The 268,678-nt window shown below is 38.4% G+C and overlaps 52 protein-coding genes and 3 long non-coding RNA genes across 74 annotated transcripts in view; 28 read left to right on the forward strand and 27 right to left on the reverse strand.

Moving 5' to 3' along the window:
• Positions 1-8,764: 8,764 nt before the first annotated feature.
• On the forward strand, positions 8,765-9,678 carry Dnaaf4 (Dynein axonemal assembly factor 4). The gene has a single exon (XM_064697927.1). It carries the CDS (start codon positions 8,886-8,888, stop codon positions 9,639-9,641), a length of 756 nt encoding a protein of 251 aa, XP_064553997.1. The 5' UTR covers positions 8,765-8,885; the 3' UTR covers positions 9,642-9,678.
• A 165-nt stretch (positions 9,679-9,843) lies between these two features.
• Positions 9,844-16,875, reverse strand: SCAR (wiskott-Aldrich syndrome protein family member 3 SCAR). 5 transcript variants are annotated; one of them, XM_064697925.1, is made up of 7 exons: positions 16,683-16,845; positions 14,646-15,446; positions 14,092-14,208; positions 13,194-13,274; positions 11,367-12,067; positions 11,049-11,295; positions 9,844-10,981 (listed from the first exon to the last, which is right to left on the reverse strand). In XM_064697925.1, exons 2-7 carry the CDS (start codon positions 15,376-15,378, stop codon positions 10,803-10,805), a joined length of 2,058 nt encoding a protein of 685 aa, XP_064553995.1. In that variant the 5' UTR covers positions 15,379-15,446; positions 16,683-16,845; the 3' UTR covers positions 9,844-10,802. The 5 variants fall into 5 exon arrangements, with proteins under 5 accessions (XP_064553995.1, XP_064553992.1, XP_064553993.1 ...); XM_064697922.1 differs by lacking the exons at positions 13,194-13,274; positions 16,683-16,845 and adding an exon at positions 16,857-16,875; XM_064697923.1 differs by lacking the exon at positions 14,092-14,208.
• A 269-nt stretch (positions 16,876-17,144) lies between these two features.
• ATPsynG (ATP synthase, subunit G) lies at positions 17,145-17,735 on the forward strand. The gene is made up of 3 exons (XM_064697928.1): positions 17,145-17,163; positions 17,233-17,283; positions 17,363-17,735. The coding sequence occupies exons 2-3, from the start codon at positions 17,244-17,246 to the stop codon at positions 17,620-17,622; spliced, it is 300 nt and encodes a 99-aa protein (XP_064553998.1). The 5' UTR covers positions 17,145-17,163; positions 17,233-17,243; the 3' UTR covers positions 17,623-17,735.
• Positions 17,736-17,916: 181 nt separating this feature from the next.
• Positions 17,917-23,648, reverse strand: piwi (P-element induced wimpy testis). The gene is made up of 8 exons (XM_064697920.1): positions 23,492-23,648; positions 20,632-21,297; positions 20,260-20,571; positions 20,032-20,186; positions 19,771-19,974; positions 19,511-19,702; positions 19,282-19,392; positions 17,917-19,209 (listed from the first exon to the last, which is right to left on the reverse strand). The coding sequence occupies exons 1-8, from the start codon at positions 23,564-23,566 to the stop codon at positions 18,327-18,329; spliced, it is 2,598 nt and encodes an 865-aa protein (XP_064553990.1). The 5' UTR covers positions 23,567-23,648; the 3' UTR covers positions 17,917-18,326.
• Positions 23,649-23,807: 159 nt separating this feature from the next.
• LOC135439242 (putative nuclease HARBI1) lies at positions 23,808-25,314 on the forward strand. The gene is made up of 3 exons (XM_064697926.1): positions 23,808-24,211; positions 24,269-24,971; positions 25,046-25,314. Exons 1-3 carry the CDS (start codon positions 23,876-23,878, stop codon positions 25,165-25,167), a joined length of 1,161 nt encoding a protein of 386 aa, XP_064553996.1. The 5' UTR covers positions 23,808-23,875; the 3' UTR covers positions 25,168-25,314.
• A 200-nt stretch (positions 25,315-25,514) lies between these two features.
• TTLL4A (Tubulin tyrosine ligase-like 4A) lies at positions 25,515-34,829 on the forward strand. 3 transcript variants are annotated; one of them, XM_064697918.1, is made up of 13 exons: positions 25,517-25,689; positions 25,752-26,008; positions 26,739-27,400; positions 27,624-28,252; positions 28,310-28,417; positions 28,475-28,828; positions 28,885-29,242; positions 29,305-29,429; positions 29,485-29,924; positions 29,980-30,150; positions 30,225-30,503; positions 34,339-34,496; positions 34,567-34,829. In XM_064697918.1, exons 3-12 carry the CDS (start codon positions 26,775-26,777, stop codon positions 34,411-34,413), a joined length of 3,165 nt encoding a protein of 1,054 aa, XP_064553988.1. In that variant the 5' UTR covers positions 25,517-25,689; positions 25,752-26,008; positions 26,739-26,774; the 3' UTR covers positions 34,414-34,496; positions 34,567-34,829. The 3 variants fall into 3 exon arrangements, with proteins under 3 accessions (XP_064553986.1, XP_064553988.1, XP_064553989.1); XM_064697916.1 differs by having other exon boundaries at positions 25,515-25,689; positions 27,624-28,417; XM_064697919.1 differs by lacking the exon at positions 26,739-27,400 and having other exon boundaries at positions 25,521-25,689; positions 27,624-28,417.
• Positions 34,830-35,540: 711 nt separating this feature from the next.
• aub (aubergine) lies at positions 35,541-39,596 on the forward strand. Its single transcript, XM_064698024.1, has 9 exons — positions 35,541-35,700; positions 36,280-36,400; positions 36,463-36,956; positions 37,025-37,217; positions 37,298-37,425; positions 37,496-37,650; positions 37,713-38,102; positions 38,177-38,287; positions 38,352-39,596. The coding sequence occupies exons 1-9, from the start codon at positions 35,605-35,607 to the stop codon at positions 39,250-39,252; spliced, it is 2,589 nt and encodes an 862-aa protein (XP_064554094.1). The 5' UTR covers positions 35,541-35,604; the 3' UTR covers positions 39,253-39,596.
• Positions 39,597-39,755: 159 nt separating this feature from the next.
• On the reverse strand, positions 39,756-40,936 carry RpL9 (ribosomal protein L9). The gene is made up of 3 exons (XM_064698028.1): positions 40,806-40,936; positions 40,225-40,475; positions 39,756-40,158 (listed from the first exon to the last, which is right to left on the reverse strand). Exons 2-3 carry the CDS (start codon positions 40,463-40,465, stop codon positions 39,827-39,829), a joined length of 573 nt encoding a protein of 190 aa, XP_064554098.1. The 5' UTR covers positions 40,466-40,475; positions 40,806-40,936; the 3' UTR covers positions 39,756-39,826.
• Positions 40,937-41,112: 176 nt separating this feature from the next.
• Nup154 (nuclear pore complex protein Nup154) lies at positions 41,113-46,313 on the forward strand. The gene is made up of 12 exons (XM_064698023.1): positions 41,113-41,479; positions 41,532-41,694; positions 41,756-42,273; positions 42,339-42,511; positions 42,579-43,531; positions 43,603-43,860; positions 43,924-44,076; positions 44,137-44,683; positions 44,747-45,281; positions 45,351-45,817; positions 45,886-46,008; positions 46,068-46,313. Exons 1-12 carry the CDS (start codon positions 41,381-41,383, stop codon positions 46,198-46,200), a joined length of 4,122 nt encoding a protein of 1,373 aa, XP_064554093.1. The 5' UTR covers positions 41,113-41,380; the 3' UTR covers positions 46,201-46,313.
• On the reverse strand, positions 46,226-47,572 carry Art8 (Arginine methyltransferase 8). Its single transcript, XM_064698027.1, has 2 exons — positions 47,416-47,572; positions 46,226-47,349 (listed from the first exon to the last, which is right to left on the reverse strand). The coding sequence occupies exons 1-2, from the start codon at positions 47,449-47,451 to the stop codon at positions 46,360-46,362; spliced, it is 1,026 nt and encodes a 341-aa protein (XP_064554097.1). The 5' UTR covers positions 47,452-47,572; the 3' UTR covers positions 46,226-46,359.
• A 267-nt stretch (positions 47,573-47,839) lies between these two features.
• Positions 47,840-50,916, forward strand: Cog4 (conserved oligomeric Golgi complex subunit 4). The gene is made up of 8 exons (XM_064698025.1): positions 47,840-48,020; positions 48,083-48,819; positions 48,878-49,190; positions 49,252-49,385; positions 49,448-50,051; positions 50,107-50,292; positions 50,356-50,582; positions 50,642-50,916. Exons 1-8 carry the CDS (start codon positions 47,919-47,921, stop codon positions 50,682-50,684), a joined length of 2,346 nt encoding a protein of 781 aa, XP_064554095.1. The 5' UTR covers positions 47,840-47,918; the 3' UTR covers positions 50,685-50,916.
• Grip75 (gamma-tubulin complex component 4) lies at positions 50,732-53,279 on the reverse strand. The gene is made up of 9 exons (XM_064698026.1): positions 53,114-53,279; positions 52,886-53,042; positions 52,628-52,830; positions 52,485-52,567; positions 52,264-52,432; positions 51,712-52,203; positions 51,280-51,646; positions 50,932-51,214; positions 50,732-50,876 (listed from the first exon to the last, which is right to left on the reverse strand). Exons 1-9 carry the CDS (start codon positions 53,180-53,182, stop codon positions 50,732-50,734), a joined length of 1,968 nt encoding a protein of 655 aa, XP_064554096.1. The 5' UTR covers positions 53,183-53,279.
• Positions 53,280-54,995: 1,716 nt separating this feature from the next.
• On the reverse strand, positions 54,996-70,039 carry RluA-1 (RluA pseudouridine synthase 1). Its single transcript, XM_064697932.1, has 11 exons — positions 69,689-70,039; positions 65,634-66,667; positions 58,453-58,545; positions 58,312-58,399; positions 58,028-58,250; positions 57,245-57,332; positions 56,880-57,100; positions 56,630-56,820; positions 56,339-56,566; positions 55,961-56,271; positions 54,996-55,892 (listed from the first exon to the last, which is right to left on the reverse strand). Exons 2-11 carry the CDS (start codon positions 66,504-66,506, stop codon positions 55,800-55,802), a joined length of 2,409 nt encoding a protein of 802 aa, XP_064554002.1. The 5' UTR covers positions 66,507-66,667; positions 69,689-70,039; the 3' UTR covers positions 54,996-55,799.
• A 2,815-nt stretch (positions 70,040-72,854) lies between these two features.
• Positions 72,855-77,528, forward strand: RluA-2 (RluA pseudouridine synthase 2). Of its 2 annotated transcripts, XM_064697389.1 has the most exons (10): positions 72,855-72,982; positions 73,098-73,445; positions 75,237-75,411; positions 75,465-75,687; positions 75,746-75,833; positions 75,894-76,114; positions 76,580-76,770; positions 76,828-77,090; positions 77,149-77,304; positions 77,367-77,528. In XM_064697389.1, exons 1-10 carry the CDS (start codon positions 72,944-72,946, stop codon positions 77,454-77,456), a joined length of 1,794 nt encoding a protein of 597 aa, XP_064553459.1. In that variant the 5' UTR covers positions 72,855-72,943; the 3' UTR covers positions 77,457-77,528. The 2 variants fall into 2 exon arrangements, with proteins under 2 accessions (XP_064553459.1, XP_064553460.1); XM_064697390.1 differs by lacking the exon at positions 72,855-72,982 and having other exon boundaries at positions 73,027-73,445.
• Positions 77,518-82,442, reverse strand: LManII (Lysosomal alpha-mannosidase II). Of its 2 annotated transcripts, none has more exons than XM_064697388.1 (10): positions 82,122-82,442; positions 81,300-81,670; positions 81,038-81,243; positions 80,842-80,978; positions 80,332-80,465; positions 79,593-80,224; positions 79,318-79,538; positions 78,850-79,261; positions 78,339-78,781; positions 77,518-78,190 (listed from the first exon to the last, which is right to left on the reverse strand). In XM_064697388.1, the coding sequence occupies exons 1-10, from the start codon at positions 82,245-82,247 to the stop codon at positions 77,627-77,629; spliced, it is 3,246 nt and encodes a 1,081-aa protein (XP_064553458.1). In that variant the 5' UTR covers positions 82,248-82,442; the 3' UTR covers positions 77,518-77,626. The 2 variants fall into 2 exon arrangements, with proteins under 2 accessions (XP_064553458.1, XP_064553457.1); XM_064697387.1 differs by lacking the exon at positions 80,332-80,465 and adding an exon at positions 80,598-80,731.
• An 843-nt stretch (positions 82,443-83,285) lies between these two features.
• On the reverse strand, positions 83,286-85,170 carry LOC135439482 (pickpocket protein 28). Its single transcript, XM_064698233.1, has 9 exons — positions 85,013-85,170; positions 84,906-84,953; positions 84,387-84,840; positions 84,205-84,323; positions 83,994-84,148; positions 83,866-83,928; positions 83,691-83,797; positions 83,514-83,628; positions 83,286-83,452 (listed from the first exon to the last, which is right to left on the reverse strand). Exons 1-9 carry the CDS (start codon positions 85,027-85,029, stop codon positions 83,337-83,339), a joined length of 1,194 nt encoding a protein of 397 aa, XP_064554303.1. The 5' UTR covers positions 85,030-85,170; the 3' UTR covers positions 83,286-83,336.
• A 499-nt stretch (positions 85,171-85,669) lies between these two features.
• LOC135439491 (uncharacterized) lies at positions 85,670-86,427 on the reverse strand. Its single transcript, XM_064698241.1, has one exon. It carries the CDS (start codon positions 86,292-86,294, stop codon positions 85,782-85,784), a length of 513 nt encoding a protein of 170 aa, XP_064554311.1. The 5' UTR covers positions 86,295-86,427; the 3' UTR covers positions 85,670-85,781.
• Positions 86,428-86,601: 174 nt separating this feature from the next.
• Positions 86,602-106,020, reverse strand: loh (lonely heart). 2 transcript variants are annotated; one of them, XM_064698230.1, is made up of 11 exons: positions 105,946-106,020; positions 98,057-98,129; positions 97,929-97,998; positions 97,311-97,834; positions 93,632-93,813; positions 93,389-93,552; positions 89,353-89,554; positions 88,399-88,580; positions 87,323-88,330; positions 87,111-87,261; positions 86,602-87,049 (listed from the first exon to the last, which is right to left on the reverse strand). In XM_064698230.1, the coding sequence occupies exons 2-11, from the start codon at positions 98,080-98,082 to the stop codon at positions 86,904-86,906; spliced, it is 2,655 nt and encodes an 884-aa protein (XP_064554300.1). In that variant the 5' UTR covers positions 98,083-98,129; positions 105,946-106,020; the 3' UTR covers positions 86,602-86,903. The 2 variants fall into 2 exon arrangements, with proteins under 2 accessions (XP_064554300.1, XP_064554301.1); XM_064698231.1 differs by lacking the exons at positions 93,389-93,552; positions 93,632-93,813; positions 97,311-97,834; ... (1 more) ...; positions 98,057-98,129; positions 105,946-106,020 and adding an exon at positions 89,767-89,817.
• Positions 94,026-94,994, reverse strand: LOC135439488 (uncharacterized). The gene is made up of 2 exons (XM_064698238.1): positions 94,855-94,994; positions 94,026-94,788 (listed from the first exon to the last, which is right to left on the reverse strand). The coding sequence occupies exons 1-2, from the start codon at positions 94,903-94,905 to the stop codon at positions 94,108-94,110; spliced, it is 732 nt and encodes a 243-aa protein (XP_064554308.1). The 5' UTR covers positions 94,906-94,994; the 3' UTR covers positions 94,026-94,107.
• LOC135439480 (A disintegrin and metalloproteinase with thrombospondin motifs 18-like) lies at positions 105,313-108,581 on the reverse strand. Its single transcript, XM_064698232.1, has 5 exons — positions 108,284-108,581; positions 107,835-108,204; positions 106,328-106,526; positions 106,128-106,270; positions 105,313-106,063 (listed from the first exon to the last, which is right to left on the reverse strand). The coding sequence occupies exons 1-5, from the start codon at positions 108,565-108,567 to the stop codon at positions 105,506-105,508; spliced, it is 1,554 nt and encodes a 517-aa protein (XP_064554302.1). The 5' UTR covers positions 108,568-108,581; the 3' UTR covers positions 105,313-105,505.
• Positions 108,582-108,619: 38 nt separating this feature from the next.
• Positions 108,620-110,667, reverse strand: Nse4 (Non-SMC element 4). Its single transcript, XM_064698237.1, has 5 exons — positions 110,498-110,667; positions 110,224-110,441; positions 109,921-110,088; positions 109,512-109,844; positions 108,620-109,420 (listed from the first exon to the last, which is right to left on the reverse strand). Exons 1-5 carry the CDS (start codon positions 110,601-110,603, stop codon positions 109,355-109,357), a joined length of 891 nt encoding a protein of 296 aa, XP_064554307.1. The 5' UTR covers positions 110,604-110,667; the 3' UTR covers positions 108,620-109,354.
• Positions 110,668-110,913: 246 nt separating this feature from the next.
• LOC135439492 (U6 snRNA-associated Sm-like protein LSm4) lies at positions 110,914-111,804 on the reverse strand. Its single transcript, XM_064698242.1, has 4 exons — positions 111,690-111,804; positions 111,577-111,618; positions 111,398-111,496; positions 110,914-111,283 (listed from the first exon to the last, which is right to left on the reverse strand). Exons 1-4 carry the CDS (start codon positions 111,690-111,692, stop codon positions 110,963-110,965), a joined length of 465 nt encoding a protein of 154 aa, XP_064554312.1. The 5' UTR covers positions 111,693-111,804; the 3' UTR covers positions 110,914-110,962.
• An 18-nt stretch (positions 111,805-111,822) lies between these two features.
• Positions 111,823-113,109, forward strand: holn1 (CD2 antigen cytoplasmic tail-binding protein 2 homolog holn1). Its single transcript, XM_064698236.1, has 3 exons — positions 111,823-112,040; positions 112,103-112,295; positions 112,359-113,109. The coding sequence occupies exons 1-3, from the start codon at positions 111,937-111,939 to the stop codon at positions 112,998-113,000; spliced, it is 939 nt and encodes a 312-aa protein (XP_064554306.1). The 5' UTR covers positions 111,823-111,936; the 3' UTR covers positions 113,001-113,109.
• A 219-nt stretch (positions 113,110-113,328) lies between these two features.
• Bug22 (cilia- and flagella-associated protein 20) lies at positions 113,329-114,401 on the forward strand. The gene is made up of 2 exons (XM_064698240.1): positions 113,329-113,782; positions 113,866-114,401. Exons 1-2 carry the CDS (start codon positions 113,507-113,509, stop codon positions 114,187-114,189), a joined length of 600 nt encoding a protein of 199 aa, XP_064554310.1. The 5' UTR covers positions 113,329-113,506; the 3' UTR covers positions 114,190-114,401.
• On the reverse strand, positions 114,304-115,920 carry LOC135439484 (methionine aminopeptidase 1D, mitochondrial). The gene is made up of 3 exons (XM_064698235.1): positions 115,736-115,920; positions 114,690-115,363; positions 114,304-114,618 (listed from the first exon to the last, which is right to left on the reverse strand). The coding sequence occupies exons 1-3, from the start codon at positions 115,813-115,815 to the stop codon at positions 114,389-114,391; spliced, it is 984 nt and encodes a 327-aa protein (XP_064554305.1). The 5' UTR covers positions 115,816-115,920; the 3' UTR covers positions 114,304-114,388.
• Positions 115,921-115,934: 14 nt separating this feature from the next.
• On the forward strand, positions 115,935-117,355 carry Sirt6 (sirtuin 6). The gene is made up of 5 exons (XM_064698234.1): positions 115,935-116,100; positions 116,164-116,291; positions 116,349-116,771; positions 116,833-116,956; positions 117,013-117,355. Exons 1-5 carry the CDS (start codon positions 116,035-116,037, stop codon positions 117,292-117,294), a joined length of 1,023 nt encoding a protein of 340 aa, XP_064554304.1. The 5' UTR covers positions 115,935-116,034; the 3' UTR covers positions 117,295-117,355.
• Positions 117,284-118,233, reverse strand: LSm-4 (Like Sm protein 4). Its single transcript, XM_064698239.1, has 3 exons — positions 117,849-118,233; positions 117,618-117,761; positions 117,284-117,562 (listed from the first exon to the last, which is right to left on the reverse strand). The coding sequence occupies exons 1-3, from the start codon at positions 118,154-118,156 to the stop codon at positions 117,391-117,393; spliced, it is 624 nt and encodes a 207-aa protein (XP_064554309.1). The 5' UTR covers positions 118,157-118,233; the 3' UTR covers positions 117,284-117,390.
• Positions 118,234-118,725: 492 nt separating this feature from the next.
• Positions 118,726-120,214, reverse strand: KdelR (ER lumen protein-retaining receptor). 2 transcript variants are annotated; one of them, XM_064697857.1, is made up of 2 exons: positions 120,062-120,214; positions 118,726-119,995 (listed from the first exon to the last, which is right to left on the reverse strand). In XM_064697857.1, exon 2 carries the CDS (start codon positions 119,904-119,906, stop codon positions 119,268-119,270), a length of 639 nt encoding a protein of 212 aa, XP_064553927.1. In that variant the 5' UTR covers positions 119,907-119,995; positions 120,062-120,214; the 3' UTR covers positions 118,726-119,267. The 2 variants fall into 2 exon arrangements, with proteins under 2 accessions (XP_064553927.1, XP_064553926.1); XM_064697856.1 differs by having other exon boundaries at positions 120,057-120,210.
• Positions 120,215-120,328: 114 nt separating this feature from the next.
• SmB (small ribonucleoprotein particle protein SmB) lies at positions 120,329-121,288 on the forward strand. The gene is made up of 2 exons (XM_064697858.1): positions 120,329-120,487; positions 120,642-121,288. Exons 1-2 carry the CDS (start codon positions 120,485-120,487, stop codon positions 121,233-121,235), a joined length of 597 nt encoding a protein of 198 aa, XP_064553928.1. The 5' UTR covers positions 120,329-120,484; the 3' UTR covers positions 121,236-121,288.
• Positions 121,289-121,716: 428 nt separating this feature from the next.
• On the reverse strand, positions 121,717-123,644 carry Wdfy2 (WD repeat and FYVE domain containing 2). The gene is made up of 6 exons (XM_064697847.1): positions 123,294-123,644; positions 122,881-123,228; positions 122,672-122,784; positions 122,432-122,558; positions 122,173-122,369; positions 121,717-122,116 (listed from the first exon to the last, which is right to left on the reverse strand). The coding sequence occupies exons 1-6, from the start codon at positions 123,452-123,454 to the stop codon at positions 121,836-121,838; spliced, it is 1,227 nt and encodes a 408-aa protein (XP_064553917.1). The 5' UTR covers positions 123,455-123,644; the 3' UTR covers positions 121,717-121,835.
• Positions 123,645-123,910: 266 nt separating this feature from the next.
• TBC1D16 (TBC1 domain family member 16) lies at positions 123,911-126,572 on the forward strand. The gene is made up of 2 exons (XM_064697844.1): positions 123,911-125,764; positions 125,826-126,572. Exons 1-2 carry the CDS (start codon positions 124,229-124,231, stop codon positions 126,447-126,449), a joined length of 2,160 nt encoding a protein of 719 aa, XP_064553914.1. The 5' UTR covers positions 123,911-124,228; the 3' UTR covers positions 126,450-126,572.
• Positions 126,573-126,793: 221 nt separating this feature from the next.
• TfIIB (transcription factor IIB) lies at positions 126,794-128,257 on the reverse strand. Its single transcript, XM_064697851.1, has 4 exons — positions 128,099-128,257; positions 127,625-128,036; positions 127,335-127,569; positions 126,794-127,268 (listed from the first exon to the last, which is right to left on the reverse strand). Exons 1-4 carry the CDS (start codon positions 128,113-128,115, stop codon positions 126,985-126,987), a joined length of 948 nt encoding a protein of 315 aa, XP_064553921.1. The 5' UTR covers positions 128,116-128,257; the 3' UTR covers positions 126,794-126,984.
• Positions 128,258-128,793: 536 nt separating this feature from the next.
• Positions 128,794-130,468, forward strand: STUB1 (STIP1 homology and U-box containing protein 1). The gene is made up of 6 exons (XM_064697852.1): positions 128,794-129,131; positions 129,192-129,390; positions 129,448-129,589; positions 129,664-129,769; positions 130,011-130,067; positions 130,131-130,468. Exons 1-6 carry the CDS (start codon positions 129,009-129,011, stop codon positions 130,371-130,373), a joined length of 870 nt encoding a protein of 289 aa, XP_064553922.1. The 5' UTR covers positions 128,794-129,008; the 3' UTR covers positions 130,374-130,468.
• A 242-nt stretch (positions 130,469-130,710) lies between these two features.
• On the forward strand, positions 130,711-132,119 carry RfC3 (replication factor C subunit RfC3). Its single transcript, XM_064697861.1, has 5 exons — positions 130,711-130,885; positions 130,951-131,401; positions 131,472-131,686; positions 131,748-131,825; positions 131,886-132,119. Exons 1-5 carry the CDS (start codon positions 130,783-130,785, stop codon positions 132,035-132,037), a joined length of 999 nt encoding a protein of 332 aa, XP_064553931.1. The 5' UTR covers positions 130,711-130,782; the 3' UTR covers positions 132,038-132,119.
• Positions 132,120-132,212: 93 nt separating this feature from the next.
• LOC135439186 (probable trafficking protein particle complex subunit 13 homolog) lies at positions 132,213-133,879 on the forward strand. The gene is made up of 5 exons (XM_064697846.1): positions 132,213-132,329; positions 132,389-132,776; positions 132,838-133,150; positions 133,210-133,338; positions 133,401-133,879. Exons 1-5 carry the CDS (start codon positions 132,287-132,289, stop codon positions 133,842-133,844), a joined length of 1,317 nt encoding a protein of 438 aa, XP_064553916.1. The 5' UTR covers positions 132,213-132,286; the 3' UTR covers positions 133,845-133,879.
• A 267-nt stretch (positions 133,880-134,146) lies between these two features.
• On the forward strand, positions 134,147-136,609 carry Ir31a (Ionotropic receptor 31a). The gene is made up of 6 exons (XM_064697845.1): positions 134,147-134,333; positions 134,401-134,891; positions 134,961-135,830; positions 135,890-136,176; positions 136,232-136,371; positions 136,427-136,609. The coding sequence occupies exons 1-6, from the start codon at positions 134,186-134,188 to the stop codon at positions 136,498-136,500; spliced, it is 2,010 nt and encodes a 669-aa protein (XP_064553915.1). The 5' UTR covers positions 134,147-134,185; the 3' UTR covers positions 136,501-136,609.
• Positions 136,610-137,394: 785 nt separating this feature from the next.
• Positions 137,395-139,850, reverse strand: lft (lowfat). 3 transcript variants are annotated; one of them, XM_064697855.1, is made up of 6 exons: positions 139,668-139,850; positions 138,670-138,883; positions 138,439-138,602; positions 138,184-138,374; positions 137,706-138,123; positions 137,395-137,628 (listed from the first exon to the last, which is right to left on the reverse strand). In XM_064697855.1, the coding sequence occupies exons 2-5, from the start codon at positions 138,740-138,742 to the stop codon at positions 137,745-137,747; spliced, it is 807 nt and encodes a 268-aa protein (XP_064553925.1). In that variant the 5' UTR covers positions 138,743-138,883; positions 139,668-139,850; the 3' UTR covers positions 137,395-137,628; positions 137,706-137,744. The 3 variants fall into 3 exon arrangements, with proteins under 3 accessions (XP_064553925.1, XP_064553923.1, XP_064553924.1); XM_064697853.1 differs by having other exon boundaries at positions 137,395-138,123; positions 139,668-139,849; XM_064697854.1 differs by lacking the exon at positions 139,668-139,850 and adding an exon at positions 139,392-139,522 and having other exon boundaries at positions 137,395-138,123.
• A 531-nt stretch (positions 139,851-140,381) lies between these two features.
• Frmd5 (FERM domain containing) lies at positions 140,382-143,175 on the reverse strand. The gene is made up of 8 exons (XM_064697860.1): positions 142,726-143,175; positions 142,332-142,436; positions 142,223-142,265; positions 141,981-142,154; positions 141,531-141,910; positions 141,387-141,475; positions 141,111-141,328; positions 140,382-141,040 (listed from the first exon to the last, which is right to left on the reverse strand). The coding sequence occupies exons 1-8, from the start codon at positions 142,813-142,815 to the stop codon at positions 140,382-140,384; spliced, it is 1,758 nt and encodes a 585-aa protein (XP_064553930.1). The 5' UTR covers positions 142,816-143,175.
• LOC135439196 (uncharacterized) lies at positions 140,900-141,587 on the forward strand. The gene is made up of 2 exons (XR_010437999.1): positions 140,900-141,025; positions 141,086-141,587. It is a non-coding gene; the product is annotated as an uncharacterized LOC135439196 (long non-coding RNA).
• Positions 143,176-143,277: 102 nt separating the features above from the next.
• Positions 143,278-145,145, forward strand: Sps2 (Selenophosphate synthetase 2). Of its 2 annotated transcripts, none has more exons than XM_064697848.1 (5): positions 143,278-143,388; positions 143,446-143,622; positions 143,854-144,229; positions 144,291-144,484; positions 144,540-145,145. In XM_064697848.1, the coding sequence occupies exons 2-5, from the start codon at positions 143,460-143,462 to the stop codon at positions 144,920-144,922; spliced, it is 1,116 nt and encodes a 371-aa protein (XP_064553918.1). In that variant the 5' UTR covers positions 143,278-143,388; positions 143,446-143,459; the 3' UTR covers positions 144,923-145,145. The 2 variants fall into 2 exon arrangements, with proteins under 2 accessions (XP_064553918.1, XP_064553919.1); XM_064697849.1 differs by having other exon boundaries at positions 143,378-143,392.
• Positions 145,146-145,322: 177 nt separating this feature from the next.
• Cand1 (Cullin-associated and neddylation-dissociated 1) lies at positions 145,323-149,980 on the forward strand. Its single transcript, XM_064697321.1, has 8 exons — positions 145,323-145,528; positions 145,600-145,983; positions 146,050-146,339; positions 146,404-146,566; positions 146,674-148,032; positions 148,094-149,312; positions 149,375-149,521; positions 149,590-149,980. Exons 1-8 carry the CDS (start codon positions 145,484-145,486, stop codon positions 149,715-149,717), a joined length of 3,735 nt encoding a protein of 1,244 aa, XP_064553391.1. The 5' UTR covers positions 145,323-145,483; the 3' UTR covers positions 149,718-149,980.
• On the reverse strand, positions 149,958-151,129 carry ClpP (Caseinolytic protease proteolytic subunit). 2 transcript variants are annotated; one of them, XM_064697323.1, is made up of 3 exons: positions 151,111-151,129; positions 150,873-151,004; positions 149,958-150,795 (listed from the first exon to the last, which is right to left on the reverse strand). In XM_064697323.1, exons 2-3 carry the CDS (start codon positions 150,912-150,914, stop codon positions 150,073-150,075), a joined length of 765 nt encoding a protein of 254 aa, XP_064553393.1. In that variant the 5' UTR covers positions 150,915-151,004; positions 151,111-151,129; the 3' UTR covers positions 149,958-150,072. The 2 variants fall into 2 exon arrangements, with proteins under 2 accessions (XP_064553393.1, XP_064553392.1); XM_064697322.1 differs by lacking the exon at positions 151,111-151,129 and having other exon boundaries at positions 150,873-151,093.
• A 208-nt stretch (positions 151,130-151,337) lies between these two features.
• LOC135439081 (uncharacterized) lies at positions 151,338-153,747 on the forward strand. The gene is made up of 7 exons (XM_064697707.1): positions 151,338-151,543; positions 152,009-152,045; positions 152,101-152,336; positions 152,402-152,538; positions 152,597-152,874; positions 152,937-153,454; positions 153,529-153,747. Exons 3-7 carry the CDS (start codon positions 152,199-152,201, stop codon positions 153,631-153,633), a joined length of 1,176 nt encoding a protein of 391 aa, XP_064553777.1. The 5' UTR covers positions 151,338-151,543; positions 152,009-152,045; positions 152,101-152,198; the 3' UTR covers positions 153,634-153,747.
• A 7,141-nt stretch (positions 153,748-160,888) lies between these two features.
• On the forward strand, positions 160,889-162,793 carry LOC135438927 (P protein-like). The gene has a single exon (XM_064697487.1). The coding sequence runs from the start codon at positions 160,889-160,891 to the stop codon at positions 162,791-162,793; it is 1,905 nt and encodes a 634-aa protein (XP_064553557.1).
• A 912-nt stretch (positions 162,794-163,705) lies between these two features.
• LOC135439120 (P protein-like) lies at positions 163,706-166,618 on the forward strand. Of its 3 annotated transcripts, XM_064697746.1 has the most exons (3): positions 164,009-164,035; positions 164,110-164,230; positions 164,579-166,618. In XM_064697746.1, exons 1-3 carry the CDS (start codon positions 164,024-164,026, stop codon positions 166,555-166,557), a joined length of 2,112 nt encoding a protein of 703 aa, XP_064553816.1. In that variant the 5' UTR covers positions 164,009-164,023; the 3' UTR covers positions 166,558-166,618. The 3 variants fall into 3 exon arrangements, with proteins under 3 accessions (XP_064553818.1, XP_064553816.1, XP_064553817.1); XM_064697748.1 differs by lacking the exon at positions 164,110-164,230 and having other exon boundaries at positions 163,706-164,035; XM_064697747.1 differs by lacking the exons at positions 164,009-164,035; positions 164,110-164,230 and having other exon boundaries at positions 164,337-166,212; positions 166,273-166,618.
• Positions 166,619-170,943: 4,325 nt separating this feature from the next.
• Positions 170,944-171,592, reverse strand: LOC135439389 (uncharacterized). Its single transcript, XR_010438046.1, has 2 exons — positions 171,485-171,592; positions 170,944-171,423 (listed from the first exon to the last, which is right to left on the reverse strand). It is a non-coding gene; the product is annotated as an uncharacterized LOC135439389 (long non-coding RNA).
• Positions 171,593-176,198: 4,606 nt separating this feature from the next.
• Positions 176,199-214,058, forward strand: Dpp10 (Dipeptidyl peptidase 10). Of its 3 annotated transcripts, XM_064697812.1 has the most exons (16): positions 176,202-176,539; positions 195,597-196,311; positions 203,975-204,070; positions 205,035-205,149; positions 205,946-206,040; positions 207,573-207,700; positions 207,769-207,980; positions 208,381-208,648; positions 209,732-209,845; positions 209,911-210,034; positions 210,098-210,212; positions 210,300-210,414; positions 210,829-211,874; positions 211,958-212,262; positions 212,497-212,608; positions 213,575-214,058. In XM_064697812.1, exons 2-15 carry the CDS (start codon positions 196,282-196,284, stop codon positions 212,566-212,568), a joined length of 2,835 nt encoding a protein of 944 aa, XP_064553882.1. In that variant the 5' UTR covers positions 176,202-176,539; positions 195,597-196,281; the 3' UTR covers positions 212,569-212,608; positions 213,575-214,058. The 3 variants fall into 3 exon arrangements, with proteins under 3 accessions (XP_064553884.1, XP_064553882.1, XP_064553883.1); XM_064697813.1 differs by lacking the exon at positions 212,497-212,608 and having other exon boundaries at positions 176,203-176,539; XM_064697814.1 differs by lacking the exons at positions 210,829-211,874; positions 211,958-212,262; positions 212,497-212,608; positions 213,575-214,058 and adding an exon at positions 210,495-210,570 and having other exon boundaries at positions 176,199-176,539.
• On the reverse strand, positions 200,965-201,598 carry LOC135439534 (uncharacterized). Its single transcript, XR_010438069.1, has 3 exons — positions 201,542-201,598; positions 201,140-201,293; positions 200,965-201,035 (listed from the first exon to the last, which is right to left on the reverse strand). It is a non-coding gene; the product is annotated as an uncharacterized LOC135439534 (long non-coding RNA).
• An 11,561-nt stretch (positions 214,059-225,619) lies between the features above and the next one.
• Positions 225,620-226,880, forward strand: LOC135439166 (uncharacterized). Its single transcript, XM_064697816.1, has one exon. It carries the CDS (start codon positions 225,701-225,703, stop codon positions 226,640-226,642), a length of 942 nt encoding a protein of 313 aa, XP_064553886.1. The 5' UTR covers positions 225,620-225,700; the 3' UTR covers positions 226,643-226,880.
• Positions 226,881-228,521: 1,641 nt separating this feature from the next.
• Positions 228,522-231,050, reverse strand: Ent2 (Equilibrative nucleoside transporter 2). The gene is made up of 4 exons (XM_064698261.1): positions 230,915-231,050; positions 230,049-230,839; positions 229,933-229,986; positions 228,522-229,470 (listed from the first exon to the last, which is right to left on the reverse strand). The coding sequence occupies exons 2-4, from the start codon at positions 230,526-230,528 to the stop codon at positions 228,634-228,636; spliced, it is 1,371 nt and encodes a 456-aa protein (XP_064554331.1). The 5' UTR covers positions 230,529-230,839; positions 230,915-231,050; the 3' UTR covers positions 228,522-228,633.
• A 70-nt stretch (positions 231,051-231,120) lies between these two features.
• On the forward strand, positions 231,121-233,985 carry Trmt6 (tRNA methyltransferase 6 non-catalytic subunit). The gene is made up of 3 exons (XM_064698266.1): positions 231,121-231,476; positions 231,563-232,223; positions 233,479-233,985. Exons 1-3 carry the CDS (start codon positions 231,147-231,149, stop codon positions 233,823-233,825), a joined length of 1,338 nt encoding a protein of 445 aa, XP_064554336.1. The 5' UTR covers positions 231,121-231,146; the 3' UTR covers positions 233,826-233,985.
• A 528-nt stretch (positions 233,986-234,513) lies between these two features.
• Positions 234,514-235,353, reverse strand: LOC135439509 (cytochrome c oxidase subunit 5B, mitochondrial). The gene is made up of 2 exons (XM_064698264.1): positions 235,059-235,353; positions 234,514-234,997 (listed from the first exon to the last, which is right to left on the reverse strand). The coding sequence occupies exons 1-2, from the start codon at positions 235,252-235,254 to the stop codon at positions 234,717-234,719; spliced, it is 477 nt and encodes a 158-aa protein (XP_064554334.1). The 5' UTR covers positions 235,255-235,353; the 3' UTR covers positions 234,514-234,716.
• A 568-nt stretch (positions 235,354-235,921) lies between these two features.
• LOC135439510 (cytochrome c oxidase subunit 5B, mitochondrial) lies at positions 235,922-237,485 on the reverse strand. Its single transcript, XM_064698265.1, has 3 exons — positions 237,301-237,485; positions 236,393-236,566; positions 235,922-236,319 (listed from the first exon to the last, which is right to left on the reverse strand). Exons 1-3 carry the CDS (start codon positions 237,380-237,382, stop codon positions 236,213-236,215), a joined length of 363 nt encoding a protein of 120 aa, XP_064554335.1. The 5' UTR covers positions 237,383-237,485; the 3' UTR covers positions 235,922-236,212.
• The window catches only part of IFT52 (intraflagellar transport 52), a 45,650-nt gene continuing 14,453 nt past the window's right edge, over positions 237,482-268,678 (forward strand). Inside the window, exons 1-4 of one of the 2 annotated variants that reach the window (XM_064698262.1) lie at positions 237,483-237,989; positions 238,051-238,696; positions 239,266-239,821; positions 243,353-243,477. In XM_064698262.1, coding sequence (XP_064554332.1) covers positions 237,877-237,989; positions 238,051-238,696; positions 239,266-239,811 — 1,305 coding nt within the window. In that variant the 5' untranslated portion in view covers positions 237,483-237,876 and the 3' untranslated portion in view covers positions 239,812-239,821; positions 243,353-243,477. Of the gene's footprint in view, positions 237,990-238,050; positions 238,697-239,265; positions 239,822-243,352; positions 243,478-268,678 lie in introns of both variants that reach the window. The other variant, XM_064698263.1, reaches the window with a different exon arrangement.
• Positions 255,062-268,678, forward strand: part of eya (eya transcriptional coactivator and phosphatase 2) — a 31,809-nt gene continuing 18,192 nt past the window's right edge. The window contains exon 1 of the mRNA XM_064698260.1: positions 255,062-255,614. Coding sequence (XP_064554330.1) covers positions 255,561-255,614 — 54 coding nt within the window. The 5' untranslated portion in view covers positions 255,062-255,560. The remainder of the gene's footprint in view (positions 255,615-268,678) is intronic.

Genomic DNA, 268,678 nt, shown 5'->3' on the forward strand with positions numbered 1-268,678 from the left:
ACGCTTCTACACTCTTCTAACTCATTGTTGTGGTTTCTAAGCACTGCTATGCCTATAATTCGCAAAATAATGTCTTCTTCTTCTCCACTCGCTTTCAACTTGCAAGCAGCCCGGCAGATTTTATAATTTTTCATTTTTCGATCAGCAAGGCACCCTTTCTCAAAATAGGGTATTTTAACTATTCATTAGTTCTGTACCCAAATACCACTAACCTTCTCATATACACATTTTTATCTTATGTCTGAGAAAAATATAATTTCGTATTTAGTGTGCAACTATTAGTACAATCAATAATAATTGTTTTCTTTAAACATTCTATACCATTTCTATAAATAAGGGTATCAATGCCTCGACACGCCAAATAGTTGTTGGCATGTGTGTCTCATCTCACACACATTGGCAAAAAATATGCATGTATGTGTTTTCCAAGCCAAGGGAAAAAAAAAATTTGAGAAGATTGCAACATTCTGTTGCGCATGTGACGTCACATGCTAGGGCTTTTTGTATGCGACCGTTGCGTACAATAAAGTAATACATTATTAAATACAAACATTATTATAAAAGACCCTATTAATATATTACTTTAATGTACGTAATAAAGATAGAAATATATTCTAAGCATCACAAGAAATGAAATTCTTCAAAATGTGACGTCATAGTATATGATGTTGACGCGCCGTGTGCGTAACCCTTTGATTTAAATGGCATGGCCTGCTCGCATTTAATTTTTCTACGTACTTGCGCCAAGACTCGGCTATGCAAGAACAACACTAGAACCCATTGAGTAATAAAGAGACAGAGCTGAAGGCTTGCTCCGAGCTTTTTTTACCGTTTTGAAAATCATGAGAGGTAGATCGGGATGGTCCGCAAACGCAAAATCCAACTCAAAAATAAAGCTCATTTACTATAGGAAGCAACAACAAATCATTCGCAAAACAACAACAGTGCGCATTTGTTTTTATCGTCGTCCGTTTTGATCAAAAGTTTCTGCGCGATGATGAGGACATAGGAAACTCAGTGCAAAGAAAAGGGACAAATAATGCCACTGTGTTTGTTGCTGGTTTCTCTGTCGTTCTAACAAGGCGGCGCGTAGAAACAACAACAACACTATTTGGGTTCTAGTGTTGTTCTTGCATAGCCGAGTCTTGGCGCAAGTACGTAGAAAAATTAAATGCGAGCAGGCCATGCCATTTAAATCAAAGGGTTACGCACACGGCGCGTCAACATCATATACTATGACGTCACATTTTGAAGAATTTCATTTCTTGTGATGCTTAGAATATATTTCTATCTTTATTACGTACATTAAAGTAATATATTAATAGGGTCTTTTATAATAATGTTTGTATTTAATAATGTATTACTTTATTGTACGCAACGGTCGCATACAAAAAGCCCTAGCATGTGACGTCACATGCGCAACAGAATGTTGCAATCTTCTCAAATTTTTTTTTTCCCTTGGCTTGGAAAACACATACATGCATATTTTTTGCCAATGTGTGTGAGATGAGACACACATGCCAACAACTATTTGGCGTGTCGAGGCATTGATACCCTTATTTATAGAAATGGTATAGAATGTTTAAAGAAAACAATTATTATTGATTGTACTAATAGTTGCACACTAAATACGAAATTATATTTTTCTCAGACATAAGATAAAAATGTGTATATGAGAAGGTTAGTGGTATTTGGGTACAGAACTAATGAATAGTTAAAATACCCTATTTTGAGAAAGGGTGCCTTGCTGATCGAAAAATGAAAAATTATAAAATCTGCCGGGCTGCTTGCAAGTTGAAAGCGAGTGGAGAAGAAGAAGACATTATTTTGCGAATTATAGGCATAGCAGTGCTTAGAAACCACAACAATGAGTTAGAAGAGTGTAGAAGCGTAGATCATAGGCTGTAGTTTCAAACCAAAAAGGGATAGCAGGGACAGAATTTGGGGTGTGCTTTTTTCATTGTCGAGTCGTTTGTTTTGATTATGGTTGTTGTTGGTTCATATGGGAAATGTTCTGAAGTTGTATTTGATTTTTGGGCAACGGCAGAAGTAGCTGTAGACAGCCGGGTGTTGTGCTTGCAATTTTTCATTGAGTAATACTCAATTGAGTTTGCAACCTTGCTATCTCTCATGAAGTGTTTCGAAAAAGAGCTTTTGATCCAAAAGCCTCCTCTGTCTCTTTATTACTCAATGACTAGAACCCAAATAGTGTTGTTGTTGTTTCTACGCGCCGCCTTGTTAGAACGACAGAGAAACCAGCAACAAACACAGTGGCATTATTTGTCCCTTTTCTTTGCACTGAGTTTCCTATGTCCTCATCATCGCGCAGAAACTTTTGATCAAAACGGACGACGATAAAAACAAATGCGCACTGTTGTTGTTTTGCGAATGATTTGTTGTTGCTTCCTATAGTAAATGAGCTTTATTTTTGAGTTGGATTTTGCGTTTGCGGACCATCCCGATCTACCTCTCATGATTTTCAAAACGGTAAAAAAAGCTCGGAGCAAGCCTTCAGCTCTGTCTCTTTATTACTCAATGTCTATTTTCTAAGCTCCCAAGTACCGTATTTTTTTCCTCCGCCTTGCACAGTCGATTCTCTTTTTGTGTGAGTTTGACCCAAGCTGCCAATATAATTTGATGTTTCTCTGCGCGTTGTAGTCTTTTAAAGACTTAATAAAAGCTGGCATTTCTCGGGTATATTTTGTGCAGTTTTCAAACAGCTTACCCTCTCGGACTACTAAAGATCAGGAGTATTAATTGACGCTCAAAAAAAGATCGTTCATGCACTTAGATGGTGCCTCCAGCTGTGGTACCACGTCCTTTGGTCCCCTACATTGGCAACTCAATAGTGTACGTATATAATAGTTTATAATGAGGTTATATAATTGACATACATAAATGTTTTCCGTATATAACTGACGCTTTTATCTTTTCAGGTTAAGTAGATGCTCGGTAATGCTTTTCTTCTACGGGCTGCGATGGCGCCACATCAGGCTGTTCGCAGTGATGATGACAAGGTAAGAACATATGGCGAAGATATTGCAGTAGATATTACTCCATTACTCCACAATTTCAGGCGATCTTGGGTCTACGACTTTACCGTTTTGTCTATGTCGGGCTTTTGGTGGCTATCTGGATTGCACGTCGTCCAATGATCTCAGTCTAATTATGTGATCACAATTCCATTGTGCAGCTTGAGATGGGATTTTGGCTGCCGTGGCCAAGGACCCCTATGCTTTTGCCAGATGAAGATGAGGACACAGGCTGTGACCATCGTTGGGTATCCTTTGCCGATGACTCCATCGCTGCTACGCAAAATTCGCTGGCATTTGCAGCTAAGTGTGTCATATCTGAATTTCATTATTTTCATATAATCGAAATCAAATATCTGAATTTTAGATATAAAGGATTTTGAATTTCAATGCGCTCCGCGTCTGGATTCTTCGTTTTACCCATAATTTGTAAATGGTAATCGATGAAGATAATCCTTGCGATCCTGTAGTACAAGGCGAGGCTAAGCCGAATTTTGGCTATTTTTTAAACACATTTTTCACAAAATCTGCCATCATTTCCAAAGGATGAAACAATAGAATTGGTTAATAACGCCTCGTCGAATGATATACACGGATCAGGACAATTAATTGATGTTGAAATATATCTGTCTTTTATTATTTTGGTGCTTCCCGCTAAGGCACAGCATCGATTGGTTCCCTTTCGTAATATTTTCGCTTGGATGGCTATTTAATAGCATGCATTACTCAAACTCATTTGTTGCTCCTCATAAGTATATATTAGATACATAAAAATGTTTTTCATATATAACTGACTCTTTTATCTTTTCTAGTATGGAATTCTTGCGAGGATAAAGTTGATTCTCAGTAGTTCTTTTTTCTATGAGCGTAGAGCGGAAACGCTTTGTGACAGCTATCTTTGGCGTTGACTGCAATGGCCCCACAATAGGCTGTTCGCTGTGATATAAGGTAAGAGCTTACGTCGAAGTTCATTCAGTTCATATCAAATTTACTTCATAATTTCAGTAAATTAATCGCAAAATGGGCCATAAATGTGCCATTTCATGGACAATCTGGCCAACAGATAGTCGTCATCTCCACAACTCAGAATATACAAACAAAAGGACGAAAGTATTTTCAGCAGCTGGGAAAAGGATTTATTTGTTTATAAACAAACTATTTGTATAAATCGAACTTAACAGGTGGCCAAAGATCATCCCCATTGTCCTTGTGGTTTCCGAGGTATGACTATTCATTTTTTAAAAGGACATTAATCACAAAATTAGCTATTTTGATAGCTATTGTGCTGTCTTTTGCCCCTAAGATAGTCCTTATCCTTCAAATCCAGCATATACAATGAAAAGGACGAATGTCCTTTAATCAGCTGAGAAAAGAGAAATTTACGTGTACACAAAATTGCCTTTAATTCCGCCATATCCTTGCGGTTCCTGATCAGTCTTGTGTCAAACAACTCTTTGTGAAGAAGGCTACCAGTTTGCCAAAGGACATCAAAATCGTCCTTGTAATTTCCAAAATATCAGGGTTTTTTTATTTTAACTTCAAATCTTGCACCCTCCCCTGAAATTTGTCGGATTCTTAAATTTTTAAATACAGTTCGATGCAGATCGTCCTTACGATTCCAACACACCAAGTCCTTTGAACATCCGCCAGGATATGGCTGAACTAGAGCTATTTTTCTAAAAAGGACATTCTATTTTTAGCCGTAGCTCGGTCATATCCTTAAGGATATCGGAAGGATGTACCTTTTTGAGCTCGTCAGAAGCAGGACTACCGAATGGCATTCAAGGATTTCCATATTTCGACAAAAAATGTCACCAAAATTTTTCCTAGGGGTTTAGTCAGAAAATTGGCCAAAATCGAACATTTTCGGGCTAAATTGGCCATTTGAAGGACTATCGGGATGTCCTTTGTACAGTAGATAGTCCTCATCATCCCATTTACGAATATGCAACCCAAAGGACGAAAGTCCTTTAGACAAAAATGTTTTAAGGACAAATTTATAAACCGAAAATAGCTTATAACTCGGTCATATCCTGGCGTATCCTGGCAAATCCTGTCTCATAAAAATTGTATTGACTAGGACTACCATCTGGCCAAAGGACATCAAGATTGTCCTTGTAGTTTCCGATATATCGCGATTTTACTGTAATTTTATGATTTCGGCCAATTTTACTTGCGGCTCGCGACTGAAAAATTACCAAGTCCAGGATTCTTAGATGACCCCATAATGTTTTAATGCAGTTCGATGCAGTTAGTCTCCACGATCCTAACGCACCATATCCTTTGAAAATCTGCAAGGATATGGCTGAGTTATGGCTATTTCTTTCTTAATATACTCTTTTTTATTTTGTATGACATTTTTAATTCAGATGTGTTTTTATATTTTCAGATTAAAGGATTCAAGGCTCTACTCGATTCTAAGGATTTCCGCGAATTCAAAGACGATCTTCTTGCCAGTATCGGATTATTTGAGCCATTTTTTTTAAATTATAATTTGTCTTTTGTATATTCAGCCTAATTTGCAGCGCACAAGGAAAGCGCACAAGTAAATGTTTTTGGTACCTAGTAGACCCATATATCCTTGGCTATTCCGTACCAGAGATATAGTCCTAGTGAACCTAAAGGACCAAATTCTAGCAAAATGCGCAAGAATACGGTCCAAAAATATGTATTGTTTCTCTTTCAGCCGCCTCCACCAATATCCCCGCCCCCTTGATGGTTCCTTGTTGACTACCATATCCTTGGTTATACCATACCTTCGATATAGTCCTTGAGAACCTAAAGGATCAGATCCCTGCTAAACTTACCGTGAAATTGACCAAAAACATGTATGGTTTTTCTTTCAGCAGCCCTTTTACATGCAGCTGTTACCTAACAGCTGTCCTTACAGCACTCGTTTTACATGAGTTACTGCTTAACATAACTCATTTTAAATGAGTTACATTTTCGCCCGCTCCGACGACCTTCTGGGCATTTCTGTTCGCCTGGTATTTCAGCTGAGTTTAAGAAAAATCTCGGCAGCCAGCGGCCGCTAACGGACATATATTTAACGACCGTTGATTTTTGAATTTGTTGCAATCCCATATCCCTTGGAAGTAAAACAAACAGGAATTTGTTTAATAATTTTAAATACATTTATTTGTTGTTAAATAAAATTAACAACTTTGTTGTTCTTTACATGTGTTTTATAATTTTAACTTAAAATGGCAATATCTGGCTTAATTAACGTCCGATCCTGGATGGAGTTGCCTCGTTAGATTCGAAAAAGTCCTTAGAATCGGTTGTAGTCCTTAAATTCTTCATTCTGAAACGATAAAAACAAATTTAAATTAAAAATATCATACAAAATAAATAAGCGTTTTTTGAGGAAGAAATAGCCATAACTCAGCCATATCCTTGCATATTTTCAAAGGACATGGTGCGTTAGGATCGTGGAGACTAACTGCATCGAACTGCATTAAAACATTATGGGGTCATCTAAGAATCCTGGACTTGGTAATTTTTCAGTCGCGAGCCACAAGGAAAATTAGCCGAAATCATAAAATTACAGTAAAATCGCGATATATCGGAAACTACAAGATCAAACTTGATGTCCTTTGGCCAGAGGGTAGTCCTAGCCAATAGAATTTTTTTGACACAGGACTCGTCAGGATACGCCAGGATATGGCCGAGTTATAAACTATTTTCGATTTATAAATTTGTCCTTAAAACTTTTCTGTCTGAAGGACTTTCGTCCTTTGGGTTGCATATTCGTAAATGGGAGGATGAGGACTATTTACTGTACAAAGGACATCCCAATAGTCCTTCAAATGGCAAATTTAGCCCGAAAATTTTTGATTTTGGCCAATTTTCTGACTAAACCCCTAGGAAAAATTTTGGTGAAATTTTTGTCGAAAAATGGACATCCTTGAATGCCAATCGATAGTCCTGCTTCTGGCGAGTTCAAAAAGGTATATCCTTCCGATATCCTTAAGGATATGACCGAGCTATGGCTAAAAATAGAATGTCCTTTTTAGAAAAATAGCTCTAGTTCAGCCATTTCCTGGCGGATTTTCAAAGGACTTAGTGTGTTGGAATCGTAAGGACGAATTGCATCGAACTGCAAAATTTAAGGATCCGATAAATTTCAGGGGAGATGGAAAGAATTCAAATTTAAATAAAAAAAATCCCTGTATCTTGGAAACTACAAGGACGATTTTGATATCCTTCGGCAAACTGGTAGCCCTCTTCACTAAGAGTTGTTCGACACAAGACTCGTCAGGAACTACAAGGATATGGCGGAATTATAGGCAATTTTGTGTACACATAAACTTCTCCTTTTCTCAGCTGATTAAAGGACATTCATCTTTTTCATTGTATATGCTGGATTTGAGAGATAAGGACTATCTAATGGCCAAAGGACAGCACAATAGTTATCAAAGTAGCCAATTTTGTGATTAATGTCCTTTTACAAAATAAATAGTCATACCTCGGAAACCACAAGGACAATAGGGATGTTCCTTTTCCCAGCTGATTAAAGAACTTTCGTCCTTCTTTTTTGGAGATGACGACTATCTGTTGGTCAAAGGACATCAAGATTGCTGAGAGAACCAGCAAATTTGTTGGCCATGGATGTAGAGTCGTTTGCACAAAATATCCAACGGAGTTCCCGTGTCCTCAAATCGCCATCTAAATAATGCCGCCCTCCGCTCATAGAAAAAAGATCTACTGAGAATCTACTTTATCGTCGCAAGAATTCCATACTAGAAAAGATAAAAGCTACAGTTATATATGAAGATATTTTTATTTATTTAATATATACTTACTTATATAATTCGGCTTACCCTTGCCGATTTTCAAAGGACCTTGTACTAAAGGATCGCAAGGATTATCGATCAGCATTTAGAAATTATGGGTAATTCGAAGAAACCAGTTCTCCAGTCGCGCACCGCAACGAAAGTCAAAGTCCTTGTTATCTAAAAATCCAGATATTAAATTTCGATTATATGAAAATAATGAGACTCAGATATGACATACTTAGCTGCGAATGCCAGCGAGTTTTGAGTGCGTAGCAGCGATGGAGTCGTCGGCAAAGGATACCCAACGATGGTCACAGCCTGTGTCCTCATCTTCAGTCGGGAGATGGGCCCTTGGCCACGGCAGGCGGATATCGGATATCTCTTAAGATATTCTTGTACGACTAGTATTTTACCTACTTTTTGCAATATTTCTTAATGCTTTTCTGATTCGCATAATAAATTAATTTATGCAATTTTCTAGCAAAAATTATTGCGCCGCCAAGGATAGAATATGCTTGCGTTTTTTTTACTGCTTTTAAGAAAAAAGGACAACCCATTAGGTGAACATAAACGTATAAATAGCTCTCGTGCAGAAACGACGAATGTTAAACAGTTGTCAATTTGGTTATTTGGTGCTAAACTCAATAACAATGAAATTATGCTGCCAACGAAAATGGAATCGCGTGCTCGAACATTATAGATGGCTGCGACTAATTCGGGCCTTGTGCAAGTAAGTAGGTCCGAGGGTCAATGACTAAGTTTATGGGACGACTAGCCCGGCATAGGCACTATGCAAATACAGGTGTTACAGGTGTGCTTGCAGGACTCGCGCATTGTGTACAGGGGATGGCCAGCCAATCATTGTTTGATCAATAAGCAGCGCAACCCGTTTTGGCGATTACAGTGCCGGTTGATATTGAATTCAAAATAAATAAAACCAATATAATATTCAAATGAATCGGATGGCAGTAGACAGGGTCTTAGCTATCCAAATAGTACACGGGCGGAAAAGGCTAGAAACGGCTCATTCGCCACACAACTGCTGCGTGGGCAAGGACAACGGCGGCAGCTCAGAATGGTGCAGATATCCCAGACCGAGGAGGACATTAAAATATCCATCGAACTGAACAGGCTGGTCACGCGCAAGCCGGACGTTGTGCTGTTGCCGCAGTACTTGAAATTTAACAATCCGCCAATATTCTTTGAACGGCATCTGGCGCATGAGATTGATGAAATGGCCAGTTTCTGTCGCATTTTCAAGCATGAGGCGCGCATTGTGCTTGTCAAGAAACAGCGAGGCATCTGGCCGGAGCTCTTTCAGAAGCTGGACAAAGAGGCGCTGATGCAGAAACGCTTGGAAATCGCCGATCTAATTGTGGAGCGCAATAAGAAACGCGATGAGATGGCATTGGAGCGTTTTGAGAACAAGCGACGCGCCGAAATTACAAAGGAAGTGAAGCGCGAAGGCGACATGAAGGATCGCGTCAAAAAGTTTCAGGAAAGCTCCTGCCAAGAGGCTCTCATGGTGGGCGTGCGTAAAGAAACTCATGCCAAGCCCAATGGCCCGGCGCATAGCAACAACAACAACAAGGAACAGCTGGCAACGGACATGCGACAGCCAACTCCGGTGGTGCGGTATCAACCACCCCTGGCCATGACAGCGGTGCGGGGCAATGCACGCATCAGTGTCAGCTTCTCTAGCCAACACAAGATGAATACACCGAAGCGTGAATCCCAGGAGGGCATCCAGATGCCATTCAATATACAGGATAGATTGAATGGCAATCCGCCGACCAGGGAAAAAACTCCAATGGAGACGCTCGATGAGTGAAAATTATAAAAATAAATGGGGGATGTTAGTGTGTGTACATGTGAGTGTGTGTGTGTGTGTGTACATGTGTGAGTGTGGGTGCATCATTTCTAACTTATAAATTATTTTTGCAAAAATAAATATACATTATATGCTAACTTTTGCATTTAGTTTAAAAGAAGACTAGCCCTAAACTTAAGATTAGGAATATACTCGTTTATAATTAAATTGGAATACTTTTATTTTAAATTAGATAAAATATACAACAATTATTACATACGCATATATCCATTATATTTGTAATAAGCTTTTCAAACAAAAAAATAATACACGGCATTATGCACGAGCCAATATATATTTAGCAAAGGTTTCAGTTAAGATTATATTTTATTTAGAATATATATTCTTGCATATGTATGTAAGTTAAACGGTATATACTTTATATATTGCAATTTCATAGCGTGTGTAAAATGCTGTCGACTTTTCATTTAGTTAATGTGTTTTTTCGTTTCATTCTATATTTACAAACTTTAAATTTGCCAGTTAATTTAATCATTGTTAATAATCATTTTGTATTCGAGGTTATAAAGTGTTAAATATCGGTTTAATATCCAAAAAGCAAGTCAATAGCTACTTTATTTTATTATCATTTTCTTCTATATACGTTCATATACTGAACGATCCTTGACATGGATTCGATAGATTCGAAAACGAGTGTAGACAAGATTTAGCAATTTATATCCTTATTTGCATCTTGCATCAACGAGACGAGTATTTATTCCCTCACGAGGCTTAGGCTTAGCCATGCTACGAATATGAATACATACAAATACCTCTCCCTTTATATATATATATATAAATATATATATATGTATATGCAACTTGAAATCGTGTCTGATTTCGTTTGCGATTACATATATTAGCCATAATTACTCGTGGTATGTGTATGTATGCGTGTAAATATGTACAATTCAAATTAGATTTTGATTTAAGGTTTAGTCTGTAGTATTTAGGTATGTATGCATATTGGGAGATACTCTTATAAAGTATGGTAAATAAAAGCTTTGGCGCTTTGTAGTAATCCAACTGCTGGGTGCTTACATCCTGCATCAATATTCTTTGGAATTACTTTTTCTTTTTGTTTTTTGCATTTTTATCCGGTTTAACCGAAGCAATCAGGGATCAAGCAGAGGTCTCATTGGGTTCCATCCATCCCTCGCTGTCATCCTCGCTATCCGAATCTTCTGACTCGGATAGCTCAATGGCCACTCGCCTGGCCAAAATCGAGGCTACATCCAGCATTGCCGTATTGCGTTCAATTTCCTTCAGCTCGGACTTTTCTACCTTGCGTAGTATGATGCCTAAAATATCAAAACAGAAATGACATTTGGAAGGGGTGTTTCAAAAGGATCCGCGTCGTATACTCACCATCTCGAATGGCTTTCATCAAATCGTTGCGTGGATCATGGAATGGCGCCTGCATCTTTTTGGCACTCACAATGTGGGAGCCACCGTTTGGCTGGCATAGCTGCAGCTCTCCATTGGCCAGCGATTTGGGCAGAATTTGGTGTGGATGCTGCTGCATTTGCACGCCGCCCATTCCACTCTCGTCCACTGGTGGTGGCGGTGGTGGCGGCGGTGGCGCTACATTGGGTGGCGACATTTTTGGTGAGTGCTGAAGAGCAAAACAAAAAATAAAAGAATTATTATATATAGAAGATATAGTGTGCATTAACAAGAATCTACCTGATCGGGCACTGGCGGTGGTGGCGGCAAATCGCTGAGCGAGTTCATCTGATTGCTATTCGAGATGCCCATGCTATTGAAGGTATTGCTCAGCTGCGCCATAACCATGTCATTAGCGTTCTGGGCACTGTTGCTGGGCGCCATCTGCGGAGAGCCAGCTCGCGATGTGCTGTTGGTGCGGCCCAGCAGCTTGGCCGCCATGTGACCGCTGGCCATGCCGTTCATGGCCGACAACGGCGACACCGCATCCGGCACTGGTGGCGGCGGTGGCAACGCGTCCCGACTCGTCGACATGCTGCGGCCGCGTGTGGGCGTATTTGCGTTCGATGCTGTGGGCGTGCCACCGCCACTGCCATTAGATGGGGGCGCTGGTGGCGGCTGCGATGGACGCGGCTTGCTACGCGACGGTGTGCCCGGTCCATAAATCTGTTCCGGCGACATTGGGCCCTGTCCGCTCTGCCCGTAGATCGCATGCGACTGATGGTAGAGCGTGCCGTCGTACAGCTGCTGCTGTTGCTGCTGCAGATGCATATGCGAGCTGCCCGAGATGCCGTTGGTGCCGTACGCAGCTGCATACTGATTGGCCGCTGCCTGCGGTGTGAGTGGCTCGTAGCCGCTGCCGTCGATCTGCTCTGACTGGTAGCTGCGCCGCAGCTCAATTGAGTTTGGCCGCAGTGGGCGTGTGTCGTAAATGCCCATATCTGAAAAATGTCCCAAAGGAATCATTAATACAGTCATTGGCTATTGCATGAAACTTAATATATCACAAAATTAGAAACTCCAATTAAAGAAAACAAGAAAGATTAAGGATTCGCACAAAAATGCAAAACAGGAAACAAAATTATTGCAAGCAAAATCTGTAGTCTTGTGAGGCTGAGAATAAAATGCAATAAATAAATAAAATTATTTTGAATGATTATCGCACAGTCACCTAAAGTGCGTCACAGAGTACAACTAGAATTAGAGCAAGGCTGGGAATTGCTGGGAATTGGTTTAAGCTTTCAATCTTAAGACTTAGGATGGATGCCCAAGAAGACAAAGTTCGAATATATAAAATGATTCCTCTAGATGTAATTTAACTGTGGGGCAATTGTTGCCAGTTCTATTTAATAGCTAAAATTTAGATCGTTGAAGTTTATATCCTATAACAGATCGATTTATCTGCAATTATACCTATGGTCGCTGTATTCTTTTAAGAGCAATTCCGAACCCTGTTTGGAAGTCTTGGAGAGGTAAAATAAAACTAAAACGATTAACAAAGATAGGCGATCTTCTATTAGCAGCTATATGTCCATCTGGTAGGTGGGAGGAAAGTAGGAATATGTTTAAGTCAACTTTGTGTAGGAAGGATCAGAGCAAATACTTAAACTTAATACTAACAGTGGCATTGCTATTGGATACTACAGCGTGTGTATGTAAAGTGGCTTATTTATCTTAAAAATGTCAATTGTTTGCCAATTGGTGTTGTTCTTACTCATCTATTATTAAGTAATCATCACAAATTACTTATTAACAGTAGTACAATTAATTTATGATTATTTTTCTGTTGCTTTGGGATATGCATCCTGAATGAAATTATAAATGTTCACATTATGGTGCTTTATGTTGTTGTTATTCATCATCTGAACCTAAATCATAATGTTTCGACAGAGTGATTAGTAGTACACATGGAATGTATACAAAATATATGGTATATAAGTACATATAGGGGGACTATATATATAAAGTGGCAAGTGACAGTAGGTACGATAGAAGTAGATGAAGGAACATTTATATATACAAACACAATTGAGTGTGTGTTGTATTAAATCTTTTTGTTTATCTGACCTGTAATAGCGATAGCCGTTTGCTTTGTGAGATTACAGTTATTCTCCAAATGTGAGAGCATATTATAGGGCTTAACAGAATCTGGAAATGAGATGATCATGCGGTGTTCGTTTAAGCTACTTAAAATACGAATATGTTTACACAAACTATAGTTAGAGCAACAAATGAAACAAAAACGTAATAATAATCGATCTACCTATGGATCGATGCACTTGGGGCTCTCAACAGGGTTCTTAATTATGATAAGGTTTCGCTCTTGTTTCGAGAACTCCCATTTGTTAGGTAAGTTAATTATCAGTAATTTAGAACAGTTACAACATTTTAATTAAGCTTTTGCGATTTATATTTGCGCAGTATTAACATTTGGACTTTTGGCCAGCTAGACAGAGCTGCCAAATATGAGAGCTTCAGTTACCCTAAGCCCCAAATTGAATTTCATTACCCAATTAGAATTTTTAGCAGCTGATGCACTTACATTTTGATTAACAGCTGTAAGTAAATAGGTCTCATTAACATTCGCTTTCTCTGCTAATACACTGTTAGTGTGTATATTAACACTAACAGCTTTACTTTAACAGTTTTTACATTAGTCGATCAATGGTAATAGAAAATGGCAATTTTAATAATGAATCTAGGTACATGAAGTGATCAGAAGAATAACAATGTACTCTGTTGAAGGGCATATGTATATAGAAATGTACAAATGAATGAATCATATCGATTGGCGAGCAAGCGCTTTGCAAGCTAGTAGCAAGCGTTTGCAGGTAATTCAAAAAACATGATTATCTTTGGGTACATACAATTTGGATTAACATTTTGTGAATATTAAAACCAAAACGAAAGCCGCGATATGCGCAGTCGATGACGCTTTGAGCTGCGGGGCATTGATGTACCGTACCTACGTCTTGAACATCACCGTTATTTGTCAGCTGTTGTTGTATAAGCCTTCGACGTGCCAGAGTTCCCAGCTGAAAATCGCTGTCAGCATTTACAGTTTGGATTTCGATTAGCTGGGCTAAAGTTGCATACAGTAATTGGGCGTTAATCATTATGAATGTGGGTATTATTAGAGAAATTACGTAAATACGTATTGTTCAGAACCGGTTTGTTTAAAATGATATTGTACGCAGCTATAGTAATTTCCCTATCTTGCTAAAGACCTGTAAATTAACTAACAGTGAATTTAACAGCTGTATTGCATATTATTAACATGTTTGGTGTATGTTATTTAATCACCACTTTTTTACTATGTTAAGTTTGGTTTGATTGTAGAGTTATTTATCTAACGCTACATTTAAAATCGCTGAAGTCGAAGTAGAATAAAATTCTTACTCTAGAATAGACATTCCTATTAAAAAGTTTTGCCTTGGCAGGAGGTCTACGCCTAATATACTTGGCATATTTTTACATTTATTCTTAAGCACTATTATTATTGAAAAAGCGTCTACTCACTGCCATATCCGGCCTCTTCATTGGGCATTGCGTTGGGCGTACGATAGATAACATTGTTTGGCATCAGGGTTTCGCCGTGACCCAACGCGATTTGTCGCTGCTTCTCGCGTGTGTTGTGCGGCGTACGGACGCGTTTCTTGTGCCGATTGTTTGGACCACCGCCGGCGCCCTCTTGCCGTGGTCGATGCATCTTTTTGCCTTTGTCGTGCATCACGCGCTCCGTATCCTTTAGCATCTCTTGTCGCCACAGCTCGAAGAAGTAGTTGGGATCCGTGTAGAATTTGAGTCCATCCTTGCCATCATCGCGATATACATTGAGCTTGTCCAGTGGCGGCGGTTTGTCGCACAGTGCATACGTCTCCAGCATAGGGGCGGGCATCGTGGAACGCGAGAAGATCTGCTGATCGAATATCTTGGCCGATTTGAACGCCTTTTTGCGAGTTATATCGGTTAGTGGTACTTCCTCCACGGTGCTATCCAGCTGGGTAACCTTTATCGCCAGCCGATCAATGCGCGCCTGCAGTGAATTGGCCCGATCCCCAATGTTGCCCACATCTCGCGCCAACTCGCCAAAGACGTCCTCAGCATGCTTAGATAGCGACGACAATTGCCGTATTATATTTGTCAGCGTCGTGTTTGTCACAGTCTCCAATTCCACAGACTGCAGCTCATCCTGCTGGTAAACGGATCGAGCTACATGTACGGGCTCTATGGAACGCTTGGGGAGCGGCATATTTTTGTGTTTGATCCGCCAAAGTTCTCCAACTAAGCAGCTGTTATTCGTTAATGCGTTTTCATTGACTGCAAAAAAGATAAAAGGAAATTTTTAGAGAAATCTGATTTGAACACGAAAACTTCGTGTTGGTAACTTTAATTTCGTGGCCACGTGGGAAAAGTAATATACAATTTCAGCCTCACAATTTAAATTAAATAAAAGAGCAATTTTATCTTGAATTTAAAACTTGTGTTAAAAAATAAATAAAAAACAAATGCAAAGCTCGTGCGTATCGTGCAGTTTTTAGCAGTGCGTGTTTATCCGAATTGTGGCTCGTGTTTGTATTGGCAAATTCTTTTTAGTTCCCGCTAAGTCTGCGACAGCAGTCGCTTACAGCTGAATAGCCCACTTTATTGATGTTAATGTTAAGACAAGAAATGCAATCCGTGCTTTAAGCACGCAATTTCGTTTCGCCCCATAGCTTTAACCAAGTATTTTAACTTCTAATATTCTCCTCTCTCTCGCATTCTAAGAGTATATTTTGCGTTGTGGGGCACAACCTTAATTTCCAATTTCCAATTTTTTCCTTAATACATTTTAAAAACTCTTATAGGAAATCAACCGGAAATTGAGTTTTTTTAAATGAAAAATACTTTAAGGGTGTTTAATCTTCAACACTTTCAAGATAACACAGTTGTTTCTTAGTTTTAAATACATTTGTGTAAAAGTAGGTATAAACTATTAGGAAAGTCATACATATTTCTCTACACCAAATGGTTTAAGACCGGGCCTAGGTATTTTGCACGAGTCAATTCACCCTCTCGGTGTGTGTGAGAGAATTTTAAAGTGTATTCACTTGTAAATCGCTTGCTAAAAGTCAGTCGTCTGTGGGCCTGGACCACACCCACGAGATATGAACCAAAATTGTGATAAGCATAGTAAGATAACTACCCTCACCCTCTATAATAGAGTATAATAATCGCGAACCACTCGACTGCTTCTTAGTTGCTCTTATCATTCGTCATTGCCACCAAAAAAAAGTTGTTGCTTTAATGCCAACTGGAGCCCCAGTTGTATATATGCATGTGTGTGAGTGTGCAAATGCATGTACATGCATAGAAACGTAGTTGTCTAATGAAGGCTACCCACAATACAACGTACAATATGTACATTTCGCTTGAAATTCGCTCACAAAAAACAAACACATACGCACAAACTTGTATATTACTTTCAAAATTATCAATTTCCTTTGCACAGTGGCGAGTTGTTAAACTAGATAGCCAAAAATTTCATTTGGTCTCCGTCACCCCCTCGCAACTCACCTCACGTCACGCACACTTTTCACACACTACACAATAATATCTATTTGCGCCTTATGATAACATATACTTAAATTTAGTTTATTGTAATTTGTGAAAGTTAATTGCTATACAATTTACACGAAATATGTATATTTTTGCTCCTCTTTTTTTTTGTGAATTTTTGGATTTCCACACCTTTATTGTAGTGGTGCACAATTGCATTAACACTGGAGTTATCGATGTGCAATCGAATAGATGAGATTTCAAGTTGGAATTTCTGAGTTGCTTTCGACAAATATTTTCAATAGTAATTTTCTTATAAAAAAAATCTCTTAAGAAACTAAGTTAATTAATTATAGCTTGATATGCAAGAACTACAGATGCGTATAATTTTTAGATGGTAATGGCGTTTGTCACTTTCACAAATCACATAATTATCGATAACATATCGCATTAATGAACAACTAGAACTAACGACCCTGTTTCATTGCATTCTGAAGACGTAAGGTTTTCACATATTCCTTATTAATTTTGCGGCTGCATAACATTAAATATATATATTGTTTTATAGATTTCAATACAATGGCGAGCGTAGCTTCAAAAGGATCTGGTCTCATAAACAGTAAGATTCTTTCTCATCATCAATTACGGAATATCTAAGAGATTAATTTTGGAAATTATGTAATGATTTACTTTAACAGGGCTGCTTGTGCAAGCAAGACCTCAGTTGGATGTTTTCTTAAAATACGCAAAAGTGGAGTTAACTCCCCCAACACCAGCCGATATTCCAGCTATTCGCCAAAGTATTGGCAATATCGTCAAGAGTGCAAAGACCGGATCCTACAAAAACCTATCGGTTAAGGAGGCATGGCTCAACACACTTGTCACCGCAGAGGTTATCTTCTGGTTCTACGTTGGCGAGTGCATTGGCAAGCGTCATATTGTTGGCTATAACGTTTAAAATTACAGTTACGAAAAATTAGCGAATGACAAATGAATTGGCATCACTAACGATTATGTATGTAAACGAATAAAAGTTTCAAATATAAATGTAATAAATAATATAGATATTAATTCGTGAGTGGATATGCAAAAATGCTTTAAGGACAAATTATTGCGGAGCTTGATCGAAAAAACGATACAACTATGTGAACATGAAGCACAATTCAATATGGACTAATTTAAGATGTAGGCTTTAATCTCATCTCTAAACTTGCCGACAATAGAATATCAACAATAGACCAGAGATTGGTACTATTTTTCGCATAATTATTGCTGTTTATTTAAATTATCTTGAAGAACGAAATTGTTTACAGCTATACTTCTGATCGCAGAAGGATCAAAACAGACAAGCAAAGCTCTATATCGCCGCAGCTTGTCATCCTGATCAATCGTACTTATAACTATTTTTGAGCCGCAGGATTTACGTTCAATGCGTTCGTGACGATATTTTAATATAGAAAGTTAGCATTAATTTTGCATTGAATATTATCTAAACATATTAGCAAAATTAAACACGGACTTACGTAGTGCAAGTCTTATTTAAATAAACAAAGGAATTACATTCAGATGTGTAGAGCATAAAATGAGTTTCTCCACTCAAAACTTTTTGAAAAATAAGAACTTAAACATATATGATCCCTCAAAATATTATAAAAGTTGATCTTAAAGATAATAGAATTTTTTCTCAAGTGCACATTGAGGGATGGCGTGCAAGTGAGTTCCAACGAGCGTAGCAAGTTTGTTAGCATATTGACAAACGGCTGGCACTCGCGTGGTTCCTGACCAGTTGTAATACAAATGGCACATTTTGTAGGTTAGCTTTTGTATCTGATCGGGGCTTAAGCGTATGTTACTATAAAGTACATTATAGCTGGTGGGTGAAACTGTGCCCTGACGTACCGTCTGCGACACAAGGTAAAAATCGTAGCGTTCAGGCAACGTAACAACATCATCAACGACAGTTCCTGGCGGAGGGTTTCGATTATTGCCAAAAAAGAAACGTGTGTTCGAAGATTTGGTGACTACAATGTAGGCGAGCATCGGTGCGGCAGTGGCCGACACACGCTTATATTCAGCATCCAGTTTTTCGACAATATCCTTGACCTCGTACTCAAACAACTGTTTTAACGAGCCCGAGCTAACGCCATCACGGTAAAATATGATACGAGTCGGCAACTTTTTATGCTCGCGTTCATATTGCCTTAAAGCTTTCAAGATCATTGGCCACAGATTATTGGCCAAAACATCATAGGCGCTGCACTCAGCGACGGTACTGAAGAATGTTGAATTCTGTTGCAGATCCATTGAGGCCACCAATGCTCCGTAAGCCTTGGAGCGGTTTCGAGAGCATTTAGCTATATCAAACCCAATGGTCATTAGACCAGAGAGAGGCAGCTCGATCATCCACGGTGTATAGCCCAGTTTGCAATTGATTTGTATTGCAATTTTTGTAGCTACGCTCAAGCCGTTTCTATTGGCATTCGTGGTAACGACTTGGGTAGGAATAGCCCTATCCACATATCCTCTCTTCTTAATCGCAGCGTACCTAAATGATAATTTAAATTGTTTAATTTAATTCGGAATTGAAGTTTAAATGTAACTTGTTATTTCCTTTTACCTTTCTGGATTATTCTTTGAAAAGAAACAGAGAATCAGTTTGGGATCACTGCGAGCGCAGTCGTCCAGGGCTTGAATATACGTGCTTGTACGATCATCGCTAATCCAAGATCTTAAAATAAATAAAATTTGCTGAAAATATAGTATCACAGGCATTTCTGGTTGAATAGGTACAAACAGGTTACAGACTACACCCGTCTTCCTATAAGTATATCAACTGCTGAACTTACTCGCGAGGTCTTTGGACATTAAAACCCATTCCCCTTGCGGCACGGTTCAGATTCTCGAGAAGTTGCCGCAAATCGCGCATATTTCTTTCCGGAGCAATAACTGCCCACCGATCGAGACCCTCTCTTGGGGTGGTCAGCATCTGCTGATCCCGAAAATATCGCGTCCAGTCTGCATTATCTCCGGCAGAAACGCTATTTAATAGCGAAAATTGTTTTATAAAATGCCAGAGCTGTAGATAAATTGTAATTCTAATACATACCGACTTCTATTATTGAACACGATTTTTTGGGGTGCAATTACGCGACCTTTAACTTCTATGAGTTGGTCCTCTAATTGCATGTTCCAATCTCTTAACACCTTAACACTATCCGCGGTTGTCTGCAATCGCCGGTTGAATGTCTGTAAACGTTCGATTCGTCTGCCTGGATTCATGCGTGTATGATTCGCTAATGCACGCATGAAACTGAAACGATTTAAAATTAAAATTGGATTTGGTCGGTATTAGGCAAATGATAATTACTCCATTTTTTTGCGCATATCATCGGTCAGTCCAGTAACACGGCACAGTTCAGGAATAAGCAGCACAATGTCATTGCCTTTGTTATTTTGGGCTTTGTCTCTATTTTTTGATAAGATCAGTGGTTGACCGGGGTCTTTTATGCGAATATTGTATTTCTAATAAACAGAATATTAGAAATTTTAGGATTTCAATTGAAAAATTGTAAATCTAGTAGCGATACAAACTTACCGTCAGATAATATTCAACAAAAGTAGTATCTTTTCCTTTGCAGTTGAATGTGGAAAGTGGGGATTGTGAAAAGTCCAACTCATTAATACGATAAGTTTTGTTATTGTAGTCCGTGAGTACAACTAAGCCCAATGTGTTAAGACGACATTGTTCTTTATAGCGATCGGAATGGGTAGTCCTTTTTAGTATGTCATAAATTGTTTCCGAGCGCATCACCTTGTGTGTGATTTCGGCGCAAACTAATATATCCGATTCGTGCTGACGGATTGACGTCTCGTAGCCTGGCCAAAGCTCCACTTCAAACAGTTTTATCTTAAAACGCATTAGTTTAGTTCGATTAACCGAAACAATTCAATATCCATTATACATTACCCGTGCGTGCGGATCAAAAAGATTACGTCCGACCTGCTCCAGATTAAGACCCTTCATTGAGCGACGCAAAATTAAATTCAACACCTGAAGAAAGCGCGGCTCGGCTGCCGATATATAGCCCACAAACTTTATGGTAATTGTGTAATTGACGCCTTGCTTTGAGGTCGCCTGCAGCACAGTTACATCCTGTTCAAATTTCTTGGTCGTAAACAGCTGTGCGCCATCAAAAAGGTAGCCGGTGCCCAAGATTCTGGCATGCTCTGACAATATTCCACATCGCACGCGCACCGCTTCGACCTCAGGCGCAAAATCCACGTGATAGTGGACAATGCGCCATTGCGGTTTGGTTTTTAAACGATAAAAGTTTGACATCAATTTAATTTCCGTACCATCCTGTCCCCGCTTAGTCACGATATCCGCCGGTCTTGAATTAACAATTTCATACCGATCAACTCGCCGGCGATCAGTATGGGGACCACTGGCCCCGCCGCCATGAGTTGATGGAGCACTTGCACCAGACACTGATGGGACTTCTGCGGCGCGAGATGTTGAGCCGCCAATGCCACGGGATGTAGAGGCTCCATGGGACAATGAAGGTCTGTATGCGCTCGAAGCTTCCGACCTATCTCTATTATGGGAACCATCATCACGGAAAACTTTTGCACGCTGTTTACAAATTGGAAAAATAATAATACAAATTAAAAGTAAAGCTAAGGAAATAAATTCAGCTTATAATGAATAATTAAATGCAGACATTTGTAATATATTTTTATATACAAATCTGATATTGATAATATTTTGCGTATTGATGTAATAGATGTCGTAATTAGTAACATGTTGAGAAAAGTTTTTTTTTGGCAAAATAAATTTAAAAAAAAAAACTTAACTTAGTTACATATACACTTAAGTGATTCGGACCGTTTCTCTAGGCGACGTCCTGATCAAAACATATACTTTAAAGGTACGTCCTACCCGTGTACACGACTAAACTTAAGCACATTTAGCACGAGCATAAAACAAAATTCAGAAACATAAATCGACATTTGTAAGCCTTACTTAAAGTAATGAGCCTTGCATAGAATATATATATATATATCATTATATAAACAAAAAGAAGATATTTTCGAGTGTATGGATCAGAATTATTGTCATAATTTGAATGCATGTGCATTTTATCCACTCATCTTGTGAAAAGGTAAGAATTTCTTAATTCTACTAGGTTATACCAAAGACAATATAAACACTAAGATAAGTAACGCCCATTCATTTAAATGTGTTGCAAAATTTCTGGCCTGACTTCTCATCTGGCTTTTCCCACTTCATACAACATGCCGGCCGACTGGCTGTTTACTTTCGAAAAACCAGACGAACAAATGCCGAAGTCGCGGCTTGCTGATCCATGGTACTTTGCGTCGCTTTGTTTTCGAAGTACATTGAGCGAAACCTGAGTACACAACATGTGTCAACACAAATTTGGTAAAGGTCATGAAGAGTGCTAGAAAACTAAGAAAATGTATTTCTTAGTCAGAGGAGTGAATAACGATACATTCAAATATGCTGTTATGTATGTATATTAACACACATACAAACATAATTTGCTTGCACGGCTCTCATAGAGCCGAAGCTGAAGTACATTCTATTTTTAGCTTATTCGCTCTTTCAGCTGTGACAGCGAATGTTACTGATTTCGTTTTTGTTCTCAATTTTCAAAAAATCAAGCCGCATAGTAGCATTTAGTTGCATGGCGTTAGCTCAGTATATTTTTTATTGATAGTCTGGCAACTCCTTTTATTCTTGTGTTCCAGCACTAAGAAAATCGATATTTCAACAAAGCGAAATATCAAAATCGTTTATTTCAAATAATTGGAGCACGATAATAATGTGTATACTATTTATACATACGCCACTTTTTGCAAACAAGAATATACATGTCGTATGCACAATTTTTACAGTTATAGTTACAGTTACAATGACGTGATGTATTCATGAATCTATCTATCTATGCATGTATTGTAGTTGGTACGCTCACTTGAGACGTAATAAGAGCACTAAGCCTATCCCGTTTCGTTTTTGCTTTTGCCTACATATGTAAACTACCACGCTCTTCCTTTACTCTTTATAACATACATATCTCGGACATGATGAAATTCTTAACAGTGATAATAACTAGGCTTGCAAGCTCAGATATTTTCCACCTAAAATTGGGCATATTCATGGCTCGCTGGCCAGAAACAGTTGAAATATTTTACTTTATCAGCCTTTTTTTGGCATCTTCAATCCCGTTTATTGCCAAGTTGCGCTACAAAGCGCAAAAATCCAATTTAGATATTTTAAGTCTTTTTACACGTATGCTTTTGTTTCCTTAACTTTTCAAACCTCGTTTCTCGTTTGATGTTGTTGCTTGCAGACAGTATACGGAAGCTTGTATACACTGAATAAAAACAAAATGAAAGTTTAAAGCATAGACATAAATGCATACGCAATTTGAAGCGTTTTGTATGTATACATATACCCACAACTATGTAGATAGTCATATCCATAAGAGTTTGTTTATATGTATGTATATTTCAAAAGGAACTGGTACGTACATTTGCTTTGCCATATACACACATACACATACAATGTTAAATATCCGCATCAGCATATTCAGCTGAAGTGGCCCAGCTTTATGCTTCTAGAGTGCAGATAACGGAATTCTAAGCAACTAACCACGCCGCGCTCAAAATCATACCGCACATACTTATAAGTTTTGCGTGTGTGTGTGTAACAAAAATGCATACAATCAAGTAATTGGATCTTCCATGTTTGTATATTCAAAAAAATATGGTAATAAGAGTGTGTAGGAATTTTAAGCACTTACCGGCTCTTGTACTGATCTTGGACTGCGATCGGAGTCGTCTAAGGGACGGCGGCGTCCTCGTTCTTGATCACCCATTGCGCCGTTAGAATAAGAATCAAACACAAATTAGAAAGCGACGTCCTCACAACAGAAGACACAAGATCCGAATGATTAAGATCAGAACTTTGAATGCTGAAAATAATAATCGATATAAATTTAGGGCTGTTACTGTTTGAAGCGGCTTTTCGATATTTTGCTCGATAGCCTATAAATCATTTTGATAAGATGCTGTTAATAACAGAATTCTAAATGTTAGGGTTACAGAACATTCTTCTTCTTTTAATGAACTGAGAAAAAACGCAATTGGAAAAGGATAAGACGGAAAACAGTTTTTTGTTATCAGAAATGGACGATATAAAAGTATTTCAACGGTTTCTGAAAGATGTGAAACATCTCAAGGATTTGGAACTACAGCACGTGCATAATAAACGCTGTGGTCAAAATAATAAAGGAAGCACAATAAACAAAGTAAAGAGGAGGCGTCCGCGGTTCCATCCATTAGAGGAAATGAACGAAATTGAATTTCGTAATAAATACCGGTACACAAAAGAAAATATGCGACGTATTATTGAAATTGTGCGAGATGACTTGGAAGTTGACTATTATGAGCCAATGAAAAGAAACCAAGTGCCCATAGACTTGCAAATTTTATCGGCAATTCGTTTTTTTGGAGGCACTGAGGTAACTTTCCTTTCAAGTACCCCATACATACACATTTTAACTTAGTCTCACTTTTAGCACCCTCACCTATCAGCCATGGCGCATGGCGTTAGTCTGCATACTATGGCCAAGATAACGCGTCGTGTTGCTGCTGTATTATCGTCAAAGGCATCAAGTTATATTAGAATGCCCGCAACCCTTTCGGAAAAGGAACGAATGATGCGTTCATTTCAATCCTTATCCAATATGCCCCAAGTAATTGGAGCTCTCGTGCAAACCACTGTGCGTTTGCAATTGGACAGTTCCCGGGTCCAGGCTTCTAGGAGTTGCTACAGTGGAACAGAGTCGCCCGTTCCAATTGAGGAACTTGTGCATTTACAAGTAGTTGCAGATGCAGAGCATAAAATTAGAGATCTGGATATACGTCTTTCTGAGGAGCTTGATTTGAGCACAGCACCAGAATTGTTTTCATTATCCAGGATTAAGGAACGTTTCGAACAAAATGAATTCCGTGGACGTATTTTGCTTGGAAATGACTCTCTCTCTTGCTCCCCCTGCCTCTTCACTCCCGTTCAGTACCCAAAAACGAAATCTGAAGATCTCTATAATCATGCACATGCTATCACCTTTGCGCCGGCAATAAAATGCCTTAACGTTTGGATGCGTCGCTTCGGCATTCTCGGCAGTGAACTCTTAGGAACATTTGGTTCGGCAAAACAAACAATTACCGCATTAGCCGTTCTCCATAACATGGCAATGGAGTGGAATGATCCTAGCATAGGTATTCCCATTAAAAAACATTTTTTATACCTAAATTTAAAACTATTTACTATTTTTAAACTTTTCAATTTTTAGATGCTGATAGTTGCGTATCTGTCTACAAGCCCAACTTTTTAAGTTATGCTCATGGTACATCGACTGCCGAAGAACAACGTAATAGAAACGAATTCATTAAGTCACATTTTTCAAACAACTAAGCAGTTGTTAGTGTGATTATTTGTAGGTAATTGATCTTCATTTCAGTTTTTGAGTCCAAGCAGAAGAAGAACACTTAAATTAATTATAAACGCTTTTGTAAACAAGTAAAATTATTTAAAATATTATTAAATGTATGTGCAATTATATTCTTGTCATTGTTTTTCCATTTTTTAAATGGTAGTTAGTAAACTTCGACTGCTTAAAAGTAAATTGGGTATTTTGCTGGCTGTTAACAGTTAACAGACTGTTAAGTTAACAGGCGAATGAGGAATACTAGTTCTTTACAGTGTTCCGAGCAATGAACCAAATTTATTATTCAGAACTGAACTACACGTGTTGAGGTCGCAGGTTTTGTGTGTGTTTTGTTTTGTTTGCTCTATCTACAATTGATATTTACATCAAAATTAAAACATTATTTTTCATAGTTATAAGTGGCACGTTTAACACACACAATTTAAGCACCTACGTATACAAATTTAAAACATTTACATTCATTTGGCCCATCAAATATATTAATAGCGGTAAAAAAGTTATTGTGAATTTACATGCAGTTCGGCTTTGATTCAACTCGTTCCTTTTCTAGGTACATATAAAACCTTTAAACCATTCTTTTGCATTGCGTTGAGATTTTGACAAAGCCTCTCAGTCACAACGTTTTGTTTGCGATTGGGAATTTCATTGTGATTGCCCCCAAAACAGTGTGCAAAGGAGTTACAACACCTTGCTTAAGGATATCATGTTTGTGACCTAAATTCAACAACCCCCACACACCGCCAGCTGATTCTTGCTTGCAAAAAGTAGCACAAATCATAAAAGTGAAGGTCACAGAATAAAAACGCGGTAAGTTTTTCAAAAATTGAATTTTTAATTTTTTGTTTAAGGATTGCCAGCATTTAAATTGCTTTCATATTATTAAATAAAAATAAATGAATTTCAAATATTTTAAGGAGTCGAGGTAATATGTAAATTATAGGTAACACCTATTTCTAGTTGTATACTTAAGATACCAATAGGAAGTGTGGAAATATATATATATATTTATTTTAAATATTATGCGTAAAAATGTATTTCCCTAATTTCTAAGGAAGGCCTTATATTAAACAAAAACTGTTGTGACCATTTCCTCAAAGTATTATTTATTAAAAAAGGAAGCTTCGAAGATTTAATACCCTTGAAGTCAAAAATGTGTTTCAGTTATATAAAGATTGTGCAGTCCGATTCTGATTCCGATAATAGAATTACACGTGTTATTCACAATTGACGTGTTTGGTTAGAAATGACCAATTGTTCCTTAGGCTGAATGATAGTGTTTCGATTTGGCCAACTTGGCTATGTAAAGTTTGATAACTGAGATGATTGAGTAGCAACAGACACACCGATAAAGAAACAATGTATTGTATGAGGTTGGAAGATGTCGTCTGCTTCTGTGTATTACATATTTCGTGACAAATTAGAAGTACATATCTTTTGCAAGGGTATACAAAGAAAAACTGCCCATAAAACCCCCAAGCAGGCATTCATGTAGTATTATAATCATTTCACAATTATTGTGCTCTTCTCTATCCACCAGGTGCAAGCGTGTGTACCTTTAATATAATAGTGTAATATGTTTATGTATAACGGCTCAGAAGTGTATGGAAAAGCCCCCGAAATGCACCACAAGAGCCAGTCCAGTCAATATTTAAATAACAACAATGGAGTTAGTAACAACAACGATAGCCACAATGAGCATAATTTGCGATATTGCAGCGTTGACAACAATGCATTTAATTATTATAAGAACGGAAGCGTAATAAGTCCATTTTGGAATTTAAAGAGTCCAACTTGTTCATCAAATCCAAGTCCATCTAAAAATAGTACGGCATCAAGACAAATAAGCAGATGTAACTATTTAGTACCTGGCTCAGATCAAGGGCCCTATGCGAACGCATTTTCAAACTCATATGCGCCGCGGAAGACAACGGCCAACAACAATAGCCACGTGTATCAGCAGCCGAGACAACCGGCAGACTATTACAATGGTCCAACACAGCACAAGGGGCGGCATTATGGACATAGTAATAGTGCGCCTGCCAACCAGGAGTTGGCAAAGTATTGGCAAGCATCCCTTAACAAGGATCAACTCAAGCGGCAGATAAGAGCTAACAGTACTTGCGAATATTTGGACGACGGTTCGACATACTCGCACAACCGCAGATCACCCCCGCTGGAGCAATCATGGAGTACTATAATGTAATTGTAAAAAATCCCCATGCTAAATATCCAGCTTAAACACTAAATGTGACACATTTTATTTATTTGATTGTTGTTATTTTTAATTTAACCGCTAGCCACTTTTTATGCCTTATACTTTTAATATATACTTTTTTAGAAACATAAACACATTGCATATGAATAGTTGAAAACGCTTTTGAAACATGAATTTGATTCAAGCTCTAATTTTTCCCCTTTATAGCTCTGAACGTCCACGTTTCCATTCGACAGATCAGCATTACGAACACTATTTCTCGTACTTTTACAATCGTGGCCAAGAGAAGTTAACAAAATCCTCACCAAGTGCGGCGTACAAACCACAAATGAGCTTATTTCAGGATACACCGAGTAAACGCTCGTCCAATGCCACGCGAAGAGGCACAGCCAATGATAATAACCAAAACGTAGAATATGATAGTTATTTATTAAAAGAGAATAATGAATTGCCATTTGGCTATAGTGATAGTGATTGGATTGATTACCCAGCCGACCGGCCAGAAAAGTCTGTTTTGAAAACACCTGTGGAAATACTTAATGGAAAAGATGTTTATGATCCACAAGCAAACAACGATGAACAATTCGATCCGAGCATGCCAATCCATCGTCGCTGCATTCAACTGGGCGATATTAATGAAGTCAACAAAACTGGAGAATCCGTGTCAGTTAAGAATAATTTAACAAAGAAAACAAACAAAGCCACCGAACCTGTTCCGCTGCCTCGTCTGCCACTGACACCCAAAAGAATCAGAGGTGGACAAGCGACTGCCAAGAAAATATTACCCACTGTTCATCGAGTACTCTTATATAATAGTCAGAGCCCCCGTTTGGCACGTAAGCATCACTCGTCTAATTTACGCAGCCAAAACGTAAAGCCCCCACATCCCAAAGGTCAAGGTGCAGGTGATCAAGTCACTAGCTATATTTTAGAAGATCCAGATGCTAAAATCAACGATTTTCGTGACCCCGATTACGATAATGATGACGATTTAGATAACAGTAAATATTAATATTTTAACTCTTACAAAAACTTCAATCATTTTATGGCAATTACAGTCTCAAACTTTGATGAGAGTGATACGGTTAGTATTAGCTCGGACACTGAAGACGGTTATAGGGCACATGCCTATAAACTGACGCATTCCGGAGACCGTTTACTGTCATCGTCCAAAAATTCGTCAACTTTGCTCTTAACTCAGTCATCCGACGAAGACTTAAGAAATCCAGATTCGGTTTTGGTATCAAGTCTCTTTCCATATGTTCCACCCTATCTATCATTTTCATCGAACACCAAAAGAGGCCCCAATGTGCCCCCAGAGCTGCATAGGGTGTTGAAATGGCGTGTGACAAATATTATGCCAAAAGTTGTACGACTCATATTGGCAAATAGCGGCATGCGAATGTTAAAAAGTAAGTATTTAATGCCATATGAATGATGAAAAAAATATAAATTTGACAACTTTTAGAAACAAACGACTGGATGGGCGTGTGGGGCAAGCATTTAAAGAGTCCATGTTTTAAAACAATTCGCTCGTATCAGAAGATAAATCACTTGCCAGGCTCTTTTCGCATTGGCCGTAAGGATTCATGCTGGAAGAATTTGCAACGACAAATGAAGAAACATAGCAACAGGGAGTTTGGCTTTATGCCGCGCACCTACGTAATACCAAATGATCTTTGTGCATTGCGCAAACGCTGGCCAAAATACGCGCAACGCAATACAAAGTGGATTATAAAGCCGCCGGCGAGTGCCCGTGGTGCTGGCATTCGCGTGGTCAATCGTTGGGGTCAGATACCCAAACGACGACCACTCATCGTGCAGAAGTGGGTGTATTGTAAATATTTGTATTTGATGAATACATATATTTAATTGTTTATATTATTAGATACATTGAACGTCCGCTGCTAATTAATGGCAGCAAATTCGACCTGCGCCTGTATGTACTGGTTACATCTGTAAATCCTTTGAGAGTCTTTATGTATCACAATGGTCTGGCAAGGTTTGCTTCTGGTAAGCAAGTTCTTAAAGAAATTCAAATATTTACTTAACTCTGTCCAAACCACAGTAAAATACAGTGCCAAAGCGGATACATTGAATGATCGCTGTATGCATTTAACCAACTATAGCATCAACAAGTTTTCATCAAACTACTCGAAGAATGAGGATGTGAATGCATGTCATGGACACAAGTGGACGATCAAATCGTTGTGGACATATTTGGCTAATCGTGGCGTGCGCACCGATGGCCTCTGGGAAGCCTTAAGGAGTCTTGTTTTGCGCACTATTCTAGCCGGAGAGAATGGCATTAACAGCATGATTAGAGCAAATGTGGAGTCCAAGTATAGTTGCTTTGAACTGTTTGGCTTTGATGTGATATTAGACTCGGATCTGGTACCTTGGCTCCTGGAGGTCAATATATCACCTAGTTTACATTCAGAACTGCCACTGGACGCCCATGTTAAGGCGCCGCTAGTGCAAGGTGTTCTCAACACTGCCCTATATAATGTAAGCCGGCACATCTATTTACGTACAATTATTCATATGCAATTATTTCTCTCAGATACCACCAAAACTGAGTCTTGAAAAGCAAAGGGAGCTAGCCGCTGAATTTTCATTTCCACCTGGTACCCAAATGTGCTACGATAAGCGTTTATACATTAACTATCTGTCGCGCGAAGAAAAGAATAAGCATAATAATTTTACACGAAAAACCATTGAGAATCGTGAGGAGGTATTCAGATTAACAATTTCCATAGCACCTATATTCAGATATAAACATCTACCAATCTTCTTTTTTTATATAAGTACATCGATGCAATACTTCATAAACTGACACCCGATGATGTTCGCTGCCTAATTGTGGCGGAGGATGAGCTAGCACGTTGTGCGCCCCTTGAGCGTATCTTTCCCACAGACCAGACCTACAAATACCTTAAATACAATGACACTCCACGTTATTACAATCGTCTATTAGACGCGTGGGAGTCACGTTACGCTAATAACCGTACAGAAGGCATTGCATTGTTACGCGACTATTGTCAAAATAAATATCACTTGCAAGTCCCAGCGCCGCCTGCCAAAAAGGTAAGTTTTTAACTAATTTCGAAGACAGTAAAATTGTACTCCATATGTAGTACTCACAACTCATATTTACACCTAACACATACGATAAAACAAAAGAAAGTGGTTTTTATAAAATCCAGATATACCAAATACATATCCATTGATGCCAATGAATATAAAACTAAGTACATAGTAAAAGCGAAAAACTGTTTAATTACAAATAATTTACATTTACGTTCTTAACTCTATTGAATTTGAGGGCTGTTGGCGAGCTATACAATCATTTTATTGGCGCTGTCGTGCTCTTTACTGTCGTAAGTTCTATCTGTTGACCCCATAGATTCTCTACGTAAATGCTCGAAATGCACAGTTGCAAGAATCACAAATGTATACAAATAGGTAGAATCGAATTGTTCTTATCGAAATTAATGTATGTAGAGGCATTTAATCAAAATATACTGAATATATTGAACGTTTATTCTTATAAGTCGTATATTGTGCTTAAGTATCGTATTATAAACAACCAAAAAATTAGGTTTTTCGTTAAATGCGATTAAAGATTATCTATATTCAATAGCTTGTTTCGAGAAATTGTTTAAATATAAAAAGATAGACAATCTCTATAACTGCTGGTTACTAATCAAAAGTAAATTAAAGTTTGTTTATTGAAGAATAGCCCTTGTCAAAAACCAAATCGTATATATTGTGTTTTTTTTTTTGACTTTCATTAATTTTGTGTATAGGTGGAAAGTACTGATTAAAGTAAGAACGTAATTCAGTTTCAGTTGTTCTCTCAATATAACATAAATTGTGACTTCTACCAAGTACAAGTAATTAATTGGCATTTAGTATCTAACACTAATTTTATACAATACACTAGTTATCTATAAAAGCTATTATGTTTTCTATGTTTTTAAGTAGAGATAGGTCCGCGTTTGTATAAATATATATACTTACAAATGCATATTATCAAGTTAGTTAGTTAGTAAGTATTTTACCTTGCTTAAAAAAAAAAAGAATAAATCAACACTAAGACAATAAATAAAAATAAAATAAAAAAACGCGCAGATTTGTGGGACACTATTTTCAAGGTCAGAATCGGTATTAAATAATTGATAATAATTGATCTCTTTTTCAAAAACATTCGTCCATATGTATGTATGAACATTCAATTCTTAGTTGTGGTAGTATTAGTTAGACATATACATTTTTTGACGAGCTTATAACAATTGAATAAACACAAAACACACTTCAGACTATCTTGGCTATATTCACCTTAAACTTATTATCATATCAAAAATTTCTGAACACAACAATAAATCACCCAGATTTCCCTACTGTTTGGTAGTCCCTATTTTCCCCATCTCAGTATCTTATCTTCCATTTAGTCAAAAGCTAAATAACTTTCATTAAATATTCATTTTTAATTTGAATTAAATTGCCAACCTCAAGGTGTTTTTACTATAATTGCCTTTAATCATATGATTTATAGCTTTTATTGTTGTAATTTTTCCCCCACGTTACGTTAACAAAATTGTGTCAACCAATTTACAATCAATGTTTTGTAATTGTAAAATTGCAGGACTACTTCATCAAATTAATGAGATGGATTTTAAAGTGAAAAGCGCTGCTATCGTATTTGTATTGGTCTTTTAGTAAATTAATAGAAATTGTTTTTACTTTTAACTGCACGTGTATATATATTGTACATACACAAATTATTATCTAGTGATAAGCCAGTTATAAAATGTAACACATAAGTTATTAATAATTTATATATATATATATATTTTTTTGTTCTGTATAATTAGATTTAAAGTGAGCGTATTTCAAAATGTACAAGCACGATCTATATTGTTGGGATATTTAGTTCAAAGTTTATGTTTTATATGTACATACATATTGTACATACGACTGTCCCAAACTCAAAATGCATACAGGGTCAAAATATTTACATACATAATTACAGATCAAAATTGTTATTTAAGAAGCATACCTGTGATTTGATTTATTGAGGAGATTATTCATGTGGCCCTCGTAGATAATAAGTAACGATTTAAACAGCGCTTCCTGCTGAACTCTACTTATTATTTTCCTCTCAAATCTATCATTCATAAAAGGAGTTAACTTAGATAGTCTTTCCGCTTTTGGTCGGTTCCTATCCAAATATAATTTACTAACTTTATACTGTGATTCCTTTTTCCTTTTCTTGTCCTTTTTTGAAGAGTTATTTCTAGAAAAAAACGCGGACAAAACCAATTCAGAGATTGTAAGGGTTTGATTACAAAAATTGTGATGTAATTTTTAGTAGTTCTTTTTTAGATATACATAATGTGTAATCAAATAATAGTGTATACGAAGTACGACCAATATCACATTATCTCACAATGCCTTTTAGTTATCAAAATCGATTAATATTTTATAGTTATCATTTAATTTGATGTAAACTTATTGTAAATTCAGTACATTCTGCTTCTATATATACACCAAAAAAATAACTAATATATTTGAGAGATATGCTCATTTAGTTATGGACTCTATCTTGTTTCATACAGCATTTTATTTTGATTTATTCTATTTTTGAAAATATAAAAATTTTGAGAACTATATACATAGCATGTTGTGCCGCGAAGGGGCCAAAGTGTGCAAATAAAACGTTGCGAATTGTTCTATGGTAGTTTCTAGTTTGAAAAATAATAAAAATAATAAGAAAAAAAAACAAGACAAACTAGTGCAAGTTAGTTCCTTGTTATCTTTAAATCGCCCAGGGCTATACGATTACGTGTTTAAAACAATAAATGAATAAATCAAATTTAACGTACTCTGCATTTATGTTATTAAAAACAGGGATTCGAAAATATACTCTCTAAAAATCAATGTATAGAGCATTTAGTTAATTTAATTTATAGTTATTACAGCTAAGTCTGTTTTTAAAGACTAAATTAACTTTTCTTTTGAAATTAAGTGTCCGTAAGAGCTGGATATATGATTGACTTGGCTGTTGTTAGTGTTAGTTTCGAAAACGGAAAACATAAAAAACACAATAAACCTTGTGCAAATTGTATCGTTACATAATATATATATTGTATAATCAATAACTGAACATTTCAGTGTCATGTTTCTGCTTTAGATACATAAGTATAATGTTATATCGATCTGTACGATATCATTTGTGTACTTATTTAGCATATTTGCCAGCTTATCTACAAGTACATATATACTGCGTTTATAACTTCTAATCAGTATAAGCGTGAGTTCACACGTATCAAGCATGCGGTCAAATAGTTTAATATTTGTAAAAAAAAAAAAAAGTGGATCTTAAGGGGTCAGACTTGAAATTTACATTCACATGAGTTCCTGGTTTTTTTTTGTAAATTATTTAATTGTCTGAAACTAAACTAGACTGTATTACTTAATGAAATATGTTTGTATTACCAGCAACACATGTGAAGGAAAAATGTATTTTTTTTTAAATTGATTTCAAGTAAATTTTGTGAAATATATTTGTACGATCAGTTGTTATGTGAACAAATCGCTATTATTGATTAGAAATTTTTTAAATGACTAAATCTGCAAAGGAAATACCTTATGTAATTGTTATTGAGTACAAAACCAGTCTTTGGTTTCAAATGGATCACATTGATATTTGAGCAGATTTTTGCATTTGAAAAATTTTAATATTCAAATAAGGAACATCGTATAAACGGACTATATGTGTAAGGTAAAATTTGACAAATTTACATTGTATTTGAAACCAATTTTGTTGTTCAGTTTTTTTTATCCGCTCTGTCTCCCATTCATGTTTCTCATCCTGCATGTTTTACCTATGTATACTAATTGAAATTCTAAAATGTAGGACTTGAACGTTAGCCCCGATGAGAGCACCACTAAGAAGTCACTGGTTGATCGCGACGATGAGCCCGATAAATAAGAAAGGAGAGCTCCAGTCATACAAATGCAATCACAAAAAATTCCGAAGATTTTATATAAGCGGCATAAAGCAAAACTGTTAAGGTAAATTGAGTGCTAAATGCACAATAATTATTACAAAATTAACATTTCGTTTTTTAATATTGTCTTCTAGATTTAATAATGTTCATCTTGTTATATAAAAGACTGAACAAAATGGGTCATTATTTAATTGTTGACACTTAGAAGTAACTTGTCGTCATATATCGATGCCGGTCTATCAACTCAAATTTTCATTAGGACTAATTTTAAAGCTCAAAGCGTATTCAATGTGTTCGAAAACTAAGTAAAATTTTATGTACTATAAACTAGGATCCAAATTTTATTGTACGCTTAATACAAATTTGTAATTGAACATTGTTTACGAACCATATAAAAGATCTTTTGATTTTGGTTTCAAGGTAAAATGGGTAAAATATTGTAATTGTTTTTTTTTTTTTGCAAATGTATGTAAACTGTAGACGCAATCTGCATAAAGTATGTACATATGTATGTATGTATTTTTATTCAGCTATGACTTGGTATTTGGAACGTTGATCCTCCTATTACACAAGATACACTTACAAAGCTCCACGGAATCGATTCGTTTTTGACCTTTGATTTAAAATGATTAATTTTTGGGAAAACTCCTATCAGCGTATTTGGATGTACAGATGCATGCATCCGTAAATATACGAATTTTTGTTAGAGAATCTCGACTTGTACACGAAATTGTTTTCTATTTGGAACTAAACGTCCGTTCTAATAAATATTTCACTAACCTGCTGTTGAAACAAATAAGAGCTCCAATAGGATGCACCTATTGGCAGTAGTTCTCTATGAACCGAAAAAGTGCCAAATGAGATTAATTCCAACTGCTAGTAAGTTTTCAAGAGTCGATATTTCCATCCCTACAATTACCGATGCGACATTTCTGTAAACGATTTGCTTCTTGGAAAAGCCAAAATACATACGTATAACGGCAGTTTCTCCTAGAACAGAATCGTGCGCACTGTTATTAAAATCGAGCATTAGCATTTGTCATGTTAACAGACGAGCGAAGAGACTTCGTCAAAGCCGAGCCGAAACACAACTCTGCTTCTTTGATTTGAAATTTTTGTCCGACATTTGCGACGGTCAGCATCATTTGTGTGGAGGTCTTCAACATAAAGGCATGAATAATTTACCGGCTAATTCGGGACATTCACGTGGACGTGGTCGCGGTAATAAGCGCAATGAAGAATTGAGTCAAAGACAGGGTCCTCAGTTGGTATGTAGTACAAAAAATTGTGAATAAATTTTACTTGCTAAAAATAGAATTGTGTTCATGCATGGATATAACAGGCAAATTTCAAGCCACTTACATTTACATACATACGTACAAGTAGGTACGTTTTGTGAAATTACTACTGCATCTTATGGACTTGTATGTGTGTATAGTTTCTCAAGGCCATTTAAGCGTTGCTTGCTTAACTGTCAGTGTGTGTTATGTGTAAGCATATTGTAGATATGAATACATAAGGAAATGAAGAATGAAATTGAGCGAAATGCGAAAATATGAGAAACTAATTTATACATACCAATGAGAAGGGCTTGCAAAGAGAGTCAAAGATGTTGTGAAAAAGACGCAGGCGAGCAATGGTCGATATCAAAAAGTAACGGCAAATCTTTGTTCTCATTACGCCTGTATTCACGCTTCAATTGCACATGCGTGCGCTGCCCACAATGTAAACGACTGCGCAGTTTTAAAGAAAGCGTGTTTAAAGAAAAGCATGCGACTGCTAATAATATAAACAATATTCTGATATATTTACACATTTTTTAATATGTGCGCTCTACTTCACTTTAGGGTCAACCTGCTCAAACGTCTGCCCCGCGGCAGCCGCCAGTTCGCACTGAATCTGAATCGAGTGGCCAACAGGAACAGGCAAGAAAACCCACAGATCTGGGTTCGGCAGAATGTGCCGAGGGTAAGATATTATTTGATCGACAAATACAACAGTATTTTTACAGATTTCTTCTATGTGGACAGGTGATGCTCGTGGCTCGGTTCGAGGCCGCCGTGTACTTACCGACGTGGTTCATTCTCGGCCTTCTGGACTAATTACGAAGGCGGGTTTTACAGGCCGTAAAATAACTGTTCAAACCAATTATTATAAAGTCCAAAAGCGCCCCAACTGGACCATTTATCAGTATCGAGTAGACTTCTCTCCAGATGTCGATAATACGAGGCTGCGCCGAGGCTTACTAAGCGAGCACCGCCAACTCTTGGGTGGCTACATATTTGACGGAACGGTTTTGTTTTGCACCACCAAGTTTAAGGAAGGGACTAACTCGTCAAACGTTTTGGAGTTAGTGACTAAAAGTCGGGCTGGTGAAACTATACAGATAAAGATAAAAAGTGTCGGCACCGTTGAGGCAGCCGACAATCAACAGTTCCAGGTACTTAATCTGATCCTACGCCGTGCCCTGGAGGGACTTAAGCTTCAATTGGTATCACGTAATTTCTTTGATCCACAAGCAAAGGTAAAACTTAGTTTGCAAGACCTTTCATAGTACTTAAAAATCTTCGTTATACATATTTTCAATGCTAGGTTATCCTAGATCGCTTCCGCGTTGAGCTATGGCCCGGCTATACAACATCAATTCGTCAACACGAATCCGATATTTTGTTATGCACGGAGATTGCCCACAAGGTGATGAGAACGGATAGCTTATATCATGTTTTATCAAAGGTCATTCGCGAAAGCGACGACTACCAAGCTGCCTTCAAGCGTGAAGTAATCGGCAAGTTATTTTGAGACCAATTGGTTCTTATTATCAACAACTAAGTTAATAATGATTATAACCCAAATATTTTGACACAGGCGTGATTGTATTGACCGACTACAATAATAAAACCTATCGCATAGATGATGTTGACTTTGTTTCGTCGCCAATGTCGACATTCAATACCAAGGATGGCGACATTACTTATGTAGAATACTACAAAAAAGTAAGTATGCCATAGATGGGAAATCTAAGATGGGCGATTTGAAATAACAAATTTGTATTCATTTATCTAGCGCTATAACATCACAATTCGAGACTACAAACAGCCGCTGCTAGTGTCTCGCCCAACAGAGAAGAATATTCGCGGCGGAGTCAGTCAACTTATTATGTTGATACCTGAATTGGCACGCGCTACAGGATTGACCGATGAAATGCGCTCAAACTTTCAGTATGTAATTTAAACACATATATCTTGTAATCATAACTGAAATCGCATCGTTTATAATATAGATTAATGAAAGCCATGAGCGAACACACCAGACTGACGCCTAATCGCCGCATTGAACGATTGCGCGTGTTTAATCAACGCCTGCAGCAGTCGCAGCTGAGCGCCGAAGTGATGAAGTCCTGGCACATTGAATTGGACACGGCCTTGGTCGAGATACCCGGACGTGTTCTGCCGCCGGAGAAAATTGTGTTTGGTAATCAAAAGCGCTACTTGTGCGATGCCCGCGCCGACTGGACTTTCGAGTTTCGCAACAACTCAATGTACAAGCATGTGGACATAAAGCGTTGGTATGTCATAACACCACGTCGCAATCTCCGGGAAGCTCAGGAGTTTGTCAAGCTATGTATACGGGCAGCTGGTGGCATGAAAATGCATATCGCCGAGCCAAGATAGTATGTATTATTATAACCCACCCACCCACAACTAAATCTCAACTAACAGAAATTAAACATTCGCTATTGCACAGTGATGAAATGTCAGACGATCGCAATGGCAACTATTCGCAGGCGATCGATAATGCCTTTGCCAAGGATCCACAAATTATCATGCTGGTTATGAAATCACCAAACGAGGAGAAGTAAGCACATTAACATATTCAGCAGGGATACTTGCTAATCATAGTCCCTTTTGCATACACACAGATATAGTTGCATCAAGAAGCGCACTTGTGTGGACCGCCCCGTGCCATCACAAGTGGTAACACTCCGTACAATTGCGCCACGTGCCGAAAAATCAGGTGGCCTAATGTCGATTGCTACAAAAGTTGTTATCCAAATGAATGCCAAGCTAATGGGCGCTCCTTGGATGATTGAGCTACCGCTAAAGGGCCTAATGACTGTCGGCTTTGACGTGTGTCACTCGTCGAAGAATAAAAATAAATCCTATGGTGCCCTGGTAGCTACCATGGAAATGAAATCAAGCGAACGCTACTATTCATCGGTAACGGAGCACATGAAGGGCCAGGAACTCTCCGACCAAATGTCATTGAATATGACATGTGCCTTAAAGGCATATCGTGAGCATCACGGTGCTTTGCCAGAGCGCATTTTATTCTTCCGTGACGGTGTTGGCGATGGCCAGCTCTATCAAGTGGTCAACACTGAAGTTAAATTTCTCAAGGATCAGCTTGATAAGATCTACAAATCAGCGGGCAAGGATGAAGGTTGTCGGATGGCTTTCATTGTGGTCGCTAAGCGGATTAACACACGTTACTTTGTCAATATGCGCAATCCTGAACCGGGAACTATTGTGGACGATATCATCACATTACCCGAACGTTACGATTTCTTTTTGGTCTCGCAGGCAGTAAAGCAGGGCACAGTTTCTCCAACTAGCTACAATGTTATACACGACAACATGGGCTTAAATGCAGACAAATTACAAATGCTGTCATACAAGATGACGCATATGTACTACAATTGGTCAGGAACGTGTCGGGTGCCAGCCGTCTGCCAATATGCTCATAAGTTGGCTTTTCTTATTGCCGAGAGTATACATCGTTCACCTTCGTCTGGCTTGGAAAACCAACTATACTTTTTGTAATGCTTTCTAATACGATATATATACGATATATATATGAAACGTCTTCATTTGTATTTAGAAAAGACATTTGCGTCTACACATTTCAAAGTGCCTGACAGGATTTTAATTTTTGTAACACCTACTAATCGTACATATGAAATAAGCATATGTATTTCTTTATAGTGGGGACAGTTGATATTTTTCCAAACCCGAAGTGGTTATTTAATTTGTATTCAAGCGGACGAAATATCAAGTCGGAAAGACTTAGTCACATGATTGTGCTAATTCTATGAACAATTTATTTAACGCTGACTTGTAATGCATTGATTGTAATTAATATTAATAAAACATAATTTTGTTTCCAATTGTATTGCAAATTTAATAACTTTAGCTGCTAATTGAAAGAGGTATTGGTGTTTGTGGACATTTTGAATATGTCCATTTGACTGAAACTTCAAAAATTAGCGTAGTATACTTTTCTGCGGCACAAGAGAGCCCAATTAAACTGAATAAACCACAAAGTGTAGGTTGGTAAAGTTTACATCAGCGTTTTCTTTTATTATTAAAACTTTTAATTGAAGCACAATGGATGTCATTAAGCTTCCGTCTTCACAACGGTCGTTTTCTCCGACACGTACAGACCATCCAAGAACTTACGAATATCCTTGTTTTTGACAGTGGTCGACTGTTGAATGAGCGCCGCAGAGCCAGAGACAGCCTCGATGTCGTTGCCTTCAACGATAAGCTCGTCCTTTTGGGCAGTTGAGTTGACAACCGTCACACCAGGAGCCATCTCCACGCGACGAATGTACTTTTCACCCAAGAAGTTACGGATCTCGATAACAGAATTCTGCTCAGAGGTAACGCAGTTGATGGGGAAATGAGCGTACACAGCACGCATTTTGTACTGGAAACCGAATGTCACACCTTCAAAATGGGGAGAATGGGATTATTAATCGAAGTCCTTCAGTTTTTATAGGCATTTCAGCTTACCCTTGATCATGTTCTCAATGTGACTGCATACGGTGCGCACGGCAGCGAGCTCCTTCTTTGTGCCGAACCATTTCTCAACTTTGAGGGTGCGTTTGTCCGACATGTACATGTCCAGAGCCAGATGCTTGAAGCTCCGCTTCAGGGTGCCTCTGGTGCCGGTTATCGTGACCACACGCGCCTTCACGGAGGCTTTAATATCCTTGGGGATCTTGACACACTGATTCGAGTTGATCGTTCGCATTTTGGCGACACTGCAAAATAGTAAACAAATACCTCAATTAGCCACATTTACAGACAAGGCTACAATTAAATTCAACTCTGAGGTATATAGAATGTGTGTTATGGTTGCATTTCCAATAGATTTCGCACTTGTAGCTTCTATGGGCATAAACAAAACAATTTTACTGGGTTCCGGTATGATGGTACATGATCCATATTTGCCGCTTTTTTGGTTAAATAAATGCATATACAACAAACTTATTACTATGTCACTCATATAACACATTTAGCGATTCATTAAATTCGTGCATTGTGTTGATGTTTTAATATTCATTTTGTATACAAATTATTTGGAAACTTACACACTGCAGACCGACCGGAAAGAGGCTGAAAAAAGAAAGGAAATATTTGACGTTTAGTTTAAGGTTGCCACACCGGCGAATTAATCAGGGATATTTTTGGGAATTTTATCGGTGCTGCCAACCTAGGTAAATAACACATCGTTATCGATAGCAACGGAACATAACGAAACAGCTGATATGTTATAATGCTGTAAGGGCCATGTTATAAAGTTGTTAACAGCTGTTAGTTTGAAATTTGTGCGTCATTGTAAGATTTTCTCAAAACCAAATGCCCAAAATATTCATTTCGTTTTATCTATTAAGCCGAACTGCTAACTATTAGAATCTACCGAGAAAGACAAGTTACGGCAGAATGTCCTAAATAAAATTATTGCTGATGTTAACAACATTTTGGTAAATGTTAACTTAACAGAGGAACGAGACAAAAAATTAATGGCGGGAGCTGTATGGCGTGGGCCGATCTCTCTCTCCAACCGGCGGCAGTTTGCAAATTTTATGTGGCGAAGCGGTTTAACGGGGAAAATTACAATTGTGATATTTAAATACTTTGGTTTGTGTAAATAAAGCTTACAAATATGAATAACACAGCGTCGCCACCTGATGTCCTACAGACAGCGGGCAATATGCTCGAGTGTCACGACTTTCGAGACAGGCACAAGCCGGAACTCTTAGAGGTAACAAACAATAGGGCGTTGTTGTATGGCACAAACTAATATTACTGAATAGTTAACAGGCATCAGTCAACATGGGAGAGCAACGATGAGTGGCCTCAACGATTATGATTACCAAACCCTGTCACAACTGACCACCGGTGATACACATAACCTACAACAACTGCGAACACTGACCAAATGTGGAATACCCAATGAAGTCCTGGAGCACTTCAAGCGTAAATAGTTTGCCGTACGCCAATGATACGATTGTTGTTAATTGTTCTAATTTTAATTAAGATATCAAATGCCACTGCATAATGGGCTTGTTTCCGGAAATTGGACGTGCATGGTTGACAATCGATTCAGATATATATATATGGACATATGAGCAGGCCCGAGACGTCGCCTACTACGATGGCTTAAGCCATTTAATTTTGAGCGCTGGGTTGATCAAGCCAAAGGCAGGCGTTCTAATCAACGACGTCAAGTATCTGCTATTGTTGACAACACCCATTGAAGTGATTGTGCTGGGTGTTACATTTGAGGAGCAGAAGGATTCCAGATGCACGGCTGCGAGTAGTACCCGAATGCAGCTGTTAAACAAGCCCCTATTCGTGCTTGGAACAGATAATATATCAATTAATGTCATAGAGGGCACTAAGGATGGACGCATCTTTTTAGGCGGTCGCGATGGCTGTCTTTATGAAATTGATTATCATTCTGAGTCGAGCTGGTTTGGCAAGCGTTGTAAAAAGATAAACCATTCGCAAGGACTGGTTTCCTATATAGTACCAAGTTTTCTGAAAGTATTTTCGGTGAGTTACACAAAAGAAACCCCGTATGGGAACAAGATTTAATAATAATACTCTGCACTTTATAGGAGGTCGATCCTATAGAGAAAATTGTCATTGACAATGGTCGAAACTTGCTTTATGTACTAACTGAGAAGAGTTCTATTGAAGCATGGCACATCGGCACGAACTTTACAAGTGTGCGAAGGCTTGGAAAGATTACACAAAATGATATTGCAAGTCAAGCGGTCAGCCTGATTAAGTATGTGTGCAGACTCTTTAGAAAAGTAGAAGGATAATAATAATTTTTTTCCATTATCATTATTTAGAACTGTTGATCCATCCATATTCAAAAGCGTGAAAGCGATTTGTCCGCTCAGCACAGATAATTCAAATTTCCTGCATCTCGTTGCTGTCACGCAGTGCGGTGTGCGTCTTTATTTCTCTACGACAAGATTAAATGTGCAGCAGCAGCAGCTAAACTGTGGGACTGACAGTTTTGGGGTTCTCCATCCAAATAATGTGCTGCCAATGATGCAAGGAGATATGGAAACACCAAGAGGAATTTACCTACTGCACGTAAGGTTGCCGCCTGGTTACACACCGAATGCAACGACCAATAAACCAAAACATGTGCATGCTGCATACCACAGTGAGGGCACAATGTTAATGGTCACAACGCAGCAACAGGAACAGGATTTACTGTGGTCAGTTAGCTCTGCCCCGTTTACAAACTTTACATATCTCGTAGAGTCGACGGCATTAGAAGGTCTTGATGGCATCGTTTGGAGCGTGGCAGAAGTGAAAGATCCAATAATGGACAACACAACTTCATTGTTATACAATGCACGAACACCGCGTAGAATCGTCCTGCTTACCAATCAAGGCACGCACATCGTGGAGCTACTCAAGGCTGCTCATATACTGCAGCAGTTGCTGCTGGCCTGCAAGGGTCCCCATCATGAGGCAGTGAAGATGTTCTTCCAAACACAGAATGAACGAGAGGCGTGCGTTACTGCACTCTTGTTGGCCACCTCGGAGCAGTTGCGTGGCAGTGACATTGCCTTGTGGGCCACCCAAGCATTCATGCTATACGGTGGAGAGCCGTGCTATCAACATTTTATGAACTCAACCAACCGCAACTTGCATAATAGTACTATCGGCACAAACACTATCATGCCGGGCAGAGAGCGAATGCCGCCAATGTATATGTCGACACCCATGCCGAATAGCTCAAACATCGGCGTCATGAGTGGCCAATACAATCAACCAATTAGTCCCAGTAAGTGCCTCGCATAGAGATAATCAAAATACATTAATATTAATTAGTTTCTTCAAAATTTCCAATTCCAGTTTCGGCTGCACAATCCGCCCAACAACAGCAGCAGCAGCACTCGATGCCGAGTAATGAGAATTCTCCCATTATATATTCTGCAAAACATGATGGCCTCTTTTTGTATGTGTCTCGCATGTTGCGCTCCGTTTGGCAATCGCATTGTGTCGACGAGAATTTGTGTTCAAAGTTAACAATTAGCGATTGTACTATGCTACTGTCCGAATTACGTTCGTTGCGCTGCTTTTTGGATAAACACTCGGTGCACGATATTTCTGGTAAGCCAAATTTCTGAAGCTTCTCTTTATGGGGTTTTATTCAAAAGTTGTTTTGCTTTTTAGCCACAAGACGACTGCCGTATGAGAGTCATTTGGGTAGACCGAGTCCTATGATGATGACCAACGCGCAAATGCCACTAAACGAACATCGCAACCTTACAGAACAGGCACAGATCGAGGAAAAGCGTTCGCTTTCCGCCTTGAATCAGTTTATTAGTAAGTTCTCTCAACTTTACTATGTCAAACCATGCTAATATTCTTTACATTTGTTCACAGAACATGCCTGTGAGGTAATGTCGCTGTGGAGCATCCTAATTGATCATCAGTTTCAATTGCTTTGCCAGCAATTGTCGCCGGAACATCAGAAAATGTTGAGATGTTGCACATTTCGAGATCTGTTGATTGCGCGCTCTGAAGTGTGTGCTTTTCTGATCATTGCGCTTATCAATTTATATCTCAAAGATAAAGCGGATGTGACAGAAGTGTCAGATAATTTGCGGCAACTATGCCCGAATCTCTACAGACATGAGGACGAAGTGACTTATAAGGCCACCGAAATACTGATGAGCGCCAAGAACTGTAAATCAGCAGCGGAGAAGCAACAAAAACTATCCACAACCTTGCAAATGTGTTTAGATGCAGCTCCAACATTGCCGCTGCATAGTATTTGTCAACAATTCATTTCGGTAGATTTTTACGAGGGTGTTGTTGAGTTATCTGCCACGTGTGCATCTAAAATGGATCCCGAAGAAATCGGAATACATTATTACAATAACAATGAACCTGCTGAAGATCGCGAGGGTTACACATGCTTTGTCACACGGTAAATATATGGGGCCTAACGAAAAAATTGCTGCAACTTCTAAATAACAAATTTTTCTTGCAGTATGAACTACTACAAAGAGGTGCAGCTCATGCTTGACTATGCCTATCACACCGTTCGTACCAGTAAAACCGATCGGGACCAGAGTCGTCTATTTCAACTAAATTGCGAAGCAACGCAGGATCATCACGATATGGAGAACAAATCAAAGCAGATCATTAAAAAGATCACGACCCAAGCACTTAGAATGAAAGATCCACTAATACATGTTACGATCTATGAATGGTTGTTGTCCCACGAGATGAACAGTGAATTATTGGAACTAGTTGAGCCATCGTTGGGCGAGTTCTTGCGGCGCAGTGTTAGCCGCAATCCAGAGAATGTGAAATTAATTGACTTACTTTGGAAGTATTATGAGAAGAATGGACATCATCATCAGGCAGCCCAGATTCTCGATAATTTGGCAATGACGCGAAGCGAAAACATATCTCTGGACGTGCGCATTGACTATTTGGTACGCGCGGTTATGTGTATGCGCAATGAGACAGTTGGCTCGTCCGTAACCAATGGTATATTTTTGAAGGAGTTGGAGGATAAGGTCAGTATGCTCTACTTATACACGTCATGGGCGTATTTCGTTATGACCACTTTTTACTTGAATCCACAGTTGGAAATTGCGCGCGTACAAAAGGCAGTGCTTGGTGCAATGGGTTCGATTGTCAACACAAATCCAGCCGCCAGGCAGGCCATAAAGGACCTAAATATTGCGCTATATGATATTACGCAATTGTATCAAAACTTCGCCGATCCATTTGACCTTTGGGAATGTCAACTGTCGATCCTTAATTGCTCCAATCACAATGATCCCTTGTTAATTGAGTCCGTTTGGGGCAATATCATCAACAGCGCCGTTGATGCCCCTGGCTCGGCACAAGAGCGTAGCATAAAACTATTTACGAAAATTGAACTATTAGTGCGAGAGTTTGGCGAATCCGGTCCGTGTTTTCCTTTTGCTTTCCTCATAAGAGAGCTGGAGATAAAGGCCTGTCAACTACAATTGCCAGAGGGCACAGTGCCAGAAAAGTTGTTTGCCATGAAGCTAGACATTGAGCTGCTTTTAGAATATTACTCCAGGTTAGTGCTTACATTGGTTTAATTCCTGTCTACAGTTTAATCTCTAATGTTTCCTTTTTTTTCCTTAGAATGATCTCCATGAATGAGCGCATTTGGGCTAACGAGGGCAACGAGTGGCACTTAATACAGTCGGCTATACGCGTCGTTACCCTTCTGGCTGATAATTCTCAAGCTATTTGGTACCGTTCCAAGTAAGTATTTCTACGAATATCTCCCAGGATACAAATTTTATAAATATTGTTTCCATTAGGCGGCGAATATTGGGGAAGGCACAAGATATAGTCGCGGCATGTTTAAATATCTGCTATCAGAAACCGGACACCAACCGTCTACAGCACTCTCTCAAGGAGCTCCAATGCCGTTTACAACGGCTATTAGGTTAATGCCTCTGGCTGGCGTATATTGTAGTTATTTTCAAATGATATATTTTATAGATGAAAACAATGGTATAGCTGTTAAGTTTGACTGAGGTATAAAAGATGTACGTGTTATTTAATTGAATATTTCATGTCTTACAAACTGAGCAACTCAACTCGCATACACTATGTTGTGTCCATCATCTTTAGATGGGCTTCTGTAAGTATGCATTTTGTCATGTGGCATGAGCAAGGCATTGGATGCTCTTCAACATTGGGATCAAGCAGCTCTACCTCCAAGTTATATTTTCGCGAATCATTTGCGCTGCGTTTCATTAAAATTTGAAAAGCCACCGGAGATTTTTCTTCTAAAGTTTCACAATTGTCTTCTGGGAGCACTACAACGCACTGTTTCCAATGGGTTTCCGGCGCGTCAGGTGATGTGCTCAGTGCTACAGTTTCTTCACCAGGAAAGCGTACTTCAAACCATATACAGAAACCCTGATGCTTACCCGCAATTTGTGTGGCGACGACTTCCTTAAAACATATCTCGTCCAGATCTTTGGGATTCACATCAAGCAAGCTCATCCAATGGAACACGATGCCCTTGTGGAGTAAATCGTTGGATTTTAGTTGGATAATTTCCGGTCTTGTTGATTTTTGTGAACGCAATTTACTGGCAAAGCGCTCCATATTTACTCCGTCAACATTTTGCCAGTAATCAAATAGAGTTGGCACAGAGCAGGGCGCCACAAAAATGGTGCACTCACTGGGGAACATAAGTCCATCCGGTTTTAAAAAATTATCTCTAGCAAAAAGCACAGAGTCCAACATGCCTTCGTGCAGTAGATAGAATCCCATCCACTCAGAGACAATAATATCCACTTTCTCCGCTGCAGCCGGGAGCACGAATTCCTCTATTTGGGAATGTATTACCTTAACAACGCTGGTAAGACCATTTTCGTCAATCAGATCCAGTGCTACTTTTGTGGCCAGATTTGAGGCTTCCACAGCATAGACCAACTTAGCACCGGCTTGTGCGCAGAACGCGGATAGTATACCCGTACCGGCGCCAACATCCAGCACAATTTTATCCTTAAACAGTTCCTTGTTCTTTAGAATGGCATTATAGTACGCTTCTTGTCGTGGTCGATCTCTCAGCATGAGCTCGTGCACCTGCAAAAATATAAATAAGAATGTTTTTGTAAATAATCAGAATTAAGTAGCGCACCAACTGATTACCTCTAAATTTTCATATTCAGTAAAATAGTTATTCATTATAACAGACTTTTATTTAGTTTAAATAAATTAAAATGCATAAAAACAATCAAAGTGGATTCTTTTTAGGTTAAATAGAATGCGCGACACAGCTGTTATTTAACAGAGCCGCGAAAACAATAACACGTACAGAGCTGTTATTTACAGCGACAAAAATTTAAATTAAACTTGCAGTTTTCAGTTGTACTTTTCAAGCTGATCAACTATTAAGCAGTGAAAAGCAACCAAGAAAATTAAATAAATAAGACAAAAGCCAGTCTTGTTGGAAAAAAGTCACTGTTAATAACTTTAATCAAAATGTTAAGGTTAAATGTAAACAATGACAAGGTAGCGGAATTTGACAATGAACCAGATGAACGATAAAAAGTGAACTGCAGTTCAGTTCTTTGGTCAGCCACGTAAATTCCAACATAAACAAAACAACTTCAATTATTTCTTATGTGTGCATTAAAAATAAATTATTACAAATGGAAATGAGTAAATTAAATCTAAACGAAATGTTTAGCGGCTGGAATATTAGTACAACTGAAAAAGTGGATGAAGGTCTGCTACGTCTTGCAGAAAAAGAAGTATGTATTTTTCAGTTTTTAAACTTTTATAGAATGACATGGTATCACCCAACAACTTTTAGGCAGACGTGAATGCCAGACTCGAGGCCGTATTGTCCAAGCAATGTCAGATTGAGGCAAAGTTAAGCGGTATTAGTAAGGCTATGACCACATTACTTGCCGTGGAGAACGATTCTAACAAGTTAAATATGCAAATCGTAAACACCGCACAACTGGCTGAATCCGTAAGCGCAAAAGTACGCCGGCTGGATCTGGCACGATGCCGGGCGTCTGAGTGCCAGCAACGTGTCCACGATCTGATCGACCTGCAGTTGTGTAGTCAGGGCGTGGTAAAGGCCATAAATGAGGAGGATTATGAGAAGGGTGCGGGACATATCGCCCGCTTTCTAGCAATGGACCAACAGCTATTACAACGCACAGCGGATGATGTCCAAGGCTCCATTACTTCGGTGAGCGATGCAGTACGCACACTAGAGGATGCCACCGAAAAAATGAGGGAATTAATTTCAAAACGGTTCGATGAGGCTGTCCAACACGATGACCTGGCTTCCGTTGAGAGATTCTTTAAAATATTTCCATTGGTTGGTTGTCACCGCATCGGTATAGAGAAATTCAGTGGCTACATTTGCCAAAAGTTGTCGGCAAAAGCGCAGAAGGAGCTACGCAACACGCAGGACATTGCAAAGGCCGAGCGACGTCTTCATTTGGCCTATGCTGACCGCTTGACCGCGATTTTAGAAAACTTTGCCCGAGTCGTCGAAGTTAATCAGCCAATAATTGAAGCATTTTATGGACAAGAGTGAGTATACGGACTTGTTTTTGAAGTAAAATTCATGAGTTTTAACTGTCGAATGTAGATCTTCATCTTTGGTAGATATGGTAACCATATTGCAAAGGGAATGCGATCTTGAAGTCAAAAATCTGCTCCTGGAATTCAACAAAAATCGGCAAATTCAGTACCGCATCAAGCAGGTCAACGACAGCGCTCAGCGGCAAAGCGGCGCCAGTATGGCCAACAACAGCATACAGTCTTTGGGACATTATCGAAAGCCGTCGGGTGGTTCTATAGATAAATTAAACCCCAAGGATATAGACGCTATCATAGCCGAAATCACGGTCATGCACTCCAGAATCGAGTTATACTTCCGTTTTATGCGCCGTCGTTTGCAGGTAACCCTTCTCGCAATAAACCAAAAAATAACAAACTAAATTAAGACTATTTTAATTACAGACTAATGCTGAAACATGTTTGCAAGATAAGGAAGCACAAAAGCAAATTCTAGAGGAATACGAGAGGGTTGTGAAGCAGTGCGACTTAAGTCGCCAAATGCAGGAAATTCTAAGCACATACTTACTTTTTGAAAAGTATTTTAAGATGCACATTTACTATATATTTTCGCTTGTAATGCTAACATATTTTTCTTCAGGTATTTTATGGAGGAAAGCGTTATGAAAGCCATTGGGCTGGACACCTATGAAGCTGGTCAGCAATGTTCGTCAATCGTGGATGAAGTGTTCTTTATATTACGCAAATCGATTAGACGCTCCCTGACAACGCAATCAATCAATGGGACATGTGCTGTTATTAACAATGTTGCATCATGCCTAGATGGCGATTTTGTCACTGCATTGAAGGCGCCTTTAAAAAATGGTTATCCATCTGGTTATATTGATTTAGCGCAAGCCTACAATGCAATACAAACGAGTCTTCAGCAGGGTAAATTACATTCGAGTGATGCTGATCGCGTTCGAACGAATTTCATAGTGCAATTGAATAATGCCGATATGTCGACGGAGTATATTGAGACTCTATGGCAAACAATGGAGCAGGAGATAGCAGGCACATTCCCCAACATATCCCCAGTAGAGCGACAGCTACTAGACAGCTGCTTGACTGAGCTCAAAACCATACGCGATGCGTTAAAAGCAACCGTTGACTTTGGCATACAGCAACTAAGGTCGAGTGCGATAAGGCCACGATTAAATCCTTGGGTTGATGAATTCCTAAACTACAGTCACCATTTAACAGAGGTAACCATTTGCAATACCTAAGCTTTATGACTTAATAATTGGTTTAAACATTTAGGAGGAACTGTCCACGTACGAAGCTGGTGAAACATTTGTTCAGTATTTCATTGTGCAATTAGATGGACTTTTAAATTCGTTTAAAAATGCATTGAGTCCACGTAATTATGATGCGCTCGTCAGCATATTGGCTACAGAAGTGACCAATCGCTTAGAACGAGCTATCAAGAAGAGCACATTCAACCGGGTACAATTTATATTTAATTAATGTAAGCAACATGTTTAGTATATGATTCGATTTAATTTGCAGCTCGGCGGACTTGTTCTGGATCAGGAAGTGCGTGCCCTCGGGAGCTACCTAACGGGTGCAACTTCCTGGTCTGTGCGCGATAAGATGACACGTCTTTCACAAATTGCTACGCTTTTAAATTTAGATAAAGTTTCAGAACTGTCCGAGTATTGGAATCCCGAAAATAATTCTGAAATGCCTTCTTGGCGACTGACCCCAAACGAAGCACGCACTATTCTGGCATTAAGGTAAGTTTACATATGTGTATGCTTCTTTTCAAATTGTTTATTTTTGTTCACTTTTATAGAAGCGATTTCCGTATGGATGACATTAAACGCTTGCAGCTTTAAGCAGAAGGCGTTTTAAAATATAACAAATATTTTTATGTTCATAAAAATTATGATGCTGCGTTTTCAGTTCTCTTTACGCTAAACCAACGATTGAAATCCAATCTTAATAAGAACTGCGAAAGCGGACCGAAACTGGATGCACTTTTAATGTTAACCAATAATTTAATTAATCCCGATATGGCAACGTTAAATCTATAAAAACATTTAAAAAATATATACATATATAAATGAACATTGCGCAGCTTACCTTTCTTCGAGTCTATCAACATTATTTAAATGCTCATCGGGAGTTTCTTCCGAACAATTCACGACGCTAAATTTCTCGCAAATACTAAAAATCTCAAGAATTGTTCCATAAACCGGATATTGGGAATGACGTGTTGACTGGGTTATATTTATTTTTTTGTCGGTTTCATCGGTCAGCAGAAAACATTGTGAAAGCACATTGGCTAGAAAAACCGAATGAGCCCTTTGAATTTCTTCAAAATCAGCTTTACTAGCAATCACACTCATGAGAATACTGAACTGAGCTACAATGACAAGGAAATATTAATCTTTATACTGCTGCAGAAATATAGATATTTTGAAAGCTTACATTCAAGAACATCCACCTGTATGTAATACTGCAAGTTGTCCAAAAAGAACATTAGGTGATTGCGAAAATTAATAATCTTTAGGTTCACCGGATTTGCGGTTTTAGCGGCCCATTTGTGGCGGGCCCATACAAGCTGAAGATCATATTGTAGCTTCCGAACAGTTAAAAGGAAACGAAAGACCGTATTGTATCGTTCCACCGTTGTTGGCGAAAACAAGAGATTCAATGGCCATTTGTATATGTATTTGAGATGAAGGTTTTGAAATATGGCAAACTCGCAGCTCTCCTCCAAATCGATGGTAGTTTTTTGAACACTTAGGGAGAAATTCTCCAAATCATCAACGATTCCCATTACGTTTGCTGCAATCTGTAACAGGATTATGATGATAAATTCATTAAAATAGTTAAAAATCTTAATTGTAATGTAAATACCTCGAAGGCTTTTGTATAGTTTTTAGCATTTAGCTCAGCAATGTTTTCTGAATTTTCATATAGTTGACGAAAGAATTCTAAATAAAATTCACCGCGTCCCAATAGGTAAAAGTCCTTTATCAAATACAACTGACGATCCAAATCATCTTCGATAACGGCTATTTCTGAGAGACGTTGGCTAACGTATTTCTTGATTTGGTTAATGACACTTTCTAAGTGAAATATGTCGATCTTATCATCCTGATTCAAGTCTTCAATCATTTTACAGAACATCCCTTCTTTGCCATCCCACAGCTCACTAATATCATCACAGAATGATCCAGGCATTTTCATCATCCATGTGTCATTTTTATGTTTACTTCGGTCCAATTTAAAAACAAGAACTGTTTGACCGACAAATAAAACTTTTTCAGCTAAAACGGATGACACAAAGCTGGGCAATTGACTAAATTGGATTTCGTACTGCCATATCTCTTCCTCACTCAATGAAGTCTGCAAAAGCAAAGAAAGCAAGCATTATTGTAAGTTTATTTTAATTATCAATCTAATTACCGCCTGAGTATTGTTGGTAGTCACCGATTTCTCACTGCCATTTTTAACACCACTTTCATTCGAGGATCTATAGTTGATAAAGAACTCGGAGTGTTCATCATCTATAACACCGAACAAGAGCCAGTGGGTCAGGTGCGAAAAGAAAGCCAGCTTGACGGGTTTGGAAACCCTAAAAATAGTTAATTATATCTTATAATTCAAATTGGATAATTCAAAATTACTTGGCGATTATGTGGTCCATACGAAAATCTCCATGCTCATATGCTTGATGCAGGTTTTGTAGCAGCCTACAGCCATTAAGTTTCTTAAATAAAATATTTAGTATGTTTCTTCTTCGATAAGATATGGAAATTAGTCAGGTTACCTGTATTCTAGCATCGTTAATAAGTTTACGCAAAAAGAGTACAACCGTTAAGTGTAATTCCAAGGCATTGTAGATATATGCCAAAGAGTTGGTTGTATTTTTTTCGGAATAAGATTCCAACTGTAATATTTCATTGTAATATTCCTCAAGCGCACTATCGATACCTTTGGCAAAGTTCTTTAAATAATAGCCCGAAGAGAAATCTGAAAAGTTTAACAATTAAATCAAATGGCAAATAGTATTAAAACCCAAAATTACCTTTCGCTTCGGGGTAGTCAGAAATGTCATGCTGGCTGACGCCTCCAAAAAATTTCGCAAATCGTACAACTTCACTGACATTATTTAAGATGCTTATAATTTCCATAAAAATTCTACGTTCACAAGGATGCATAAATTTTTCTACCACCTGTGTTGCCTAAAAAATTAGTAATAATAATAGTATAACTACGCATAAAACACATGGGTATGTAAACATGTTAGACTCACAAGAAAACTTTGAATACTTATTCCTTTGCGGCTTAAACTCAAGCACGATAGTAAAATATCGTGTATCATTTTTTACAGATTGCATATAACCAGAAATTAAATTAAATAGTATTAAAACGCCCGGCGTTATTTGCTTAAGCATTTGTTGTCTTTTGTGCGAATGCTAAATATGCAGGAGAACGTCTGAGGGCTATCGATAGCACGTATATTCATAAACGGTCACACCTAATCGACGTGCCTATCGAATAAAAAAAGAGCGGAACGATGAGCACATCAGCTGTTACTGTTTGAATTTGTTGCCGGTAAGCGCCCTTAATCTAAGTAGCTATAATTGATTAATATAAATGCATATATATATATATATATATATATATATATTGATGTCCACTTAAAGGCAGTAATATATTGATTGATGCCTTGATGTTCTTGACAATGATGATACTGCAGAATCGTAACTTTAAATTTGATTTCTATTTCACTTTAAATTTCTTACCATTCAAGACGACAGTGTAGTTCTGCTGAAGCCAGTTGCGAAAGTCAAAGCTTGAGTTTCTTTTCACAAAGAAAGCTTAAAGAACAATGAATTTGGATTTTGGCTACACCTAGTCTTATCTGTATATACATAGGCATATAAATTATCCTTTCTGCTTTCATAGTTGTCAAATTTTATTGTCTTTCGGTGCGACAGTGTGGAGAATTTACACCCTGGACATCGCCGCAATAAATAAAGTTCGTGTGTCCGCCGTGGCTCGATAAGCTGGCCAAAAATGTTAACAAATATGTTTTTTATGGTCTGCTTCCATTTTGCACCTTTGTTGCCCACATGAAGTTTAAGCTATGCAAAGCACAAAGCCAAACACCTCACGAATGCCCAATGCTTTCTTTGGGCCATGTTGCCCGTTGGCAAAACTGCTGACATGGGAAAATCTTGCTGAAAAGAGCGAGGCAGGCTCGAGAAAATATACATAAATATTCTTGTTGGTTTTATATGAACTCAATTAAATTCTCTGCTGCAGATATGAAAAGTGCATACTGTATATTAAATTCATATTTACCGCATAAAGCCAACTAACTTAAAGGGATAAATATGCACCGCGAAGAGTAAAACTAAATCCAGCAATTACATTTTAGAGCCCGCATTAAAAACCGCCGGCAATACACACCAAGAAACTTATTTAATTTCGAACATACCCAAAGTGGATGTGTGTGTGTGTCTTTTTTTTATATTTTAATTACACTTTCGTTAAATAATTCAGCGACTTGAGCGAACCTGTAAGTGCATTAGCCGGCTGTTCCCCTCCTAACCCCCTCCTGTTGGCATGTGTGCAATTAGGAAGGGTGTTATTTTTTTTTTGGTTGCAGACCAACGGAATTTCGAATTTATTGCATTTTATTTTGTAACATGAATTTTTAATTTTGCTGCTACGTTAATTAACTTTAATTTTTTACTGCACCAGGAATGGCCCCCAAGCAAGTTCTTATTCCAATAAAGTTTTACTGGCTTTCTAAAATGCAAAATGCAAAATGCACAAGTGCGGACTTGGCCCTTTGCTAAATACGAGTGCATAAAGTTATATTCGTATGTGCATTATTCCTCGAGTTTATTAAGTTCGCAAACGAGTTTTATTTTATTCATTTGATGAAAAAACTTCGGCCTAAAGAGCCCAAGTGTATGTTTATGCTGTTTGGATTAAAGTCTTTCAATGTGGCAGTCAATATTAATAAATAATATTATAGTAAAGATAAAATAAAGATAAAATATTACCTGTTCGTGTTGATGCAGCAAAAAAAAAAATATCCAAACATTCGAATTTATTCCATTATTTACCAGAATTATTTTTTGTTGATTCTATATCCTATTTAAGTAACGTGACAATTAAGATTTTTTCTAAGAAACATTTGTAAAATTTATTGATAATAATTAATATATGTATAAGTATTGCACTTATCGAGTATAATGTACTTCATATAAAATTATCTATTTCAATTTCTTTATATATATCATATTTTGTTCGACTTTTATCGCCTTCAATAAGTATTTACTGAAGTCCGGCACGAGTTTGATTTGTATTTGCTTTCTTAATTTTATGGGATATTAGGTTCTTGTTAAGGTGATTTGGAACCTTCTGTTAACGAATCTCTTCTCAATTCCAGTGAAATTGGTTTGGATTCACCTGATTAATGCATACACTTATGTATCTAAATAACTAATTGTGTAATGAAAACTTGAAATAGTATTGCATGTCTTTTCAGCTCTTATGTGTATTACTACATAGTTTGATTAGTTGGTTTGCAGTATTTTGATTTTCGTGATATACATCTAATTTTTTCTAATACCAATAAAATTGACTATGAGAAAAACATCTAAAGCAATTTTGGGGATTATTTGTCAGTGCATCTATATATGAATATATATTTATACCAATCTGAAAGGCACATTTTTTCATAAATATGATATTTAGAATTTCTGTGAAAAGTTTACGATAATCGATATATATGTATATATTTTTGGTCATTTTGGTTTCATTAAAGATTGGTCAATATTTATCGCACTGTGTTTGTTTTGGTTCTTCATTGATTTGATTTGAAGCGCTTTGATGGGGGTCCCGATGCTTGAGAACTAAGGCATTATAAATAAAACTACGTTACGGTCTGACAAGCCAGACACAAGTTACAGAATATCTATTTAATTTACAACTTTATCAGCGGTTAAGTCGCACTCATCCCAATCCGCAATGGCCCAGTTGGGCAGCTCAGTTTCATATTCCCAGCCAGGCCCCTGAATTAATCAATAATATATATATGCCTAAATTCTGATTAATTTATACTTGGCATAGCTGCACTTACCTTATACTTCCATGCGTGCAAATACATGACCAGGTCCTTGGGCTTCGGGTCCCGGTAGTGCACTTTACACTCATAGCAATGCTTATCAATAACAACTTTATCGGAGGCCAATCCCAAATCCGTTTGCGTTCCATTTGGGATTTGCAGCCCTGTGGGCAAAGTGGGTGCGACATCAGCCTTGCCAGAAAAGACTGGGCTGCTATTTGTACAATGCAGTTGCTTGATGGAGTCGACGGTCTGTGGATTTTCCAAACAAGGCGGCGTGGTTTCCCGCGAATTGGCACCCACGTCGTCATCGCTGTGATGTACGGCTAGGTGATGGAAATATTTTTCATATGTAACAGATGTTTACAGAGTGAAAGTGGTTCCTGGTAATACCGAAAGTTTGATCGCTGCTCAGGCTCTCCAGGTCGGTTTCGTCTTTAGTATTCTTAAACAACGATATGTCCGAGTCGCAATCTATGCCCAGCCAGTTCTCCGCATTGTGTATGTTAATGAGATCTCGTATAAGTTCATCGTCAGTTTTGCCACCAATGTCTCCGCCGCGACCCTTCAGAGGCCCAAAAACTTCATGGTTGTACAACGGATCGTTGAGTATGGGAAAGCCTTTAAAAATGGATCGGATTTATTATGGTTAGCTCAGCGAGATGGCATTTTAATTTAACTTACCTAAATATTGCAAGTGAACACGTATTTGATGCATGCGTCCCGTTAAAGGCTTGCAGAGCACCACGCTGGTTTTTCCATTTTGGGATAGCTTCTGGAAAGTTGTGGTACAATCTTTGCCCTTCTGGGATACTTTACACACGCCAATCTTATAGCTGACCACCTCGATTGGCTCTTTGCATTCCACGACACCGCTAAAATAGAGTTTTTGATTAAAAAATCTTCCACTTATTCGGACTCTTGCTGCACTCACTCTGGAAAAATGCCCTCCACTCGACAGATGTACTCCTTTTCCACCTGCCTATTGCGGATCTGCTGTTCCATTTGGCGCGCCTTTTTCGGACTACGACCGAATAATAACAGGCCGGAAGTGAGACGATCCAGACGATGAATTGTGCGTAGATTCTTCAGGCTGAACTCCTTGGCCAGTATAAAGACGACAGTATTATGCCTGTATCGACCACATGGATGCACCTAGGGTAAGGCGAAATGAGAATTAGTTCGTGTTACGTATTTGCAAATTGGTGAGTGTCTCGCTTAAGTACAATTATTAGTTAAGTCTATATTTCTAGATTAATGCATTGTTTATGTAATATGGCGGTCGTTTAAGCCACTTACGGGTATAGAGGCTGGCTTATTAACAACCACAATGTCCTCATCCATATGCACTATTGTGATTGGTTGGCAAGTGACGGGTACTTCGTGTCTGCAAAGATATATTCATGAGTGCGCACATTTAGTTAGATATATGTAACCATTCAGTGCTTCAAATGCAACAACCCATTCAGCCAAAATGTTTGACTTTAAGTACAGAAACAATTAAGGAAATGAACCATTTGAGAGTATTCAACAAAAATAAACATATTACAAATAAAATTTATAATTCTTGCAAAGAGTGTGTTCATTTTGTGTAACTATTCTTTTTATTGCTGATCAAATCCGAATATCTGTCTCTACGCAGTTTTTTATTTAGCTATTTTATATAAATAATTTGCTAGGGTATTTAATCTTCGGCGCCCTGTTCTGAGTTGTTTGCAAAATAGCCCAAAATGACAAATTTGGTGACTGTTGCGCTTACAATTAGACAGACAGACTTGGCTAGATCGAGTCTAGCATTTGTGTAAGATTTGTTTCCATTTTAAAATTTAAACGGATTTCTATTTAGGTGACAAACTTGGAGGTACTTTATACTATAAGTTACTGTTTAAAAAAAACTAGCAACAAATATGCATTTTGTTGTATTTGAAAGCAAGTCGAGTAGCGCATTATACAAATTAAAGAGAATAACTACAGAATTTATGAAAATGAAGTTATTTGGTTAAAGGCATTTCTTGTGCCTATACTTAACATGTTACAATATTTAATAATAATTTAAAAGGTAGATTGTTTAATAGAATTTACCTGTGCACAATATTGGCCAATAAATCGTTGTGCTTCAGCCGATAGTCAATGGGCACCTTCTCGAAATTGACGGTCAGTGTCCCGGTCTGGATGCAGCGTTCATATTCCTCGGCTGGATGTGCCCGGAACTCCTTGGAAAATATGTCGAGTATCTTTTCGCCAACCCAACGCCCCTTTGTGAAGGTTGTGAAAGTGAAGTAATATGGATAGACTTTCCTCAGACCTATGCAGAAACATAAAATTAGCTTTTTGAATTAGGGGTTGTGTATTTTTGCTAAACCAACCATTTTCCATATAGTAGGAGGTCTCCTGATATCTTTCGTCAGTAAAACCTGGTCTCTTGGCCTTCAGAGCCTTTGTCTCGAGCTTTGCCTTTAAAATAGATCGAATAAGCACATTAAATTATATGGCTAATCTATCTTTACCTTTTTCAAATCTTTAATTTGCTCCGTGTCCTCAGTTTTTCGCTTCTCGGGTATTTTTGTTTTTTGTTTTTCCAGCTCGCTGGCGGCTGTCAGCTGAAAGCAGATGAAAAAACCGATGTCATAGATTAACTCTTAGAATACTCAAATTGATTAAAGATACATATACTTTATATGGACATATACTCTATAAAGTTGCTTTAAGTATGCAGAATTAAGGAGCAGGCACAACCTTTAATTAAATTTCTGTCTTATTTGATTTATGTGCAATTCTTTTTATTTTTATGCTTTTAAAAATTTACTGCTTGGTCAGAGAAGATCAAGTGCTTGTAGAGATTCATTCAGTGTTCCGTTTGAAGATCTATTTGACGTGGGCATTGCAACTCAGCAACTCAAGTTTCGGAATCCATCAAGAATATTTATACTTTTTGGCGTCTGGCATTCATATCTTCTTCTTTTTTTTTTGTTGGTATCTTTTCATAATTTGATCGTCGTATTCCTGAAATGTGAATTCTCAAGTGTTCAGCTGAGCACTAATTCCACATTTCTACGACATGAATTATTTACTTCCAACTGTACAGTCGCATATATGTATATATATATACATACAATTGGGATATTCTAGAGCATATTGTACAATGCAATTCTGAGACAAATAGTGTAGATATATATATATATATGTCTGTATGTTATACATATGTATATATGGAATGGATACTTGCATTTCAGTTAGTTGTCTCTTTCGTGGACTCCGATGAGTGACTGTTGGCTGGCTGACTTTTGTCTTTGCTTTCATTGGCAGTGCGCCCAGCAAATGATGGAAACTAGCTGCATGCCCCAAAAAAAAACCCCCCGAAAAAAGCAGCTAAATAACTAAATAAAGCTGTGCGGGAGGGCAACGGACCACAGAACACGGGAGACTCTGACACCGACGACCGACGGCCGAGACGGGCTGTCGGTCAATTTCCCTTAAGCAGCATATTTACGGGTTTCTGAGGCATCTCCGTCTCACATGTGCACATAACCAATGCACAATATTTATCCCCATAGAACCATAGACAAAAGACAGCATTCGAAAGTGTCTTGCATTTTGTAGCATGGTTTAAATTTAGCCGTGATTTCATTTGACTACAATATTTACAGTACAGTGTAAATTTAAAACATATTCTAGAATACAATTTTTGTCGGTTGCTAATTAATAAAACACGCTATTAACGTGTTGCCAAATAATAATCAATAATCGCTTATATTGATGAATATTATAAAGATATGAATGAAATGTTTGAACTCTGCCCACACCCACACCCACACACACACACACACACACACACACACACACAACTGTTGATAAGTGTATGTGATGTCTCTACTCATCCGTGAGATGATGTTCATATAGAAAGACTTGATAAATTAATTGAATCATTCAACGGCGGAGACCTGTTGCCAGCGATCTTGGCAAGCGACCATTCATATATGTTGCTTTTTTTCTTTTTTTTTTTTATACTTACATATATTTATATATCTGTATGAATATGCATGCAAATTATTGTTTGCATGTACATTGAATGCTTCTGGCTTTAGCGGGCAATTTTGATATTGTTCCAAGCGAACGGCCGACGGTCTGGCTGATGCTTGGACAGCATCCCAATATTTATGATTATGCCCACGAACTACTTTTTTATATGGTATATATATAAATATATATATAGATATATGCGACAGATTCTTTCTGCGCCCGGTTGCGCAAGGTGCTAAAAACAGGCGTGTGGCGCGTGGGGTGTGCGTGTCTGCGAGATCTGGAAGCCGAAAATGGCCAGCACGTGACCACGTTGGCCACGATTTGGTTAATTATCCATTTTTCAAGAACACTCACGGGTTCCCATCTCTATACCACTTTTAATAGCTGCTCTTTGCTGTTCGCATCGGACAGAACCTGTCCAGGCCATTTAGCGCGCAGCTTAAAAAGCATCCTGCTATTAATTAGAGCACTGATTATGTCCACACTGGTGGACTAGTCTGGCCGCAGAATGTGGAGCTGCTTAGCGTTTGGAGACAGACCATGACCATATCAGATTGACAAGTACCAGTTGCACAAAGCCGTACAAAGCAATCTTGGTCTAATACTGTAAATTCTAGTTCTGCACAGCAGAAAAAAAAAAGAAATAAATAAATATAAACAATCAATCTGTCGTATTTCTTCTGTTAGGAGTCATTTGAACAATTTCATTTATGGTCAATCTTTGAATTTAATTCATATTAAATCATTGGAAAAGCGTTTAAAATTGGCTCAGCCAAATAACAACAATTTTATTATAATTATTTGTGTATGCGCGCTGTCAGAATAAAGCGAGAGTATAAAGTTCATTCAAATTTAAAGATATTCATGTTGTTTAGTTTTGCGAAAAGAGAAATATTTTCAAAATTCTTTCTACGCAAGCAATGTTTATTAAACATTATTATTTTATAGTCTGCACGCGAATTTCGTAATCAATTACTATACGCAGCATATATAAGATTTATATATTAGCTATATTTTCTATTAGCTTTTGCTGTGGTCCTTTAAAATCTCATAACTTTGTCGAAGCTGAACCGATAGAACCCAGATAAAAAAGATAAAATAATAATAATATACTAATAATAATAAACGAGAAAGTAAGGATATCTTCGGCACGCCGAAGGCTTAATACCCTTGTTGCAGTTACTTTTTCAGTTATGTAAGAATATTAAAACATATATATATAAAAAATATCATGCTGAGTTTGATGAAAATATTTTGCCATATAAGAACCTAATTTTCGACCGAGCTTGCGAATACAGCAGCAGAACTTATAATATGATATACTCCTCGGATGTTGATAAGATTTTGAATATGAGGAGCATAGTGGCACTTATAAATGCCAAATGTTCAAGATATTTTGATAAACAAAAGAGTTTTCCATGCAAGAACGATCTTTCTTATGGCAGCTATATTTTATAGTGATGCGATCAGGCCGATTCCACAGAAAGACAGACCTATTCCAGCTTTCAAGATAATAGCTTTTAAACTAAGAGATTAGTTCGCATAGAAAAAAGCAGACAGAAAAACGGACGGACACACGGACACGACTATATCAACTCAGCTGTTGATGTTGACTTAGAATATAGACTTTATGGGGTTCGGAGACGTCTGCTTCTATGCGTTACACATTTCATGACAAAAAAATGCAATACGCTCTACGAAGGTAAACAACATTATAATTAATCTTATAAAACCTCTAAATAATAGAAGAATTTGTATTCATTTCTTCAACATTATAACAAATATTTAGAAAAATATATATAAAATATATATATTAATATTTTTATTAAATCCAAAAAATAAGAACAGAAGCTGTCTTCTATAAAATGGACTCTTTAATAGGTCTTCGCTAAATGAGATTCCAAATCGGCTCCGGTTTAGAATTCCAGGCAAGTATATAGATGCATAATGTTAATAATAACTGTAATATCAAAAATTGTAGTAATAACAAAAAAAATTATTACTGTAATATCTATAAAAATGATGCAAAATGTATTATATATATATTAAAAAAATATATATATTCATTTTGTTAAATCTGAACAATAAGAACTGAAAAGCGGCCTTCTACGGGGCATCGCGAATGTAATCATGAAATTGTTATACCCACTTGCAAGGGTACAATAACAAAATAATTATTATAAAACTAAAAAAAATATTAAAAAAAAAAAAAGTCATAAGCTATATTAAAAACTAGATATTAATTCTCATCCCACCCAGAAGAACTTCGATGCAATGCAAATGTGATCATGAAATTATTGTACTCGCTTGCAAGGGTACAATAACAAAATAATTGTTATAAAACTTATAAAAATAATATAAAATGTTATTATCTTTATTAAAAACTAGATATTAATTGTTTTAATCCCACCCAGAAGACATTCGGTGCAATGCAAATGTGATCATGAAGATAACAACTTGCAACAACCCGCTTGCAAGGGTAAAATAACAGAATAATTATTATACAAATCATAAAATTATTTTGTAAAAAAAGTAGTTAGCTTTATTAAAAACTAGATATTCATTGTTTTAATCCCACCCAGAAGACATTCGGTGCAATGCAAATGTGATCATGAAATTGTTGTACTCGGTTGCAAGGGTAAAATAACAAAATAATTATTATAAAACTCATTAAAAAAAAAACGTTATTAGCTTTATTAAAAACTAGATATTAATTGTTTTAATCCCCCATAAAAGAGATTCGGTGCACTGCAAATGTGATCATGAAGTTGTTATACCCGCATGCAAGGGTACAAAAAATAAAATGGCTTGTTGAGGCTACATTTAAGTCTGTGTCTTAACTTGTTTTCAAGGGCCGCGCATGTAAGCAAATACATCTCGTGTCTTGCTGAATGACTTCTGTATGGCCGAGTTGAACACGCGTATTATGAATTTTAGTAAACAGCAACAAGAAAGCAAGAAAGATAAAAGAGCGCTTGACTGCGACCTGCAGTTGGGGCTACTTTATGGGCTATTTGGGAAACCTTGACCAACTCAGTCAACAGCGCTTACGGCTCGTGAAACGATTGCATTTCGAAAAAAAAATGACTGTGGAAATCACAGTGGAAAACACGAAAAGCATGCGTAGCGATGCGGAAAATCTGAAAGGTCTTTGCGGCAAAGCACAAGGAGATTGCAGATTGTCGGTCGGCTTATAAATAGTATTAGTATATTTATTTATTTATTTAACACAAAGCGCATAATTACTTTTGGTTTCTATGATATCATCTTACCAATTTGTTGCCACACACCACACCAAGTCAAGTAGACGGGTATTTAGCAATTATAGAAAAACAGCGAAACATACGTACAATTCAGAAGACAATGTAGACATATTGTGTATACTATATAAATCGTAATAAGCAATTTCTGATTACGATCGCTGACGTTAAATAGTTGTTGTTGTTGTTGTTATTATTGTTGTTGTTGTTAAAGTGAATGTCCAAACATTACGACTCGGGCAGAGTGTTTACAAACGGTGACTGTTTCTCGGGTTTTCATGATGCAGTTTTGTCATAATAACGATTTACCAACTCAATTTTGTTAGCACTTGGGACTTGTGTTTATACTATATACCTTATAAGACTAACACTCTATCACTATATATACATATGTACACCGATGTGTATCTGTCTATGTATCTATCGAGGCATTGTTTGGCTTAGCTAATACATCCGCTATAAATTTGCTTGCTATTCCAAGTTACGATTTAGCTGTTGAAATTTATATGTTTTCTTTAATTAATTTCCATTTTTATGTGCTTAACCAAACAGTACAATTACGATGTAAATAAGATTTTACCTGCATACTAGGTGCAGCTAGTTCAGGTGGTAATTGGATTGGGATTTCAATTTAATTGTTTTCATAAACCAAACCAGTTATCTTACAAAAGGAAAACAGAATATAAGCCCAAAGCGAACCATTTATTTTTTGTTAAAAATTATGTAATCATGATATATTGGCTAGGGGTCAAAACTTTGGTGAGAAACTGGTTTATAAGCATATTTTCAGTAGACTATTTCCACAAATTAATTAAAATTATAAATTCAATTTGTTTCTTTGAAAATCATAAATGTGCCCGAACCGAACCTAACAGCAGGAAGTTAGCTCGAACCAAAAACCGAACCACTGACAATTTATCTATAATAATAATATATTAAATTCAACTAACAAAAAGGTTCTGTATTACAAAAAACCTAAAGTTTATATGGCGAACAATTCCGGCAGATATCTTTTAAACCTGGGAGACAAGTTTGTATATAAATAGATTTGGACAGACGAAGAAAATTATATGCTTTTTAGACGCGGAGAAGTCGGCGTCAAAATTATGCTTAAAAATGATAAAAAAGTTGTTAAATAATAAAATAATCATAAAAATAATTTAGCATAAAATGGCTTGCATTATGGAATGTATATAGATATGGGATTTCTTTATATAGACAGCTACCAGTTTACATTTATTATAAATAATCGCTGCAACTATCTAGTATATGGGATGAATAAATTAAATGGAGATAGCTATTGGCATGGAGATATATAAATAGAGATGTATGTGTGTCAAAGTGAATCGATGTACAGAGCTATTGAACAATGCTTAGACGGGTTCACAAACTAACGATAAATCATTATACGGTCGCTCTGATGAGCTCACATAAATCTACATATTTATGTAATGTACGTATGTACGAATGTACGAATGTACGCATATGTATGTAATGTATCTTACTTATGGTTCAAGAGCACGGCACATTTCAACGTAAACAGCAGCTGCTCAGCCGGCTCTCAGGCACTGACATCAATTGTGTCTCGATGACCTTCGCGCAAGTGCTTGATTGCAGGTGTCTTTCTGTCCGTCCGTCCGTCTGTCCGTCCGTCCGTCTGTCGGTCTGGTTGGCAATCAGAAATCATGACACGCCGTTTAGGAGACCAGTTCGATCGAGTGTTTAGTTGAGTTTAAGATATGTGTTCGAGCATGCAGTCAAATTTAACCTTAACTTTGGCAATCAAAGAGCTAATTCGCATTTTTTTCTATTATACTCTAGTCTCAAAGTCAATAGAGAGTATATGCGATGTCCGTCTTTCCGGGATTAAAGCTTAAGAAGGTTAAAATTTGAAATATGCACTTTGATTGGGTAAAAGGTTTTACATTTTGTGTAAAGATCATTAATTGGGTGAAAAATGAGTATAAATCGAAATTTATATCTACATCTATATTTGTATCTATATATATTATTAATCGGGTGAAAAAATTGTCTAGATCTAAATCTAAATCTACATCTATTTATCTACATGTCTCTCATAATTACTGTGTAAAGATCGAGATATATGCAATTGGAAGATCCTACCTCAGGTTTATTGTTCTATTCACTAATTATTAACTCACTTATTAAAACATATAGATTTTTCTGTCTTGCCACGCCCACAGTGAGCGTAGCTATATAGTCTTAACACATTATCTATCGAGGGTATTCCGATATCCAAAGCTTTACTCCATTACGGACATGTTCACTTAACTAACCTAATATTATTATTTTTCTATTTCCAACCTAGTTTTAACTTACACAATTTACAGAGTATTTCACAGTCGGTCACTGCCGATTGAAAGGTTTTGACTTGTTTCACTCACCTTTCTGTTAATTGTTAGAGTGGCTGCATTTGGCAATGCTTTGATGGCTCCGTGATTTCGAAGGGCCATGACGCTGCCCAGGTTTAGATTAATGGAGGAGAGATGCTGCAGATCCTGCGGCATACAATTTAGCTGCTGCACTAGAGCACACGTGGGCGGCTGTGCTGGACGCGGCACCGACACGGACATGGACACGGGCACCGGCACCGACACCGGCGACGTCTGCGGCAACATGCCTGCTGGCGTACCCGTCGAACCAGCCACGGAGGCGGCAGCCAATAGAGCCTGCTGTGCGGACAATGGGACGCCACCGAAAGTGGCCACAGCGTTCGCATGATTAGCTCCAGCTGCTGCAGCCGCCGCCGCTGCCGCCGCCTGTGCTGCTGCCGTGTAGTAGGCGCCCAGCGAAAGTGGCGAAAACATCGACGACTGCAGCAGATGCGTCTGGGAGTGACTGTGCGGATGGGCCTGGCTGCTCTGCGCCAGCTGTCCCGGATAGCCCTGCGCTTGGCCAGCATTAAGCAGCGTCTGGCCAAAGTTATAGGCGGGCGCCATGGGAAAATGGGTGCCGGCGCTCGGATGCAGCGCGGGCTGTTGATAATTTGTTGGCGGCGCTGCTGCAGTATTCGGTGAGTGCTGCTGCGGCTGCTGCTGCTGCTGCAGCTGTAGCTGCTGTTGCTGTAGCTGCTGTTGCTGCAGCTGCTGTTGCTGCTGCTGATGCATTTGCGGCTGTGGAGCGTATATGGCACCCGGCGGTGTTACGGCCACTTTGTCCGCAAAGGGTGTTTGCATGGCCATCAGCTTGTGGTGATGCTGCTGGGCAGCCAAGGACCAGGACAAGTACCAAGCACATGAAGACGTTGAATTTTGCATATTGTGGCTTTCCTTTCTTTTCAAGTATATTTTATATAAACGTATGTTTTTTTATATCACTTTTAAATATATTGCTTATTTCTCTGCTCAATGTTGCACAATCAAATTACACCATTTAAGTAGAATTAAAATCACTTTGTATTTATTTTCGAGAATTCTTGCTGTTTTATCAAAAAACAATTGAATTTATTTTCAAAATACGTCCAATAATTGTTTACGTTCTGCTGCTTACATAGTTGCTAAAAGCTGTCTTTTCTCATGTGTACATATAGATCTGACTATATATAAATATATGTATATATATATAGTTGTTTACCTGTCCATATACAGGGAAGATCAACTCAGCTCTGTCTGCCACTTTCGACGCGTTTATTTGAAATTTGGAAGCTGAATTTACTTTGGTTTGCTTTTGTTTGGTTTATCTGTTCACAAGTCGTTGTGATTTCGTGCCGCGCACAATGGGATAAAACTAATTAATCTGACTAAGAATTGTGATTAAAACAAAAACAAAACTAAAATTAAATATATAAAGCGAAGGCAAAGACTAATAACATGTGCACCTCAATACACATGGCAAATTACACTGTCTAGAAGTTATTCTACCAATTAGTTTAAAACAAAAGTTGGTTCGAATTAAAACCAGGGTTCGAGACTGTTCACGAACGGAACCTTAAGTCGAAGCTGCACAGAACGTGGTTCACGAACCGTTCCTTAAAGCCGAATCTGTAAGGAACGTGGTTCACGAACGGAACCTTAAAGTCGAGTCTGTTAGGAAGTTGGTTCATGAACGGAACCTCAAGTCGAGTCTGTAAGGAACGTGGTTCACGAACGGAACCTTAAGCTGCATAGAAGGTGGTTCACGAACGGAACCTTAAAGTCGAGCCTGTAAGGAAGTTGGTTTACGAACGGAACCTCAAGTCGGAGCTGCATAGAACGTGGTTCACGAACCGAACGTAAAAGTCGAGGCATCGATTCTTTTGAACTTATATTAACAGTATTTTATCTATCGGAAAGGCTATTATACTATGTATATAAAAAAGTGTGAGCGAAATTAGAAGTCAGTGTTGATTTGGAAATTTGTTGTTATTGTTAGCGACGCACTGTCAAAACGAACCCCAAACATACACACACACACTCTCGCACACACACACACACACAATCGACCACAATATGGTCGGGTCCCGCATACAGCTACCTGTCTTGACGGCAACGTTGTGTGCACTTGTTTATCGTCCAATAAATGAAAATGGAATGGAACAATGGCTAGAAAAGCCACTAAATATAGCGTAATGGATTTTAAATGCACATTCGACATCTGACGGCTGGTTGATAGCTGATGGGTTTTATTTTTTTTTTTTTTTTTTCATTTTTGGCTGATGGACAGACTGCCAAACAGTGTAAATAGAAATTTTATGCTTGTGCGCCCCCTTTTCGACTATATAGTACAAAAAGATACTGGTTCCGGCTTCTAGGAAATATGGATATCATTGATGATATGCATGTAAAAAGAGCTGAAATAGCGTATATTGGGGGCACAGCCGAGAGTGCGTTCGAAATAAATGAGATGTAACAAAGAAATTAAAGTTCATTTTCGAAAATTTGAATATTCTTTTATTTTTTTTTGAATATCCATTGTGGCGTAGTCAAATCCCATTCGCAATTAGGAATATATCGTTCATGGCACATAAAATGTGCCGTTGGTTATCATCTAGTGGCAAGTTAATATGTAGAGCTCCCCTATGCCCCCCCCCCCTCTGGCGCACACTCCTTTAGACCCCACCCGCCCACTCCCCCTCCCACCCCCCGGGCCGTGTCGAGCAGCTGCTGCTATCTGTTCTTGAAGTGTGCGCGCGGCTATGAATTTATTTACTTATGTATTTTATTTTTTCGGGGGCTTTGTGCTAAAATAAGTCTGATGTATTACTAGGTTTGCCCGCGTACACAAAGAAACGGCCACAAATTATTTTTCAAATTTTCATTTCGGCTCTACAGCATGTACTATGTACAAGTATGTTTATGTGTGCTAATTTTTCCTTTTTTTTGTGATCTCGTTGTTTTCTTTTTGTTTGATCATACAGTGACAAGATGATGTCTGTTTATACGGGTATATTCAATAGATATGTATATACAGCGACTAATCTCTTATATAATACACTTGGGTATAAGCAAATTGACAAAGGATTGCCCAATAAAACTGTCAAAAGATCACATAACATTGCCATATAAAACAGAATTTTATTCAAATTAAATTGAAAATTAAATGTCTCCCATTCGGAATTCCTAGAAAGAAACCACACTTACTATATATGTATATGGAATTCGAAATAGAAACGTATGCCCATTGTCTAATAACGAAATATTTACTGTATATATATATATGTACATTTAGTGTCCTGAATAACGACACGCTAAATGAAGATTAGGTAACTGCATGTGCGGCTCTTGACGTTTGATGATTAAAGGCCATTCTGTGCGTAGGGCTAGTGAAATTACTTGATATATTTCAAACGTCACCTCTAACTAAGACATGCCAACAAAAATATTTTGTATAGAAAATATACAATTTTTCAGAACAAAAACTATTTGCGTACGTAAAAATGGACGATGTTAGACTACGGCAATGGCGCATATTTTTGGTACAGAGCCATGCACGGGCACACACACACACACACACACACACCCATGCACACATACATAAACAACACATGTACACAAGCCAAGGAAAATATTCTAAAAACGTTGTCCTCAAATAGCTCTACTCATACACACTCCTTCTATTTAGTCGCTCGTCAAATGTCTAAAGAGACTGATTATAATTATAATAAGAACCATGTAGATCGTCGAAAAAAAGGGGATGAGAGATCAAATGTCAGGCAGGCTGAATGTGCTAAGGCACATTTCATAGAAAACAAGGTAAAGTAAATAAACATGAGAGCTACACACTATTGATAGTAGGTCAGTTATGCGTAAAATGATAAACATAAGAGGTTTGTTTATTGAAATAATATCTGAAAGTGTCTATAAGGATGTTTCTTTATCTAATATGTCAACACATTAAACATTAATAATATTTTATAAAGCTTTGCAGCACGTGAACAATGAAGTTGTGTCAAGAAACACGCACACACACACACACACACACAAACAGTTTTTGTATGCACATCCGTAAATGCCTTCATTACATTATTATCATTGGGCTTAAAATCACATCACTTTTATATTGACTTGCATTACTTTGATTATCTGATAACGAATCGGGCCGTTGGCGCCGGAGTGTTAGTTATTACCACGCAAAAAACTAAAAACACTAACGAAACGGGTTTTTTATATTTAAACTACGCGTAACGCCCGCGCACTCAGCCCTCCGCTCGGTTAATAGGTAGCCAGATTGTAAGCCATCAATGTCGTCGAGGTGTACGAGCGTCGGCGTTTTTAATAATTTCGTCGCACACGTTTTAATATCTCTTAAGCGATGGCATTCACGCGACAACCTCTGCACTGGCTGAAAGCAAGCGGCCGACTGATTGGAGCAGCCCCAAACGGTGACTGTGAAAAGAGCGCCACCGACTGTGGCCCGCAAGGTTTTCAAATTTAAATTGCGCGCGCTCTGCTACGACTTGTCGCTTGCGGTATAAGTTGCAGAGCTTAACAGAGCTTCATCAGAGCGTGGCGCTGTTAAGTTTTGTCTCTCGTGCTGTTACTCTTCGAATGTTGATGGTAAAATCAAATTAATTATGATAATTTTTACGCAACAATAAAAGACATATTGATAAAAAGATATACGAAATATTCTCTTCAGTTTTATACATTTTTTCAAAAAGAGAAAATTTTGTGGGTTTGCTGATATACTAAATTCCCCCCTTTAAAAGGACTATCTGAGCCAAAAGAGAATCTTGTTCAATATTTGTTTATTAACAGCGCATGCAACATGTTGGCTATAAGGCGTGTATAGCATTGAAAATGGGGTTTTTTTTTTGGAATATTGAAAACATGAAAAAGCATTTAAATGCATGTTCTGGACTAAATCATTTAAACTTAATTTGACATTCAATTTGAATAAGATATTGAATGGCATAAACTAGTTAATTTTAGCCAAAGTATGTTATCTCATAGTACTCATATGTAAAATGAGATTAAAAAGATCATTCTAGGTGAAATATTTATTAGGATTGAAATCAAAAAGACTTTCAAGTTAACAAAAAAAAAAAAAGGAAATAATAAAAATAAAACACTTTTGATTTGTGCTCATCGTTTGTTTGGTGTTTGGCGATGTTTATTATGTATTATGTATTTATGTATTATAAAAAATTCCCAGCCTAATCCCATTAATAAGAATTTTCATGACACATATATGCGCATACACGTGCCATTACGTGAATGTGAATATACGTATGTATTTACGCACATAGTATGTATTTATATATATATATATATATATAGAAGTATCTGTACATGGATGAGCGACACATACATATCAATGTTTAATTTTGATGAAACTTTCATATTGTTACGTGAAACAAAAGAATATTTTTGGCGTAGGCCCAACAAAATTTAAATTCCTCTTGATTTAGTTGCACAGGGCAAAGTCATTTGCGTGCGGGATCTACACGATGTTTAGATATTCTTACTACATAAATACATTCATTCATATGTACTATATACATACTATGTAAATGTATTTTATGTAAATACTATGTATATTTAGTACATAGCCAGACAGACATTTATAAATTGGGATTTCTATGCTCATTTAATGTCACTCTGGCATAACAAAGATTCGTAGGCATGTACTATGACAATATGTACTATAATATTCAGGAATCTTTTTCAAAAATCAAGTTTTTATATACATAATATATCATTTCTTTGTCTGAAATCCATGTGTACCAAGCAAATATGCATGTTGGTTCTTAAATGTATAATTTATGTTTGTACAGCGCGGGTCTGAATACAAGCACAAGTTAATGTTGACCTACATTCGTATAGTAATTATATTGCAATTATTTTTATTGTCTGTAGCTTCGGAACGTGCAGGTCATAAGGCTATGTACAGGTTGACCTTCGTTAAGGTTGACATTGAAATCTTTAATAAATTCCTTTCGATTAAACAGGTTAAAGTTCTCTGCAAAGCTCGTCCCTTGTTTGCCTCGACTAATTGTTTGTTTATAGCAGTTGTGGTCTGGCCAGTTTTTTATTTAACTGAAACTAAAGTCCCATAACTCTGGAATATTAATTTTCGCGATGCTCTGATGTAACCAATTTCAAGGGGGGGCGCTTAGAAAGTGTCCACCCAGATTGTAGCCGAAAATAACGTGTATATAGAGTAAAATGGGCAACTATGAGCGCGCGACCATTGCATGTCCGACTGCGTGACTAGTTTAACACACCTGCACTCTCCAAAAAACCGACATCCCCTCGCCTAGCTACACCTCTGCTGCTCTGTTATAGGGACGTTCTCCTTGAAAAGCACTCGGTCACGAAACCAACTACAACATCCTTCTGTAAACCCACAACTCAGGTTAAGGCGACCAAAAAAGGCTTGCCCCTTATTTAGGGCAACATTTAATGGCCACTGGCCATAAGGCTCTTGGTCTTGGCTAACCAGCGGGTGTGTGTGTTGGTGTGTGTGTGAGTATGTGTGTGAGTATGTGGGTGGGCGGGCGTGTGCGTGTATATGAGAGTAAAAGTTGGCATTTGCTACTGCCGACGAAGAAAGTGATTAAATCAGCACGATATTTTGTAGGTGTGCGCACTCACCGATTACATTTTTTTTTTTTTTTTATTCATTCTTAGTGTGTGTAGATTTATGTATGTATGTGCTGTAAATTGACTTTTTGCCTGGACAAAAAGTTAGAAATGACGACATCACGCTTCCTCATCAAAAACTATACAAACTGTAAAACCTACCCAGCTACTACTGCGTGTTTACAAACAATATTGTGTGCGGAATCTGACATATATACAAATGTATATATAAATATACATGTACGTATGTATGTTTACATAAAAATTATATATGTTTACATATGTTTAAATGGACATACAAAGCCTATATACGTCAAGGTGTGTTTCGCAAAATGCAAAATTATACATTTATGGCGACTGAAAATTTTCATACTGACTACAATTTAATTAACGTGCCACATTATAATACAGTTAATTATTGAAATGTGTTTTAAAATGGTTTTATCATATTTGAAGCTTACAATCAAATCATATTTAATAAAACCAATTTCAAAAGTGTATCAACTATGCACTTGGTATACCCAATGCACTTAGTTTGTTTACAAGGTATTCAAATTGAACTGAATGAACATATGAACCAATTTCAGTAGTTCGATTAGCAAAATGGCGCGTTCATCAAAATAATCGAACCAGTTTCGTGGAGCTCGCTGGCGTTGCGTTTTGTAAAAGTTTCATATTTATTTATTAACTCTATGAAGTATTTGCGCTGCGCTGATAACACAATTCGCCTGGCAAGTGCTTAACGGACAGACAATATCAAATAGTGCTTTCTAGATACCTTAACTGTTGTTTAATTCGTTCGTTTTGCTGGCAAACACGTGTTGATGGTTTTGTTTTTGTTTGCAGTGCTATAATTTGTTTAGAACGCGGCGCTTGCTGAACGCACAAATCAAAGTTAATAAAGTAAATAACACATTTTGGTGTTGGCCAACAATGACATTGCCCAAGATAGTACGCCATGTGCAGACCCAGCACGGCGATGACTCCGTGGACGTGGAAAACATCTTCCTTTTCCGGGCCAACGTGAACTGCACAAATGCCGCGGCGCCCGCCGCAGAAGTTGCCGGCAGCTCCTCCACAAATGTGTCTGAAATTGGCGCCGAATCTGATGCGGCTGTTGGAGTTAAATCAGAAGAGACAAATTCTATAAACGGTGTGTGGACCTATGAAGCCAGTGAAGATGGCGGTAGCCAAGTAAGCAAAAATAAGTCGAAACATATTTCAGAAGCATCTAATATAATTTTGTAAAGTAGTAAAGAAGCCGTCTTGATTAGGATAAAGAGCTGAGATGATATCTCAGATGATACTTTGTTCAGGTTCGTCTTTTTGCTGCAGCCAGTGCTTGAGTTGGAGGTGTTCAAATCGGATCACGATATCATATTGCTATAGTCCACACTGTCATTGTGGGCAACTTGTGTTTGTTTAATTATAGTTATGAATAAGCAACAAAACGAGACAATCAAAGCTACATCCAAGCTGAGCTGAGGGTCATTGTCAATGTGGAGAAAGAAAAACTAATTACGACGACAGCTCTGTGGCATTGTTTCGCTGTTATAGAAATATGATGTCTTCTATAGACAGCATATTCTTTTATTTACGTTCAGCACAAAGCAAACCATTTCCGTTTACATATTTATGCACATTCATAGAGATTTGAATTTGTAAAATGGCCTGCAATTCCGCTGTTTGTGCAAACAAAATCCGATCAATTCGTTATGAATAACTTATAGCTATTTCGGCTTGCGAAATCGTTGCAACATTTTAGTTATTTTTTTTTATCAATCACAAATCACATGGACGAAAAAATACGCTCGCATTGTTCCCGTATTCCGTACGACCGCTAATTATGTAGCTTATGCTAACCTCTACTAAATAAGCCCATGCACTAACTACTCTTTGTCGACCGCAACAAACATTTTAGTTAGCTTACCTGTTTTTGTCCGTGCTCTGAGCTTATAGCCGTTTTTTTTTGGGGCTGAGCTGTCTCCCGCTTTACCTTCATATTTTAACCGCGGATTTGGTATAATTATTTCTCATTTTGCCTTTCCTTTCTGAGCCATTTTGAAGGGTGCTTTCGACGCTTCGTGTCGTTTTTCCTTGTTGTTTGCTGACGAGCAGCTCCTTGTCAAGTTGGCCAACCTGACGCTTCCGCAATTATCAGTGTTGGCAACAGCATGCCCGCCTCCTGTTAATGCCCTGTGCACCTGTTAATAGAAGGGCGTATTGGTTTTGAGTAACACATGCATGAGCCTGCAAAACTGAGAGCTTCGACAATTTCACACTCACAAATCATTCATTTAATACAAAAGAAGTGGGCACAGGGTATTAACTAGTCGCACACTCTCGACTGGAGCACTCTGACTTGTTTTTAAGTAGGTATCGCTATGCTCCTTAAATGTAAATTGCTCTAAATGTTTTTGTCTTCCATTATGCGCGCCTATTGTGTCACTTGCATTTAAAGTTGCCACAATACCTATGCACGTATGTCGTGTATGTAACTGTATATGTATGTGTATATATACGAATATATGTGCTTGTGTCTGTAGTGGTGCTATTGAAATAAGAAATGTGTCTCGACATTAAAATAGAGAATGTCAAATGTGCGAATGTATTGGTGTTCTCAACAGCAGAGTTTTATTATTCTAGCTTCTTCTTTGTTTTGAATGCAGTTCTTACCCACTCCCCCCCCCCCCCCCCCCCATCCCCCCCTCGGGCAGTCCCTATGGGTATGGCAAACGTGATTGTGCTCGCCTTCCTCTCTAAGATACGAATGCGGACCACTGTTTGTTTTATGATGACAATTTGGGTTTGTTACAGCCCTCTATTACTTTTCGTGCAGTTAAAAGACTTTTTTCGTCTGTTTTACAGGACTTTGCGTCTTACTGTGTCATGCAAGCTCCTTGAACCTGGTTTTTTTTTTTAAATAGGAATACTTTAAACTGAGCATTTAGCTAGATGTTAACTGATTAGCCATTTCTGTTTAAGCTGGCCACGATAGCTGAGGCTTCACCTGTACAATTGCCAGAAAAGCGACAGGCGCCCCTTGGGGCGGAGACTATTGAACGCAAGAAGCCAAAATTGGAAACGAAAGATCTGAAATTGACAAGGCCCGGCTTCAGTGAAGAAAGATATGATGAGACGTCCTATTATATAGAAAATGGTGAGCATTGAATATACTCTTTCATGGTTTTGACTAGTCATACGCAATTGAAGGTTTGCGAAAGGTTTACCCTTATTCTTTTACCTTCACCACGTTTACAAAGGGACGCTGGGTGGGCGAGGCAATCTTAGATGTATTCTCGCGTGAATTTCGTGCGCATCCCGCTGACGAATATAAGCGCAGCATTGAGGCTGGCAGCTTGACAGTCAACTATGAGAAGGTGCCCATTGACTACAGGCTAAAGCATAATGATCTGCTTGCTAATACGGTGCACAGGTAAGACAATCGACAATCGAAATTAATAGTCATAAATTAATAAAAATCCATTTTGCAGACATGAAGTTCCAGTTACTTCACAGCCCATTTCAATAGTGCACATGGATGAAGACATTTTAGTCGTGAACAAACCGGCTTCAATTCCAGTAAGCTCGTTATTGAATATCTTAAAAATAAATTTAATTTAAAATTATATGCACACTTAGGTACATCCTTGTGGCCGATACAGACATAACACGGTCATTTTTATACTGGCCAAAGAGTTTAACATGAAGAATCTGCGTACAATACATCGACTAGATCGTCTAACTTCCGGCTTGCTGTTATTCGGACGAAATTCAGAGAAAGCACGTCAAATGGAGCAACAGATACGAAATCGACAAGTACAAAAGGAATATATTTGCTGCGTGGAGGGCCACTTTCCAGAGTAAGTAGCGCTCCATAAAATATCTCTCGGACATTCGAAAAAAATATACAAACAATATACAGCTGCAGCTATTTTTAACATTTTAACCACATTTAATTACATCACAAAAACGAATTTTCAATTTAACATCAGGTTCTTTTTGAATTCTTCGCCTGATTGGCCGACTGTTACTTTTACATAATTAATGCATCATTGAACAACTTTTGAAATAAGACGTTGCCGTCAGATATATAACACTAAGTTACTTGCTTTCCATTTGTCTCTTTTTGCTCTAATATTCCCATTCAGTCGTTCTCTCTAACTTTTTTTATTTTTATATTTCTTTCTTATTAACTGTCTCTTTCCGTCTTTTTGTCTCTAGCTCTTTCTCTACTTTCTCTGTAAATTCCTTTTTCGTTTTTTCTCTAAATATAACGTATGATAAAAATATTATTCATCTATATAAGTATAATTTTTGCATTTCAGTGGCATTATTGAGTGCAATGAACCGATTGAAGTCGTTAGCTATAAAATTGGAGTTTGCAAGGTCTCACCGAAGGGCAAAGATTGCAAAACAACATTCAAGAGAATCGCCCAAGCTGGCGACTATAGCATTGTGCAGTGCAAGCCGCTGACGGGGCGGATGCATCAGATCAGAGTGCACCTACAATATCTAGGTAAGCAGGAATATTTGACATTGGCTAGTTGTCTAAACAGTATTCGTTTTTTTTTAGGCTATCCGATTGTTAACGATCCTTTGTATAATCACGAGGTGTTTGGTCCTTTAAAGGGACGCGGCGGGGATACTGGAGGAAAATCCGATGATCAATTAATAAATGATTTAATTTCCATACACAATGCCGAAAATTGGTTGGGTATTGATGCGGAAGTCGCGATAAGTGGCACGACCAAGAATCCAAATGTTGCTGTTGCCAGTCCAAGCACAACCAACAAATGTGAATTGCAAACCGCAATAAAGTCAACGCCTGAAGCTAAGGTTGGAACTATATGATATTTGTATTATACGCTGCAGTTTATAATTCAGTTTTTATTAGATCACAATTTCGACGCAAACTGGCCATGAATCTGCCGACCTTAGATTTGATGCCAGTAAGGTAACTGCAGATCCACACTGCTCCGAATGTAAGATGAACTATCGGGATCCGAAGCCAGAAGATCTCGTTATGTATCTGCATGCGTGGAAATATAAAGTAGGTTCAAGCTGACAATATGGTGTATCCTAAATAAATAACGAAACTATTTGTTATTTCAGGGTATCGGCTGGGAGTACACAACAGAGTTGCCAAGCTGGGCTTCTATTGACCAGGATAATTGCTCGCTCAGCTTAAGAAAAAAGCGCTGATAAATTCACAAATTCTTGTGTATTGTACAATTGTAATAAACAAGCACCTAGATGGTCCTAGTTAGTTATAGACTCATTTGTGTTGTTAATTTATTTCTTAAAAATGTTTATCCAGCAAAATCGACGTCTACAAACATAGGCGTTTTCGTTTTTAGATGTATTTCTATGTGCTATTTTGCCAAATACACGACGAAGGTGCGTATCTCCATTGGGCTTAGCTCTATGAGATACTTTGCGCGATCATCTGATTTTAGGGATACATTAATGCTATCTGCGCCAACTTGTTGCTGTCGTCGTTTATGTAATGTAAAATGTGCCGGGTTGGCACTGCGCTTAAGTCGGTTACTTTGGGCGCCTAGCTCTCCAGGGCCTAGCGTTTCCTTTGAATATTCAACCCCTAGCAGAGGTTTTGCACCTGAGAGCAAGTGACCACCGCGTGCAGATTCCGAAATTGTGGCATAGGCTTCGTATGCCTCATCCTCCGGATCAGGTACAAACTCCATACGTTTATGTTCGTCCAACCATGCATTTCCATCCAAAGTGGTCTCCCGAATATCTTCAATATTAAAGGCACTAAGTACGTCCTTAATATTGAATTGAACATATTTCGAATAGCGCGAATCCTCGTCTTTCTCTAGTATATGCTCAAAACGTACGAGCAACTCGTTGTCATGCCAAGGTTCCAAGGTTAGCAGATGCACAGATTTAGGTAGCACCAATGAAATACCAGTGTACTGAGAATTTTATAATAATAATACTAATAATAATAATAGTAATCATAATAATAATAATGATAATAATAATGAGAATGATAATGATAACGATAATGATAACGATAATGATACTGATACGCTTATTATGATGGATAATAGGTGTACTCACCGTATTTGTAAATGAGCTTAGCCATTGGTCGGATGTATACGATTCCATATTGCTGAAAAACTTCCATGACGGCAGCAATGTCTCCAGCTGCACAAGTCGTTCGATTGCCTTTAGAGAGACATCGGCGCGTAGATAGGATTGGCCCACAAACAAATGAGTTTTACCCCGTGCAATCAGTCCCTCGCCGAATTCGGTTTCGTTGAGGGCTTCACCCACACCAAATGCATCATCCTTCAATAAACGTCGATGTACCATTAATTCTAAGGCACCGTCCTCTAATGAGCTACCACCCTGAGCTCTGTCTGTAAGTATAGCCATTCGAGCTGTTGTATCCTCCAACGCGATTTTCGTGGTGATCGGGTAATAGTTTCCTGCAACAGTTTCCGCTAGATTTACATTCCAGGTTTCACGATGATTGCGCTGACGTTTTAACATTTCGCGACCTGACGAAAAACGTGAGGCATATATTAATTTGTAAATAAGTGTTTGACATATTTAGACTATAGCTCACCATTAGAGTCGGTGAAGAATACGCCTTCAGACTTAATGTCTGACTTGAACCGCGTTATCACTTCCTTGCCAATTTCATCATCAATCGGAATGGGACCCACCAACCACTCGAATTCCGCGTAAGTGCTCTGTTTATAGACTCGCACCACTTGGCTTATCCAATCGTTAAATTTCTGATGCACCTCTTCCACAAGTGAGCCCTTGTATACCTCTATTGTGACATGATCTGTGGCAAATCGTATGTTGTTGTCTTTCGGTCGGAATATATAAGCGCCTGAAGAACGATTTAGGAACTCCGCATTGTTTCCAGTAGCTCCTTCATAATACAAAAATTCCTGGGAAATCATACGCGTCAACCCATCAGCTGTGACTTCGGAGAGGAATCCATTGGTATCGAATGTAAGTTTGATATTCTATAAAGAAGTTAAGGTATTATTGATGCAGAAACTTTAATGCAAATTTTAATTACGTCGTTTTCAATAACAGTGTAGCTAGATTCTTGTTTTGGCAAAGCGTGAGGCTTTATATTAACTCGACTGCTTTCGTCTCTGTAAATATAATAGGTCTTATAGCCCATTGCTGGCAGATTGGAGGCCAAGAAAACTAGCTCGTACTCGGCAATAGAATTTCTGTGCTTGATTGCGGCCACAGGTTTGGGCACAGGTACCAATTGGGTGGTCACGCTTTTGCCTAAAAATGTATAATTTTAAATAACTATATTCTTAAAAGATCCTTATTACTTACCTGTCGGATCAAGGACAATATATTTGTAATCTGCAACGGGTACTCTCACATACTCTTTGGTAGTATGAGCCAGCGGATTGTAGAGGGTCAGTGCAAATGGTGTGTTTGCCTCGGATGTGGCACAACTGCTTATGTTTAGTAAGGTACATGTTTTAAATTCAAATGGACGTTGGGAAGTTGGTTCGGATTCGGGTCCGGTTGATAATTGGTTCAACACATTTCGTATGTTTGTCGAGCAGGCGCGCAGGGCGACACTCATACGCTTCGCATAGTCGAGAGCGACCTTTTCCTTTTCCGTGCCTGTCACGGCATCGTGGTGTTGCATTATGCCCATGGTCTCTCGCAAGAAGGTCAAGTGAGGATCAAATTCCGCCGATCGCTTTGGAGCCAACGCGCTCAGTTGCTTGCAAACCTGCAGGAAATGATTGCCGTCACGCTCGAAACGCTTCAAGGTGGGCCGCGAGGTGAAGTAGCCCGTCCAGTAGGCATGTGGATCGGATGCATAGGGAAAGAAATCGTCAGTCTTGGTGGGCCATGAGATGCCAGCATCATGTAGCGACTTCAAGTAGCACGAGGGTGTGGAGTAGAGGAGGTTTATATTCGAGCCATTTGCCTGACGCTCGTTTGCGTACCTATAGTTGGATAATATGGGAACAGATAGTATTTTGATCTCCAAATAAAAACCCTGTTGGATAAATTAACTTGCATAGTTAAAGAAAGCCCCTCACTAAGTACTCACTTAATTAGTTTATCCAGATTTTTATACCACATATCAGCATTCTGGTAATGGAAATCCTCACCCATTGTTATAAGTAAGTTGGGAGTTCGATAACCTGTAGCCATCTTATTAACAAACTCAAAGAACGCATCGATCTATACACAAAAAACACGTACTCTAATTACTTATATGAATTAAAGAACAACTAATGGACCAAACACAATGAGGGGCTTTCGTTAACACAAGTATGCCAAAAGAAACACATATACATTTATATATAATTTTACCGTATCAATTTGTCGAGATTCTTGTAATAAACTTGGGCAGCTTGATAAGTGAAATCGCCACCCATGGTTATAATTATATTGTTGGTGCGATAATAAATACTTTGGATTTTGACGTAATCCAAAAACGTATTAACCTGATGAATATTGGATGAGGAAATGATAAGACGCCACAAGGACAAATTTCACATGAAAGGATATAGAGAGACAATAAGTACGGTAATCGAAACCAAATCCTCAAACTTACGCGTTCCTTCACATTATTATCTGGGCTATGTTTGCCATCGATAATTGGCTGATCTGAGCAGAGGATGTCAAAACAAAAGCCATCCGGTGCTTGATAATTGTTGTACAAAGCGCCACTGAAGAGATCCGATTTATCGCCTAAAGATTTTATAAAATAATCATAAAGAAATCCAATTTAATTTGCTCTATTAGCCTACCCAAATTCGCGGAACCATGCCATATCATTTCGGCCTTCTGGGTCATCAGACGCTCATCCTTATCCTGATAGTCTAGGCGACCAAAGAACATACCATCAAATCCCATTTGGGCAAACATGGAAGCCATCTCTCGGGAATGTCCAAATGGATCAATTTGCCAGCCGACACGTGGACGACCGCATTCGCCAAACGTATCATTTAATTGCCTACAATATTTTTTTTTATTATAAAAGATTTACAGTTTAAACCAGTCCATACATACTTTAATCCCCATGCGAATTGATCAATTACGCTCTGATAGTGAGTTGTTGCCTCATCATTCATGCTCCAAGCTCCGCCTATAAACTCCAGCCTGCCTTCATTTACCAGCATTGTTACCTGCTCCTGCATCTCAGTCGTCTGTTCCTTCCACCATTTGAAGAAAAATGCTGACTCCACGTATATAAAGCGTTTCTCTGGATCTCTCAGCAGGGATTCCACAACGGAATCAATTATATACTGTACACCAGCCTTTTGAATTCGTGTTTCACTCCCATAGTAGTATTGGTCTACAGTCTTTAGCCATCCAACGTCATCGTGGGTGTGTGCTATTAGATGCACATTTAGCATATTTGGTTTCGTTGGGTGACAGCTCTGAAAATAGAAGAAAAAATTAAAAATTCATTAAAAAGCAGCTTCAAATTAAATTGTATACGGGTTCGTTGATTAAATTTGTAAGTGCTGAATCAAACGAAATTTCGCCTTCTGCTTCACATTGTTCGTAATAGACCAAATCTAACGGAATCTATAACGGTTCTTTTCCAGTTTCATTGGACATTGCCAGAACATATGTTAAGCGAAATATCATAAAAATGAAGAACGCGCAAAATGCATAAATGCAAGCGAAAAAAAAAACAAAATTGTCTGACATTGTTTGCAATACTTTCTCAACCATGAACAGCTGATAAGAAAAAATTAATAAATCATCTGATTTACATGCAAACACACTTACATACACATATGTGTGTAATATATTTGTATTTGTAATGCCTATGAAACTGCATATGTATGTACTTTCCATGCCTTTGAATGAAGAGAAACTTACCGAGTAACCACACTTGGCACCATCATCAGATTTTGGCACAGTTCTAATATTTCTGGGCTCCACATAATGCACAGCATTGCTGAATATATATAATATTGCAAGCCCGACGCCGACTTTGTCAAACATTGCAAATTAGTTGAAGTAGTTATCGCCAACTAAGTGCTTTTCAATCGAAGTTCTTGCTTTTATAGTCCAGCCCAATGTGCGTATGTATGTATGTATGTACTGCGATAAGGAACATATATACAATTATAATGTACTTAGTTGAAGTGGCACTTCAGTATTTTTGCCAGCAAGTTTGCGGCACCAACCGGACGCGTGAACGATATGAAGCAAACTGAGCGGCTCTGGTTGGCAGCTTAAGCTCAGAACCTAAGAGAGTGCACAATGAGAAATTTGTAATGCCTTGCGCAGGTGACTTATTCCCGCTGAAGAGCGAGCAGCTAATTACGTCACATAACTCTCACTGCTACAGGCAAAGTGTAAACTCTGCAATTCCTATATTTGCTGCCGGCTTGAAAGTGTTGTAAAACCCTTGACGGTGTTGAATGAAGCGAAGGAAGTTTCCTGGAACATTTTTAAACTTGTCATTTGAATGGTCATCGTTTGTGATGTCACGGGAATCAATGTTTTTTTTCAAATCAGGCACCTTCGCAGAGCAACAGTACATGCATACTTACGTGTGGATGTGCATGTTTGTGTTGTGCTCTCGTATGTATAAGTGCATATGTGGATATGTCGCTTATGTATATGTATATGTATATGTATATGTACATATATGGCTGTGCCGGTCTTCGAGTTATCAATTCAATTCATCTCTTCTCTCCTCCGTAAAATGTCACATAAATTGGCAAAGAAATTGAGAAAATGTTCAATATTTCGCACGTAACTGTTCTTGGCTACAATTTCCACTATTCAGCATGGTTATTAAATTCGGATGAACTTAAAATTAGTACTCAAATGCGCGGGCAACCTATAGTTCTTAAGTGGAACACTTAAGTTTGTATATGTACTAAATTATACGATGTGGGGTTATTTAAATTGTATTGTACTTTAGCTGATAGCAACGGTACTTGATATTTACAACACTAATACATACAAACGTATACAGTTCGTCTATAATATATATGTACATACGTTCATTGGTTTTGTCTGCAGATAATTTCTATTAAGTATGTTTATTATTTAAAATTTTTTATCAGGCAAAAATAAATTTTAAATTTCATATCCAAATAAATGCCAAAGCAAGCGCAGTGTAAAAAAATATACAAATTCAACTAAGCCCAGTACGCTAAAGCCCAGATAAAGGCCGGCAGTTCCGCCTATTGAAACTGAAAACATAATTAGAAATAAGTACTATATTTATATTTAATAAGCAGGTGTGCGACTTACCCAGAAGATCCGTAAAGGAGAATATGACTTGCCTCTTGAATTGATTCCTTGGCCAGCTGAGGATCGAAATGGAACTTCCCATGCTGCCAAGTAAATGTCTGGCGCCCCGCATGGGCTGAAAATTAAATATGTCTATAATTAAAATTGACTTTTTTAAATATATATATATTTATGTACAATAGCAGTGGTTTGTTTGATCACAGCGTCTATACAGTTTTGTTCACAAAAACATTCGGGTGGTTTCTCATGATTGCCGTCCTTCTCGTAAAATTTAAGAAAAAAACCTTAAAAAAGATTAATGATATATGTAATATATAAAAATAGTTTTTAACTAGCTGATTGCTATACTGACTGGCATGCCTGGGAAAACAGGACTTTAACGTTTTGTAAGAGCATACAGGCTTCGGATTTGCAACTAAAGAAATTTTGAAACGGAATTACCGGGCAGAAAGAATAAATAAACGATTATAATTTACTTACTTCGATTCGGATAAAAGTGGGGAATACATTTACATATCTTATAGGCCAAGTTAATGCGGCACTCTTGCTGGCAAATATTTCTGGTATAAAATGGATAATGCGTTAGATTTGATTCATGATAGAAACGGCATTTCCTTTGGCTTATAGACGTTTCACTAGGACATAAAAATATTGTTTATATGTTAATATGGGTGAAAACTAATTAACTAACGTCTCCAAGCCTGATTCGGCAACTATTTCCTCGATTTCCGGATTATATGAAGATCCCTCAGCTGAGTAACCAAAATTATTATCCACCTTCATAACTTCAAAGGCCGAGTGTATATAGCTCTGAATGAAATTATACAATTAACAATGCGCTTGCTACAGTTTCAGATTATTTTAGATACGCACATCTATAGCCTCACCCTCGATGCCCATCAGCGTAAATCCCACACTCGTGTCATAAAAGACTCCCTTCTTAACATCAACAAACCGGTGCAAGTTTAGATACTTATTAAATTCCGGATACTCGCCGAAGATTAGAAAACGTGAGCTGTACTCCTCGCCCAGATACGAGCTGCACAGGTAACACAGCCCGAACTCAGTGAGGATCTGCCTTACCCTCAGGTGTAGCTCGCCATCAGTGCAGCGAATACGGTTCACCTCAATTGGCTCGTAAGTGGCATCATATGTCAGATTGTAAATGAATTCCATATAATGTTTGGGTCTGATGCCCAGCGAATCTAGTGTACCATCAATACTATCATATTCTGGTATATTTTGAAAATTGGTGTACGTAGAATTGGCTAAATTTTCTAGAAAGTCCCAAAGCTCCGTCTTCTCACGTCCTCTTAACTTATTCACACTGGAATATAATTAACAAAAATGTCTTAAAAAGCTTAAATAAGTAGATAATTAATGAAATCTTACCGACAGAAGTTGTCGAAGAGGGTATCATTTAAACGCTGCATAGGACATCTAAAATATGTTCGATTAGAGTTTAATTATGAGCTAAAATAAAATATAAGCTTAATTACATTGTTAGGCCCGGCATCGATGTATTAAAATAATAAGAGTTCCGCTCCAGACCGATATGCGTACTTTTTGTGTGAAAGCGTTGTACGGAGGATATGCAGGATATTATGCAGAAATAAATGGATGCGATCAAAAGAATAAACCACAATAATCTGAAATGCTTGACAACTGATTAATCGTTCTGTAACTCTACTTACGTCTAATTTACCTCTCCAACAAAAGTAACATGCTCTTCACTAAATAACGAAAACCATGAATACAACACGTATTTAAGTACAGACGTATAAAACTTAATGCCATTATAAGATTATTTCTCCGAAGTGTTTTCCGCGCACGCCAATATCAAAGTGAAATAATGGAAATTAATTCCCATTTTAAAGCCTAACTCTAAAAGTTTTCGAATAGAGTATGTTGTTTATATAGTCAGCATAATTAATTAAAACATCTTGGAAATCTAAAATCTTTGAATCTTGCCTTTAATAGAGTATCAAAGCCACAGATCAGCTTAAGATTCGAAATTTTTATTTATTAAAATTATTTTATTATATTTATTATTATCGGGTTAAGTGATATCTAAAAGTCGGAACAACTTGGCACTTTGATTTGGTCGCGTGACAAGTTCACGTTTGCCCAACTAAACTAAAATAAAACATCAGAAATCCATTTCAGTTTTAATTGAATACTTACATATCAAAATATACCATTTTGTTTATAGACATATTATAAATGAATATGTAAACTGAGATTCCTTCCACCATCAATTGGAATTTTTCAATTACATCTTGAGGCTGGTTGACTGATAATCGATTTTGGCGCGCAGGAGCATTTGGAGCTGAACTTTCGATCATCAAAGGACGAATTAGGCCGCGGCGATGGTGGCTTCCTTCTTCTCCGGCAAACGTTGCGTTTCTTTTTGGGTTCGCAAACATTGAAATCAACATGCTGTGACAGCCGTTCCTGTACCTTCATTACCACCTTCTGGCAGACCAGGCAGGTGACAATTGATAATACCAGGATACAGCCTAGAACTAGTAAAATAAGCGGCACTTTCCACCAAATTTCATCCTTATCGTAACTGTCCGTAGCCAGTTGCTCGGTGCTTCTTTTTATCGACCTGTAGCACTCCTCGGCGCTAATGAGGCCAACCTTCGACTTCTGGCCACCTTCCTTGAGGCGTTGATTACCTCCGCTTTTCGGGAACTGCGAGCGACAGTCGGCACAGACTTGATTAAACCAGGTAACGCAACGTTTACTCTTGTCGTTGTATTTACAATAAGGCTGCATAGTTATTTAGGTTACAACGGGATGAAGTTAAAGTCAGTAAGACAGTCTCCAGTTCATTTAGTATTTGACAATTGTTTTCGGGAAAGGCGTGCTTGGACTATATTATACAATATACAATACTTCAACTATTACTACATTTGGTTTAATCTTTAAAATTGCCAAATACCTCATAGATTAAAATTAGCGCAAATTGGTAAAATTAAAACTAATCTGAAGAGTACTTGAAAGTAAAGAATTCTCATGTTTAGGGTATGTTAATAGCCTTGAATTAATTCCAAACACATCGTAGAGTTAAAAGAAAATAGTATAATATCTTTAAGTGTGGCACTTCATTCAACTTGTATCGTTTGTGAGATATTTGTTTAGTAAACTGTTTGTTGGTTTCCTTTACGTATTTATGTACTTATGTGGTATGTATTAATAAATGTAAATGCACTCGTATGTCAAATTGGAATCCATACTGAGAATTTGCGGCTAGATATATGTATGTTCAACTTTATGTCTAACATATTTATGCATATATGAACATTCACGAATCAATTGCTTTAAGATCACGGTTTTCGTTTCTTTTTTTTCTTTTCTCTCTTTCGCAACAATTAAAGCTTAGATTTAATGGAGCTTCGTGCAGGACATGCAGCAATGGATCCGATAATATTCATAGCTGCATAGCTTTGCCTGCACGGCCCATTTGCAGTTGGGAAAATTATCCAGACAGGCCGGAGCTTCGTCGTTTTGGAGCAGTTCGTTATTAAGATCTTCAAGGATATCAAATAAATAATAGAAGATCAAAAATAAAATATCTTTTAAAAGCTCTACCTTCACATTTCTGCGTATTACAGTTGCGGTAGATTGGTTCCCTTAGTGCGTATCTGCATTTGGTGGATTCCCGCAGAGCATTCTGTTTATCATCGTACTCCAGGCACTTGACGGTGCGCCGTTGGGTGCCGCCTTCGCAGGATTTGGTGCACTGCAACACGAAATCAACTTCAGTAACTGGACATTTATTTTTAATGCATCCGCCAGCTTACCTCGGACCAATCAGAATAATGCCAGCGCGGCGCACAGTACTCAATCTCCTCGTGCGAGCAGTTCTCCAAGGCCTGTGGTCTCAGCTCCAGCTTACACTCCTCGTCATCTGTGATCAGCTGATTGCGAATACACAGCACAGCACGGCTACGGGTCAGGTTGAAGCAGTCACCGCTACATGGTGACCAGGGACCGGCAAACCAGTCGCCCAGCTCGCAGGCATTTTGCTCGCAGGGTCGTCGGTTTTCGGGAATATCGCGCGGTTCGCAACGCTCCGCTTTGGTCTTGGGCCGGTCGCAAAAGATAGTGCGATACTGAACGCCCGGACCACACGAGGATGAACAATACTGATTCCACTCGGACATCAGCCAGACCGCATCGCTAACAGTTTTTGGAGCCCGATGGCGACCCAGATGCGTGCCATTGGCCGCATCGGGATGCAGGTGCATGCGGTAACGGGCCGAATTGCGACGTCGAGCCTTGGGGCATTCGCACTGCTTCTCGCTGGGCGGCTGCTCCTCCATGCAGGCGGCCTTATCCACATGGATAACAATGCCCGATGCCAGTTCCTGTACACAGCTCAGTTCACGCCGGCGAAAGTTTTCGCCGTGCTGGCAGCGGCATTCGCCCCACTCGTCCTGTCGCCAATAGGCGGGACACGGCTGTGTGTTGCAGTGCAGCAGGTTCTCGTTGAGCACCGGCCTCTCCGTGTGACTGCAACGCCGCTGCGAATAATAGCGTACGGGATTCTCACGAGCACAGCGCACAATCGGCGATTGGGTGCCGCCGCCGCAGGACTTGGTGCAGGCACTGAATCCGACCACCTTCCAATTGAATTTACGCCTGCGACCCGAGCGCATGCTGCTCACTGAGCTGCCATCTTCGCTGACAGCGCCAGACTTTAGGAAACCATCGCTACTCTCCAGTGAGAGCTCATTTTCCTCCGAGTCGGACACAATGGGCAGCAGGTACTCGTATTTAATGCCAGGATTCAAAATGTTGCTGTACACCTGGTTGGCAGAAAGTACGCGTGTGAGTAGGTGTTATGTTGGATTATTTTGATTACTAGTGGACATACCAAGAGTTCCACCGGATCCTTAATGGGGCCCGTGCTTGTGATCCACTCGGTAACGCCCTCGCCCTGCTGTACTCCATCGATGCGGTGATAGTCGAAGGTCGTGCCCGCTGCCTCATACGATCCGCTCTCCGACACCTCGTTCTCGCCATTGAAAATGCTCTTCTGTTCGCTTGTACGCAAAACTATAAGCAAATACCATAAACAATAATTGATTTGTAATAAAAATATGTAAACAAGACGTTAGTGGGCATGCCATCAGTTATCTGCTAAATTGTAGCTTAATCAATAGAAGGAATTCTTTCACTACGAAGTATGAATACCCTACCATTTAAATTGGCTTATCATGATGAAATTTAAATTTATTAGTCTACACTTCGTTCCATAAGAGAACTTTTGGGCAACACTTTAAAAACATATATAAACTGATTCGTATCTTGGAAAGTTATATCATTTTGGACTCAAGGACTTTTATGTTTCCTATCGACTTCCTTTTGGAATGAACATTTTGTAAAGCTAATAGACAGTCGTGAAGAGTTTAAGTCCAAAAAAGTATATTGTTCAAATATCGAACTTACTTTACCCGAGAAATTTAAGTTATTATTTTAAAATAAGACAAATTTACTATATCTAAGGTATTTAAAGTTTGCTCTATGGTAAGTTCGGAAAAGGTATCCAGATTAATAGAGCCGAATAAAATTTTTCCGAATGAAAATTTTGTAAATCTAATAGACAGTCGTGAAGAGTTTGATTCCGAAAAAGTATATTATTCGAAAATCGGACTTACTTTACCCGAGATAATTAATTTATTATACTATATCTCAGGTCTTTGAAGTTTGGTCTTGAAAATATATGTTTTTTGAGAAGTTCGGAGGTCTTCAGATTAATAGAGCCCAATAAAATTGCATTCAAATGGATAACAAGATTAAATATTAAGAGTTAAATTCTTAAGCTTACCAAGTAAATTTGCACTGTTCTTGAGTTCGGTTATGGAAATATTGGATGCTCCGGCGGGTATTGTGGCCACATGGACATATGCATCCTCTGGCAATGGATCGCGAGTGAATATTCCAGTTACCGGACGGCACAGTAGGCCTCCACAGCTGACGGAGCCGCTATTTGCATACAGGCCCTTTATGGAGCCATTGCCAAGAACGGCCTGCAATTATACAAGGCATATACTATATACATATATGTAGAGAGCTGTAGATGGTATAATTGATTTCAATTGAAACAAATCAAAGCATGCCAGAAAACATTACTTTGTTTACAAAAAACATCACCAAACGGCAAGGGGGGGTTGGAGGGAAGAAGAATAAAATAGAATAGAATGGAATAGAACACTCTCGATAGATGTCTAAGTTGACTCACCAGCCAGGTTAACGCCAAGTGCCAGAGCCTAGGCATATCGCACTATATTAATATATATATGCAAGGTGATCTCTGCTAAATGTTCTTTGTTTATGCGTTGAGTTAATTGTTTGATTTATACTAGATGTCAGTGGACTACATAAACAAACATATTTATATGTGCGTTAAATAAATTCAATGCAAATTACGTTCAATTTATCACAGCGCCCCAAAATAGTGAAATAACTTATCTTTATATACCCTTGCAGAGATAAAACAGATACAGATGAGTTTTTGAGCATTAATTAAAAGTACATTCAATTGATCCCATCTGATAAAGTAGGCTGTTATTAAAATATTATGGCATAAAAAAAAATCTGCTCGTATAAAAAACTAGGTTTTAGACAGCCAAACTCTTATGCTGATGATATAGTAGTCCGAATCGGCTCACTTTCTAGCCTTAAGACTGGTGGAGGACTTGTTCAAATAGCTATATAGACTTGGATATTGATACTGATCAAAAATATATACCAATTGGAATCAATGTCTGACTGCGTAACACATTTCGTGACAAAATTAATATACACTCCGCTAGGGTATTGGAAAACAAAATTAAAATGCAATAAAAAATAAAGTGGAATGCAGAAAAAAATAGATACAATATTACGTATTTGCCAGTTGGAATCATTGTCTGACTGATATCCCAATTGGAATCAATGTCTGATCACGTATCACATTTGGTGACAAAATTAAAATACACTCCGCTAGGGTATTCAGAAAACAAGACAATTAAAATGCAAATAAAAATAAATGTAATGAAGATATAATATTAAGTATATACCAATTGGAATAATTGTCTGACTGTCTTAAAACTATATCCCAATTGGAATCAATTTCTGGCTCTATATTTCTATATCCCAATTGGAAACAATTTCTGGCTCTATATTTATATATCCCAATTGGAAACACTGTATGGCTGTCTTAACACAATATCCCAATTGGAATCGTTGCCTAACTGCCTCAAAACAACATCCCAATTGGAATCGTTGTCTAACTGTCTCAAAACTATATACCAATTGGAATCGTTGTCTAACTGTCTCAAAACTATATACCAATTGGAATCGTTGTCTAACTGTCTCAAAACTATATACCAATTGGAATCGTTGTCTAACTGTCTCAAAACTATATACCAATTGGAATCGTTGTCTAACTGTCTCAAAACTATATCTAACTGTCTCAAAATTATATCTCAATTGGAATCATTGTCTGAATGCGTAACACGTCTCGTGACAAAATGAATATACACTCCGCAAGGGTATTCAGAAACATCACAATTAAAATGCAATAAAAAGCAAAATGGAAAGGAGAAAAAAAAGCTACAATATTAAGTACATAAATATGCGAAATCAGTTGTGGGCGAAGGTGCAAACTAAATTTATATTCACTTCCGGGCTAAGTGCAAATTGCCAATATCGAATCTTAAGTGTCTGCATATGTTTATATATATTTGTGGGTATCTGCATATATGCCAACATTTATGCTGAAGTTGTGATAAACTCGTAAATGGCCGATCGCTGAGTGCCGCGCGGGCGACTATCATCCGGCTGGGATACAGCGCCAGGCCAGGCAGCGCGAGATAATTCTGTTTTTAATGGCCAACTGGCAGCATTTGACGCACTTTTGCAAGTTTACGATGGCCACATTTCACTTGGCCAGTCTCACTTGGTTGTTTACGACGCGACCCGCGCAAGATTAAAGTGCTTTTCGATACCCTGTACCACATACGCAATGGGTATACGCAGGCAATGACTGTGCAGGATAAAATATTAAAAACCTGGTTCAACTAGTTGGATTTAGGTTTAAGGCAGCAGGCACTCTTTTTAATTAGAGGTGCAGATAATAGTATATAACTATATTTTATAAAACACCCTGTAACTATCCTTATATAGCATACTTTAAAGCGTGTGCGAAAATGCTTTTAACACTATTTCTACCAAGGCTTTGTGTTGATTTATTTCAACCAAAAGGTGTCTTTTCACACCTCAGCTAATAAGAGTGGAAAAAGTATTTAAAATTATTCTATTTTTATTTATTTTTTGTCGAGGATTATGCTACCACTAAATTAATTTAACAACCAATTAATGATTTATCAAAAGGTAAATTTCGAAAAAGTTATTCAACTTAGAAAATGATTTCAAGCTAAAATTTTAAAAGTTGTCTTTTGGTAGAAATGAGAAAGTGAAAAATGTTAAATACGTGGTATCATATAGCACGTCATCTACACAAAATTTTAGTTTTAAGCACGATTCAATTTTTTGTCGTCGGCTTACTTTTTATGCACACATAAAAAAATATTGATATATATATATATATTATATATTAATATGGCATATAAAATAAGTATATATATTAGCGAATTTGAATGTGCTGTGCCTATGAAATTGAAATTTTTAATAGCTAATCTCAGATACAATAACACATACACAAGTGTATTAAAATAGCTCTGGCTAAGAACAATAAAAACATGACACTACGTATAAGATCACAAATTCATATGCACATATTTGTTTTTTTTTGCCGGAGAAAAGAAATCAGAGGATACGAAATTTTGATCTGAATCCGAATAGAGAAAAGCTAAGACTGACGTAAATTTTGATTTGAATTAACAAATGTAAAATAGATATCATAAAAAATAGGCTGAAATTTTCTAGAAAGCGGCAAATGGATCTAATTAAAGACTTTAAAAACAATTTAAGTATATTAGTACATTACGTAAATGCAAATTGTACATGTCTATAGGTAAATTGTGCTCAATTGAAATTCTCAAGTGTTTTGGCTAAAATGCCAAAAAAAAAATAAAGGTTTTAAACTTAAAAGTTTTTACACATAAAAAATTTGTAAAAACAATGAATGTAATATTTTGCAGATTTTCAGAAAACTTTTAAATTCAATTAAATTAATTTTTATGGCATATTTAAAAATCACTTTAGTTACACTGGTTAAACGGACTTTATCTTTGACAAATCAATTGGGCTTGTGTTTAAAACTGATTCCGATTAGTTTGAAAAATATTTTTAAAAAAATTTAGTTTTTCAACTGGTTTTGATTTTGTGATTGATGCGCGATTCTATGAGATACGGATACGCATGTGTTGCGTGCTTCGATTCGCGTCGCTAACTAAAATATTCGGCAAAGCGATTCATTTATTTCTAAAGAGTTTTTCATAACTCGGAGTGTGCTGCACACACACAACACACAATCGGCACTCTTGTTATGGATAGCTTGGCCTATGCCAGGCCAGACACACACAAATCTGAGCATAGACAGCTCTCAGATACTTTGTTGTTGTTGTTGTTGTTGCTTTTTAGCATCCGAGCAGATGAATAGGCCAAACTAATCGAATATTGTAATAAAGAGGAGCAGGTATTTATTGTAATTGAGCCTCAACTAATCACAATCGTGTACTCATTTGCATTTACACGGCGTTAATGGAAAATACTATATAAAATTGGAACGGGCATTAAAAAGTGGCTACCTGTTAATTAATGGAGCCACTAAATGCGACTACTGTTCGGTTTGATAGCGCGTGTTTTATCTGCAATCACTTATAATTTTGAGTTTTATTGCAAGTATTAACATTCACCTTGCAAATGCCGTCGACACAGATTGCGCGGCCGACTAGCGCGGACTTGGACCGATAATATTCCGCCGGACGTTGGCAAGGTGTTCCATCAATAACGGTATCATTCAGAGTGGCAAAGTATTTCATGCCCAATGGCTTGCAATTCAGCTCGCACTCGGCATCGTCTGATCAAAAATAAATATAACAATCGAAAGTTGTTGGCGATTAAAATCAGAACAGATTCCCCCATATATATTTCTCTACCTTTTATGTAGGGCTCCCAGCTATATTGGCGACCCTGGAAATCGACTTTATTGTAGGCAGCACATTGATATGCACGAATATCCAATGAATCCGCCGGACACGAGAGGTCATTGCATATCTGGTAGCGCTTCGAGAGGCCAACACACGTATCGCTCGTATATACTCTACCTGTTGTAGAATTTCTGTAAATCAAAAGATTAATGTAAGATTACAAAAATTAGCATATAAGTATAAATAACGCTTAGCTTAGACCCTCATTATATCGCCTTATACATCTGATAATTATCTTTCGAACTTAGTATATAATATGTAGAAATATTAATCATATGACACACCCAGAAAGCTGTTCGAAAAAAATGCAATTTTTTTCTTTATTTATTTTTAGTTTTATTTCATTTATATGCGTAGACAAATGATAAAGTTAGTTTTACGATGAAAATTTATCTCCAGCTTAGATACTTTACTTTATCTTATCTTTAGTTCAGTTCGGTGAATTTCTTTTTCAGGAACTCGGTCAGTTCGGCGTTGGCCGGATTTCTGATCTCGAAGAGAGCCTTCTGCTTGTCATCAATCGAGATCTCGTCGGCGATGGCAGCCACGGCCTGGGCCTTCAGGGCTTTAATTTCTGTGGCGAACTTCACTTCGGGATCGGCCAGCAATTTCTCGAAGAACTCGACGCCGCCCTGCAGATCTTGGTTGATCTTGGGCACAGAGTCCTTCTTGAGGAAGTGCACAAATTCGGGGCTGAAGGCCTTTTCCAGGTTGAGGAAACCGGTCTTCTTCGCCTCGAATTCGGTCAGTTTCTGTAGGCCTTCAAGTTCGGCCAGAGTTTTCTCGATGTCAGTCTTGAATTCGGCACTCTGCAGGGACTTGTAGAAGCTGATCGCGGCGAGAATATCCTCATTAAGTTGATCCTCCTGCAGCTTTGACTGGACAAAGGTGCCGAATTCCTTGGAGAACTGCTGGGGCACACCGTTGACCAGGGCCTGCTTCTCATTGGAGTCCTCGGTCTTGAGGGCGGACTCGTAGATCTTGATCAGCTTCTGCAGATCCTCCTTGTGGGAGCCGTCATCGTTGGTCAGATACTTCTCGTATTGCTGGAGTTGTCCGCGAATGTGATTGTTCAATGCCTCCGCAGGTTCCTCGGACAGCACGCACTTTAAGCAAATATCCCTTGGGTTTTAATTCTGTTTACAGATTTAGTGATATCCTGATCAACCTACCTGCACGACAAGCGCCAGCGACAGCAGGCAAATGGAAAATAATCTGGACATTCTGATAATTGATTACAATGCACAACAGCTTCAACGCGTTGATTGACGGAAACTCAGGCTGTTTAAAACTCGCTTCTCGTATTTATAGCAAAAATCGGTTCTCTTGCATTGGCGGGGGGCTTTTTTTTTTATACATATATATATTTTAGTCGGTCATCAAAACAAGCGTACAAAGTCTGGCATTGTTCGGATCGAGCCTTGTGTTTGTTGCTTTTCTCGCCTTGTTGAGATTTCTTTTTAACTCAAAACAAGTCCAAAATGTAGAGTGAGACAACTAACAGAACTGTGGTCAAGATTGTCGACTTGACCAGAAGATACCCTCTAGTATCATATCATGCTAATTAAGAAATATATAATATATGCTTTATAAGTATTAGATACCCGTTGATACCGTGGACTATATATGGCTGCCAAAAATCATATTCAACAATATGTATTTGGGTTTGTGTTTAAATATTCAGTTATTCCCTCATTAAGGGTGCTTATTTTCGATCTAAACTAACGGCAAATATATACAATTTCTTCAAGTTGAAGTAGCATATGTTATATACAGGCATACAGGTTTCCGTGATACGATATTTTTCTAGATTTTACGAGCCAAGTCGAACGGAATTAATGTTTGCTCACAAAGTGGATTAGTTAAGTCAATAATTATCTAGCTAAGACATGGCTAAACAAAAGACAAAATTGTTTATTTATGTACATGAGATGGAAAAATACAAATATGACTTTTGCAGACAAAGGTCTTGCTTAACCAAAAAATACCCTGTATAAAATGCTTCACATAGCCTTGACAATGAGCGTGAGCGAGAGAGGAACAATTAGTTACAGAACTCGCATAAAATTGGCAAATGTCAAGAATTAAAAGTTACAATAAAATAAATTATAGAGTAGTATGTCTGTCGACCATGCAGAGCCCACTTGGCTTTCATATCATATATCTGTTAAATGTTGAAAAAATAATTAGCATGAATTACTTTTCTGCCAAAATGACGCTGGACGCATACGAAAATAAAGAAAAAACCCAAAAGTCAAGGCAATAACCAGTTTTAAAGTTTGCCCAGATGACTAAGAATCAACAATTTTGACCACAAAACTACTTTACAGCCTAGACGCAACTCAGGGAACTTTCCTTTGTACACAAATACACAAATATATATAGCTAAATGCAATATTTTAATTGGCCAGATTGTCGGGATTTAATGAACAGAACGTTCGGGCCGCAGCACGCAGATCTCGATAGCACAATCGCAGCCACGTGACCAGCCTCCAAAATGCTTCTCAAGTATCCAATTTACCTGATCATCAGACCTATTAGAGCTCTCTTTGTTTGAGCATTAATAAAGACGTCGTTAAATTTGAATTGCTAATTGAAAGAACGAAACTTCACGCTGCACCGAAGCCAATATACTCTAGAGAATATATATAAAACAAACAAAACTTATGGCTATATAAAGATTCAATACCCGAAGATTTAATACCCTTGCCTGACGGTTTAGCAGATAAGTAAGAATATAGAATATAGATATTTCATATAGCAGATATATGATATAGTGCTCTGATGTTGATAAGATATTGTATAATGTACTGACCGATTTTGGTCTAGATATCTCGAAAAATAAAAAAGTTATAAAGAATATGATATCCGGTCCGATCCGGCCGGTTCACACATATATACTGCTTGCAACAGAAAGATGGATCCATGAAAAGTTTTAAGAGGATGGCTTTAAAACCGTGAAGCTAGTTCGTATAGAAACAGATAGTCGAACTGAACAGACGGACAAGGCTTAATCAACTCGACTGCTGCTGCCGATCTAGAATATATATACTTTATAGGGTCGGAGACGTCTTCTTCTATGCGTTGTGCATTTCATGATAAAATTATAATATCTCTACAAGGGTATTTTAACACTAAGAATATATCGAGAATTTCGTATTTGAATTTTTTGAAATGAGTAAAAAATTCCATAATTTTAAAACTCTTACAATCCCAAACTATCTAAACACAAGATTAAAGTATAAAATTATAATATCTCTACAAGGGTATTATTACACTAAGAATATAGCGAGTATTTTGTAGTTGAAATGTGTAAAAAATTCCATAATTTAAAAACTCTATATTCCCAAAATTTCGAAATACAAGATGCAAGTACAATATTAAAGTATGTACAGTATTGGGTAATGCTGAAATTTGAACTTCTATAATCTTGCTATAAGTATTTTTTACTTAATCTAAGCCTGTCTTTACTTATATCACAATCATAATCGATTGATTTTGAAAGCTGGTCTTGGTCGTATTTTTCAGAGACTTAAAATAAGCTTACAGTTTTCAGATCTATATAAATTCTAGACTTAATAAAAGTGTATTTTGTTGAGTGTATATAATAGGTCTACGGCTCACTCACCGATCAATGCACTTGCGGATCTGATGCATTATGCCGCCTCCGCAACTGCGCGAGCATTCACTCCAGGGACTCCAGTTGGCCCATCTGGGAAAGGGTCGCCCCTTCAGCTTGGGCTTTCTCGTAGTCGTCGTCGTCGTCGTCGTCGTGCTTGTCGTAGTCGACGACGACATCAGGGGTTGGGTTGCCAAAGCTGTGGGCTCTTCAGCAATTAGGGATTTCGTCAGTAATCTTGGTTCTTCAGTCGTCCACGTTTCCGACATTTCAGCTGAGCTGGTATCATTGATTTCCAGTGCATTGTTGAGGCTGCGCAATCGGGTCGCTTGGGTTGAAATGGGTCCAATTATATTGGTATTGTTGGAGCTGGTTTCGCTTTCCGTATATACGTCGTTAATACTGGAATTTTGTTTGATTGTTGGCTCCTTATTAATGCGCCAGAGATTCGCCAGCTCGAAGGACGATTTCCACTTGGTGTACTTCGCTTTTTCCGATTTGAGTTTATGTCGATTCAGCCACTCTTGATGTTTCTGCAAGAAATGTGAAATATATAATTATCGAAAATATAAAATAAAATTAACAGCTAATGAGGTCGAGTTTTCAATATTCAATTGGGGAACTCACCTTAATTCTTTCTAAAGTTGAAATATCCGCAACAATCAATTGGATTAAAGCTGCAACAACCAGGCAAATGCTAAAAAAAATTAAATAATAATATTATAACGATAAAAAGTTTTAAAGTTCGTACTTACGTAAATATATAAATATAATTTGCCATCGTACTGCAATTAGAGAACTCTCGGACTACATAGGTATGCGACTAATCTACACGAAAGAGACAGAAAATAAATATTGTATTATAATTATTATTATCAGAGAAGCCTCAAACAATGTTACATATGGGATTTGAACCAGCGTCCTTCTCATGCCTCGATAATTGAACATGAACACTTTATTGAATGGGATTCCTGACCTTATAAATGTCAAAGCCCTTTTTGCAATTATCTAAATTTTAGCTTAGGGAATTAAACTGACTAACTGTATTAACTAGTATACTAACTAAGTAGTATACATTTTATACGTGCTCTTTAACGTTCGATTCCCAGGCGATGGCTTCCCTTGTGAAATGCTTGCGATAAAATAAAATCAATTAAGTCAATTAATTTCAAAATGGGCAGAGCTATAAAGTCATAACGAGTTAGGGTAAGGCAAAAATTATTGGCAGCTTTAAAATTCAGCTCAAAGTAAAAACTGTTTAAAAAATATTAAGAGAACTAAGCAAATAAATCAAGTTCACGAATAAGTTAAATTAAATGATTTATTTAGTTCTGCGATAGACACATTGCTGTCAAAGAGTAAATACACGTTGGAATGCGAAAAGAAAATATACACAAGTATATATATATTTAGGTAAATACACTGAGAGAAAAGCGTTAGGTAAAAGTCTGCTTATGTTTTGTCATTGAATAATATAATTGAATTATTTGTTTGTATTAGCATAATATAAGAAAGAGAAAACATTTGTATTAATTACAAAATACTTATTGAAAAAAAGTTGTGCTTGCTTAAAAATGATTTTTTCTTATATATTATTTTATTTATTATTATTTATTATATTTTGCCTTTATTTCGGGTTTAAAAAATGAATGTTGACTGCAAATAAGTTGATGTTTTCTCTGAGTGTATGCAGGCTGTTACCCAAACGTACATTCTATGCAAATGTTTGAATGGATTTCAACACATTTCTATGTACACAACCCACAGCTTATTTCTCTTGCGGATGCTTTTACGCATAGCTGAGCTTTAAAAACAAAATAAAAAATACAACAAAAAAAAATGAAGAAAGAACGCATTGAAACATGTGATCATTAATCTGCTCGTAATTTGCGCTGGCTGCGACAGAGTTTGACACGCCCATCCCTCATTTATAATGAGCTCAGCTCAGCTCAACTCAACTCAACTCAACTTGGCTCGGCTCGGCTCGAATCGGATCGGATCGAAAATGAATACGAAACATTAGATCGGCAAATTGTCTGTGTACTGCTCCCCATGCCCCATGCCCCATGCCCCATGGCGGGTGCGACCAAATTAACTGCGTAGATTGGCTTTTTGCGATAGCGTCACAAATTTTCGGGATGAAAAGAGAATATTATCGCCAGCCCATCGGAAGTCGTTAGATTCGAACAGACTGGCATATGTATGCGCTCAAGCATACGTACATACATATGTTACATATATTAGAAGAACTTTAGAAACTCATTAGAACTCAATGGCAAAACATTTTATGCCCTTGCGCAGGGATCTACAAAATTGTCACGAAGCATGTAACACATACAATAAGAGGTTTTTAATCCCACAAAGTACATATTACATATATATGTATATTACATATTACTGCTCAGTATTAAAACTCGGCTCTCCTTGGAGGCAATCTTTATGCAGTTGGTCTGATCTAATTACTATTTCCTATAGCTTCCATATCTCGATATTCCCTTTTAATCAATTCCTTAAGCTTCTAAAAGTAGCTAAGCTAAAGAAACAGCATATCAGCTGTAAATAAAAGAATTTTAATCCCAAAAAAAAAAATAAAAAGTAATTTTTAATATATCTCATGCAGTTACAAGCATCATTATGCTCCGTATATCTGAGCAAACTTTGACTATTATATCACACATACCCTCTTCTAGAGAAACGAGCGGTAAGAGCATTAGGTTAGTGTATTAAATTTTTTCTTTGTTTTCAGATAACTTGATATAAATCAAACATAATAATACAAGGGCATAAATAACGGACAACTATATCATATATAGGAACAATCTGATGGAAATTATATTTTTATTTATGGCAGCACATCGCAATTATGTTTAAAAGGGCATTAAATATTCTCTTTAACTTAAAAAGTGTAAATAAATAAAATGTAAAAAAAAAAAATATTCTCTTCCGAACTTTCTCTGGTTTTGACAAAAATAACTGTGCTAATATATTACTTCTATGGCAAATTGAATAGAAATTTTTAAAATAATAGAATACTTATGTAAATTAAATAAAATTTAATTTATATTAAAGAAATGTCCTTTTTATAAACCATTTCGCTAAATGTCTATTTAAACACATGGTGCAAGACTTGTGTTCATTTATCTGCACTACAAATATATATACTATATAACTTAATATATATATACATATATATAGTTCGCTTTGTGGCAATATAGCAAATCGCCCGTGACCATGCTACAAAAAAAGAACAAATGCGATAGCAAATGTCAGCCAAAGTAGTTGCTGGTATCGCCTTTATAATTTGGACATTTTTGAGCAACAAATAAAACACATCTGTGTGTGTGTGTGTTTGTGTGTGTGTGTGTGTGTGTGTGTGTGTGTAGTGTGTGTGTGTGTAGTGTGTGTGGCGAGAGAAGGGTGTGTTCTCTGAGTAAGCTCCCACAGAACTTAAACCAGCTGCTGCCTGATTTTCTGACTATATTGTTTGAATGGATTCAAATGAAATGAAATTGTCGCATAATATTGACCTTCATGGTGAATAGTTTTCAAAGTGAATGTTTCAATATTTGGGCGCTGCCCAACACTAACCCAGTTTAGCCAAAAAGAGAATAAGAATATTTCGCATGCACAAATTGATTAACATATAAACAGAGCATAACCAATAACCTTTGCGGTCTATGGATCACTCGAATATCGCCCTATTTGGTGGCATATAAATGACAACGACCCCATATTCGTTTCAATGTTAGAGTATTCAGAGTATTCAGTTAGAGTATCGATGGATATTTGAAATACTTAGCTTACGACAATCTTTAAAGAATTAGAATTAGGTCACAGATTTTGAGCGCTAATTAAAATGTATCAAGCATATGTCAATTATATTGAAAAAAAAGACTCACAAGTTAATTAAGATTAAATAAATCATATGTATTAGGTATAAGTATTAGGAATATAGCTTTTTTAGCTTTTAAAATGAATCGAAAAATATTCAAAAAAAGTTTAATCAGTAAATGCAATACTTTTGCAACAAACTTCTAAATTGGAAGGGTATATAAATAAGTTGCTAAATAAGATGCAGAGAGTGCATCGGCATTAAGTAACATTAATGAGCCCGCGCACTTCTCGAATATGTGTCAATCGAGTCATTTCCATTCCAGACACATATTTGTTTGGAAGCATGCTTCAATATAAGTATATTCATAATTTTGTGTTTACAAATAGCGCAGTGGCACTTGAAGCTGTGGACAGGCTCTTACGAAATGGAAAGCCAGTGAAAAGTGGCAAACAAATTGCATATTTATATACATATACATGCATTTCCACATACTTCAATGGAAGCGACAAATGTACATATATAGATCGGATATGAAGTGTATTCCATTCGGAAATCGAGTCAAGTGTCGGCAATATTCGCATGCTCCCAAAAAAAAAATGTACAAAATTGAAGTTTTGGTCATACGAGAAGTGTTTGGGCTTATTTATGAATTTGTCTGTACATTTTTCGATACATGTACATTTAATCATGTGCGTACTGACAACAGACACAATGCGGCCAGAAATTGAATACTTTTACAAAATATACAATAAAAAACAAAGAAAAAAAAAAAACAGCCGGCGAATGTTCATCAACAAATATCATTGCTCACATAAAATATGAATGTAAATTTACAATTATTGTGAAACTTTATAATTTATTGATGTAAATACTGTGTAAGCATTCAAAAGCAATTCTCGAATATTTCTCAGCCAGATTTTTTCTTATACAAAAAGATACTCAGTCAATATTCGACAACAAGGGCTACCTATAGTACTTAATGGCTTCATTTGGGATTTTTATTATATCTGAATGCTTTTGTCTCCTCGAAGACAATAAACTTGCAAGATTGATTGATGCACTTGAGAAGGAAGCCGGGATGTCATTGGGCCATAAGTGCATTTTGTAATTGTGACGTTGCGTTGAAATGCGTATAGCCATCAAATATATTTGAATCAATTTTCGTTTCACTTTCAATTCAATTTGGCCCTTGCCCCAACCCACAAACCTATCATCCACTTTTTTTGATAGCTTCAAAGGGCACGCGCGGCATTGTTTCACACGCTGTTAACTGGGCTTTAAGTAAGGTTTATTGGAGAAAATGTGATTGTTACCAGGAAAGAAAAGCTGTCTCTGAAGTGCTGCACATTAATGGTACAGTAGTTCGACATTAATAGGCGCTCTATAGGACCGTAGATGCTTTGCCAAGATATTTGAAGAAAAATAAAAAATATATTGCATATAACAACTTTCTCTCTAAGAGATGGGTTCTATAATATAGAGCTCCGATCGAGCCGAGTCCGACAAATGTATTGCTTATAGTCAAAAAAACTGGGGTTCTAGCTGACATAGAAACAGACAGACGTACTATAGCTATATATCCTGATCAAAAATATATATCCAATATTCCTTCAATACATTCATGCTGAACATAAAACAATCTCTGCAGGAGTATAAAAAGTGGGCTTATCTCGTATGTATCGAAACCATATACAACTGTTTTAATCTCCCAAAAACATGAACTATAAAATTTATTTATTTTTCGTTCTTACTCTTAACTAAGTTAAGATAAATCACAGCCCTTAGGGCTTGCAGTTGAATTGTGTTTTATCCCAGTTTAATTCTATAACCATTTAAGCCATTTGCTTACCCTCAAAATGTAGTTAAGGAATTTCTTTTAAATTAACCTAATATTCAGTTGCATAGATAAGTGTGTGCAGGAACGGGCAGAGTGTCACTTTTATAAATCTCATAACTCACTAATGCTTTTTTGCATTTGCCAATAAACATTTGAGCGGAGCGCACAAGTATTATGCATAATATAGTGTATTATTGCAAGGTTTTCACTAAATCGCAAGAGGCGGAATTACGATTCGGGCGAGATAAGGTTCGGTGTGTTTTTTTGAAAAACCGCCTCCAAAAAATTGAACTATAACTAACAAATTCGAATTCGAATGTTTTCCCGATATATTTTCGTTTCAATTAAAGCCGCCGTCGTCATCGCGTGGTACGCAAATCCAAACTAAAATCGCTGGAAAATCGTTTTGGGAATTGAAGCGCGATGAAGACAGCCTCAGCCTCAGTCTCAGTCGCCGCCGACGCAGACGCAGCCGCAGACGCCAGCTACTGCCTGCGACACACAACTATGGCTGGGAGGGGGGGGGTCGGTGGGTGGGTGGGCGGTTTGTGGTTGCTGGCGGTGGCTTCATAGCTGGCGGCGGCGCGCGCCCAAAAAAGTCTGGATGATGCGTGCCCTACACACACACACACACAGTGCGAGGGCGAGAGTGAGTGTGAATGTGTGAGTGTGAATGAATGTGCGAGTGTGAGTATGTGTGTGAGTGTTGTTGCGAGTGCTTGTTTGAATAAAAGGCATCTAGAGGCTGTTGTTACGCACTTTAAATCAGAGCAACTTGCTTCTAGCTACCACCTAAACATACTCCCAATACGACATACATACTTATATGCACATACATATATGTTACATACATTCATGCACGCATGTTAATCAAATACACATTGTTTTATCACAAGCGGAAATGTTGGCTAAACAGAATTGTGCCCAGCTCAGCCACAAACAGGTGCATTCACATTCACATTCACCAATGTTGACAATGGAATTACACGCACGTCATATATAAATATATGTAAGTAGTCGAGATCAAATATTTGTTATGCTAATCGTTGTAGGGTCTGTCACAACGGTAAAGTAGCCTAAGGCAACAGTTAGAGCATCTAGTTAAGCCACAAAGACCTTGTCTTAAACACAATGAATACAACAATATTCACGTTTCCTGAAAGCAAATCTTCAGCTTGTACAGAATTGTAGCTAAAAGTTATGTCATATACATTAATTGAGCGAAATTCGGGCGCATTTGTATTTCGCAAGAATGTTGAGGTTATAGTTCAGAATACAATATTTAATGGTTCGCTTATAGATTGGTTAAATGTATAGAAAACAAGAAAAAGAACAGCTATCTTCGGCTGCCGAAGTTTAAACACCCTACCAAACATACGATTTCCGACCTATTGTTCCCATAGGAGCTACATGATATAGTAACCCGATACCAATCTATAGTTCCTATATCATATAGTGATAGCTCGTAATAGCTGAGATTGATTAGGGATATCTTCCAGTTCTGTGATAAATTAATCCTATCCGACCTTATCTAAATCATATTTATATAGGCCTAAATCTGACAGACTAATTTTCAGAAAAAAGACAGAGAGACGGAGATAGCTTCATAAAGAACTCGGCTGTTGATACAGATCAAAAACATATATACTTTATATGGTCGGGATATCTTCTTTTCCGTTAAAAAATGTTAAACCCATCACAGAAATATATATATTATTTATAGGAACATTTAAGAAATATATTAAAGAATATATATCACATACATACCCACATTGGAAATTTAAATGGTTCAATAACTTGTGCTGATTCCTGGCACTATATATGAATAGTTTTAGGCCTTAATGAGTGTTGAATGAACAATTCAAAATTTTAATTAGGAACAGGCATAAATTAGAAATAATTTATACAAGCGAGTCATTCAGAAAATGAATATTACTATTTTTATATTTTGTCGTTGTGGGTAATTAAATTAAAAGCTGCGCATAGAAATTACCATTAAGTTCAATTAAAATTGTTCGAGCAATTGAATTGTGAGCTGCATTCCATTATTCACAAAATCATTAATTTCGGGCGATCCATAAATTCTTCCTAACTGCTTACTTTTGTTCAAAACAAAGAAAATCTTCAAAAGTAACTTGATATTTAGCTGAATTCGTCTAAGTAAGCTACACAAATTGAATATTTTCATTAGATTTCAGCATTAATTTATAGTTTTCCTTAATTGATTTGATATATTCTTTATTGCGGGCAATTGAAAATTAGAAAAATGTAGCCTTTCCACACAGCTACGAGCCGAGCTTCTGCATTGTGGGTCATTAATTGCGGCGCGAAGTCATAGATTTTAAATGGATAATCGTCTTTATTGACCCGCTTCTTTGACTTCTGTGTAATATATTAAAGGCAATTCTCGCATAGTCTGCTCACAAAGTGTGGCCTGTGGTTGTGAAATAATTCCAGTTTTATTACAGAGATTGAAAGTGAATTCGTAGCGTATCGTATCGTATCGTATTGTTTGAAGACGTTGTGGCTCTTTTAATTTTTAGTCTGACAACGACAGACCTCAGCTGTATCGTTTCTCGCAGGACATAGCGCGTCTGCTACTAGCATGACATTTCCCTTGATTTGCTCCTGCATGCATTCAAAGTGACGTCTACGCTGGCCAATGGAACTCCCATCCGGACATTGGCAATTGCTGAAGTTGCTCGGCCGCCAAAAGGCCGGACAGAGGCCACGATTGCAATTGTAAATGTCATCATTGAACGTTGGTTTCTCTATGAAGGCACACCGTCGCGGCGAGTAATATCTTATCAAGGATTCACGCACACATACACAGCGGAAAATGGGCGTTTGGGTGCCGGGACCACAAGACCGATTACATTCACCGAAACCCAATAATTTCCAACTAAATCGCCGGCGTTTGCGGTCCTTAATTCGCTGTGCATAGCTATTGTCTGTATCATTAATGAGCTTACCCGACTCATCCCAGATAGCTTGCAGTTCCTCTTCTTCGATTACGGGCGGAGAGGAAATGGGTATGGTATAGTTATATTGAATATCATATATTGCGCTCTGGTTGTCGGCTAAGAAATGCTGCGTAAATAAAATTTTATATTAAGTTAAGGGTTTCTCTAAAGTCTTATATATTAAGACTTACCATCAAGATCACAGCCTTGGGAAACGGTCCCCTTGAAGTAAGCAAACCTTTTGGATGGTTATATTCGTAAGAATTATCATTAAAATCGAATATCTTCGAGCGATCTCTATTTATGAGAAGGACTTCATCGGGACTTTTCAAAGCTGCAAATCACAATTGCAATAAATCAAAACACTCTGAGTTGATATATTCGAACTTACCCAATGAATCTTTGCCTTGCACATTAAGCCTAATCGACAGATTCATAGCCCCAATTGGCAGTGTGGTGATGTAGTTGTAGGCCTTTGTGGGATTTGTCTTGTTAAATACTTCAGTCACATGTTTGCACAATACCGAACCACACTTCACTTGACTATCGCGAGTTGTGACAGGACGTATCAAGCCGCTGCTATGTACAGCCTGAAATTAAAGAAAGATAAAAACAAGAACATGAATACTTTCTGATGTTTGTCGGAGCTTTACAATTTGGATATATTGCTGAGAAATGTTGCAAATATCGGCGAGTGCTTTGATCTTGTGAGTAGCGTATCTCCGGCAGCAGTGAGTGGCTCAATATTTCACACTCATTGCCGGAATTACTCTAATCTAATGCACCTAAGAGCCACTTGAATGTTTTGACACAGTTTTCAGTTATATTTCGAGAGTGGGCAGAGAGCATGGAGAGTCGTAAGCGTGAACCATTAAAACAATGCAAAGGCTTTGTATCTGGGCTAATTACATGTGTATGTAAGTATTTGTAATTATCAGGCGATAATGGGGTCATGTCAACAGAAGGCCCATGGGCGCATCGCACCATTATCTATACATTTTCTTTTACCAAGCCACACTGCTGCTCAATGCGTATACAAAAACTAATTAAATTATAAATTGGAAAGACCCGAAAGCCAACTGAATATTGAAATCATTGGCAAACGATATTAATTAAGATTTATTGCATTTGGCATCTATTCAAGAACCACATTGGACTGTGTGTGGCCACGCAGAAAGCGGTTTTACGGACTGTATTACAATGGGGAGTACCTTCATAGCGACATATGCACACACATATGTATGTCAGTATGTGCTAAGCGCTTGGGCAATTTGCATGCTTTTGGAGAAAATTGGCTTTAGACAATTTAACCTGGCCATAAACAGAATTGAAATGCATTCAACATTGAATTGTGGTTGCCCTTGCTGAATGCCATCATTAAAAGCCAAATAGGTAACCAACTGCACAAATATTTAAATGCTCTACAGCGTATTGGGTCTTCTACACATGTGTATGGTACATAGCACAGACTATTAATTCCTCTCTCAGATTAGCGTTGAAGTTTCTAGTTTCGTTTTCTAGGGAACCATGTAAATAACATTTTCCTTAGTTTAATATTCACCAGATGACATCACTCTCAAGCTCATAAACTTTCCGCATAACGAGTTCAAATGAAATTTTATTGAGATGTCTATTCGACAGCGAAAAGAATTCAATTTGCAAATGGTATAAATGTACGCAATTGAAATCCCAACGCAGACCGGAAGAGACAAAATTATTATTTGCAGATGTTATATAAAAGAAAATAACAAGAAAGCGTTTCTTCGAATATTAAATACCCTTCTATCTATCACTAATTTTAGAACAAGTTTTTATGGATTTACATATAGCAGAACCGAAAAGGATTCTGAAGAATAAAATACTCTAACTGCTACTAACATCCTTTAAAGCGAACTTACCCGACAAATTCCCTCCACACATACGGCCTGGCGTCTGTAAAAGTGGGTATAGTAAACGGCCGGACGATTGCAGGGTGTACCGTCGGTGACAGATTGATTCATACTAATGACTAAATCAGAGTTAACCGCGCGGCAGAATAACATGCACTCGTCATGTTCTTTCTCATATCCGACCCAATTATAGAACGTCTCACGATATGGCACGCTGTTAAATCTTTCGCATTGTTCGTCGCGCAGTCGTTGCTTGCCAGGCTTGCAGCGCTCCTCCTTACACTGACGATACCGCTTCAATACTCCAAAGCAACCAGTTTTTCCACTGCCAGGATAGAATCGCCTTTCCACGGTGCTCTCCAGTGTCGAGTTTTTGATGCTGTGTTATATATAGCATATTAAATAAGAAATTATTTTGATATATGCCCAAAAAATGTATTTTTCTCCAAAGCACTTACCGCTCTATGCATTTGCGTTGCTTGATTTGCACACAAGAGTTTGAACATTTGCTCCACTTCTCCCAGCGATCCCATGCGTAAAATGTGCCCACTCTTTCGAGTGTGCTCTGATTGCGCTGTCGTGTTTGCTTGCTAACTTCGTTCTCATCCACATAGTCAATATAATCATCGTCAATGTCCTCAATTAGATCAGATTTGCCTAATAAATTCGTTATGTTAGCAAGATCCATTTGGGTTTTCTCTGCGGATGCATTGCACTGCAGGTTATCCAAATATAATAGCATGACCAAACTTAAAGCCAAGCTAAAACAAAAGCAACTAAATTAGGTACTATAATTTAAAATAGTTTACAACAATTTATTGAAATAATTTGTTCAAAATACATAATTATTCATTCCCGTCTATTGTAGGGTTATATTAATTGTCTTATTAATCACGAAATTCGCTCAAGGAGGGAGGTTAATTGCTGACAGAGATTAAAATATTGATGCTGTGACAAAAATTTTTCAACTGACTGCAGATTACTAAAACCATAAGTTCAAATATGAACATAAATTTTCAACCGAACTGTATTTATGCCTATTTTAATCATATATGTGTGTGTGTTAATAATTTAAATAAGCTAATCCACATGTAATATAATTTGAACTCTGGTTATCGGCGAACTCATTTGCAAGACAATAAATAAATACATTTACTGACCTTATCAACTGCATTTCGTTCTCTATTATTTAAATTTTATATAAATGAATATTTGAATCTGGCATTCCGCGTAAACTGCGTGTGCCATTAAAAAAGCCTACAGCACAACTAAGAACATTCCGAAATATTTGAAAATATTCTGTACTAAAAACTAAAATCTACATAAACAGTGCATCTCAGCTACGAAAATGGACCGTGCTGTATTTCTCTTCGCTTCGCATTGCTCTTGCGAGACGTGTTCAATAAGTAATGAGAATAGCCTAAAGAACACGCGTTCTCAGGGGAGCGTGGTACTAACTTAACATTAGAACTCAACTATTTTATGCGTGCTCTACTTATACTAAAAATACTTGTGATGCTTTTAGTTGCTCAATTTTCATCGGTTTCTGAGCGTTTTAAGAGTGGTTCCGTGATATTGTAGTATTTAGCATATTTCTGCAAATCAATGAATAAAAATACATACAAATAGTTTATTTAAATCTTACTTAATTAATCAGTGCACTAGCACTGGGTACTAGGTACTAACCTCGCACAGTTCAACATCTAAACAACAAATCGCCTGGCAGGACTCATTCGTAGCGCTTTCTTTAGAGTTGCTATTGATTCTTACTTGCGGCAAGCCATCTGCTCCATTTTCCAGTGAAATTAGATTTTCTTTGACTAGAAACGATATAATCAATGCATTCTGCACACTGTCCATAAAGTTATGGGGATTGCAGATTAGTTTAAAATATGGAATAGGCTCATTGTTGCCCGCTCTGTAAATATTTTTAATCTGTTTCATAATATGATTGACAGCCGTGGAGCCTTCGCCTTTCCGTTCTAGCTTGTCGCTTTGTTTGGGACGTTTTTCGACCGCCTATAAAGCGAAGAAGTCTGTTCTAATACATATGTATATATATATATAAAGATCGTGTCGTTTAGCAGAAACTTACATCTGTGTTGGTTTTGCGCGGTGCACGTTGTTTTGGAATGTGCTTTTTAGGTTCTACATTTATAAAGGGTAGCATCGAGGCGTTTGTAAAGTATGGTACTCCATGCTGGCAAGCGAGGCTGCACAGTGCATTCCAGTCTTCAGAATTATCTTTAAAAACAATGTTGTTCTTTATTAGGCGTAAGCGGGCCACTGTTTCGTGTCCACAATGGGCACAACATATAGTATGTGCCCATCTCTTGTTATTTTCGGAGCCCGGTCACACTGCATTTGGGAATAATGCAAGGCTCCAATTTATACTTACAATTGCCGTACAAAACATTCGGTCTGTGAAATTCGAATTATATTGTATGGCCTTTCCAACCACTTCGTGATTACGTCTTAGAAGTTCAGTGTCCAGTACAAGTTCTGTAGAGTTTGTTTTGCGATCCTCATAGCCTTTGACAATATCGTTAGCCTTGCTTAAAATATCATAAATGGCCGACATGGACTCGCCAAATGAGCGGGATTCAATCTGTTGCTCTGCAAAAAAAAATTGCGCCTTTAAAAAGAGCATTGCCAAATTTACATACACTTACCAATCTTAATGTTTTTTTCAATTAAATCTTGTAACTGAATTATACGCTCGTTCTCCTCAGCTTCGTCATCCCGTTGAGTCGTTTGCATATTTTCCGTAGAATCCATTACGTTTTTTAAAAAAATATTTTATATGAAGAACCAAATGCTGCTAATATAAAATATCTTATCGATGATTTACCAAATGATAAGTGCTCGATATTTCAATCGAAAACAGTCAATTTAATTATATCGATATTTACGACAATTTAAATGACCCAATTAGATTATAATTATATTTGGCTTTACAATTATGATATCCTTTCTAGTGATATAAGTGAATATAATATTGGTGTCTATATATATTGAATAATATGCTCACTAAGGCGAATGCTCTTAACAGATAAAGGCAGCCGAAACATAAAGTACCATGCGCAAATAAGAATCGAATGAGTCGCAATTTTAATCATTTTAAACATTACATTATATTACTTTCTAAGCTTGTTGCCCTGCATGGGTGGACGATTTCCTTGCCCTGAATTACCAGCACGCATACCGCCATTCCCCAGCCCTCCACCAGTGGGCCCACTGCGAATACCGAAACTATTTCGGTTCCCGCTTCGAGGTGCACGTTGGTTTTGGTTCTGTGAGGAATTGCCGCCACGATTCTTGTTCATCTCGGCGCGATTTCGCGATTTAGCTTGTGCATCCTCCTTTACCATGTCAATGACTTCATCTGGAATACGTAAATACTTAATTGTACTTCCACGTATATAGCATTCTGGCATGCGCCAAAACCGGTCTCCATCCTAAAAAGAAATATTTTGTTTAAGATACACACTAGGCTCAAGAAAGTATGTTTTACTAATAAGATATTGATTCTTTGCCGGTTAGCCGGTGCTCCCGGTGTGGAGTCTACATACCTTTGAAGTACAAATTACATCGCGTAAGTTAATATTCATCCAGGAGTCGCAACTAACTAAGTGTCCATTGTAGGTTTCTCCATTTTTTAACTCCACCAGCTGTCAAAACAAATTCATTTAGATACAACCATCAAACAAATCTAAAAGGTGCCCTTAAATATAAACACCGGCGTACTTACCATGGGATGACTTTGGGCTGTTTTTAAGAGTGATAACGGCAGCTGGAATTACAAATATCTTTGTTTTAATACCATTCACTTATTTATTAACCAAGAAAAATAGCATTACTTACCATTTTTATATTATTTTTATAAAATAAGCAATGAGTATCTCAGAGATGATAGTTTTCAGGATATCGATATCAATCGCATATTCGAACGAACTTTATGAACCACAATTAGAGACTTGGTTCGATCGAACTTGTTCGCACCGATTCGATGCAACTCTGAAGAAATAACAAATATGTTTTTACAATAAGTTGCTGGCTGAATAACGCAACTGATATATAAACAGATTAAAACTACATATTTGATTGAACCATGGCATCGAAAAGGAAACAACATTTTGGGCTACCTGATAGTGAAGCGTTTAAAAAAAAACACACATTGGACTCAGATGAAGAGGACTCTGACGACTACGAACGGTGAGTTAAGCGTGGATATTCCAAAATAAACAAAAGAACACAAGATATTGTTTATATTTTAGAGACAACCTTAATGATAGCGATATTGAAGGTGGAGAGGAAGGCGTGGGGAAAGTAGAAGACGATGTCAAGATAACTCCGTTTAATATGCGTGAAGAACTTGAAGAGGGTCATTTTGATAAGGAGGGTCACTATCATTGGAACAAAGAGTCCGAGATTAAGGATAACTGGTTGGATAACATTGACTGGGTTAAGGTAAACACCTGTTTGTATTATGGTAACGCACTTGTATTAATCATTTACTAATTAATGCGATAGGTAGAGAAAGACAAGAACTACTTTGATCCAAACAATGGCGAAGAAAATTCTGCAGATGGCAGCTTACCTGTAAATCCATTTAATCTGTCAATGGCATTTGGAAAAATGCTTGAGTACATGAAACCGGGCGAGAGCGTACAGATGGCTTTGCAAAGATTGGGCCGTAAGCGTCCCAAGTTGTCGACTCTTGAGAAGCTGAGGCAAAAGAAAGCCGGCATAGAGAGCAATGAATCGCAACAAATTTCGAAGCTAACCGAACTGGCGAATGAAATTCTTTCAAATACTGGAAATATGGATATATATCAAGAAACGTACGAAAAGATAAAGCATAAGCTTGAAGACTTGCCAAGCACAAGTAAGCCAGCCGGGGAATCTTTCGATATGTATGCGGATGATTTCGTGGAAAAAGAGTCCAAGCTTTTAAAAGATTCACAGAAAACAAGTGAGCCAAATACAAATGAAATAAATTGGGAGTTTAAATGGAAGCAGACTGATGAGGACATTCAGGGCCCATATAGTACAGAGAAAATGTTTAATTGGTCACAAGGGGACTATTTTAAGAATGGCGTGTATGTACGCAAAGTTGGTGAAAATTCAAATTTTTATTCAAGCAATAGAATAGACTTCGATTTGTATTTATAAGCAAAATAATTGTAAATGCATACAGATGTGTTTTAATTATTTAAGTCAGTTGTGTTATTGACTTTTATAGAAAATGAATAATTAATAAAAGTAATTTTGCAAAAGCTAACCGATTGCTTGTGGTTTTTAGTAAATATTAAAATAAAAAAAAAACTACTTTGTTTAAAAAAAATTTCAAGGAAAGTTCCATATGATATTAGTACTGAGCATATATTTGCTATGGTTTTTAATTAAATGAATATCAATTTATGAAAAGCCGGCCGATAATTGTGGTGGTTGGTCGATAGTTAGATATCTGATAGTCAGTTATCAACATCTCTGTTGCTAATAACAACACACTCTTGTTTACAAATTTATTGACATAAGAAAATTAGTATACTTTTGTACTTGTGTTCGTAATCCCACAAATTCCGGCTTCGCAAAATTTATCGGCCAGCGCCCACTGGCCAAATAAAAAATTGCAAAAGTTCGAGTAACCACTTACGACAGTCAACTAATTGCGCGAAATGTTCAAAAACACGTTTCAGTCCGGATTCTTGTCAATACTTTACAGCATTGGCTCGAAGCCATTGCAGCTTTGGGACAAGAAAGTACGAAACGGCCATATTAAACGCATTACTGATAATGACATACAGAGTCTGGTTCTCGAAATAGTTGGAACCAATGTGAGCACTACGTTTATAACTTGTCCGGCAGATCCAAAGAAGACGCTGGGCATCAAGTTACCGTTTCTGGTAATGATCATCAAGAACATGAAAAAATACTTTACATTCGAAGTACAGGTATGTGGTATATGCAAAAATGCAGCTTGAATGTGCTTATTGGGAAGAATAAACTAATCTCTATTGTATATATGTATAAACAGGTTCTTGATGATAAAAATGTGCGACGCCGGTTTCGCGCTAGCAATTACCAATCTACAACTCGGGTGAAGCCGTTTATATGCACAATGCCTATGCGCTTGGATGAGGGTTGGAATCAGATACAATTCAATTTGTCAGACTTTACACGTCGCGCCTACGGCACCAACTATGTTGAAACACTGCGGGTGCAGATTCATGCTAACTGTCGAATACGTCGCGTATATTTCTCGGATCGGCTTTATTCAGAGGACGAACTGCCTCCGGAATTTAAATTATTTTTGCCGATACAAAAGCCAGTTCAAAAGACAACTGCCATTTGCAGTTAACCATTTAGTCGCCGATCTAATGAAATACATGCAAATTTATTCAACTATAGTACATAGCCGCCAACCAAGAGTCAGCGAAATATTCAACTTTAAACAATCACTTTGAAACAAAAATTTTCATGCAAGCTGCCGGCATACGTGTTTATTAAGAATTCTATGTCAATAATGCGCTTACTACACACTTTACAATAAAAATTCACTATTTATGTAAACGTTGATCCTTTAGCCGGCCATTGTCGGCATTTGTTAGCACTTCAACGCCAGTCTCTGTGATCAATATCGTATGCTCAAACTGTGCGCTACGCGAATTGTCTAAACTAATTGCCGTCCAGCCGTCCTCTAAGAGACCAATTGCGCCGCCACCAAGAGACAAAATTGGTTCAATGGTAAAAGTCATGCCCGCTTGCATTCGGCCCGGGGCCTCATTGGCTACATTTCGATTTAGCAAATTGAAGAATTTCTGAATACTTAAACGTAGTAATCAATTAAAGAGTTCTTACCGTAATGATAAATTTCGGGTGGACCATGAAAGTAGCTACCAATACCATGGCCAATAAATGCTGCCACGGATGCCAGGTCACGCTCTTGGCAATATCTCTCTATGCATTTACCGATTTCACTAAAGGGCACACCCGGGCCACAGAGTGCTATACACTTGTTTAGGCACTCGCGTGTTGAATCCACTAAAAAGCGTCCACGCTCATCGACGTCACCAACAAGAAAAGTCTCTGAACAATCCCCATGACAACCATTTTGGTAGACGGTCACATCAATGTTTATTATATCACCGTCGGCCAAGGGTCGGTCGTCCGGTATACCATGGCAGGCAACATTGTTAATGGACGTGCACAATGATTTGGGGAATCCAACATATCGAAGTGGGGATGGGTAGGCGTTTTCGGAAATAATACGCTGGTGCGCAAAGTCATCAATCTCATCCGTAGTTATGCCAATTTTTGCCATTTTGCCGCATTCCCGAAGTATCTGTGCTGCCAGCTTTCCGCTGGAGCGCATATGATTTAACTGCTCCACATTTTTGATTTCAGGAGTTCCTATTGTATTGCCTGCCGGCATTTCTTTATAATAGTACGGCGGCTTCTGTATGTGCTCGGGAACTTTCCGTTCATTAGAAACTTTGCCGGCGGCGCTTATTAATTCCCATTTGCCCTTATCTCTGCAATACAGAGATGCATTAGAAAACTACAGTTTACTTCAGTTAATAATTTAACATTGCTGAACAGATTAATTATATAAGACTACAGTAAGATTTTGGGTCATATTATATATCCTCGTAAATTCCTCGATTACTTTTTAAACTGCATATGCAGTTCTTTTAAACATATCGTAAAACATATTAAACATATCATAGCTTATAGGAACAATCCTAAGTAGCAGGCTGTGTACATGTTTTCACAAAACAGCTTTTATCATTTAATCAATAGCATTTGTATGCAATGTTTAAAATATTTAATATGTTAAACTTTTCAGCTGAAAGTGTAACTAGAAAATATACTATTACAACCTTTGTATCTAAAATAGACCATACCGCTTGCTAAGTTGGAAAAAATTCCTCTGCAGATATTGTCCATAAACATGCCATGAATTCCTCGATATTTGGAACCGCATTTTGTTTTTAACAACAAATAAACCAAAATTTAATTTCAACAGCTGGCCACGCACGGCAACTGCAATGTTACACACTTATCGATAATGCGAAATATCGATATTTGAATCGATAGCCCTAACAAATATGTTTTGTAAATAAACAAACTGACATGTATAACATAGAACTCCTTTTAACGCCGTAGTAAAAGCAAATTTAAATAAATATTAAATATATATGTCATGAGTTGCAACTATGCAGAAGGCCTTTCGGAATACGAAAATAAAGGAATTTTGGGTGTTCCAGAAGTAAGCAGTAAAATTTCTATACCCAATACATAAATAAAAACCAGAAAAAATTATGATTTTCAGAATTTCGACAGTGAAGAAATCGTCAACCAAAAATGTAAGGAGCTGGCAAACTTAATAAAAGACTCTAAACATGTTGTATTCCATACGGGTGCAGGCCTTAGCACATCAGCTGGTATTCCCGATTTTAGGTAATTGCTTAAACTGTGTTTTTATGTTTCTATGTTTTTTGACAATTATACTTTCAGAGGGCCCAAGGGCGTTTGGACGCTTGAGCAAAAAGGCGAAAAGCCTACTTTTAACACATCTTTTGACGCAGCAAGGCCAACTAAATCTCACATGGCCTTAAAGTCTTTAGTTGAGCATGGATATGTTCAGTATATTGTCTCTCAAAACATTGACGGCCTGCATTTAAAATCTGGCCTAGATCGAAAATACTTAGCGGAGCTGCACGGCAATATCTTTATAGAGCAGTGTCAGAAATGTCGACGGCAGTTCGTACGCAAGACGGCCGTGGAGACAGTGGGCCAAAAGCTATTAGGGCTCCCATGTAGGTCCGTTGAGATTGGCAATAGTCGCAGCTGTCGCGGCGGAGTTATGCACGATAACGTTTTGGATTGGGAACACGACCTACCCGAACGTGACCTAGATATGGCATTTATGAATTCAACGTAAGAAATATCCAATAGTATTAATGATTATCCCATCTTAAATATATATTTGAAAATGTAGGATGGCTGATATTAATATAACCCTGGGTACCACTCTGCAAATTGTCCCAAGCGGAAATTTACCTCTCAAAAATCTTAAGCATGGTGGTAAACTTGTCATATGCAACTTGCAGCCCACAAAGCATGTAAGATCACTCATAAAATACACATTGATTATTTAATAAGAACCATATCTTTTCAGGATAAGAAAGCATATTTAAGTATTTCGAGTTATATCGATGATATATTAACGAAAGTGTGCAAGCGTCTGGGCATTGAAATTCCAGAGTACTCGGAAGAGTATGATCCTACAAAGCATTCCAACGTTTCGGAATGGACACTGCCCCAAGAGTATGTTAAAGAAATGGATAAACAATTTAAGGAACATCAGAAATCTTCAGCAAAGAGTCGAAATATCGCTTCTACAAAATGTAAACCGCTCATTAAAGGAAAAATGATAAAAAAGCGTAAAATAAGTGAATAATCAGCATTAGAATAGTATTAAGAATAAATGTTAATAAATTTATAAATAACAACAAAGTCTAGCTAATATAGTCTATAATTAAGAGTATGTAAGTAACTAGAACTGTTTCAACACGGGACGATTCTGCAATGACTGCAGCTCGCTCAGCATCACAGCCACATTGTATCGTAGACGTTGAAACATTGATAATGGCAGCTCCAATGTTCGATACTCGCCATTATTCAATTTAAAATGCAGCACAATAGTCGGTTTATCCAGTTGAGCCATCCTAAAGATATCCGTATGTAATACAAAAAAAAAAGGGCAAATCAGCATTAACTTACGTTGAGCCCAGGGAAATGTTGATGCGCCACTGCATGTCCAGCATTTTTGCTCTTTCCATTTTGGTTTCCGCAAAATTTCTACTAAGCGTGGTGCGGTGGTTGAGCAGCACCTTGGTTAAATCCTCTGCGCACGCATCTGTGAAGCTAAAAGAGCCATACATGGATGTTACTTTATTAAATTATACTGGATCGCTAGCTACATTTATAAAATATAGATTGTTTTAAGCTTACCACAAATCGTCAGCTAAGCACTGGCGCAGCTCCTGATCCTTGACCACACCTTTTGGATATCGCAAATATATTTGCATTATCAGCAGCACCATTGTAAATAATTCGCAAAAATTCTTGGGTACTTCGTGTCCTGCATTTTTCAGTTTGTTAATTGCAAGTGCCAAGACGTCGGCTGATGATTTTTTTGTTTCAATATAATGCACAGAGACTTGTATTAAAACTCGAAGCGCTGATTTAGTTAATTGTGGAATGTATATGGTGTATGGTTTCACGCTCTTTAATATATGATATCGAAAATTTATGGACATTTTGTATTTTGCAATCTTTCTGTCCTTTCAAAATATTATTAATGCAATCTTGTTTTCGCTCCAATTGGACTAGTTCAATTTAGAGATGAACAAGGTTCACGTTCACTGAACAAAATCATCGCACACATTCGTGTCGCTCGAATGAACAATGGTTCTTCTACCTCTTAATTGAATTAGATTTCACAAGTGGTCCTGTATGTACTTGAAAATATTATAATAAAAGAGTTTTGAAAGTATCAGAATTTTATATTTTAAATATTAAAATTTTTCCAAGATTTGGTTTACATCACTATTTGAAATTCGGATGAGGGACAGCATTAAGACCTTTAAAACTACTATTGTTACGCTAGGCGGGTAGTTTTAACAAAAATGAGTAAACATTTAAGTTTAAATTAATTTTTGATTTGCAGTAAGCGATCAAAATGAAAACTGAGTGTTTTTGATATACATATGACCTGCTAGTTTGGTGGACGATCATTTAAGCAAGCTAGCTCCAACAACTTAATGGCATGTTTTTAACAAAGTTTTATAATCAGATAACTTTTTAAGCATAAGGTCAATTTTGTCATATCGTATCGAAGTTGACCAGAAACGTTGATAGAACTGGTTGATTTATTATTTTAAAATTAAATTATAATTAGTAATTATTTTGATTTTGGTTGTGGGAATAGACGAGGTAAGATAAGATACACACAAGTGCGCTACATACATGCTTATGTAAAGATGCTCGTTCATACATTGATAAGCAAATTACGATAGCTGAATTGTTTTGTATGCAGATGGAAATCATAATGAATAGAATTTGTACATTATTTGTATACTTTAATAATTTGCATTGAGTTGGTATATGCATAAATTAATTGGTGCCACATTTCGAATTTCTTATACTTTTTTAAACTAATGCAACACAAAAAAATATGTTCCCTTTCGATATACAATATCATTTTTTGTTTCTGTTATACGACAAAGATCTACTTATAACACGGTCCGCATCTTCAATATTGCTGTTCCTCTCTCCAAATCCTTTGCCTCATCCTCCTCCGGCTCTGTTGTGACGGCACCGCACACACACACGAATGGAATTATTAGCTGCTGCGGCTGCTGCTGTTGCTTATGCTGGCAGCTGTAGCTTTTTGCCTTTGAGCACTTTGGTAATATATAGATAAAAGAAATCGCAGTAAAGTATGGTTTGGACGATGCCCGCAAAGATCGCAATAAGATCATAATGCGACTCCACCATGTAGCGATAAACCCAATTGAGCAGATACAGGGCACGGTACGAGCCCAGGGCAAACAAATAATGGCTTGTAATCGATTCGGCCTCTCCGGTCTTGCTAACCAGGAACAGTTGCGGCAATATGGCAACCGATTCCAAATAAATTGAGAATGTCCAGAGCACCTCCATCAATGTAAACTCGTGATTAATTACCAAAGATAGCAGAGCACATGGTATTAGCAGAAATTCAATGCGGAACGAATCATGATTGTGATCGTAGGTGGCCTTAAATTTCACGTACATCAGATAGACCGTTGCGCCCGATGTGGCCAGGAAGAGCACCTTCATTACCGAATTGTAGAGGCTGACGTATGTAGTGAATAGATCCAAGTAGCGTGTCAGATAGACGATAGCGAATAATATTTGAGATTTGCCAGAGATGCCGGCGCATGATCGTGTCTTCCATATTTTAAGCAATAGTATTATTATAGCAAATACATGCGATAAATCTCCAGCAAACCGAAAAATATTCATTCTGAGTGATTCGTCAGTTCTTTTTTTTTTTCTTCGTTTTTAGTGTGGACTGTTCTTTCTTGTAGTTGCACGGTTTTCGCGACGCCACCCTGAATGGGATAAGAGTATTTGCAATTATGCTATAATGTTTTAGCAATTACAATACCGTACTTTACCAAACCACACAATTTGTTTAATTTTCACTTGTTTTGCCAACGAGTTAAAACTTTTTGGTGTTGTGCCGCCTATATGTACGTAGAATGTCGGCACAAAAGAGAGAAACAAAGAGAGCCAAAGTGACGTGGCCACATACATATATGAGCATCCGAGACGTTTGAGCACAATTTATTTGTTCTCAACAGAATATAAAAACAGGGCTGCATTCAATAATCGAATTAGTAATGTAAGCCGGCACACTCGATAAAAATGACAATACTTCTTCATCGCAACACAACGATATACATCAATGCGTCGATAAGCTGATTGTCGACAGAGATGCAGTAGTTTGTTTAGCCATTTTATTTTCACTTAAAGAAATAATTATACGCTGCTAAAATTTATAAATTTTGTTTATCAAGAAATAGTAAAACGGCCCAAAAATGGTAAGTTTGATGTAAATGTTTTGTTTAGAGAAATTAAAAAAAGAAAATTGTAAACGTTTGTGTCCTCATTATGCCGCCTTTGCCGGCCATGCTTGTTTTCTTTTGCTTGGTTTTGGTTTAACAAAATAAACTAAATTATGCTTTCATTTTTCAGACTATTGGCAAGAATAACAAAATGATTCAGCACCTGAATTATCGGGTGCGAATTGTACTGCAGGATTCTAGGACGTTTATTGGAACTTTCAAGGCATTTGATAAGCATATGAATCTTATATTGGGCGACTGCGAAGAGTTCCGTAAAATACGCTCTAAAAACTCGAAAGTGCCAGAGCGGGAGGAGAAGCGTGTGCTGGGGTTTGTGCTGCTGCGTGGTGAGAACATAGTATCACTTACCGTTGAAGGCCCGCCACCACCCGAAGAGGGTCTGCCACGAGTACCCATTCCAGGCGCTGCCCCAGGTCCAGGAATTGGTCGTGTAGCTGGCCGTGGCGTACCGATGAACATATCGTCCGTACCGGCTGGCTTGCAAGGTCCCGTAAGAGGCGTGGGTGGTCCCGCTCAACAGCACATGGCGCCGATGGGTCGAGGTGTACCCCGAGCCCCAATGATGGGTGCACCGCCGCCAGGCATGATTCCCGGCGGCATTCCTGCTATGCCAGGCAGTCTCGGACGCGGCGCACCACCACCAATGAGAGGACCACCACCGATGATGCGCGGTGCACCACCGCCAGGTCGGGGTGGCTATTAATTAACAGCATCCGTTTATCTTTATAGTAAATAAAATAAAATTTGAGTCAGTAATTGGCTTTTTATGTGGGTAAATCTGAGAATTGGTTCTTCGTATTTCGATCTCATTTACGAAGTCTCAATGATATCTAGCTATATACTCGATATGTAAAGCAATCAGTTATTTTACATTTTGAGAGGTCAAATATAGCAAATAAACATAATATTGGAGTTTTGAAGCTTTTAAATTTATATATATTTGTTTTTTTATATTTTGCATGCTTTAAATAAGTTCATACATATATATTTATTTGAATGTTACAGACGTTTGATTTTTATTGATATCCATGGATTTTCGTTTTACATCAATTTCAATTTGATGAAAAATGAACTTATCAATTGTAATTATTTATAATTATATGTATATGCGTTTTATGTTGAACATTGCTTATATCGTAAAAGTGCTTCCAACCGTGGCAAATTTCATTCTTTTTTTTCAATACTTACATATGTATTTGGTATTTTTTATTTAGTTTCATACAATACAATATAAATTTTTAAAATTGAAACGCCGAACTTGCGGTCAAGTCATGCAGGCTGCTTAGTTGCCGTTGTATAAACATTATGCCCAAATGGTTGACAAATCCCACACCTTGATGAGTCGATCCTGACCGACGGTCAGCAGACGCTTACGCTCCTCGTCCAAGTCCATATGCACAATAGAATGCTTGGCATCGTGAAAGGCTGCTAAAGATGGACGCTCCACTGTCTGCAGCTGCTTGTAGCATGGATCGCAGCAGCGCACGTCGAATTCAAAACCCATTATGGGTATATTGATGCGATTCGTTGAGCAATTATCGCAAACAGCTTTGCCGCAGTGCCGGCAATGATGTTGTCGTATGCCTGCATGAAAATAACATTTAAAAATCAACTCTTTTAATACAAATTCATTAACTTGCCCAATTGTTTTTGGTCCATCATCGAACGAAAGTTCCAAAAGAATGGTCTTGAACACAGCTGGCAATTATTGGACTCCACCCAGCCAGGCACCTCCTTGCGCATCGCGTTCATTTCCCAAAAGACGACAACTGAATCCTCACCACACGTAATCAATTGCTGAGTGTGGTTGGCGTACGCCAAAGCCGATACTTTGTTGCTGAATCGAGGGGGTGTTCCATGATAATATGTTGTTATCAGATATGGTTGTATGTGTGTTACCTATGGCCTTGCAATTCGTAAATTGTGCCTCGCTTGCCACCAACATCCCAGACAATAACCGATTGATCGCACGCACCACTGAACAATAGCTGAGGACCTTCGACCCATCTTAAACATCTTATGCCAGCTGAAAAGGTATTGTGTTAGTCAAAGTCTTATCAGCATCGGATTGCACAACTGCCATATCTTATTTTAACTTCTTGTTTTTATATTTTCTTTTATTCTCTGCAATTGTTTTACCAGTGTGTCCTTTGAATGTGGTGATAAGCTGCACTCCCTGCACTTCGCAGCGCAGCATTGTTATTTGACCCGCATGATCTCCAATGAATGCATATTTTGCCAAAGCATCAAACCTAGATTAAAGTTAATTTGAGCTTCAAATTAAATTGCTCTGATTTAAGCATAACTACTGCAATCTCATGTCAAGCGGAGATTACATATTTACTCACTGTAGCGCTGTGCATGGTGTTTCAAAATTGTATCCGCCCACTCGCTTTGCGGTCTCCGTACAATGGTATGCGAACTGTTTATCTTTGCCAGCAGAGAGTATCCAGTTATGGCTCTTGGAAAATACGACGGCTACAACGCGGCCCTGATGCGACAAATAGTCGCGCATGAATGATAAGCGATTGCAGTCCTCAGATAGTGTGTATTGGGTGACGGTACCATTGTCTTGGCCAATGTACAATTGTCGCAGCTCCGGAACATATTCGATGGCCGTACAGCCTGACGGCATATACTGGCAAATACTGGGCCAATATTGGCCGGAATCTCGTTTAAGCCATACCCGCACAGTTCTATATATGTACAAATTGGAAATTTACTTGGGCAAAGCTAATGTTTATTGTGTTTGTTTACGCACTTGTCGTCAGAAACGCTAATTACTCCGTTTTCGCCTGGTATTAAAATAGCCGCGTTTACATCATCCCCGCTTCCCTCTAATTTACTGAGTAACTCCGGCTTTTTGGTCGACAAAAAGCGATCGTTGTTGCTGCGCTGCGCTGGTTTTATCTCGGCTGCCATTCTTTCACTGAGAGCGAGAGTTATGATCTATAGCAAATACTTATGGTGGTACTGTGTGTATCCGTGTGAATTAATTTAATAGCACAGATAAGCGTTCGGTGTTGTCCGCGAATTGTTAATTTGTTTAACTGAATGAATGAATCACAAATAAACTTATTTTATCCAAAATTAAGATCAGTGTGACCCCTACTACAAAAAATGGTAATTCTATTAATTTAATAATTAAAGAGGTCACACTTTTCCAATAAGAGATTCAAAATTATCGATTTTTTCGCCTACTCGATAATTTGTATAACCTAATGCATGAATATTAAAAAAAACGGATTTTATCTAAAATGCAGAGCCCAACTAAAATAAACGGTTATTCTATTAAGAGAAATCTTTTTTTTTTGCAGAGTTAAAAAACTATCGGTTATTTGACCACCCGATAGTTATGTCAACGACTTGTGATACTATTGTATTCAAATTATTAATACCGTGAGTCGGTATCCAACTCCTTTCTTCACAGCCACCTTATAAACATTCCAATGTGAAAATTGAAATTCAAACTTAAGCAGAACTAAAAATCAATTCTGATGAGCCTACTAACAGGATGGTCACCCATTGTTACTATCTTATGTGAGAACCGTTCGAAAATCAAATTAATAATAAGGCGCGTTACCTTCTCAAAAGTCTCATCTACTTTGCTGCACACATTCGTATAATTCTATTAAACGAAACAGAAGGCTGCAATTGACTTAACCGTTTGCCTTAACGGAAAAAATTTAATCAAAAATGCCAATTGGAAATATTATCAAAAAGGCATCCAACTTTATTCTCGGTGAAGAGAGGTCTGATGAAAAAATCGATATCGCTTACGAAGACAACGAAATACTTTTTTGCAAGAACAATGTTTGTATTCATCCACCGACTGTGGCTCGCCAGGAATCCGATATCCTACACTATCCCGGCTACTTGACATGCACCACGAAAACCTTTATAGATCAGTACAACAGCGCCAAAAGACCAACCCTCCTACTCACATGGATACCGAACACCTCACTCTGCAAGTGCAATTCGACCACCACCGACGGGGAGGCTATACACCATCGGAATCATGATATGCTACCAACCAATGGACATTTCTCGCCCACATCCCAAGTGGCGGTGCCCGCGCCCCGGATCATCGATGAGACGGAACATGAAATGGGCACGCGAGCCGACGATGAAAACGCGGCTGAAATGCAGGAATTGAAAAACGAGTTGCAGCCGCTGCTGGGCGGACAAACTGCATCCATTGGCGATTTGGCTGCTCTGCTCAAAAAGAACCCCATTACATCCGTAAACATAACCATTTCCAATCCACAGATCGAGAACAGCAACATCTCCCAATCGTACAACTGTATTATTGCCTCGCCCGACAGTGAGGGCAGCCATGCTGCTGTAGATGGCCGAGCAAATCTGCCTACACATCAGCTAAACTCGGATGGGTCCGTGTCCGATGATAATAATCCAAACTGGATGACCCCAGAGCTGCTGGCCTTCAAGCATAACCTGGTGTTCCCGGAGAGTGCCAACGCCACGCCGACTGTGCGCCGTAAAGCAGTAATCAGAGGACGTCGCTTTTCCGTCGATCTTAGCCAAATGCGCTCCTTGCGTCTCTTCTTCAACGATGATAAGTGCACGTCCGGTCAGCTGGTGATAGCTTCGCGCGAATCACAATACAAGATACTACATTTCCATTACGGTGGCTTGGATCACTTGGCTCAGGTGCTGCACCAGTGGCACTGTTTTCTACACAATATTACCTTAGCTCCTGGCCAGGAGAAGATGAACTTGCCGTATCGACACTTTATGGTCTGTCGCCCCGAAGTCAAACAGTCCGAGATGCATCCCGATGAGGGCAATGTGAAAAGAATCACCACAAACTTCTTCTATGGCACGCTGTTAAACGAGAAGGGCCAAATTGATGATGATTTGTTGCTGCGCAAGTGCGTCTTTTTCGGTGGCCTGGAAAAGAGTCTGCGCAAAACCGTTTGGCCTTTCATCTTGAAGTGCTATTCGTTCTCATCAACATTCGAGGACAGGGCCGTGCTGATGGACATCAAGCGGCAGGAGTACGATGAAATAACACGCAAGCGTTTGTACTCCATGTCGCCGGAGCAGCAGGTGCAATTCTGGAGGACTGTGCAGTGCGTTGTCGAGAAGGACGTTGTTCGCACCGATCGTACAAATCCCTTTTTCTGCGGTGACGACAATCCCAACACCGAGATGATGAAAAACATTTTGCTAAACTTTGCCATTTACAACACGAGCATATCCTACTCGCAGGTAAGCTCTTATTTACTACGTGATTGCCCTTTTATCCAAATGATTGTCTTTATATTTTCAGGGCATGAGTGATCTACTAGCACCCGTGTTGTGTGAAGTGCAAAACGAATCGGAAACATTCTGGTGTTTTGTGGGCTTAATGCAACGGGCGTTTTTTGTTTGCACGCCCACGGATAACGATGTAGACCACAATTTGAGCTACCTGCGTGAGTTGATAAGACTCATGTTGCCGCGTTTTTACGAGCACTTGGAACGACACAACGAAGCCATGGAGCTACTGTTCTGTCATCGTTGGCTTTTGCTATGCTTTAAGCGGGAATTCACCGAGGCCGTGGTCATACGCATGTGGGAGGCTTGCTGGTCAAACTATCTCACAGACTACTTTCATTTGTTCCTCTGCCTGGCCATAATTGCTGTCTATGCGGATGATGTTATTGCTCAGAACTTGCGTGCCGACGAGATGCTGCTGCACTTCAGCTCACTGGCCATGTACATGGATGGCCAACTGATTTTGCGTAAGGCACGCGGCTTGCTGTATCAGTATCGACAGCTACCAAAGATTCCATGCACATTAAGTGGTCTGTGCAAGCGCTGTGGTCCTGGCATGTGGGACTCGGAGCATCGACCTGCCTTGGAATGCGTGGGGCATACGGATAACGAGAAGTGCTCTTTGGGTATTGATTAATTTATGTGGCTTCTACTGTTGTATATCGAGTTACTCTTACTTATTTATACTATATTACAATTATGTGTTATAATGAAAGCTTTTAAGCGAGTGCTTCTAAATATACTAAATAATATATGCCTATGCTGAATAAATGTTTACTTCCTCAAAGATAAATTAAGAAGTTACACGGTAAATGTTGAATATGATAGTAAATGTAACTATTTAAAGCAGCAACATGAGCATTTATTTTTTTTTTGTACAATGCACTGAGCAAACGTGTATGTCATTCCCTATATATATTATTCTCTGATCTTAATTACGTTGGTGCAAGCTTCGTGCTGCGGTTTAACAAGGCGAGTTCATTTGCAATATAAGGCATTTTAATATGAATAAAATCGTATTTTTCTTGTGATTAAAGTATGGTCAATTCTGCCTTAAAACTAGGCATGCCCTACACACATATTTATGTATATCCATGTTGCTAATTTTGCAAACTTAGTTTCTGAAGGTATAAATGATGATTGAGCATCGATATTCTATGCTGCAGGATATTTTACATTTGCGGTAGCTGATCAATTGGTGTTGTAAACTTGAAATCCTCTGGAAATAGTTTTGCCGCATGCGGGTACATTAGCTTATATGATTGTCTTATGGTCACATCAGCTACTCCAGCAATATCACCAATTTCCTTTTGGCTGCGCTTATGCTCAGATGCTTGCGATGCCATATAAATTGCGGCGGCTGCCACAGAGATTGGCGATCGACCAGGTACAATGTCCATTTCCACAGCTTTTTTTGCAATGTGTGTAGCAGCTCGCTGCACCATATTCGGCAAATCTGCAAATATACAATATATACAAAATTATGTCGAATCTTAAAATTCCCTTTAAACAATCAACTTACCCAAGTTTGCACAAAAACGGCACATAAAGTCGGCAGTGGTAATTAAATCCACACTTGTCTCAAGTGCTTTTAATGTGAGCTTAAAGCATCTACCAATTTCTTTCTTGCTAATCTTACTAACTGCACAGATTTCCTTGAATGTGCGTGGAACACCTTCTTGGCGGCAGGCTATATACAAGCAAGCGGATGCCTTGGCATCATTTGAGCGTCCTTTTAGATTTTTACCATCATGTACCTGCAAAACAAATCGGGCTATAATAGTTATCAAACTAAATACTTGTTCTGCTCACCTGCTTGAATAAGTTATTTGCGCGGTCGACAATGGTTTTGGGTAAATTGATGCGATCAGCCATTGATGAAATTTCTTTGAATGCGGAGATTAGCGAACGATCTGAACTGCTCATAGTGCGTCTGTTTTGGTATTTGGGTGCCCCGAAAGCATCGAATGAAGCCGAGCCTGTGCCAGGACCAATAATTGTGGATAAATCACCACCACTAAGTAGGGGATTCTCTGGACCGCCAACACGACTGGGATCTACACCACTTTTCTCGTTGCTGAATGTACGCCACTCGGAGCCCACATCAATAACGCGATCTCCAACAACCAAGCCACACTCTGAGCATATCATGTCACCAGCTCGATAATCCTCAATTAATGGAGACTCGGGGTGTGCATAGCAGCACACCTTATTGTTTTCGAGTCTAGTGAAATGCAATGATGCTTATTAAAACGATTAACAAAGGATATTAAACATATTATTTACCTTGAAGTTGAAGCCATTTGATATTAGTTTATCGTTTTTAATGCTCAACTATTTTTTAATCTTTTACGTTTTTTCTATTTGCAAACGCAAAAAATTAATTTCGACTGACAAAAAAATTCGCTTCTTCTTCTTCGTTTATCTGTTAAATTAACATTGTCGTAACATGTTTTTAACAGGTTGTCCAAATACTTACGAAGAGCTGAAAAAAAATCCTATTTACATATATTAAAAAACAGGAAAAATATAATTAAACTCTTATCGCCGCCTTTGACAAATATCAAAGAATTGACCCACAATAATTTCGAAATTTTAAAGCTGATTACAGAACCATTACAAAACAGCTGATTTTAACATTTATCGGTTATCAGCGGAAAAGAGATAGGTAAGCTTTGCGATATTATTTTAAAACTGTTTTTAAGCGCTTAACTTCTTTTTAAAAGAGCAAAATAATTACAATTTTATAAGGACATATAAGATGCTTCGAGTTCAGCTTTCTAACTGAACACAATATTTCATTTACAAGTCTATTTTTGAAACTAAAAGTCAGACTGCTGTAGAAACATTTTATTTTCCCTCAATCACATAGCATAACTAAGTTCACTAAGCGGCACAATTAATATCGAACTTTTTTACACAGTCAATAATGTGCGACTATCGATAAATAGTAGTGTTAAACAGATTTCGAAAATTATCTGCATACACACACACATATGTATTTTATGTTGAAGAAAAACAAAAGAGAGGCCCTTATATTTTTGGTGCATCGGAATACGGATTAAATGATACGCAAATTCTGTAGTGCTTCTATCGCTCAGGAAACTCGTGTCAGCTGTTTTTGACAATTTCTATGCCTACATAAATAATTTTCTCAGACATACAATACGATTAAGAAAGCAAAACTATTCCCAGCATGACGAGCAAACATATTTATTCAACAACAAATTTATCTGACCTGCAATTGAAGGAACAGGGCAATTGTTTATTTGCAGCTCGCAAATATGACGATGCTATTATATGTTACTCCAAGGCCATTGTAAGTCAATTTTAAACTTCAGAATTTAATGTGAATCATATGTGTATAACATTTATATAGATTAAAAATCCCACAAATGCAACCTATTTTACAAACCGTGCCCTTTGCAATCTGAAGCTGAAGCGTTGGGAGCTATGCTGTCAGGATTGCCGGCGAGCTTTGGATATAGATGGAAATTTGCTAAAAGGACATTTTTTCTTGGGACAGGGCCTTATGGAGATAGATAATTATGATGAAGCAATAAAGCACCTTCAACGAGGTAGACATAAATACTATTGGAAAACCCCTTGGAACTCTAATGGTCCTTTATTTTAAGCCTATGATTTGTCTAAGGAACAAAAACAGAACTTCGGAGATGATATAACATTGCAGTTGAGACTAGCACGCAAAAAGCGTTGGAACGTTCTAGAGGAAAAACGAATACACCAAGAAATTGAGCTGCAGAGTTATTTAAATCGGTAATCGTACACCTAGTTAAGTCTCACTTGAAAATTCCTTAAACTTTAATCTATATTACCTAATATATTGCCAGCTTGATCAAAGATGATATGGAAAACCGTTTAGCCAGTTTAAAGTTGAATGAAAACCTGAATGAGGAACATCTTAAAGATAAACAGCAGGAAATTGAACAAGAATGTGTAAGTTTTGTATGCATAAGAGAGGAACTCGCATTACTAAGCTCAATTGAGTTATCAAAAATTCCATTCGCGTGTCGTCACATAACTATAGTTAGCTTTTTAAGATTTCAATAATTAATGAATGCTATAATATAGTGTACTCTAACTTTTGCCGTGTAATTTGGACTACGCTATAGAGTTAAGAATTCATAAAAAATGTAATTTGACTCTTCATTGTTATTTATATAAATTTCTCCAATAGGACGATCACATCCAAGAGCTTAACAATATATTCGCAAAAGTGGATGAACGCCGAAGGGTAAGTAATGAAGTTAAGTTACAAGTGCAGACTATATTTAAATGCATAAAATTTGATTTACAGAAACGTGATGTGCCGGATTTCCTATGTGGAAAAATAAGCTTTGAGATTTTAACTGACCCTGTGATCACCCCATCTGGTATCACTTATGAGCGGAAGGATATTGAGGAGCATTTGCAGCGTGTTGGCCATTTTGATCCTGTTACACGAGTCAAACTCACGCAAGACCAGTTAATACCAAACTTTTCAATGAAAGAGGTAGTTGACTCATTTATTGCCGACAATGAATGGTCTTTAGATTATTAAGTTGTTGTTTTTTGTAATTATAAACAACACAGCAAATATATATATTGTAATTAAATATCTGTTAGAAGCAGTCATATATAAAAGGTCAAGAAATATTTGTCTCAATTTATTAAATATGTTCGTTTCAAAACATCATATATGGATGACATCAAACAAAATAATACAGTAAAATACATACATAGGCCTTGTTGCAAGAGCTAATTGGAACTATTTTAATTAATTCTTAGAAAAGTAAGGAAGAGGGCGGAAACATCGTGAGAAAAATCGCTTTTAACGCAAGTCAAAATGGAAACGATGATTGAACACGCGAAGTATCGATACATTTTCCGATAGGACTCAGTCGCTTAGAAAACGGCGCGAACGCGTAAATATCTTTCCAATATAAAGTTCAGTGGAAATTACAATAAAGATGTCTGAAAGCAATGGTACGGTTGTGCGTATGCCATGGGTTGAAAAATACCGTCCCAACTGCTTGGATGACTTGATATCCCATGAGGAAATAATATCCACTAGTAAGTGCATGCTTTAATTGTGGCAGACGAATTGTGCAGCTCACATTTTTTTTTCTTCATTTTAGTAAATCGTTTCATTAATCAGAAGCAGCTGCCGCACTTGCTCTTTTATGGGCCACCTGGCACGGGCAAGACGAGTACTATCCTTGCCTGTGCACGTCAGCTTTATTCGCCGGCACACTTCAAGTCTATGGTATTGGAGTTAAATGCTTCCGATGATCGTGGCATTGGAATCGTTCGCGGCCAGATACTTAACTTTGCCTCGACACGCACCATTTTTTGTGGCACTTTTAAGCTAATCATTCTGGATGAGGCAGATGCTATGACCAACGACGCGCAGAATGCACTGCGCCGCATCATTGAAAAGTACACGGAAAACGTTCGCTTTTGCGTCATTTGCAATTACCTGAGCAAAATAATACCGGCTCTACAATCGCGTTGCACACGCTTTCGCTTTGCACCGCTCTCGCCCGAGCAGATGCTGCCGCGTCTTGACAAGGTTATACAGGAAGAAAAGTAAGTGACCAATGAAGATTTTCAATTAGTGTCTTTTTAAACTAACCATTTGTACTGCTTGTTTTTTAAGGGTCAACGTTACGGATGATGGCAAGAACGCATTACTAACGCTAGCCAAAGGTGATATGCGAAAAGTGTTAAATGTGCTGCAGAGTACCTCAATGGCTTTTGATATAGTCAACGAGGATAATGTTTATATGTGTGTGGGTTATCCGCTAAGAAGTGAAATTGAACACATGCTGCAAACATTGCTCTCGGCAGCAACCTTTGATTCGGCATTTGATAGTAAGTACGCAGCGTATAGAAAAAGAGTAATCCGTAGTTTAACTAACTCACTTTTGATCAGCTATTGAGGAAGCCAAGAGTAAGCGCGGACTTGCCCTGGAGGACATTGTCACTGAACTGCATTTGTTCATTATGAGACGTGAGTATAATTTACAGTGCTTTTTTATTTGTATAATTAATTCTTACTTTTCGCCTACAGTTGAATTGCCCATGTCGGTAATGAATAAATTAATTGTGAAGATGGCACAGGTCGAGGAAAGATTAGCAAAAGGATGCACTGAGACTGCCCAAACTGCAGCGCTGGTCTCTGCTTTTTTTATAAGTCGTGACATGGTTTCGCTGGAGAGCTAGAGGGCTGGTGAATTTGTTTGTCATTATATATGTAAATTAAACTTAAGCTACCTATTAAATGAAAATGCATGGAGTAAGCCGATATTTAGAATTTGTTTAAATAATTAAGGGATTCAAGATACCTATCGTCGCGAGGTTTTTGATATTGACGATATATGTTGTCATTGCTGTCATCACTAATAAACAACTATCGATAACTCAGATATTTGTGTTTTATTTTTTGTGCGTTTCACCTGATACTTGAAAAAAATGAATTCTGCTGACACGGAAACTCATTTATTGGCTTTGAAGGGTATGCATACCGATCTACAGTCTTTTAGATAATAAATAATGCTTTCATTCTTATTATAGTTATGCGACTGACCCGCCCCACGTTAGTAGGGCTTGGGCCAATTGTTACCTGCGAGCCGAAGGATTTGCCACAGAGTTTTAACCGACTGGTAGAGTTCGATGGCATTGCCAGAACCTGTGCCGAAGCACTTGGAGCTGGCCAAACTATGCTGTTACCCCAATCATTTGGAAATATATATCTAGGCGAAACCTTTTCCAGCTACATTTGTGTACACAATTGCACGACTCATCCCGTTGAAGGCGTTTCTGTAAAGGTCGATTTGCAGTCAAACACGTCGCGAATAAATTTGCTAATGCATGAAAACAAGAAATCTTCCGTGGTCTTAACAGCCGATGAGACGCTCGATGATGTCATTCGATATGAAGTAAAGGAGATTGGAACTCACATGTGCGTAACATCTGTCTAAGTCAATCTATTTTATCTTTAATTAACTAAAAACATCTATTAGATTGGTGTGTGAGGTGAATTATACTAGTCCCGCTGGCTTCGCACAATCTCTGAGAAAGTTCTTCAAGTTTCAAGTGCTCAAGCCACTGGATGTGAAAACTAAGTTTTATAATGCCGAAATGGATGAAATATATCTAGAGGCGCAAATTCAAAATGTGACCACCGGACCATTTTGTCTGGAAAAAGTTGAATTGGATAGTTCCGAGCAATACACAGTGACTTCCTTGAATACGCTACCCAACGGAGAGTCGGTATTCACGTCCAAAAATATGCTGCAGCCAAATAACAGCTGTCAATTTCTGTATTGCATAAAGGTTGATCCAATGGTCGCATAAACTTTCATTCACAAGATTAAATATTTTTAAAATTCCAGCCAAAACCCGAAGTTGCAAAAGACATCAAAACACTTCGCGAAGCAAATAATGTGGGTAAGCTGGACATTGTCTGGAGATCGAATTTTGGGGAGAAGGGCAGATTGCAGACGAGCCAATTGCAGAGATTGGTATGTAGTCAGAAAAGGCATTCACACAAATTGGATTTGGATAAGTTTTTAATCACTTTCAGCCCTTTGAATACAAAGACCTGCGCTTAGAAGTAATCGATGCTGAAAATATTGTCAAAATCGGCACCATATTTACATTCAAATGCAGAGTAACCAATACAGCCGAGCACGCCATGAAACTGCACATTACTCTCGAAACTAAAGCGTTTGCCGACTGCCCCTATACTGGTTCAGCTGATTTTGTATTGGATGTGCTGCAGCCGGGCCAGCTTGCAGAATTTCCACTAACCATTTGTCCATCTAAATTGGGGCTTATTAAGGTATCCCCATTACTTATAGTAGACACTCTAAAAAACGAGCAATTCCTAATTACAAAAGTTGTGGAAGTCTTTGTTGTAGATGCCGATTACCATCAGGATGGTACATTTTTGCTAAATAAGTTGATTCGTTATGAAAATCCCATTGACTCGTTAATGCAAAAGCAAATACAGTTGCAAGTGGTATAGTGATTGCCTGAATAAAATTGAAAATTTAAAAGAAAGCCAATTGTAAATAATAGCAGTCACTATAATTATAAGTATAGAATACATTAAAAAACTATTAATCTATTTTAATAGCATATAGGATCGAGGCGGCTCCTTTAACTGTAACTAAAAATGTATTTCTGCAGATTTTGTTTGATTGATAATTTAATTGACTCCTTACGCACTATTACGCGTACATTTTTCAATTTGCATTCGTAAGTGCTTGCTTCAATTTGAACTGTCAATCAACCACCTAGTGCACTATGCTATAAAAGAAAGCGTGTTTGCTTAAATATCACAGAGCAGAAGGGAAATTATATGCAATGTGTTTAAGCGTGCTTGCATTAGTGTTCACCTTAGCATGTGTCTTTTTGGGACAAAGTTCCCCAATGGAAACTTCTGTTTTAACGGAGTTCACGACGCGATTGGTTAAAACTAAAGAAAGCATTATATTTGCCTGTTCTGAACAAGGTATGGTATTTACTTTTATATTGCCAAACTTGCATCTATTAATTTTGCATAATTTTTTTCGTTTTAGATCTTTATTCGAATGCTCTAGCCCTGATGGAATCCAATCAATTTGTTCAACCGGTCCACATAAATAGCTCATATTTTCTCAAATCAATTTTAACAAGAAAAAATTACGCTCGAACTACGGTGATTGTCGACACAAATTGCGACGGTTCATCTAGGCTGCTTAAGGAGGCTTCTGCCAATAGATATTTCAACAAAACATATCAGTGGCTGCTGTGGGGCATAGATAGGAAAATTGACGAGTTGCTGCCACTCGAGCTAGATTACGTTGGCCCGAATGCGCAAATGACCTATGTCAATAAAACAAAAGACACATATTATCTTTGGGACGTACATTCAAAAGGCCGTCAACTGAAATCAGCCTTGGAGCTACATTTAATAGCACAACTATCAAATGATAAAAAAAAATTGTTTATAATTAAAGACATATTCGAGCTGCAAAGCATAAAATATCGCAGTCAATTCAATGGATTGACTTTAAGGGGTGCAAGTGTGGTAAGCAAAAATGCTTTATAAATAAAATTAAATTCCCGCTTATACAAACCAATTATTAATATATTTTAGATTGATCAAGAGGATATATTGACGAATGAACAAATTGAAGCAATACTATCACGACCCACAAAGGATCCTGGTGTAGCAGCATTCATCAAGTATCATTACGAGCTGTTATCCCTGCTCAGAGATCGTTTTAACTTTACCGTAAAGTTCCGCAACTCCAGGGGCTGGGCTGGTAGATTGGGCAACACAACTTTTCGATTGGGGTTGCTGGGCATAATTATGCGCAACGAGGCAGACATTGCAGCTTCGGGCGCATTCAATCGTATAAATCGGTTTGCTGAGTTCGACACTATACATCAGAGCTGGAAGTTTGAGACGGCGTTTTTATTTCGCTTTACGCCCGATTTGGATACACACGGAAAAAGCGGTAACTTTTTAGCACCCTTTAGCAGACAGGTGTGGTTCTTCACGCTGGGCACCTTGATAGGGATTAACGTCATTTGGCTGCTTCTCGAGTACCTGAGCAAAAGATGGCATTCCAAAACAGAGAAACAGTTGAAACGAAGAAACTTGAATATAAGGAATATATTGTGGGTAGCTAGATTGAAGCGTAGGGGCATAAATTTGACAGCTGAAAATAAAATGACGCGTGCAGATCCCAAATCCCAAAGCCACTGGACTGAACGTATTCTACATACTTTTGGCGCCGTTTGTCAACAGGGCATGGAACCTATTCCCAAAGACTTACCGTCTCGTTCCATTGTGGTAACAGTTTTCCTATTCTCCGTGGTAATGTACAACTATTACACCTCATCTGTCGTTGGTGGATTGCTTAGCTCTTCGGATCATGGTCCGGCTACGGTTGATGAAATAACATCTAGCCCGCTCAAAATATCATTTGAAGATATAGGATACTATAAAGTTCTATTTAGAGTAAGTCGAAACAATCACGTAAAGAGATTCTGCTTTGATTTAAATATGTTTTAAAATAGGAAAGTGCAAACCCGGTTGTGACTCGGCTAATAAGCAAGAAATTATCCTCATCTAGAGGTGCCAATGAAATGGGTGTTTACGGTCACATAGAGGAAGCAATCCCTTATCTCAAGAGCGGCGGTTTCGCATTTCATTGCGAGGTTGTAGACGCTTATCCGATAATAGCAGAATTGTTTGATGCTAATGAAATCTGCGATTTACGGGAGGTATCTGGTCTCATGGAAGTGGAGATTATGAATTGGATTGTGCATAAAAATAGTCAATATACGGAGCTTTTCAAAATAGCGTAAGTACGTAATTGTAACGACATGTAATTTGTTATAATTTGGTTTGCTATTTAGAATGTGCAATGCTCGCGAAGTTGGTTTAGTTGAGAGAATTCTACGACAGCGTCAAATGAAAAAGCCGGAATGTCAGTCGTTGTACACCGTCTACCCGGTGACCATATCAGGTGTTTCTTCAGCATTTCTCACCCTGCTATGTAAGAAATAGTATACTTTTTTTTTTTAATGTTTAATTCATGACCACGTTTTAAGGTGGTGCATTACTCGCTTTACTGGCGCTGTGTCTGGAGATAGTAACAGTTAAATTGCGATTACGAAGGATTTAACTAGAATCTAACTGGAATTAGCTTTTTTCTTACCCGCTTAATTTTGCTAACAGTTATCGGTTAAAAATCAAAGCGTGGTATTAAAACAGTATTTTTCGTAACTGCTTAACAGTATTTTTTCAAACATTCAATATTTTGTAGCAAACCATTTGCAGCTCTCAAAACATTTAAAACTAGAAATTTATTCACAAAGTGTAAGCAAACGTTGATTGGAAAAAGAAATACCTGGAATATGCTTGGAGGACAAGATATCAAAACTGAAATCAAAGGAGTTGAGGATTATAATGAAATATTTATACAAGTCTGATAAATCTAGTAAGTCTACAAAGGACACCCATCTCAAGAAATCGCATACGTATGTATTCGGATGAAAAGCCATACTAGCACGTATGACCTGAAGGTAATCGAATCATAATATATAGTTTAATAATATTACACAGATTTAATTTGAACACTTAGAGAAGAACAGAGTTCTAAGTTCTTATAAGAATCTTTTTGGAGTTTGAGTGCAAGCATATTAATTGATTTATGTATATGATTTTTCTAAAAAAGGCAGACAGACATATTTTGTTGGTTTTATTTCGTGATTAGGCAATCGACATATGTATTAATACAGTTCATTTTTGCACTAGTTTAACATAATTTTGTTCAAAAGTTCACAAATAAAATAATTGAATTGCCAAATTAGTACACTTTATTAGGGATCGATGAAGTTATTTAAAAATTTATCTAAATGGTAATATGCCTCGAATGAGTTGCGCTTGGCGCTGAGACAATGTTTGATATATAAATACACATGCATATACACACAATAAATTTAACTATACTATTTAAGTTTAGTCTCAAAATAATTCCGTAAATTCAGTATTTAAATCACAATTTTTCATTCCGAAAGTATTTTGCACTTGTCAGTTTTTAAACGAGTTTCTTTTATCTTTTATGATTTTTTTTTTCTCTTCATAATATTCATTTGTCGGGCTGTCAGTAACTGATAATTATTCTTACATTTTCCTGGTAATTATTTTTAAATGAGCTTTAACGGATTTAACAGAACTCGAGATCATGTGGTTTTGCCAATAAAATAAACTGTTGTCTGTGTTATGCGGGTTTTTTTGCGAAGATTACTTGCTGAATGTATGTATATATATAGAGATATGATGCTTTAATGATGCCAAGACTAAGAACGGATTGTTCTCCATATATACCTAATTGTATCCCCTTTATTATTAGCTCCTTTCACTTGTTCAGTTTTCAATGGATGCTGCACCCAAATTGCTGCCACCCAGTTGGTTATGTGCTATCATTAATATGTCCTTTTTCTCCTTCGGAAAACGTAGCTCTCGCCCTGCCATGCGTGCCGTCTCTAGCTCGCGTTCAGCCAAGACCAATTCTCTTCGAAGCACGCCAGGGTTCTCCTGCTCACGTGCTATCCAGTCGAGTGCCATTTGGGCACGCATCTCATCATCCAGACTGCGGTTTGAATAATGTGCGACCACCTCCTGCCTGGAGCACTGGCGCTCGCGCATTGCTTTTAAGGATCCATTCCAATGTAGTAGTTGAAAGACGGTCATTAATTCTTGAAATTCCAACATTGTTCGCCCCTTATTTGCTTCAAGCATGAATCTAAATACAAAACTACGTCTAGACTTATGTTATATATTAAAAAAATTCTCTTCTACTTACCTAAACGCGCCAATTCCCGATTCTGGTAGTTCATTATTTTGTGGTGTTCCCTTGAAAGAAGCGCGTGCATCCTGAACCGCCTTTTCTATAAATTCATCGCTTATGCGACGAGATGGATGTTCATTGAATACCGAGTTCATGAGGGCAATTTTAGCTGAACTTCGTCTGGCTTCCGCTTTAGTTGGGCAATTCTGCAATGTCAATAGAAAACGTTTAGTAATATATACAAATAACATTTTATATAAAAAAGCCCACCTGAAAACTACCAAAGCAACTCCCGCCAGGTAATGTTACAAAGCAAACATAAGGCTGGCTATTCGACGGAATCGATTCGTAAATCACAAGAGCTCCATTTTTCAACTCGACGCCGCGTGTCTGTTTCATTTGCCAAAACTCTTGCAAAGCTTCCACTACATTAACTAGATACGAGAAATGTTCAAAACATCAAATTTAAAGGTATATTAAAAAAAAATTAGCTTGCTTTACCCCTATAATCTCTATCTTCGTATAATCCGGATACCATTGGCAACGCCCAAAAAGGTTCTTCGGGATAGACCATTATACGCTTGCCACTTGTTGAATATTGTACAAGATTGGAGCTATAGAATCTATACTGATTCCAGCTTAAATCATCACAAGGAAAAAAGAAACACTTGGATTAACAAATCCTAAATCAGCAGAGCTATTCATTAAACTTTTACTGAAAGTAAATAATAAAAGTGGAACAGTTAAATGTTAATGTCGAGTTTTAAAATGTGTAGTGCGAGATGACATCTCGTCAGAGTTTGACTAATACGCGTTTAATTGGAACTTTCTTGATTTTCTCCTTGAATGGCACAAGTTATGTTCAGTGTACATACATTTTTATTGAACACTTTACGCATTGGTAAAAGTACATTAACGTGATGGTATTTCATCATCGGCAATTCCAGTTTGCTTCTTAAGTCATCTGTTTTATGCTCTTTTAGAAATCGCCTCACACAGGCGCAACGCGCACACACACACACACACACGGACGCATGTCTGCAGATGTACATATATGTATGTCTGCAGGTTGTATGTGCATATTTTACAAGTGGTACAAGGAGTATACACACTTGAAACCCATAATTAATATATGTATATATGCATACATACATATGTAAGCCGTTAAATGGCTGTGGACAAACGACACGCACGCACACGTACATATATACATACATACTTACAAATGCATGTACACAGTTTTGTCAACTGCGAAATTTTTTTCTTGTTTTTTACAAACACTTGTCACATATTACGCACACTTTTATATGCATATTCATTTTGTCATTTTAGATGTTACATTTATGTCAATCTGTCTTTATATATCTAATAATTATAAAATGGCGTTTACACTTTATACGTCAGCTAACAATCGCTAAAAAAAACGGCTACACACGTATGCACAATATATATATAAATGCGCTGGCAAGTGTTTAACTTGTTGAGTATAAAAAACAAACCTGTAATTTTCATTGCCGACTCCGCGCATGCGCACTGTTCAATTATATCGGCTTGCAATTTTTCACTGTGTGATCGTACATAAGCTTTATCGCAAGTGTTGGATAAGGAACAAACTTAATGGTTTGCTTGTCAGATTTTATCATCCTACTATAAAAAAGGGGGCCACTAATATGGTTGGCAACACCGTCGTGTGACCGCCGTAAATATGTACTTCGATTCTGACTGCACGATATCGATTTGTGCATTATCGATACTAATAGAAGAAATCGAATAAATAATGTAATACAAAAACGTTTTGTTTGCCTTACCACTTTGCCGAAAATAATTTGCTGCTATTCAAAAAGTTTGTCATCGATTAAGTGAGTAATATATCATAAGGATAATTTAGGAAAATACTTAACCAGTTTTTTATACAAACCATTTTTTATATACGTTAATTATGATGCCATCTCTAATTATTTAATTTAATTCCATACCCTACCCGAGCTTCAGGGGGAATCTATCTTCCAGATTGGACAACATTTACTCGAGAATCGAAATAATTGAAGAAAATAATCTTGCAATGATTGGTTTGGGAATATCTCTAGAATCGTTTGGAATCAAATTGTTTTTACATTTATTTGCCAGAGTTATTCCAATAATAACATTTTTAAAAAACTTAAAGTGACTATAACTCACATATCCGTATATGAAGTCTTTTGAATTGAATAATATTAAATTTTCCGGCCTAGTTTTTCCATAACAAATTCTTTTAGCGGCTGATAATACTGATAACGCAAACTAAGCATTTCGGGAGAGTTGCGAACGCGTTCAAATATTTCCAGCTCCGATTCCATAATGAAGACTGCAGTGCCGGCCATTGCGATGACAACGAATATTACGGATGGTATAAAAGCGTGTAACAAATGGAATTTACGCAAACTCTTGCCACTATTGGAATTTGAGTGTGTGCGCGAAAATTTGCCTATATGTTTCCCACTGGAGATGCCGACGGAAGAGCTTGAATTTAAGGCGGGATTGGGCAGTGCATAGTACTGCTTGGATGAATAATAAAGGTGCTGCTTGGAGTCGTTCTGATTGCCACGCGGTTTGCCAGCCACATCATAGCCGCTGGCCGTGAGTCCGCTTTCCGTTGAGGAATGCTCGATGGAGTCACGGAATGCATAGCCGGATAGTTCTGTTCCCATATGATTTAGTCTATCTATATTTGAGGAGCGCAGACGCGCCTCCTCGCAAACGGGCTCTAGGATGGGCATTTGCAGGCTGCCGTTGACGCCAACGTCCTGGCCATGGCCGCCATAGATGAGAATACTCGGTGCCATAGAACAGCCCAACGGCTCGGACATTGTTGAACGCGGTAAGCTGCTGTAGCCTGGCAAATCATATCGAATTTGCAATTAATATAGTTTAAATATAGTTATAAATGTTTTAATATTGCTCACGTATTTGTGCCAAGTCGCCCTGTGGACTGGAGGGCGTGGCTGGAACACTGCTTGCCTTGCGTTTGCTTGAAGTCGAATTGGTCATTTTTTGCTCGCGTAATGCGTTAATGCTTTCAGTCAAAATCTCGCGTTCAGTTCTACCGGTATAACGGAACTTTGTGCCCCAGGAGAAGAAGCCACCGCCAGAGACAACAGCCGCGTGCTGGCTATTTGGTAAACTGTGGAAAACGAATGCAGATAAATAAAAGATCGAGGATATATCTAAATATACTTTACGTGAAGAACAGCATTTGCTCGATCGCACACCTCCACAGATAACGGCAAGCGGGTCCCGAGGGGCACTTAAAGCCAATTGTGTGCTTTTTCTGCAAATAACATTTTAGAGAAGATCCTTGCTGCAATTTATACGCAACTACTTACGGGCTCTCGGCTGGCATCCGTGAAGCTCAAATGTGCAATAAACATTTTGCCCTCAAAGTTAATCTTGTGCACTTCATTCCATCGAAAGTGCTGGGAACGCTTGCCGGCTACGTAGGTGCTGATGCCAGCATGATTGATACCAACGTACAGCAGAGAGCCGCGATGATCCTTGACGGGATGGGGATCAATGCCGTAAGTCTCTAGACCTCGGGCAATGCCCATAAACTCATCCATCGCCACCGAGGGATCCTGACCAGGCTTTCGCTTTTTATGCAGATCAATTATCTTCTTTTCCAGGTTCTCGGTTTGGCGCAGAGCCAAATCCAGCGATGACACATAGTCGCCAATGTGCATCATTTCGTCATAGTCCCCAAGCTCCTCTAAAAAATATAGCATATTTATTAGCAATAGAAAGAGAACTGCCCATTTACATATAAAGTGAAGCCTTACCTTGCACAATTAATGCCCCAAGAGCGGCTGCCTCGCCCAAGGAACAGTATAGCCGGCCGTGACGAAGATCTCTCTTCATCTGCTGGAAGAGCATGATACGGCCATTGCCAGTAAGGCGAAATGGATCCGCTGGATAGAATTTCACCCGTAATGAAAACAGAACAGGATCTATATCTGGGAGGAAAAAGTTGATTTTCTGTTTGGTTTGCCAAATGTAATTTCCAAAGTGCTTAAATATTTACCTTTACATTGCTTCAATATGGATTTGGCCAAGTCAAGCCAGTGCTATAAAGTAAAAAACAAACATTTAACTTAGGTTGTCTTTTAAAATCGTAATAGTGTTATATTTACCCGTTGTTTTCCTGTGTCTACATAACGTAAGCCAAAATAGTCCTTTTCCTTAATATCTAATTGCCTACATATATGGTCGACTAGATAAATGCCTTTATGGAATGGCTAGAATAAGAAATATTTTGATTAAATTTATAAAAAGGCCATTAAGTTTTTTGGGGCTCGAAATGGGTTTGGCGTTTGTTATAGCTATAAGAAAGTTACGCCCTTACGAACTCCACCTTATTCTCATATCCACAAACACGCACACAAACACACACACGTACACACACACACATGCAATATTTACAACAAACATCGGTGCGGCAAGACTTGTTTTTTTTTTCCTATGTGAAATGCCGAATATTCAGCTGAATATCACATGAGCAGGTATTTATGTTCATTTAAAACCCACCTGAAATTCACACTCTAAGACGTCAGAATCGTCAAGTAGCCGAACAGTGCACTTATACACAATATTACATTCGTTTTTACTTTTAAACATTTTATTTTTGGTTCAAATTTTATCGACTTTTGTCAATGTTAAAAAAGAAACGCTAAGGACCAACAATTGTGTATAAAAAATATTTTATATTAGTTTTATGGACGTGCTTATTTTCATTGTTTTAAAAGTTGTGCATGAAAAATATTTAATTCTGAACGCTTTTTAAACTTTGTTTGCCGACAATGTCAGTGTCCTTTATCGCCCTTCGCTTTTTCCTGTTAAGGGTGTTTTGGGTGGTTTTTTTCGCTTGAGAAAATAAACAAGATAAAAGCGCAAAAAATGGACAAATGCGTGATACTTTTGATTTGGCGTAGGAGTATATGGGATTTGTGTAAATGGTTATAAATAAAAACATATAAATGTTGCTATAATAATATGAGATTACCCTTTAATGTCAAATAAGTCTTGAAATTCTGAGCATTTTGTCATTTCAACTAAAACAACGGTTAATTCGAGTAATCGATATTATATTATCGTGAAACTTATCGGCATCTATTTGAAATTAAAGTTGCAGGAACTAGTTCGCTTCGTGAGAATAGTTCGATTAAATATTTCCCACGCAACTGAACAGCTGTGTGTAAAAGAAAATAGTAATAATAAATATATTTATTTTATGTGCTATATTTTTAGCGGGTGCTTTCACGATGTTTCAACCCGAAGATCACGGTCTAGAGGCCGACTTTCGACTAACCATGTTTTCCACCCTGCGAGGATGAGGTTGCAAAGTCCCCGAAGAGAAGCTTAAACAATATCTCAGGGGAACAGAAATAGTTAGCAATGCGCCTCAACACGATGACGACTATATTGGTAAGCTTACTATTCATTAAAATAAATAAAAAAAAATATATACCGCTTACTGAAAATAGCTAGATAACCATTTTATATTTATCTGATGCTTATCAAAATTTTCTTGGGATTAAAAAATATAAACATGCAAACAAGAGATTAGTATAAAGATGACCTTTGCAGTCCAAATACACCTAGAGCTCGGCACATAAATATTCTTAAATATTAAAATAAAATCTTTTTTCAATATAGGATCTGGAATGGATTGCGCGGTTATACCCTTAGCACGGCACAAGGAATATTCGCTAGTACAGACCGTTGATTTCTTTTATCCTCTGGTTGACGACCCCGAAGCAATGGGTCGTATTGCTTTGGCCAATGTATTAAGTGACATATACGCTGTCGGAATAACGGACATTGACAAAATCGAAATGCTCATTAGTGCACCCTCAAACCTGACAGAGAAGCAGCGAGATATTGTGGTTCCATTAATAATGAAAGGCTTCCAAAGGGCATCAAGTGGAAGCGGATGTTATGGCAATGTTACGGTCAAAAATGTTATCATTAATCCCTGGTGCATTGTAGGAGGCATAGCTACATCCCTCTGTCGAAAACAAGACATCATATTGTAAGCTGTAATTTTTCAAGAGTATGTAATACACATTTAACGGATTCTTAAATATTTCCAGACCTTCAAATGGCAAGGCTGGAGATGTATTGGTGCTAACAAAACCGCTTGGAACACAGCTGGCAACAGCTGCACACATTTGGCAGAAGGAGAAAAATGATAAATATGAAACGCTGCTAGCTGCTTTTACGGACGACGATATATTGGAAACATTTCAAATAGCAATAAAATCAATGACTTATCTTAACCGAAATGGTATGGTGCACATAATTTATTGTGATAAAATTATTTAATTGTATTAATTTTTTAGCCGCACTTCTTATGCACAAATACGAGGCGCATGCTGCAACTGATGTCACTGGCTTTGGTTTGCTGGGCCATGCCAAGAACCTTGTTGAATTTCAGAAGCAGTCGCTTTTGTTTAAAATTAACAAATTGCCCATCATTAAAAGTGTTCTTAAATTTGGCGAATTAGTCGGACAAAGCACAAAGTTAACTGCAGGTAAATCCGTTGAGACATCTGGCGGACTTCTCATTTGCCTGACAACAAATGCAGCTGAACAGTTTTGCGAGGAGTTTGAGAAACTTACGAATGGAGCACAGAAGGCTTTTGTTATTGGTGAAGTTGAGGAAGCCGATAAATCTGCAGTAGCATTGGCAGAAAATGTTGAGTATATCGAGGTTTCTTTTTAAAAAATGTTAATTTAGTTTTAATGAAGCGAACTGACTATTCAACTGATGATTATTATTTCATAAAGGCTTCTGGCTGGGAAATATTATGAAATGTTTTATGTGTAAATATAAAATGTTTGATATTCAGTTTGATTCCTTAAAACTATGAATTAACGAAAGTTTATTTATATCTGTACTACTATGTTGCAATAAAGTTTGCGGTGCCGCGCTACCATTTTTAAAATCGCGATTGCTCACGTTTACCAGAGTTAATGTTAGAAAACAGGTCTGTTAGTATTTAGTTTCGATGACCATGGCTATCGAATATATATCGAGATGGCCGATAGCACATAATTCTATCGCACACGATAGAATTGTCTCATATCGATATTATCATTTTACTTATGCATTTTCCAGTTCCAACACGCAAATTTTTGTGCCGGAAAAAAAAAATTGAGTAGACCTTTTTTTTGTCTAAGACAAAAAGAATTTGTGAGGCGGTCACAAAAATTTATAATCGGCTACCGTGTACATAATTTCATATATATTTATATACATACCGTTGAACCAAATATATAGATCATGGCGTCGCATCAATATCATCAAATCGCAAATTTGCTGGAAAAAGTATGTATAGAATGGGCACAAAATTGTAAGGTAAGGTAGAATTATAAATTTAATTATTTATTTTTATTTAGATGACATCCACGGACAAGGACTTTCGATTCATGGCCACAAATGATTTAATGACTGAACTGCAAAAGGACAGCATTATACTGGACGATGAGTCTGAGAAAAAGGTGGTTCGCATGGTCCTTAAATTACTTGAGGACAAAAACGGTGAAGTGCAGAATTTGGCTGTGAAGTGCTTGGGCCCGTTAGTCAATAAAGTGAAGGAGAATCAAGTGGAGACAATTGTGGACTCGCTATGTGGCAACATGATGTCGAATGTCGAGCAGCTGCGTGACATCTCAAGCATCGGCCTAAAGACCGTAATTGCCGAGCTGCCCCAATCTTCCAACTCGTTGGCGCCCAATGTCTGCCAGCGTATAACTGGCAAACTGAGCATTGCCATTGAAAAGGTGCAAGCTAAACAACCCAACACTTAAAGCAAGCGATCTAAAGTGATATGTAATTAATACTTGTAGGAGGACGTTTCAGTTAAATTGGAATCCCTGGACATACTGTCGGATCTGCTTTCGCGCTTTGGCGAGTTTCTGGTGCCGTTTCATAGCACCATATTGAAGGCTCTGATGCCGCAGTTGGCATCGCCTCGCCAGGCTGTACGCAAGCGTACGATTGTAGCGCTCTCTGTACTTCTGATACAAGCGAATAGCAATGCCTACAATGGCGTCGTTGACCACCTACTCGAGGGACTGGAAAACCCGCAAAATCCTGGTGCTGTGCGTACCTATATTCAATGCTTAGCGTCTATCTGGTACTTGATTTATGCATAGATTTTAGCGCAATGTCTTCAATATTTTCATTTTCTGTTTAACTAGTCGTCAAGCTGGACATCGCCTCTGCAATCACATTGATCGCTCAATGCTGCTGCTCAAACAATATAGCCAGCGCGATGATGATGAGCTGCGTGAATTCTGCCTGCAGGCCTGTGAGGCATTTGTGTTGCGTTGCCCAGACGCTATCCATCCACACATTCCTATGGTATGTAAGGCTATAACACACTACTCAAATTGATGGCTACCAAGTTGTTTAAATTGTCTGTTAATCTTAAACTTCTATCCTTAACCAACAAATGCTATTGTAATTAGATACTCGAACTATGCCTCAAGTACGTAACTTATGATCCAAACTACAATTATGAGGCCGATGATGGCGATACAGGCGTCGCCATGGACACCGAGGAGGATGAATATGTGGACAGCGAAGAGTATAGTGACGATGACGATATGAGCTGGAAAGTTCGACGTGCTGCTGCCAAATGCCTGGAGGTATTAATTGCCACTCGTCAGGAATTAATTGAAGAATTCTATCGTACGCTGAGTCCAGCATTGATAGCACGCTTTAAGGAGCGCGAGGAGAATGTTAAATCGGACATTTTCCATGCATATGTTGCACTGCTGAAGAACACACGTCCGGCAGATGATATTGCACATGATCCCGATTCCATGGATCAAATATCTGGACCAACCCTTTTGCTAATCGAACAGCTGCCGCAGATTATTAAAGCTATACAGCCGCTGATGCGTGAAAAATCGATGAAGACGCGCCAGGATTGTTTCCTTTTGCTACGCGAACTTTTGAATTCTCTACCCGGCGCCCTGGGCCCACATTTGGAAAGCATTGTGCCCGGCATAAGCTATTCGCTGAACGACAAGAGTTCGACGAGCAACATGAAAATTGAGTCACTCGGGTTTCTTTGCTCATTGCTTCAGGGTCATCAGCCACATGTTTTCCACCCGCATATACCGCTTTTGGTGCCGCTGGTGGTGACATCGGTGTTTGATCCGTTTTACAAGATTGCCACCGAGGCATTGTTGGTGCTGCAGCAACTCGTGAAGGTGGTGCGTCCGTTGGGCGTTAATGCTGTCAAATCAGATTTCGATGTGAAGCCCTTTGTCGGGCAGGTTTATGCGTGCACCTTGCAGAAACTAAAGGTCACCGATGTCGATCAGGAGGTGAAAGAACGCGCCATTGCCTGCATGGGTCAAATCATTGCCAATATGGGTGATCTGCTCAAGAGCGAACTGGACGTTTGTCTGCCCATCTTTATGGAACGCTTGAAAAACGAAGTCACGCGCCTGAGTAGCGTTAAAGCACTGACCATGATTGCAGCATCCCCTTTACGCATCGACCTTTCGCCCATATTGCATGACGTTCTGCCCACTCTGGGCACATTCTTGCGGAAAAATCATCGAGCTCTGAAGCTGCATTCTTTGGATCTCATCAACAAGATTGTCATCAACTATTCCTCGAACTTTGAGCCGAGTGTTTTGCAGTCGGCTATTATCGAAATACCGGGACTTATTTCTGACTCCGATCTTCATGTGGCTCAATACTCGCTGACCTTACTAAGTACAACAGCTCGTCGTCAGCCCCAGGCATTGGTTGGCATACATGAGAAGTTTTTGCCATCTGTGTTAATTTTGGTTCGGTCGCCGTTGTTACAGGTGGGCCCAAAATGAAGTTCGATTTTAATTGGTATTTAGATAACAGTGATTTCTCTTACAGGGTACTGCTTTGCAATGCACCTTGGACCTATTTCAGGCGCTGGTACAGGCGCAACTGCCTGGTTTGACCTACGACTCTCTGGTGTCGAAGCTAATGGAGCCAGTTTTGAAAGGCAGCGATCCGGCAGCAAGGAATCCAAACGAACAGCTGCAGTTGCATAAGCAGGCATATCATTCATCGGCCAAATGCATTGCGGCGTTGACCCAGCAGTGTCCACAGGTGGCGACCGAATTAGCCGCTCATCTGATGGCGGAGCTGCAGAATCGTGGCAAAAAGGATACGCAGATAATCTTCTGCTTGCTAACCATTGGCGAAATAGGCAGGCATTTTGATCTAAGCTCTATTCAAGTGCTTCCCCAGACAATCATTGAATGCTTTGGTGCCACGTCCGAGGATGTGAAGGCAGCGGCCTCGCATGCCCTCGGCGCTGTCTCAGTGGGCAGTTTGCAAACGTATTTGCCGCTCATTTTAAAGGAAATTGAGGCACAGCCCAAGCGAGAATATTTGCTTCTCCATTCCCTGAAAGAAGTTATTTCATCGCTATCTGTCACACCCAATGGACTGGCCCAGCTGTTGCCATCGGTGCCTTCGATATGGGCCCAACTGTTTAAGCACTGCGAGTGCTCGGAGGAAGGATCACGCAATGTGGTGGCGGAATGCCTGGGCAAACTTGTGCTCGTCAATCCGGAGGAGCTGTTGCCCCAATTGCAGCAAGCCCTGCGCTCTGAAAGCGCCACAATGCGGACCGTTGTTGTGTCCTCGGTTAAATTTACCATCTCCGATCAGCCGCAGCCCATTGATTTGCTGCTGAAACAAAGCATCGGTGAATTTTTATTCGCGCTGCGTGATCCGGAGCCGCAAGTACGTCGCGTTGCTTTGGTCGCATTTAATTCGGCTGTTCACAATAAACCTAGTTTGGTGCGCGACTTGCTGCCAACACTTTTGCCGTGGCTATATTCCGAGACAAAAGTGAAAAGTGAGCTTATACGTGAAGTTGAAATGGGACCATTTAAACACACGGTCGATGATGGACTTGATATACGAAAAGCGGCATTCGAATGCATGTATACACTACTTGAGCAGGGGCTGGATCGTGTGGACGTTATGCAGTTTATGGATCACGTTCAGGCTGGCCTATGTGATCATTATGACATTAAAATGCTGACGTACCTAATGACAGCACGTCTGGCTGTATTGTGTCCCGATAAGGTTTTACTACGTATGTCTTAAATACCATTTTGCCCATTATTATATTTCTAACATATTTATTTCTATAAATAGGTCTGGATCAATTCGTTCAACAACTACGCGACACGTGCACCCACAAGGTAAAGGCCAATTCGGTTAAGCAGGAGTACGAGAAACAAGACGAACTTAAACGTTCTGCCCTGCGAGCCGTATCTGCCCTCTCGCAAATACCCAAAGCAAGTGAGTGTCTAATAAATTGTGCTTACGTTTTAATTATATTGATTAAAATTAAATTATTTTGCTTACAGATAAAAATCAGCAGTTACTAGACTTTTTAAAGTCAATTAAAGAAACCCCGGAACTGTGTAAAATTTATGATTATGTGCAGAAGGATTCCATTATCGGCAATTCAGAAGTTGCCATGGACCAGACTTAAGTTGTGTTAAATAGCGCTGTTCTCTGAATTTTAATTTTATTAATAATAATGTAATAAGAATGTGTGAACACAAACGTATCGTCTATCTGATACAGCCATTAGTTTTTTTAAACTAAGCAATAAAATCGATTTGTAATACTGCTTATATGCCAAACATCCAAACAAATCCGAATATATGCACAATGGCACATGGCAGATATGTTTGGCATGGACGCAGTGTGAAATGAATTAGCATTTAAATAAAGTTTTTCATGAAAACTGAATTTGTATTTAAAAAATTTGAATTATGGTATTCCTATTTTACATTTTATAATTTTAAAGCCAGATTTTTCGTTGATCGTACAAATGCAATCAATTAGCTTGACTGTTTGGATCTCTTCTTTTCTGTTGCATCAGACGTGATAACCTTGCCTGTTGCTGGGCCGCCGTCGCTTGTTGGTCCACTGTCTGCAACTGTTTCTGGTGGATGCTCAAGCACATGATCAATTATGCCTAGGGTCTTGGCCTCTTCCGGGGTCATGAAATGGTCACGTTCCATACGTGCGCACATCGCTTCATAGTCATTATTTGCATGCTTAACATATATATTGGTAAGCTGACGCTTTATCTTGATGATTTCCTCCGCGTGTATAAGTATGTCTGTGGCCTGACCCTGGGCACCTCCCGATGGTTGGTGTATCATAATACGAGCATTTGGTAACGAGTAACGCATACCAGGTGCTCCCGCTGCCAACAGTAGCGAGCCCATCGAGCACGCTTGGCCAACGCACCACGTCGCTATTGGCGGCTTTACATATTGCATCGTATCATAGATAGCAAGACCAGCCGTTACCACGCCACCTGGCGAATTGATATACAAATGGATGGGCTTATTTACGTTTTCCGACTGCAGGAACAATAGCTGGGCAACCACCGTGGAACTTATGTCGTCCGTGATGTTGCCCATAAGGCAAATGATTCGCTCTTTTAATAGGCGAGAGAATATATCATAGGCGCGTTCTCCACGTCCCGTTTGCTCTACCACCATGGGTATTAAATTAATGCCCCTCACATGGGGCGCTTGTGTGCTGCATGCCGCCTAAAATGTCGAATGTCGAGTCCATTAAAATTATTCACATATCAGTTGCTATTGGGTGTGGAGCGCATAAGACTTACGTGCAAACCCCGAAACAATCGACTGCCGGCGTTCTTCAACATGATGCCCCCTGGTGATATTTGTTCTTATCAAACTGAATCGCAAAATGTCCGCAAAACAGCTGTTTTTATGAGGCCGAGATGTGTCGCTCCCTAGGCAGTAAAAATCATAGCTCAAACAAACAATTTACAAACAATACGGTCTGCTTGGTTGAAAGTCTTTCGTAAGCAGAAAAAAAAACGAAACAAAATTACATACGTATGTGATGCGATCTATAACAACACAAATAATTTCACTTCTATCGCAATCGATAGCTAGTATCGATAACACATTCATAACAGCTGACAGCTGTTATTATCAATTATTGACATCGGCTAAATAAATAATAATAATTTTGTAATAATTTACATATTACAAAAATATGAGTATATATTGAAGGAATAATGAAAATTGCTTTTATGTGTGATTCGTTTTCAACCATAACCCAACCGCTGACAATGTTTTAAGGCCGGGCTAATATTTTTGCCAGCACTGTGTGCTTATAGGCCAATGTGTACACTCACATATGGGGTTGGCAGAAGCGCGCCACACTTTAAGTTTTTTATTGCTGCTGCATGTGGCGTTACACACATACATATCAACGTAAATTTTGCAATTGTATTGAACTAGAATTCACGCAGCCAAGATCAAGGTAATTGCATCTACCCAACTTCTACTCCAGTTTCATTCTGCAATTTGCTTTTAAACCGATTGGATGTGCTTTGAAGCGGGCTTTGAATATTAGTTTATGTCAAGTTTTCGCGCATTGCACACAATAATAAATGCAATAATATCTGAAAATAAGCTATATATCAACAATGCATTGCATTAAAATATATATTCTATTCGTAAGTACATACGAATGTGCATAAATAATTCAGTGCTCAATAACGTATTTTGGTCAATATTTATACTCTGTTTACAAAGTGAAAAGAGGGTATATACAATGAACGCAATATTGCATGCCTCTTATTGAAGCTAAAGACTTTAAACTTTGGCAAAGAAATCGCAAAATCATTATATAGTCAAAATAGTCAACAGAGTATTCCGCAGACCGTTACATCCGACATTAACGTATTTACTTGTTTGAATAACCATTTCAACACTTTTTTAATAGGTTCTTCCCTGTTTTTGTTTTGGGCAAGATTATGAAGGTAAGAAGAAATAGTACCAAAAATCAATGCACCTACTTAATTCTTAATTTATCAGTCGCCGATGTTCAATGCACATTTTCTACGACCGGGTCAGAGGCTGAAGATCTCATCACAGCAACACTTAAGAGACCAGTTGGTTTTAAGGGCGTGCCCATGTTTGCTGATGATCGAAGTGGACTCAAGGATATAAATCCACATTGCTTGATCTCGAAGGACATCAGCGACATGGATGAACGCACATATAATCTGAGAATAAACGATTTCACGCGCTGTGGCGTACTTAAAAGAAATGTATGTAGTTCTCCCCATTCAGAGTGTTTCACTCGTCTAAAGCAAATATATATATTATTGCTTAGGGATTTGTTCATGTGCGCATTTGGTTCCCACAATTCCCTGGCGTGGTAATGCAGTCGGATCAGGAGTTAATCATCATGTGCAAGCCCCCGGAGCCGACAGTTATAGAAAATAAGGCCGCCGGATTCGCTGGTTCATTGTCTGTATACATATGTAGTTTAAAGTTATATCACGACTAAAACAATATTTCTTTCCAGTCCCCATGGAGCTCGTGTCTCGGGCATAGTTGAGGAGATGCCGAACAGATTGGAATACGAAGTGGCACTTTACAAGGAGGCGCCACCGATAGCACGTGTCAGCGGCACCAATAATCCAGTTAGCTCATCGAATGATCCATCTCCCCTTCTAGCCGATAATGATCAGACCGTGGACCAGGCGGTTCCTCTGGGCACCAAGCTGCAATTGCGCGCACGCATCAGCCAGTCGGTTTGGAAGTATGTCAAGTTGATGGAGGTAACTGTCTCGCCTGATCCAGGTAAATGCTGACATGAGTTTTAATTAAGTATGATAATAAACAATATTTGCTTTACTACATAGAAAATCCGCTTGCAACTGGTGCTGTGTCTTTGGTACACAATGGGTGTCGTAATCGGGAATTGGCTACCATAATACCACATCAGCCGGCCAAATATCGGGATAGACCCAATGAGGTTTTCCTCGATTTCGAGGCATTTCTGCTCAGCTCAATGAAGGAGAAGGCCACACTGTGGATACACTCCCAGATCAAGGCCTGCATAGATATGTCCGATTGTACACCTGATTTCTGTGTGGATTTGTACGAGCCCTCGGGGCATGGTCGCAGGCGGCGACAAATAGAATCTTCAACCACAACAACAACAACAGCTCCAATGATGCAACGACCTGCAACCAGTGGGAATAACACTTCCTCTGTCTCTGAGTTCAAGCGATTTAAAGAGAACATCGAGTACACCGTTATAATGCCGGGCCAGGTTGATAAAAAGGTGGGCTTCCTAATCGATCTGACGCAACAGTGCCGTGGCGCCCTGCTCATTAGCTCGTTTTTTGTATTCATGATTACGTTTTGCTGCTCGATTGTAAGTGCAATTAGAACTGGCATAGTTGTTAGATAACTTTATAATAATTCCCCTTCTCTCTCACCCCTCCACAGAGCTGTATGATAGCATTACGCGTGCAAACGGACAAAAAACAAAGAACACATCAGTTCACCTCCGGGTTCAACACAGGTTATTCTGGCCGAGCGATAGTTCAATAAACGTCACGAGCTCCAAATTACAAAATAGTTCTGCATTTAGAATTAGTCATAGAGATATTTATATCATATGCATTTATCATGTACCTTACATTTATTTAGCATTCTTTGCTTAAGACCGGTTATATTTATGCTCAATACAAAAATAATAAATAAATATTAGATTTTTTCTAATAATCCTAAAACAGAAGTCAATTTTTTATATATTTATATATTTTGGAAACTCCATCCCTTCTTGGTGAAAATGGGGATCAAAGATTAGGTGGGTGAATGGTGGGGGGGGGGGGGGGGGCGACATTATACATGTTGGAAAATAATTAATTCGGCTACCATTGACGCAGCATTTGGCATTGCTTTTGATCCCGTTACATATTCACATTTACAAAGCAGCAGCTAAAACAGATTGCGAGCAAGAGAGCGCGAGCATTGTTGTTGCTGCTTGAGCAGCGGCTTTTGATCCCGTTAGTTGCGAGTGCAAGGAGCGAGCATTGTGTGAGCGCAGATTTGTTGTTGTATTAGTGCAAAGGCTGGCTATCGTAGGCGCGCGCTCTATGTGTTTGCAAATTTAGTCTGCGCGCTTCTGCCTTGTTGATCGGTCTTATTTTCGTGAGTGCGTATAAGTGTTTTTGTTTGTTGCGAATCAATTAGCTAGCGGCAGTTAAACGTGATTAGTTCGTTCGTGTGTGTGTGCTTTTTTTGTTTTGTTTGTTAATGTGTGTTATATTAGTAATTTAACCGTTTTCCGCGCATTTGGTAAAAGTTACATACATATAGTTTTCGGTGCAGAGCTTTTTCACCAGCAAAAAATTGGCGCGCATTTTTAGCTGCATACATTTTCAGAGATAGAGAAAAGATCCCGTTGCTTGCGCGTGCAAGGAGCGAGCATTGTGTGAGCGCAGTTTTGTGGTTGTATTAGTGCAAAGGCTGGCTTCGCGTAGGCGCATGCTCTATGTGTATGCAAATTTACCCAAATCTGCCCTGTTGTTCGGTCGCTTTCTCGTGAGTGTGTATGAAAGTGTTTTATTTTTTGCGAATCATAATTAAATAGCTGCTGTGTGTGTGTGCTTTTTTTGTTTTGTTTGTTAATGTGTTTTATATCAGTAATTCAAACGTGTTCCGTGCATTTGGTAAAAGTTAAAATGGCGCGCATTTGAGCTACATTCACATACGGAAAGCGGGAGAGAGTGTAAAAGCGAAATTAGGAAGGAAATAAAGAACAATGGCGTAACAACGGGTAAGCGTGTTGTTGTTATTACTATATGTTAATATATTTACCAGGGCTGCAAACATAATAAAACTTGCTTGCCGTTTGATTCACTGTGCGAACTACGGTCTTTGATTCGCGAATTTTGTAATTTTAGATAACTTAGAACTAGCATTTGCTGGTTCCAACACCTATAATGCGCTATAATGCAAATTGAACGATTCTTTTGCTTTGATCTTACTCTTCGATTTCAACAAATTGTTTATCTCTATTTATAAAACTATTTCTCCTGATTGACTGAGTGGCGATCAACGCACAGCCCATACAGTAAGAGCTGGGAAGCTGAAATTTCCGCTGTAGTTAGCTTTTATTTGTTATTATCCGATCAGCCTCAAATCATTTTCAAAAATCTTTGCTCAAATTCATTTGAGGGGGATTTCACACTATTCTAAAGTTACATTCCTTTTTGGTGGAATTGATGGTCAAACATTTGGTGGATGATGTTTGGCGCTCAAATTCATTTCTATCATTTCTATATCTATATGAAAGATCATTTGAAACATGTTTCCCATTCACAATATCAAAGCTTCCTCGGTGTAAAGTGCGATTCTACGGTTTTTTTGGTGAAGTTTTAAGTATTGACTTATGTATATGCTTTAAACTTATTTTCAAAATTCTACATAAGAACTTAATAAATCGTGTTTCAGGGATTTAGGAAATTCCACCCACCACGGTTGTAAATTGGCAGAAAACGGCAACATAATTCTTGGTCAAAATTCATGTGAAAATACAAACATACACACACACATACATATATACATACATACATACATACATACATACATACATACACACATATACATACATTCATACATACATACATACATACATACTTGCATACATACATACATACATACATACATACATATATATATATATATATATATACATACATACATACATACATACATACATACATACATACATACATACATACATACATACTTACATACATACATACATACATACATACATACATACATACATACATACATACATACATACATACATACATACATACATACATACATACATACATACATACATACATACATACATACATACATACATACATACATACATACATACATACATACATACATACATACATACATACATACATACATACATACATGCATACATACATACATACATACATACATACATACATACCTACATACCTACATACCTACATACCTACATACCTACATACCTACATACCTACATACCTACATACCTACATTCGTACATACCTACATACCTAAAACATACGCCTCCTGCTCCTCCGCCATGCTCCTCCGGCTCCTCAGCTTCCAGCGTTGAAGCCGCTTTAATAAATGCGTTATCTTATTTAAATTTGCCGCGCACCAAGACAAATTGGTCTGATATCGGCATACAAGACAATTTACATGCATAAATACATACATACATACGCACATATATACATACACACGCACACACACATTCAGGCACACATGCATACATACATAATTAAAAACACACAAATTTCCCACACCAATCATAACTCGGTGAAATCTTATCCGGTTTCCACGAGGTTTTGTTCTTTATACATGGTTTGGTCCCCTGATCAGCTTGGCACCTAAGTCTGGCAACATTATTCTTGGTCAAAATTTTTTTATTCTCAAATATCCTATATAGACATAGGTCAAAATTTTCCACCCTTATAACTCGGTAAAAACTCAACCGATTTTTATAAGGTTTGGCTTTTTGTTAATGGTTTGGCCCCTTTATCACTTTGGCATTTAAATCTGGCAACATTATTTTTGGTCAAAATTCAAGTGAAAATGGTGCCCTCAAATGTCCTATATAGACATAGGTCACCCTCATAACTCGGTCAAATCTCATCAGATTTCCTCGAGGTTTTGCTCTTTACTTATTCATTTTATAAGTAACACGGGCAAGGCCGGGTTATACCCGCTAGTACATCTATATTGATATAGCCATGTTCATCAGCCTGTTTGTTTTTTTACGGTTATAAGGCTATATTCGTGGATCTTGGCGTTGATCCGTATTTTGATGTATATTAGATCGGACCACTCTGCCATTGGACCACGCTGCCATTGAAACAATCTCAAACTGAGCATTTGTCTGAAATGTGTTTTGTTTTTCGATATATCTTAAGGAAGTCAAGTATATCAACAGGAATAAACTTGGGTTTTTTTTCAGAAAATTATTGTCCAAATTAAAAAATTTGCAAGGGTATTCAATCGATGGTACTCTAATGAGAACCAATCTTCGTTGTTTTTGTATATATCATTTTTAATTATTTTATATATCTCCTATAATGGTACAATTTTTTATTTTAACTTATTGCTGCTGCCAATTTATTGCAATTTGTGTAGCGCACTAATCATTGAAAACAATTATTTATTTATTTAATGCCTAATGCCCTATTAAGCGTTATCTACAGAGCAGATAACCGACACAGAGGTCAGGCTTCGGTAAAACAATAAGTGGCAGTAAATGGCTAACAATAAAACTGTCAAGATGTCAAAGACTGCCGTTTTTGGCTAGAAACGGCAGACCACTAAGCTGCAAATGTCAGAGCCAAAGCCATGGCCAAAAAGCTACGTTAATTGATTCACGCAAAGTCCTGTTGGCAGCAGCCTCTACATTGTATCCAGAATATTCAATAGGCGCAACTTGACATTATATAAATTATGTATATGCTTAATATGGTATACTTAATAGAATATATTATAAATGCCCTTATACACAAATATTGCATGTTACTCGGCGGCACGTACATAAATCAGGCGTATTTTATATGCAAAATCTGCTTGTTGGCAAGAGCCAAAAAAATATGTATTCATGTCCTAAATAAATTATAGTTTACATGTATGTATATCAGTCATCTCATATGAGTGACGATATTAATTACATTATGTATGTAACCTACAAAACGCACTGCAATTTCATTAAATTGAGTAGACCCCCGAATCGATTAAGCATTAATCTTAAATAGTTACCTAAATATTTATTATTCATATTATATTTTCTGTTAAACACATCACAAAAAAAAATCCCTGAGTTTACATAGAAATGGGTAGACCCTACTTAAATATTTGAGAATCGAGAAGGAGGGCAGCCATTAAGCTTAAATAGTTACTTCAACATTTATAATTCACATTATACTTTCAGTTGAAAGTCACTTTTAAACACATTACCAACAAAAAACATGTGAAATTCCATTGAAATGAGCAGGCTTTACTTGAATTTTTGAGAATCGAGGAGGAGGGTGGCCGTTAGTTTTGAATTATAAGTATGACACTTATGAAAGCGTTAATGTTCGTCAGTTGTCGCTTAATATCTTAAGCTCGATTTGCTTTTCCCCTTTTAGATACTCGCTCTCATACTCTCTTCTTCTGATTTACTCTCTTTCGCTCCCTCTCGGTTTCTCTCTCCAAAGCTCTTTCAATCTATCATTATTGTTAGCTTTAGTTGTACATTTTACTTATCTTTACTTATATTAACTCTCGTAACTCCTTCGGCAATCAGTTTCTCCGTTGTCTTCACTCTCTCTTTCTCTTTTCAGCTTCCCAGTCCATCCGTTTCATTATTTGTGAGCGAACCCAATATTTCTCTGTCTTACCCTCTTCCTCTGCGTGTCTCTTCCTCTTTCTTTAAACTTACACCAGCTCTCTTACATTTTCTCTTTGTGTCTAATACTTCCTCTCTCTGTTTAACTCCATTGCTCTCTCTCTCTCTCTTTCTCTATCTCTCTCTCTTTCTTTCTCTCTCTCTTTCTTTCTCTCTCTCTTTCTTTCTCTCTCTCTTTTTCAATATCTCTCTCTATCGCTCTCTCTCTTTCTCTCTCTTTCTCTATCTCTCTCTCTCTTTCTCTCTCTTTCTCTCTCTTTCTCGCTCTTGCTCTCTCTCTCTTTCTCGCTCTTGCTCCCTCTCTCACTCTCTCTCCCTCTCCCACTCTCACTCACTCTCTCTCCCTCTCTCTCTCTCTCTCTCTCTCTCTCTCTCTCTCTCTCTCTCTCTCTCTCTCTCTCTCTCTCTCTCTCCCTCTCTCTCTCCGTCTCTCTCTCTTTACATCTCTTTTTTTGTAAGCTCCGTCTCTTTCTTTCTTTTACGACATTTTGCTTTCACATTTTCTCTCTCTCTCTCTCTCTCTCTCTCTCTCTCTCTCTCTCTGTCTCTCTCTGTCTCTCTCTCTCTCTCTCTCTCTCTCTCTCTCTCTCTCTATTTCTCTCTCTCTCTCTATCTCTCTCTCTCTCTCTCTCTCTCTCTCTCTCTCTCTCTTACTGTTGCATTCTCTTAGCCTGCGTTTTTTTTACTTTCCTTTTCTCTCTTACAACCGGACTGTAGAGAGACAAGTCGAGTGAAAAATCAAACTTTCGAATAGAGTTAACAGGCTGTTGACAACAACTGCGAGGAAAGAATGTATTCAATTGTGTTGCGGTGTGGGTTAACAGGGCGTATGATTAATGCATCCAGAGTTGGCATTTGCCTCAGTGAAAATCAATTAATTAAGCAAGTCTAAAGGCAAGGAGGAAAAAGGCATGCACGTGTTCTCATGAATGAATCAACGAACAACGCGAATGAATGAACGAATGAATGAGTGTAATGACTCTTTCATTAGGCATTCGAGCGTGAATAAAGCATTAACTACCCAGAGAGTCAGGCAGATGAACGGGCAGCTAACCTGACAGTTCTGGCTGGGAATCAAAAGCGAGCCAGCTGCATAAATTTCCATTTAGGCAAATGTGACAAACGGAAATTGCAATCGACGCTGCGCAACGCTCTCAACAGCATTTGAGCTTCCTGTGCAGCAGCAGCAGCAGCAGCAGCAGAGGCAGCGGCAGCGGCAGCAGACGGGGAATTCGCCAAGGACCTGCTCCTGCTGCTCACTTTATTGGCATTTCAGCATTCAACATGGGCACAGATGGTTTAATAAATGATGAACACGTTGAAGCACATTGAAATGTAATTCATAACGGAGCAAGCGGATGCCTGGCTGTGCAGCATACACATATGAATGTGTACGTGTATATAGAAATACAACCCATGCTGTGTTTCGTCCTTATCGCACGATGATTCAATTATAAACCAACGCCAGCTACATGTAATTAAGTTACGTGCGTTGACAGAAAGACGGATAGAAAAACCATACATTCAATTATACCAAAGATTTAACGGCAGGTCAGTATTAGTTTGTATAACCAGAATCTAGGAAATCGAATACTCTGACATACAAATGCGTTTAAGGTTCGAATCAATGCGGTTTGTAAAGCTGATTACGGTTTGGGGTTGACTCGTTTATTGGAAATTAATTTGGTTAAATTTGGCCAGTTTTAGTTGAATAAACAAAATTTATGAAATCGAATAATCATGTTATCCAAAAAGCTTGTCGGTTTTTCGATTAAACGTTCGAACCAGCGACCTGCCTTGAGGTTAGGTGCATGCGCCTCTTTTTGGTTTAAGGTACTGCTTTGTTTTTTTGATTAAAGGTTCAATTTTAAGAACTAATTCTTTTACATGTATGGTTCAAAATGAAATCGAAACAATTCGTTTTAAAAACTTGACGTACACACAATATGAAAAAATACACAATTATTTTTAGAATATATATGGGAATACGAAACGCAACTATTTAAGAACCATAACACACGTGAAAGAATACCGTTAGGCATCCAATGGCAGGGTAGGCTGGGCGCCTGGTAGAACCGTAATTAACTGGCCCGACAATTGAGATTGTTGATAATAAGGCATTCAATTCAAATGGATCACAAAAATACTCATCCAGCCCAGGCTCGGCGCTCCTTTTTTCTGCATAAGGACGATGGAAGCAATTTAACTCCACAGCAACAGCAACGGCGTAAAATTCTACATTATGTGTACTTAAGTCTTAAGCTGACGACATTTCTTGGAATTTGGTTGTTCTTTACAATATCTATGATTATCGCGCCACCGAATGAACATATTAGTAAACTGATACCCTTAGAGTCCCAAATAGCGTATGTTATGGTGGTCGATCAGGAACCGGCCCGTGATGAGATATGCATTTATGTGAAAGGTAACATCGATGCGGATATCACATATAATCCCAAATTGGCAAAAGAATCACAAAAATATATAATCGTTACTGCACAAACCTTTAATGTGAAGTCAAATGCATCTGAATGGAAGTCAAAAGAATGGAAAGTCTATTTATACGATGATAATGAAAAGCCCATGGAATTGGTAAAAAAGTACTTTCAACTTGAGCACAAGCACAACAAAATGTTGAATTTCAAGGCGCTTGGAGTAGAGATGCGGGCTGATTCCGATGTTCAACTACAGGTGACACTGCTGAATGGCAACACTGATCCAACTGCAGTCGCTTTGAGCGTCGACTTCGATCCCCTGAATGAGAATGCTGGCGTCATTGCAGCCGCTGTGCTACTTATCTTCCTCTACGTGCTCATCATTTGGGATATTACGGATCGTACATTTGCCGCACTTTTTGTGGCAACGGCCTCCATCGGAGTACTTTGCATTATGGGTGAACGACCCTCAATGGCTGTAGTCATTTCATGGATAGATATGGATACAATGATGCTACTGTTTGGCATGATGATTTTGGTAGCAATTATTGCAGAGACCGGCATATTTGGTTATGCGTCCGTGTGGGCCTATCGTATATCGAAGGGCCAGCCCTGGATGCTGTTGTTCCTGCTCTGCTTGCTGACCGTTGTGCTCTCCGCCTTTCTGGACAATGTCACCATTCTGATGCTAATGGTGCCCATTGTGATACGATTGTGTGAATGCATGGACTTGCGTACCACAACTGTGCTCATCGTTGTGGCCATATTCTCGAATATCGGCGGCGCCCTCACGCCCGTTGGCGATCCGCCGAATGTGATAATTGCATCGAATCATTATGTTCTTGAGGCAGGCATTGACTTTTGCACCTTCGTTATACACATGCTGCCGGGCGTGGTTTTAAGCCTTGTCGCTGCTTGGGGCTACATATATTTGGTGCTGCGCAATGGATTACAGAAAGGCGGCGCCGATCAAATGCGCGAATCCATTAATAATCTGGCCAAAACAGCGGCCGTATTGCGTGAAACACCCAGCGAGGCGAAACTGCGTCGCGAGATACTAGAGCGCATCGAAGAGCTAAAGGAACGTTATAGACGCAAGCCGTCCCCACAGACGGGTTCGCAGCCGACAACGAATTTCATTGAAACACTGGCCGAGATGCAGGCCAAATATAAGGTGGAAGATAAGCCGCTGCTTATCAAATGCTGCATTGCCCTAACCTTTGCCGTGCTACTCTTCACGCTGCACTCGCTGCCATTTCTGGAGGGCGCAACGCTGTCCTGGGCCGCCTTCTTGGCAGCGCTGCTGCTACTCATATTGGCCGATAAGCGGAACCTTCATTCTATCCTGGCGAGCATCGAGTGGTCGACTCTGCTGTTTTTTGCCTCACTTTTTGTCTTCATCGAGGCCTGCGCGGAGCTGGGCCTCATCGATTGGGTGGGCAATCGCACAATTGCGGTTATTGTGAGCGTCGATGAGAAACATCGTCTACTCGCGGCAATTATGCTTGTGCTATGGATCAGCGCCTTGTTCTCAGCTTTTGTCGATAATATACCCATTGTCACCATGATGCTCAAACTGGCGATAAAGCTGGCCCTCAACGAGGAGCTGAAAATGCCCTTGCTACCCTTGATATGGGCGCTCTCGTTTGGCGTATGCTATGGCGGAAATGGCACACTGATTGCCGCCTCCTCCAACGTGGTGGCAGCTGGCATTGCCAATCAGTATGGCTATAAGATTACCTTTTTTGAGTTCTTTAAATATGGCTTTCCTGTTATGATTCTAACTGATATTATAGCTGCAATTTATCTGATCATCGCAAATGGACTCTTGCAATGGCACTGAACTGAAGATGAGCACTGAACCTTCATTGAGCATTCAAAAAAATTATATAATGAAAAGATGACGAGCTGTTCCCACTGTTCCGCTGTCTCACTGGCTGGCGAAAACTTTCGTTGCCCCATTTTTGGTTTGGCTCTCAGCTGACAAACTTTATTATTTCGCTGAAAACTTTTTAATGACAAAATCAAATTGCCGCAGAAAGTTGCAAGCATGGCAGAGCAACGAGAAAAAGTCTAAGGATGAAAACGGAACTGTCCCAAAAAAACTCGCTGATAAATAATAATTGGATATTTACCAATGGGAAGAAATCGTGGAGCAGCAGTGCGTTAAATGACTTAAATATGCGGAACTGTGCAGCAATTGAACACCAATTCCATAATGGAGACTGCAGCACCCGACGCCCCATTCTCCCCGTCTGACAGACAACATTTGCGTCCGACACGTGTCGGTCAGCCTCAGTTTCCATTGCCTTCCTGTCCAGTGGCATCAAGGGCCAATTGACTTGTGGACGGAATAACTTTGACGTGAGCACTGGTCATGACAATGCTGTGCCTCAGTTGATGTCATGCTAATGTCTGTCATACAAAATTCGATGCATGACACATAAAGTTGCCACAGTTTAGATTTGCAACACAGCAGCTAAAAAGCCTGCTTCCCGAAAAAGTGAATAGTCATGAAGAATAGAGTAAATGGGGAAAAAGCGTCGAACAAATCGATTGCTGAATTTTAGCAAACTAGGAATAATAATAATAAGAATAATAACTATAAATATAATATTATTTACATTAATAATTTTATTTTTAATTTATTATTTTTGTTATCATTATTCTAATATTAAATAACAGAATTAATATGACAAATAATGATAATACTAGAAAATAAATAATGTTTAAAATGCAAGTGTTGCCGAGTAGGCCTTCGCAGTCCGTTGACAACTATTAATTTGATCCGGCGACCTATTGGTTGCTAGTTCGACGCCAATCAGTATTAACACCAAAGGCTTTGGCTGTATCAATACGAGATTTGTATCTCGTTTCTGCAGATATCTTGACAAAACTATGCAGAGGATAAGATGACTATCATATATATAATTTGACATTGAAATTTTAGTCAAACTTATGTACATCTTTTTTTTAACATCCCAAAAAATTCAACAATTGTGAGCTTGAAAATTAAGATGTATGAAAATAACGTTATGTATTAAAGACGAGAAATATATTGTACAGCTGTTAGATGTCTTCGAGGGTATGTACTTGTGTACATCTTTTTTTTTAATATCCCAAAAAACTCAACAATTGTGAGCTTCACCATGCTCCTAGCATACGTTGAAAATTGCATCACCTCTCACAGAACCAACCTGTCGAAAATTAAGATGTATGAAAATAACGTTATGTATCAAAGTCGAGAAATGTATTGTACAGCTGTTAGATGTCTTCGAGGGTATTAAGAGGTCTACCTGTTAAAATTTAAAAGGTTTTTTTTTCGTTGCTCATTTTTTTTTTCTATAAAATCTATAAAAAAAATCTGGAAAAATTCAACCAAAGGCGGCTGTGGGGGTCCAGTTGGGTTGGGTTGGGTGCCCGATATATATTTAGATTTTTTAATTTCTCTTAGCTTAACATTTGCTTCATATGGCTGCTTTGGGCCATATAACGGCTGCCCGCCGTTCCTACACAGATGATTACACCGAGCTCAACGATGAGCAACTTCGTCGGCGCAACATTTTAAGGCGTGTCGGCACGAATGTCAAGATAACAATATTTGTAATCCTCTGGATATACTTTACAGTATTCCTGATCAAGACCACACCGCACAAGCCACAGGATATGGTTGTGCCCCTACAGTCACAAAGGGCGCATCTGTCAGGGCTACGAGATAAACCGAATGGCGATGAAATCACCATTACATTGTCGGGTCCCGTCGATGAGGATTCCACATATAATCCAAAAATCGCAACCGAAACACAGCCCCGCATCATAGTGACAGTGGAGAGGTTTGATCAAGCGGCAAACAAGACTGCTTGGAAATCAAAAGAGTGGAAAGTCATTCTATTCGATCCTGACAGCTCAAAGGTCGGCAAAGTTAAGAAGTATTTCACCTTGGAGACCAATACCAAGCAATTAGATTCATTTATACGCACTGCACAAATGAGAATCGATTCCGACACTGATTTGCAGGTATCGCTATTGAATCTTCATAACGAGCCAATGGCCGTATATCTGAGCATTAACTCGAATCCGATGAACGCGAATTTGGGCGTAGTGTGTGGAATATTGCTATTAATTTTCCTCTACGTGCTCATCATTTGGGATATTACGGATCGGACACTTGCCGCCCTCCTGGTGGCAACGGCCGCCATTGGAGTGCTCAGCATGCTGGATGCTAAGCCAGCACTGGATACGATAGTCTCATGGATCGATATGGAGACCCTAATGCTACTCTTTGCCATGATGATTATGGTTTCCATACTAACCGAGACGGGCGTCTTTGAATTTATGTCCGTCTATGCGTATCAGATGTCAAAAGGTAACGTTTGGAGGCTCCTGTTCTTTTTGTGTATGTTCACGGGCTTTCTATCCGCCTTCCTGGACAATGTGACGATGGTATTGTTGATGGTGCCAGTTACGATACGTCTGTGTGAATCATTGGCATTGAGCACCACTGTGGTGCTTATTAGCATCGCGATCTTTGCCAATATTGGTGGATCGCTGACCCCAGTCGGGGATCCACCCAATGTGGTTGTCGCCACCGATCCGTATGTGCAGCAACATGGCATCGATTTTGGTACTTTTATAATCCATATGTTTCCCGGTGTCTTTCTGTCTATGATCTTTGGTTTCATTATTCTATATTTACTGATACGAAAAAAGCTCTTTGCCAGTAATACAGCAGCTGATATGCGCGCATCATTAGATAAGCTTCAAAGCCAGGCAAATAGGTTGGGTAACGAAAATACCCACAAGTCCCAAAATGTGGCCAGGCGCATTGAGGGGCTGCAGGAGCGTTTAAAAAATCCGGATAACAACCCAGAGAATGTGGACTTTCAGAAAACACTATCGGAAATGAAAGCAAATTGCAAAATTAAGAATAAGCCGCTGCTAATCAAGTGCTGCATTGCGTTCACCTTTGCCATTCTGATGTTCTTTTTGCAATCCCTGCCAGCATTTGGAGGTGCCACACTGTGCTGGGTTGCGATGTTGGCGGCGATCCTGCTGCTGATCCTGACCAATAAGCCGGACATTGATGTTGTGCTAGAGGGTGTCGAGTGGGGCACTCTGATCTTCTTTGCCGCACTCTTTGTGCTTATGGAGTCAGTTGTTGAATTGGGCGTGATCGATTTTGTGGGAGAACTGACTATCGGAGTTATCATGGGTGTTGGCGAGAGTCATCAGCTGATGGTGAGCATTCTGCTGATTCTCTGGGTGAGCGCTTTGACATCCGCCTTTGTGGACAACATACCCCTAACTACCATGATGCTTAAGCTGGTTATCAAGCTGGCCAACAATCGCGATCTTGGTCTATCATTTCCACCCCTAATTTGGTCCCTTCTATTCGGCGCGTGCTTTGGAGGCAATGGAACACTAATTGGCGCTTCCGCGAACGTAGTAACTGCCGGCATTGCCCATCAATATGGCTATCATATAAACTTCAAAGGCTTCTTTATCATCGGATTTCCCATAATGCTGGCAACGATGTTGGTGGCCTCCATTTACCTCCTAATTGCCCACTGTCTCTGTACCTGGCATGATCCGCCATCCAGTAATTAATTAATTTAAATTACATATCTGTCAGTCTATTAGTCAAATAAAATTTTATCGAACTGTGCAATGACCATTTTATTTTTATTAGACATCATATTGCCAAGAACCTGTGGTTTCTGCGCAGAACCCCATTTTTTCGAAATCGATAAATATCGATTTTCAGCGTAGGTTCTTTGGACATGATATGAATCATCTAATTTGTTATTTAGCGCTCATAAAGCACGCACAGATAATTCGTATTCACATTTTTGGCTATTTTAAAATTCCACTTCGCTGTATGTTTGTACAGGGTATCCTTTAACCGGTCTCTTCCGACTAAATCACTCTTGTTGCAAGTCCAAATCCTATTGAAATTGCCAAACTATTCGAACGTACCTTCTTTTCCATTTCAGCGGTAATTACAAGCAATTTATCTAAGTAAAATCCATTTGGGCCACATAAAATGTGCAAAACATGCGGGCAATAAACCAAACCGAACTAAACTGTTCTCCAGATACCCTAAAGTTTTGTTAGTTATGTAAGTGCTGCTGTCCCATGCCAATCGTCTTGCTGCTTGGTCCTTGCTCCTTGGCCAGTGTGGGCCAATCAATCAAACGCATGTCAATGGGCGGCGGCACAAAAAGGACATAAGCTCCCAAAGTGCACATCTATAAAATCAATAAAAATTTTTTTATTGTGGTTTGTTTGAGTGCACGCCGTCTCATTTAAACAATCAGTCAGCCAAATGCGACTGAAAACTACATTTGTTTGGCTTTCGTTAGTTGTTTTTTAGCCGTAAATTGCAGCTCTCACATGTGTTCCGAGCCTGCTAACTTGGCCATAAATCTTGTTGTGCCAACACAAGATTCCAAAAATTTGCGACTTTCCATAAACAGTGCAAAATTTTATTTCAAATTTTTGTTTCACTTATTGAAGTGGTCAGGGGAAACTTAAATTTATATATGTCGTTGCGATGATTGATGTTCCTCAAGCCTTAAATTGGTAAAACAAACAGTTTTTATCTATATTGTAGTCTGCATTCACCAGCTCTCTGATATGGAAAATTCAAATTTGCCCGGATAAAGTAGTTGATAAATTTCGCATTCTATATCTTACCAAAGCGTCTGCAATGAGTTATACTTCAAAAATAAGTTTGAAGCGGGCGGGATGAAAGTCCTTAAGCTTCATTTGGATGATTTTCATTAATTTTCCAAACTTGCGCGTGGAATTCACTGCAGCCATATCTAAGTGTTCACGTTTCCTCACAAAAGGTAACCTCTGTTAAAGGTAACTTTTTTTTAGCTCTTATGGCATTTATCATCAATCAGTTAGTCAGTCAGTCATAGTTTTATAGAGCTTATGTGGCATTAAAAAATCCTTAATGCAATGCTATATAAGCTGGGAAAGGGTATGACAAGGGCTTACTTAATTACTGACGCGGCTCTAATTCAATTTAACACAAGCAGCAAGCATTTGGCATGATTTTTGGGCAGGCTTTATAATGAAATATTTATGAGCAAAACAAAGGAAAATGGGCAGCTAATGAGTGCCATATTCTCTGACCTCCAGCTATCATTACTCTCTCTCTCTTTTTCTGCTCTTCCCTCTTTTTCTGCCAGTGGCAGGCTCTCAAACAACTGACACTGAGAAATTGCACCCATGAAATTAAAAATAACTCAAGCGAAACGCTTGAAAACAAAGGAGACGGCAATTTATGAAACCGAGTGGTTCTCGAAAAAAAATGAAACCAGCGTACCATTCCAAAAAACAAAAGGTTTAAGTTTTGTTAACCCGAAGACACGTGTGCCATTTTGTTGTTGTTGTTGTTTCGTAAGAACAAAGCAAAAGCAGGCTAAGAATTTGTTAGCCCGTTGATTTATCATCGACAGACTGGGACTAGGACTCGCACTAAGGTAAGGTAAGTCCTCCACCGCATCTAATTCAATAACAAGAGCACGCAGGCATCCAATGGGATGGGGCCCACTGAACGCCAGTAACAAATGCGAGTAAATTGTGATATAAATCACAAAAATTTCCTATGTCGGCAACTGACAGGCGACGCGTCAGAGCCCCCGCAGTTTCGCAATGGAATGCGGCAAAACCGATGCCGAAAATATTTGTTAGAACTTTTCTTTCTTTTTTTTTTTGGTAACTGCCGTAACAAAAATTGAAAAGTAGCAACAAATTGTAAAAAAACAAGTAATTGTACTCTACACGAGAGTGACAGACTAGGAGATACCCTGTGGCCAACTACGAGTTGTGTCAATATAACAATGTGTCACAAACAATATGTCTTCAGCCCTTGGCTTGAGTTGAATAACTTCACTGTTTATGGTCAGATTTATAGGTATTAGTATCAGGGTATTAAATACCGTTTATATACCAAAGTCGATGAGGGGGTAGCGATAGTCAAATAGTTTTTTTTCTTAATTTGTGTATGCTACATGAGAAAATAATACCAAGTCTTATATCTCTGCCTTCTTCCATGTGTTAAACATATTTGCACAAAGCCATTTATATATCCTTTTTACGTAATTTCATAGTTTACAGGGTATTTAAAACACAAACGGAGTTGGGCCGAACCAACAGGCGGTCCCAATGCTTCGTTTGTGGCCAAACGAGGATTATTTGTGGGCTTTTCAAAATAGTTAAAAGTTTGCGTAATTGCAAATGACTTTTAAACTAACTTGATTCAACTGATTGTGCACTAGCTCGTAAAAATAAACTAATAATAAAGCAAAAGCAAACAAATCATTAGTGTTGGCATTTGATAGTAGTTTAATATGCATGCCTTTTTATTAAGATACCCAACTGATCCGTTGATGAATGGCCGTAACATAAATTTTATTGAATTTGCGAAAAGAAATGGCTGAGCAAAAATGCATAAATTGCAATAAATTGTATAAATTGCCATAAATTGTGCCTTGCACAACAGGCCGTATACGTTATATGCACAGAAAATATAATTAAAACTTGCAGAAAGATAAATAAAACACGTATGCGTGTGTGTGTGTATTTCAGAGAAAGCCGCAAGTTTGACAGGTCCGAATTGCAAACTGCAACTTAAATGGACTTTTGGTAAATAGCTAGAAAATGATTTACTAAGTTTCAAAAGTCCAACACAGCAAAATGAAATGCCCGACTTTAGAACGCAAAGATACATATAAAGTTTAATGAATATCCGCACACATATAACATAGCTTTAACATATAATCCACACATCTGAGCACTCAGCTGTGCTGCATATTAAACCGGGCGAGCATTAGAATTCCAAGTAAAATCAGCCGCCAGTGCTGGGAGAAGCTATTCTATCCATATATAATTAAGCACATTTATAACGATTATAATTCCAAATTTATGTACATTTCTAATTAGTATTTGGCATAAATGCAAACTCAAATTGCAATCAAAATTGCAGTTGACCAAATGTCGATTTACGGTTCGAGCCAATTCCTTGAATTTTTGTTTGTGGGCATTGATTTTCACTTGCATGAGCCCAGTTTGTAAATCGAGCGTAGTTTTAATGACTTTTTGCCAATTTTTAAGAAAACAGTTTGGCTAGTTATTAAGAACAATTCTTGTGTTTTGTTTATTTTAAATTAAGTCGGACATAATTGATGAGGTTGTTATAAAATCTAATGATCGTAATTGCACGTTTTACTGAGACCTTTGAAAATATTGAAGTCCTAATGTCAAAGGCTATGAAATATTTTAATACTCCATGTTAGCTGGGATTTTAGAAAACTGCGTAAGCTATTCAAAATGAATAGCCTTGTAGATAGGATTATAATTTTGTGATGAGTTGTATATCGTGTAGAAGAACACATCTCCAACCCCATAAAGTAAATGTATTCTTTATCAGCATCAACTTCCGTCCATCTGTCCATCTGCGAACGAGTCCCGTAGTTTTAAGGCTATCGTCTTAAAACTTTGCACAAGTCCGTCCTTTTCTTGCAGGATATCAAGATATCATGAACAAAATCGGAATTTATAAGTTTCACTATATTATATTATATATATATTTATTATAATCATTATTATATTATTTTATATAGCAGTTATTTTATAACTGCCATAAAAGATAGGTAGTAGGTAGGTTTTTAGATGGCATTCTAATTTTTCAAGATATTTGCACGAAACTCAGCATTTACGAGCTTCTCTCTTCTCACATATTTGCTAGAGTGAAATGCCTACCAATGTCTGCCGAAGATATCCTTACTCTCTCCATTAATTAATATTTTTACTCTAGTTATTTTACAAGCCTTGTGGGCTGGCACGGCGTATGCGTGTTGAATATTCAAAGACGCCGCTGTAGCTGCAGCGTGCATAAATTGATATCATTAAGCATCACTTCAAGAAACTACAACTAAAAGAACTGATAAGAAATATTAAAAAAAGGCAAAAATGGTGCTCTTTAAAAGTGGAAAGCCCAGCAAGGCTTTTTATCAATAATTCCAAAATAAAAGTTGTCTAAACTTTTGCGCTTTTGTGGTTTGGCGCCCCATTTGCATATTCCCTTTAAAGGGAAGTAGAACTTAATTTTGATTTTCAATTTCCGCCTGGGGCCACACACTGCGCAACTGATTCAAGAACTGTGCCGTCTGTGCCCGACAAACGTGACTTGGCCACGTTTGTTGGCTTTTGGACAATTCTCTATGTAAATATGGGAGCATGTCGCATCGGTTTGTCTCTGGCTTGTTTGTTCTATTGTTGCAACTCGGCTTCTGGCAGATGTGGCAACTGCACTAATACTATCAAACACACACACACGGACGCACATAAATAAGAACCGCATGCTGCGTTCTATTATGGGCATAAATTTAGAGCAATTTGTCAGTCCTTGTGCCTCAGCCGGCTTGATGTGCATCAGTTTTAGGCTTGTGCTAGCTTATCCTAATTAAAGATTATTTAGCATAAGTATATTTACGGTACAGTGAAATCTCTACAAACGGACCATGGGCTGTCCTTTTAAGATAGCCCACTCATTTACTACCATTTTTAAAATTTCTGAGTACAAAAACTAATTGTTGAATGAATAATAGAAAAAATGTGTTGTTTGGAAATAGAAAATGTTTTACGAAAAGGTATTGACATTTATTTCAACAAATCGGAGCACTTTTAACAATGTGACGGGCTTAGAGAATATATTTGAAAGAACTTTCTAACATGCGTTAAGGAAACCATTTCAATATTTTTAGTTCTTTAAGTTTGTCCTTTTATTGCCAACATCTGGTGAATGTCAAACTGAAGCTTAAGTACTGCACCTAATTGAGTGGACCGTGGTGTAAGCAGCTCGTACCACACTATGTTACAGAATTACGCTTTAATTAGAAATAACTGGAGAGGCCGAGGGGTGCGGGATGTGAGGACGTGAGGGCGGTAAATTGCAGGGAAGCCGCTTAGCAGTTGCCACTCGATAGCTGCAGTTGGGTTTATTTTTGGGGCTGACATGTGGTGTTGATGTGTGTGTGTGTGTGAGTGTGCTGGCTTGCAGTAGATAGACAAACAAACACACAAAGAGCACAAATCGGTGAACGCATCCTGAGGCGGCGTCTTTAGCCAGACAAGAAGATTGGAAAACAATATGCAGAAAAGTTCATTTGCAATTGAAATCAGAAAGTCAAGTTGGAAATGGAAAAGTGAAAATAGAAAAGCGGCAACTGAAAACAAATGGGCAGGCTATGCCAAGAATTCAAATTAGCTGTTTTTTCAAGCGCATAACGTAACGTTTTCCTTTTCAGATATCAAGTACTTCTCCCCCATGGAATATACTCTATTATTATTCTTTATCCTTGGTTTCATACATGAAGTAAACATGACAAGTTATTTGGGATATTTGGGCTTTTAGAAATGTCTTTGAAAAAAGAATTTCCTATTCAACTTAAAGACCTTCGATTTAGATTGAAATCGATGGCATTTGTACTCGATATGTATTTAAAATTCTTGGATTTTTCTCTTAGTGTGTGCTAATTAAGAACGAAATGAAAGTGTTTGTGGATACGTTAGAAATATTTTGAAATGCGCTGCATAAATTAGAACCGTCACGTCGAGCACAGTGACTGCTGATTGTATGCGCATAAATTGGGCGTTGCCAATTTGGCTGCTGGCTAATTGACTGGACGCATATTATTATTACGATGCTCCCTTGTTTGGCCATAAATTGTTGCGACTGGCCACGCAAAAGTCATGTAAGTTTACACATGGAAGTTGTTGAACTCTTAATTCGAATAGTTGTCAGTTTAGAAATGCGCATAAAATGTTGATTGTCCACTAACAGTGGACAAAGTTCGCCATTAAATCTGAAAATTAACTCAATATTTATGGCTAGCTTTTGCTGAAGTACTCTATATAAAGTGTAGATCGAATATAATAGTAGAAAAGTAGAAGATATCTACAAATTCGAAGGGATATTTGGAATGAAATTGCTAAAAACTGGATTTGAACTTGCTCTTCAGTTCGTCCGTCGGGTAATAATAATACTTCTCAAGAAAAATCTCCCTGTGTCTCGCTTTAAAAGTTGTATAATGAATTTAAGCAAATATAATGTTTGGCTTAAATAGATGAATGCCATTATTCAATTGCGGTGGCAATAAAATATTTCTGATTTGATATTGTGCTTTCAGTCGCAAATTTACCATAAATTTTGAATTGTGTTTACGGTGTTGGGTGGACCATGAAAAGCTTTGCGTTGTGTGTGTTGAATTCTATAATAAATATGATAAATTTGATTTGAAATAAACGCTACAATGGAATTTTTGCTATTTAAATTTAGAATATATTGAATCGCAATCAATATAGTATCTTTAGGGGGTCACACGAATTTAGGGTTGGCTTGCAGAGCATGTAAAACCAACTTAATGTCGGCCCAAAAGCATTAAAGCCTCGGTCCTGAATCTCTTTAGACCGGCCAGCTGCCTGATAGCCCTATGGATATCATTCAGTTCAAAGAGCTATCACAGCGGAATCTGAATCTGACTACGCCTTCTGCGCTGGCAATCATCCGAAAGCAAAACTTAAAGCAATCAAAGCCATCAGAAGAAAAACCCCAAAAGCCCCGAAGCTCAACGAAAACGAATGCGAGCACACAATAAAAAGAAAAAAATGAAGAAAAACAAAGGAAAATAAAGGAAAGCAAGGCGTAAGAAAAATACAATGCAAAACTAAAAACACAGTTAAAGCGTTGCAAAAGTATTGTGTGAGAAAAGAAAGCCGCATTACGCTGTGCCACGCATGGAGTTCGTTATAGCGTCGGGGACGGGGGGGATTACACGTGGCGTGCTGCGAAAATCTTGTTTTGCGGGCACTTGGGCACGCAACGGCGGTCATTGCGGAAACGATGCCCCCAAAGAGGCTGGAGGCATGTGTTAGGCGCCACAACATGTGGCCAAATCTCCTACAACTCCTTTGGCTCCAACTTCTCAGATGCAACAAACTTTCAGAGTTTTTGCAAAGGTTTTTTTTTTATACACTTGAAAAGGATACAGAAAAAGGCAACATCTGCGACATCACAAATGAAATGTATATATATAATATAAAATTAATATTATGTATGCAAATATATTTAAGTAAATATATATATATACATATACATATATGCTTAATCAGTGCCCACAGCCGATTTCCTTTTGCAATATGTTACTGAAAACTAATTCTGAAACTTGGCATGGATATATATTTTTGCTGTAAAATACATTTGTACGACAGCCGGGATTGAAGTACTTTATCATAAAAGTGCCAGAACAACTTCTTGCGAAGGTTAGGATTTTGTGCAAACAATTTTTTTTATTTGTGAGATATCTAAAAAAAAACTAAACGATCTAAAATAAAGCACTCACATAAATTAAAAAACAATCATTTTCTTATTTTTTTAATAAATTAAGATAGCTAATTTAATTTAAGTGAAGTCTCATTAGAATGGGCGAGCTCTGCATATTAGCTCCAATAAGAATATTAATTTTCTTTTGTCTAAATAACAATATATATCACATATGTATATATCGAGCGCATGTTTAAGCTGCGGCATCCCAACGCAAACTTTTCTTTACCACTTTTAAATAATTATATATATTTATATTTTGTAAGCACTTCCTACTTGAAATGCAAGGAAAAGTACTTTTGCCACCAATAAATTGCTCTAGCATTTAACTGGAAATATTCTTCCCTTTGCTGCCTTTTGCAATCAAATTGCAATTAGCATAGAGTTAATTAATTACATTTTCCCCCAACATGCAGTAATTACAGCACACACGTACACATACACACAAACACACATGTAAGCTCACACGTGCGACGGGAACACGTGTTAAATCAACATGTTGCGCTTTGCAATATATGTTTATACATGTGTCTACGTGTGTGTGTGCGCCAGTATGTGTGTGTATATATGTAAATGTATGAGCTAGTACTTGGGCACACACACACTGAGTGGCCCCCTTATCGTAACCACCCCGTGAATGGCTTTATTTCCCTCTTTTGCTAGTTGAAGCAACTGCCGGAGGTTTAAAGCGCAACTGAGAGTTATTCATTCACCTAAGCCCACACATTCACACACATGCACACACACACATACGTGCGCCTGCACAAATATTTCTTCAACAAGTTTGCAGCGTCTGATTTTTGAATTTCTCGGCTTTTGTCTCTGCAGTTGCTTGGCATTCGCGCTTAGCGTTCTTCACCAGCCCAAAAATAATGTAACAAAACAAACAAATGAACAAACGCAACACACACACACGTAGCACACACGCACACACACTTAGCGCGTCTGCCAACTCATCCCCATTTTCACCCCTGCCCCTTTTATTTTGGCTCTGTGTCAGGCGGTCCGCGTGCTTTTTGTGTTTGTCAAAATAAAAGTTTTATAAAGCAAAAACAGAGGCAAAAACAAGAAGCCAGCTCTCCAGCACTTGCTCTCATTGCCTTTTACTTTCGCTCTCTCTTTCTCTCTCTCTCGTATGCTCGCGCACTCTCTTTCTCTGGCGCGCATACACTGCACAAAATACTGTACCACAGCACTGTGGCGTACGTGCATATTACATGCTTGACCTACCTGACATTTAGACACATCTAAACTCAGAAACTCAAAATTGTTCCCTGCTGAATGAATTTTCCACTCATATATTTTATATTAATTAATTCTTATAAAGATATTGAAAATACATAATAGATAAACGTTTTCCAAAAATTTACCAAACTTGAAAAGAAAGTTCTTCCAACTCCGACTTAGAGTAAGCTTTCATTACATAAGGTAACTAAATTGAACATTTTCAGCTTTCTAGCTGTAACGGCTTGGGCAGTATGCCAATCATCAATCACTCAGTCAGTCAATCAGAATTCAATATTTGAAATTTAAAGACATGGATATTATAAAGATAATCAAGATAAATAGATAAATAGTATAATACATTATGCACGCCTGATAAATACATCAAACGTTCTATATTGATGAAATTAAAATATTTCTATGGCAATTCTGCCCACTGTGCGTATAGCTCGTTATTACGTATCCGCAGCGTGAGCGGAGCACAAAATTGAAAATGCAGAGAGCGAGCGAGCAGGAGTTGCGCTCTTTGCCGCATTTTTTTTTACTGTTTTGCCTGGCCACATTTTCCAGGGGGTATTTCATCTGTGTGCCAATCTCGGGCCACGTTCAGTTTCATCTGAGACGTTTGGCGCAGCGGTCGATAAAAAGTTGAATAAGAAAATTAAATAATCAACTGGCTAAAGCAACGTGAAATGCGTGTCTGGGGACCTAAACAAAATACAAGTTCTATAAAAAACCTACAGATTATTTCAGCCAACTAATTGTTATTGTTATTATTATTAACTGTAGTTAAAATCATATTAATTGACTTTGTGCAAGAATTTTAAATTAGTGTTTGTTAAATTGCCGTCGCTGTTTTATTGTCAATTTCGGTTGGTAAAAACTCTTGACAGGCATTTAAAAAGCGGCTTTGGCCGCGGTTTCAAACTGGGCGAATACCGTAAAATGACACGTGTCCGGCGTATTGTGGTAAGTTTTGTTAAAAAGCTTATATCCAAAGCATTCAAAGCGCCTTAATACACCAATGAAAATACAGAAAAACAAACACATACACAAACATTAAAGCCGCTAAAAGAGCCCTTAAAGCCTGCACGTAGCATTACTTAAATATTTCAGCTAACTACCGAAACCTGCCCCGCACCAAAAAAACGAATTCAAATTCACATATAACGTCTTTGCATGCTAACATTCACGAGTTTTACTATTTTAGTGCTAATTATACCCTGTTCACAAAGCAAAGAAGAGTACATTTGTCCGTCTGCTTAATCTTTAAACCGAGAACATGTTTTTATATTTACCACCTCTACCAGAATATACAAATATATATCTCAGTCAAATACTAACTCCGGTGAATCTATTACAAATAAGTTCCCTAAAAGATTGAGCCAAAAAATAACTTTCGCCCTCAAAAATCTTAATCTTAAATCAATAATTTCTATGTCACAGTTTAAAAGTCAAGGCCTCGGTTTTACAGTTTTTCAGTCACAAATCATAGTCGTCTCTTCAACAACTTCTTTTAGCTACTTTTACACAGTAAACAGTGTATTGTGAAGTCGGTATCACTCGCCTACAGTGTTTTTTACGTGATTTATATTTATTTTATTTTCTATCGAATTTGTGCTGTTTGAAATTTTGGTGGTTTACATTTGCGTACACCCAAATTTCATCAACATTGTGCAGAACATTTGCTTAAATTTCGTATTAAATTATGTTTAAAATGCTAAAAATCAAAAAAAGGTAAAAACAAACAAGGTAGTCCTAATCTATCTTAGCCCAGTCGCTTGTGGGCGCTAGTCCCATTTTTCAGGGACCCCAACTTCAAAAGCGTTTAAATTTAAGCTAAACTCTCACATGCCAAACATGCGTAAATATATTTATCTATCTATTTCAAGCATGCTTATAAAAAAACTACACATATAACAGGTTTGAATGTGTGTATACAAAGGCATTTACAAAATCTGAGAGCAGGGTATAGAAAACATGAAATTCCTTGCGCTCGGCCACCTTTTGCTACTTACAGCGAATTATAGACCCTTGCGGTGGGGTATTATTATTTGGTCAGGCGACTGCTTGCAGCTCATTAAATAAGCTATACATTACTTGTGTCTATTTGTTTCTGTTAAATCAGAAGTTTAGGAGCTATCTCCGTCTTTTTGCTGCAGAAAGTATGTCAGATGATTAGTCTCATATTAAGTGAGATAGATGATCAACAACCTTGGTTTTCTTTTTCTAAAATATCTTTGAAAAAGTCAACAATTATGAGTTTATTGCGCTTTAAACTTCGGTACAAAATCCCATCAGAATCGAACTACTATATCCATAATGTTCCACTTAATTTAGTTTACATTAAATCCTTATTAAAAAATCTGCAAGGGTATTTAATGTTCGCTTTTCCAAAGAAACCGCCTTGCCTTTATTTTTTACGATTATTCCCAAAAAAAAAGGCAACGTTCACGTGACGTATGCGCAATATGAGCCCATGTAAAAGTGTGAGCAAAATGTTTACTGCTCCAAATTGTTGAGGTTAACTTTAAATCCCGACGCCTACAGACAGACGAACAGGCGGACAGCCACACAGACAAAGGAATTGTGCACATATTTTTGCCTTGTGTGAATCAACGTGAAGACGGGGCCATGCTTTATCAGAACACTGAGAAAGTCGGCTCGTCTGTAGCAAAGAAAAAACGCCAAAATCGAGAAAAACTGCGCAATATTTTCCAACAGGTTTTATCTAAGCCTTGAAACTGGCCAAAAAGTTGGCCATTCAGCATGAAATGAACAAACCCTGCACAAAAAACAAGAAAGAAAAACCAAAAAAAATGCAAATGCAGTTGGCTGAACTGCCGGCCAATTTTAATCCATCAGGTATTTCGAAATTTTGCAGGCTTTGGCAGCATGAAAATTGCGCTACAGCAAAAAAAAAAATGGAAAAGGCAACACTAACGCAAGCGATTGAGTGGACAGCTTTTAATAAAGCGGCCAAATATCAAGCATACGCCTTGTTGCAACCGAAAGAATTTTTGGATTGTGCTGCAGCTTTGAACGACAGAGCTAACTGCGAAATTTGCATTGCAACAGAGAGTCGAAAATTTATTAAGAGCAGAATGTAAAATGCGGGAGATATTTGCAAAAGAATTTGAAAAGGTTTTGAAATAGCTCTAAAAGGGGAATCAGACCATGAGTATATATTCTTATAAATGTTCTAACTCTTAGAAAATAAAGGCATTATTAATAAGAAAATATGTAAAGGTATTTCCTCTTTAAGCTATAATTCTGAAAAAAGCCTTTGCTATTTAGCTAACTCCCATTATTTTATTCCTTTTACTATGGAACCTCCTACCCGATCTTAGCAATAACGGTAGGGAATAATGTTATTCGAAATTAAAGTTTTAAATTATAAAGTTATTGAAAGGCATATCTCTGAAATATAATAATAATAATGGTATTCCTTAGAATTCTAGAAGAAGCATATTCCATTGATCTTTCTCAACAATATGGGAATAATGGTACAGAAAAATGGTAATTCTAAATTGAGTTCTAATTCTTTTAAGAGTTTTTCTTAAATATCCGGAATAATGATAAGTTCTATTTTTATTTAAGCTTTTATTCTAGTAAAAGCATATACAATAAAACTTCCTCTCCGATATGGAGAATAATGCTAGATAACAAGGGTATTCCTGACTAATGTTCAAATTTTTTCAAATTACATTTAGTTCAGGGCTTTCTCTCAAACATAGAGAATTATGAGAAGAAAAAATGCAATTCATTGCTTAAGTTATGATTCTAGGAAAAACATTTACTATAGAGCTGTCTTCCTTATTAAGGGATTGTTGGTGAAATATTAACATTCTAACTCTTCGACGCGCATTTGCTAAAGAGCTGTCATTTTTTCAGTTTTAGTTCTCATCCTGTTGGTCGCATACGTTTAATTTACGGGTTGGCACATTAACCTGTTGGCCTGCTGGCCTCGAAGTCTTGGCATTTCAAGCAAACAGGCGAATCAAATTGCAAGTTGCCACTCGAAATGTCCTGCTGGCGTAGCCTGTTTTCATTTTAGGGCGTGTCCTTTATATAGACGCGTCACGTTTATCACAACAAGGCAATAAATTTCATTTGCTTGTCGCTGCTGATCATCTACGGGGAAAAACAACAATAGCAAAAAAAAGTTCTCCAGTCAAAGTTGCACGACTTGAACAAACGCTGTATTTTGATAGCTCCAAGCTGTCTCTCTTAATCCTAAATAAGTTTTGTTTGAATTGTTTTGGTCTTAAATATGATATTCAATTGTGTGTACATACCCAAAATTAAGGTTTTGCCTAGATCAACGCGGCTATAAATTTATATATGGGTATGTAGTTGCTGTCCTTTGACTCTTATGTACATTTGCATAAAATCATTCGGACATTTTTAATGGTTACAGGGTATTAAGACGGGAACAACAAGGTTTTTATTGTCTCTTTATTTTGGGCCGTTTCAAAACTGGTGCCACATCTGCCGACTTGTGTCTAGTTTTTGCCTTTTCAACGCTCAATTGGCATGGAAAATACATAACGAAAATTCTTAAGCAAAGTCAACTTCTTCACCCGTCCACCCGTTCACGCGGCTCCACATGATTTTGCCTGCTTGTGTCGTGGCAAACAACTAAAACAAACATTTTATTTTAGCATTTTGATTGATGGCATAAGCTTGACATTTTTTGCGGCTAGGGGCGTTCACACAGTTTGTTCGCCTTTAATTAAAGTGCGGCACTGCCTTCTGCGTTTGGTGTGTTGTGGGCGTGGCATGCTACTGTTCATCAAGCTGTGCCAAGCTTAATCAGTGCGCCCTGAGCTGTTGTGGCCTGGCACGGCATGGTATGGCGACGCCTTCCAGAGTGCCGCAGGAAACAAAAAAAAAATGTATCTCCAAGTAGGGTGTGAAAATCTGCTCTGCTGCTTGCTTTGGGCGGGGTGTTCTTTCTTTTTTTTCATGATTGCTGGGATTAAACTATGGCAGTGGCATGCAATCATTAGCAAAAGTTCTTCGGGTTGCCTGGCACAAATTTATGAAATATATTTGCGGTTGCTTGAAAGTTCGCCTTGATTAATGACATGCCACGGAAGAACATATTATGTTTTGCTCAAGATTACGGAAACGATTTCTTAAAAGTAGCAAAACCATTTGAAATGCCAATTAGAAGCTCTTCTGGCTAGACACAGTAATATTTTCCCTGACAGCAGCATTTATATCAGATCAACGTTTTGCTACATGCCATTTATAAAATGATCAAATACAAAAATATGATTCTCATTTGCTTACTTATTGTTTTGCCAGAGATTTAAAGCTGAAATAAAGATATATATTCTGGCATGTCTTCAAAAAAAGCTTTAGATAAAGTAAAAAGTTAATGCTTTTTGATGCAATTTGAAGTGTCACATAAAACTATCATAATAAATTTGCGGCATTAAATTTGAATTATCGCGTATACGCGCCATCATCCAAAACAAATTTAACAGCTGAGATTATGCACTTAAAAGTTTGCATTTGCTTGGCGGTCACTTGAAATAAATTCAATCTTAAGAGCTCACCTTTTTCTTATATATATATATGAGGGTTGTCAATGTTGGGTCCAGACCTGACACAGACCATTAGGCAGGTGCCAAGTATTCGCGGCCAACGTGGTTGTTCCTTTTGCTTTTGTTACTTTTGTTGTTGTCACTGTTGTTGTGGTTGTTGTCGCTTGCTGTGGCTGTCGTTATAAAATTGAAGTGCCAAAGCCAGCGGGGTATCAACGCCGCAAAATAACAGCAGCAGCAACAGCAACAGCAACAACAACAACAACTTGAACCGCCTTGTTTGAGCTTATGCTCAGCGACAGACAACAGACAACAGCAAAGGGCAGATGGGGAGGGGGCTGGGGGGAGAGCGTGTCAGTCGCCAGACCAAATTGCTTTTTGCCGACTATAAAGCAGAGCCGTGGTTAGCAGCAGGTGACCAGCAGCGGGCGCTGTGAATGCAACGCCAAAACAACATGAAGGAAGTCGACTCGAGGATGACTACAAAATACCCTTAACCCAGGTTCGCTCTCCCCTAAGGAACAAACTAGCAAATTTGTAATCGTATGTGAAACTCTTTTTTTTTAAGTTTAATCTTAAAAAAAACTGTGCACAGTCCGATATGTATAAAATGTTCAAGAAATATATATAGCATACAATTGTGCGCATATACCATATTTTTGACTTAATCTGTGCTTACTTTTGAAGATGATATTTAAATATAAATATGTGTATACACCAAAAGTTAGGGTTTGTTTTTGTTAAATTTTGAGGAGATCGAGAAAAGGTATTAAAAGCATACAATCTTTTTTATCTCTGTGCTTTTTGCTAAATGTTAGAGTTCCTTGTTGAGACACTATCAGAGATAATATCAAGAAAAAGCGGTTGGAAATCGATATTTATTTTTGATCAGAGTATTCGATAATTTAAAAAAAAGTTGATTAATTTAAGACATGGAAAAACTTAAAATTCTAATTTTATATCCATAGTCCTATAGTCTCTGATACGACATATAGACATAACTATAGACACTGATAGAGAAAATGTGTACCACATCGTTTTTGACATTGGAAACGGCTGCTTCTGGTTGTTACAAACACTACCAAAACTGCCAATTGCCTTTTTTTCTCAATTTGAATGGCTAAGGAACAGAAAAGGTAAAATATATGAAAAAAAATACATATATATGAATTTCAGTTTTAGCCGGTAGCTAGCCGCAACTGTCGTGCTTGCATTGGGCATTTTAATTAAGCTAAACAAATACACCGAAACACACGCATACAAACGAGCACATTTACCTGTGGCGTATTTCTCTAGCATTTCTAAAAGTTGTTTTGTTCATTTGCTTAACACTTGATTAAATTTAATTTTCAAGTTGTGCGCGCCTTTTGCTTATGCTACACTTTTTGGCGCTTTTTATGACGCTGCCAATTACGGCACCAAGTTGCTTTATTATTCAGCTGAAAGAGCAGCTGAGGCAATCACCCAAAAACTCCAACCACCACGAGCTTTCAGCTCTCAAATGTCTGTCATTTTAATATTTTTTTTCCCTTTGGAATACAGCTCGTCAACGTCATCAAAGTCTTGAAGTCTTGCTTTATTCAACCATAGCGGGCTAAATCGCATAAATGAGCGCACTTACACAAAAACACACTCACACATATATATGTATATATATATACATAATATATATATATATGAGAGGCGACCAGAACATGCTCTATAGAATTACCTATGGGGGCACGTGCAACATTTGTATTTAAATTTAAATGACTTTGCTCTGACGCTACACAGACTTAGACTGAAAGAGAGGTTAGGCAGAAAGAGAGAGAGATATAGAGATAGAAACAGCGACAGTTAGAGAGAGTGAGCAATTCACACCTACAATGACACTGTGCTCATCAGCATACAACAATATTAGTTAAGCTTCAGCAGGAGCAAGGGTAGCTTAACAAATTTGCCATGTGAGGTTCTCATCGGTGCCATAGAAATTTTAACGATTATAGAACTTTGTGGCTCATATTAAGCCAGGGCAGATTTATTTTGAATGCACCTTTAAACTGATTCACAAGTGAACACAGTTTAATTAGAGTGTCAAGACTGCAAATAACTTTTGAACCGATTCAAACAAACCTTGTAGCTAATTAATTTACCTAATCAACTACTATAAAACGATTTGGCTTAAAAACACACGAATTGCATGAAAACCAGGCTTACGAATCGAAACATAATAGGTTCAAGCCGTGCACGGAGCAATATACGCTTATTGGGCTTACAATCATTTTTTATACTTTTGCCGAATTGCGGGCAATATTTTTTAAATCGCCCCACTGCAGCATATCTGCTAACATGCTCAATGCCATGTCCAGGCCCGTGTCCATGGCCCTGGGACACCCTGCCTTTAGCTTGCGATGCCAACAAGCCTTTTCTTTTCGAAATGCGTTCACATCAAACTGAACAACACGTTCATATTTCTTACAGTTCGTTACACATTTAATATTAAAGCAAATTACCAGCTGCTGACTGCGATGCCAATTTGTGTGTGTGTGTGTGAGTGTGCTGTGTGTTGGTGTGGGTGTGTGTTATTGATGTGCATGTGTGTAGGATTGCAGTCAGGTACTTTGTCTGGGGCCCCTTTTTTCTCAGCACATTCTTTAGCCGTTGCGGACGCTAAATGATATGCAAATAAAACCGAGGCTACCCCTAAAAGTACGTGAGAGCCCTGAATGTGTGTCTCAGCGAGTGTGTGTGCGCGCGAGTGTGTAGATTTCTGTGTGTGTGTGCAACTGTGGGCCTTTTTAAATTCAAATTTAAATTGTTTGGTTCATTTAAGCCACGTAAATGGTTGGCCTTACCATAGGTTTGCGGGCCAGTCAAGAACTTTTGGCTTAATTAACATAATTATGACCAGAAATGGAGGTAAGAAAATTTGCGTTACCAAGTTGTACCTCAGTCAGCGCTACTCGACTAGACAATATCCTCTAACTAAAACTAAAATATGCGAAGACAAAAAAACCTTAGCCAAGTACAAAAACTATATAATCTTTTTAGGCTTAAGCTCAGAATTGTTTTGAGATCTCGAAATGCTTTAAAGCTTTACTGAAATAAAGTAAAATGCACCTAAGAAAATATATATTGCCTGTACATAGTGCTACCCATTTAGATAAGTACAGGGTATTGCAAATGAGAGCCCTCTGAACTACCTTTAATAGTGGGGACCGCAAAACTTTTGCGAACCTTTTGCCATGCAATGAATTTTTTTGGTCTGGCTGCAAACTTCGTCAAGGGGCGAAGTGCAGGGGTGAGTGTTGGAAAGTGAAAATTGTATAGTGCTGCAAGGCGCGGCAGGGATTTGTGTGGCGCTCGCAGCTATTTATCTTAAGCGTGCCCGCGCCTTGAAGTATGCAGTGTAAGTAGAGCGCTGGCAGCACTTTCACACACGCATACACACACACACACACTGCTGCACTTCTGCTGGAGTGTACTTTCCACTTTCATTTGGCGCTCGCTTGTTGACTGCAGCTGTCGTCTCACCCCTGAAACAAGCAGCCTCCCATGAGGCGCTCCACTTTCTTTATTTGCGTTTAGCGTAGAGAAGTCTCACATTACACACACATACTAAAACAACAAGTATAAGCAATTGTCCGACTGTGAGATACCCTATACGTAGCTTCTAGCTGCCGTTTGCAAATACTTCTTTATGCATTAAAGAAAACCCACAAAATCGTCACAAGCTATGCTTAAACCCTATTCATTTCTTCAGACTTGAATAATTTCAACGTGGGGTATGTTATCATCAATGTTTGGTATTATTGATTTCTACATACTATACCTGCATAACAAATTTGGTACCTCTCGCATTTATAATCTCTGAGTTACGTAGATTAGCGAAGCTGCAATATACCCATTTTAACCCTTTTCAATGGATGCAGCGTACAACAAGTACAACAATGGGAGAGCACTTACCATTGTCATTTGCGCAGGAGCGTATGGTATGCGTTTTGTCGCTGACTCATGTCCATGCACTAAAAATTCCATTTCAGCAGCAATTTCAACTTGTTATACTCTACGCTTAGAGCATAATGGCACTGTCATGCAGTTGACAGCTTCAGCTGCAGTGACAACTGCTTCACCCCGCACAAAGTGCGACAATCCAGAGCTGGCAAAGGTTTACACAAGTCTAAAATTACAAAAATCATAAAGAGAGCGTGCTTTCAGAAGCTTAAACAAAGCTTAAACAAAGTCAAAGCGAAAGAGAGAAAATAAGATGGAAGACTGTTAAATAAAGCGAATATCGTTTTACAGACGATTAAGGTCAAAACATTATAGAAGTTATATCGAAATTAAATATTTGGTGTTCTTAAATAATACGATATATTTGATGACTGTTTAGAGAAGAAAATAGAAGGACAAGTTATTTATTTCATGTATTTTTTAGTTATATTAACGTAAAGCTAACTGGAATCTAGTACATTTATTTACATTCTCTTTTTATTTGTCTAGAAGATCTCGACCTTATACTTACAACTTATACCTTGTATCTTATACCTTATACCTTATACCTTATACCTTATACCTTATACCTTATACCTTATATCTTATACCTTATACCTTATACCTTATACCTTATACCTTATACCTTATACCTTATACCTTATACCTTATACCTTATACCTTATACCTTATACCTTATACCTTATACCTTATACCTTATACCTTATACCTTATACCTTATACCTTATACCTTATACCTTATACCTTATACCTTATACCTTATACCTTATACCTTATACCTTATACCTTATACCTTATACCTTATACCTTATACCTTATACCTTATACCTTATACCTTATACCTTATACCTTATACCTTATACCTTATACCTTATACCTTATACCTTATACCTTATACCTTATACCTTATACCTTACACCTTATACCTTATACTTTATACCTTATACCTTATACCTTATTCCTTATACCCAATACCTTAAACCTAATTCTTAATACGTATACATAATATGCCTATCGGCAAGAAAAAATATACATTAGGGCATCTCAAGCCTTGTAACTTCCAGTCAAGCAAATTTGATTAGTGCACTTCTATTTTCTTCTATTGTAGCTGTTGTTTTTGTTGCCGTTCTTCTGGCCCTGCAGCATTTTGTGCTTGCCAACAACTGCCTGTTCCAGTAGCCAGCCCCACATGAGCCCAATGTCCGGCGCTGCCCGGCGGCTTTGCACCCAAACTTATGCATCAAGTCCTCTTTTTTTGTTGTCGTTTCGCTTTTGTGTATTTGTAGTTGTATTTGACACTTGGTTTTGTGTCGTGCCTTCAGTTTTTGTCATGTTTGTTGATTGTAAAAGTTGCTGAAGCGCTTTTTAACAGTTTTCGTGACACTTTTGCTGTGGAAATAGTTGCTGCAGCAGTTGTTGCCGCTGGCAATTGCCAGCTGGTATGAGCAGGGCCTGAATATGAACAGTATTATGTCTGGGCCTTCAGGGGCGATTATAAATAATATGCCACACCCATTGAAGGCAATTTAACTGTCACTGCACATGGAATTCAAACAATGGTGAATTATGCAAAAGGCCTGTATTTCGAGTGATCAATAAATTGCAATTGCAATTGAGAAACCGCTCGATGGAGTGCCATTCATGATATCTGCTTCGTGTGGTTACATTGTAAGCCACCAGCTGTGATACACTTTACCCACTGCAGTCGCATCGCATGTGGCCGGAATATTGCAATATAAGTACATACACTATGTGCATATATAGCTAAAATGGGCTGCATGCAATCGCTGACATAATACCCTATATTAAAATGCCATAAGCCGAGCTGATTTACTTCTAATGATAGAGCTCATTAGTGGATAAACAATTGACTAGATAGATGGGGCATTTACGAGGGTTGCTGACTTGCTGGCTTTGCTGACTTTTGATCGTTGCTTATAATTCCCAAGTGGTTAAAGCAAAACCTTGCAAATCTAATTTAGATAGCAAAGTTTGCTGTTGACAGAACTGGAAGGTTTTCGAAAGTGCCAAACATACAATTAAGTTTTTGTTAGTTAACTTTAGCTAAATAAAAGGATATCTTTTAGTCAGTTAATTTTGTGTGCTGCGTGTTTCGTTTGTCACCGTTGCTGTTGGCAAAATGCAATTCAATTGCGAAGCGTAATGAGTTTTTGTGGGTTGCTTATTACGTCGCTTTTGTAGTTTGTCCAAATGGGCATTGGTTTATTAACTTTGAAGCTCACTTGGAGCTGCTATGAAAGCATTAAGGTCAGTATAATATTTCGACAATTCCGGAAATGTTCGATTAAACCTCTGCCACTTATAAATCTGGTTTAGTATATATTTGTTTTGAGTGCAGCCCAGACATTTATGGTCAATTCGGAGCACCCGTTGTCCGTCATATTCCATTGAATCGATTCGGGTCATAAATTAAAAGCACACGTATACGTCTTATTTAATGGTTGCCAAGAATTACATGCTGATATATTTATAGTTCATTTTATAAATACAATTTGTATTGTATTCGCAGCCGCTGTGATTATTGTAATTTATGAGAATCGAAGCATTCAACACATGCCCCATTTATTTTATACACCTTGCCCAGCTCCTATATAAGTAATTTTCAATTGGACTCGAATAAGTGTATATATATATATATATATACGTATATTTCTTTTTAAAAATAAAAAACCATTCAATTATGCTTTGTATTTTTTTTTTTTCGAATTTTGTTTATATTACCTGGCCATATCCATGGTTTGTTCTTCCCATTGTTGGCGTAATTTTCAATTATGCTATAAATAATTTTCGCATGTATTTTAATTAATGAGACGCCCGCTGTGTCGACCAAATAAATAATGCATTTAAATTGAAACAATCTGAACACATTGCCTCGGCTGCTTTAATATGCATTTAAATAGAGCCCGGAAGCAAACTGATTTTCAACTTTGGACCTTGGTAAGAAATAGGTCTCTAAAGCTACAACTGAAATTGGGCAAGCACTCACGTCTCTCTGTCAATCAGGCACATCAAGAACTCGAACATGGGTTGTTAAAAGTAATGCCAACAATCAGATCAATAATAATTTTTACCTATACATGGGGCACACACCCACCCAGCCAGCCCCGCAAACCACATTTGTCTCGGTTTGTTTGTTGGCTTAATGTAAAATATTGCGCATACGACGCGTTGTACATTAAAAGCTCTATGCCGGCCAGAAAAAATTTGTTTTTATTTATAGTTTTCTTTATTTTTTTTTTTTTGTTGCCCCTCTCTCGTTCTCTTACTCTTGCATGGATAATTTGCGAGCTGTTTTGCTATGGGTTTTTCGGATTGGTGGCAAAATAACGCCTGATATGTCTGATAATTTGCTTTTTTTATGGTTATTGTACATATACATATGTGCATAAATTATTTGACAACTTATGTTTATCGATAAAGAAGAGTTATTGGATAATATGGTTAAAATATGTACAATTTGGCACTCAGAGAAATTTTCTATTCATACTGTTTTGTTCCCTACAATTATTCCACAGAATACTTCAAAATTTAGTATAAAACTTATTGGCAAAAACGAAAGAGAGGCTTCTGTTATAGTACAAAATAATTAGTAAAAGAATTAAATTAACTTTACTTGAAATAAACATAAGACATTCTCAGGCAAGCTAAGTAATTCTTAAATAGAGTGCTGCACAGTCTGCTTTAAAGGAAATTCGGTCATAAATATTACTTAAACTAATATTTCTCTTCTGATTTGTATACGATATACTTATATATTTTTCTCTCACTGTACTTTCTAGAGTTTATTCTACAGCTGCTTTTAACCCAACCATATATCTTCTTTAACTGACAACTCAATGAATAGGCCATTAGAGTGTCTTTAACCGACCTTTCTATTTTGTACTCAGTATCCGTAGGTCATCGGCACTTGAAATAGACCTCAGTGCCCAGTAATCTAGCTCATCATCGACACATTACACAAGATGCCATTTTGCTTTGGCTTTGCATCCCCCCTCGCCCACCCCGCCCCTTGATTTTATCGTCTAGTCGAACGTGCGCTTCTGCACTTTTGTTTATTGATCATCGGAGAGCGTGAGCATTCGATTTTCCTTGCCTGTTTATTGCTGTAAAATATTTGTACAATTTTCATGTCGATTTTTACATTATTCAGCGTTTGCTGTTTATTTTGATTTGCCTTACTCATTCTTCTTCCAGTCGATGTGTTGGTCTTGACTTTTACAAGGTGAACAAATGCTTTTTCAAAATTTTTGTATGCGCCATAAATTTTGTAAATAATAAGCAAAATGTCGGCGACAATGTGACATGAACTTGTCCCTGGGTGTCTTCGTCTCGTTTTTGTTGCCTTTATTGGTTCATTTGCTATGGCTGACTTGGACTATAATTTAGCTTTTTATGTGCCGCTTTTCAATTGGGAAACATGGCAACATGGCCCCGTTGTTTCTTGGCCCAGTTAACTAAGCTACAGTTGGGCTACAGAAATAGACCCCGTTTCGACTGCCACGTCGTCTGTGCAAACATGTCAAGCATTTTGTTTGCTTCAATGGCGTTGGGCGCCGCTGTTTGTGGACAACGCCGCCGCCCAACACTCAAAGTCTTGGGCCATAAAAACGGCGACAGAAATGAAGCAGCCGTTGGGCCGGAACTGAGCCGGCAATCAGCAGAGAGCAATTCGCAGGGATGCCATGATAAAAAACCACTCAAATAATAGCTAAACAAATGCCGCAAATGCCAAATAATTCATATCAATTTCTAATGGGTTTTCGCATATATGAGTTAAAAACATTCAAATTAGAAAAAATAAACAAATAGGCAATTAATAACATTATTTTATTTTGTTTATGTACTCAATGCGTTTGAATTATAATTACGATTTATAAAAAAAACTTGTGAATTGTTTAGATGAGTGCTTAAATAGAATAAGAGTCTGTTAATCTGGTAGGAATATTACCAAAGTAATAATTAAATAATATTCCAAATATATTAGTGTTTATATGATATGATATATGAGATATAGTTTAAGTTCAGGGTAATTCTGTTATCAAAACGAATTGCAGTTCAGGATACAAGCAAGTAAAAAAGTTCTAGACGTATGCTATCGACTGCTTAATACCCTATTCGCAGCTATAAACATATTTAAAAATATTCTCCAGAATTGTCATGCGATATTTACTTGCTAAATTTTAGAACCTAGCTTTAAGAACTTGAGAGATTTGGCAAATGGCCAAAAAACTCTAAAAGGATTGGAGAATATATATTTAATGTTGGCAGACTCTAGCTTATATAACTTTCTTGAGTCTTGTAAATAGTATTAAGATATAATCCTATTCAGTTTAGCTGGAAAACAGCCAACTTGACCAGCACTTTGTGTCATAGGCGTGGCTGTTGCTGGCAGTGGGAGTTGCTGCCAGGTTCGCAAATCGAGTGCCGGTAGCAATGAGCAGCTAAATTTGGCATTTGCTGCCTAACTTACGATACAGGCAACGCAATGTTAATGGAAACCTCAAAAGCTCACGGAACTTGGCAACTCGGAGCCGCAAGAGCCGCAAGACTCTGTCATATACCAACGACAATTTATGTGGCAACTGTTGTTGCTGCTGCTGCTGCTGCTGCTGTTTATGTTGCCAGTTGGCAGTCGCTTTAAGCTGCCGCTTCGAGGCACGCATTTATTATTTTTCTTAATTAAATCTTTATTTCGCTGTGCCATATCATGGCCAGTGCGTTTGAGTTGGTTGGCTTGATAAGTATTTATACAGCCGCTGGTTGCATGCAATAATAAAATTGCATGCCACAAACGATATGCAGTTAAAGTCATGTCCTTTCCTGAGCGCCTGTTGGCAACATTGAAACTCATTTAAGTTGAGCCGGGCAAACAGCAACCAGAACGAACGCCACTAATTAAGCCTAATGGCGCATGAAACATGCATTAAAACTAATGTGCAATCCTTGCAATCTACACCCCACCCCACCCCAACCCCCCCTCGTACCCCTTGCTAACGTACATCCGCTACTTCAATTCAACTGGGAGCGACGAGCCAGGCTGCTTCCGTTAATGGCCTCTGCCTAATTTTATGCCACACAATACATACATATTTGCTGTTGTGCCGCGCCGGAGCGACAACAACATTTGCGTTTTATTGCGTCCTGTCCCATGGTGATACAATTTATACATATAGATTTCTATCTAGAAATGTGTCTGTCCTAATTTAAGTAGATATGTTTAATGGTACAAATTTTTAATCAGCTATCGTACGCATATTTACGGTTTAAATCAGCTTGACTTCAGAGTTTGTGTCAACAAGAAATTGAGAAAAAAGTTCATATTCATGGGAGTTCTTTTAAAATTTTTAAATATATAACTCAGATAATTCAATATAGTTTGTATTTGTTAGGACAATTAACAACCAGGACATTTTTTCAATAATTTAAATACTTTGAAAATATGAAAGAAACCTATTTTAAGCTTGGAATCTTGATCAAACGAGCCTGAGTTCCTTCTAGTTCTGGCTGCCTCTCAATTAAGTATATTAAATGTGAATTATGTTACTTTGAATTGAGTTTAATTAGAAATTAAAAATGCTCCGTAATGATCCGCACCCTGTCTGCACACTTAGCTTAGTTACGCGTTGCTTCAAGACAATTTCTATTGAATTAGCTAGAAATCCAATAGCATGCTATCGATTGATTCATTCGGACACCGGACACACAACAGGAGCAGTGACTTGGGGGGTGACATGTACACAGTTCAGTTCAGTTCAGTTAGGGCTGATTGGCAGCCCCAGCAGCTGCTTGGGCCAACTCAGACGCTGGACAAGTAGCAGGCTGGGCGGCTACTAATGAAACATTATGGCTGTCGTAACACAGCCACGCCGCACAAATCCACTAAAAACGTTTACGGCTTACGTGCAACATGGCTGACTGCCTGCCACTAAAAGTCCACAGCGACATAAGTGGCACGTAGCGACGCCAACAGTGGCTGAGGCAGCAGCAGCGGCTGCGGCCACAAAAGTGTCCTGGCAAATTGCTGGCTGCAACACGTTTTGTGGCCAGTGGCTGCAATTGATTTTTGCACTTGATGCGTGCATGTGTGTGTGTAAGTGTGTGTGTCCAGCTGAACAAATACACGTATTTTAAGCGGCTCCGCATATATGTAGATGTGGTTGTGCGTGTGTGTGTTAGTTATAAACAATTCACAATTCATATGCTTTGCTGCTTCATTGAAGCAATAAATTTAAAATTCTGCAAAATGCCATGAAACGATATGAAAACATTTGACAATGATATATGCGTAGCGCTCGAGAGGCTCCATCTTCCAAGCGGAAGCAGCTTACGCACGGTTGCATTACGCCCGGAAGTCACCCACAGAGACAGCGAGCGAGGGAGAGGGCAAGAAAGAGAGAGGGGGGGGGGGGGGAGAGTTGCGGAAAGTGTGAGCGTGTGGCACACACAACTCGAACGAATGTCAACATGTTGATAACAAAACGCAAGCGCATACTTTGCACAAAATGTTTTGTTTAGTATACACAATACTGCAATGAAAAGTTCTTGTTTTTATTTTATTTTTATTTATACATTTAAGCAAAACAGAGCGCAAAAGTTCTCCTGCCAAATGTTGGCGTTTGAATGCTTTGACTGTACAATATTTTATGACAAATTTAAGTGTGACCAGGCTGAATTTCTATCCTAGCTTTCTAGCTAGGCTGTAAACTTTTGCTTTTGCACCGAAGCGATTCAAACCCGATATTTCAGTGTATTATTCTCTGAATGTTCAGGATACATACGCATTTCTCAATTGAAATATAAAATATAAATATAATTTCGAATTTAAATCAAATGTGTAGAACCAAGATTGGAACCAATGCCTGTTTCCAGTAAAGGCGCTGGTTCAAACCTTTTATTCTGGTAAAGTTTAAAAACCTTTCCAAACTTTAATACAATTTTGTTGAAATTGAACCAAAAAAATGTGACAAATCAAGGTGCGAGCCAAAGTTTGGGTTTATGAATATGCAAAGCCACGGTATTTGTTCGAGCGGTAAGCCGACAAATAGCTTTACTTGTTCATGGGTGTTAAAAGGGAAAACCATATTAATTAATAAATGTGCGGATTTTAAAATTAACCAATTGCAGTATTCCTGTAAAAAAAAATCCTTTTATTCGGTGCAGCGAAATATTTAGCTGGCATTTTTGCTACGCTTTTATTCGCAGCATTCCGAGTCGGTTGTGTGCGTGGCCCAGAACTGTTGCTGCCATGGCTTTTGTTTTATATGGTCAACGGCCAGTTTGTCGGCGAGTTCTTGTATTAACAAATATGCAATGCATTTCATTTTATTCAACTCTGGTTTTGTTGTTTTCCTCGCTGCCCAGGAAGCTTTTCATTGTATTATAGCATTGCCTTAAAAAATGATAATCATTTTTATGAAAACAAGAAAAGCATCGAAGCGCTTGGCTGACCTTGCAAAAAACAACAGAAAACAACAAAAACTTGTGGCAACAATTTGGCTTCGCGAAAATTAATGAAATTTATGTTCTTGTTGCCGTTGTTATATCAAACATTTCCATTGTTTTGCGGGGGTGCTACATAATGAAAAACTGTTATTTTTTATTTTAATTTATAGCTGCATGAAGGTTTCTGCTGTCCCACGATTCTGTAAAAGTCACAAAGTAAATGCCACGCTTGCCCAACAGCAGGAGAATAAAGGCAAAAGTTTTGCATTGTCATATTGTTGTTCAGCATTGCGTACAGTGAATGCTGCCTAACGTGACTTTGCGAACAGTAAAGCCTTGTGTGCAAGAGAGATGACTATGAGAATCCCTAGACACAAAGCATCCTTTATGTATAGATTAGAGCATATTGGGCAACAAAGCGAGGCAACTGGAGTAGTTATAGGTCGAGCATAAAATGCTTTGGAATGTCATCAGCTAAACAGTCTATTGTACTCATTGCACTCAAGGCAACTGTAAGTAAAAGCTTAAATATGTATATGTAGTTAATCGTATTCAAACGAAGAAGAAAAAGCCGGGCTTGAATTTCCATGCACCAGGCTATTGTATTATTTTTCAAGGTATGAAAATAAATACAGCGATTTTGCGGGTTTACAAGAATATTTATTCTTAGGCACTTCGAAGATAACTAATTTTTTTATTATTAAATTAAAATAACTTCTATTCTTTTATGTATTTAGCATATTTCTTAACATCCCTTGACGATTAATCATAACTCTGAAAGGCTTTAGAATCTTAAAATATGCCTTCAATATAAATTTGTTTATTTTAGTGTGTTATTATCTTTCTCTTAGCACTAGTTTTTTAAAATATCTTGTGTATCTTGCCCACTTTACTCCTCTCTCTCTCTCACACTCTCTTTCCTTTCTCTCTTACATTCCTTTTACACTATAAAACGTTTTTTGCATTCACTGCACGTTTATTTTGCATAATATGCTGCTTAGGCGACCATGCAAAAACTTTCCATAACTTAAATTGAAAATGTAATACAATTAACACTACGATACTGCAAACACACACACATACATACACACACAATCGCACACGCACACACTCGCGCACAGCAACCTGATCAACCAATTTGCATATAATAAAAGCGACAGTTGTAAAATCCCGCACCGCAACGCCCTGCCACGCCCCGAATTGCATGCAACACTTTTGCATACTTAATACATTTAGTTTTTAAGGTTAACAGCATTCCGGCCATAACAACTGTAAAAACAAGTAGAAAAAACAAGAGCAGACAACAAACACGTAATAAGAAAAGAAGCATTACCTACATTTTGGCGTTGTCCTTTGCTTATGCAAATTTTGTGTACTACACAGTAAAAAAAACATTGTCGCTTGAATCCAAAAAACATGCTGGTGGTCAAAATAAACAATTTCACAATTAATCTCAGACTAAAATCACATTTGGCAACAATAAACTAACAAAAAGAAAAAATATGGATAAAAAATTAAAAAATTATGATGATACAGTGAAGCTGGATTTGAACCAGCGTTCTTCCAACCGCAGAAAGAAAGGGAGAGGAAGAAAGCTATTAATTTGTGGGTGAAACGCTTTTAAGTTAAACCTCGGTTTGACATTTAAATAACAAAGTTTTGATTAAAAAACTTAAGTCGACATTCTTTTTTACTGTGTAGACAACTTAACCTACATACACAAGTAAAGGACACACACACACACATACACACGCACACATACGTAATATGAGGCATGTTATATAAGCACTAACATATGCACTGCAAGAAAAACAACAACAACATCAAAAACAACAGCTGCAAATGTGTGGCACACACACACAACCCACAAACACGCACACACGAAAAATTGGCACTAACAACACGCTGGAAAATGCAACAGCAACAACTACAACAACAAAAACATATGGCTAGCTGTGCTCTGGTTGGCTTTGATGCTGTGTTTAAAATGTGTTTTCCATTCTCTTTCAATTTAGCGCTCGACCTAAAAGTATGCTGCATCATTAGTGTCAAGCTTTTCGGTAGACTTTCCAGCTGAAAGTCAACTGGCTGGGCTCATTAGAGGACAACAGTAACAGCAAAAGCGCATTAGCGAGGGCCAAACGACAAGTTCCTAAGTCCACCAACAAGACAAAGCATTCATAATTACTTGCCAGCAAGGAAGGGGAACAGCAGCAGCAGCTGCTGCCTGGCAAAAGTCAAGGGCACAAAAAGTGGGCCACCACGCCCCGTCCCATTGTCAATGAATAGCATGAATCTAGCTCGGGCAGCAAACAGTCGTACATTGTGCCACTCAAAGCTCTGCAGGATGTCGGCAAGCTGATGTGCTCCAGAAACCCAACAGCAGCAGCAACAGCAGCAGAAGGAGCAAAAGTACTCCATACCAAGACAGAGGCGACAAATTAAGAGCACTTGCAAATTGTTGTCGGGAAATTGATATATTCGATTAGCAATCTTGAAAGTCGATCAGAGGAAGGGGCCACAAGACGAGGCGGCATCTTTAATTTATCAGCGCAGGGGACACGCCCAAGGCAACGCCTACGCCCACCTCCCCCCCGGAGCAGCATAACCAGCAGCAGCAGCTGTGCTCGTATTGTGTGAAAACAAGTAGAAGAAAATTTACATCCTGTGCTCCACGCATTAGCCGCTTTAAGCCGAGTCATGCCTGAGCAGGATAATTACGATGATGAGGTAATTTTTAATCTGTTGTCGTTGTTGCTGTTTTTGGTGCTGCCCCAAAAGCGGGCAGCAGCAGTAGCAGCAGCAACAACAACATCAAACACACGATGACAAATAAATATGTTTTATGCATAAATATCATTAGGCATAATTAATTTTAAAACAAATATTTAAACACGTGTGCGTGTGCCCCTTAGTCGCCGGATTTGACGGTATTTTGGGTGTACACTCAGCGAAATAACGTAGAATCATGGGCTTTAAATTAAAAACCCAAAAGTTCTCATCTGAAGAGCATTCTGTGAGCAAGTATTAGTCATATTTAGAGTAAGAAAATTTAGTTGAAGCAAATTAATTTTTAATAGAAGGCCAATATTCTATATATGCCACACAAAGTTTGGGGATCGAGCCCGCGACATAAACGAAAGTGTACAACAGTTTTTTTTTCTCAGTGTACGAACTGGTTTATGCATACCATTTATTATGCATTAATAAAAGACTTTTGGGCTGAATAATACATGCATAATACATGTGTGTGTGCACACAAATCTCTTTGGTATAAATCCTTAGCTTTGCACAAGCCTGGAATTAGCGCTAAAATGAAATGAACGAGGAAAAAAAATAATCAAGTTGTATTAAATATTTTGCAAATAACTGTCTAAAGTTATGCTAAACGAACGTAAAAGGTTACTAGTAAAAGTACGGAAATTTATATTTTAGTCGATTTCATTGCAAAAAGTTGAACAAAGCCAAAAACTTTTTAATTTGAAATTTAATTTACATACATCAATCTTTTAGTTAAAAGCCGCATTGAAAATAATGCAAAAACTAGTTTTTAATTTAGTATTAACAAAAATATTTGAGTGGAAGGCGATCAGGTCCTCGCCCAGTTGTCCCTCAACTAAGCTAGTCGAGTTCTTAGTCTGGCCATAATTTAACTTCTCATGTGAAGTGAAAAGAAAGACAGCAATAAAGTTCGAAGAGCGGCAATTGAATATAGGGCAGCGATTATAAGTCCTATTAAAATTGCAAGTTAAATTGATTTCAATTTAATTCCCAAAATGGTTTAAATTGCAGTCTTAATGGCTTTATCTTTGTGTTCGTATTAAATTTATAAATTTCACAAGTTTACAGTTCAGCAAAGTGAGTTAATAAGTGGAAGCACCTTGTAGAGCAAAAACTCTTTGTGCTCTTACGGCAGCACTTCAACATTCTGATTTCAACTTGGCTAAGTGCATCACTTTGCCCAGAAAGTTGACTCAACAACTGACAGGATACACCAAGTTGAGCTCTCATCAGCATCATCGTCGACTGTAATGCTGATGCTGATGCTGATGCCGCTGCTAATGCTGATGGGTTGGTCAACTTCAGCTGCCACTCTCACGCATCGCTGCACACTTTGCGGCAGTTCGGCAAGCGGCCAGGGGCGCATCTGTGCGGCCGGAGGCGATGATAATTGAAATAAATTCCGCATGTAATTCAAATGCAAAGCGCTGTCAGGCGCTGACAACAATTGCAAAATTGAATTATCAAAGCGTTGCGTGTGTGCGATTTGCATACAAAAACAAAGTGTAAGGGGCACAACGGTAAGGGGGGAGGGGAAACGACAGGAATTATAGCAGACAATTTTCAAAGTTGAGTGTAAAACGAGTCGGCAAAGATAAACAGCCACTCGAAATGAGTATCAGGCATTCAGGTGGAAATCAATTAGCTATGACCCACTGTATTCCCACAGCGAAAAGTGTTGCATACCCTCGAGGCGCAACATTCAATTCGGACAGTGTTGCCATAATCGATTGTGTTCATTAATTATTTCAACCCAATGACCGCTAACAGTCGCGGGGCTACAAATTACAGTTAAATTAAACTGTCTGTAGGCAATTGATTAACAGTTTTGCATATAATTAGCATTTATTGACCGGTTTTATCCGGCCTTGCCCGTGCTCATTTTCATTAGATTCCAACTCAGTTTTCCGTGAAACCTATTCTTGATTGAATGAAAAAATTCGTAGCTTTTATAAAACTTTAACTTTCATTATCTTCACAGGGGAAGCGAAATGAAAAACACAACGATCTTAAAAAATTGTTTTACACGACCGATTTACATCAATTTTCCACATTTGAGGATGAAATTTTATAAGAACTCAGTTTACTGATCACAAGTTTAACAAAAAGCAAATCCTATAAGAAATGAAGCTTTATACCTCTCATGCTTTGTGCTGTGGATTGATCATCAATCAATCAAAAAGATTGCTTTTTATTAGAAATTTATATTATTTTTCATGTCAAATGTATTTATGATACCCTTTCTGTTAGGTGTCACATTTAATTTGAACTATCAGTGTTGCCATATTAAATATGTTTTTTTGACAAATTCGTCTTACTTAACGACCGTTGACAGTCGCGACACCTGCTGGAAGAGGGAAAAAAGCAATCATGGCTGTGTAATGGAAGCTTGAGTATGTGTTGACATGGACGCAAACACAGAAAGCTAGACACACACACAGGTGCACACACACACACACACACACTGGACAGATTAAAGATGCGCGTGGCAGTTATAGCGAAACGGTACGCCTTTATGGCCTTGAGCTAAACTGTTGTTGACAACGGCAACCGTTGAGGGCAGGCCAGATCAGAGACCGGGCACAGACAATGCTACTAGCGTTCCGGAAAGCCAGACACAGACGACAACGTTGACAGAGTTGCCTAATGCGACCCTCGCCCGCCATACCCGCGCACCCATTCAATTGCACCTAGCCAACGAGCAATGGCAATACTGCGCAAGGATGTGGCTGCGTATCCTTTGCAATCATGCCCTGTGGGGCTGTTTATGGATTTCATGTTTGGCAGGATGGCAGCAAGCCATAAAGATTGGCTTTTAATGTCGCCCAGTTGCAAAATGCAATATTGTTGGAAGCTTTCAGCGTTTACAAGAGCTGATGCCGATGTTGGCAACTCTTAAATGTGAAAGGTGCATAGACCAAAAAAAAAGAAAAAAACAAAAGAGAAAAAAATGTGAAGGACAATAGATTTGATAGTTTCATCAATAAATGGAAATGGCATGAGTTGAATTGCTTTCGTAATAAAACAACTAAAAGAACAGGTCTTTTAAATAAGTATTATGGATCAAATATCCTTGCTGACATATATTTAACAATATAACTTTTGTTATTGGAATTTAGTTTTTGCTACATAAACTTTTAATGCCCAGTGTATTGCAAGTGTATAAAACCCATATATCAGCGTACGTCCAACTAATTCCAAAACACTTTCATTACTTCCATATAGTATATATGCCTAAGCTGGTTAAAAAAGCTTGCTCTAACAAAAATAAATATACGTATATATTCGAAATGCAAGTGTCAACTCGGGAAATCTGCTCCATCGACTGCCAAATGCGTTGAGCACCTGAGTTAATTCCACTTTGATCTCACGGACTAAATGAAAAAGCGTCATTTAATATGCTTTGGGCGATTTTCTCTCTCGCTCTCTCTGGCAGCGTGCAAATGGTGTCTATTTTTAATGCGCTTAACTAGATGCAGCGTAAATTTTTTCGCTCACAGCTTAATAACTCTGGCAACTTATGCAAATAACTGGCGGCACTCTGGCAGCTTTGAACTTTTTACACTCTGGCAATGGCTAACGAAGCAACAAGAACAACAACAACAAATCGCAAAAGTTGGCAACGCGCTCAGCTTAACCGCAAAAGCAGCTAATGCGCTTAGACTTGGCAACTGGGAGGAGCTGTAATGCGACTAGTTGCTGGTTGCTACGAGCACTCGTTGCTATATCTGTTACTGCCCCTTGGCCAGACTACATTACGGGCATTATATATATATATATATATATATCTATATATACACTTTTAGTTTAGTTTTCCTGTTGAAGTGCGTGCGAATCGTAGCTTATTTGCGGCCAACTTCGGAGCTTTAACTTGAACTTCATTAAACTGCAGCTTTGCTAGCCGTTCAGGTAACAAGGAATTTAATCAACATAAACAAAATGTACGCTTGGCTTAGTTTTCTTCACAAGCTCAAATGAAAATGAAATAATAATATTTTCGAATTCGTTTTTGGCACTCAGGTCCGGCACAATCAAAAAAGAGAAATTCGCATGCTGCACATTATATTCAAGTAAACTTTCCAAGAAACTTCTTGAGCGTTTTTCTTTATGCTAGGCTATTGTTATCCGGCTATGCACAGCCATGTGTTTCTCTTTAAATTCCAGAAAACACTTTGTAGTTAACAAAGTTATCTTGAACTTTCATTCTTTGGATTCTTGTGACATTTTTACGGATTTACGTTGACTTACATAACAAAAGTGTAAACATTCAAATATCTATCTCGAATAGTTTGGTCTATGCGATAATCATCATTCAATCAATCAATCAGTGAGTCAGTCAAATAGTTGTATAAATGAAGACCCATTCGCTATCAGTTTTCAATCTGAAAGTATTCGTATAGTTTATCTGAATTTGGACTCTTCTTTGCATAAAATTCTATTGTTAAATTGATGTCACAGTTGAGTTCACTTTGCGAAATTGATTTAATAGCTTTAATATTGACTTAGTCTTTGTTTTTTGACAGCAGCTTGGCGAGCAGGCTGCTGCCAGAGGACCTTTAGCTATGCTTAATTGCTTACCATTAAAAATTCACTGAAACAAATAGCACGCATACGCCCCGTGGGCCGCCGCACAAGCATTTCAAGTGCATAAGTAGCACTTGGGGCTGTTTGAGCTGCGGGCAAAATTGATGACGGAAATTATTTTTAATTCTTTTTAGCGTTAACGGCAACTCATCAAGTTGAGTGCTTAAATTTCATTTATGCTCGCAATATTTACATATTTACTCGCGGAGTTTGACTGCAATCAAGCTGAGAGCTTTCTTCTGCATTCGTGGAATTCCTTAAGGTCGCGACTGGCCAAAACGCCAAGCATCATTAATTCAATCCAATTAAACAAAGTATCCATGCCCTCGGTTATTATCGTGTAAAAACTGAAAAACAAAACACAAAAAGTCAGCTAAGCTTGTGGCCACAATTGTTATTTGATACGTGTTTAGTTTAGTTTATGTTTTTCTCTCGATATTTTGTTCAGCATTCGCTTCAATTTTCCGCGCTTCAGGCAGCCATAAATTTTAGCCAGCTCGAGAGCGTGTGGTCGTATGTGTGTGTGGGTGTGTGTCTGTGTGAGTGTGTGTGAGTGTGTGTGCTCATAAATATACATGAGCATATCTGTGCATACCTGAGCTGGTTATTAATTGGAGCCCGCGGTCCGTTGCATGCAACTGCTCTAATTGCTATGGTTGCAAACATTTATGATTTCTTAATTGAGTATCGGATAGCATTTAAAAAATGTCCGATTGATAAACTATCGATTCGTGTAGAGAACTCGGAGGAGTATACTTATTAAATAAGAACACATCTTGTTTAGTCTGAAGTTCCTTTTTTTATGTGTTTCTCATAAAGTTGTACGTTAAAAATTCGTGCATACGGAAAATAGGCGGAACTTTGTCGTATGGTACTTGGTTTCAACTTCTTTTGTATACGTAATTCCCTTCACAGGTCGGAAAATAGGCAGAACTTTGTTGTATGGCACTGGAGATCAACTAAATTTTCTTTAATTTTGTTTTCAAAGATCTATGTAACATTTTGTTAAGAACTTAATTGCTGAAAGTCCATTTCCCTGGAATTAATGTTTCAAGACAATGCGGCTTAATTTTAAAATTCCACAAGTGAAATATGGGTGAAACAGTTTTGTCCACAATTAAGACAAAAAACTTCGTTCGGCTAATAATACAATGTATATCTTATTTTATGTTATACTAGTTTTTTCAAGAAGAGAAATCGTACCCTTAATAAAAACATCTCCATGTTTGAGGAGTTTATATATTTCCTTAATAGCTTGTCTTAGTTACTAAGGTTGCAAATAGTTTTCTAATTGATGCCTGCTTCTTATTAACGAGAACTTTTGCCCCAATTACACACATTATTTGGAAGAAGCTGACAATTAATACATGATTATATTTTTATGCATTATCTGCTGGGCAAAAGCGTAGGCTCAGCTTAATTAATTAATTATACAGAAATGCCAATTCAGTGTATGTATTTAGGCCTGTATGTGTTTATGGCTGACATGATTGACTAACCAACTGACTTAATGACTAACTGACTCAGTGATTATGCTAACCAATAAAATGGCTGGAGTGGGGAAAAGTCAGTGTCAGCGCGTACGAGCTTCGTGTCAGAGTTGCCACAATTTGTGAAGTTGTTCAAGTTGTTGCCTCATTTGTTGTTCAGCAAAAAAAAAAAACAGGAATAAATAAAAGGTTGTTGAAATTTGTTGTAGTTGTTGTCGACTACATTAAATATGCATTAAGCGTGGGTATTGTATAGAATTGGCTGCCTCTTAATTTGTATGCATACAAGCATAATAGCTGAGGTCTATATAAACAATGCTACACTTAGAGCAAAAAGGACGTTTTATGTTCTACCAGAGCCTAGATGCTTTTTGGCTGTCGTAATATTAAATTTTGATCTTGAATATTTTTAACAAGTAGACTGTTAACTTAACAGTGTTTACATATTATAGAAACAAGAATAAAGAATTTGCTCGCTTAAAATCAGCTTAGAAATCTACTCAATGCATCTTCTCTTGTGTTCTGTATCTGGCTTAAAAGAAATTCACTAATTTACCAAATTTTAAAGAAATTTTGAACTCCTTTACATACAAATTTCTAAGCTATTTCTCTCAGTGTATAGGCCTGCAAGTGTTTGTGTATGCGATGTCTAGTTAGTTTTGCGGCCATATAAATTAGTCAGGCAGTTATTTTGCGTACAGGTTCAACAGCCTTGCGGCCTTATGTTGAATATCCTGCAGAATGCTTAATGCTCACTGAATCAAAAGTTAATGATTGCTTCGACTAGTAGTTGCCTTAAATTGCATCCCTTTTGACGGCAGCGTCGTTTGGTCAATTATTGCGGTCTGATTATTACTTATGGCCGCAAATATTTTGGGGCTCTAATGTGCCGCACGTGGCCTTTATAGTCCTGCTCTTTAGAGCCTTGCAAAGGATATTATAATTATGTCGGGAAATGTCTAACGCATTAGAGCCTATAAGGTATATTTATTCTTGACAGCCAAGTCGATATAGCCTTGCTTCTCTCTCTATTCCTCTGGTCCTATACCAACTGGACTGTCAGTCATCCGACTGTCAGTCATCCGACTTCTTGTTGTACATACATATGTATCTCAAATTTGGAGGAAACCTAGTTAGTTTATCATTTAGCTGCCTTATGAATCAAAAAGAGACTTTATTTGACGATATTTTTATTATAACGACCTTGACTACACTCCTTACATGTAAGTAAAATAATATCAACATCGGAGAACTATGTTGGAATTATGGCTTCATATAGAGACCCTTTTTTACCAAGATATTTTAGTCATAATTGGAAATTACGAGATTCATAATGCTGCTAGCATACAAGAAAACTCTCACTATCATCAGACTACTAAACTATAAAGTTCCCCGGCTAAGTATATTTAATATATTGCATATTTTACAAGGATATTTAGTCTTCGGCAACACGCAGGTACATCTTGTTTCTTATTTTAAACTAATTAAGCAAACGCTTTCCTCTTTCCACTGTTTTTCTACTTTTTTCCTACTCGCAGTTGGTTTCCAGCAACCCAAATCAACGCAACTGGCGCGGCATTCTCATCGCTTTGCTGGTGATCATCATTGTGCTGGCCCTGATTGTAACTTCGGTGGTAAGTCTAAACCGCATGGTAAATGTTTTTTCCGTGTTTTTCTTTTGGTAAATGGTAAAGTCCTTGATTGAAAATCAATTATTTTGCAATCCAATGTGAATAAGTTAATTAAAAACCAGCTCAAGTAATTTATCCTCATGTGGCTCTTGTGTAAACGAACCATTTCTCAAATTAAACAAATACGAATGCAATTTCCCCTAATACACCACACACACACACACACACACACACACACTCACACACAGCTGTACAAACACTATAGCTGTGCTCACATTCAAAGTACCGTTACTGTGCAATATTCACAATAATCCATTGCAACTGTATTTTTATTTGTGGTCACAATCTACAAATGAAAAACAGGATAAAACGTTGTGGTCGGCTCTCATCGACTTGGCAATACTCTGTTCACAATGCAATAAAAGCAAAAAACTTTTAAAATTAATGATTATTGGATAGTGTACTCTAAAACTGTAACAAGTAGGTGACTTTCAAACTGTAACTTGGGACAACATAGACTTTAATCAATTGGTAGGGCAAATTTGTGGGTCTTTAGACAAGTTAATTAGTCCCAAATTATACTCTAGTTATTTTCCCAAAAAACATTATTCCTTAATGCATTTTAATATTTCTAGGCATTTATATGCTGCTTACTGTAATATACTCTATTGCACTTTGTGAACAGGGTAGAACAAACGAAAACCTCAAATGTTATGCGTGTAAATACGTTGCGCTCATTTTTGTCTTCTTCTTTGTTTATTTATTTTTTCCTTTTGTGCCTTGCTGCGTGATATTTGTGCCACCCCCCTGCGCCCCTTTCAAAATCTTTTTCCACATTTTTTCTCCGTTTTCTCCATTTATGTGTTGATGTTGATGTTGTTGTCGTTCTTGTTGTGGTGCTTTTGGTACAATTGTACTTTGTATATATAGAAAACAACATATAAAATTTCTGCATTTATCAAAAAAGGTGCTGCTCACTCCACCCGATGAGGGACCGCGCGTCAAGGGACAGCGCATCAAGCTGCAGGACATCGTCGACGGCCTCTACGTGCCGCAGCGTGCCAATGGCAGTTGGATCGACGGTAAGTTGACAGCTACCTGTAACGGTAACACACTTCCAACCTGCGTTTTCTCAAATTCAGTTTAGTTTAGCTCAGTTTTTCCTCAGTTAGTCTCAGCGATGAGCTGCGAGGCTGTTCTTAACTGGTAGTTAAATCTTTATCGATGGGAAAATATTTAACAGCTGATTGGCTGAAACTAGAAATCTCTACTCAACGCTGAGCTGCAGTTAACTGGTAGTTAAATCTTTATCGATAGGAAAATTGTGAATGAATGATTGCCTGTCTTATTTCATTGTGTAAAATAAAAACCTCTAGTTAGCGCTGAGCTGCAGTTAACTGGTAGTTAAATCTTTGTCGATAGCAAAATACTAAACAGCTGATTGCCTGTCCTTTTTCTTTTGAGTGCAACTATAAATCGAACAAAAAACAATGATAATAATTGTCGAACTTTATAAAATATTGCAGCACTCACACATTATTGCTTAACTTTTGCTTAAGTGGCAAAGTTTTCCAAGATTTTCGTTGAGGTCTCCACAGGATTAAGCTCCTCAAAAAGGTTTTTTATGGCAACTCCGCTTTTTAGCGTTTTTAAAAAACTCCTACATACACAAAAAGTTGAAGTGGGACACAAAAAAAAACCCAGATTTTTTCTAAAGCCTTGCCAACCTATTTCAATGCACACACTAAGCCTCAGTGTTGGTTAACTGGCAGTTAGTTAAGCTGACATTGAGAAAACCCAACCAAAAACTGGACATTGAGAAAATAAACCTTAATCTCTTTTAATTTCCGACTTTTATGTTTTCACATATCGATGCAGCCGAGGAGTTTTTGTATCAGGATCATTTGGGTCGTATCTGCCTGCTGAATGCAGCCAATCGCACGGAACGCGTCCTCATGTCCAATGTGACATTTGTAAGTACATTTCCTCCTGCTACGCCCCTCACCCCGCCCTCTTTTGCTGTATGGCCATGCAGTATATGCTTATTGCTTATCTCCGAGCTGAATAAATATTTGCAGCATGTTATTTACGATAGGATGCTGTGGGGCGTGGGTGTGGGCGTGGTTGCTATCTCAAGTGAACACACTTGACTTGGCAGCCAAACAGTTGGCAGGCACTGTTAACTGATACGCACACACACACACACACACACATGCACATACACGGGCAAAGAGAACGCAGCAAAGTAGGCAAAAACAAATGGGCCAAGTTATCGCTACCCCATAACGATAAAAGCCAAACGATTCTTATGTCAATGCTTGGGTAAACAGTAGGGAAAAAGCGGCAGGAAATAGTCAAGGGGTGGAGGTAGTTGGATGCTTCCGGCTGAAACGTTTTCTAATGAATAATGCGCGCTCTGAAATTGAAAAACAAACAAATGTATATGGATGCCTGCCAAGGGTATAGAGGGGCGGGCTAGCTCAGTGCCAACAATTTTGACAGCTGCCAAGAGGCAAGCATTTCGAATGCCTTAAAGCCAAATTCAGCAACAAGTGCCACAAAAATGCCATTCGGCAACTGCAACATGCAACAAGCCATCGCTTGTGTCAACAGTTGCCACTTGACAAATAATTAATGTGCCCCACCAAATGAGCTGCTACCAGGATGACTCAGTCAAGAGTATAGTTATCACATATACTAAGTATTTGAGGCAAACAAAATTGTCAGAGCCTACACTCAGCAAAAACTCGGTTCTCAATTCTGGTCTGATCCGTTTGAAATACATTTCGTTTTATTCCAAAAATTGGTGTTTAATTAAATCTATATTTGAAATTTAAATGAATAGGAAAATTAATCTAATTAAATGAGTAAAAATAATCTCTTTTTAAAAGAATTTCCATTCTTAAAACAAACGCCTAACATTGTCAAAGCAAGTAATAAATTTCAAAGCTTAATTACATTATATGAACATTATATTAAGAATTGTCCGACTTAAAAAATAGTTTATGAAAAAACAATTTAATTCCCAGCCCAAAGATTTTAACAAAATTTGAGCAAATAAAACTAGATTTTTTCTCTGAGTGTAGTGCAACTTGGTTGCAGTTTAAGGAAACCTAATTAGGCATTTCCCAAGAGGGTTTTCATGCAAGTCAGTCTCTGGATATCTACATAAATTCAACTCGTATACCCAAAAGCTTCATTAAAGGCACTTATGCGTTATCTAACGTACTTCTGCGAATAATTACCAAATGTAGGCAGTAATTCTAAATGGGAAATTTCAGCATTTGAATTGTATCCATAGGCACAACACGCGCTCCGCAAACAATTAAAATTTTAATTAAAATTACGCATACGCAGCGTTTGCCATTCTGTATAAGCGGCATTGTTATGGCAGCTGCTTAACAGCTACCATAACACTGGAGCGCATTTGAAATCGACATTTACTACATTTTCATGGCTAGCATTTCAATGAGATGCCACCTAATTCAAATTATTTCATACGCAGAAAACTCTGGCGCCGTTCACATTTAGCATATCGGCGGATAAACGTTTCCTGCTGCTGGCCCAAAACGTTGTCAAATTATTTCGACACTCGTATTTGGCACAGTACACGCTATTTGACATACACACAAGGTAAGCGAACAACAGTTGACGACTCGCCTCTCTTTGCGATTCTCATTAATGGCGTGTCTCATTCGCAGCGAGGCCATCAAGCTGCGCCACAATCGGCAACAGGACGAATGGCCCTATTTGCATTATGCGCGCTTTACAAGCGCTGGAAATGCTTTAATCTGGGTGCACAACTACGACATTTACTATCGCCAGGAGGTGCGTGCCTCGCATGCATATCGCATCACACACGATGCGGTGCCGGGCGTTGTCTATAACGGCATACCCGATTGGCTATACGAAGGTGAGTTTATCATGCAGCTTAATAGAAGTGCAATAAAAGGTGATTTAAATGAGTTAGTAAAGCTAAAAAATTGAATTACATTTAAAGAAACGATCTTAGACAACAATTTAAAAGTTTGTACAAAAATCAAAGGCGAAAAGGGTGTAGGTTATATTTATCGTTAATAAGAGCTCTATTTAAAATAAATATTTTTTTTTGTTTATAATATTGATCTATTCTGTCCAACTTTTATCCTTAGATTTCAATTTAATGTTTATGATTTCTATGTTTTCTATGGGCAAGCTAAGTTATTTAAAAGATAGTTTAGGGTAATTAGCAATAAATTTGAAGAGCATTGAATCTTCGATAAGGCATGGAACACTTTGACGGTCATAATTCAAATGGTGTCTCTTCTTTATAGAGGAAATTCTGCATACTAATAATGCAATTTGGTTATCGGACGACGGGCAACTGCTGCTCTATGCCAGCTTCAACGATACACACGTCCAGGAGCAGCATTTTGCGTGGTATGGCACCACCTCAACTGGCGCCGCAGGCGGTGCTGCGACAAGCGGCACAACTCACGGCAATGGAGGTGTCGGTGGTGGCGTTGGCACTGGCACTGGCGGTGGCTCAGCTGGTGGCATTAATCCGCATGCCAACTTGTATCCGGAAATTAGATCCTTACGGTAAGTTGTGCCTGACCCAGGCTATATTACTTTTCGATTAGGTGTTAATGATGTGCTCGTGACTGTCATTAGCCCCTAAATAGTGCTCGGGTATAGAATGCTTAAAATTCATGAAGTTGTCGACGAGTGCACACAGCTTTTTGGGAATCCTTTTCACGATGGCCCAAATGTGCCCAGGTGCCAGGTGTGCAGCAAAGTGTCAAGTCTCTCTCCATGTGTGTGAATGTGCGTGGGTGTAACGACAATCTTATACTCTGTTAACAGAGTGGAAAGGAGTGTATTGGTTCTTCCAAAGGTAAATTGCAGGCAAGTGAATTCCTGTTGATCTGGATTACAATCTTTGGGTCGAGAATTCAATTGACAAGGAGACTCTAGTCTAACTATTATATATTGAATTTATCGAACAGAGTAGTGCGCAGTCTTTTGGAGCCGACTGCAGCGCTCTTGTGCTTGTTGGGAATTCAAATACATTTGCAGCAAGTGAAGCCAGCCCCTGGCCACGATAGTCTTTTAATACATACGGCTGAGCTGCTGTCATTTTCGATTTGATAAATTGCCAAATGCACAAAAGGTTTGCACAACTGTTGCCCCGGGCTTACGGAGCTGACAAAACTGCCGTCAAACCTGTTTGCGTTAAGTGTAATGTCATCATTTGGGAATTAGTTATGTAAATGTTTGAGCATAAGTTCGTAGATGCCATCGCTGGTAATTGAATGTGCCAAGAATAGAAACGTTCAACTTTTGCCGTGTGTGCAAATCCATTTTAAATTGAACTGCTTAGAGTTGAAAACCGATTAGAATCGTTGCGAAAAGTTCAACTAACTTAATAATCCCCAAATAAATTATGCTCCGTTTTAAATTATAAATTAATTTGTTTGTAATGCAAGGATGTTATGCGTAGAAGCAAGGATTTCACGTAAGAAACTTGATTTTATTTGTGGGAAATCGTTTTCTGTGTCAGTCTTTCTTTACCACACAAAAAATTAATGAATATCTGTCGTTATATATATGTATAACTGATTGACTAACCTTTCCTTCTCTCTATTGCCTGTTTAAACCCGATTTATTATCCTTCCATTGCAGCTATCCTAAGCCGGGCACACAGAATCCGACAGTCACCTTGCGGGTAGCCGACCTGGCGGTTCCTGAGAAGATACACATCATAGACTTGAAACCGCCGAAAATTATAGAAAACGAGTGCGTATTAAAATGAAAAGAAAGAATGATTCGAACTCAACTGAACTCTTCTCCGTTCTCTGCAGGGATCATTACTTTAGCAGCGCCAGCTGGGTAAGTCCCAAGGAGATCGCTGTGGTCTGGCTAAATCGACCCCAGAACATATCCGTGGTCAGTGTCTGTAGGAGTCCCTCGTTTGTCTGCATTGAGGTATGTTGTTGCATTTACCTAATTAAGCGAGTTTGTGCTCATGTCCTGTGCATCCTTCGGCAGACGCATCGTGTCAGCGGCGATGGACGCGGCTGGGTGGACACTGTCTCGGTGCCATTGTTTGCGGCCAATGCCAGCCACTATGTGGCCATATCGCCGCTGCGAGACGGCTCGTTTGGTAAGTGAGCCATATGTCAATCCGGCTTTTGTTTCGAGCTCAATACGCAACCAATACCAAACCCTTATCCTCCCGCTTAACCGACAGGCTATTTCCGGCATATCGTGCACGTGGACATTGACAATAATCGCGTGCTGCCCCTCACACACGGACCCTACGAGGTGAATCGACTCCTGCACTGGGATCAGCTCGATAATTGGATGTAAGTAGCCAGCGGAAGCAGCAATTCCACAATTCCAACTCAAAACTGAATCTCAAATGGCGATAAATGTTGTCCAACAGTAAATTTAAGTGCCAAATAAAATGACTTAAATGTCCGGAACGTGAATGGTTACATAAAACCGACAGCTATTAAATTCAAGCACAAAACTAGAACATAAATTGCAACTCGAATTAAATGTTCTACAGAAAGCAGAAAACATAGCTGCAATTACAAAAAAAAAAGGACTGTCGGTGGGTTTCTCGTTTCGAGAACCTTTTCGCATTCAAACTTCAATTTCCGTTTAATTTTAAACACTTTTTGGTTCAAGTTTGCTTTCTTGGCAAAAAAGTGCTTACAATCAAATGCTAAACTTTAATGTTAAATGAAATTTCTTTAACCGAGCTCCCTCCTTAGCTATTTTCTGGGCACACCGGAGCGTCTACCCTCGCAGCAGCATTTGTATCGCGTCTCGGCGCTGCCCGCTCGACAGGGACAGGCTCTGCCAGCGCCCGACTGTCTGACGTGTCCAGCGCTTATGCACGGCAGCGATGGCCGTGACGAGGGTCACACCAAATCGCCGCCAAAGCTTGTGACCGCCTGGGACGATGACTGGGAGGACTCGGAGGAGTCGGAGGCGCTGCCGCCGCCACCGGCAATGCCCGTAGAGCAGCAGCGACAGGCGCGTGGACATGGAGCCCCGCCACCCAGCGATTGCCTGTACCACGAGGCACAGTTTCCGCTGTCGCTGCGAGCGCGCTATGTTCTTGTGGAATGCCTGGGTCCAGTGGTGCCCAATTCTATAATATATGGCCTGAAGTTGCCAACTGGTCCCAAGGCCAAAAAGCAAAGCCTACCGCAGGAGCAGTTGGCACCGGACGTTGCAGCTGCTGCTAAGGAAGCTGGCGAGCCCAAGTCCCAGTTTCTGGAGCTGCTCGTCACCGTGCAGAACAACACGCGGCTCAAGGAAAAGATGGCCAAGGTGGCGCTGCCGCAGGTAAAAACCTTTCCAGTTATGATCTCCGGCGGCTATCATGCCCAGGTGCGTCTCTATCTGCCGCCCGTGCTGCGTGAGGATGAGATAACACGTTATCCCACCATATTGCACGTATATTCCGGTCCGGGCTCTCAACTGGTCACAGATCGCTGGCACGTGGATTGGAACACCTATTTATCCGGCAGCAAGGATTACATAGTCATCGAGATCGATGGACGTGGCTCAGCCGGTCAGGGCTATCAGCTGCTGCACGAGGTATACAAGCGTCTGGGCAGCGTTGAGGTATCCGATCAGCTGGAGGTTAGCGAATATTTGCGCGACAATTTACACTTTATCGATGCACGACGCATGGGCGTCTGGGGCTGGAGCTATGGCGGCTATACGGCTGCCCTCGCCCTGGCCGGGCAGCAGTCAATCTTCCAATGCGGCATCAGTGTCTCGCCGGTGACCAATTGGAAGCTGTATGGTAAACACCCTCAATATATAATTATATTGTTGAACTAGATTTTGATTATATTGGCAACTTTTCTGCTCTCTATGCCCTTATAGACTCCACCTATGCGGAACGCTATCTGAGTTTTCCGAACGTAACCGACAACTACAAGGGCTACGAGGAGAGCGATCTGTCCAAGTACGTGGACAATTTGCGCGAGCGTCAATTCCTGCTGGTGCATGGCACGGCGGATGACAATGTGCATGTCCAGCAATCTATGGTGCTCGCACGTGCGCTGACCGGCAAGGGTGTGCTATATAAGCAGCAAATCTATCCTGATGAGGGGCATAGTTTGTCCGGCGTAAAGCGACATCTTTATCGCTCCATGACCGCCTTTTTTGACGACTGCTTTAAGAAGCTGGTGAGTGGCTGCTGGCATTTGAGCTCAATTTTGTTTGACTCCATTTTGTAAATATATTCTACCACTCTCCTACCATAACTCTCTATTTCTCCTGCTCTCCACAACCACCACCACCACCACCACAACAACCAAATGTCATAACCATCATAACCAACAATAACAACTACTACTAAAAACTCACCATCATTTCATTCCACACCTTTGATGTGATATTGTCAACGATCTTTCGCGTAGCTCGACCAACAACAGCAAAATCAAACAGATTCCATGGATTTTCTGGACTTTCATAGTTTTTATGGCGGTTAAACGGTTTATCCTCGGTTTTCGCCAGTCCCCCAAGTACTAGGTACAGTCGCCGTTGTTATCAATCGTCGTCGTTGTTGTTTTTGTTGTCATTCGTAGACTTCTCTCTGATTCGCTGTTTAAATGTCTTATTGGGCATTTTACGGGGATTGAAAAAAAAAAAAACATAAGTTTTTTTGTTCGTTTCATTAAGTTTCTGCTACCTGATTATGCTTAAACGGAATATCTATCTTTTTTGTTTAAACCTTAAAATCTGTTGTGGGCATGATCTTTTGCAAGGTTTTAGTTTTTAAGGCTTCCAATGTCAAACTTATTTTTATTATGTATATGAATAATGTTGGCAAGACATATAAAATTAAATCGAAACCTTAAAATGTCTCAAAATATAAACATATTAAAGAATATATTTTTATAATTTATATAATATATTTCGTCTAGTTTTCTGCAGCATACACTCACAGCAAAATCAAGTGAATTTAGTACGGCGTTTTTCGTTGAGTGTATGCACATATCTTCTTCTTTTCTTCGTTGGGCTAGTTCTTTTTTCGGTTCTCTTTGAGTTCTCTTTCCATCTCCTTTCGTGTTGTTTAGTATGCAAGTTTTGCCTAACTTTACGTTCGTATTATTATTTTCGTTTAATTGTCGTGAATTTTTAATGCCTCAAACAAATTGTTGGCTCTATGGCGTATATATGTGTGCGTGAGCGTGCCTGTGTGTGTTTGTTTCTATGTGTGTGTAGATATTTTGGGGCTTGCTCTTTATTGGAAGCATTTCAATGTGATTTCATTTCTGTTATTTTATTCCTTGGGTGTAACACAGCACACACACACACACACACACACACAAAACCGATTCACACACACCCACGCACACTTGCTATTTTACCTGAATGTTGCTTATGCTTTGATTGTGTCTTTAATTTACATAATATCTCTGTCCGTATCATATGAAGTCGAATTCAATTTGAAACTAACTCGTAAAATTCGATTTCTATGTGTACACACAACAGGTGCCGCCAGAGACAAAGGCCGGCCTGGGCAGCGGCGGCGATATGCAGCAGCAATAAAAAGCAGCATCAACAGCAAAAGCAGCAAAATAACCAAATTTTTTTGATTACAGCAGTGCGAAGGAATACGCGAAAGCGAAACGTGCGAGAAAAACGTTTGAAAACACACACATACACTTTACACTACGTTTATATGCGAGTATCGCGAAATCGCGAAAATATCGATTGCGAGTCATCGATTCCGTTGAAAATAATCCATAAATAAAAAACTCGCCTGGTCACACCTAATTGGACTGATCTACAACACTGAACTTTTTTTTTTGGCCAGTCAGTGCGATCCAGCATATAAGAGAGGAGGTCCGACAACATCAAATAAGAAAATTTATTCGTTTACAAAGTGTGTTTATTGTCTCGCGTATGATCGTAGTAAGATACAGACGCAGCCAAATGCTTACAACAAGAAGTGTAAATGGCGTTTTGTACAAAATAATAAGCATAAATAAATGAAAAGTGAATGTGCATAAGAAAGAAAACGAAAAAAAAACATACAAACGTAAAATCAACATGGTTGTGAGAACGTGACTAACACACAGGCAGTTACACACACGCATGCACTCACATGAACATATGTATGTATGTGTGCAAAAAAAAACCGTACACGCGCAACATACATACATAAATGTTAATGGCGGCCGCCAGACAACGCGTAAGTGCCGCATATTTCTTTTGATTTATTCGATTTTGTATGCACTTGCTGCATAAATTTGCAAAGGGGTTTGACCAAAAATGAAATACCAAAATATACAATATATTTGTTGTAGTGCAAAGGTCACCAGGTGGCACTGCCAAATGTCAACAGGAGGGGGTCACAGGGAGAGCGAGAAAGCGTTGTGAAGGAAATTACTATCATAAATCAATTTACAAACATTTGCAAAAGCAATTTAAATGACATTTTCTGATAACCGAGAGAGGCTAAAATATTTTTCAATAATGGCAAACATAAATCTCATATGGAGTTTATGAGCAGCAATTATTTATTACAGGTATTAGTAGTATATATTTTTTTTTTGGTTTTGCTAAAAATATCAAGGGTCAGTTTTAATCGAATATTTATACACTCTGTCGCGCAGCTTTGATGTTTGCTAATTTATTTATGTTTTGATCAAGTAGTACAATCAAAAACTTCTGCAAAGTCTGATGGAATTGCTCAAAATAAACAAATTGCTCATATTAATAGATTTAAAATAAGCAAAATTGATTTGCTTCAAACAATTTCCTCTCCCCGCAAATACTTCCCTGTTGACCCCGCGCACATTTAAACACTTTTTGCACTCGCATTAAAACCGTAGAATTGAGTAGATGTGAATTGAATGAAATGAAAATGCTGCAATAAATAAGACATAAATGAAATAAAATAACGCGCAATCGCGTCATAAGCAAATGCATAAAGATATAAGAAGAGAAGCGATGAAAGAAAAAATATAAATCTGAGCTTTCGCAAGCACAGCAAGAAATCAATTTAATTGAATACTAAATAAAAAATAAAATGGCCAAATTCAATTATAATTTAATTGAACTTAAGCATAAATACTGTTTGCATGTAAGTAGCACAATCATAATATTGAATATTTAATAGCTATATATTAATTCAGTTCATGTTGATTGCAACAACTTCGCACCGAAGGCAAAACCAAAAGTACATTTCTAAATGAGCGTAGTGAATGTAGCGTTAAATAAATTAGAAAACCAAGCCCAATAATGTCTAGAAATTAAGTGCAAAAAACCAAAGTAAACATTTTTAAAGTAGAAAAACAAAACAAAAACAAAAAACAAACAAAAACGAAAAGGTCAAAAATAGCTGCGATACACGTTTAAAATTCGAATGCGACTGGCAGAAAGTTGGCAGAAAAAAAAGGGCAACAAACTAAATGACATCGCGTCGCAATCCGGTTCCGCGTCCTGCGGGCTACCAGAACGCGCAGACAGCGTCATGTATGCATAAGGATTAAATTAATTAGGCTTTTTTTTTTGTTTTGTGGCGCAACAGCTCAGCCAACTAATTAGCAGTTGTACAACTGTGGTCGCTCGTTGTGATAGCGAAAATATGTGTCGAAACTAGGTGAAAATATGCGCAATGCAGAATACTTATATACCCTTTCAGAGGGCTCTATCAATTTGTCAGCAAGTGCGTAACGTACCCAATCAATTAATTTCTTAATTCATTTTTAACTGCACTTAAATAGGTTTTAAACATTTATTAACTGGCAGCAATTTTAAGAGTATACTTTACTTAGTAATTTAAAATATTCATATTATTATCTAGTATGCATAGAAATTTTAAAAAAGTTAGATAACTTTTTAGCTCATCTTTAATTTTGACTTTTTTCCAACTAATTTTGCGTTCGCGAAATTTGCAACAGAATAAAAGCCACAGTTGAGTGGCTCAAATATGTGTGTGTGTGTGTGTGAGCTTCTGTCTGCTAAAGCTTAACAAGGCCAGCATAAATTTATATCTGGCTGACACCTAATGTGCGGCTTAGGCGGTTTTTTTTATATTTTACGTTGGCCCAAAGTTTGCCTGTTTTGCCAGACGCAATTAACATGCGTCCAAAAGGACACACAGGATGCACACACACACACACACACGCGGAGGCACACCTGGACAGTGACGCCCACGCTTAGGGCCGTGTACACGGTCGCAAAAGGTCGTCACAGCTGTGGGCAGCATGAAAAGGGCAGCTGCCTTTGAAACATGGCTCGTCTCTCTGTGTTTGTTGACACAAAAAGGTGTTTGCTTAAAGTAGATGACACAAAAAAAAAGAGGGTGTAGGTTGGACAGTTGAAAAGCCTGCACACACACACACACACACACACACACACACACTAGTTGTCTGCACTGAACTGTGGGGCAAAGGCGAACTTTAGATGACATAAATGACAGCTCTGGCTGCTGTTGGCTTTTGTTTCTTTTTTGTATATTCCTTATTCTTCTTATCGTACAAACCCGACAACAATAATTTCAGAGTAACTATTATATTCGGTGGACATACAGTAAGAGCTTACTTTCCAACTAAGTTGAAAATTGCATAAAGATCGAAAAATGTAAAACTAGAACAGAATCATAAGCCTATATTAGTTTCATATACATACATTAAGCCAAGTTTCAGTTGAACTTGGATTTGTCAGATTCTTTTAAATCTAAATATATTGTAATTGTAACACAAGTTTTTCATATTTTTCCTTTGTATTGATTTAAAATTAAAACAGTTTTTTCTTAAAAAAAACTTATTATTCTTTAATGAAGTCGGTCAATATCCATTTTTGTCTTCTAACTATGCTCTTTAAAAAAAAAGAAACATTTTGAAATAAATATTTCATTCGATTGGGTTTAAAATTTGGTTACTTTTTGAGAACATGGTTCCGCACACTAATTAAATAGCATTAAAATTTTTTGGCTCTTCCAAAATCTGGGCTATAACTTCCATTTAAGGCAAACGTTTATAATTTTCTGCACTTTTAAGCAATTAATTTCTGCTCGATAAGCACTCACCTGTTGTCCATAGTGCTACCTGCTCTGGTGGCTAATCTAGCTGGGGGGAAGTTGAACTGCCTCGCGGTGTCATTTGTCTGAGCGCTCAAATGTATGCTATAGAAATTTAAATTGCTCTACAGTTTTTAAAAGCTTTCTATGTAGTGTACTAAGGACCAATTACCAAAAGAATTCTTAAAATACGAGTACTTAAAAGATATTTACATAGAACAGCGTAGTGAACAAATTACAATTACATAATTTGCAATACTTATATATATATATATACATACATATACACAAAGGTATATAGTACATATGGATAAATCAATAAATATATACACATATATATTGAATATTGACTTGCAATTTAGTAATTATACAAGCAAAAACTATACAAAATTTATATATGCATGTGCATATAATATATATACGATTCGTAGTCTAGTTTGTTTAGTGGATCAAGCGTTGGCATTATTCGAGTTACAAACCAATCCAAAGCAAAAATAACAAAAACAAAAAAAGAACCGAAAACCATTTTTATAATCGTAAGAAATATTTCAAGTGTACTGTTAATTAGATTGTTAATTCAATAGTACAGAAATCGAATATAAAAGCTATGTAAAAATAATAATAACAGTAATATATGCGCCCTATATAACTAACAAGAAACAAAATGAAAAAGTAACTATACTTTGATATATGATAAATATATTTTATAAACAACTTTACTCTTAAACAATAACATTTTAATACTCTGTCTTCAGCCTTAACAAAACAAAACAAAACAAAAACGAAAATGAAAAACAAGAACAAAAAATTGAAAACGTGCAAAAAATGAGCGTGAACTAAAATGAGAAACTCTATTTGTAGGGTCTCGATTGTTTCAAATTAAGCCTAAGCAAAAACCAACGAAAAACTATGCACTTGTTAGTTATGTTTAATGTAAATAAGCTTTAAAATGGTTACTTAACTTTTACTCATACTTGATTTATTTTGTTATTAGGACGTTTGACAAAAACCTACTTATGTGATCCAACAATTTCTTCTCTTCCATGAAGCTAAAAAAAAAGAAAAGAAAAAAGAAAAGAAAAACAATTAATAACGAAATTAATATAAATTACCAATTATGTAATACATTGACTTAATTAGCTGAGATGTTCAATAATTTCGCCAGGCATTTAGCAAACTCGAAAAGAAACCAAAAGAAATATATATATATATATACATACAATAAACCAAAGCCGAGAAAAATAAAATAATATTATATTTCAATGGGTTAATCAGCATGGTACTCTCTGAGTATGGATCTTCTTAAATTAGTCTTGAAATTTCTTAAATGAAGTGCAGAAATCTTTTTACCAGCCAAAAGCTCTTAATACTATTCAACCTTACACATGCTGGATTTCCATTACGCACACTTTAAACTTCTTTTAGGTTTTTTTCTTTAAATTTTCTTAGCTTTATTTTAAATTTCCTGTTATTATGAGAACAACTTAAATTAAATTTATTAGAAAATGTACAATACTACTGAGTCTACTATTAAGTCTAGTATAAAATGAACAAAGTTACAGTGACTATATATATCGATCTGGGAGCTCGATTGGATGAGACCTCCGCAATCTCCTCCGCGTTCGGACTCCTCCAATTCGACGCCTCTTTAGAAGGCGCCTAGCCATTCGATTTGGATGGTTTCCCAGTCGCGTTATGTAGTTTACAGTCTGTTTGTTTATGACGTCCCCGACTTTGGGCACTCCTAGGTCTTTTTCCAAATCGGAATTTCGCATATACCAGGGGGCACCAGACAGATAGCGGAGTGTTTTTGCATGAAACACCCTGATTTTCGTAAGGCGGGATTTTGCAGCAATACCATATCGCCTGGCAGGAGCTAGGAAGGTTTTGTATATGTTTACTTTGTTTTTTAAAGATAGCGCATTTCTACTGTTGAGCAGCCATCTAAATTTGCATAATCTGCTTTTCAGGGCTCCTGTGATACTTGAGATGTGTTTACTAAAGGTTAAACGCCTGTCTAAGTGCACCCCTAAGTATTTGTAGCTGTTGTGGTGCGTCAATAATTGATCGCCCAGGAAGACTCCCGGACATATATCCCTGCGGAGCGCATAGGTTGGCACATTTGTTTAATATTCCAGCGTTTAGCCCACATTTCAAATTTGTGGAGGTATTGCTGCAGGACGTCAGTAGCTTCGTAGACACATTTATTTCTTGATAAGATGGCTGTGTCATCTGCAAATGTGGTGATGGTTAGGTCCTGTGGATCCACGAGTTCAATTATAGAGTGTATGTCATGTGGCATGTCATGTGTCGAGACTGTGTAGAGCGTGTGCCCCAGCACACTCCCTTGAGGAACGTCAGCCCCGATGGACTTGGTAGTGGACTCAACCCCATCGAGCACTACCGAAAATGATCGGTTTGTTAAGTAGCTTCGAAGAATCAAATAATGTTGAGGTGGCAACAAGGGCTTGATTTTGCTTAGAAGTCCGTCATGCCAGACTCTTTCGAAGGCTTGTCCAGCTGAGTGCTTTCTGGGATGACTTCCCTTTTTCCTAGTTATTATAAGCTGGCTCGTTTGCAGCTATACTTGTGCAGCTAATATTTGGAGTGGTGCATACTCCTCCGCTTGAAGAGGATGTGGTAGTGTAGGTTGGCGCGTAGGTGGGGATTGACGACGTCAATGTGCATGTCGTTGCAGCAAAATTACTACTACTGCACTTAATTGTAGTGTTTGAGGCACTAGAGGTTTTTCCGGAAATCATTTCTCGAATTTCTGCAGGTGTAGCGCCAGCATCTCTCAACTTCTCTCGGAACACTCTCGGCTGAGAGGGAGCGGTAGTATCATCCATATTAGCAACTAGACTTTACTCCAAAAATAGCCAGTATTTTTGGGAAAGTCACTGTTCCCAAAGAGTGATTTATTGTGATCAAGTCACGAGATTATCGCTCAGCGCTGTCACTGTTAATGTCCGTTGCGCAGCACTGGCAAGCTTCCTATTGGTCACTAATCTGATCGTATTAGTTAGCGGAATAAGAGCTCGCTCGCGAAAGCTCTAAAGCTCTCACGTAATCGGATAAGAGAGTTATTAGAACTAAGCTTATGCAGTTCACTAACTCGCGCAAGAGCACCGGCACGTGTTGTCTTGCATTTATTGTTTGTTTAATAATTAACTCTAGCACTGCACTTGGGCTGCCATACGTCCATGATAATTAACTTCTTGCGTTGATTTTAGCTATTTCGAAAAATTTGATGGCATGGAGCTTAATGTTTCATCATCTATTCTAAACTATAATAAATGTAAATATAATTATTAAATTGCTTTCACACATATATTTCAATCGAAGATGTCACCTTTAATGCGTTACACATTTTATGACGAAATAACTTTTCATCAAAACGGGCAAAGTAATGCGTACATATGTATGTATGTACATACTACGTGTCTGTGCACATAGAAAAGCATGAGATGCCGATCCTCTTGCATAAACATACACACATACCGTTGCATCCATACAAACGTATGTATGTATTCGTGTAAGCGCACGGCGTCGTCTCAATGGCGGCTTTTTTGCCATTTTCTAGCGCGATCAATTTCGTCACTTTTCTACATACCAATGTGTAAACATATATACGAATGTGCATACATACACATTACCAGACATACATGCGCTAAAAATAGCAATGGCGCCGCCGTCGAGACGACGCCGTACGCTTGCAAAAATACACACACATGTATGGATGCAACGGTATGTGTGTATAAGTTTATGCAAGAGGATCGGCGTCGACTCACATGCATTTCTATGTGCACACACACATAGTAATAAGAAAGCAGGTGCTCCAACCCAAACCCAAACAAAGAATTATAAAAAACAAATTGAGAGAGCGAGCGCGTGCCAATTCTCTGTCAATATTTTGCTCTCTTCTGCTTTGCAACCCTCGAACACGCTGCGGTAAATCTTGAATTAACTTTTATTCTTCTTGATTTTTTAAAGCTTACATTAAGTACAAATATTATTTAAAATAACATGTTTGTACTTGATTCAAGAATATTAGTATTTATTCTAAGACCTTTCAGAGCTTATTTGAAATTAAGTACGAATTATACTTTTCTCTCTGTATATAAGTCAAATTCTCACCTCAGGGGGACAAATTAGAAATGAAATACTGCGGCCGGCGCACAAAAGTGTGGAATTCAATTTGCATTGCCAGTCTGTCTGCAAAATCGAAAAATGTAAACCGTGAAAGCCCCAACGACTGCAAAATCTGCATAAAACATGTTACGAATTGCAGTCGAAACCTGACCGCGCCACAACCCCTTTCTAGCCAACATTCTGTACATTTACTGGGCTGACCAACAAAGCGGCACGCAAATGGCCACAAAATGTTCGTCTGGCATGCAATGGCCCCTAGCCCTGGGCCGGGTACGTCCATAGAGGGAATAGAGGTGGAGGGGCGGGGGGGCATTACAAGCAAGCCAAACTTTTGACTTAATTGGCCAATTGTTTGGCTGGACACAAAAAATAAAAGTTGCATATTTCATCGCGCAACGGCGTCTTGAAGGCGTTCGCACTCGGCCAGGTGGTAAATTTGAATAACTATAATTTCAACTGCCCTACGTTTAGGAGGGGGCGTGTGTCCAGCTAATTGCCGCAGCAATGAAGCATACTTAAATACCTTTTTTTTTTTTGTTATACCCTGAACCCATTACAAATGGGTAAAATGGGTATAATGTATTTGTGCAAATGTATGTAACAGGCAGAAGGAAGCATCTCCGACCCCATAAAGTATACATATACTTGATCAGCATCAACAGCCGAGTCGATCTAGCCATGTCCGTTTGTCTGTCTGTCCGTCCGGCCGTCTGTCTGTATGTAAGAACGCAAGGATCTCAGAACCTATAAGATCTGAAGACTTGAAATTTTAGCTGTAGGTCCTCCTAGTGCCCGCGCAGATCGAGTTTGTTTCCGATATTCGATAACTTGACCCGTTTCCATGTAATCGATAAAAATCGATATCGAAATCCTGTTTTTTTGGCAATTTGACATTGACATGTTGCTTCTAGAATAGTATATGTATATCTAGTATCTTTAATTTTCTACCTATCGCCTGTTGGAAGAAGAGGGTTCAGGGTATCTCCTAGTCGGGAGCTCCCGACTAGAACCTCTTACTTGTTTTTTACTGAGCCATTGCAGAGTTGTCAAGTGCATACAACTGGCCAGAGACCAGAGTCTGCAATTAGGTACACAAATTGCAGGCCACTTAAGTGAAATCCGAGCAGGGTAAGGCACTTCATTGCCAAGCAATCAGTACCATTAAAATATATAAGCACTTATAAGAGAGAGTCTTGATTGGAGTTGCTTGAAGTGTGACAGTTGGCTGCTATTAAATATTATTTATTATCTCATTTCAGGTAAACGATTCAAGGTAAGTCACTCAAGTGTTCACAATTTCCCTTTTTAAGTATTTTAAGACGCGCAAACTTTTTTGCCAGTCACGCGCTTATAGCGTGCTTTACTCAAAGACAATATTAACGCCTGTCTGTCGATCGTAGAACCTATAAGGGCTACGGAAATTTTAAACGTAAGTCCTCCTAGAGCCCGCGCAGTATAAGTTTGTTGCCGATAATCGATAATCCATTTCCAAGCAATCGATATAAATCGATATCGCTATCCTGTTTTTAAAGCAAATCTAGGTTTTACGAGCAAGACTCACGACATTTTACATGTAGCTTCTAGAATAGTCTTAACAGAACATATTTTATAGCTACCGCCACACTCTATAGTATTAATTTAAATCAAAAAATAAATTCAAAATAGTTTCAATTGTAACTAGAGTTTTCTGTTAAAAAATTCGAAAGGACTCATTACAACGTGTCTTAAGTTCATGTAAAACTCCATCCGCATTGTAGCTAGAGCTTTCTACCAATAAATTCAAAATTGTTCAAGACTCATCCCAACTTGCCTTAAGTTCATGTTAAGCCCCATCCGCATTGTAACTACAGCTTTCTGTTAACAAATTCAAAATAGTTACACTACGTGTCTCATTGCAACGTGTCTTAAGTTTACGTTAAACGCTATCCGCATTATAACTAGAGCTTTCTGCTAATAAATTCAAAAAGTTATACTTCATGACTCATTGAAACGTTCTTGAAGTTCATGTTAAGCGCCATCCGCATTGTAACTATAGCTTTCTGTTAAACGCAAACTTAAAATGACTCATTGCAGCATGTTTTAAGTTCATCTTAAGCCCCATCCGCATTGTAACTATCCTTATCCTTTATCCTTGATAAATGAAATGCAAATTTACAATGCTTGCTTTAGTTTTGTGAAGCGTTCATATTTTTAATTTTGTACACATACAAGCTATATTTGGCGCTGAGCTCATGCCAATCAATCGCCGGCCAGTGCACCGTGCCCCGACAAGGCTGCCTCCAGTTAACATTTGGCAATTCTTTTTACGCCGGGCAGTTGACTCAACTCAATAGTGTAACGAGCTGCGACTTTAATGCCTTGTATGCGGACGGACAGAACATATATAAATAATTTACATTTCGCATGGTCACGCACAAATCATGTGAGGGAGGCACAGACAATGCCGACAATACGAAGCCTCCGCCACACTCCAGCCATGTTTGTGCATGGGTCTGGGAGGAAATTGTGTTGGGAATTGGGTTGGGTTTGGGCCTGGATTTGGGTCTGGTGCTGCATGATGCGTATAAAAGTGACAGTTTAACATGGAAACACACTCAAAATGTTAATTGATATGCAAGGCGAGGCGGCAGTGGGGCAGACTACAAAAGTTTTTCTGCCTTTTTTTTTTAGCAGGCGTTGGCAATGAAACTGTTGGTCATGACTGTGAAAATCCATTGCAGCTTTATCGATGTCCTTTCTCAGCTGTCATTGTGCTCAGTATGAACTACTTGCAAATCAAAGATCATAAAGTTGTCGCGATTAAACATGTTAAGCGCAAGAATCATGTATACAATTTATGTACATACTAGCAGATGTTACCCGGTCTTGTCCGGTTCAAGTGCTTTTCTTTCAATTTAAGTTATCACGAGCCTTTGAATTTGATTGAATAAAAAAGCAAAAAATGGCAGTCTGTTCCGACTATTCAAAATCGATCGATTAGGGTGTTTTGTAGAGCTTTGAATAAGAGTTTGAAGCTAATTGAAACAAAAATTTGCCTGTGTGCATTTTTAAATAGATATTCAAAAGCTACTCCGTAGTATTTCGTTTTGCTATCGCTATCGCTCTCTCTTTGAACAGAGACGTAGCAGAGCCAGAGCCGAAAAATAAAAAAGCAATTGCTGTGCTCTGCTTGTAGCTTTGTCGCGTCATTGGCTAAACATAGCAATAGCAATAGCAAACAAGTAAGAAGTTCTAGTCGGGTGCTCCCGACTAGATGATACCCTGAACCCTCTTCTTCCAACACCAAATACAGTTCGCGCTACGCGCTCCCTTGCTTTAGCAGTAATAAAGATATACAAAAAAAAGTTCCCTTGGCAGGATTCGCCTCTACCCAACAGCCACACCAATACTTAAGTCTTAATGAGAAAAAACGAATTAAAATAGCAGCACAGAAAACAATACAATCGCAATTGCAATGCAGTTGATAGAAATCAAATAATACACGCATGAATGTGTGTGTACGTGTATACTGAAATTCTTGGAATTTGCGCTAGCTGCTGCTAACACGTGCGCACATAACTTTTGTGTTTCTTAACCGATCTTAACGAAATTTTCGGTAGCACATCTTATTGTACTATAAAATATTCGTGTATTCTTACAATGACAATTGCACTTAAATTGTGGCTTATAATGGCGGGAAGCACAAATTGGTATATTTACTTGATTTATAGCTATGAGGAAGTAGCGGGGAGGTGGGGATAGCTAGAAAATTAAAGATACTTGATATATATATACTATTCTAGAAGCTACATGTCATGTTTGGTGACTCTAGCTCTTATTATTTACTAAAATTGCGAACGCTGGTATAAATCTCGCAGGCAATCAAAAAAATTGCCACAAATGTTCGTAAGCTTGCGTGTAGATTTTTCAAAACTCTATCTTTGTATTTATTGACATCACAAAGGGCAACTACGGTGCACAGTTAAGCTTCCTTGATTTTATAAAATAAAACAATGTGTCGATAGTTATGTTAGCTATGTGAGTCTATACGAGCACAAGTCTGTCAATCAATCACTCAGTCAGACGGTCAGTCAATATTAGAAAATATCAGTAGAGATTATTATTTTATTATATTTTATTTTTTTTAGTATTAATCAATCTTTGTGTGCGTGTTTAATTGTGGGTACTATTGTTTTGTTTTCTAAGTAATTTTATTTTATTCCCAAAATACGCTTTCAGTAATGTTTGAAAAGGCGGGTGTATGTTCTGTCAGTTTTTGAATAATTCCGCATTGCGCGCTCTTCTTTTTGGTATTTTTTATACGCTTGGTAATTTGCGGGGGATTTTACTTACTTTAAGCAAACGGTCACACTGAACTCCTATCAAACGGACTCAACAGCTGTTATCTTGTTGTTCTGCTGCTGCTCAGGTGTTTTTGCTTTATTTATCTCTGATCAATGAGAATGAACATCGATCAGCTAAATGACGACTGCCTGTGCATTATATTGGAATACTTGACATTGCCAGACCAAATCGCAATGGCCCGGAGCTCGTTGCGGTATGAGGAGCTGCTCGCCGAAATTGTGTGGCGCAAGCCGCGTTACCGTGAGGTATCCATATCGGATGATATGCTGGCGCCACTGAACAAGGAGGATTATATATACTTTTTCGAGCTGACCAGCACACACATGGAGAAGCTGTACATCTGGAATGTGCATGACAAGGCGTTCGATTCGTATCTGGGACGGCATTTGATGCGTCCCGACCTGGACTTCTATCTGTGCCTTAACCTGAACAATCTGCGCGAGCTATGCGTCACCGATAATTACATGAACAACAGCATGATACAGAACTTAGCCAAGAGTTGTCCACACTTGCAAAGCCTGAGCGTGTCCAGCGCCTACATAACGGGCATGTTTATGGTTGGCCTGCAAAATCTACAGACGCTTGTGGCCCGGGAATGCTCCATCGAGGCCGAACACCTGACCGAGCTGCTGGCACAGCTGCAGCTGACCACACTGGACCTCACGTCCAATCGATACAATTTGGAGCAAACCATACTGGAAGCGCCCGCCGCTGGCCTGTTACGTTTGCAGCGTTTGGGCATCTCTGATGCACAGGACTGTGGCTTTCGCATCGCTGAGCAGCTGCCACAGCTGAAGGAGCTGGTTGTCAGCTATCATGGTGTTATGGCGAAGGTTTTGCATGATATGCTAGACACAACGCGGCAACTAGTCGAGTCCTCGGATACGAAATTCCCAAAGCGCCTGCAATCGATTATGTGCAATGTGGTCGATGTGGAAGTGGCCCTAGAGCAGATAACTGGCCTGGAGACGCGCTGTCCACGCGAATCTCCCAAGTTCTGTGAGATTTTAAAGATAATTTACAAATGCAAATAGGCCATCAAATGTTGCTACTCGGTAGCTATTTTTAGATCAATGCATTTGGCATTCTAATATTGGCATGAAGTGCATATATATGTACAGTGGAAGCTCGCTTAGGCGGTTATCTAAGGCTAAAGTTTTCTGCCCTCTGATGTGATTACATAAGTAGTAAAAAGACAACAAAACATACACTCAAATTTTACCAAGTTTTTACCAAAGTTCTTTAAGATAAATAAAAGACGAATATATAAAACTACTATTATGATAAAAAAACACAAGTAAGAAGTTCTAGTCGGGAGCTCCCGACTAGGGGATACCCTGAACCCTCTTCTTCCAACAGGCGATAGGTATAAAATGAAAGATACTTGATATATTTATACTATTCTATAAGCTACTTGTCAAGTTTGGTGATATTAGCTCTTATTATTTACCAAAATTGCTCAAAAAACAGGATTTCGATATCGATATCAAACTCGATCTGCGCGGGGACTACGAGGACCTTCAGCTAAAATTTCAGTCTCTAGCTCTTGTGGGTTCCGAGATTCTTGCGTTCATACATACGGACAGACGGATGGACGGACAGACGGACGGACGGACAGACAAACGGACATGGCTAGATCGACTCGACTGTTGATGCTGATCAAGAATATATATACTTTATGGGGTCGGAGATGCTTCCTTCTGCCTGTTAAATACATTTGCACAAATATATAATACCCTGTTTACCCATTTTCAATGGGTTCAGGGTATAAAAACAGCGATTCGATTGATTCAAGATATCTTGCTGCCATTTCGTATCCAGATTTGTTTGTTGTCCGCTAATTACATCTCTTACCAAAGAAATTATAAACACCCAGTTCACATTGGAATGCGGCGCTGAGTGACTTATTGTTTTTCGAAAAGCCACACGAACGTATGCAGATGGCATTTTATTGATGCTAGTCGCCAGTTTCCACCTGGTTAAGCAGGTCGATGCTTTGGAGCACGATTGGTGTTTAATATTTTTGCTGAGTTCGTTATATGTGTGTTTTATATGAAAGATATATTATCCAAGAAGTACAGTTTTTTTATTTTAAATTCAAGTTTTAAAATAAAAGTGCATGTTTTGTTATTATCTGCATTAGCTTAGGCTTTCGTAAAAATTACTAAAAGTTTCAAGATGACAGCTTTATAACTAAGAGACTAGTTTGCATAGAAATAGACAGACGGACAGGTTGAAAGACGGACTCGGTTGTTGATGCTAATATATACTTTAAGGAATATATCTCCTTCTATGAGTTCCACATTCCATGACAAAATTATTATACCCTCTACAAGGGTAAAAAAAAAACAAAATTGCAAATGTTTTGCTTCGATATTCAATGAAATTTCGTTGAAAGCATCGGCATGGAATCTATATTTTTCTGTTTCTAAAATTGTTATAAATATTTGTATAACGAGAACAGCAAATTCTTTTGGCTTATAGAACATTATGGCTAAAATATCTTGCTGCTTTTGATCAAGGTGTTTGCATATCCGGCATCTGTATACTCTAAAATCCCTACCCAATTCTTTGCTGGTTTCGCAGTGTTGGCTTCTGCCATTACACAATCGTAATGCTCAATATTTTGTTCATTAAACTATTCTAATTCTTCTATCACATTCACATTGTCCGCACATTAAAAATTACTGTCAATCATAAAATATATAAGCGAAACTGAGAAAACATTCTCATTTTTTAAGCATTTGTCGCTCTTTAGATAAGCATTGAGAGACATAGAGTCTGGATTCCGATTATGTTCTCGCGGCATTCGCCTTTACTCATTTCATCATCAGTGTTGTCTTTGTTTTATTCTCAACGCGATAAATATATAGCAAAAGTTTGTTAGTCTGTGAAAAAGTGAACAGTCAATGCTTAATGTATAAAAATTAGTATGTCCATTTATTAATATCCTTTTATGGGTAATTAAAGCAACATGCAATGTTAACAAGAAAATGTAAGCAATTCGTTGAAGTGAAAGAAAATTTCAAAGCTGTATAATAAGTGGACTCAAATATGAGAACAGTACGCCAGAGAAAATGCCAGTTACAAGCATGGCGGCGGCAAACATGCCAGCGGTTATTTGATATTTAACATTAACCGTCTGTGGTGCATACATCATGCCCAAGGAACTTAGATAGCCGGAGCTATATGACATAATAATCGCAATGATCCAATATAACCAATCGTTGGTAATAACAACTGGTAGAGTTCTAACAATGTCTCTCGGTGCATAATTACAGAAAATCAGTAAGGGTATAAAAACGACACGTAAAACTACAGGCACAACCAGAAATTTAGGTCCGGGCCATTGTATCCAGGAAGTGGTCAAGCTTCCCAGCATCGCGAACACATTGAACGTTAGGAAACAGGTTAGTTGTGTGAAATACTTTTCGCTAATTATAAAATCATCGGAACGCTTGATATCCGAGTGGACGGCTGGAAAAACAGCTAATGTAACAAAGAAGGTGAAAAATATATTAAAAAGCTGTGGCGAAGCTTTCTTAAATATTTGCCAGTACGGAACATTTAACTGGGTGTTCGACTCCGATTTCTTTTCGCTGCTCAACATTTCATAGTGCTTGAAGAATTTGTTTAAAGGCAGCGCGAAATACGTGTCAAAGCAAAAGAGTAAAATTAAAATTGCAGTTAAAAAGTAATATATAGCCGATGTACGCATCGAGGTGAAAAACGTAGCACACAACATAGACATAATGGTGGCAAAACATCCGCTTATATTTGATCCCAAAACTACAGCACCCGTATATTTGGGAGGTAAGGCCGCAACGAGTCCATAAATCGTGCTCTGATAGATTCCGTTGCACTGAAAATAGAAAATTGTAAAGTTTAAACAAAAATGAGAGTTGTTTTAATTGTGCTGAAGATTAAATACCCTGCATAGTGGAGCTTAATAGTCGGATGTTGCTCATTTATTACGATAATAGCTAATAACTGCTAAGATTGATGAAGATGTGTTGTTGATTAATAGCCTGATTTCATTATGCTCTAAAATGTTACATTCGCATTGTTGACAGTGGAATTAAGCTATAACATACGATTTTTTCATAGAAAAACTCTAATAGATATATGTTGGGCAGCGGTATAACGTTGTTTTTCTCAGACAGATCTATTCCAGTCGATCTGGATCGATTTAAAATAGATTGCTGAGACACAGACCGACTAATAATTTGTATTCTTTATGGAAATGAATATGTCGCCTCCTATGCGGTAAATTATAATATCCCCCGCACGTGCATGATTAATTTCAGGATTCATCCGGACTCACCATGTTTATAAGCACAATGGAAGACATTGTTGTCCAGAAAAATATGCCAGGCCACTATTTCGAAATAGATAAATATAAATGAGGTTTCCATAATAAGTAAAAGAACATGAGCTTACCTCGGAGGAGTCCACCATGGCGAGCACTACAGTTATTATCAGTATAACTAGTTCGAATAGAATGCTAAATACAATGCGGGTGGTCAGATCACCTCCAAAATTCATGAATATGTTGATCCAATTGAAGAGTACGTTCGGAATTTGTGAAGCGAAGCCCATATTCTGCATAAAGTTCCCCCTGTAATTTACCTCACTTTTAACTGTGTAGTTTTCACCCAACTTGAAATCCTCAAAATATGATTTCGCTGTAATAAACATATTCCAGGGCATTAGGGTGCCCAGCCCATGCAGCACAAAGATGAAGAAAACTAGCTTATATTTATCCTCTGGCGGCTGTAGGGTTGATACAAATTTTGACATCATGGAGCCAGATCCTTTCCCATTGGGGTCCGCTTTCATTTGGGACTCCCATGATGGATTCAGTTTCACTGGCCGCTTTTCATCAATGAAAGGCGACTCTTCACCTTTTCGGTTTGCCATTGCGCTTTTTCGGGTGGTTGCTTTGAAAGGCGGGCTCGGCTTTAATTAACTGTTAATTGTTAGGTTAGCAACAGGTTCCACGGGTTCCACGAGCTTCAAGCTGTTACCAAAACCTGGTCAGGTAATGTTTTAACTGATTATAGGCAAGAAAGGGCACTTCTAAAATCTTAGATAAAGATTGAACTCGATTATTTATAGAGTCTATGGAAAGATTAGTTGACAAGCGCGTGGGTAACCCAACACAGATAACATTTGCCAGGGTTTCAACAGATTCAGAACTTCGTCGGCTCGTTCCGACAGAGGACCATATTCTAGTTAATAAGAGCAAACAAGTAAAAATAAAATGTCAATTTTTTTTGTTATCATTCCGTATATTATCCTTATACCTATATGAAACTTGTACTTTTTCTTATCGAATTTCTTAAATTTCGTTTGGTACAAGAACTTCCTTTAGAGGGAACCATTTTTTATGTAGTACCAAAAATCGACGCTAAGTCACCGCCGCTAATTTAACGCACGTTCATTTTCTTTATATCGGAACTAAACAGTGTCGCCCATCGATATTTATTGATATTTTTGTAATCCTATCGAATCGTTTTTGTATGGGATTAAGTTGCAATGGCATCCATACAGTTGGGCGATTATATTGTTATTCAGCGTCAAAAGTACACGAAATTGCAAAAATTTGGCAGTCTTGATGCGACAGCCACATTGGGTAAGGAGCATCTGGAGCTGAAGTCGCTGCTGGATCAGCCGTATGGCTCCACGTTCAAGATGTGCGTCAAGGAGTCGAAGGTGGGCAAACGTGGCGCCCAGCGGCAGCACAGACTCGAGCTGTGCACCGAAAATGAATTGCGCAGCATACGGGATGTACTTAACATTTCCAGCAGTGGAGCCGACAATCGGGACATCAGCGACAATGGCGAGGCGCAGGCCCTCAAGTCAGCGGTATGTAGGGCTCAGGTTTACCTCGTGTTCTTTCAAAAAAAGAAGAGAAGAAAACAAACAACAACAACAGCAACATTCACTTGCAGGACATTGAGCAGCTGCGAGAGGAGTGCAACGAGTCCAGCAAGATAATTGAAAAGCTGGTGGAGAACTCGAAAACATTTCACACACGCACCGAGTACTCACAGGACAAATATCTGCTGAAGAAGGAGAAAAAGTACTTTGAGTTTGTCCAAATTCGCCAGCCCAGCATACGTCTAATGGCCGACATATTCCATCGACAGGATGCTGATAAGATAATGGGCATACGTGTGGATACGCTCTCCCAAATTATCTCATACTCGGGTGTCTCTGGCTTTGGCAGCTATTTGTTGTACGAGAGCGGCACAAATGGCCTCTTGCCAGCGGCCATGCTGAACTCCATGGGTGCCGGCACAGAGGCAACTCTTGTACACATGCATCCCGGCAATGTGCCACAAAAGCAAGCCCTGCTGGCCCTCAAATTGCCACTGGAACAGCAGCAGCGCTGCATCTCAGTTAATCTGTACTCGGTGCTGCGTGAGTTTTATCAGGGCGACAAGCCAGAGCCGAAAACAGAAGCTCTCACAGAAGCAAAGACAGCGGCGTCAAACAAGGAGACAGCGGAGCTAGTGTCTCCCACAGATGACAGCGATACCAACACGGAGGAGCAGAGCGACAACATTGAGCCCAGCTCCAAGAAGGTCAAATTGGATGAATCGTCAAACTGTAAGCAATCTATATCTAAGGCTGTTTGTCCTGAATAACTTAATTGATTGATCGTAAGAGGAAAATCTTTTACAGTAGTGAAAGAACCGTATTCAAAAATGCCCCCGCAAATATCGAAATTTTTTTCGAAAATGGGTGTATAAAACAATTTACTTACTCTTGTAATTTTGCCATCGAACGTATAAAGGACACAAGGGAACATCTCCAACCTGAAAATCAGACAATATAAATACTAAGTTAATTAACATGATCTCACATTCATAATCACCAATTCAGCAATTCAGCATCGACCAGGTTTGCCAGAGGGAGTCTGGGGACTGACCATGTTGCTAGCACCAAAAAAATGCGTTCGGCAAGCGTTCTAAAGCGCTGGAAAACTAACAAAATTTATTTATTTGCCAGCCAAAGCTAGAGCAGTGACTAACAACACATATGTATATACATATTTTGATGTTGTAATGCATGCATAATTCACACATACAAACATTTGTGCTTGCACGCCATTGGCTGAACAAGAACTTCTCTCGAGCACACACTGTCCAAAAACAAAAGTGAAATCAATCTATGTGTGCTATTTTCCTAACATTGTTATTGCACAAGATGCGCTTTGTGAAAATATTTGTTTTATTCTTAAATTTTCCTGAAAAATTTATCTATCTAGGGTAATGAATCATTAAAGGAAAGCATGCATTTCATGGATAAAGCAAAAAGACTTTGCGTCGATCGTAAGTTTAACGAAAACGAAGCGACGCAAATCACCATCGACCAGCTTTGCTAAAGGCAGGCTGGCGACTAACTTCGTTGCTCGTGCCAGCGCGACTTCGGCATTCGTCGCATGCAAATGTATGATCGTTACTCATCTTAGTGTTTACATTGTCTTTACTAATACATTAGAGCTATACCGAGAACTACAAAGAATCAAAATATTAGCATGTTCGCAATTGCAATTCTGCTCTACGGTATACCCTGCACCTTCTAGCCACAAAAAGAAAGATTGATCTGTATACAAGCAACTTGTATTATGTGGCATACGGACGGACAGACAGACAGACAAGCGGACATGGCATAATCGACTCGGCTTTTAATGCTTATCAATAATATATATATTTGGATATTCTTTCTTCTGCCTGTTATAATAAATGCGGCGTATTTTGCAATTTTGGAAAATCACTTGCGAACTGTGCGAAAAAAATTATTGGCTGGTTGTCAATCAAACGAATGATATATTTCAATTATCTTTTGATTTTTCTTAAAGCAAATAAATCTGGGCCGTTGCGCTGGCAACTGGAAAATAAACGCGCCGTTGCACTGATGAATGCAAAATTCGATAGCCTGGTGATGGCTGCCAAGGAGCATCCTTCGAATATATTGCAGGCATTGCTGCCGCTGCTGAAACCCTCGCGACCCATTGTAATCTTCAGCACGTGCAAGGAGCTGCTGCAGGAAACCTTTATGGAGCTGAAGACAACCGGCAAGGTGACCAACCTGCACGTGACCTCCAACTGGATGCGCATGTATCAAATACTGCCAAATCGCTCCCATCCCGAGGTCAACATGAGCGGCAACAGTGGCTACCTCTTAACGGGCTACACACTGAAATAACTAAAAATCAACTAAGGACCAGCTGGCAAGGATGACACCAGCAAAAAAAAATAGTTATTTAGTTAGTTAAACGACAACTAGGTAATATGCAGAAACAATTAACGACAATACAGTATAAGCTCGCTTAAGCGTACAGCTTGACAGCTTAAAGTTAAAGAAATAGTTTCCCATTTTGTATTCGAAATGGTTTGAATGTATTTCATATCATTCAATGATCAGAATCTATTTCAGATCCAAAGAGCTTCAAATGGTCGAATACAATTTGGCAAGATAAAAACTTTACGACTCCAAAGCTGTTTCCAGATTCCTTGCTTTTAATTTGCGTATATTTTTCATGAATTATTTTTGGACTAAATGAACCTCCCTCTACCTGCCGGATAAGCTACCGTTAAATTGAAAGCTGATCTGTGCGTATCATAGAATCATCCACTATACCACTTTTATTTACATTCAATGTCATTAACTTATCCTCTGTATAAATGCGATTTTTTGAAACAGACGGACGGGCGGACAGACATTGTTAGTTGGACTCTGTTGTTAACGCTCAGTAGTAACGGGTCGGAGATGCTTCCATTATACCCTTTTACCCATTTTCAATGGGTACACGTTATAAATGGAGAGATCCAGACAAGTCAGCTGTGCTTCGAAGAGAGCGCTGCTCACTGTATGCCAATAAATAGATGTCTAATTTTGGATAATATCATGCAATGTTTTATGAATACTATTTAGGTTTCGATATGTGTTCTTTTCTGTAGATCAGTTCAATGTGTTTGTTGGCGTGTGAATTTGGTTGTGTACGAGTATTTATTATGTATGAGCATTTGTTGTGTGTGTATTCGTTGTGTGTACGTTGTGTGTAGATACAGCGCTCCATTTGTCCCGTGCTCCGATTCAAATAGCCGGCACATTCTTTAGCACATAATAATGTCCGCATTCGCAGCGCTTGGGGTTGCCCTTCTCCAGCCACATCCACTTGGGTGCACGATCGCCCAGGCACAAGCAGCCCACGAGGCGACCATCAAATGCCGATGGTATGACCGTCGGATCATTCTCTCTGCCGGCGCCTCGCTTCATGGGTCTCTTCATGGCCCACGGATCGTTGCAGCCCGCCTGGCGTAGCATTAGCTCGCGCTTGAAGATGCCCGTGGCCAGCTCCATGTCATCGGTCAGCTCTATGGCAGTCAAAGCAGCTGCATTATGCCAGACCAAGATCTGCGCCTGTTTCTCACTCACCTTTCTTCAAGACCGGAGTTGTGGATATGGCACGCGTGCCGCCACCCTCCTTGACCCCAAAGATGCCGAGCATACGCTTCAAACCGAGCTGACGCAGCACTGCACCGAGCTTCCCCTCGCCGCGTTGCGTCAATTGCGAGACGAGACGCTTGGAAGCGAAAGGAGATTTGAGTAGTCGCGAGATGAAAGACGACATCTTGACTTTTCAAATTTGTTTTTAATATATTTTTTGAAAAGAAATATATACGTCTAGCTCAATATAGCATCCGTTTCCTTTGCAAAGATGAAAAGGAATGAGCTCCCACATGTAGAAATGCTCAAAAGCTATATATATATACAAATTGTAGGCCTACTAGGAGGATTATTTTAAATCTTCAGCTACAATTCTCAACTAGTTCCAGAACTAGAACGCCGAACTTTTCATAGTAGCCTTTTGGGGCGCGAGTGATCTCTATTGTGGGGCTTTGAAAATTCCAAACGAAAGGGTGAATTATTAGTGAAAAGCAACTGAATACAGCTATATTCCTTTTTCAGCTGATCTGCTTTTAAAATCTGCCTGATAATGCATGTGAGAAGTGGTTCAATCGACTTCCCTTAAACTTAATTGTAAAACTATAATTTAGAAATAAATAAGTGCGTTCTTCAGCGATTTTGATCCACGCTCTAGCCCGGAAAATAGGCGAAAAACGATCAGGAAACTTATTTTCAAAGCGCCATGTAAAACGTCATTTGAGATGCGACTGCGAAAATCCGCCTTTCCAAGTGAAATCGGGATGCCAAAGATTTTAGGTACATCGCTTGTCCTGGTCAGAGCCGGGGTACGCCTATTAGTCCTACATATCTTAGTGCAATTGAAATGGGTATTAACTTTTTTAAAGTAATTTATTTAAACCTTTTTTACACGCTTTTCCATTGCTGCAACTAACTCGACGAGCTCCAAATTAAAAATTATGTTAATAAAAACTGTACCGGGACGCGGCGCTTATTGCATTTGGTTTTGCATTTCTCTTCAATTCAATTTCTTTTGGATTGATGTTTGTTTATTTGGAAAGCTATTTTGTTGACTTTTAGCTTAATAGTTGGTTGTTTGTTTGTGTGTGTGTGTTTTGTCGTTTTTGTTATTAATTGGTTTATTTAATTAATTAATAATAACTTTAAACTGCTGCCTTCTCGACCAGCTTGAACCAGTGGCCGCACTCACAACGTTTCTGGTTGCCCTTCTGCAGCCACATCCACTGCACGTAGGTCTGATCCTCTTCGCCTGCGGGTTTGAAAATGCGTTGGGAAATTAGTTTTTCAATTGTTCTATTGCCATTTTCAGCCAGTCTACTCACAGATGCAGCCCACAATGCGGGCATCGAAGGCCGATGGAATCAAGTTGGGGTTCTCCTTGGTGCCAGCACCGCGCTTAAACACCTTCATGTCGAAGGGATTATCGTTGCCGGCCGCCTTCAGCAACAGCTCGCGCTTCTCAATGCCCGTGGCGTGCTCCAAGGGATCGTTCATCACTGCAGAAAGGAAAATGTTTATTAACTGATAAGCTCTGATAAGCGCGCAAATTATACCCTTGCAGATGGTATCACGTCAAGTGGGGGACACCATTCCGAGCTCATAAATTATATATACTCTCGAGCAGTACCAACGGCCGATTCGCTATAGTCAGGCTCAACTGTATCGCCCCTAACATATGTACAAAATCTTATAAACATCGGACTACTATATCATAGGCAGAATCGCTGGCCCGCGGCTAGGTGTTTCCTCTTGTTATGATAACAATCTATGTCAAAACCCCTTCACTGCACTGCGCCCCTGCTCGCGTTTACAGTTGCTGAATCAGCTGTGTGCGCATATTGGTTATATAAAAGCACACACAGCAAGCCTCTACTCCTTGCACACATTCACACTCACTGTCCAATTGCTGTTGTATTAGTTAGTGATTGGAAACTCCGCGAAGTGCGAATTACGCTGGCAAGCGTCACCTTTTGCTAAAACTCATAAAAACACAATTTTCACTGGGCGCAGCTATTACATAACCTCCCCCGCACACTTTTCACCATCTAAAATCTGGCTAAAACTTTGTTGCACTCAGAGCAGGCTCTATATTGCCTGCTTTATTTAGTATCCGCATTATGTAATACGGATTATGGAGGCGCCTTGGAAGCAACGGCTCGTCTGCCACACGCGCGGACAGGGCGGACGTGACGGCGAAGTTGCGCCGTTATGGGGCGCAATTCCTACTTACTTTTGCAGGTGCGAACGGAGTGGTATGTCACATTTTGGCGTGCGGCGGCACGCAGCGCCATGCGTCCACAGATTGATGCCATTATTGTTCGGTAAGCACAAAATTTGTTGGTCTTGGGAGCGTTGAACAGCCGAATTCTTTCGTAATTTTTCACAGCGAGACTCAGGGCAGGTGTTGGTTCATGAGTTGTGTACTTTAGCTCGGAACTGGTTCGATAATGCTGCACTATCGAACTATTTTGCCATAAAGTTCAACGAGCTGCGCAACTTTGAGCTAAGTGAAGTGGCTGCACGGCGTTGCCAGATATTTGGTAAAGGACAAATGCCGCCAAAATAGCTGTAATGTACCATAAATTAAATTGAGATGTAAATTTATTTAATTGGTGTTTGCAAAGCCTCATAATATGGATTTAAGTTTAAAAAAGTGTCAGAGTAATAAGTATTTGTTTGACAGAGCTATAATATAGCTTATAGTACTGCTTAAAAGAGTGCATGAGCTGCTGTTGCCCCGACAACCAAAAAGCGTACACAAAAATATTTATCAAAACAGAAAAATCAAATTATAAAAAGCGGAAACATGGCCAATAAGCCGACAATTTGCTTTGATATATCTAAAAATGAACGTTTTCAAATTACGGACAACTATAAGATGCTGCATCGCAAGCTGAAGGCGCATTGGAATGTGGAGCAGTAAGTGGAATTATCAGATATATTTAGTCGTAAAGTCCATATCTATTATTGCGATTCGCAGAAGCGATGTCGAGCTAAACCGGGAATGTTTAACGCGCTCAAAGATCTTTGTGCTGGCGGGACCACAAGATCGCTTCACCGAGGAGGAGTTCGATGTGCTCAAGGAGTACGTGGAACAGTCGGGCGGCAGCTTGTTGGTGCTGCTCGGCGAGGGCGGTGAACAGGAGTTCAATACCAATGTCAACTTCTTTCTGGAGCAATACGGCATCTACATCAACAACGACAACGTTGTGCGTCCGCATTACTACAAGAACTTCCATCCCAAAGAGTGCATTGTGGGCGGCGGCGTTGTCTGCGAGTCCATGTGGCGGCATCTGCTCAAGCTGGACATTGAGAAGGTGGACTACGATTTCAGCGATGAGAAGTACAAGATACACTTTCAGTATCCATACGGAGCTACCCTAAATGTCTCCGAGCCGGCTAATGTGCTGCTAACAACCGGACCCGTTGTCTACCCCTTCAATCGTCCACTGGCTGGTTACTTTAGCAATGCCAAGGGCGGCAAGATATTGGCCCTGGGCTCTGGCTATATATGGCATGATAAGTATCTGCAGGACAAGACCAACGATGCCATGCTGGAGTATATGCTGCAGCTGCTGGGCACTGCCGATATAAGCTATACGCATTTGGACTTTAATGATGTGGAGGTGCGTGACCTTTATACACCCTGCACCCATTGAAAGGGGTATCTTGATTTAGTTCAGATTTATGTAACAGGCAGCAGCACTTTTACGCTCGATCAGCATCAAGAGTTGAGAAGATTTAGCCGTGCCTCTGTCTGTCCTTCTGTCCGTCGAGCTATTTTACATCAGGCCTCACCCATTCACCCTCCGTTAAGGGAAAGAAGCAGAAATCTCCGACCTAATATAGTATATTCATGGCCAGCGTTAACAGGCGAGTTAATAAAGCCAGCTCGTCTGTTTCTATGCGGTAAGTAGCCTTTCCTTCTCTTTTTGTTTAGGCATATTTCTGAGGTTAAAGGAGATAAATACGCAACCTTATTAATTTATTTGCATACCTCCGCGTTTCTACTATTTCAATACCGTCTAATAAACTGAAAATGTCATGGAACGCGTAGTATAAATACAGATGTTTATTAAGAATAAATGTTGAATAGGATGAATAACAGACGTGTTTACAGAGTATCTCCTAGTCGGGCACAACCGACTAGAGCAACCTTAATATTTTACTACTTATTCCATTCTATTTCCAACAGCTTAACGACAACAAGCACTTCACGGATTTGGCTTTCCTGGCCGATATGCCCAAGGCCTGTCTGATCGACTCCATTGGCACGGAGATGCCCGCGGATTTTAAGCAAATGTTCGACATGTCCCTCTGCTCGCTGAGCAATCGTTTGCTGAAGGATGTGATCGATACGTACGAGCAGTTGCATGTGAATTACGAACCGTTGCGCATTATTAAGCCGCAATTTGAGATACCGCTGCCGGCGCTGCAATTGGCCACATTTCCGCCAATTTTCAGTGAGCCGCCCGCGCCGCCGCTGGAGCTGTTCGATCTGGATGAGACCTTCAGTCCGGCACGCACACAGCTAGCGCAAATAACCGGGCAGTGCCTGCAGGCGCTGCAGTCGAAGGAGTCGTCTCGGCGTGCGCCCAATCAGCGCGAGCTCGAGAACTATGTGAAGGAGTGTGCGCGCATCACGGCCATCATCAGGGAGCAGCAAGAGATGCCCGCCCGCGAAATACTCAACATTGTGGCGCGACAGATAACCAGCTATGCGCCCTATGCGGAGGACTAGACTCTAGCAGGTGATCCAATTACCACTAACAGCCAGCACTGCGCATTCCTTTCAAGCTTTTGCTTTTCTTTTCTTTTGCATATACTCTTGCGGCGGGTTAGTTATAAATGTGCCACGTAATGGACAACAGATATTTATAAGCAAATCCAGTATATATATACATATATATATATTCCTGTTCTAGTGTTCAAATCCAAGTCGTTATAGTAATGTTCGTCTGTCCGTTGCCTTCTTTGATTTGATTTAATTTGATATTTTTACAGTCAGTATTTGTCGTGGTCGGACTATAGCTGGGATAACTATAAGATATAGCTCCGATAGGAACAATCCGTCGAATCATCCGATTTTTATACATATCTACCAAAACTGGCAAATTGAAGCTTTATTATTAATTGGGACTTTATACTACATTTTGTAATGCTGTAAGATATATCTGCCATAGGAACGATCAGTCAAATTAACTGCATTTTAGAGATCTTATGAAACTTGGATATTTGTAGCTTTATCGTGTTTTTGACTTAATATTCAGGTCTTATCAACACTGGAACTCTGTAGGATATATCTGGTATAGGAGGATTGCTCCGAGGATTGGTCGAGCAGTCATATTTTTGTTTTATAAGATATTCCGATGAAACACACGCGCGTACTAGTATTCGATTTCTCTTAAAATATGTAGACAATTTTATAAGTATCAGAATAATATAAAAGTAAGTTTCTATAAGAACAACACTTTGTTAATCAAAAAATTCTAACAAAACTCAGCTTTTACTAGCATTTTTACGCTCATAATTTATAGACAATATTAAAACAACATCTGGGTACTAACTCATATATAGCTCACATAGGAAGAAACGATAAAGTTTAGTTTTAAAATATTTTGTTAGCTGGCTCGAGGTTTTCTTAAAAAAACTTCTTTTGTTTTTTGAGATATGCCAAACATCGATATGCCGACATCCCGACCAGATGGATATTCCGACTAAAATATGCACTATCTCCCTTAAGAATCAAACTACTATATCATATAGCTGCTATAGGAACAATCGATTAAAAATTAGTTCTCATGTGAACTACTTTTTTGTTTCTCAAGATATTTCACAGTAATTCAGCTTTCTATGCTGCTTATATATAAGCAATATCTTTTAGTAACGGGGTACTATATTATATGTTATTATATATTTGCAAGAGTATTCAATCTTCGGCAAACCGAATATAAATGTTCTTTCATATTTTATTTTTTTGTTCGCAAAATCAGCAAATTTAGCATTTTGTTTGAGGGTTTTTTGAGCAAATTGTAAACCAAGTCCGTTTTATGTAAACATGTTGGCGACTCGTATTCAAACATGGCCGGCGTTCTCCCGACTCCCGGCGCCCGACGCCCTAGCTCCGGCACCCTTGCTCCGACTCCCTTGCCAGCCGCCTCCCGCCGCCGAGTCTTGAGTTTGTTAAAACTTTGCTTCAATTACGCAGAAGGTGCAGAACATTTTGGTCCGTAACACAAAACCTGTGGGAAGTAAAGCTATATACTTACCAGATATATAACCAAAAATTGTTTACTGCAAATGCGCTCTTCACACAATTAATTATTTTTATTAATATTTTCCACAAATGAGCGAGTCCACGACACTTTGGGAGAGGGAGGGGAGTGGGGGGATTGATATTCCCTAGGGGCGGCAGCCTAGTTGCTCTCAGTTTTTAGGTGTCGACAATTTGTTTTCCTTTTAGGGGAGCGCATGCCGGCTGCTAATTGTGTTGTGGGGTCGCCCAGGCGGAGGGGGTGTGTGTGTGTGTGTGTGAAACCGCTAGTTAATGCTTGTCACAACAAATGCCTGTCATCAATCGCAGCTCCTCGATGCTCTGGGGAGCTGCGACACTCAAATAAAAAGCAACTGTTTGCCCGAGAATATCCTGTAAAAAAAAGAAAATCATTCCAACAACTGACGCTTGTAAATTTGATTCTAATTTTTATCACGAGAGTCGCATAAAAGGAACTCCCAGTCCAAATTCTCTGGAGCTTACGAGCAGCTGCAGCTGCAGCTGAAAGCATTTGCTGAACTTCACGTCCTTGTTCGAATTTCGTTTAAGACTAAGTTTTGTATGTTTAAAAATTAATGCAATTTTTTATATGCTTGCTGGGACTTTTTATACCCTTGTAGAGGGTATTATCTCCGAATCCATGAAGTATATATATGTATATTCTAGAAGAGCTTCAACAGCTGAGTTGATATAGCCATGTCCGTCTGTCCGTCTGATCTGCAATTAGAATCCTCTTGGCGAAAGCTGATCTATATCGGTCTGCTTTATCGTATAACTCTTAAAGGAACAATACAGTCGGGGAAATCAAGATTTTGTATAAAAATCTATTTCTTAATTTAAGATATTATGACTAGCAAATAAAGTTATCTTAGCGAATGTGTTCTCTATGTTCTTAAAATGGAAATGGATTGTTTTCCTTAGAGATATAGCATATGGTAGATGATTCTCTATATATCATTCGCATCGCTTGGGTGACTTGTCCGTTCTGTTTTATTCCGGTCCATTTTTCTACGTTTCTTTAGCTGCGTCCATGACCCACGAACCATTGCCAACTGCTGACCGCTCGGGTGGTCAATCGATCAATATTGAAAATTCCCACAAGCGTTTGCCGGACACCATGCTCTGTTCCATGTGGTGGCCATTTTGTTGACCACCAAATGTTGTTGTTCCTCTAGACGGGTAGCACTATGGGGGCACGAGGTGTGCGTGTGTGTGGGGGCAATAAGCTGCAAGTAAAAAAGTAAAAAGAGGTTATATTGAAATACGATCTGAGGCAAGTAGGAAGTTACCTTGAGTGCATTTCTATATATTGACAGTGACAATGCTGTCCAAGAGAACGTTGTCGTCGTTGTTGTTCTTGTTGTTGTTGTTGTCTTTGGTTGTTCATTCATGGTTTCAGTCGGGCAAACAGGTTCACAGGCTCAACAGAAGCCGCACAAGTTTTTCCTCAGCCTTCTCCATATGCTGTCGCTTCTTTCACTTTAACGAAAGCAAAAAAAAAAAAGTAAAATAAAAATAATTCCAAATGCAACTCGCAGACCATTTCCCAAAGTCTGAACAAACTCACAACAGCTGTGTTTGTTGTTGTTGCTGCTGTTGCCTTTGCACTTCCGCCCCGGCTCAGCTCTGGGCCCCTACCCCCGCCCCTGCCCCTGTCTGGCCGTGCAAATATCATCAAAAGTCAAGAGGTTTGTTTGACTTTTAGTGGCATCCTTTTAGCAGCTGTGATTGCTCACTGTCTCAGCCTGGCCAGCTAATACACTTACTTGAAATGAAAAAAAATGTGTCGCACATTTGTCACCTGTGCTGAAAATTCCGGGAAAACCCTCATGAAAAGCGTGCCTTGGCGGTGGTCGCTGCCCCGCCCCGCCCAGCACATTGATGCGGGTCGCTGGCGAACATCGTTTTAATTAAATTACACCACCGAAACGTGCGACATCACAATAATTTTCATTGTCAAAAAATGGGCATCATAAAAAACAACACGTCTGCATTGTATACCCCACAGATACAACAACAGCAACAACAACAACTACCATGGCAAGCAACAACAAGCTGTGGAAGCAAAAGAGCTAGAGGAAGACAGACACACACACGCTAACACTTGGAAAGAATGTAACAATCAATTAACAGGTAAGCGGTCTAGAGCTGCAGCAGCATCCAGCTTAAATATTTCATTTAACCCTTATGCGTTCTTTGGGGTATCAATTTGAGATATGCACAAAATATGTCAACAATCAAATCAATTCTTTATTCTATTCCATCAACTACTAGTCCTATAAAATCCGTTTAAATAAACCAATATTCATAGCAAATGAAGAATCTTTAGTTTCTACAGTACCTGAGTTCTATGTATTTCGTAAAGTGTTAGACCTTTTTTCACAAAGATTAGAACAGTTTGTTTAAGACGGAACAATGAAAAAATTATATTATGTTGGATTCTCCAGGAGTCGAAACACTATTAGCATTAGCAAACCATTAGATTCAAATTCAGTTTATCAAAATTTAGTTTATCTAATCTAAACATTTTTTTAATACTCAATCTTAGTTATAACTTACATAACAAGAGGTTACTTTCCTGATGAATTTAGTTTCTCAAATCCTACGACTTGGTCTAAGAGCTTGTAATATAAATTATGGATATATCCATTAGCTTTTAGGAATCGTCGTTTCTTAAAATTGCTTATGAGATTCTTAAGCAATACTCAAAAACGAAGGCTCTTCTCTGAAAAGAAAAACCTAAAAATATATCAGCTTTTACAAATTTATAAGTAAACCTCACAATTGATAACTTTCACTGAGCTGAATCCAAAAAAAATTAATTTCGTTGCCTAGTGTTGATTGACTGACGCAGTCAATCAATCAATCAATCGGTCGATCAAATTATTGTTTATTTAGTAAATAGATGAGGCTTAAAAGTTGTAAATTTATTTTAAATCTAGAAATGTTCGAATATATATATTTCAGCACTTCAATTATATATTAGACTTCTGTCTACACCCCCTTGCCCACACAAGGGTTAACCCTCAAGGCGTCGATCCAAGTCTCGCTTGGCACGCTTCGTTGTCAACTTTGGGCTGTTGTTGTTGTTTTAGTTTTGGTTGTCTCTGGGAACATTGGAACCCCATTATTGAAATAGAAAGCTTGTCTTTTATGCTATTGTCATTGCTATTAATTTGTCATAGGGCCGCGTTGTACAACAGGCTCTAATGATGCATGTAAATGCAAAACAAATCACATGCCCCGGCCAGTATAAACCCCGCAGCCAAGTTCCAAGCAGGCAGCTAAACTGCAACATTTGGAGAAAAAAAATTTAAAGCGCGTGTACAATTTAAAATGAAATAAAATCAGACTGTGGCAGCTTTCGAAATTTTATGAGCATGTTGCGCTTATTAGCCGCACTGCGAGAAATGGCGACAGGCCACAACAGCAACAACAACAGCAACAGCAACAACAACAGCAACAACAACAAATGAACAACAACAAGCACGACATGCATTTCCACGGCTAATTTTTCACGCACGCTCCAAGCCCGTCTGCCCCTCCTTCGATGGCAACAGCGACAGCGAGCGACAGCTCCTGGCCAGGCTTCAGCTTGGTGTATGCCCTTCAAAATGCTTGAAAAGGGGTATAATGACATTTTGACATTGTTTGACAAACAATGCTTTAAGTTATAGAGTAACTGCTAGTTTGCTAGCTTTGTTCATATATTTTATCCAGCGCAACAATTGATTATGCTGATCAGTAAGCATAGTCAACAGCAAGTTGTTCACGTTAATTTATAATTTGGCTATAAAGCCAAAATTATTTGTGGCAAATTACAGAAAAAATTCATTTAATACATATATACAATACGCCTCTTAAAAGATCTAGATATATTTATATCTCTTACAAAATCTCAAAACCTTTTTTTTTGGTTTGGAAAAGAATAATTTGAAATTTATACTATACTTGAAAAAAAACTCGTAAAAATTACGTTTTGGTTTGGAAAAGCATAATTTTAAATACATCGTGTTTCAAATGCAATTCTTATATATACTCTTTTCTTAAAGGATTTATTAATGCTATTTTCTTGACAGCTACTGGAAAAATGAAAAAAATATATATATATATATTAATCCAATTTATCTAGATGATTAGTATTAGAAATTAATTGAATATTTTGAAAATTCAGTAATTCAGATTTGTTGCCTCTTCAACATTTTGATAAAATTTTATTCACATTGAAAATAGATATTCCTGGCGATTCTCCGTTGACTCCCTTTTGCATTATCCGATATCTGAAATTGTTTACCCGCATATTTTTTAGCCAATTTACTCTTTTGAATCGTTTTTGCATAATTATATGTATATGATTTGATTACCTATATATATTTTTTATCAATTTTACTTTATTAAAATCCTTTTGCAGATTCCTATCCGATATCTGAAATTTTGTACCCATATAATCTATAATTTCAGTATTTCGCATATAAAGTCTATTTGCTTGCCAGTTACCATTAAGTAAAAAAAATTATCTAGCCTTATCTCATCTCATTTTAGCGTATTTCTGAATTTGGTAATTCGTATTTGTGGCTTGAACCTCTTAAAAGAAAAGTATTTGCCGATCAGTTTATCTAATCAGATTTCCGAAATATTATTGCATTAGAGTATTTGGGAATTCGTTAATGCGCATTTAGTTAATCGGCGCGTTGTTGTTGCTTTTGTTTTTGGCACAACGACACGCACGAGAAATTCCAAGAGATAAGCATCGTGTACGACAAGGTGTATTATGGACCCCGGTCCGATACGCAGTCGAGTGCCATACTGTTGACTCTGTTAAATTGCCAATATTTATGGTTTTGCCCGTTGAGGCTGACTTGTTAAATGGGTGTTCCAGCCAGGCAGCAGCCAGCCAGGAGGCAGCCAGGAGGCAGCTCCAAAATGGGTAGCTGCGAAGCGTTTAAATACAAAACGTGTTGGCCCGATAAGCACGCAACCAAGTCGTGTCGTTTCGTGTCGTGTCGTGTCGTGCAGTGCCTCACGTCGTGCCATCAATTTTGACATGTGCTTGTCAAAGCTTTTACAGCACGCCGCCATTTTGTTGGTCACCTTTGTTGCGAGCACTCTCTCTCGCTCTCTCGCACGCTGCGCTGCGCTGCTGCCGTCTCTTTCGCGCTGTGCAGCAAAGCATTAAAGCAGAAATGCGCAATGTCGTCAACGCGCGTTGCCTGAAGCTATAAAAATGTCAAAACATGCTACAAATAAAGCAGAATTATAAAGAAATCTAGCGAGAAAAAAAGCGAATACGATTTATTAAAATGATATACTTATAAGAAAAAATCTGTGACGCTTTGCGAACAAACCAGTCGAGCAGACGACAACAAAATCACACTGCCAACGAGTTGGGCATTCTGACTTAGACAGGCGCTTTGCAGCTGAGACTGCATTATCATGCTTAAAGATAGTGCATTTACGAGAAGTTAAAACTTGTTTCAATTTGCTTTTTGTGGTTTTTAATTAAAGCTTTTTTCTTTATTATATTTAATTTATATTCAAGCTACACTTGACACCTAACTTGGAATAAATTTGTTGTCACCTTAAATTGAATTTTTCTTTAATTAATCGCAAATTAACTTAAAATTGCCTCACTCTTATTGCTCTCTTCTCTCTTATTCTTTCTTACTTTCTTTCTATTTCGCTCTCTCTCTCTCTCTGCTTTATTCCTCATAAAAAATAGTTTGAAACAAGAGAAACCCCTGGTCCAATGACTGCATAAATTTATGCTAGATCAGAGAATTTATTTTCTTACCAAACTTAAATGGATTTCTTTTAATATTTTTTCTATGTAATTCCGAATTATTTGTTGTCCACTTTACATTTATAAGGATAGCCTATTTACTGAACGTATAAAAGTGAAAGTGAAAGAAACACCAAACCGATTATTTATGCTATAGAACGCGTCAGCTTCTGAGACTTAGATTAAAGTTTACAGCTTTTGAGAACTTTCAGAATATTTTAAAATGGGTTTCAAGAGAATCACGTCAACAAATTTCGTTTGAGAGTCCTCGATTCTTCTTTTTTAGCTCACAAAAATATTTTGGTGCATTTGTTACATATATTTATACTATTTTCTTATTTGTTGTATTATTATGTTTTTTTATCTCCTTGATTATGTTTCTTTTAATAACCATGCTTTTTTATATTTGGTATAAAGTAGGAGAGTGAATGATTAACTATTTGTTGTTTAATATTTTGACAATTTTTGTTGCTAAATTTCATTTAGTTAGAGTATCTGCCTGTGTCAAACATTAACTTGACTGTATTTTCTTTACAATAAGAAGAAAAAATTGCTAGTTTTATTTAATATTTTTTTTGCATTAGTTTGCTGAGCATCTTTTGTGTGGCTGTTGTCGCTGTTGTTGTGACCAGGTTGATACGTTGCTGATCTTGCGGTTTTTATGGTTTTTTTTTTTGCCGCTCCAAAGAAAAGGCATTGCAAATCTGAAGCGTTGCACAGAGTTTTTCAGCGTTTTCAACATTTTCGAAACAAGATTTGAAATTTTAGATGTGTGAGATGATTTGCCAGGCCCTTTGAGGCCCTTATCTGGCAGCAGGCCCTTATCCCCGCTCAAGATGTCATAAGTCACACCTGATCATTTGTCAGTTTTACACAGGTTAAGAAACGCCCACATAGTGGTGCGAGGGCGGTTCGGGCCGGGGCGGTGTCTAGTTGGGCCGTAAATCAAAGCGCTGCATGTTAAATTTGACGCTCATAAAAATGCAAATCGTATGCATAAAATATAATTTTTATAACTTAATTAACCGAGCGCCGCGTATAGAGTCTGGGGCGCATGCTGCGCTTTGGGGCTTGTGGCTCATTTAACTGGCGCCAAGTTTCAAATTGATTTTGGCCAGCTGGGCGACATTTTTACATGACAAAGACTTGGCCGTTGCCGCTGCCGTGGCCGGGGCGGGGCGGCCAATTGGCCAGTCGATTTGGCCCCCGATAAGCGAACGTGCGCCCGTCTGCTTATCAAATGACCAGCCGCTCAGACAGTCAGTCAGTCAGCCGAAGGCTTGTGGCCGCGGCTGACACTGACTGCATCACAAGTCGCAGCTCGGCGACACTTCTCGGAAGGCCCATCAGAGATAGAAGCAGCGCGTACGCCTGACATGGCATGTAATAAAATAATCTGCCTCTAATTTGGGTGTCGTTTACACGTGCCAGGTCCCAGCCTCATTAACCCGATGTAATCGCTAAATCTAAAATAAGACTTGGTATGCAATGGCCTGAAGACTTTAAATTCAAATTGGAACTCGAATTGGAATTCGAATTGGTAGTAAGTGGCGTTTTTTCGACAGGAATTTGAAAGTTCACAGCTCTAAGACATTTTTTATGGGCAAAAGCTGAGGAATTTTGACTGATGAGCCAGTACTTTCTCTCCTACACACGATTATAGTTTATCCTCTCCCATTTTCTTTTTATGTCTCGCCCTTTATAACGTTGACCCCTATTTCTGTCACTCGGAGTAAATTGTAAAACACGTCTTCAATCAATTTTTATAACTAACTCTAAAAAATAATTTAGAGTGAATTCGGACAGAAAAGTTGTATGCTGCCGCCTTACACAAATCTTTCGAGTTTTCTTTGAGGAATTCTCCGAGATCATGTTTAAGGCTTCACTTAAATCAGGCTACTGTAAAAAATTATACTAGCTTTGTGCATCGCTCATCAATCAGTCAAGCAGACAGTCAAGCAGTCAGTCAATCACTTAGTCAGGTTTTATTTATATATAACTTAAAGTTGAGGTTTACTTCTTAAACTCAAGTCTCGCTTCTTCAAATTTCCAGCTAAGCCAGTTTACATCCCATCTTTTATCATCATTTTTCTGTTCCATTCTTAAATAGTTTATCATCTCAACATTTTTCTATTCCATTCTTAAATTTTTCTTTTTGGGATTTTGTGCCAACTAATTTTGGGCACATGCCATCAATTAAAAGGTTCTCCCGCTATTCAGTAAATGCTTTGACCCCTCAATTTGTCATTGTTGCGCCTGACGGCTCAGACATTTATTTATATTCATGTGTGTAATTTGCTATTTTCTTGGGTTTTTCGTTTTTTTTTTTGTCGAGCGACACTTGACCCTATCAAATAATAACGACTTGTGTACATGACTGGACAGGCACTGAATTGGTGACTGTCTCAAAATCTGGCGCCGTTCACATTGCCAGCGGCTAAACAAAAAAGAAAAAAAATACAAAAAAAAGAAACATCAGCCAAATATGTATACAAAAGTCAATAAACTTGAATGTGATAAGCGGGCAGCGGGCGTTATGGCTAGGTGGGGAGGGCGGGGCATAAATGAGGGGTTCTCCTGTGCGGGGCGAAAGAGTTGGTGTGTAATTTGTAAGCGAAGAGCTGCGCATGTTGGAAGGATAATTGTGCTTCATTTAAAATGTAGTTCTAATAAAATGTAGTTATTTTTGGTCTAAAATAGCCTTTAATGGCAGTGTTGTAGAGTTATGTTGGACAGAGTTGTGTTAGACAGTGTTGTAAAACAGTGATAGCTGCAACAGATTCTTTCTGTCAATTACATAGAGATAAAAATTCATTAAATTGGGTAGTATATTTTGTGTTAATTTTAAAAAGGATGCACGAAGACTTTTTTGTAAAAGAATTGGCTTGATAACATATTTGTATGATTATTATTATTTTTAATTTTTACATAAGAATACTATACTCTGAGCATACTTTTTTTCACTATGTCAAATAGAAGCCATAGGAACAATCGGTCGAAGAGGAGGTTCTTTAATGGAAAACGTTTGTTTTTAATGAGATATCTTGATCAAACTCGACATGTATATATATATTTTTACTGTGCACCTCATATCCAAAATCTTAACAATCAGGGGCCACTAATTTTCGGGTCGACAATTAAGTTCTTGTATGAAAAGCTTTGTTCATCAAGATATCTTGACTAAACCCGCATTTATAAGTTAAACAGTGCTGCTTATATATGTACCAAGTCTTCTCTACTATATTATAAAGCACTACAGGAAGAATCGTTCGAAAAATGTGTTTTGTACGGCAAAGTATTTTGTTTTCCAAGATATTTTTCTCAAACTCAGCATTTACGAGCTTCACTATTCTCACATATCTACAAACCCGTAAGGCAAATGTCTACAAAGGTATTAAATCTTCGGCATGCAGAAGATATCCTAACTTTCTCGTTATTTTTGCATTATTATTAAGCATTAAATACTTACTTATACTCGTTTTGGCGATCGACCAGTATTAAATAATAGTCTCCAAGCCTTTGTTAAAATCCAACCAGGCTGTTTTGTTTTTTGACCTTTTCAATGTTATTTGTTTTATTATGCGCAAGAATCGATCAGCACCTTTTAATGTATAAACAGAGAAAGACTATGAGGGAAGGGTATAGATAAAATGTTGTGTAGCTTATATACCATATGTATTTATAATGCCAACAGACTTAACAGACCTTATTTACCCACACACAATAATGTATAATCTATCGAGGTTCTGTATCTTTTAAAATTCCTATGTTTGTTCAAGTTAGCTTATATAGTATGTTTTGACAGTGCTGTAAAACAATTTCTGCTACTACTCTCGCTTGATTCACGGCTTTAAATGCGTTCTTACAAAAAAAGTTGATTCAATCGTCTCTTGTCGATTGACATTTCTATGTATAAAATGACTGTGCTGAAAAAATTTACTCTGTACTAGGACTGTTCCGTTTACGTAGCTCGAAAACAATGTAATCAATGTTGTAAAACAATGTCAGCTACTTTTATTGCTCTCGCTGGATTCTCGACATTAAAGTCATTCTTACAAAAAAGTTGATAAAAGTACATGTTGTCATCGATCACACAAGCGGCTTTTCTATGTTTAAAATGACTGTGTTGCAAAATGTACTTAGATAGTGCCTTTTTAATCTAAGACCATTTCGCGTGCGTAGTTCGAAAAGAATGTAAACTATGTTGTAAAACAATGTCAGCTACTTTTAATACTCTTTATTTGATTGAATCATCCCTTAAGTCTATGGGTCAAGTCTTTATCGTTATCGTTCCTATAAGCGACTTTTCTACATATAAAATGACAGTGTTGCAAAATATACTGAGATACTTTCTATTTAATCTAAGGCAGTTTTCCATGTATGTAGTTTGAGTGGCATCCGCTTTTCCAGTGCATTTCATCAAACATATTTGATCCTGGACCTACCCTCAATATTTGTTTCTATTTTTATTTTAGCTGACAATCCACGGTTTCTTATAGAGGGTTGCTTGATTAACTGGCCCTCTTTCTTCCACATAAACTTGATAGGTTACTCTCCAGGCAGGGTCCCTCTTCATTCAATTTGGTTTTATCACATTTTAACTAGCTGAACCTTTACCCTCAGCTCAAACAAGCCTGACTCATTTTAGTGTTTACTTTACTTTACTGTGTGTGACCCATCGCCAGCTGGGTTTCCTTTTCTCTGACTTACTGTCAACTGGCGCTACAGAGAGCCGTTGGCATAAATTATGAACGCACGGCGCCCGCTCGACCCGACCAATGTAAACGGAGTGGAATCCCTTAGCCTGGTCCCTGGCTCCAACTCCAACTCCGACTCCAACTCCAGCGATTTTTAACGCGCACAGCGGGTGCTCATTGTCCGCGGCAGTTAAACAAGACGCTTTTCAGCTCGTAAAACATGGCTCTGGGTTTTAGCTGGAGGTATTGCCTGGTTTTTTTTTATTATTTATTTATATTTTCTTTTTTTGATAATAAAGTTATTGATTTGTGTTTAAGTGGCGTGGGTGAAACGCGCGTCGCAGTGCTGTGGGTCCCTTAGCGCCCGTTTTTGAGAAAGGTGGCCGAGACCCGAAAAGCAAGAACCACAAATTAATGTGCCACATTTGTGGGCAATCTCTCGCGCATTTATCAGTTTATTTGTTTTATTAAATGCTAAGCTGTTAAGGCCTTAAGCTGACGCCCGTCAATTGCGACATGAGCAACTCACGTCCCTGACTGACCGAACCACCCACCCACCCAACCCAACCCAGCCCCTTTCCCCTGTCCCCTGTCGCCCTGTCGCTGGTCGGCCATCATCCACTGCAGATTTGGGGCGTGGGCGGGCGGCGCGTTTAAGTAGCTTAAACAGACGCGGTGGTCCGAGGCATAACTTTGTCTAATGACTCGGAAATCCGTCACTAATAATAAAAGCCAAGGCTATAAAAGGCAGCGAGCATTTGAGACGTCAGCGTTGAGCGCTGTTGTCGCTGCCTGCCCAAGCTCTTGGGGCGTCGACTCTCGACTCTCGATGCTCGATGCTCTCGACTCAACCAGCCCGCCCCGCCCCGCCGCGGCCCCCCTCAATCCGTCAGATTGCCAGTTGCAGCAAGCATTTGCTGCAGCAAGGGGCACGGCCTGGCCCGCGGGCCTGACATTGAGCACGTGTGCCTCATAATCCTATTACCGCGAGAGAACTTGTCGATTGTCGGTTTTTGATTTTATGAATGAACCGCTTTGCCAGCGCATACAGTTAATGCAAAAAGTGTACGACTTGTGCGCTTAAATTAATCAAGTTTGCATTTGAAATACCCTTGAAAAAGTCACCCAGGCAGGTCTTAAACTGGAATGTGAAAAGCACTCTGGGTATTTAAAAGATTGAAAAAAAAAGATGTTCTATTATTGCTTTATTTAATGTGAAGGAATAGGAAGGATATCAGTTGTTAAGCTAGTTTTATTCTTTAGTATTACTCCTTTAAATTGATACTGAAACTAAAACTAAAGCGTTTTAGTATATTAATATATTATTTTCGGTAACTCAGAAAAATTTTATTCCGTTTTTTTTTTCTAAACTATGTACAGATCATCCTTCATCTAAAACTGTTACAAGAAATATAAAATCGCTTAAATTAAATACATTACGTTTCTTAACGAATTTATCTTTTGAATTTATCTACATTTTGACAAACTTTTAACTTATTTTGAGCAAAAAAACTTCAGTTCTTTCTTATTGTATTTTATTAAAGAGTAGGTACCTAACTCTACTTGATTTCAACTGTAAACTAGTTCGACTCAAGAACTAGGTCCTGAATTTATCTACATTTTGTGAACCTTTGAACTTATTTAGAGCTTAAAACCCTTGAGGATTTTCTGATTTGATTTTATTTAACTGTGATCTAGTTCCAATTAGGAACTAGGTCCTTAATTTATCTACATTAAGTGAACCTTTGAACTTATTTGGAGCTAATAACCCTTGAGGATTTTCTGATTGGATTTAATTTAACTGTGAACTAATTCCACTCAAGAACTAGGTAATGAATTTATGAACATTCTGACAACTTTAAATCTTATTTTGAGCAAAAATTCTTAAGTTTTTTCTAATTGCATTTTATTAAAGTCAATATTAAACCCTCAACTTAAAGAACTAGTTCTTTATTGCAATTGCTAATATAAACCAATACAAATGACCAACTAACTTAGCAATCAAAACCTAAAGAAGCAAAGTGTACCCTATTTATTTTAAGTTGTAGTCAAGAACTTGTGCTTAATTGTTTTTGGAAGAAATTGCAGAAACAAAATGTCAAATTTAAAGTGCTTTTAAAGCGAACTTTAAATTCAATTCAATTGTCGCCTAGAGGTAGTTGGGCACGCCCCCAAAATACCCGAGGCGTGCATTGAGCGCAACTCAATTGTTGTTTTTTGTTTTGTTTTTTTTTTTCACTTTCCTTTTGGGGTGCCCACGCATGCGCCTGTGTGTGCTGCGAGGGTTGCAGGAGTTGTGCCGTTTTCTCCTTTTTATTTTTTTCAAAATGGCTGCTCAAATATTTGATTATCGTCTGGGCGAGTTGGCGCTGTTGTTAAGCCTAACTGTTACTGTCGCAATTCATTGAATTTGTAGGGCTAATTAAACACGTTAACAACTGTCGCGATGCGTTGAAGCGTGCAGGGATAACTTCTTTGCCATTTGGGATTGTCGCCGGTCGCCAGACGCCAGCGCAAAAAAAAAATCAAAATAAAAAGAAGAAAAAACAACAAATTGCACAGTCTGTTGCCCTGGTTCCGTTTCGGCTCCAATGCTGTTTCACCGATTTTCCATGGCTAAAGACCAGCGGCTTGGTAGCTGTCCATATATTGAAACTCCTATGCCTAAGCTGCATGGGTACCACCAAAATGCCGCATCGTTTGCCTAATGCGAGTGGACAGTTTGCCCGGCGCCCAATCAAGTGTTTTCAAATTGGGTTAAGCGAGTGCCACAAGAGGTCCCAAAAATAAAGAAACCAAGAAGAAGAAGAGCAGCAGCAGCAGCAGCACAGAACTGCAAGAACCGTTCGTAGAAACGAAAGTCGCTTCCAGGAAGCAGCATTGAGTGCTGCCCACTTGCTGCACAATTGCAAATGCCGTTAATGCGCGGCGAGCAGCTGTCCTGGCGCCGCCCTAAAAACCAAAAACAAAATGCGCTCAACACACAATAACTCACTCAAGCGCTCAGCGCACGAGTGTGACAGAGCGAGAGAGCGTGCGCAGCAAAGGGCAAGCGAGCGAGACAGGCAGCGCTTTGAGTGAATTGAAGCTTCGCATTGTTACTGCTGCTGCTGCTATTGTTGTTGTTGTTGTTGTTGTTATTGTTGTTGCTGCTTCTGCTGCTGCTGCTGCTATCGCTGGGTTGTCTGCCTCTCGCTGTTCGTCTCGTCGACGCTTTCGACTGGGCAAATGGGCAAATTCAGTTGACACTCAGCTTTATGTGACAATTCGTCGGGCGAGCGGACGACAGCTGAAATAATAAAACGGTAAAAGCTTTCGCCGACGGCTCCATGAAATAAAAAATGTTAAATGACAAATTAAAAAAGCAACAAAAATAATCATAAATAAATGCACACACTCACACACACCCACACTCACAATTTGGCACGAATTAATTTGCGTAACGGAACTGCTCAATTAGCACCGCAATATAAACAAATTTTAAGCCAATGCAAATTAAAGCGACGCGCGTGCAATAAAATTTAAAAAAAAAAAATAAGATAAAATAGCAACATAAATATCAAACACAGTTCAAAACGTTTGTCAACACTTGTTTGTCGTGTTTTATATGCAGCTAATAACAATTATAAAAAATTGATAAATTGCCCAATTAAAGAATCGTCATGTCCGCGCAGACGCAGCGCGTTTGATAAGCGACACGCAACAGCAGCAACAGCAACAACAACAACAACGCTTGGAATATGTTGTATAATGTGCCGTGCTATCAAAACTTTTCAACACTGGATTACTACAAGGTGAGCCCAAACTTCAATTCAATTCAATTTCCATTAGGATTTGCTTATCGCGCCGCTTCCTCTTCATCAGCTTTAACTTTGCCTTTTCACTTCTCCTTTTTCACTCTCAATCGAATGGGCACAGATTATGTTTATCTGAGTTCCTCATCTGCTTATGTCACTTATTATAACGATACAAGCTATAACGATACAGAGAACTTCGTGGAACTTCCTGGAACTTCACCTAGACAATGTATATTTGAATATATTTCTTTTCTGCATATAACATTAGTTATATTATTCCCGCTACAGTTGTCCAGGATCTAAAAATACAATTTCTTATAACCCAGTAAGGGATATGAGTAATGGATGTATAAATCCGCGATCCTATAAAGTATTATCAGTCCATCTCCATTTGTCTGTCAGTTTTTTCCCTATAAAAAATGTATATTTTATTGCTATTTTGTAAGCGTCAGAGTGGACCGGATCGGATAACTACATCATATAGCTGGCATATATGAAATATCTGAAAAAATGACTTCTTGTATTAAAATCTTGTTCTTCAAGATATATTAACCAAACTCGGTATTTATGAGGTTTGCTAAGCTCTTAACGTTTCAACTAAAACTTATCAGCGTCAAAGCTATTAATTCTTATATAATAATATACATATGTATATCGGTTTTCTTAGATAAATGGCATGGATCATTTATATATCTGCAGTAGTATTTCGCATTTTACACCATGACCCATGTTTTCATATGATTCAAATCCATAATATATCTTGTATCACATGTAGACTATATGTAGCCATGATTTTTCTTTATCTTTCACATCTTTTTATTTCAAATTGTATTGAAATTTTTTTGACCACACACATATTGCATAATGCACACGAGCTCAACTCACACCAGATTACTTTTTCAACTCTTTAGCTCTTAAGAATTCAACTTTTCAACTTTTGCAGCGTTTAAGCCCTCAACAAAATCTGACTCTGGGCAAAAGGGATTTTAAAAAAAAAATGTTTCCACATCAACTGTGCGTAATTACAAGCCTTTAATCCAAATCCTAGACTGAGATCTAGATGCGAGCGATTTGTCTGCCAGTGAGCTGTAAGAAATCAAAAAAGATGAACAAAATAAATGCAAAACCTTTGGCTACTGCGCATTTCCCGAAAGACCCAAAAGAAATGAGCCTTTAAATGCTCTGCCCAGACAAAAGGGCAAAGACAGTAGTCAAAAGGGAATTTTCAGCTTAAAAGGGGCACTCAAAACGAAAAAAAAAATGAAGAATAAGAAGAAGGGCAAAGAACTGCCTTTGTGCATACTCTATCCTGTCGATCGAGTGAATCATTTGACCAGAAATAAAACCACAAAAGGCATTGGCAAATGAATACGAATACGAATATGAATGTGAATAAGAGCGTGAATACAAATACCAGAAGGCAGTAGGTCAGGCCAGAGTTACAGATAGATCAGTGTAGAAATCTTTGCGAGTTGTTGATTCCTTTTTCTTTTTTGATTGACAGTTATTATGTGTGAGCAGAGTGCACCGTTTCCCCTCCTCTCTCTCTTTCTCTAGCTCTGTCTGCCTCTCTGTCACTCTGTTGCCCGGACAGCCAGTCTCATTACTTTTAGGTTTGCCCCACTCCCACCCTCTCGCCCTGGCGTAACTTGAGCGAAGTTTTGGAGCAAAGCAATTTGCGCTGTTGCTGTTTTTGTTGTTGTTGTTGCCAGGCGAAATGGCCAAATGGCAAATATACACTGAACAAAATTTTGGTTTACATATAAATCAAATTTGTCATAAAATTACAATTGATATTCTATTGAAAATCTTGAAATTTTTGGCTGTAAATAGAAAAAATTATCTTTAAAAAATGCGTTGCTTCTGTCTTTAGATAATCATATTCATTTTATATCACAAGTTTTTTTGCCTGTAGTTTTGGTAGCTAAGTAAACGGCGCCTGACTGGCATACAAGAAATCAGTGGTTCGAATCGAGTTTTAATTATATCAAGTATTTTTTATCACTGTGTATTTTTAAAAGTTATGCGGCATTTTCGTCCGTAGAGATTTTATAATTGATTAAATTATTAACTTTTTTAATTATTTTTGGGTTTGCACAGATATTTCATTTATATTTTCTTACACTTTGAAAATTTAAATAATTTAACCACACGTTGGTTTTTCAATTTGGGCCACAAAATTGTTTGCTGTGTATTTTTTGGGGCAGGCAGCACAACAAAATGGCGACCGTCGATGTGCTTTTTGGAGCGATGCTGGCAACGCCGTCGCCGCTGCCGCTGCCGCCATTTTGTTTGTCTATTTTTCAATCTCATAAATGCAAATGCCACAGCAACGCGAACGCGCTGCCAGCTCCGAGCAACTGCGGGCTGAGCACTCGTCCAGGCTGCTGTTGAAACCATTAGCAAATAATTTCAGCGAAATTTTTATTCAGCATTGTTTTGCTCAGATACACACACACACTAATGCACACACACACTCACAGACAAATGCCGTCAGGATAATTTCATTGAAATTTGAGTCGTCAAAAGGAGCAGCAGCAAACGAGGCAAAATGTACAAAAGGACGCCCTGCAGATGCCTTGCGCTTTTCGTTGTTGTGCGCTACGGGCGCGCCATTATAACAACAAACAATGCAAACAGCAGCAGCACCAGGAGCAGGAGCAGGAGTAGGGGATAGGAGGTAGTACATAAGAAGGGGGGGGGGGGAAGGTGGGGTGGCAGCACATCAGCAGTAGCTGTAGCTGTAGTTGTATTGCCCCCGCAGTACTTGAGCGCTGCGGGTTTTTTAATTGTACCCTAGACCCATTAAAAATTGTTTAAAATAACAGAGTATATTGCAGTTGTGCAAATGGGGAAAAGAAGGTGGCATATACGAAGCCAGAAAGTATATATATTCCTATACAGAATGTCGGGCGAGTCGATATATCCACGTTCGTCTGTATAAACACATAGAGCTCATGTAACTCCATCGTACAAAGATTGAATATTGTATTTAGGCCCTATCAAATTGCAGGTAAAATAAGTTTCTAAGTATTATCGATAACTGTCATTTGCTCAACATCGATAAGTATCGATTTGGTGGCAAAGTTTTTGAGTACAGCTCGTAGATGATCAGCGCGAAGTTCACCAAATTTAATATAAATGTTTTCGTATAGAAAGAGTGTGTAGTTATAGAGTACACCTCTCCCCTCGATTCTCCCCATTTATTGCTGTAACCGAAAATATTTGAGGACGTACGGACTTGATTTTGCAATTTGGATGCCTTAGTTAAGCCCTTGAATTTTCATAAATATTGGACAGTAAACACCCAAGTTTTTTAAGATTGATTTTTTCATAATTTGGGAAATAAAGTAAACAGCTCTCAGCGTGTGTGTATGTGTGTATTGTGTGTAGCGGGAAATTTCAAAGGAACCACACAGCTGAGTACAGGGTATCTACATGTCGGGCCCCCTCTACTAAATCACATTTACTTGTTAATTTCACATGCGGTTGCTGCTCATTTTGATGGCCGCACTCTCCATTACAGCCACGCCCCTTTCGCACAGCATTTAAATGTGTGTGTTTTTTTTTTGTCCTTTGGGTCGAGGGAGGCAGGGGCTGGGGGTGCGTAATTATGGCAGGCTCGGCTTAATGTCCTGCGACATTTTTACAGCATAATCTGCAATCTTTGCGCTGCTAAGCCGCTTTGTGTAGCACAAGGGTCAACGGCGAACGGAGCCCTCGGCTTAAATGGCAAATGGTTTTTTCATCATGTATTTGCTGGGCGTGGCACAGGAAGTGCAGCCAGAGGCACGAGATGGCATCTGCACTTTGTACTACCTGTGCCACATACAGAAAGAGAGAGAAATATAAGCAATAGAGTGAGAAAGAGAGCGCGGCATTTAAAGCAAAACGTCGCGAAATGAACTTGTTTGTTTGTTTACACGGCTCAATAGTGTGTTTGTTTTTCCGCATTGAAACTGAATTTCACAGTAGCAATAACAAATTTTTTAAATAAACAAATAATGCGGGGGCAAAGCTTGCGAAAGACAGCTATAGGCACGGGCTGGAACTGCAAATTGTCCGAGGCTCAGGTTTATGTTCAATGTCATTTGACGGACTTGAGATTTCAGCTTTTCGCAAACAATTCTAAATTCTGCAAGTTAAGGTGAAATTTTTGTTGAGATACGCAGCCTAAACGGCAAGTAAATTTTAGGGTAGATTTGGATTTGGAGGAAGCGATAAGACAGGGATAGTTTAAATTAACAATATTAGGAAAATGACTGCTTTTTTGATAATTTTATAATAATATAATATATAATAATATAATATATAATATAATAATATACAATATAATATAATATAATATACAATATAATATAATATAATATAATATAATAAAAAATAATATAATAAAATAAAAATCTATTAATAAATAATAAATTCTTTATTATAATGATAATTGTTAGTTATTCTATAGAAATAGAAACTGATTTCTGTGATCTTCAAGCCTCACGTTCTTCATGGAATTTAACTATTGTCAAAATTGTATCTTCTTAGATCTTAAGATTTGGGCTGTGCTTTAATCGTCATTCAGTTAGTCATTTTAGATCATTTAGAACATTTAGATCAATCAGTGGGTCGTTTTAAAAAATCAGTTTTACTTATGAAAATAAGTATTAATAAAAATAAAATTTAACAAATGCCTTAGGTTACAACGCATAAATTTTCGAATACGTACACCTATCTATATTTTTTCCTAGCCCTGACAAATGTTTTGAAAACAATGTTTTAATAAACTTGTCAAATATTTCAAATCTTGGTAATATTTTTATAAATAATTTAAGAAAATTGACTTTCTGTTATTATCCAGGTTTTCCACATCTTTCTTACTTTCTCCATCTTGTATCAATGCATAAATATTATTTAATGCCAGGGAAATCTTTCTTTTTCCAACTCTTGCTTTAATTAAAGACCTATTCCTAATAATAATCTTTTCAATATTTTTTCGCACTCTTGTTCAAACAAATTTGTTCCGTGTGGTTGTTTTTCTTTCTTTCTTTTCCAACTCTTGCTTTAATTAAAGACCTATTCCGAATCTCTTTAATATTGTTTTTCCCACTCTTGTTAAAACAAATTTGTTGCGTGTGGTTCTGCTTTGCGTTTCCCCTACTTGCAACATTATTCGGCTTATCAGACTCGAGCTGACGTCATGTTTGGTTTTTGAAAAACCACAAAGTATATGTAATAAATTAGCATGTAAGTTACTTGGATTACATCAAAATCAACGTGGCAGCTACTCAAATGCCACTCAAATGCCGGGCGGGGAGGGTAGCTCAGACTATTGCATATATGCATTGCGGCTCGAGGCAGTTCCCTTTGTTTAATTTCTGTTCCTGTTGCTTTGGCACATAATCCGCTCGAGCTGACGACAACGGCGTCTGCAGCATGCCGCTTAGCCCTTTTATCCTGTTTTATGTCGCCTGTCAGAGTCCTGCCAGCAAAAATTAGAGCAACCTGCCTGATGCTGTTGCTGCTGATATCCAACCAGCCGGGGTTTGTTTTCGTTGGATTTTACGCCTAATGCCCACTAATGACTGCAAATATTTTTGCCCAGGCCATTTTGCAGGATTCGCAGAGCTGTGACTCATCCCGCAGTGGTCTATATTTGAAAGCAGTACCGAAAATAGACCAAAACGCAGACATTAGACAGTTGTCGGGGTCTGCAGCAAATCAATTGTCACATTCGACAGCATATTTTGAGCTGTGCCTTGGCTATAGATAGCCGCGTTGGTAGCTATTTATATGGACAGATTTTCATCATATTCAAAATAGATCGGCTGAAAGTGTGAATTGACGCAAGAGCTGGACGCGACACTAATGGCCAGTTCATTATTGATGTCTGCCCGAGTGCTGTGTGTGAGAATGAAAAATCAAAAGGGTGGATCCGAATTTGTCAAGGATTACAACAGAACTTAGGGAAAGGGAACTAGACAAAATTTAAGCCTGTCGTTGGGTTGTTTACACGTTTAGTTGTTCCAAATTTATAGTCAGTTATTTTGTGTAATACTTTTCTATCATCCAATTTCTCAATTTATTATATCGAAAGATTGGATTTGAATTTGTCAAGGATTACAAAAGAACTTAAAGAAAGGGAACTTGACAATACTTTAGGTTGCCTTTTTATTCTAAAATACGCTAAATTATTCCTTAATTATAGTTAGATATTTTATGTTGTTTTTTTATTTTCCAATGTTCACTATAGTATACAATCGAAAGGGTAGATCTGAGTTTGCCAAGGATTATAGAACTAAGTAACATCTTTAGGTTCCAATCTTTAGTTCGTTATTTTATCTGATATTTTTGTTTATCTTATAATGTTCACTATAGCCCTACAAAATATACTAGATTTTTGTTTCATTTAATATCTTGTAATATACCTTCCATTTATATATCAGTTTGCATTTTTTGCCATGTATCTAAGATTTTTATTTTTATTTTAATATTAATATCAATTTAATCTTAAAAGACAACTATATTATAAGATAATATAATATATTTATACCTCTTTATCGCTCTCACTCCGCATTATTCACAGATGCGTATTATTCTAAATTCCATAGCTTTTATATAGATCCTAAGACACATTTGAGTTGCATTAAACCCTATAGCATACTTTTCGGGAATATGCATGTTAAACTCTCGATCACAAGCTGCTGCCTTCAGTTTTAAGGTCTCTATATAGTAGCTGAACAATATATATTTATCCATGAAGTGCATCTATAGCTTTTGAGCGTCACGCCGCGATACGCAACCTCAGGCAACTGTCACATCAAACGCGCGCACATTTACAACGCACCGATAATTGGTGCTGGGCGGGAGTATCGGGGAACTGGGCGCTTTGGGCGGACGGGCTCTCCGTTTACAGCAATTCTCGTTAAAGCGGAACAACAAAAATGAAGAACAGAGAATAAAATAAAATAGGAACTAAACAAATGAGCGAAAGTACGACGAAATGAACTTGTCATAATTATTTGACAGTTGGGCTGATGATGATGATGATGATGAGGATGCTGATGATGATGATGATGATGATGGGGTTGGGGATGGGAATGGGCATGATGTTGAGAATGATGGGGGATAATTCCAGTTGCAGGCCGCTGCATTCTTGGAAACGCTGCACGCGGCACTTTGCCCGCAATTGATGTAAAACATTTTGTTGCAAGTTGGGAATTTGACATGAGCCTGCCACCCGGGCAAGGGGTATATAACCCATATACCCCATATAATGGATTTTTGTGCGGTTCGGCACTTTGATTTTGCGCGACAGTGTCGCGGCGCAGGCTACGGGGTCAAGTGGGCGCCGCCTGTGAAAACAAAACTCATTTCCGGTTCAATTAGATAGTGTTGTAGTTCTTGGTTTATTTCACTGAAGTAGTTCCGTAGTAGTTCATTTTGTACTGAGTGAACTAGTCTTTAATATAATAGTTTATATCTTTTATTAATTCCTTTTAGCGCAAAGTTGTTTAGTTGTTCATTTGAGGAACTACTGAACGCTGATCCAGGTCATGAGCAATTGGAATTAAATAAACTAATGAATGATGGTGGAGCTGGTGAACAATAGAGAGACTCTAAGGAAATAATAAATAATTTGGGACTCAAATTGAAACCCAACGGACGATAATGGGACATAAAAGGACAGACTCAAGATCTGCTAAACTTGATTGGAATTCAAGAACTAGTAAAGTATGTTGGGACTCAAGAACTACCAAACTATGTTGGGAGTCGAATAAGAGACTAAAAATTTAGCGACTTGAAAAATCCACACAAATGATAATATGTAATGTGGTTCACTCTCTCAGATCGAAGAAGTTCAATTGAACAAAATTCTGAACGATTTGGCACAGCTCTACAATCAAGTGGCAGTTGGTGGAGCAGAGCATAGAAGACGAGTTATCTTTAAGTTTTCTTAGGTGTGGCTGTTGTCAGTCAAAGGCGCAGACAGGCTGTCAGGCAGGCCAGCTGCTGGAGAGGAGTGAGAGGAGCGGGTTGAGGTACAGCACAACCCTGTCTCCCGTTCCGCGCTGCAATTAAGCGGCTCGCAAGTTTTCGAGACAAATTTGTCGGCAATCAGCGTGCGACCTTTGACTTGGCAGCGATCGCATTGCTCGTTAGCAGTCGTGACAGTTTTTCTTAAATTCTGTTTTTTTTGTTCCTTTTTTCATAATTTTTACCACGAAATGGCCGACTGCCTGCGCCTCTGCCTTTGCCTCTGCCTCTGTTTGTGCCCCTAACGTTTTTCCGGACACTCCGCATAAAATATCAAATTTCCTGCTGCACATTTTCCTTAGAGGCTTTGCCCTGGGAAACGGGAAAAACTGCATCGCGAGCCGCACAATTGGCAGCCAAAATGCCAACAACAAATCACGCACATTGCTGCCCATTGATTGGCGAGGCGGCAACGCGAAATTCGATAGTGCTTCGATCGCTCCCAGAATACCTTTAAAAAAGAAAAAAAAAACAAAAATCTGCGCACCTGTTCAAGCGGCAGCAGCAAAAACTTTGCTTTGGCTCCGAAAACATGTACTTGCCATCAATAGTTCATTCAATGCTTTTTCATACCCTGTATTTATTCGAAAAGGAACATGAATAGGTTTAGGTAGGTAGGCAGCTCTGACGCCTTCTTTGATCAGAAGTCTATCTAGCTAGATCCATATATTCCAATTTATCTTTGATCCACAGATTTCCGTAAAACCAATAATAATTCATTTTCAGCTCTGTTTTTTTGAGCAAAGCTTTTAGCTAAGAAAAGTCAGTCACATAATATTTGTCAATTCTGATTATCAAACCTCATTTGAAGAGTTACATCCAATATTTTTGGTATATAGCAGAATGTCGTCTTAAAGCCTTACAAATTATATAACCTTGGTACAATATACATAGAAGTAATTCAGGAGTGAAGTATTCTAGGATATCTTCAAGTCGCACACTCTATCGCATTCCTACTTGTTCTTCTTCTGTTGTGGGATATTTGTAATGGGATATGGCCCATCAAACGGCCTTGCGATTTAAGTAATTAAGTCTAACGGAAATAATCAACTTTTTATATTTCTACTTTATACCCACATATATATATATATCATTTTCTATATATATTATGCTCTTGCGGCGCTATCGCAAGAGTAGCACAGTCCGAGTTAATGTGGCCAAGGTCTGTGCTGAAACCGATCCAGCCGAGCATTAGGGCTGCCTCGAGAGTCGTGTAATTGATAGCGACGACCACTGTGGTATTGGATTGCCCGTTCACGTTGCCCAGCGACGCAGTTGGCCCAGTTTGTGCTACAGTTTGATTTCAGTAAAGTAGCATCAAATGCCAAGAGTTGATCCATCTCTGGCTGCCCAAGTCTGGCAGCTGTAGTAAATATGCAGTCTTTATCTGTGCACCAGGTGTACTTAAGTACTTGCGGGACAATAAGGCGTACTTTCAATCCCCATTTACAGTGTGTGCTCGCATATAAGAATGCTTCGCTTGTCGACTTGCTTATTATTTGAACAATATTTACCTTACTTTCGTACCAAATGAAAAGACTAGAGAATTTTGAAGACTATATTTCAAATAAAGGAATTCTTAGCAATATTTATTCAGGATTTGAAAAAAAACTATTTTTAATTTGGTTTCAAACTAAATTAAATTATGTTAGTTAATATAATAATCAATAAAAAGTATTAAAACAAAAACAAAAAAATTGTATACAAGGAGAAAAATTACAAAAAAAAAAGATTGGGATTTATTGATTTTATTTCCGGAAGAGACATTTTTTTTACTTTTTTCATAAACTTTATCTGTTCATTTTAATCTTATAATCGCAGTCAATACCTGAACTTAGCGCTGTCTATTAAAAAAAAGTTTAATATTTGGAGAATTTGAGCCTGCATCCTTCTTTTTAAATTTCCTGAATTAATGGCTTACTTACCGAATGATTGCAAACTCTTAATCCCATTTAACCAGGTGTTATGTGAGACGTGTTTTTTATCACGCAATATTTTATTTGTTATTTCTAAGATGGCAATATATTTATAATTTTAAGGAAATCCCTTTTCCGCTTTAATTAGGCGCAGCTGATTAGCCAAGTGGTTACTTCAAAAGGGTTAAGATTTGCGTGCGAACGGGTTAAGACGCATTCCCGAGGGTTGTTTTCTGTCCAATAATAATTTTAATTAGCAAACAAAGACTCCGATTTCTTGTACCAATTTGTGACATATAATTTTATTTATTTATTTCTTTTTGGGTTGGAAAATAAATGATTTGGCGCACTGAACCTTGACCGTGACATCTTGAGAATAGGTCAACATTGTTGTTTAATTAGAGGACAATAGCTGTCAATAGCTTGTCGCGAGTTGGCACTCAGATCGTGCTGGAAGTCAAATCTCGGGAGGGGTTGACGCGAATTGGCTTAGGGCAGATTTCGATCGAGTGCCAGCTGTGAGAGTGTGTTGCTATAAAAAAAAAAACATACAAATCTTATCTCACTCAATCTTAATGACTACTTAAAGCTACCCCCTTGGCGAGCAGGTCGCCCCACGCCCCTGGCGCAGTGAGCAGGCACTTGAGGCAGCTGTTGGCACTTTTGGACTTTAATTGAAGCCCTGGGGTGCCATCCATATAAAAACCTCAACATTAATAAGTGTTAATAATTGTGTATGTGTGTTTTTTTTTTGAGCCTGTTTTTGAGCTGTCACGCCCCACCGCCCCTGTTGGGCTACAATTTCACTTTACTTTCGCGAAAGTCAGTTGAGGGCCGCGTTGGAAAGGCCGCTCAGACGAGCGTAACATGGCTTGGGTGGGTCTTGGGTTACCACACACACACACACACACACACACACACACACACACACACACGCACAGCATCCGCATCAGTGTTTTTACACATTCCACCCCGTCCCTGGGATGGGCATCTCGCCCTGGGTCCAAAATGATTTGTTGTTGTAACTGGGCAACTTTACAAATTCAATTTGTCAGCGATGCTCGAGTCGAGTCGAGTCGAGTCGTCTCGAGGGGTTGTTTTCATTTTTTTCCCCATGCTGGCAAATTAAATTTCATAGGCCTGGCAACAGCTTAACAACAACAACAGCAGCAACAACAACGGCAGCATGTGAAAACATATGCTGCATACTTGCGGGCGGTGGCGCCTGCTGGTGTTCACTGTACACGCACACAGGGCTGCATTTGATTAGAGCTCGCCCAGGCGTGATTATTTAATTTGCCGTTGTTGTTGTTGTTGCGTGTTTGACACGCGCAAGTCGAGAGCGCATAATTAAATTAATTAGAGAGTCGTTCCCACAGGTAAAAACAAGCCACACGCTCAAGGTGCTATGGATATGTATTAGACGTGAGCAATACCCTGTAAATTATTTGTCGTAATAATTGCCTTATCTGCAAGATAAGGGGCTGTTATTGAATTGTCATAATAAATTGTTATCTGCAAGATAATCGAAGACTTGAGTTGGTTGCGGAAATGTACTTTTAAATATGGGCAAATCTTTGCTTGTTGCTTGGCATAAGACTAGATAAATAGCCTGTATTTGGTGTGTTAATCAGTCTTTAGCTAGGCTTCACAATTTGGGTGATATTTGGTCTTTTCTCGTCCTTATACAGATATGTACGTATATATAAATGCTAAATACCCCGAAAGTCTGCTTATTAGATTCATTAGCTTCTAGACAAAAGATTCTCTTTATTTAAAGTTAGAAATGATCAAATAAAATTCGCGTTCCTTCGGTTGAAGCTGCGATTCAAGTTCCTCGTTTTCCGCATGTTGAAACCTACGTTTTGTTTCGAGCTCCTTTTCCCAAAATTATTCTTTATTATAGTTCGAATATGGTTCACTTCATATTTGAGTTCAGCTTTAATCTTTCCTGTTCATAGTTGGATTCATAGCAAATAGGTATATCGGATTTAAACCAACGCGGTTCAAACCCTTTTTTGCAGCATTGATATAGGCATTGGAGAACAGGGTATGTTCTTCTGTAAGTGCATCAGTCTTAGTATATCAAGTCCTTGTCTTAGTTCTACATCAGCGTCAGGGGATTTTTCTTTTTTTCTTTTCCATAAATTTCGACACAGACTCAACATACCCGTCTGGCCTATGCTCTATGTACTGGGTATAGCAACCTGCTAGTGTCTTCTTCCCGCCCTCCCTCCGTGCTCTGCAGCTATGAGGAGGCGTGTTCATCGGTTTTGATGCCTATGCCAAGTGACAGCTGACACACTTCGCTGCCGGATCTCGGGCTACGTGGGTGGCAGGTTGTCCGGGCAACTGGGCAACTGGGCGGCGTGTCCGTGCACACGGGCCGCGATAGCCGGCTTTTAATGAAAATTCCTGACCAATGTTTGTTTTGCTGAGGTCACCATGGCAATGCAAGCGTAGCTGCTGCCGCTCTCTCCCTCTCTCATTCTCTGTGTTCCTCCTGCCTGCCCCCCGCAGCGACGTGCAGTGGCAATTGGCGCGTGCCTCAAACACAAACACGGGTTCCGCATAATTTTCAGCGGAATGAAAGCATAAACGAGGCGTTCCGAGGCTACCCCGGTGGCCATCCAAAGCGACAGCCATCGAGAGACTCACTTGTGGTCGCCCCTCCCCCCCTTGCACCCATTGCACCCTGCGCCCCGCACCCTGCTCCCCTGGCAAGTGCCAGGCCGCTCTGATAGAGCGCAAAATGCAATTTCTGGCACGGTTTATTTTCGATACGTCTCAGAGGGCCGACCCGCGCTCACAAATAGTCCAAGTCATTGTTTCGCTGGCATTTGATTCATAAAGAAAAAAACTTCTGGCGCGCACATAAAACGCTTATGAAAATACATTTTTTATGGAGTCCCAAGTCCAGCAACAATATCTTTTTGTTTTTCCTCCACAGTAGTGGGTTGAGCCATTTAGTTTTATGGCATATTAAGTTATACGACTTTATGCTTTGTAATCATAAAAAAACCAAATAAGTCGTATTTATTTTCTCTAATATATTCGAGCATTAGGTTTCCGATGGCTGGAAAATTAGGTTCTTGTAAGAGAAACATTTTTGTTTTC

The sequence above is a fragment of the Drosophila montana genome, unplaced genomic scaffold (assembly GCF_035044405.1).
Source record: "Drosophila montana isolate Dmon_TW-CO22-7 unplaced genomic scaffold, ASM3504440v1 contig_402_1, whole genome shotgun sequence".
Taxonomy (NCBI): Eukaryota; Metazoa; Arthropoda; class Insecta; order Diptera; family Drosophilidae; genus Drosophila; species Drosophila montana.

Excerpts from the sequence above, each read along its gene's own strand:
- Dnaaf4 (XM_064697927.1), top strand. The coding sequence starts at position 8,886 with ATGGTGCAGATATCCCAGACCGAGGAGGACATTAAAATATCCATCGAA.
- SCAR (XM_064697925.1), bottom strand. The coding sequence starts at position 15,378 with ATGCCGCTCCCCAAGCGTTCCATAGAGCCCGTACATGTAGCTCGATCC. Across the intron at positions 14,209-14,645 it reads TGAAGAGGCCGGATATGGCA|CCCAGCTAATCGAAATCCAA; the intron begins GTGAGTAGACGC and ends ATGCAACTTTAG. Across the intron at positions 10,982-11,048 it reads GATGAAAGCCATTCGAGATG|GCATCATACTACGCAAGGTA; the intron begins GTGAGTATACGA and ends TTGATATTTTAG.
- ATPsynG (XM_064697928.1), top strand. The coding sequence starts at position 17,244 with ATGGCGAGCGTAGCTTCAAAAGGATCTGGTCTCATAAACA. Across the intron at positions 17,284-17,362 it reads AGGATCTGGTCTCATAAACA|GGCTGCTTGTGCAAGCAAGA; the intron begins GTAAGATTCTTT and ends TTACTTTAACAG.
- piwi (XM_064697920.1), bottom strand. The coding sequence starts at position 23,566 with ATGGGTGATCAAGAACGAGGACGCCGCCGTCCCTTAGACGACTCCGAT. Across the intron at positions 19,703-19,770 it reads GTGTTCAATAATAGAAGTCG|CGTTTCTGCCGGAGATAATG; the intron begins GTATGTATTAGA and ends GCTATTAAATAG. Across the intron at positions 19,210-19,281 it reads TCAAAGAATAATCCAGAAAG|GTACGCTGCGATTAAGAAGA; the intron begins GTAAAAGGAAAT and ends ATTATCATTTAG.
- LOC135439242 (XM_064697926.1), top strand. The coding sequence starts at position 23,876 with ATGGACGATATAAAAGTATTTCAACGGTTTCTGAAAGATGTGAAACAT. Across the intron at positions 24,212-24,268 it reads GTTTTTTTGGAGGCACTGAG|CACCCTCACCTATCAGCCAT; the intron begins GTAACTTTCCTT and ends TCTCACTTTTAG. Across the intron at positions 24,972-25,045 it reads GTGGAATGATCCTAGCATAG|ATGCTGATAGTTGCGTATCT; the intron begins GTATTCCCATTA and ends TTCAATTTTTAG.
- TTLL4A (XM_064697916.1), top strand. The coding sequence starts at position 26,775 with ATGTTTATGTATAACGGCTCAGAAGTGTATGGAAAAGCCCCCGAAATG. Across the intron at positions 29,925-29,979 it reads TCAACACTGCCCTATATAAT|ATACCACCAAAACTGAGTCT; the intron begins GTAAGCCGGCAC and ends TATTTCTCTCAG. Across the intron at positions 30,151-30,224 it reads CCATTGAGAATCGTGAGGAG|TACATCGATGCAATACTTCA; the intron begins GTATTCAGATTA and ends TTTTTATATAAG.
- aub (XM_064698024.1), top strand. The coding sequence starts at position 35,605 with ATGAATAATTTACCGGCTAATTCGGGACATTCACGTGGACGTGGTCGC. Across the intron at positions 36,957-37,024 it reads TCTTTGATCCACAAGCAAAG|GTTATCCTAGATCGCTTCCG; the intron begins GTAAAACTTAGT and ends TTTCAATGCTAG. Across the intron at positions 38,288-38,351 it reads AAATCACCAAACGAGGAGAA|ATATAGTTGCATCAAGAAGC; the intron begins GTAAGCACATTA and ends GCATACACACAG.
- RpL9 (XM_064698028.1), bottom strand. The coding sequence starts at position 40,465 with ATGCGAACGATCAACTCGAATCAGTGTGTCAAGATCCCCAAGGATATT. Across the intron at positions 40,159-40,224 it reads CATTGAGAACATGATCAAGG|GTGTGACATTCGGTTTCCAG; the intron begins GTAAGCTGAAAT and ends CCCATTTTGAAG.
- Nup154 (XM_064698023.1), top strand. The coding sequence starts at position 41,381 with ATGAATAACACAGCGTCGCCACCTGATGTCCTACAGACAGCGGGCAAT. Across the intron at positions 44,077-44,136 it reads CGCCTTGAATCAGTTTATTA|AACATGCCTGTGAGGTAATG; the intron begins GTAAGTTCTCTC and ends ATTTGTTCACAG. Across the intron at positions 46,009-46,067 it reads GCTATTTGGTACCGTTCCAA|GCGGCGAATATTGGGGAAGG; the intron begins GTAAGTATTTCT and ends TGTTTCCATTAG.
- Art8 (XM_064698027.1), bottom strand. The coding sequence starts at position 47,451 with ATGAATAACTATTTTACTGAATATGAAAATTTAGAG. Across the intron at positions 47,350-47,415 it reads CTGAATATGAAAATTTAGAG|GTGCACGAGCTCATGCTGAG; the intron begins GTAATCAGTTGG and ends ATATTTTTGCAG.
- Cog4 (XM_064698025.1), top strand. The coding sequence starts at position 47,919 with ATGGAAATGAGTAAATTAAATCTAAACGAAATGTTTAGCGGCTGGAAT. Across the intron at positions 50,293-50,355 it reads AGAAGAGCACATTCAACCGG|CTCGGCGGACTTGTTCTGGA; the intron begins GTACAATTTATA and ends TTTAATTTGCAG. Across the intron at positions 50,583-50,641 it reads CGCACTATTCTGGCATTAAG|AAGCGATTTCCGTATGGATG; the intron begins GTAAGTTTACAT and ends TCACTTTTATAG.
- Grip75 (XM_064698026.1), bottom strand. The coding sequence starts at position 53,182 with ATGATACACGATATTTTACTATCGTGCTTGAGTTTAAGCCGCAAAGGA. Across the intron at positions 52,568-52,627 it reads TTAACGATGCTAGAATACAG|AAACTTAATGGCTGTAGGCT; the intron begins GTAACCTGACTA and ends ATTTTATTTAAG. Across the intron at positions 52,204-52,263 it reads CTACCAACAATACTCAGGCG|ACTTCATTGAGTGAGGAAGA; the intron begins GTAATTAGATTG and ends TTGCTTTTGCAG.
- RluA-1 (XM_064697932.1), bottom strand. The coding sequence starts at position 66,506 with ATGCAAAATTCAACGTCTTCATGTGCTTGGTACTTGTCCTGGTCCTTG. Across the intron at positions 58,546-65,633 it reads CTCTAACAATTAACAGAAAG|CTGACAGCCGCCAGCGAGCT; the intron begins GTGAGTGAAACA and ends ATCTGCTTTCAG. Across the intron at positions 56,567-56,629 it reads TGTTCACTTGCAATATTTAG|GCTTTCCCATACTCAACGAT; the intron begins GTAAGTTAAATT and ends CCATTTTTAAAG.
- RluA-2 (XM_064697389.1), top strand. The coding sequence starts at position 72,944 with ATGAAGTATTTGCGCTGCGCTGATAACACAATTCGCCTG. Across the intron at positions 75,412-75,464 it reads GTCCTATTATATAGAAAATG|GTTTGCGAAAGGTTTACCCT; the intron begins GTGAGCATTGAA and ends ACGCAATTGAAG. Across the intron at positions 75,834-75,893 it reads ACAAACCGGCTTCAATTCCA|GTACATCCTTGTGGCCGATA; the intron begins GTAAGCTCGTTA and ends ATGCACACTTAG.
- LManII (XM_064697388.1), bottom strand. The coding sequence starts at position 82,247 with ATGTTTGACAAAGTCGGCGTCGGGCTTGCAATATTATATATATTCAGC. Across the intron at positions 80,466-80,841 it reads ATAATAATGTGAAGGAACGC|ATCGATGCGTTCTTTGAGTT; the intron begins GTAAGTTTGAGG and ends TTTTGTGTATAG. Across the intron at positions 78,191-78,338 it reads TAAGCTCATTTACAAATACG|TACACTGGTATTTCATTGGT; the intron begins GTGAGTACACCT and ends TAAAATTCTCAG.
- LOC135439482 (XM_064698233.1), bottom strand. Across the intron at positions 84,841-84,905 it reads CTCTTCGACAACTTCTGTCG|TGTGAATAAGTTAAGAGGAC; the intron begins GTAAGATTTCAT and ends ATTATATTCCAG. Across the intron at positions 84,324-84,386 it reads TCGAGGGTGAGGCTATAGAT|AGCTATATACACTCGGCCTT; the intron begins GTGCGTATCTAA and ends AATTTCATTCAG.
- LOC135439491 (XM_064698241.1), bottom strand. The coding sequence starts at position 86,294 with ATGCAGCCTTATTGTAAATACAACGACAAGAGTAAACGTTGCGTTACC.
- LOC135439488 (XM_064698238.1), bottom strand. The coding sequence starts at position 94,905 with ATGTCCAGATTATTTTCCATTTGCCTGCTGTCGCTGGCGCTTGTCGTG. Across the intron at positions 94,789-94,854 it reads CGCTGGCGCTTGTCGTGCAG|TGCGTGCTGTCCGAGGAACC; the intron begins GTAGGTTGATCA and ends ATTTGCTTAAAG.
- loh (XM_064698230.1), bottom strand. The coding sequence starts at position 98,082 with ATGGCAAATTATATTTATATATTTAC. Across the intron at positions 93,814-97,310 it reads ATCCGCAAGTGCATTGATCG|AAATTCTACAACAGGTAGAG; the intron begins GTGAGTGAGCCG and ends TTTGATTTACAG. Across the intron at positions 89,555-93,388 it reads GTGTCGACGGCATTTGCAAG|GCCGTTCTTGGCAATGGCTC; the intron begins GTGAATGTTAAT and ends GTATAATTGCAG.
- LOC135439480 (XM_064698232.1), bottom strand. The coding sequence starts at position 108,567 with ATGCTATTATATTTGGATAACCTGCAGTGCAATGCATCCGCAGAGAAA. Across the intron at positions 106,527-107,834 it reads GTGTGGAGGGAATTTGTCGG|GCTGTACATAGCAGCGGCTT; the intron begins GTAAGTTCGCTT and ends CTTTAATTTCAG. Across the intron at positions 106,064-106,127 it reads CCAAGGCTGTGATCTTGATG|CATTTCTTAGCCGACAACCA; the intron begins GTAAGTCTTAAT and ends TTATTTACGCAG.
- Nse4 (XM_064698237.1), bottom strand. The coding sequence starts at position 110,603 with ATGGATTCTACGGAAAATATGCAAACGACTCAACGGGATGACGAAGCT. Across the intron at positions 109,845-109,920 it reads CGCGCAAAACCAACACAGAT|GCGGTCGAAAAACGTCCCAA; the intron begins GTAAGTTTCTGC and ends TTCGCTTTATAG. Across the intron at positions 109,421-109,511 it reads TAGATGTTGAACTGTGCGAG|AAATATGCTAAATACTACAA; the intron begins GTTAGTACCTAG and ends ATTGATTTGCAG.
- LOC135439492 (XM_064698242.1), bottom strand. Across the intron at positions 111,497-111,576 it reads CAGCCCAAAGTCATCCCATG|CTGGTGGAGTTAAAAAATGG; the intron begins GTAAGTACGCCG and ends TTGTTTTGACAG. Across the intron at positions 111,284-111,397 it reads ATGTAATTTGTACTTCAAAG|GATGGAGACCGGTTTTGGCG; the intron begins GTATGTAGACTC and ends ATTTCTTTTTAG.
- holn1 (XM_064698236.1), top strand. The coding sequence starts at position 111,937 with ATGGCATCGAAAAGGAAACAACATTTTGGGCTACCTGATAGTGAAGCG. Across the intron at positions 112,041-112,102 it reads GACTCTGACGACTACGAACG|AGACAACCTTAATGATAGCG; the intron begins GTGAGTTAAGCG and ends TTTATATTTTAG. Across the intron at positions 112,296-112,358 it reads ATAACATTGACTGGGTTAAG|GTAGAGAAAGACAAGAACTA; the intron begins GTAAACACCTGT and ends TTAATGCGATAG.
- Bug22 (XM_064698240.1), top strand. The coding sequence starts at position 113,507 with ATGTTCAAAAACACGTTTCAGTCCGGATTCTTGTCAATACTTTACAGC. Across the intron at positions 113,783-113,865 it reads ACTTTACATTCGAAGTACAG|GTTCTTGATGATAAAAATGT; the intron begins GTATGTGGTATA and ends ATGTATAAACAG.
- LOC135439484 (XM_064698235.1), bottom strand. The coding sequence starts at position 115,815 with ATGCGGTTCCAAATATCGAGGAATTCATGGCATGTTTATGGACAATAT. Across the intron at positions 115,364-115,735 it reads TTTTTCCAACTTAGCAAGCG|AGATAAGGGCAAATGGGAAT; the intron begins GTATGGTCTATT and ends TCTGTATTGCAG. Across the intron at positions 114,619-114,689 it reads ACCCGAAATTTATCATTACG|CCAATGAGGCCCCGGGCCGA; the intron begins GTAAGAACTCTT and ends ATCGAAATGTAG.
- Sirt6 (XM_064698234.1), top strand. The coding sequence starts at position 116,035 with ATGAGTTGCAACTATGCAGAAGGCCTTTCGGAATACGAAAATAAAGGA. Across the intron at positions 116,292-116,348 it reads GCTGGTATTCCCGATTTTAG|AGGGCCCAAGGGCGTTTGGA; the intron begins GTAATTGCTTAA and ends TTATACTTTCAG. Across the intron at positions 116,957-117,012 it reads ACTTGCAGCCCACAAAGCAT|GATAAGAAAGCATATTTAAG; the intron begins GTAAGATCACTC and ends ATATCTTTTCAG.
- LSm-4 (XM_064698239.1), bottom strand. The coding sequence starts at position 118,156 with ATGTCCATAAATTTTCGATATCATATATTAAAGAGCGTGAAACCATAC. Across the intron at positions 117,762-117,848 it reads TGCTTAGCTGACGATTTGTG|CTTCACAGATGCGTGCGCAG; the intron begins GTAAGCTTAAAA and ends TGGCTCTTTTAG. Across the intron at positions 117,563-117,617 it reads AACATTTCCCTGGGCTCAAC|GATGGCTCAACTGGATAAAC; the intron begins GTAAGTTAATGC and ends GGATATCTTTAG.
- KdelR (XM_064697857.1), bottom strand. The coding sequence starts at position 119,906 with ATGAATATTTTTCGGTTTGCTGGAGATTTATCGCATGTATTTGCTATA.
- Wdfy2 (XM_064697847.1), bottom strand. The coding sequence starts at position 123,454 with ATGGCAGCCGAGATAAAACCAGCGCAGCGCAGCAACAACGATCGCTTT. Across the intron at positions 123,229-123,293 it reads ATTAGCGTTTCTGACGACAA|AACTGTGCGGGTATGGCTTA; the intron begins GTGCGTAAACAA and ends GTACATATATAG. Across the intron at positions 122,559-122,671 it reads CACATTCAAAGGACACACTG|CTGGCATAAGATGTTTAAGA; the intron begins GTAAAACAATTG and ends ATACCTTTTCAG.
- TBC1D16 (XM_064697844.1), top strand. The coding sequence starts at position 124,229 with ATGCCAATTGGAAATATTATCAAAAAGGCATCCAACTTTATTCTCGGT. Across the intron at positions 125,765-125,825 it reads CGAGCATATCCTACTCGCAG|GGCATGAGTGATCTACTAGC; the intron begins GTAAGCTCTTAT and ends TTATATTTTCAG.
- TfIIB (XM_064697851.1), bottom strand. Across the intron at positions 127,570-127,624 it reads CAAATAACTTATTCAAGCAG|GTACATGATGGTAAAAATCT; the intron begins GTGAGCAGAACA and ends TTTGTTTTGCAG. Across the intron at positions 127,269-127,334 it reads CCGTTTTTGTGCAAACTTGG|ATTTGCCGAATATGGTGCAG; the intron begins GTAAGTTGATTG and ends GTATATTTGCAG.
- STUB1 (XM_064697852.1), top strand. The coding sequence starts at position 129,009 with ATGACGAGCAAACATATTTATTCAACAACAAATTTATCTGACCTGCAA. Across the intron at positions 129,590-129,663 it reads CTGCAGAGTTATTTAAATCG|CTTGATCAAAGATGATATGG; the intron begins GTAATCGTACAC and ends ATATATTGCCAG. Across the intron at positions 130,068-130,130 it reads AAGTGGATGAACGCCGAAGG|AAACGTGATGTGCCGGATTT; the intron begins GTAAGTAATGAA and ends TTTGATTTACAG.
- RfC3 (XM_064697861.1), top strand. The coding sequence starts at position 130,783 with ATGTCTGAAAGCAATGGTACGGTTGTGCGTATGCCATGGGTTGAAAAA. Across the intron at positions 130,886-130,950 it reads TGAGGAAATAATATCCACTA|TAAATCGTTTCATTAATCAG; the intron begins GTAAGTGCATGC and ends TCTTCATTTTAG. Across the intron at positions 131,687-131,747 it reads CTTTGATTCGGCATTTGATA|CTATTGAGGAAGCCAAGAGT; the intron begins GTAAGTACGCAG and ends ACTTTTGATCAG.
- LOC135439186 (XM_064697846.1), top strand. The coding sequence starts at position 132,287 with ATGAATTCTGCTGACACGGAAACTCATTTATTGGCTTTGAAGG. Across the intron at positions 132,777-132,837 it reads AAGGAGATTGGAACTCACAT|ATTGGTGTGTGAGGTGAATT; the intron begins GTGCGTAACATC and ends AACATCTATTAG. Across the intron at positions 133,151-133,209 it reads AATTTCTGTATTGCATAAAG|CCAAAACCCGAAGTTGCAAA; the intron begins GTTGATCCAATG and ends TTAAAATTCCAG.
- Ir31a (XM_064697845.1), top strand. The coding sequence starts at position 134,186 with ATGTGTTTAAGCGTGCTTGCATTAGTGTTCACCTTAGCATGTGTCTTT. Across the intron at positions 135,831-135,889 it reads ACTATAAAGTTCTATTTAGA|GAAAGTGCAAACCCGGTTGT; the intron begins GTAAGTCGAAAC and ends GTTTTAAAATAG. Across the intron at positions 136,372-136,426 it reads AGCATTTCTCACCCTGCTAT|GTGGTGCATTACTCGCTTTA; the intron begins GTAAGAAATAGT and ends CCACGTTTTAAG.
- lft (XM_064697855.1), bottom strand. The coding sequence starts at position 138,742 with ATGGTCTATCCCGAAGAACCTTTTTGGGCGTTGCCAATGGTATCCGGA. Across the intron at positions 138,375-138,438 it reads GTTGCTTTGGTAGTTTTCAG|AATTGCCCAACTAAAGCGGA; the intron begins GTGGGCTTTTTT and ends TTGACATTGCAG. Across the intron at positions 138,124-138,183 it reads TCGGGAATTGGCGCGTTTAG|ATTCATGCTTGAAGCAAATA; the intron begins GTAAGTAGAAGA and ends TTTTGTATTTAG.
- Frmd5 (XM_064697860.1), bottom strand. The coding sequence starts at position 142,815 with ATGTTTAAAAGTAAAAACGAATGTAATATTGTGTATAAGTGCACTGTT. Across the intron at positions 142,155-142,222 it reads CATATTGAAGCAATGTAAAG|ATATAGATCCTGTTCTGTTT; the intron begins GTAAATATTTAA and ends TTTTCCTCCCAG. Across the intron at positions 141,329-141,386 it reads GAGCAAATGCTGTTCTTCAC|TTTACCAAATAGCCAGCACG; the intron begins GTAAAGTATATT and ends CGTTTTCCACAG.
- Cand1 (XM_064697321.1), top strand. The coding sequence starts at position 145,484 with ATGGCGTCGCATCAATATCATCAAATCGCAAATTTGCTGGAAAAA. Across the intron at positions 146,340-146,403 it reads CAATGCTTAGCGTCTATCTG|TCGTCAAGCTGGACATCGCC; the intron begins GTACTTGATTTA and ends CTGTTTAACTAG. Across the intron at positions 149,522-149,589 it reads CTCGCAAATACCCAAAGCAA|ATAAAAATCAGCAGTTACTA; the intron begins GTGAGTGTCTAA and ends TTTTGCTTACAG.
- ClpP (XM_064697323.1), bottom strand. The coding sequence starts at position 150,914 with ATGTTGAAGAACGCCGGCAGTCGATTGTTTCGGGGTTTGCAC. Across the intron at positions 150,796-150,872 it reads GATTGTTTCGGGGTTTGCAC|GCGGCATGCAGCACACAAGC; the intron begins GTAAGTCTTATG and ends TCGACATTTTAG.
- LOC135439081 (XM_064697707.1), top strand. The coding sequence starts at position 152,199 with ATGTTTGCTGATGATCGAAGTGGACTCAAGGATATAAATCCACATTGC. Across the intron at positions 152,337-152,401 it reads GTGGCGTACTTAAAAGAAAT|GGATTTGTTCATGTGCGCAT; the intron begins GTATGTAGTTCT and ends ATTATTGCTTAG. Across the intron at positions 152,539-152,596 it reads GCCGGATTCGCTGGTTCATT|TCCCCATGGAGCTCGTGTCT; the intron begins GTCTGTATACAT and ends ATTTCTTTCCAG.
- LOC135438927 (XM_064697487.1), top strand. The coding sequence starts at position 160,889 with ATGGTGGTCGATCAGGAACCGGCCCGTGATGAGATATGCATTTATGTG.
- LOC135439120 (XM_064697746.1), top strand. Across the intron at positions 164,231-164,578 it reads GCTGTTAGATGTCTTCGAGG|TATTCCTGATCAAGACCACA; the intron begins GTATTAAGAGGT and ends TATACTTTACAG.
- Dpp10 (XM_064697812.1), top strand. The coding sequence starts at position 196,282 with ATGCCTGAGCAGGATAATTACGATGATGAG. Across the intron at positions 196,312-203,974 it reads AGGATAATTACGATGATGAG|TTGGTTTCCAGCAACCCAAA; the intron begins GTAATTTTTAAT and ends TCCTACTCGCAG. Across the intron at positions 209,846-209,910 it reads CCGAAAATTATAGAAAACGA|GGATCATTACTTTAGCAGCG; the intron begins GTGCGTATTAAA and ends CGTTCTCTGCAG.
- LOC135439166 (XM_064697816.1), top strand. The coding sequence starts at position 225,701 with ATGAGAATGAACATCGATCAGCTAAATGACGACTGCCTGTGCATTATA.
- Ent2 (XM_064698261.1), bottom strand. The coding sequence starts at position 230,528 with ATGGCAAACCGAAAAGGTGAAGAGTCGCCTTTCATTGATGAAAAGCGG. Across the intron at positions 229,987-230,048 it reads CCATGGTGGACTCCTCCGAG|TGGCCTGGCATATTTTTCTG; the intron begins GTAAGCTCATGT and ends ATTTCGAAATAG. Across the intron at positions 229,471-229,932 it reads CCATTGTGCTTATAAACATG|TGCAACGGAATCTATCAGAG; the intron begins GTGAGTCCGGAT and ends TTCTATTTTCAG.
- Trmt6 (XM_064698266.1), top strand. The coding sequence starts at position 231,147 with ATGGCATCCATACAGTTGGGCGATTATATTGTTATTCAGCGTCAAAAG. Across the intron at positions 231,477-231,562 it reads CGCAGGCCCTCAAGTCAGCG|GACATTGAGCAGCTGCGAGA; the intron begins GTATGTAGGGCT and ends ATTCACTTGCAG. Across the intron at positions 232,224-233,478 it reads ATTGGATGAATCGTCAAACT|CAAATAAATCTGGGCCGTTG; the intron begins GTAAGCAATCTA and ends TTTTTCTTAAAG.
- LOC135439509 (XM_064698264.1), bottom strand. The coding sequence starts at position 235,254 with ATGTCGTCTTTCATCTCGCGACTACTCAAATCTCCTTTCGCTTCCAAG. Across the intron at positions 234,998-235,058 it reads AACTCCGGTCTTGAAGAAAG|AGCTGACCGATGACATGGAG; the intron begins GTGAGTGAGAAA and ends TGACTGCCATAG.
- LOC135439510 (XM_064698265.1), bottom strand. The coding sequence starts at position 237,382 with ATGGCATCAATCTGTGGACGCATGGCGCTGCGTGCCGCCGCACGCCAA. Across the intron at positions 236,567-237,300 it reads CTCCGTTCGCACCTGCAAAA|TGATGAACGATCCCTTGGAG; the intron begins GTAAGTAGGAAT and ends TCCTTTCTGCAG. Across the intron at positions 236,320-236,392 it reads CCGCATTGTGGGCTGCATCT|GCGAAGAGGATCAGACCTAC; the intron begins GTGAGTAGACTG and ends TCAAACCCGCAG.